Source organism: Balearica regulorum, chromosome 23, assembly GCF_011004875.1.
Source record: "Balearica regulorum gibbericeps isolate bBalReg1 chromosome 23, bBalReg1.pri, whole genome shotgun sequence".
NCBI classification, from domain to species: domain Eukaryota; kingdom Metazoa; phylum Chordata; class Aves; order Gruiformes; family Gruidae; genus Balearica; species Balearica regulorum.
In genome coordinates this window covers 7,457,664-7,680,077 of record NC_046206.1, presented here as the reverse complement: position 1 = coordinate 7,680,077, position 222,414 = coordinate 7,457,664, and the positions used below count along the sequence as shown (strand labels likewise).

The following is a 222,414-nucleotide window of genomic DNA, read 5'->3' as shown; positions in this document are numbered from 1 at the left end:
CTTTAGGGGACATGGTGGGATGTTTTGGGGGAGCATACTGGGATGCAGTGGGGGATAATGCTAGGATGCTTTAGAGGATGCTGGTGGGATGCTTTAAGGAAAGATGCTGGGACATTTTAGGGGGACGTACTTGGATGCTCTAGGGGATGATGGTAGGACGCTTTAGGGGACAGCGGTGGGGTGCTGTAGGGGACAATGGTGGGGTGCTTTAGGGGGTGATGCTGGGGTGCTTTAGGGGACAATGGTGGGATGTTTTTGGAGACCATACTGGGATGCTTTAGGGGTGATACTGGGGTGCTGTGGGGGATGACACTGGAATCCTTTAGGGGATAATGGTGGGGTGCTTTAAGGAAAGATGCTGGGATGTTCTAGGGGAGCCTGTGGGAATGACACTGGGATGCTTTAGGGAATGATACTGGGATGCTGTAGGGGATGCTGTAGGGGATGATGCTGGGGTGCTTTAGGGAACAACGGTGGGATGGTTTTGGGGAGCATACTGGGATGCTCTAGGGGATGACACTGGGATGTTTTACAGAATGACACTGGGATCCTTTAGGGGATGATGCCAGGATGCGCTGAGGGATAACGCTGGGATGTTTCAGGGGAGTGTACTAGGATGCTGTGACATCTGGGGTGCTTTAGGGGACAACGGTGGGATGGTTTTGGTGAGCATACTGGGATGCTTTACGGGACAACACTGGGAAGCTTTAGGGAATGATGGAGGGTGCTTTGGGGGATGATGCTGGCATGCCCTAAGGAATGATACTGGGATGTTTTCAGGGAGCATACTGGGATGCTATGGGGGATAATGGTGGGATGTTTTAAGGAAAGATGCTGGCATGCTTTAGGGGAGCATACAGGGATGCTCTAGGGGATGTCACTGGCATTATGGGATGATGCTGTAAGGTAGTTAACACCGGAATGTTTTAGGGGATGATGCTGGGATGCAGGGAGGGATGACAGGATGTATTAGGGGATGATAGTGAGACACTTTAGGGGATGACACTGGGATGTGTTAAGTGAGCATACTGGGATACTTCAGAGGATGACGCTGGGATGCTTTAGGGAAAGATAGATACTGGGATGCTTTAGAGATGTTGCCTGGATGTATTAGAAGATGATCCTGGGAAGCTTATGGGGACCATACTGGGAAGCTTTAGGGGATGTCACTGGGATGTTTAGGGGACGATACCAGGATGCGCTAAGGGATAACACTGGGATGTTTCAGAGGAGAGCACTGGGAGCTTTAGGGGATGACGGTGGGATGCTGCAGGGGTTGATGTCAGGATGTTTTAGGGGATGATGCTGGGGTGCTTTAGGGGAGCGTACTGGGATGCTTTAGGGGATGATGGTGGGATGCTGCAGGGGAGCACACTGGGATGCTTTAGGGGATGATACTGGGAGGCTTTGGGGGACCATACTGGGAGGCTTTAAAGGATGATGCCGAGATGCTTTAGGGGATGATGCCAGGATGCACTGAGGGATAACGCTGGGATGCTTTAGGGGATGCCGCTGGCATGCTTGAGCGGATGATGCCGAGATGCTTTAGGTGAGCAGATTGAGATGCTTTAGAGGATGACCCGGGGAAGCTCTGTGGGACGGCGCGGGGTGCCTTAGAGGACGGGTGTCAGGCTGTCTTTCCTCCACGCCTGGCAGACGCAGGAGGCCGGTGGGCTGAGGTCTCCTCGCAGGGTGTCCCAGCCCGCCTCATTACCGCCGTCTTTGGGAAGCCGGAGCCCATGTGTTCTCGAGACGAGCGACTCGGGGTATATTAACATCCCATTTCCACCTCTTTAATACAGAGTTTGTCGAGATCATTTATCAGCCGAGCCTCCCTTCAGGGCCGGGGGAAACAGGGCAGAGCTCGGCAGCTGGGTCACAGCGAGAGGCGAGGGCCGCTCGTCCCCGAAGGAAGCCAACTCCGGGTTTAACAGGTAGTGGCTCATGTGCGAATCGCTAGTTTGGGACCGGCACATCATTGGGAAAGGCTCTATCAAAGCTGGGCTTAATTGGGTGGAAGGCTTGTTTGCATGGCCGCTAATGGGGGATCAGAGGGCCGGGGACCCAGTGCTGACGGCCCTACAAAGGCAAGCAATTACTTGCTTGTCTGCATTATGTATTAACCCATCTGGGGCCGGGATATTGGCTTTGAAAGGGAGACAAAGGCGGAGGCGTGACGATATTCCCCACGCCGAATTAGCCCGCCTGGGTCCCCTTTGTGCGGCGGGCAGGGCAGCTGGATGCGGGATGCGGCTCCTGAGGATGCTGATGGGTACCGGGGCGTGGCAGCAGGGCGCTGCCTCGCTCGGCATCCCTCCGAAATATTGCGTCCCTCCGAAATATCGCACCGAGCGCCTTTTCTCTCCTTTCACCGCAGTTTCCTGCCTGTGGCCACACCTCGCGGTAAAAAACTCGTTAAACCTTTGGCTTTAATTAGCCACCATCACTGTTAATAAGTTTATACTTCTCCATGTTTTGGTGATGGGAGGTTAATTATGAACGAGTCAGTAAATTGCAGTAAACACTAGTCTGTATCTACTGATTTGTCTGCTTGGCTTTTTGGCTAATTGTCTTTACTGGATTGGAAGGTTGGCCCAAGCGAGGCGGCGGGGGAGCACTGGGGAGCAGGGGGGTGTTTTCCCACCGCTGCCCCAAGTTGCTTGTCCCACCCTTCACGCGTCTGGGAGGAGCTGAGGACAGCCATAATTCATTGCACGGGTAAGCCTTGGCTGAGAACAGCCACAACTCATTTCACAGGGTGGTCCTGACTGAGAACAGCCACAATTCGTTGCACAGGTGAGCCCTGACTGAGAGCAGCCACAATTCATTGCACAGGTGAACCCCACCGAGAACAGCCACAACTCATTGCGCAGGGTGATCCCAGCTGAGAACAGCCACAACTCATTGCATGGTTGGGCCCTGGCTGAGAACAGCCACAATTGGTTGCACAGATGAGCCTCACTAAGAACACCCACAACTCATTACACAGGCCAAGTCTGGCTGAGAACAACCACAATTCATTGCAGAGGTGAGCCCCAGCTGCAAACAGCCGCGCTTCATCGCGCGGGTGAGCTTCATTGCGCAAAGCGACCCGCTGTGGCGAGGCTGAGAACGGGCACAACTCTCTACAGGAATGACTCTCGGAGGCGTTTGGCGGGTTGTGGGGGGGGGGGACCCTCGAGCCCCCCGCCACCGTGCCATTAGCAAGCGGTCAAATGGCCCTAATGGGGACGCGGGGCTGCATCGCAATCAGCTGCTCTAGAGAAATAATGAATTTTTCAATCCCTAATTAACCGTTAACCTCATTTGCATTCCTCCCCCGGCTTACAGCGAGCCCCTCTAATTGGGGCCTGATTAGCTGCCGGGCAGGGGCGTTTCCATACGGCTCGGGGACGGGGGGCTCGGGGGTGGGGGGAAGGGGCTGGGGACACCCGGCAGGGCTGGCAGCGGGTGCACCCCACTGGGGACGTGGCGGCGGTGGGCGGGTGCGGACCTTGGGGACCCGCTTTGGGGACACGTGGCAAGGCCGGCAGCGGGTGCAACCCCTTTGGGGACACAGCACGGGGCTGGCAGCGGGGACACCCCTTTGGGGACACCCCGGCAGTGGGGACACCCCCCCCGGGGACAGACACCGGTGACAAAGACCCCACCGTCCCCACGCCCCCCGGTAAGGGGGGGTTAATGCTGCCTTCCCCCCCCCCCCCCCTCCGCCGCCAGCCCCTAATCCCCGTAATTAGAAGGGGATAATTACGGCCCCTGATTGCTCCCGGGCCGCTCTCCTGCCAGATGTGCTGCAGCAGGCAGGGGCAGGCAGGGGCAGGCAGGGGCAGGCAGGGGCAGGCAGGGGCAGGCAGACACCCCCCCCCCCCCCCAACCCTGCCCTTTCTCAACCCCCCCCCCCCCCAACGTGTTTAACCAACACGGCCGTAATTAAAGCGTTTAATTAACGAGCCCCGGCGGGCGATGCCAAAGCTGGGGGGGCCCATAGGACCCCCCTGGGCGGGGGTGAAGAGGGTTGGGGGGTTTTTTTGGGGGGGGGGTGTCAAATCTCAGCGCCGCTCGTTAGTCTCGGCTTAACGAAGAGGCCGGGGCGCAGGTGGGGTGCTGGGCCCCCTCCCCTCCGGTAGCCGCCCCCCGCTCATCACTCAGGACCCCCCCGGTCCCGTTAATGAGGATCCCGGGGGCCGCGGCCACACGCGGGGACCCGGCGGGGGCGTGTGTGTCCCTGCACCCCCAAAGGGGGGGTCAGCACCGATGGGGGGGGCTGGGACACGGGTGGGGGTGCTGAGCCCGGGGGTTGGGGGTGCTCGGTCCCGGGTGGGGGTGCTGAGTCCCGGGTGGGGGTGCCCAGCCCGGGGGTTGGGGGTGCTCAGCCCCGGGGCGCAGGCAGCGCAGGCGGTAACGAAGGGTTGGGGGTGCCTCTGTCCCGGGGGGCTCTGCCCCATAGCCCGCGGGCTGCGTGGGCACCGGGCCTGCGTGGGGTCCCGGGGCCACGCCCACTCCCTGGCCACGCCCACTCCCTGGCCACGCCCACTGCCCGGGGCCTCACCCTACGAGCCGAGCCCCGGCCCCGCCCCGTGCCCCAGCCCTGGCCACGCCCCCTTCTGCTAGAGCCCCGCCCCACCCGAACAGCCCCGCCCGCCTCCTCGATTGACCACGCCCACTTCCGGATGGCCACGCCCCCTCGGAGCGCTCCCACGCCCCTCGTACGGCCACACCCCCTGGCGGCACGCCCCGCCCCCTACCCGCCTGGGACACGCCCCTTCTCGCGAGCCACGCCCTCCACGGCCATGGCCACGCCCCTCTCCTCCAACCGCGCCCCCGGCGGCGGCGGCGGCACGCGCTCCCTCCCTCCTCCCCCCCCCCCCCCCCCCCCCCCACCTCCCGCCGCCGCCGCCGCCACCGCCCCCCGCCTCGGGGCTGCCGGAAGTCCCACCCGCCGGGGGAGCCCCGCGTCACTTCCGCCCGCTCGGTCCGGCATCTCCAATATGGCGGCGTCCTGCGGCTCCTCGCAGCTCCCGGCCGCCGAGCCGCCGCTGAAGATCCCCAAGATGGAGGTGCTGTCGCCGGGCTCGCCGGGAGCGCTGAGCGACGGCAACCCCAGCCTCTCCGACCCCTCCACCCCCAGCGGCGCCTCCCCTCTCGGCCCGGGGCCGGGGCCGGCGGCCGGCGGGGCCGGGCTGGGGGGCGGCGGCGGGGCGGGGGGCCGCGGCGGGGCCTCGCCTTCCGTCTCCTTCTCGCCGGGCGGCGCCGCCGCCGCCGCCGCCGCCGCCGCTTGCCGCGGGATGTCCTGGACGCCGGCGGAGACCAACGCGTTGATCGCCGTCTGGGGCAATGAGCGGCTGGTGGAGGCGCGGTACCAGCAGCTGGAGGGCGCCGGCACCGTCTTCGGCAGCAAGGCCCCCGGGCCCGCCATGTACGAGCGCGTCTCCCGCGCCCTGGCCGAGCTGGGCTACGAGCGCACCCCCTCCCAGTGCCGGGAGCGCATCAAGGTACCCCGGCGGGGGGCGGGCGGCTCGTCCCCGGGGAGGGAGGGGGGGGGGTGCGGCGGGTGTCCCCGGGGCTCGGCCGCCCGTCTGCCTGCGGGTGGGCGATCTCCCGGGGCGCCTCTTGTCCCCGGGGCTGGGGGCAGCCCGTCCGGGGGATCACCCCCGTGGCAGCCGTTTTCCCGAGCAGCCTTCGGCCCTGGCCGCGGGTGTCCCCGGGGCTCAGCCCCCGCCTTCGCCCCGTCCCGGGTGCGAGGGTCTCCGTGCCCCGCTGCTCCCCGCAGCGCCCGGTTGGCACCTCCTGGCCCGGAGCAGGTTGGGCGCCACGTCCCGCGGGTTCAGCCCTCGCACCCGCGGGCATCTTTCAGACGCTGCGTCCTTCGGGTTCGGCCACTCGGTTCCTCCCGCACGGGCGGGCTGCGGCAGCATCCTTTGGTCCTGAGCGGGGAGGGACTGCGGCGTCCCAGCCGTTCGCAGTCCCCTGCAGCGTCCTTTCCCCCGGGTTTTTGGGGCACCGCATCCCCCCAGTTGCCTCCTCGCTCCACGAAGCCCCCGTGGGAAAAGGGGGTTCCCAGTTACTGCAGTAACGAGGGGCGACTTGGGCTCTGGTTGCCCTCTTGCACTCGTGGCTCCCTCCTTAGCTTTGGAGCTGCTTTACAGGGTACGATGTCCTGCCCCGGCTCGTGCCAGAGCGTGCTGCGGTCTCCGAACCCTCTTTAATAATTGAGCCACGTTGAACCAGCCCGATGGGCTGCGTCTCCTCTGGCGGCAGGTTTTAAAGAGGGATCTTTCCAGTTGCATCGTTCCCTGGGGAAAAAGAGAAAGGCTGGGTTTGGTGTCCGGCTTGGGAGTCCGCTTGTACAAAGAGGGGATGTTTGGAGGGTCCATGGATGAGGTGGCTTTTCTGTTTATAAATGTGACTGGAGCTCGGAAAGGCGAATTAAATGCTCTGAGCTCCCTCCGGCTTTTATTTTCCCCTTTCATGACCCATTAGGCTGCCCATGCAGCCACTTAAAATGCCGATCAATCGAAAAAAAAAAAAAAGTAAGGTCTTGTTATTGCTGGGGATCAGCGAGGCTGTTAAATACGTGAAATAAGAGATCCCGCAGTATCGGGGATGCTTGGGAATAAGGGAGAGAGTCACTCTTCGATCCCTGTTGATTAGAACAGCCTTCATCCCTGAAAGTAGGTGGTCAATACGAAGCAACCCCCCTTCCTATAGCTGTTTTAATGTATTTTCCTCGTGTCATCCTGTCATATTTGCTGCTCAGGGATTTATTTCCCTCGAACACATCCAGATATTTTTTTTGAGAGGAACGTTGCTGCGCCGCAAAACCTCTTCGAGTCCCTTGTTGGCTTTTTGAGGTGCTCGTTGCTTAAATCGTTTTTTCTGCGGACCTTTGGGCTTTGCCTCAGGCTGGTGTGCGGTGGAGAAGTTACCCGAGGCGGTTCGGCTTTGTCCACGAGACTCCGACGGTTTCAGGTTGGGGTGGGAGTTTACGCAGCAGCTGTAGAGGGCCGCTACCCCAGTTTTTGACCATGAATTCTTTGGGGGGTGCTAAGCAGGTCATGAGGAGAAGTTTTACTCTTAAAGCAGCCCAAAACTGGCTGTTCGCGTTCGGACGATGCTTTCGGATGGAGCTGGTCACGGGTTGTGGTTGCTTTGGGGCTGGAACAAGCGTTTTGGTGACCGTTGGAAGATCCCATCCTCCCAGCGGTTTGTGAGCTTCTTGCAGAGGAGGGCTTCTCCCCCTTTCCCTTAAGAACTGATGCTGGAATGCATCTTCGCCCATAAAATATTTAAGTTTGAAAGAAACTGCACATCACACACATGTCAAACAGCGTAGAAGAAATGAAAGAGCACAAAGCTTATATTTATCACGTTGCAGTGGCTCCAAGAGCGGCTCTTGACAGACCCGTTAGATGTTTCCAGATCAACGCGCGATACGTCGGGGCTGATGCTTCTTCAGTCCCGTAAAATCCGGTTGAAAGGTCTGGCTGGAAGGGGGTGGTTTGCTTTCCATCCGTGTGCTGTCCTCTGCCTGTACTTGTTCACAGGTCGGGCTGTCAGCCATTCAATGTCGGTTGTGCCCGATGTCCCACGCCCGTCGTGATGTCGCCCGAGCTTTTTCCTTATCCTGGATCCCAATCGCGTGAGGGTTTTCATGGATGCAGTCGCAAAAATGTGGCTTTTTCCAAAGCCTTTGGGCTCACAGGAGGTTTTTCACTGGAATCGCTGTGCAACGAGCGCTCGCTGGGGTTTCTCGCGTTCACCTTCTTACGGGGATTATTGGGGTAGTTGCAGTAGCCATTGCCAAGCCTAAAATCCCAATTTTTGTAGGATTCCAGGCAGAATCGGCTACTCTTTCATGCTCGACCAAGAGAGAAAATCACTTCTGGGTGTGGAGGGGTCGATGCCTGAAGTCATCTTTAAGACAGAGTAGGACGACTTGAACGCACTGTTGGAACAAGGGAAGGTCGCAGGCGCTTCGTAGTCCCCTGCTGTCAGCTTCTGAGCTGAAAGCGGGGCTAGGGAGGTGACGATGAAGGATTTCGTCTTCCGTTTATTATCCGTAATGCTCCATATTTCCGTGATTTTATAGGCTTTGACTTAATGCCCATCAAGGGAGAGTAGCGTGAGGATTTACTGATGTATTATAAGTGTAAATCGTGCTTAAAACGTGTCGGATTCAACTTATTTTATAAATGCGTTTTAGATAAGAACTCGATACTGGCTTTCTTCGGGACGCCCGCCTTCCCTGGACTCTGCCAAGGCTTGAAGAGCGAGTTAGAAATGAGCTGGAAAGGAAAAAGTCAACTCCGAAGAAGAAAGTTTTCCAGTTGTATTCTCTCCTAATTCAAACAGGATGCAAAGTAAGGTCCCGGTTCAGATTTTCGTCTGTCTCTTAACATCTGCATGTGCTTTTCTGCACATAAGCAGTGCTGGGAACAAGACTGCTGTCGGGTTCAAGCCACTCTGGAAGTGTCTGGTTCAGATTTAGGGATTCACACGTAACCTTTCCAGGAGCTTTTCCTGATTTCTTCCTTTGGAAAGAGATCTTGAATCCGACTTCACGCCTCTGGGGTTGGTGGATCGGTGAATTTGGCAGTTGGGAGCTGCAGGAGGATTGAACCATCTCTGGTTTTGCCTGTTGGCTTCCCGGAAAAGCCGTCTTGCGCTCTGTAGTTGCCTCATCCTGGCGTGTCAGGTTGTATCCTTAATCCTTGCTGGTTTAGTAATCTCTTCTGGCTGTCCCTGTGACATGCAGTTGTCGTTAAAGAGTCATTTACCACATGGTTTTCATCCTTCTATTTCCTGAATATCTTCATGATCCAGGATTTAACCTGGTTTGCGTATCCCAAAACTCGTCACCTCTCTCCAGCAGCGCGTGGGAGAGCCTGTAAGCTTTAAGGTTTGACCTCAGCGCCGGTGGCTTAAGGCAGGTGATAAAATATTTGGCAAAACCCTTTCCAGCTGATTTCGATGTTTCAGCCGCAGAGCAGGAGGTTAGCTGTTAACTCCAGTGCCTTAAAATCCTTAAAAAAAGTTGCCGTTCAGCAGAGGGAAACTCTTAAAATGAATTCAGGGGCATATTTAACATGTCATTTCTTCAGCTACCACAGAAATGCTGGTTCTGCTTTTTATTTTGTGAGCGAGCCGCTGAAATTTGTTCTCCTCTCCCCGGAGTCGGTGCCAAGCCGTTTATTCAAAGAGGAGCGGCTCCGACATCTAATTCCCGGCTGTAGGAGTTCACGAGCCCCACTGCCGATCGCAAACCCACTGCCCTGGGGTTGGATTTTCCCGTAGGTAGCGACCAGATGGGTGACTGGAGGTTTCTGCTGGGATGTGGTTGTCTGCTGAGCGTGTAATTTATTTTTCAAAGGAAAAATAAAGAACTCGAAGACACTGGTTAAACCCTCGGAGAACGTAGGCACAAAGGGGAGAAGTGAATGCCGCGAACCCACGTGAAACAGGGAGGAATGAGAAATTACACCTGAACATCAGCCACTGGTGTTTCTCACTTTAAGCTACATGTAAGGTGATGACGGGGGCTTACGGGGCTGTGGTTTTAGCTGCTTTACGATGTAAACAATCTTTAAGTCTTGCGTGAAGCTGTTCCTAAGGAAGGAAAAGCTGCGCTAACTAGACTCTCAGAAGTGACACTTGCCATAATCTAGTTTGACCTCCTGCGTGATATGGGAGATTGGATTTCACCCAGAATTTCATTGCCGGGTTCAATAACATTGAGGAAGGTCTTTTAATTTGAAGATCTCAAATGATGGAGCGTCGATACTTTTCATATCAACCGCCCAACTGTCCACCTTCGAAACGGTTTTGCCTTCTACTTTTCTTTGAACGCATTTTAGCTTTGTTGTGCGTTCATTATCTCGGGCCTGGATCCTCATCCCGGTCGCTCCGCTGGCTGCAGTGCGTGCAGGTGGTGTTCAAGTTACCTCCGGATCTTTCTCTGGGTTAAATAGGTTCAGACATGCTGGTCTTTCCAGGCTGGGTCGTTTCTTGTCATTCCTCGAATCCCCTCCAGCAGCCCAACTTCTCGCTGGAGGATCTCACGGGCCCTGGTAGGTGGGAGCAACTTTCTGTTGACGTTTATAAGCAGGAAAAAATAAACTCTTCAGTGATAAATAACAAATTTACTTGTTTCACTCCTTCTTGGACGTATCGTGGGGCTGCTGTTGAGGAGCATCTCTGGGAGGAGAGCGTTGCGTGGAGCGAGCCCTCTCGCAGAGCAGCTGATCCGCTCTCTTCGGCTGGGGTATTTGCAGAGCAGTGTCATGCCGGTAAGAATCTGTCTCGCTTTGCAGGTGCAGGACGAGTGTCTTTTACTGTCCAGTGGTGTCTGTAATACTCTGGTCCGGTCGTTCTGGCATACCTGAGTCATCCACTGCTTGTTGCATGGGTACAGAATGATTCCCGGAGGGAGCTGGGAGCAAGCCAGGAGGTTATCTTGTTGGGACAGAACCCGTTGATGGCCAGGAACTCATTGCAGAAGGACGAGCTTGGTGAACTTTAACATCAAATCTCAGTTTGGGAGATTTGTGAACGTTAAATTTTAGGTTGGGAGCACACAGTTTTTCCCTGTCATGCTCCTTGACTGTGGAGGACTTGGAAAGGTGTTAAAAATTCTCCTCGAGGTTTCTGTCACTCAGTCTTAGCCAGCACTCGCAGGCAGGTGGAAATTTCAGGCATCCCATCAGCATCTGTTATTGCAGAGCCTGCTTTGACATCAGGAAGGAGTGCCGGCGGCAGTGATGGTTGATCCTGGATTTTATTTGGTTTAGAAGCAACTGGGTGCACCTGAAATGCTCAGCAGAATGAAGCCGGTGTGAAAGGGTACCGATTCAAACGCCGGTGTGGGAGCCGATTCGCTTTCCTTACTCTTCCTCGTTACGCTCCGTCCTGCTAAGTGGTTAAATTTGAGGGCCGAGTAGGCGACGCTCTCCAGACTGCTGCGATCTCGCCAGTTACCAACCCTTCAGCCCGGTCCAGGTGAAAACTAAAGTTAAAGCCACCTTTGATCTTTCACTTCCAGCTTTTCCCATGGATGTCGGTATTTCTCCCCACCAGTTACGTCACAGACCTTTGCCGAGAGACACTTGGCCCCAGGGTGGGCAATGACATGCTGCCAGGGTGATGTTGCACGTAAAGGTGTTTTAGTGTTCTGAACCACACGAGAGGTTTCCCCTGTGGTGCCACCCATGCTGATGCTTTCTGCCTCCCACCTGCGGGAGGATTTCTGCTGCTCTTCTTCTTCTGGAGGGGCACGTGGCTTTGTGCTGCTCGTTCGAGAGCAAGACCCAGCAGGGATTTGAGTCTGTGGTCTCTCACGGGTTGCTGATGGAGAGATGACCTCTCGAGTACGTCTCAGACTGCTTTGGGCTTTCCTTGAAAGGCGCTTTGTGGGTGGCACAGCGGTGTTTGTCCCCATCACAGTGGTTGCGTGAAACTTTTAAGTTTGCTTTTAGGAACGAGCGTGTTTCTGAAGGCAAGACAATCTACTCAAGCATGGCTTATTGCTCTAAAGTAACTAGTGATGGGTTTTAAACACTGGGTTTGAGCGGGTCGTGTTAGGGCTAGGTTGAACCTTACTCATGTGTCTCTGCAAGCCGAGCTCTGTCTGTAGGACACATCCATCCTGCCTAAACCCTTCACAGAGCCACAAGTCGATGACTGTGGTTTTGCTGAGGGTTTTGCTGGTCCGCCTTCTCAAACTCTAACTAGTTACTCTTCTTTTCCTCCAGTGCTGTCTTAAACCAGGAGCTCGGCACATCGGGAGATGGAGGTGCCCAGCCATCTGCCTTTCCGCGGGCAATACTGGGGAGTTTCTTCTCTCTACGTGTCTAGCTCGATTGGCATCAAATCCCTGAGAAGGGTATGAATAATTTTACTCTCGGCGCTCTAAGAGCAGCAACCGATGGAGCGTCTTCGCAGGTGGCTATTTTGAGACGCAAGGTGTAGCCCGCCGTCACTGCAGGGAAGTTCGTTGTCTCTCGGCACTGCATATCACTGTATGATTATCCAGCTGGGCCGCAGATTGTTGTACCCCGGCTTCATTCCCTCTCGGTTGCTGGCAAAGTCCCTTCTCCTCTTGGGACATCCCCATCGCTTTCCTTATTCTGTACTGGAGAGCCTCGGGCTGGAGCCGAATCCTTCCGGATGTCCCGGACGCACCGGGATACGATTGAGGTTTTGCTTTTTGGTACAAAGCATGATTTATTTTGGCTGCCGATGTGTCCTCAAGCGCAGTGCCCTGGCAGATGTACTGGGGCCTATGCGGACCAGTCCGTGGCATCTCCTGCCACGCACGCTGGCGAAGTTTTAAAGGTGGGTTTGCACGAGGCTGCTTGTGTTTTGCAGAGGAGTGTTACGAATTGGTGTCTCGTGTTGGAGGCACGTTGAAGTCATCAGCTACCTTTCTGCAGTGGTGTGTGGCAGTCTCAAGAGTTTAAGGTGTTCTTTCTTCTCCTTTTATTCTGGATAGAGCACAGAAAGAGGGCTTCTCCTGGCGATATCCCACGTGAGTCTCGTGTTCTCCTGCCTCGCACACGTTTTTTAACCTAACAGTCCATGAGCTAGCAAGCTGAGCAGAGCTATCGGGCCACTGTAGACAGTTCTGTTTCCTTGTGCTCCCACCATCCAACTCGGGAATGAAAACTTCAAGACCTTTCACTGTGCCAGTCATCCCTACGTGTCCTACTATTCCAGGCTTCAAAAGCCATTTCTTTTGTCCCAGTGTAGTTTCTTCTCGTGTTGGTTGTGAGCGTCCTGGCGCGACAGGGAAGGAAGCTGTTTGCTACTGATGTTCGTAAGTCAGGACATAAAGCCAACAGCTCCTGTTAAGTAAAAGAGCATCTTTGGAGATGAACACCATGCTAAGTGGTGCTCTGTGCCATCGGGACCCCTTCTAGGCCAGCTGCTATCGTTTAATAGACTTAAATAGATTAATGCAGACACATCTGTAGGCCACCTAACTGCTCTGCAGAGCCCGGAGCTTCTCGCTGAGTAAGAGTACGTCTCAGAGCGGGGATCTGGAGTTCCTTGTGTTGGAACATCGCTGGGGTTATACGTAAAAAGCTCTCTGTGGCATGCTTCTCCCTCGTCTTTATTTTTTGCTGGGAGGACTGTGTCTACAGCCTTCCTCAAAGTCGCCTCCTAAGGCTTTTCTGATCGTCATGCTGCAGTTCCTGCAGAGTGATTGGTTCTCCCGTGGCTTCGCTTGTAGAGAAGATGAGGGCTCGTAAGTTAGAAATGGTGAGAAAAATCCACGTTGAGCTTTTTGACTGTCTCCTCCTTTGGATTTCATAATTATAAATTAAGCGAGGATAATCTGTCTTCGTATTGCAGGCAGTGTTGCAGAACAATAAGCAAAAGCCTCGGTCTCTTCCAGTCTGTGCAGTCACTGGGCAGTCATCAGGTCTGTTTTCAGTTACTTGTCCTAAATTTACTGGTTTCTTGTCTATCTGTATCAATATATGTATGTGCACTTTAGGAACCCTGGAGCAGGAGTTGAGCTGGACACCGGGAGGAATAGAGGAGGTGCGTAAGAAAAACCTAGATCTTAAATCTTGGCGATCAGATTAACCTGCTGGGAGAAAGGCTTCTGAACCACTGAGTGCTATAAAATGTCCAGGGGAGGTTTCCTCAAGTCCGAGCAATTATTTAGGTCTGAGAAGGAAGAGCTGGGAGTCTTGCTTCTCCGGGAAACAAGACCGAGGAGCCACCAGCTGCTTGGCCGCAGCCTTCCGGTGATTTTTTGAACGCACCAAATTGTAGATTATCTCACGCAAATTTTAGGTTATCTGTTGCCAGGTCCAGAAGTAAATCATGCAGCCAGGTCCAGAAGCATCTAGGCAGTAACCTCAAAAGTTCTCTTAGCTTGCAAGAGTATCGAGCATTAAGAATATTGCTCATTTATTTTTACCCCCTTTTTGTGTTGCTCCCTTTGGACCAGTCTCCGTGACTTGACGCCAAATTATTTTCACGGTAAAATAAGCCAGTTTGCAGCCTGAACAAAATAGTTAATTACTACTAGGCTACAACCCGGTATGAGATACTCTGTACCCCCATCAGTAGGGAGAGATGTTTGAAGCACACGCTTAAAATCGAGCAAGTGGCTGCGGACGTCGAGTGTTCCCAAGGGGGCTTGGCCAAGAGTATTGATGTTTTTTCGTTAGCCGAGCTGGAGACGGTTTGTTTAGTGTAAAGGCTGCTGCTAAAATCAGCCAGAGACACTAAATCTGCAGTTAACTCCCATGGATAAGCGAGGGCAGATGTAAGAACTGGGATTTGGGAAATATATTTCCAAAAAATCTGACTTGGTTGGATTTTAGAAAGAGTTTGGGAGCGAAACAAGAGTTTGCCCATATCCCTTGGTGAGATTTGAGCTGAAAGGAGAGAAATTGGAGTGAAAAATCTGGGCGATGCATCCTCCGATGTGCTTTTCCTCTGAAAGAGAACCAGGGCAAACCAAACCATTTAAAACCGCCTCAATGTTCTTGTTGCTGAATTTTAACAACCAAACTTATCTGTGCCCCCAGCCCTAAGGATCCCAGTGTGCCCCCAGTGAATATCAGTGGGTTTCTTGGCCACTTCCTTGTTTCCAGGTTTTTGTAGCGGGTTGTTTTTTTTTTTTCCTCCCCTGCTTGCAGACGGAAACTAATTTGATGTCCATCCAAAAAGGATCTACCTGTTTATCCCCAGAGGTAGTGAAGGCAAAATCGGGAAGGGTTCCACCTTAAACCACTGAAAAACTCTGGTGCTTATTGCTGCCTGGGTGTTTATGTGGGTTTATTTTTTTTTATTTTATTTTGTCTTCTTTTTGTGTGTGTGTTTTTTGAAACAGCATCGTAAAACCGACTTGCTGCTTAGTGGTTTTGCTTCTGCCCCCAGGGCTCTGAATATCACGAGGAAACTGGTTAGCAATGTATTCCTTTCCTGCTGATGCTGTTAAACCGGTATATGAGGAGCATTAGGTAGGTTCAAGCTTTCCGGAGATGTAAAGGTTCCTTTTGGGGGAAGAAAACCACGAGTGGTTTTTGCAATGACATGTGCTTGAAAGTCTGTTACAGTCCTCCTCCAGAAAGCAAGGTGACGGGACTAGCTCTTCCCAAATTAATGCTGCTTTTGAACTCCAAAGGTGGCTTTGCTATTCAAGCTAGAACCTGAGCAATCTAATAAATTTAATATGAAAAAAATTAAAATGTTTTCTAACACTCTACCAGTCCGAAAACCATCAAGATCCAGCAAACCTGGGGCACATCATTATCTTTCAAAAGCAGAGTGGTGGTGGAATTAAAACCACATTGAGGGACACGCATGAAGATTTTTTTATTCCCCCCCCCAAATAGCTGTGCGTTGCTCCGGATCGGGGGGGGGGGTTGAAATGTGGATGGAAATCGTAGGCTGGTACGGCTTTGCCTTGCTGTCGCGGGATGCTAAAGGGATCACCAAAAGCAGACCAGGTTTTTCCATCCGTCTGTACAGAAGGTTTTGGCCTCAGCACAGTTTTTAAAGGCTTGTTAGACAGAACCATCTTAGTATTGTTTCTTACTTAATGCTTGATATCAAAGTCTGGGAATTGGGAGCATTATTGATTTGACCTCTTTTAAATTTCAGCAGCTTCACAAGAGACAGAGTTAGTAAGGAATGCAAAATATGTAAGTAATACATATTCTCCTAGCTGAATAGCTTAGGCATATACATTTTGTACCTTGTGTCTTCTTAGCAGAGTAAGGAAGGTTGGACCGTCTTTGCTTTGGGGGACTCTTCTTTCTCTCTTTTTTTCTTTCTCTCTCCTCCCCGCTTCACCTTCTGCAAGCTGTGGGCACAAACACCAGCTCTGCTTTCTCCTCCTCGTAGTAGGTGTGCATTTTCTTGGCTGGTTGGTATCTCTGACTGGGGAATCTCTTGGTATATATATATTTTTTTTTTTATTTTTTTTCCCTATGTTAAATAGCAGATCTGGGGATTTATTTTTTTTTGAAGTGGGGAAGAGAATAAATCGCCCGAGTTAAATGTGGCGAACCTGTAGCTGCTACGCAACTCTGTCCTGTGTCGTAGATGTTAATGCTAAAATCGCTGCAGTGGGAACGTTGGATACATACAATGCTTCCCAGCAGGCGTAGATTAATTTGGGAGCATTGCATCTAGCTTGCGAGTGTGGGGAAAATACTGATCAGCAGAAGTAAAAAAAAAAAAAAAAAACAACCAAAAAAACAAACCAAACCCAAACCCCTAAAATCTGCCTAGCAGCCCTGTAACTGTCTGCAAGTGAATGTCTGCTCTTCCAAGCCATTGCCATCTGATTTAACGTGTGTTTTCCTGTCTCAGACCCTTCGCAGGTGCTACAGCCGCGTGAAGGAGCATGGCGTTGGGAAGAGGAAAAGCAGCTACACGTTCGAACAGCTGGAGCAGGTGTTTGGGCAGGGAGGATGGGACTCCCAGCCCTGCCAGCCCGTCCTCATCAACAGCAGCGGCTTGTACCAGGAGCTGGAGTCGGACGGCAGCACGATGGAGGAGTATTCGCAGGAGGACTGGGGAAACCACAGTCAGGATCTTCACTGCTACCAGACCGGCGAACAGGAATTGGGTAAGATTTCCATCCTCTGATTTTTATTTTTTTTTATTTCTTCCCCCCTGATCTCACATGTACGCACTTCAAACTTCAAGACCAACTTTCATTATTTCGGATGTAGTGTGCTGAAGATAGTAAACACCTGGTGGTTTTGGGGAAAAAAGGGAAAGAAATTCCCTACTTCATCATCCCCGTGGTTCCCGAAGTATTTTAGGATCGAGGCTTGAGTTTAAAGAGCCTAGCAGGAGGGAAGAAGGGCTGCATGGCCAGAAACAGTGGAGGAGGCGGCCACACGTTCCCTGTCTCTCCATCCCCTGCTCAGTTTTACTTCCCCTCGTGGGATCAGGGAGGTATTTTCCCTTTCAGTGGGACCCTGTTTTTTGGAGGTCCTTTAGATAAAATACTGTTCACTGACATTATGAACAGAACTTCAGACCACTGCTGTTAATGCTGGTGACTAGAAATGGTGCTCCTTCCTCTATACCCTAACTGTTTTAAATATATAAATATGCTTATATCCAGATGTGTGACTTTTTTTAATAAAAAAAAGCAAGCTTACACTCTAGGACTGAGAGCTAAACCAAAATCCTCCACGCACTCTGCTTGGGCAAATTATTGGTGTCTCTGCATAAGAATCAGTATATTAATTAATTTGGAGATTTGTTGCTTATTGAACTCTGCCAAACGGAGCAAGGTACCACGTTCTTGGTTGAAAATGCACACTGATCTGAGCGGTTTTGTGAAGAAGTGGGTTTCTTTAGGAATATTTATATCCCTTGAGCCACTGATCTTATGGGGGCCTGTTCCTCCCTTGCCTGAGCAAGGAGGTTATTTTCACGGTGGAAACTTTAAGTGGATCAAATACAATGGAGACCCAAGCCAAGCGGTAGTTGGAAAGTGAATTGGATATAGGCTCTTGGTGCGATGGGTTGGTGGGGTTTTTTTCCCCTCGTGATTTGTAGGATGAAACGGGGAGAGGAGGTGCAGTCACGTATCCGTACACATCTGTCTTCAGGGGACTCGTGAATTGGGACGCTTTGAAAGAGGCTTAAATCGCAGCTTAACACTAAAATTTGCAGGTTGGCTGTTAACCACGTTCCAGTTCTCCCAGACTTCTTCCCCAGGGGATTTATAAGTCAGAAATATGCGGGAGAGAACCGGTGGGGAGAAGGCGACGTTACAAAATGTATGTAAACGACTGTTAATTCTGTCTAGTTTGATTCGTTCTGATGAGTCAAACCCTGGTTTCCTGGTTTGTCACCGTTTTCTTTCAGCCGAATCGGAGACATTTGTGTGCGCTTGGGCTGACGATATTCGTGTTCGGAGAAGTTATGAGAAAAGCACTTAGCGCACAACGTTGAAATGGAATACAGATGCGCTTGTTCTGCTGCTTGCTCTGCAAATGTGCCATTGAAAGCAGAATAATCTTTTTTTTCTTTCTCCTTTTTTTTTTAAACAATGTAGTTTGCAATTAAATGGATTTGCGATTTTTAATAGCAGGAATTGTAGTCTTGTCCTTGAAAGGTTTTGCACTTGCAGAGACAGATTTAGCTCTTAACTGACCATGTCGCTTCCAAGGAAAGTAACATTCACTTACGGAGGATTTAGGAACTAGAACTCTCTTGTGTAGAACTTGGTGAACTGCCTGGTTTAGGAAGCAACTTTGATATTTTTTTATTATTTTATTTTATTTCAGCCTTAACAGGGAAAAAAAAAAAAGCCCCAGTAACATTATTTAAAATATATGTTGGAATTTTACCTTTCAGATGAAATGCCAACCACAAAAAGAACATTAAAGATAAAACAGGAATCTTCAGAAGACACGCAGTAAGTAATTTATGAATGTTTTACCCTGGAATGTATTTCCCTGGGGATGTTGTGCAGGAGGGGAGGATATTTGAAACTTCTGATTATAATTATAAATACATTGTGCAAGACTATTCATACAGTTGAATCTGCTTTATGCATTATTCCAGTTACCTCAGAACATCTGAAAAGCTTCACAACTCTGTCTCTCCTTGGCCTCGTCGTTCAGCAAACGAAATGAGACTTACTACGTGAATGCGAGGACTTAAAATGCGGATAAAATACCCGTCAGATTCGTTAGGGATGTGTGTGGGCAGGCTGTGCATATCCTGACCGAGGCCAAACTCTTGGATCTATTTGTAATTTTGGTTGGTTTGGGTTTTGTTGGGTTTTTTTGCCATTTGCCTCTTTGGCTTCGGGTGTTTTTGCTGTTTGCCTCGCTGGATATAAGGAAAAAAGAGAATATAGGAGGAGTGGAGGAAAGAAAGAGTGAGAAGAGGGACACAGCACCCCGGTAGTAGCATTGGTTTGGTGTGAGTAAGGCTCGCAAGAAAAGCTCATGCGTTTCCCCTCCTTGGTGGGGAAGGCATGCCAAAGCTTGTGATTTTTTTTTTCTTATTTTTCTTTTTATAACTTTCCAGAGCTGACTTGTAACCTTTTGGAGCAGTTAAATCTGACAAATACCGGAGTATTTTTGAATGCCTTAAATTCAAAATCTCCCTTGCCTTGCCAACAATAACACAGAGCATTTTGAAAAATGAACGGAATCGTGCCGTATTTACTCGAACCGGGGCTGCTCTCTTCCGACCTTTAGGGTTTTAAAACCCCCGGGGTGGTTGTAGATCTGCCCGCAGTGAGAGTGAGCCAGTGCAAATTGGCTCGCAGACCCTTCTGGGTGGGTTTCCACGTGCGAGCAAGCTCCCCCGCCAGTAATTTTTGTAGTGTCATCTGAAGCCGATCTGGTATTTCCTATGCTGGAAAAGGAGCTCCTGCGGGGTAGGAAGTCATCAGAGGCTTTTTTACTGTAACTAAATGGAAAAAAAGTCCTCCAAAACCTAAAAAAAAAAAAAAAAAATTAATAAAAAAAGATTATTGTCATTGCAATGACCTAGCTTCATCAAACTCCTCGTTCAGATGAATTTTTATGGGACACAAAGGTGACTTTTTTCCCCTTAACGTGGAGCAAATTCAGTTTAGCGACTCAGGGATGACCTGGAGAAAAATAACCTTTTTCAGTATAAATGTTGTTATTACCTCTTCAAACAGTTTCTTGGGACTGTTCTGGGATAATTTTACCTTTCAAGGCCTGTTTTAGGGAACTGCATAGAAAATAATCCTGAATTTTCTGCGTTGGAGGCTGGGACTGCCTGAAACTTCCAGGTTTTATTGTATAGGTGGACGGCTGGATTAGATTTGGTAGATTAGACTTCTTGGAGTTTTGTGGTTCGTTTATTTTTCCCCCAAAATTCCCTCTAAAATGCACACAAGTCTCTGAACTCTCGGGCGTTTTGTGAAGCGTGCGGGTGGTAAGCCCACCTTACATGCTCAATGGAAGCACAGAACATTTTCCAACACAGATTTGCTAAAAATTGGCTTTTTCCCCCTACTACAAGAGCAAGGAGCGCTTAAACTCTGGCTTAGGTTAAAACCAGTCAGGGGAAGCGTGGCTGATATGAAGATAAGCTGGGTATTTATTAATTATCTTCAATAAATAGAATTGTGTCTATTCTTAAGAGCCACAGGCAATAAATAGATGCCAAACTTTTTCACCTCTTTGGCCAGCATTTTAAAACACATGTAATTTATTTCGAAGAAGGTCGGTCGGGCTTCCGTTCTTCTGCGTTCTTGGGAATGTGCAGATTTTCAGCAGAAACAATCTCAATAAAATCAGAGGGAGTAGCGGAGCATTCAGATCCTTTGCTGAACCTCACGCTGCGTTTTTTTTGCCGTGGAGAAACTGCTGTGTGGCGATGCTGGGCTGTAAGCATGTGTATTGCCAAAAATCTTGTCTTTTGCTTCCTCCTTTTCTTCCCCTGGGATTTTGGAAGGGTTTTTGGAAGGGTTTGTTTTTTGGGGGGAGCTAAGCAGCTTGCAGAAAACCACGGGAGCAGACATGCACTGTGACATTATTTTCCTAGCAGAGGTTGTGCAAGAGTCTCTCCAAGTTGCTTGCTGTAGGAAATGTATCCCTGAGCTCTCTGAGCGCTGGAATTTATTCTGGCTCTTCTTTTCCTGATAAAACCCACACGTGTGAGGCTGCTGTCGCTGTCAACTGACTGCAAACCTGCGGAAACAGGCAACTTGTTTTTCTGTGGCTGCTCTGCCGGCTTGGCCCCATCAACAAACCTAATGTGTTGTGCTCGACACGTTAGCACGGAGGGCGCTGCCTCTCTTAGCTTCAGGTAGTAAATAAGCCTCCAAAAACGTATAAGGATGTATATTTCCCGGGTTGCTTTATTTTAGGCAGTGTAGGAAGCGAAGAGCAATAGGTAAGCTGTGCGCAGGTCCCGTGCTCTGTCAGCTGGACTCTTTTTTTCCCCATGTCAGCTCTGCTGTTGTGTCCCCTCAGGACGCTGCTGCCTCCAAATAAACTGTTTTGAAAAGTGAAACACTGCTTAAGACTCTGTTCTGCTATTTTAAATTTATTCGAGGAGCGGTTTTATTCACCGTGGGCTTTGTGAAGATGAAGTAGAAGAAGCTTGGGGAGCTGGGTCCTTCACGGAAACCAGCTGTTTCGGCCTCTTTGAAGTCTGCTTTTGTTTGGAAACGGCGCCTTAGAAAGGATTTGCACCGCATCTCCCGTCTTTTTCCTCATCTGAATTGTAAAAGCTTCCGAGGAGAAAGAAATACAGAGGTGGTGGGTAAAATCCAGCTCTAGGGCACCTTCTGCAGATGAAAAATGAGATTGCTCTGGGACACACAGCACTGACACAGGGCAAACCCTCTGCTAGCTCAGACTTTTCTGTTGGAAAATAAATAATAGTAACAATTTGACTCTTATTGCTTCTACTTCTCCTCGGCCGAGTTGTGGAGATGCTGATAGAGCTGGGAAAAGCGAAGCTCAGTGGGGCAGCTGCCGAGTCCTGCTGTAAGTGGGAAGAGGAGATGCTAAAACCGAAAAGCAGACCTTTTTAAAATGTCTTTTTTCCCTCTTGTGATGGATTCCCTCCATGGAAAACCCTTCTCTCCCGTATGCAAGGTGCTGCCAGGGCTCATCTCTAGCGAAATTATTCCTCTTCCCAGCAGGAGCAATTTGATGAGTGACTAATTTATATTTTTTTTTTTCCATCAGAGCTTCAGCTCTATTTTATGCCGAACTAAACTTAGCAATTGTGTTTATAGTCTAATTAATAAAGGTGGGGGCTTTTTTTTTTTTTTGGTTCTTAGCTCTGTTCCTCCGCTGTTGAATACAAATCTACCCACGCTGGTTTTTTCCTGTCTCTGGGTTTGGATGGGACTGCTTCCTTCAGCTGAGTTCAGCTGTCTGTCTCGAGTCGCGTGAGCGTATCACAGCGGGGAAGCGCAGGCTCCATGCTACCAAACACGAGGTGACACAACGTTTGTCACCTTGTCTGTCCGTCTTGTCCCCAGAAGGTGAACTTGCACTTCCAAACATCTATAAAAAGATATTTTTCTAAGCGTAGCGGTGCTGTGCTGCTGAAGAAGCATCAGGGAAGGCATAGAGAAGCTTTGAAACAGTCCAGGCTTGTATTGCTGCGGCGTTTGTATGTAAATATAGACAGATTTGGAGTAAATACATATTTTTCCTGTATGGTGTTTCTCTCCTTGCTGCATCCTTTGCTGCTGGACAGGGGGAAGTGGAAGTGACTCCTCAGAAGTAACTTAAAATAAGCGGGAGCTCATTGAGGATGCAACAGGCGTTTTTAAACCCCCCTGGCTCAAACACAGCTCCGCTTGCCAAGCAGGTCCCCTCCTTGGTGCTCGGAAAACTCACTCATGCTTCGATCATGGCGGAGATGCACTTGCCGAAATGCCTTTCAAGATCTCTGGGAATTTTCTGGCGCGGTTGCTGCTGCTCGATAGTTAAGACGGGCGACGTGCTGATGGATGCCGTTCCTCCCGTTGCCATCAGGAGCGAGCCTGGCTTTGGGATCTCAGCCTGGACTACTTGGACCTGGTTTGGGGGGTTCGGACACCCCGCCGGAGGTTTGCAGAGCTGGTGTGCACCAACCATCGTGTGTCAGGTTGTTCAGCGTGGAGCCGGGTGCCTTCAGTCTGCCCTGCAGGCACCACATCACCTGAGCGACAAATGGCGCTTGGAGAACCGTCCCAAATCACGTGCGTTGTGTTTACACCTCTAAAAGCAGCATTTTGAGATGAGGTTGGACCTCTCCAGCGCCGCAGGAAGGGGCTGCAGCTCTCAACCACTTTTTTTCTTCAAACCCATATATCAATATGATTATGAAAGAGACCTTCTGATCCACGCGGGGATTTTTTGGGCAGAAAGGCTGATTTTAGGGAGTTTAAGTGAGCTTCGCAAAGGAGCCCACAGGAGGAGGGGAGTTCAGGTGTGTCGCGCAGAAGGAAACCATCGTCGCTTGGAGCAGGGGCTGAGGATGCAGCATGTTCTGGTGGGGTGTGGGAGGAGGAGGGATCCTCCTGGTGACGCGCTGACCCCTGTGCGATCGTGGTTCGGCTTCATGGATAAAAGGGAGGGGAGCTGCGTGGAGCAAGTTTTTAAATCCCATTTGTTGAACCTAGAGAGATTCCGCCGTTACCAAATATGTCGCGTTATCTTCCTACAGCTTTGATTATAGGACAATAACTCCTAAAATGAGTAGTTCTCCCTACTAGCTAATTACACCCTGAGCATCTCATTCATCCTGGAAGAAGCTGTTCCAGCTTGCTACAGCCGTGCACGAACGCTCTCTCCTGATCGCTTAGCAAAGCGTAAATCCCACCATGGGAACTCGCTTTGATACTGCCATCGTTTACCGAGAGCGAAAAGAAATCTTTGGAAACGCAGGGATTTCTTTTATCTGATATCCAGAGGGATTTCCGCTATCGGTTGTGTCCGGGCATTGTCTGTTCCTTGAGCCATGTTTCTGATCCAGTGCTGGGATCGAGCATTTGTGGGGTTTTTTGGCTTGGTGTTTTTTGGTTTTTCGTTTTTTTTTTTTACAATTACAGCCCCGTTCGCCCACATTAATTTTGCAGTAATTACGAGGTGGAGGCGTTTTGAGTGGTGGTCGCAAATTAGGGATGCGGTTGCGGTTATCTGCAACAGACCGTGTGCCAGTGGGAACACGCGGCTGTAAGGAATAACCCGGTAACTGAATTCGCGTTTATTTAGTGGCACCAGAGATGCATTTGCTTGCAATTGCTTTGAAGCAGCTCAGGTAGGAACAGGATGTTTCCACCACCTGGTTTTTGGGGAATTGCTAAGAGCAGAAATCTTTCTCAGAAGCTGAATTTGGGGATTTATCGGCTCCCATTTTCTTTACCAGGTTACTCCCTGCAGAACTTTCGGAGTGAAATCTGATTTCCAACAGAGATTGTAGTTTGCCTGAGAGATTGGAAGGAGTTTGGGGTGGGTTTTTCTTTGGTTTTGCTGAGTTTTTCCTGGTTCTGGCAAGGACAGAGTTAATTTGACAAGGAGCCAGGACAGGTGAGCCGAGCTGGCTGGGGGCTATTCCATATGACGTCATGCTCACCATAAAAGGGGGGTAGTCCTGCAGGGGAGGGGGCAGCGCGGTTCTGGGACTGAGCATCCGGTCGGTCGTTGGATCGGTACATTGTTCTCTGTTATCACCCATTGTGAATATCTGTTATCAGTCTGACCCAAGTGCATTAAAACAAAGTTGTTATAAGCATTTATAATGTTATTGAACAGTCGCTGGTCATGATGATGTTCTGTTTGGTCACATGGCTCTGGTTTGTAAACTTGAGTTTACTCTATGTAATCCCTGTGGCGCTGTTTATCACCTCTGGCAGAGGGGTTCCTGTTCTCATGTTGTTGTATTGTGTGATAATGACTTATGATAAGATATCATTGACAGGCATGAGTCTGAGCTGGTATGTGTATGTAGCATTTCGGTCAGGCCCGTACCTTGGTCAATATCTTTCAGAATTGATTAATAATTGCACCCAATCTATGGGGAAGACGGGGGGGGATACCTTCTCCCACTCTTTTAACTCCCCTTTTCCCTTTTGGTTGGTTACAACAATTTTGGAGAATTTTGAATACCCTTGGAATGTTCAGGCCGGTATACTCCTATTGCTAGGTCTCCTGCATGTTTTCCAAGTCCTGTTCAGGGTTAGCAAAAATTGTTTCAAGAATATTACCCAGGGATATTCCCCAAGGCTGAATGGTCAGGGCTGGCATGGCATGTGGGAGAGGATGGGTGGGTATCTAGAGACCTTCTCACCCCCAGTGGTTTGGAGCTTCACTCCTGAACAATTGCAAGACCCTGATAAAACGGTAGAATATTTGAAAGGAAAATGCTGTGGGGATTCTAAGGAGACACAACTTATTGCGCTGTGCTGGGCCCTGGCCACAGTTTATCAAACACTGCTTGACAGTAGACAGCACCACCCAGAAGGAGAGAGCGGACCCACAGGCACTGCAGCTGCCCAAACCCCCGCAACAGGCACTGCAGCTGCCCAAACCCCCGCAACAGGCACTGCAGCTACCCAAACCCCCACAATAGGCACTGTAGCCGAGCCAAAAGATCAACCCACACCAGTATCAGTCGCCCCTATACACAAAAAGAAATACACAAAGAAATCGGTTCGCTTAGTGAGAGATGATGATGAACTGGGACCATCACGAGAACAAGAAGAAGAGCCAGAACCAGAAGTGATCACCCGATCTCTGTCCCTGAGCGAGCTGCGAGATAGGCGGAAAGATTTCAGCCACCTTCCAGGGGAGCACATCATTACCTGGCTGCTCTGCTGCTGGGATAACGGGGCCAGTAGCCTGGAATTGGAGGGCAGGGAGGCCAAGCAGCTAGGATCCTTGTCTAGGGAAGGGGGCATTGACAAGGCAATTGGGAAGAAGGCACAGGCCCTTAGCCTCTGGAGGCGACTCCTGTCAAGTGTGAGGGAAAGGTATCCTTTCAGCAAAGATGTCGTATGTTGGCCAAGCAAGTGGACCACCATGGAGAGAGGTATTCAATATCTGAGGGAATTAGCTGTGCGGGAGATGGTTTATTATGATCCGGACAACGCACAGTTGCCCACAGACCCCGATGAAGTCCAGTGTACCAGATGCACGTGGCGAAAATTTGTACGAAGTGCACCATCATCGTATGCCAGCTCACTGGCAGTAATTGACTGGAAGAGTGAAGAGGCACCCACAGTGGATGAAGTGGCTGGTTGACTCCGGCAATATGAAGAGAGCCTTTCTTCCTCCCTCGTCTCGGCTGTGGAGAAACTGTCCCAGGACGTCTGGCAACTCAAAGAGGATATATCGTACTCCCCACCTGTACAGACCTGTATTTCGGCTGTTAGGAGTAAGCGTTTTTCTGCTCCGGAGAGGGGATATGGAGCATACACACCAGAGGTATCCTGTGGTTTTTCCTGCGTGACCACGGAGAAGACATGAGGAAATGGGATGGGAAGCCCACCTCAACCCTGCGGGCACGCGTACATGAGCTACAAGGCAAGACAGCTGTAAAAAGGGACTCTTCCAGAAAGGACGCTGCTCCAGTTTCCACCGGGCAGCCCCCCAGATCAAGTGGAAGGCCTGATCGCACTTATGATCCTCTTGAAGGGACTTCTAAGTCCTTTTTGCAAGAGATGAGTAGTGACTATGATGAGCAGGATTAGAGGGGCCCTGCCTCCAGTCAGGTGGAGGAAAGGGACAATAGACTGTATTGGACTGTGTGGATCCGATGGCCTGGCACATCAGACCCACAAGAGTACAAGGCCCTAGTGGACACGGGTGCACAGTGTACCCTAATGCCATCGAACTATGAAGGGGTGGAACCCATCTCTATTTCTGGTGTGACGGGGGGATCCCAACAGTTGACTCTGTTGGAGGCTGAAGTAAGTCTAACTGGGAATGAGTGGCAAAAGCACCCCATTGTGACCGGGCCAGAGGCTCCGTGCATCCTGGGCATAGACTACCTCCGGAAAGGGTATTTCAAAGACCCAAAAGGTTACCGGTGGGCTTTTGGAATAGCTGCCTTGGAAGCGGAGGAAACTGAACCATTGTCTAGTTTGCCCGGTCTCTCAGAGGACCCTTCTGTTGTAGGGTTGCTGAGGGTTGAAGAGCAACAGGTGCCGATTGCTACTACAACTGTGCACCGGCGGCAGTTCCTCACCAACAGAGCCTCCCTGGTTCCCATCCACGAGCTAATTCGTCAGCTGGAGGGTCAGGGAGTGATCAGCAGAACCCGCTCACCCTTTAACAGTCCCGTATGGCCAGTGTGGAAGTCCAATGGCGAGTGGAGGCTGACGGTAGACTATCGTGGCCTGAATGAAGTCACACTGCCCATGAGTGCTGCCGTGCCGGATATGCTGGAACTTCAGTATGAACTGGAGTCAAAGGCAGCCAAATGGTATGCCACAATTGATATCGCTAATGCATTTTTCTTGATCCCTTTGGCAGCGGAGTGCAGGCCGCAGTTTGCCTTCACTTGGAGGGGCGTCCAGTACACCTGGAATCGACTGCCCCAGGGACGGAACACAGCCCCACCATCTGCCATGGACTGATCCAGACTGCACTGGAAAAGGGTGAAGCCCCAGAGCACCTGCAGTACATTGATGACATCATTGTATGGGGCAACTCAGCAGAGGAAGTTTCTGAGAAAGGGAAGAAAATAATCCAAATCCTGCTGCAGGCTGGCTTTGCCATAAAACGAAGTAAGGTGAAGGGGCCTGTGCAGGAAATCCAGTTTTTAGGAATAAGGTGGCATGATGGGTGGCGTCAGATCCCAATGGATATTATCAACAGAATAGCAGCCATGTCCCCACCAACCAACAAAAAGGAGACACAGGTGGTCTTAGGCGTTGTGGGTTTCTGGAGAATGCACATCCTGAATTACAGTCTGATAGTAAGCCCTCTCGACCATGTAACCCAGAAGAAGAATGATTTCAAATGGGGCCCTGAGCAACGACAAGCTTTTGAACAAATTAAACAAGAAATAGTTCATGCCATAGCTCTTGGGCCAGTCCGGGCAGGACCAGATGTAAAAAATGTGCTGTACACCGCAGCCGGGGAGAATGGCCCTACCTGGAGTCTCTGGCAGAAAGCACCAGGGGAGACTCAAGGTCGACCCCTGGGGTTTTGGAGTCGGGGATACAGAGGATCCGAGGCCCGCTACACTCCAACGGAAAAGGAGATATTGGCAGCCTACGAAGGGGTTCGAGCCGCTTCAGAGGTGATTGGCACCAAAGCACAGCTCCTCTTGGCACCCCGACTGCCAGTGCTGGGTTGGATGTTCAAAGAGAGGGTTCCTTCTACACATCACGCAACCGATACTACATGGAGTAAGTGGGTTGCACTGGTCACGCAACGGGCTTGAATAGGAAGCCCCAATCGTCCAGGGATTCTGGAAGTGATCACAGACTGGCCAGAAGGGAAAGATTTCGGAATGTCGCCAGAGGAGGAGGTGACACGTGCTGAAGAAGCCCCACCGTATCATAAACTAACAGAAGAGGAGGAACCATATGCCCTCTTCACTGATGGGTCCTGTCGCATCGTGGGAAAGCATCGAAGGTGGAAGGCGGCTGTATGGAGTCCTACACGGCGAGTTGCGGAAGCTGCTGAAGGAGAAGGTGAATCGAGCCAGTTTGCAGAGGAGAAAGCCATCCAGCTGGCCTTAGATATTGCTGAAAGAGAAAAGCGGCCAACACTGTACCTCTGTACCGACTCATGGATGGTGGCCAATGCCCTGTGGGGGTGGTTACAGCAGTGGAAGCGGAGCAACTGGCAACGCAGAGGCAAATCCATCTGGGCTGCCCCACTGTGGCAAGATATTGCTGCCCGGCTAGAGAAGCTGGTTGTAAAGGTACGTCATGTAGATGCCCACGTACCCAAGAGTCGGGCCACTGAGGAACATCAGAACAACCAGCAGGTAGATCAGGCTGCCAAGGCTGACGTGGCTCAGGTGGATTTGGACTGGCAGCGTAAGGGTGAATTATTTCTAGCTCGGTGGGCCCATGACACCTCAGGCCATCGAGGAAGAGATGGGCCCGTGATCGAGGGGTGGACTTGAGCATGGACGCCATCTCACAGGCCATCCACCACTGTGAAACATGCGCTGCAATCAAGCAAGCCAAGCGGGTAAAGCCTCTGTGATATGGAGGACGGTGGTTGAACTATAAATATGGGGAAGCATGGCAAATCGACTCCATCACACTCCCACAAAGCCACCAAGGCAAGCGTTATGTTCTTACAATGGTGGAAGTAACCACTGGGTGGCTGGAAACATATCCTGTGCCCCATGCCACTGCCTGGAACACTATTCTGGGTCTTGAAAAGCAAGTCCTGTGGCGACACGGCACCCCAGAGAGAATTGAGTCAGACAACAGGACTCATTTTTGGAACAACCTCATAGACACCTGGGCCAAAGAGCATGGCATTGAGTGGGTGTATCACATCCCCTATCATGCACCAGCCTCTGGGAAAGTTGAAAGGTGCAATGGGCTGCTAAAAACTACCCTGAGAGCAATGGGTGGTGGGACCCTCAAACACTGGGACACACATTTAGCAAAGGCCACCTGGTTAGTTAACACTCGGGGATCTGCCAATCGAGCTGGCCCTGCCCAATCAAAATTCCCACGCCCAGTAGAAGGGGATAAAGTTCCTGTAGTGCACATGAAGAATATGTTGGGTAAACCAGTTTGGGTTATCCCTGCTTCAGGCAAAGGCAAGCCCATCTGCGGGATTGCTTTTGCTCAGGGACCAGGGTGCGCTTGGTGGGTGATGAGAAAGGATGGGGAAGTCCGGTGTGTACCCCAAGGGGATCTGATTTTGGGTGAAAATAGCCAATAAATTAAATTGTATGATGTTAATAGCTATACACTGTATTATTAGTATAACCATAAGAATCACCCAAAACTAATGAAGGATGGACTTTGGAAGTGACTTCAACTGGTGCCCAGGAACTTCATCGAAAATTACATCTGTGACCTCCAGACTGCGAGCATGGACCATACCAGATACACCAGCCGTGAAAAAAAAAGACTCCAGATGCAGCGTGCAACAATCCAGCAGCACGCACCTTTGTTCCTGCTCTGAGACACTGTAATGGCAGATGGAACCCAAAGCCATGGACTAAATGAACTCGATGGACACTTTATAGAGCGATGGCCCATGGAGTAAGAGAATGGTGTCAGTGAAATAACCTGGGCATGATGTAGATGGTATGGAATAAGGGGTGGATAATGTCCTGGTTCTGGCAAGGACAGAGTTAATGTCACAAGGAGCCAGGACAGGTGAGCCAAGCTGGCCGGGGGCTATTCCATATGACTCACCATAAAAGGCCATATGACGTCATGCTCACCATAAAAGGCCATATGACGTCGTGCTCACCATAAAAGGGGGCTAGTCGGGCAGGGGAGGGGGGCAGCGCGGTTTTGTCACAGTTCCTGGATGGGCTGAGCGTTGGGTCGGTCGTTGGATCGGTAACTTGTTCTCTGTTATCACCCGTTGTTACTCTCTGTTATCAGCACTGTTGTTGATCGTTTCCCTCTCCCTTGTTGTCCCAGTAAACTGTCCTTATCCCAACCCTCCAGGCTTTGCCGTTGGTTTTCCCATGTTGTTCTCCTCCCCATCCCACCAGGGGAGGGGTGAGCAAGTGGCGCGTGGCGCTCAGCTGCCGGCTGGGCCTAAACCATGTCAGTTTAATTTAAAAGAGCCCACCAAAAAACCTATCAGGGTGGTGTTATAATCCGTAAATACACATATTACTAGGGGAGGACATATACAGTAAGAAAATACCCATCACCCAAAAGCAGCCGAGAAAGCCGGCAGGGATTTCTGTTTTCCGAAAGTGGGTGCGTTTGCCAGGATGGTTTTGCAGCTCCAGTTAACTGATGCCTTTATCCTTCTCTCCGTGTTTTTTAATTTCCAGGAAGCGCGACGTCATGCAGAATATTATGCAAATCTTGGAGTCGGTCCAGTTGAAGTGGGAGCTGTTTCAGAGCTGGACGGACTTCTCCAGGCTCCATCTTTCTAACAAACTGGCCATTTTCGGCATCGGTTACAACACCCGCTGGAAGGAGGATATCCGTTACCACTACGCGGAGATCAGCTCGCAGGTACCCCTCGGCAAACGGCTCCGGGAATATTTCAACTCGGAAAAACCGGAGGGTCGGGTTATCATGACCAGAGTGCAGAAAATGAACTGGAAAAACGTTTATTATAAATTCCTGGAGATCACCATCAGCGAAGCCAGGTGCCTCGAGCTGCACATGGAGATCGACTGGATACCCATCGCTCACTCCAAACCCACCGGAGGAAACGTCGTTCAGTATTTATTACCGGGAGGGATCCCCAAAAGCCCCGGCTTGTACGCCATCGGTTACGAAGAGTGCCACGAGAAACCCCCCTCCCCTCTCGCCGAGCACAGGGGGCCCGATCCCGGCAGCGAGACTCAGGGGGAGCTGGAGGTCCCTTCTCCTCAAGCCTCCCTCCGGGTGGATATGGAATCCGCCCGGATTATCTACTGTTACCTCGGCATCGCCGAGGTCCGGACTCTCCAGCAGTGCCTGTTTTTACACTTTCAGGCAAACACCAAAACCTTCAGCAAAGATTGGGTCGGGATCAACGCCTTTTTATCTCAGAACTGCGTCGTAGAGCCCGGCGTGTCGCCCAAATCCATCTACATCAAATTTGTGGAAGTGGAGAGGGATTTTCTTTCTGCCGGCTCTTTGGTAGAGTGCCTGGAAAAAGCCATCGGATACCCCTTAAAATTTAACAACTGAGTCTCGTCCTTCATAAGGATTAGGGCTTTCCGCCCCTTTTTTTCCATCTCGCTACCAGACGCTTTCGGATCCTGTCCGTTCACAGCCGGGCGAGTCGGACTCTTCCGCCTGGAAACGAGTTTTGGGGTGAAAAGAGGCTTGCGGGGTGCTTCCCGCGAGCTCATCCCCAGCAAGCAAAGCGCGTCCTGGCTCTCTTGCCGGATGGACCGGCCGGTTTTCCTACCGGAGCGGCGCGGCGAGGAGAAGCCCCCAGCCCGTGAAACGACTGTAGGTACATTCCACATCGGACAAGCACGTACACGTGGTGTTTTCATACAAAAAGCTGGTTTTTTTGGTTTTTCTTTATTCCACGGTGTCTCATTTTTACGCATCCGTCTCTCTCAAGTGTTATTATGGATCTGAATAAATAAGCAATAGATAACGGCAAGTTAAACCTTGAATCACATTAAAGGAGACTGTTTTTCAAAGCCACCCTTAGATACTATTGTATATAATTTAGAACTTCACTTTTTTCACCCGTCGAGTGTTTTCCTCTCTCCAAACAGTGTTGCCTGCAAAAAAGACTTTGGTTTCTGTGATGTATTCCACTTTACTAGTAGCGTTGCCATATCTGCTTTTATTTTATTTTATTTTTTAACATTAAAATAATTCCTGGCCTTTTTATTTTTCTTTTTATTTTGTTTTGGGTCCTTTTTTTTTTTTTTTTTTTCTTCCCCCCCCAAGTTCTAGTTAACCTCTTTGTGAGAATAACCTGGCAGCTGGGAAACACTTTTTTTTTTTTTTTTTTTTTTTTTTAATTTTTATTTTCGTCGAACCATGCTTATGGATACAATCAAAGCTGTGAGAATCGGGAAGGGGGATTTTGGGGGGGGGGAACAGGGGGACGGGGGGACACGGGGATGGGGGAGGATGCATTTAATGCCTTTTTCAGATGTGTTACTATATAAGCCCCATTATCTTGCTGGCTGGCGCTGGCGGTTTCGGTTGTTTTTTATTTTCTAAAGCTCATCGATCGGTGAAGTTGTGACATACGATGAATGTGTCGGTCCTAATAAAATCAAGCAAACACGTACAGGCTGCGGCACCTCTCTTTCTCCTCCTCGAGGGAGGAATTTTAGGGGGGTGCGGAGGGTTTTTTCCTGGGATATTTCCACTGGGGCTTTGTTCCAGGGGTCGTTATGGCGAGAGATGTTTAATTGATTTATTTTACGGGGGCGAGCGCTGCTGGAGCCGGTTTCCTTCCCCACGGAGCCGCCTCAAACCTGAAAACGCGAGGACCGCTGCCCGGCGGGGGCTCGGTGTCGCCTGCGGAGCGGCTGAACCCTGAGATGATGGAGAGAGGAAGAGGAGGAGATCTCCCCTTCTGCTCCCAGCGCTCAAAATAGGGTAAATCGCCCCAAAATAGGGTGCGCTACCCCAAAGAGCCTCTGCCAGGAGCCCAGAAGCAGCGTCGGCTGGACCAGGAGGTGAGGCTGCGGGCAGGGGAATGGGGAGAGCCCGGGGGGATCTGGCCAGGTCACTTCCCCGAGCCCGGATCCCGCAATCCCAGCGGCCAGGCGGGATTAAGGGATTAATTCCCCCCTTCCTCCTGCTCCTCCTCCCTCCTCTGCCAGCGTCTAATCTCTCCGCTGGTGCTTCGAGGTCTGACCCCGGTTGGATCGAGGACCGGACTGACCTCGGCCGAGCGGGGAAGGATTCGTCCCGGGGCTCCCCCAAACCAGGGACCTGGAGCCGTGGGTTCCAAAATGGCCTTTTTTGGGTATTTTAATTTCTTTTTTTTTAATTTGTGTTTAGGGATTAAGGTGTTTATCCAAAGGCCCTTGGGCGGGGGATGCTTGGCCATGCCTGAGCGGGAGGGATGTGGCTGGGGGTCCCCCCCTTACACCCCTAACATCATAATTAATATTTACCCCGATGTCATAATTACTAATAACCCCTACTATCGTAATTAATAAGCCAAATAATTAATTAATCATCGCAAATCTGTTGGTGCGGGGCTGGTATTCACTGCTGGGGCGGCTGCTTTGGACCCCCGGCGGGGGGGGGGGGGACACACGCCCCCCCCAGACTGCCTGGGGCTGGGGAGAGGCCCCGCCCCCTCCGCAGGCCCCGCCCCCTCCATAGGCCCCGCCCCCACCTGCGGGGCCCGGCCCCCCCCCCCCCCCCCATTCCGGTCCCCCCCCCCCGTTCCGGTCCCCCCCCCCCCCCCCCCCGCCCGGCGCGGCCCCGGCACCTGCTGCGGCTGCGGCTCCGGCTATGGGCGCGCTGCCCCGGGCCGCGCTGGCGCTGGCTGCGCTGCTGGGTGAGCACCGGGGGGGGCACCGGGCGGGGCGGGGGGTCCGGGGGCACCGGAGCGCACCGGGGAGGGGAGGGGGAAGCTGGGGGGGGGGGGTGTCACCGGGCAGGACCCGGCGGTACCGGGGGGGGGGGGGTACCCGTCGAGTCGCGCGGGAACCGAGGGTACGGGGGGGGGCACCCGGCAAGAGGCAGGAGAACCGGGACGCACCGGGACGCACCGGGCAGGGCGTGGAGGAGCTGGGGGGGGTCACCGGGCAGGACCCGGGGGTACGGGGGGGGGTCACCGGGCAGGGCGTGGGGCAGCCGGGGGGGCACCCAGCAAGAGGGACGGGAGCCGGGGAGCACCGGGCAGGACCCTGGGGAGCTTCAGGGGGGCACCGGGCGGGATGCGGGGGTACCGGGGGGGCAGACGGCACCCACCGGCCCCTCTCCGTGCCTCCGGTCCCCCCCGTCCCCAACCCACCCCCGTCCCCTCCTTGGGGTGCCCTGAAATCTGGTTCTCCCGGGAAAAGCTCCTTGGAGCTGCCAGCACCCCCAAACTGAAAACCACCCCACTGGGGGGGGCACCCTGGGGACCCCGATATGTCGGAGCTGATAATTCACCTCCCCACGTGGCGTCGGGCAGAAAAAAAAAAAAACCCCACAATTTTTTTTTCTTTTCCCCATGATAAAAACCTGTTCCCTCGTTTTCCAGCGCTTTGAGTTTAATCCGGCTGGTTTTGGGGCGACGAGCCTCATCCTTCCTCTGCCAACGGGGGGTTTTTCCCTCCTCCCCCCCCCCCTAATTTCCAACCCTATTTGAGGTTCGGTTTGTTGGTTGGGTTTTTTGGGGTGGTGGGTTTTTTTGGTTTTTTTTGTTTTTTTTTTTGGAAAAGCCACGGTTGCTCCGAAGGGAAACGTCCCCTTGGCGTTCCCGGTGAAGGAGAGGCCTTTGGGGAAAGGAAACGGCCCCAAAAAAACAATGGCAGCGGCGTTTCCTCCCTGGCGGGACGCTGGGTGGGGGTCCCCGCTCCCAGAGCCGCTGGGGTTTGCTCCTTGAGGGATGGGGTTGGTTTTTTTTGGGGGGGTTTTGTCTTGTTTTGTTTTGTTTTTTATTATTTCCATTATAAAAGTTAAAGGGCATTGGGGTGAGGTGCCGTGGTCGCTCCGTCCTTAAATCCCACCGGGATGCTCCTTTGCTGCGTCCCGACGATGTAAATTTGCACGGGGACGTGATGGAACGCACACCCCCCACCCCCCAAAAAACCCACCCTCACTCCCGAGTGATGCTTGGGACGTGATGCTGTATGGACTGAGAGCACAAAAACGCAGCAAAAAGACATTTCTGAGCCCCAAATAGGTGGCTTTTTTCCTTTTTTTCCTTTTTTTCTTTTCTTTTTTTTTTCCTTTTTTTCCTTTCTTTTTTTTTTTTTCTTTTTTGGGGGGTCCATATGGGATTGAGACAGGAAAAAGCAAAACAAGGGGTGATGCTCGGCGTCCTCGTCCCCATCCCATCGCCGCCGCCTTCTCCTACACCAAGGGGTTAAACCGCCTTTCTATCTATAGCAAAGTCACGTATTATTATTATTTTATTTAATTTTTTTTTTTTCCCAAATTTGGTCTCTCCGGAGGATACAGCGCTTTCTACCCCCCCCCCCCCCCTCACTCCCACCCCAGGGTCGTGAGAAAAGCCGCTGTGGATTTTCCCAACGGACGCCACTCCGCAGCCCGGCATCTCCTATCTGCCCGTTTATAAATAGTCAGAGTTAAGGAAAGAAAAAAACCAAAAAACAACAACAAAAAAAAAAATTTTAAAAAACCCGGGTGACTGCGTCACATCACCGAGGTGCTCCTTGACCTTTTTCCGAGTTTTTTAGGGGGTTTTGGGTGGGGTTTTTTTTTTTCCCGGCCAAATTCCCGCTGTGTATTTTAAATCCTGAGCTCGGTCTCTCGGGATTTAATTTGGGTCTCAGTTTCACATGACTCCAGCACCTTAATCCTATCGGCCAGGGTCATCAAACCCCAGCCGCCTCCAGCCTCTAATTCCCCATACGGTTAATAGCTTATAGGGTCGGGTGGGATTGGGTTTTTTTGGGAGGGGATGCTTTTTTTGGGGGGGGTTGAGGCTGAACCTTGAGCCAGGAAACAGCTTTTTTGGGGGTGAAATGATGCGATTCTAGATGAGGACGGGGGGGGGGGGGGTTGGATGGAGGCGCGGGGTTTAACGTTGAGGTTGCTGTAGGTGCGCAGGGATTTAAAGTTATTTATTTGTTGCCATAGGGAAAAAATTTAAAGTGGTGTTTTGGTTGTTGGTTTTTTTTTTTTAATGGGGAAAGAATTGAAAAGTATTTTGAAAGGTAAAATTTAAAGGTTTTTATTCCCTGGGGGAAAGAAAAAAAATAAACTGAAGGGTATTTTTAAAGATAAATTTAAAGGTGGTTTTATTTTTTTTTTTTTTCCATATGGAAAAAAATCCCAGCAGATGGGCAGGAGCAGTGGGAAAACACCCAGGCAGGTGCTTAGCTCGGGGCGGCTGGATAAAAATCAAGGTTTTTCAGCCCAAATAGCAGCCGGGAGGTCCCGAGGTTCCCCCCCCCCCGCCCCTCCGCTGCCGATATGCGTGTGAGCGCCGGGAGCGGCTTAATTTTTTCGATCTGGTTAAAGCATTAGAGGATTTGAAGCAGCGAGGTGGCTAAAGCTGGAGCTGATGCCAAAGGGTTCGGTCCTGCGCCCACAGCTCAAGCACCGGCTCTCCCAGCCCTTTTTAGGGCCAAATTTGCCTGAAATGAGGATTTTGGGGTGAATTCTGCCAGAAAAAGGGGATTTGGGGGAGCGAGCATCCTCCAGATCCGGCTCCATCCACCTCTCCCCGACGTGCTGGAGGGCAGACGATGGAGACGTGATCTCCTATCGCCATGCTTTAAGGATGACAGAGCAAAGCTGCAGCCACAGAGCACGATTAACGCGGTCATCATTAGGTTTCAGAGTTAACGTGGCCCAGCAAGAACACAGAGAGCTCGGCCTGTGGCGGGTGCTGGCGGGTTTGCCGTGGTTGAGACACACGGGGCTGTTTTCATGCCCGGGGGTGTGATGGGAACCCCCCGCCTGGTTCCGGAGCATCTTTTCCCCCTCCGGAGCCCAGATTTTCCCGCAGCACCCTTTGGCCCATCACCCTTTTTTTTTTTGCCCCCAAAAATGTTGGAGGAATTGGGCTGAAAAACCTGGATTTTCCCAGCTTTTGGGGATGCGCCGAGGTTTAGGAGCTGTTGATTTATTTACTGATGCCATCTGCATCATTAATGAACTATATTTATTATTATTAGTGTCATGACTATTATCATCATTATTAAAATCTAATTATAATTGTAATTACATAATATATATTAACTATTCTATCTTTTATTATAGAAATGACAATATAATTATTATATATCACACATTCTCTTTTAGATTATCTAAATTTAATACAATTCTATTTATAACGATGCTGAAAAAACCCTGGATTTTCCCAGCTGTTGGGGATGTGCAGAAGTGCAGGAGCTGTGATGTCATTTAATGATGCCGTCTGCATCATTAATGATCTATATTATTATTAACATCAGTTTCATGATTATTATTATTATCACTACCATAATTCTTATTATTACTATTATTATTATGATCATTATTATCACTATCACATCCCCACTATTATCACTATTCTTATAAAAATATATGTATATTTATTATCATTACAGAATATGTTATCTATTTTATTACCAAAATTACAATATTATCATTAGCTGTATTTTCCGATATCTTCTCTAAATTTAACACAATTCTCTTTACCATAACGTATACTTACAATAGAATTACCATTCTTTTTCCACGCTATGTATTTTATGCGCCACCGTAGCTCAATATAATTAATAATACCAATAATATCGGTTATTTTGCCCACGATATCATTTGCGGGCGGGCTCCCCGCTGCCGTCTCCATCACCCGGCGGCATTTTTTTTCCCCCCTCGCCGGGACTTAAGGATTTATGTTCTTAGCCCGGGCGAGCTATTTTTAAGCATCCTCACCAGACCAGGGCTGAATTCTCCTGGTTTTTCACCAGAGAAGGGGCAAGTTGATTTTTTTTTAAAAAAATTTGATTTTTTTTTGATTTTTTTTTTTTTTTAATTCCTGGGAAGACTTATCAGCCAGAGCAGAGTTTCCTGCCCAGAGCTGGAAGGCTCCGTCCGGAAACTGCGCCAGTTCCTTGCCGGGAGGGGGAATGAACGGATGCAGGGAGGAGGCTAAAAATACCCCCCGGTGCCTTGTTTTCCTCTTCCCACCCTGGAAAAATCAAATTAAAACCTCTGAGTTTATAGGAAAGAGGGCGAGGCCATCGGAGGCTCCCTAAATCCTTCAAGACCAGGGATTTTTCCCCAAATCCCAGGTAGCAGTGAGGGTAGCATCATCCTTTCTCCCCCGCATCCCAATCCAGAGCATCCCTGGGGCGCTGGCAGGACTGGGGCCAGCCGGGGACACGGATCGATGGGCGGGATGCAGGGATGGAGCCGCCGGGATGCGGCTCCTCGGTGGCGTTCCCCCAGGATAAAAAAAAAAAAAAAAAAAAAAAAAAAAAAAATCCCGGCATAAACCCGACCTCGCTTGAGCCGATTAATTTTCTGGCTGAGCCGTACGGGCAAAGCCGGGGAATAATCTTCCTCTGGGAGCTGAGCATCCTTCTGCGGTCCGTGGTACCCGCTCGTATCCTATTGCCGCTTCCCAGTGGGGTTTTGGGAATGCTGGGATGCAGGGATGGGATATTTGGGATGGAATGGGGTATTTGGGATGGAATATTTGGGATGGGATGGGGTATTTGGGGTGGGATATTTGGGATGGGATGAGGATCTGGCGCAGCATCGTGGCGGGGGGTGCCGGGAGTACCCCAATACTGCGCTAAAGGGGGTGTCCAGCTGCTGGAGCTGGTCTCCTGCGGGGGGGGGGGGGAATTTTCGGTCGGAGGTTTTCCTGTTTTTGAGGGGAGGGAAATGGGGATGGGAGGGACCGACATTGTCCTACATCCTCTGGAGCGGCCGGAAAGCCCTTCCCGCGGCGGGGAAGGAGGAGAAATGTCCTCCAGGCGATAACGCGGGATTGTTGGGTTTTCCCCTGGGAACGGGGAGGGTTTCCAACAATCAGTGGGTTTTTATGGAAAAATGCCACCTGGGGTTGAGTCACGTCCCGTTTTTCTTCCCTCTCCGGCCGCGGGCAGGTGTCTCCTCGGCCGTGCTGGAGGTACACGTGGGGACGAGCTCGGTCTTCTCCGTGGAGGGGCAGCAAGCAGTGCTGCCCGCCTGGTACACCAGCCGCTCCCAGAAGAAGCCCTACGTCACCTGGCTGCTGGATAAGGAAGATGCTGATCCCTTCCAGGTGAGCGGTGGGGAGGGAGGGGGACAAGCAGGGAGGTGGCCATGGGGGAGGGGGCTCATGGTGTCCATGATGGGGAGGTGCCTGTGGTGGGGGAGAGCTCATGGTGCCCCCCGTGGGGTGGTGCTCACAGTGGGGAGATCCTCATGGTGCCCACCGTGGGGAGGTGCCCACCATAGGGAGATGCTCGTGGTGGCCATAATGAGGAGGTGCCCACCATGGGGAGGTGTCCAAGATGGGAACATGCCCATGGTGGCCATAATGAGGAGGTGTCCACGATGGGGAAATGTTCATGGACCCTGTGATGGGGAGATGCCCATGATGGGGACATGCCCATGGTACCTGCAATGGGGAGCTGATTGTGGTGCCCATGACGGAGGGAAGTTCATGGTGCCCACCATGGGGTGGTGCCCACCGTAGGAAGGAACCCACCATGGGGAGGTGCCCATGGTGCCCACCATGGGGTGGTGCCCACCATAGGAAGGAACCCACCATGGGGAGGTGCCCATGGTGCTCACCATGGGGTGGTGCTCACAGTGGGGTGATACTCGTGGTGCCCATGGTGGGGAGATGCCCACAATGGGGAGGTGTTAATGGACCCTATGATGGGGAGGTGCCCCATGGTACCTGCAATGGGGAGATGTTTGTGGTGCCCACGGTAGGGAGGCCTCTGTGATGAGGTGAAGCTTACGGTGCCTGCCATGGGGAGATACCCACAACGGGGGAGATGTTTGTGGTGCCCATAATGGGGAAGTGGCCATGATGGGGAGATGCCAACGATGGGGAGGTGCCCATGGTACCTACAATGGGAAGATGCCCATGATGGAGACATACCCATGGTGCCTGCAATGGGGAGCTGTTTGTGGTGCCCATGATGGGGAGATGCCCATGGTGCCCACGATGAGGGGAAGCTTGTGGTGCCCACCAAGGGGTGGTGCTCGCCATAGGAAGGAACCCACCATGGAGAGGTGCTCATGATGGGGGGATGTTCATGGTGCCCACCATGGGGTGGTGTCCATAATGGCGAGGTGCCCACGATGGAGGCGAGTTCATGGTGTCCTTGGTGGGGGGATGCTCATGGTGATGGTGATGTGTAGATGCCCACAATGAGGCCATGCCTGTGGTGCCTGCAAAGGGGAGGTGCTTGTGGTGCCCACCATGGGGAGATGCCCGTGACAGGGAGGTGCTTATGGTGTCCACAATGGGGAGATGCCTGCAGTGGGTGGATGATTGTGGTGCCCACGATGGGGAGGTGCCCACACTGGGTGGGTGATCGTGGTGCCCACGATGGGGAGGTGCCCACGATGGGGAGGTGCCCACGATGGGGACAAGCCCATGGTGCCTGCAATAGGGAGGTAGCCATGGTAGGGAGATGCCCTTGATAGGAGGATGCTCATGGTGGCCACGATGGGGAGATGCCTGCAGTGGGGGGATGATCGTGGTGGCCACAATGGGGAGGTGGCCACAATACAGGGGAAGCTCATGGTGATGAGGAGATACCCACATTGGGGGCATGCCAATGGGACCTGCAATGGGGAGGTGACCACAATGGGAAGGTGCCTACGATGGGGAGATACCCATGATGGGGAGATGTCCATGATAGGGTGATGCTCATGGTGCCCACGATGGTGCCCATGGAACCTGTGATGGGGAGATGCCCCCAATGGGGGGATGCTTGTGGCACCTACAGTGAGGAGATGCCCACGCTGTGGAAGCTCAGGGCAGGTGAGGATGGAGCAGACTCATGCAGCAACTGCTGCTTCCCAAAGTTTGGAATTTGGGGGGGGTTTCCCCTCCTACGACATCATCCAGAGTTGACCAAGTGGGTGTTTTCCCCCCCCGTGCAGATCCTGACCTACCTGGACGGGGTGGTGAAGGTGGAGGAGACGGAGCTGAAGCCCCGCGTGGGGTTCCTGTACCCCGTCCTCACCCACAACATCTCATTGTTCATCAACGCCACCCGGGAGCGTGACTCGGGCCAGTACATGTGCACCGTCAACGTGGTGGATGACGCCACCGGCACGGGCAAGAACGTCGGCATCATCAACCTCACCGTCCTGGGTAAGGTCCCGCCGGTCTTCCCCGCCCCCCCCCCACCCCGGGTCACCGTCTCCCTTCGACCCCTTGGTGACGTCCCCGGGGACTGACGCCGGTGCCCGCAGTGCCGCCGGCCGCCCCCGCCTGCCAGCTGCACGGGACCCCCACCGTGGGAGCCAACGTCACCCTGAGCTGCGCCTCCGCCAAGGGGAAGCCCCCGCCCGCCTACCGGTGGCAGCGCACGGCCCCCACCCTGCAGGTCTTCTTCCCCCCCGCCCAGGGTAAGGTGGCACCGGGGTGGGGGGGGGGGAGAGCAGGAAATCCTGGGAAGCACCTGCGGAAGTGGGGGACACACACACGCACAGGGGCAGCACCCGAATCTGTCGCCCGCAGACCCAGCCAGGGGCACCCTCAAGCTGACCAACCTCTCCATGGAGATGTCGGGTCTCTACGTCTGCGTGGCCGAAAACCGAGCGGGTTCAGCCGAGTGCAGCGTCGCGCTGGAGGTGCACTCAAGTGAGTACGTGTCCGCGGGGTCGGGGAGCGGGGGGGGGACGACGACACACCCGCACGCCGTCCCTGCCGTGTCCCCGTGGGGTCCCCGTGGAAATAAGGCGGGGGGAGGCGAACTCTGTCTCTCTCCGGCAGCCAGCACCAAAGCCATCATCGCCGGTGCCGTGCTGGGCTCTCTGGGCGCCCTCGCCACCATCGTCTTCTTCGCCTGCCAGGTCGTCGGCTACCGGAGGAAGAAACGTGACGGCCAGGAGGAGGTGGCCAATGAGATCAAGTGAGGCGCCCCTCCCACAGAGGAGGTTCAAATCACAGTCGTTAGGTTTCAGGGTTAACGGAGGAGGTGGGGGGGGAGAAGATTTCCACCTCTGAGCAGTCATCACTAGGTTTCAGAGTTAACGAGGAGGAGGAGGTTTCCATCTCTGCCTGCTCCTTGCTAGTTTTCAGAGTTAACGGGGAGGAGGAAGTTTCCATCTTTGGCCAGCCATCGTTAGGTTTCAGAGTTAACAAGGGTATATTTTTTTTCCCCCCACCTCTGTCCCCCACCTTTCCCTCTTGCCCCCCGCCCCCTTTTGGGGTCCAGGAGCTCCACACAACCTCGGGTGGTGGCGGGGGCGGGGGGGGGCCATTGCTTTGCCGGGGAGGGGAACATCGGGGTTTCCCGGTGCGGATCTCTCCGACACCGTCCCCTCTCGGCAGGGAGGATGCCGTGGCCCCCAAAACGCCGTCGTGGGCGAGGAGCCCCGCTTCAGACACCATCTCCAAAACCAGCACCTTGTCCTCCATCGCCCGGGAGAAACCCTACGGGGCCAAACCCCCCTCCGACACCGCCTCCATCCTCACCGCCACCGGCAGCTATCGGGGACCCCCGCCGCGGGGAGGGGGACGCGCCCCCAACCTCTCGCCCCCCGCGGTTAACGGGGCCCCCCGGCACCGCCAGGATCCGGTTGCGCCCCCGGGCTCGTTGCCCCCCTCCAGCTTGGCACGGGCGGGCGCTGTGCCCGTCATGGTGCCAGCACAGAGCCGGGCCGGCTCCTTGGTGTGAGCCCCCCCCAAACCCCCCCCCCCCAAAAAAAGGGGGTGCCCATATCCAGCAACCACCCCCCCTCCATTTTCTGGGGTGGGTTGGGGTTTTTTTTCCCCCTTTTTGGGTGGGTTTTGTTTTTTTTTCTTTTTAAAAGACGCCTCGAGCAGCTGGACTCGTCGTGGGGTTGTTTAATGGGTGCGGGGGGGGGGTCCCCAGGTTTGGGGGGGCCCCCTGGGTTTGTGGGGGCCGAGTCTCCCTGTAAATATAACACCCCAAGCCAGCCCCGGCCCTGCCCAGAGGAGGGGGGGGGGGTGTCGTATTTTTTTTTTAATATATATATCAGTTGAAATGGGGGATTTTTCATAAAAGAGCGTTAAAAAGGGGGGGGGGGGACACGACAGGGAGGGGAAACGCACTTTTTTTAGGGGTTTTTTCTGATTAAAAGCTGGCCGCACTGTCCAGCGCCGTGGTTTGGGGTGAGTTTGTGGGGATTTAGGGGCGCTATGTCGTAACAGCCGTGTGATGTCGCATCGCACTGGCCTCAGGGTGGCGGTGTCACGGCGCGCGCACGTGTTGTCACACCCCGAGGGCCATCGCGTGTCCGTCACCGTGATGTCGCGCCCTGCCACGTCCTGAGCGTGCGGTGTCGCAGCGTCCGACTTGTGCCTGTATGACATCACGCTGGCTGTCACGTGTCCGTCAGTGATGTCGTGCGCGCCTGCGTGATGTCACGCCCACCGGTACGCAGCCAGCAGTGACGTGACCCACGCCTGTATGACGTCGCATCCACGATCACACCTAGCAGTGACGTCACGCACCCCTGTATGATGTCACGCCAGCCATCACACGTCTGGCAGTGACATCGCACCACCCAACCCCTGGCTGCAGAGCATCACACGCGCCGTCTCCCATCCGCGAGCGGCGTCATGCCATGCTGTGCGCGCTCGCGTGACGTCACGCCAGCCGTCCCACGCCCCGCAGCGGCGTCACGCACGCCTGTACGACGTCACACCAGCCGTCGCAGCGACATCACACGGGTGCGTATGGCATCGCGGCCAGGCATCGCCCGCCCCGGCACCATCCCACCTCCGCACCGCTGCGACCTCACCGCTCCGCCGGGTGACATCGAAAGGTGCCAAGGACAGGCCAGGCCTCTGGCAGGGACGTTTATTGGGGCGGGGGGCGGCCGGGGCGGGGGGGGGCGGCCGGGGACAGGGCCTGGCGGCAGGGGGACCCCGGGGGGCGCATGCGGGGGCGGCGGGGCAAAGCGGGGGCTCCTGGGCCTCGGCGGGCGGCGGGGGTTCGGCGGCGAGGGGGGTGCGGCGAGCGCCTGGCGGCCCCTGCAAGCAAGGAGAGAGCGGTCAGCCCTGGGCCTGCGCCCTGCCTGCGCCCTGCCTGCGCCCTGCCTGCGCCCTGCACCCTGCACCTACACTCTGCCTGCACCCTGCAACTTGCCTGTGCCCAGCTGCTGCAACATGCGCCCTGTCCCTGCAACATGCACCCTGCCTGCACCCTGCGCCTGCACCCTGCCTGCACCCTGCCTGCACCCTGCCTCCTGTCCCTGCACCCTGCCTATGCCCTGCACCCTGCACCTGCACCTTACCTGCATCCTCCACCCTGCTCCTGCCCCCTGCCTGCCCCCTGCCTGCCCCCAGCTTCTGCACCCTGCCTGCACCCTGTCCCTGCAACTTGCACCCTGCCCGCGCCCTGTACACGTTCTGCTGCTGCACCCTGCCTGCACCCTGCCCACGCCCTGTCCCTGCCGTGCTCCTGCCTGCTGCTGCATCCTGCACCCTCTCCATGCCCGTCCCCTCCTTGCCAGCACCCCTGCCTCCCCCCTGCCTGCACCCTGCCCTCTTTGCACCCTGCCCACGCCCTGCTCCTGCAGCTTGCACCCTCTCCGTGCTCTCCCCCTCCCCTCCCCTGCCCACACCCTGCCCGTGCCCTACTTGCAGCCCGCCCACGACCTGCCTGCACCTTGCCTGTGCCCTACTCCTGCCCCCCGTGCCCTGCCTGCCTCCCACTGCTGCCTGCAGCCTGCCCTCACCCAGCCCCATCCCAGCAGCCAGGAGCTGGGGGTGGGGGGGAGGACACCCAGCCTGGGCCCCCCCTGGGCAGAGGACCCCGGTGGGAGGGGGTGAACCCAGCTCACGGCCCTAACGAGCCTCACGGCCCTAATGAGCCTCACAGCTTCACTTGGCAGCTGCTTCCCCACGGCATCCTCACCGCAGTCCCGCTGCGTCCTCACCGAATCCCAGTTGCGTCCCAACTGGATCCTCACTGGATCCTCACTGCACCCCCGCTGCATCTCCATCGCATCCTCGTTGAATTCCAACTGCTTCCCCACTGCATGCTCAGCTCATTCCCACTGCACCCCCACTGCATTCCCACCGTACCCACACTGCACCCCCACTGCATTCCCACCGTACCCACACTGCAGCCCCACTGCAGCCCCACTGCATCTCCATCACATCCCCATCGCATCCTCGTTGAATTCCAACTGCTTCCCCACTGCATTCCCACTGAATCTCTGTCGCAGCCTCAGTTCATCCCCACTGCATCCCCATCACATCCCCACTGCATCCCCATCACATCCCTGTTGCATCCCCATCACATCCCTGTTGCATCCCCATCACATCCCCATCACATCCCCACTGCATCCCGGTTACATCCCGGTTACATCCCCACCAGCGCCGCCACGCACACGTGGCCCAGCCGGCAGCAAGCCCTCCCCGCCGCTAACCCCAAACCAACCTCCCCGTAGCCGGGGCCGTTCCCCGCTCACCGTGCCGCCGCGGCACGGCACAGGGCACGGCACAACCGCCCCCCGGGCCCCGATGCCACGCGGCCTCGGCACCGTGGGCGCTTTTAAATTTACCTTTTCCTGCCAGGAGACTGTGACACAGGCTTTTAAAAATAGCATGTGCTGAGGCGAGGCGTTCAGGGTGGTGTTGCTAAGGGAGAAATTCAATTCAAATCTAGGGCTTCGCCTTCCCATGCTAACTACTACGGCGCGCTCCCAAAATTAGGGCAGGCAGGGGCTGCCTGCTGCCTGCCTGCATGCTTTCGCCTCCTGGGAAGAAAAAAAACCCTTCTCCATCCCCAATTGGTACAGGGCGGGATGCTCCATCCCAAACGGGTACGGGGCAGGATGCTCCATCCCGGGGAAGGATGCTCCATCCCAAACGGGTACGGGGCAGGATGCTCCATCCCGGGGAAGGATGCTCCATCCCAAACGGGTACGGGGCAGGATGCTCCATCCCGGGGAAGGATGCTCCATCCCCAATCAGTACAGAAAAGGATGCTCCATCCCAAACGGGTACGGAGAAGGATGCTCCATCCCAAACGGGTACGGAGAAGGATGCTCCATCCCAAACGGGTACGGGGAAGGATGCTTGGAGCAGCAGCCTTGTAAAAATGACCCAGTTTTTGGGGTGGGCTAAGGGAATTTTTGGGGTGTACCTAGTCGCCGTTGCGGAGGTCACCGCCGCGGGTGCTGTTGGCGCACTCGGTGTCCTTGGTTTTCCGATCGATCTCGCCCCCTTTGATCTTCTTGCGGGTCATGTGGCCGCGGAAACTAGCCTGGATCTTGGCGGCCGCCGCGTTGGCGTCGGGATCGTCCAGGGGGATATCCAGGATGTCTTCGTCCAGCTTCGTGCAGGCTCCCTCCTGCCAGCGGCAACGGGAGGGTTACAGCCGGCAGCACCCCAAAAAGAGCATTCCCCCCCCCCTCCCCAATTTAATCCACTAAATAAGGTCCTAAATTAGCCCCTGTGGTAAAAATTAGGGTTCCTTCTTTGCTAAAAATGAGGGTCCTTAGCTAACCATGAGGGTCTCTAGCTAAAAATGAGGCTTCTTTGCTAAAAATGAGGGTCCTTTGCAGGTGTCTCTGGGGATTTGCAGCCGAAGGTGCAGCAGGGGAAGATGTTTCACCCCCGCCTGCTCAGCCCTAATTCCACACACACCCCCCCCACCCCCGGACACAATCCCCCCACTGCTGGGGTCGGATCCTGCTTCCCTGAGGGTTCCGGGGAAGCATCTGTGGGGTTGGGGGGGGGGGGGGATTTTCGGCACAGCGGGGGGTCACGCTGTGCAAACCGAGCTGGCCGTGCCTCAGTTTCCCCTTCTTATAGCCTGTTGCATCCTCCTGTATCCCTTCCTCAGGACTTCAGCTGAAAACACAGGGAAATTTGGGAAGGGAGCGATGCCAGAGGGTGGGGAGGGGGATAAAAGCATCCCCCTGAGGATTATCCACTGCACCCCACTCCCCTCCTGCCGCATCCCGACGGAGGGGGGAAAAAAACCACGGGAAAACTGAATGAGACGGGAGCTAGCCAGCGCTGGATGCTCTGGTGTCGGCAGCGATGCAGGAGCATCCTTTGCATCGCCCCGGGAACGCTTAAAGGAGGTTTGGGGTTTTTTTTTTGGGGGGGGGGGTGTTATTTGGAAGCTGCGGATTTGGGGGGGGGGGTGCTCTTCCCCTCAGAGCGTGCCACGGCTCTGCAAAGTTGCTCGGGTTGTTTGACCGTCGCAAAAGGTGAGGGAAGGAAAAGAGCGGCGGCGGCTTAAGTGACGGGTCCGAGGTGGAAATGATATGTCTGGAGTGGAAATGTTATAGCCAAGGCTGGAAATCTTATAGCCAGGGGAGAAATCCTATAGCCAGGGGAGAAATCTTATAGCTGGGGGAGGAAATCCTATATCTAGGAAAGAAATCCTATATTCATGGGAGAAATCCTATATAGAGCTGGGGAAAACATATATACAGGGGAGAAATCCTATACTGAGGGAAGAAAACCTATATACAGGGGGGCATAACCTATGTTCAGAGGAGAAATCCTATATCCAGAGGAGAAATCCTATATGCAGGGGAGAAATCCTATATTCGGGAGAGAAATCCTATATCCAGGGGGTGAAAAACCTATATCCAGGGGAGAAATCCTATATGCAGGGGAGAAATCCTATATTCAGAAGGAGAAATCCTATATTTGGGGGGGGCGGGGATCCTATATGCAGGGAAGAAATCCTATATCTGGGGGGGGGATAAATCCTATATCCAGGGTGGGCTTTGCCTCTCTGGGGGTGCCCAGGAGGGCAGACGGGCGCTTCGCTCTGTGCTGCTGGCTGAGCCGGCGGGGGGGGAAAGGGGAAAAAGGGGGGAAAAGGAGGAAAAAACGGGGGGGGGGGGGGGAAGGGGAAAAAGCAGGGGGGTGAGGGGGGAAAAAAAGGGAGAAAAGGAGAAAAAGGAGGTGGTTTTCTGCCGGATCAGCTCCCCAAGCCGGCTGGCAGCCGGGTGGTGAGGGGTGCTCACCCTCGGTGAGGATGGAGGGGTGCAGCCCCCTGCTCACCCCGATAAGCAACCTCCGATCCCGCCTGGAGAGTAATTTTTGGGGGGGGGGGGCAGGAAAGCAGAACCCCCCGCTCTGGCCACTGGATTTGGGGACAGAGGGGACTTTCCTGGCCGGAATACTGGCTGCAGTGCGGGGTGGCTGCCAGCCCCGGCGGGACGGATCCCGGACTGGAGTGGGGGGGTTTGGGGGGAGGTATGGGCCTGGGGGGCTGCAGCGGCGCTGGGGGGGACACAGGGAGTTGGTTGAGCTCCTGGGTGCAGCACCCACCGCAGCATCACCCCCCCTGCAAATACCCCCCCCCCGCCTCCATCAGCACCCCAAATCCCCTCCGCCGCCCCCGTCCCCCCGCTCCGAAGGGGGACCAATAACAAGAATAATAATAAATTAAACACAAAAAGGCTGGGGGGGGGAGGAAGGGAAGGGGAAAAAAACCTACATTGCAGCAGTCCATGGCGGAGGACGGGTGGGCGGCCAGCGATGGGCGAGGGGCTCCGGCAGGGTCTCGCTTCCCCAGCGGCTCTCCCGGCGCAGGTGGCAAGTTGAGCGGAGCCGCTTGCCTACGTAATGCGCTTTCCTCCGGGCGAGCCTATCAGCCCCACACCCCTGCCAGGCTTTTTTTTTTGGGGGGGGGGGGGGTGGTGTTTTTTTTTTTTTTTTTTTTTTTCCCTTTCTCCTCTTTTTTTTTTTTTTTTTTTATCCTCCTCCAATTTTATTTCGCAGCCTCCAACTCCCTCCTAACGCTTAAAGGAGCCGGCAGCTCGCGTCGGGAGTTTTCGTGTAACATAAAATTCCACGCGGAGGATGCGAGCAAATATTTAAACGGCGCTTTCGGGTCTCGCCCTGGGGTTTAACAGGGCCATGCTGAAATTTGCAGTGATTTTGGGGGGGGGGGGGCAAAGCAGCAGCAAATGGGGCAATGTTTTCTTTTTTGGGGGGGGGAATACGACGCGGGGTTTGCCTCTCGGGTTTGTTTGCACGGGGGGGGGGGGCAGAACTTTCACGACCTACTTAGGGCTTGGTCCCGAAGGAGGGTGAGGATGGGGATGGTGAAAACAAGGATGGTGAGGAAGGGTGGCCATGGCGGGACACCACGTCTCCCACCGAGCGCCCGCTGAAGGCCAGGGGTGATGCGCCCACACGCGGGCTCCACGCCGAGGAGGGGGGCTCTGTGTTTTTGGGGTTTGGAGGTCACTTCCCTGCTCGCAGGAGCATCCGAGCCCCCAAATTTGGGGTGTTTTCCAGCCAGACCTGCAAACCCAGCCGTATTGCCATCCCTCAGCGGTATCTGCGGACCCCGCGTTCGCCCTTGGACCACGCCGAGGTGCTGGGGCCGGCGGGGCGAGACGGGGAGACCCCGGGAAAGAGGGGGGACCTCCAGGGCGACGCGGGGGGCTGCAGCCCACAGCCCCCCGCATCGCCCGCCTCACTCGCCTCTAATCCGGGTTTGGGAGTTGCTAAGCAACCGCATAAGTCGCCCGTGGGCTCCGCGCGCCGATGCCAGCTCTGGCCGGCCCCCAAAATACGGTGTGGCCCCCCCCAGCCGGGCACCAGCACCCCCCAGCCGGCCGGTGCTGACGGGCCTCACCGGCCTTCCTCAGCCGGGCTGGGTCAGGGGGCTGCATCCCGCTTGGGGGTCCGGTGGCACCCACCTTCCTCTTTGCCATCACCAGCATCATCATCGTCACTGTCACCGCCAGCATCCCTGCCTCGTTGGCATCACCGTCCCCATTCCTGGCACTGGCACTGTCCCCACTACTGCCACCAGCCCTGTCACTATCCCCATCCCTGTCCTCATCCCCATCACCTCCACCGCCATCTGCATCCCCATCATCATCCCTGTCCCCATCCCCAACTTCAACCCCATCGTCCCTGTCCCCATCCCCTTCCCTGTCCCCATTCTTGTCCCCGTCCCCCTCATAATCTCCATCCCTGTCCCCATCCTTGTGTCCGGCCCCCTCATCATGCCCATCCCTGTCCCCATCCCCATCCCCATCATCGTCCCCTTCCCTGTCCCCATCACTGTCCCCATCCCTGTCCCCAACTTCAACCCCACCATCTGTTCCCACCTTTGTCCCCATGCCCGTGCCATCCCCAACCTCAAGCCCACCATATTTGTCCCCATCCCTGTCCCTGTCCCCACCCCATCATCACCCTCATCCCTGTCCCATCCCTGTCCCCATCCCCGTCTCCATCTCCGTCCCCAAGGCCACTCCAGGTCAACCCCCTGCCCAGCAGCACCCAAACCCCGCACCCAGGGAGATGGGTGCTCCCTGAGCATCCCCAAATTCCCCGACGGCACCCGGCTTTCCCCGCTGGAGCCGCCTTTCCACCGCCACCTCTTCCCACCGGCGCGGCGGGGGGGAAACAGCTCTGCTCCAGAAACCCCTGCTCCAGCTTCCAGGAGAAACCTCATCCACTCCGCTGGGATTTTTAGAAGAGAAAACGATCCCTTTCCCTTTCTTTTTTTTTTTCAGGACCTCCAGATCCATTGCTGCCTGCTCTGGAGGGGGGGGTTTTGGGGGAGCTGAGCGGAAAGGGTTTTCAGGATGATTCGCGCATCAAGGATCTGCAAAAATTAGCCCCAAAACTAGGATGCAAAACACCCAGAGGATCATCCTGGTACCAGTAAACCCCCCAAAATGCACAAAAACTGGGGGGTTGGCAGCAGTTTCAACGCAAGAGTCGATGGCACCCCATTTTTGCCGGCGGCACACGGTCCCCCCCGTCCCCAAAATCCACTCCGGCCGTGGCCCCCCCCGGTCCTGGCAGAGCCACCGAGTGCCGGCGTCTCCCGCAGGCTGCGGCTGCGGAGGAGGGACGCGAAATGCCAGAACATTTCTAATCATTAACGGCGGGTTTTGAGCCCGTTCCAGGCTCTGCGTTTTTCATCCCTGGGCCCCTTCATCTGAGAAAACAACCCACCCTGGGGAAGGAATATTGGGGTGATGCTTTTCCGGGTGCTTCAGCATCTCCTAAATCTGAATCCCCATAAAATAACTTGTATTTTGGAAAAAGGTGAAGAAACGGGCACCACGGCTGGCGGAAACATCCCACCGTCGTGATTTGAGATGGTGGCACCGAGGTGTTAAAAAATCCTTATTAAAAAAAAAAAAAAAAGGGTATTAGGTGCTGGAAAGGTGCCCTGGGCGGGCAGCACTGCTGGCTGCCGAAGCGGGAGCCAGCAGCCGGTGAGGCGGTGCCGGGGGGGGTCAAGGCGTAGCCGGTTGGCATCGGCCCCGGCGCGGGGTCCCCGCCAGCTTTTATTTTATTTTTTTTTTTTTTTTCCCCCATCCTTCCTTCCTGTTTTTCCCCGGGGGAGCCGCCCGCTGTGCCCCGTGCCACCGTGGGCGAGCGCCGCACGCCGCATATGGCCGGCTTCCCCCCGGAAAAACGGGAAAGTGAGGGCGGGGGGGAGAAACCGGGGTCAGCACGGGTGGGGGGATTCAGTGTCCCCCCCCTAAAAAAGAGCAGCCGGTTTTGACGCATCACTTTTTTTTTTTTTTTTTTTTTCAGTGCCGGCTGGGATTTTAAAATCACTCGGGATGGGAAAACCTGAATTTCCACCGGTTGGAATAAGATGGGGGGATCCCCCCCCCCTGCGCTCCCCAAAATGCCAGGGAGGCATCTCAGCTCTTGGAGGAGGGGGGTAGAAGAGGAGCAATGTCACATCCCTCCTTCACGCCGGGGACGCTATTAAATTTTTGACAACCTCCGGGGATGCAGGGGCCTAAATATAGAGCCTTAAAATATCATCTCGAGCTCAGCCCAGCTCCTAAACCCGGGTTTTTTTAGGGAAGAAATCTCAGGTGAGAGTCGCTAATAACGGCGGGGACCTCATTAATAAAAATTCTCATTAAAAAAGCGCCCCGGGGGTGGGACGGGAGATCATCACCTGCTTCTGAGAGAAGGGTGGTGGGGAAATTGAGGGGCTTGGGGTTTTTTTTTGAGTCGTGGCACCTCGTTTTGGGTCCCCAAATGGGGGATTTGGGGCAAGCGCTCGGGTCGGGTCCCCAGGGAGGTGTCCCTTTTAAAAAGAGTGTCATGGGGACACGATCCCCTTTGGCCATGGGTTTGCCCCTCTCACCGTGAGGATTTCTGGGGAGGAATCGTGGTGCGTCGGTGCTGAGGGGCGCTGCCAGCTACCCCGGCTGCTGTTTTGGGCCCAAATAACCCCGTTTTGGGTGCGGGCGCTGGGTCTCTTACTGTGGCTGTGGACGCAACGCTGCCTGCCTGCTCCCCTGCCTTCTCCTCCTCCTTGTCCTCGTCCTCCTTCTCTTCGTCCTCCTCCGGCTCCTGGGGGAAAAGCAGGAAAACCTAAAAATTAGGTGGTGTGGGACAAGGGCAGCGGGGCCAGGGTGGGTGCGGGGTCCCAGCACCCCAAATTCAGGACGGGAGGGCAGCCTACCTGGCAAGGGGGCTGGGTGAGAACCTCATCCGCCAGCCGGGCTCCCCACGCCGCCGGGTCGGCCGAGGCGTCTGGGGAAGGAGGAGGCTTGATGCCACAGGTGACGGGCACGAGGGGCAGGCCTGACGCCCTGGGGATGGGCGCGCGGGGCAGGGCTGATGGCACGAGGGATGGGCAAGGGGTGAAGTCCCCCAGGACGGGCACAAGGGGCAGGTGTGGTGCCCTGGGCGATGGGCACACGGCGCAGGCACGACACCAGGGGTGATGGGCACGTGGGCAGGCCTGACGCCCCGGGTGATGGGCACAGGGGGAAGGCATGATGCCACGCAGGACGGGCAGGCAATGAACGCAGCGTGGGGGTGGAGGTGCAGGGATGGGTGCTGCCAGGCTGGGCCACTCACCCTCTCTCTGCTCCAGCAGCGTTTGGAAGTGCTGAGCAGCGAAGGCCACCACGTCGGGGGGCTGCGCCCGCAGCACCTCTAGTGCCAGTCCCTCCAGCAGGTTTTGGAAGCCGGCGGGCAGCCGTAGGGCGGTGTTGGAGAAGGAGGTGGACATGGCCGCCTCTCCCGGCCCCCCTGCGGCGGCACAACCGGGGTTTACCGCGACCGGGCCCCCCCGCGGTCCCGACCGGGCAGCGCCAGGACTCGAACCCGCGGTCTCAGGGATGGGAGAGGGTGGGGGGCCACGCCGCCGCTAGGGGGCGCTCCCCATTCCCGCCCGCTGCGCTTGCGCACGGCCGCCACGCACTGCGCGTGCGTCGAGGCTGCCCGGGCAGGGTGCGGTGAGCGGTCACAGAGGGCCCCGGACACCCCACCACCCCCCCCGGTCCCCCCCCGGTCCCCCCCGGCCGCCGTCCCGCACCCCCTTCCCTCGGCCTCGGGACCCCGGCCTCTTCCCCGGCCCCTTCCCTCCCACCCGACCCGGCCAGGCCGAGCCGGCGCCTCCGGCTGTCGTGAGGACGCTGTCGCTTGGCAACCGCCCCCCCCCGCCGGCGCGTGCTTAGGCCACGCCCCCACCTGCTTGGCACGCCCACACGGGGCGGGGCCTGGCGGGGGCGGGGCCTGGCGGGGGCGGGGCCTGTTCGGGGGCGGGGCCTGTCGGCCCCCGGGGGCAGCGGCGCCCTCACGCCCCGTTGTCCCCCCCAGGATGGCGGCGTGGGTGCTGCTGGTTTGGGTGCTGCTGGTTTGGGTGCTGCTGGCGCTGGCCCCGGTGGCGGCAGGTAAAGGGCCGGGACAGGGGGGGAAGGGGGGCTGGCTCCGCGCCCCCAGCCTCCGCAGCACGACCCCGCTTCGGGGCCCTCGGTACCCCCAGAGCCCCGCCTTGATGTCCCTGGCACCCCCCAGCCCCGCTTCGGGGCCCTCGGTACCCCCAGAGCCCCGCCTTGATGTCCCTGGCACCCCCCAGCCCCGCTTCGGGGCCCTCGGTACCCCCAGAGCCCTGCCTTGATGTCCCTGGCACCCCCCAGCCCCGCTTCGGGGCCCTTGGCATCCCCTAAACCCCGCTTGGATGCCCTTGGCATCCTCCCAGCCCTGCTTCGGGGCCCTTGGCACCCCCCAAGCCCCTCTCCTGTCCTTGGCATCCCCCCCAACCCCTCTTCGACGCCCCTTGCGCCCCCCCAGCCCCTCTTCGACGTCCTTGGCGCGTCGCTGCCGCCCTGGGACGGTGCTTTACGTAAGGCGGGAGTCGCATGTGGCTCCTCGGCGGCGTCTCGTGGGCTCTCCTCTCTTCCCTCCTCCCAGCTGCTTTTTATAGCCTCCAGTCTCTTCCCTGGCGTCTCGGTTTGGGTGGTGGTTTTGGTTTTTTTTCTCCTCCGACTTGGTTTTTTATGTAACTCACCTCTCCCGGAGCCTCGTTGCATGAGACGGTGGGACCGGCAATGCAGCTGATTTCGGAGAGGCCGAGGACGTAATTTCTTTCCTTCGTTAAACCCAGCCTGGGACGAGCTGCAGAGGAGACGGGGCTCTGTGAGCCCCAGTTTCATCGCTACAACAGGGATTGCTGCCCAGATCGCCTCTCCGTGCCTGCAAACGTTGCCCTGACCCCCTTTCAAATGTGGTTTTATTTTCACGCCCCAAAAATGGGGCTTTTGGGGTGCCAGGGCTGAGACCTCTGTTCCCATCCCTGCTTTGCCAGTGCCGCATGCCTGGCGTTTCCCATCCCACCACTCGCCAAACATTTTTTTGCAAGGGAAAAATATGTCAGAACATATTTATTAGGAAGACTGGGCTGGTGGGGATTCTTCCATACTGTTATTAGGAGAATTTTTATGGAAATCTGTACCCAAACTCTTGTGCTTTGGGAGGTGACTTCCCTCGCAGGGCTGGGCTCTCTCGGGGACTTCAAATCCTGCCACTTCCTCGGCTCCTTGGTGATTTTAACCACCATAAGGTTGACCAGGACTGAAGCAAGCTATAAATTAAGCAGGATCTCAAATAATCTGTATTTAAGAGGGAGTTGGAGGCTGCACCGGGGATTTTTCTCATTGCTTTTTGCCTCTCAGAGATGATGTTTGCGCTGTCTGTTGATCCTAGGGGCGACGCTTGGCTTCGCATCCTACTACGGTGACCACATGGTGTTGCAGAAGGAGCCGGCGGGGGCCTTGGTGTGGGGCTACGGGGAGCCGGGGGCCGTGGTGACCGTGGTCATCTCCGGGGACGGCGGCCTCATCGTCATGAAGAAGACGGCACGAGTTAAAGGTCAGTCCGGGACCTTTGCCGGTGGTTTTGGTGGCCGAGGAGCACATTCGAGCCCAAATCGGACCTGCTGATGGACCGTGCTCTCCCCTTCCCCGGGAGATCTGGGGAGGGGGCAGTTCAGGCACCCCCCTCCCTGCCGACACTGGCCTTTGCTCACTTCGGTGTCCCAACAGCGGGATCCCGTAGGCACCGAGCGGGAGCCGAGCTGCCGCTGGAGTGGGTGGCACGGCGTAGGCTTGAGCCGAACGCTGAGGCTGTGGGGGTGGGGGGGGGGAATTTAGCTCCTCTCCCTGTCAAAACCATCTCCGGGGAAATCTCCAGAGCACTCCTGGCTTTTTTTTTTTTTTAATGTCTTCCCCCCTCGGAGGATCTCGAAGCCCTGAAGGATGGCGCTCCTGCAGGCAGAGCCTTCCTCGAGGGTGGGAGGGCTCGGAGGCGTCTCAGATCTCAGCTGGTGGGCTCTTTCCCTGCCTAGTGGATTGGGGAGGGGGGCTGCTCATCACCTCTGGGGGGGTGAAACTGCTGCCTAAAGGGCTCCTCCACAAGCTGGAGAGCCCGGATGCGTCTTGTGAGAGAGCAGCAATCCGCCACTATCGGGAGATCTACAGGATCCGGCCCCAGCCGGGCCAGAAAATCCACACTAAACTCCAGCAGAATATCTTTACGCCTCGATTCGGCGCCTCTAAAATTAGCTGGAGACATCTCGGTGTCACACACACCAAGCTGCTCCTGTAATCCTGGTTCCTCCCAGCAGCTTCTGCTCTGACACACGTTTTGTCTTCAAGATTTTCTTTTTAACCCCGAAGATCCTGCAGGAGGAAAGACCCTCTGACGTCGGACGCCTTCCAAAATCCGTTTCCCCAGCCCAGCTCCGCAGTGGGGAAGCTTTCCTGTGTCGCCTGTCCATCCCTACCGGTTGTTGGTCGCTCATCCAACCTCGTTGCGAAGGTCTTGAGGTCTTTGTAGGGGTTGTGAAAGCTAAGCGAGCACCGGCCTTTTCTTCTAGGACCTTCTGGGACATGGACAACGGTCCTGGACCCTATGGATCGGGGTGGTCCCTACGCACTGACGGCCGGGCAGGGCTCAGAGAACGTGACGCTGCGGGACGTCTACTTTGGGGATGTGTGGCTTTGCAGCGGGCAGAGCAACATGGCAATGACAGTCCTGCAGGTAAGTGCCAGTGGCATGGCCCGATCCTGCCGGATCAGGCAGGGATCAGGCAGGGATCCCGACCCTTCCCTAGATTGTCAACGCCAGCCAAGAGCTCGCTGCTGCTGCTCGCTACCCCTACGTCCGCATCTTTGCCGCGGCGCCTGCCCGCTCCAACGTGGAACTGGAGGATCTGAAGCAAATCGACTTGCCGTGGTCCATCCCGACGGCCGGTGAGTGCAACATGCCTCCAAAAAACCAAAAAAAAAGCCTGGAAATGGCTTCCCCCCCCTCTTTTTTCCTTCGCAGCCTGCTTTTTTGAACAGAAAACCTGGGCCATGGGAATTTCACCTACTTCTCGGCCATCTGCTGGCTGTTGGGGCGCTACCTCTACGAGGCTCTGCGGTACCCCGTGGGGCTGGTGGAGGCGGCCTGGGGGGGCACCCCCATCGAGGCCTGGTCCTCTCAGAGGGCTCTGCAGGCATGCGGGCTGCCGGAAGACGTGGGGAGGTGAGACAAGACACAGCGGAAACGCCTCCTGCCCCACACTGCACCGCTTTTGGGGGGCATCCTCTATCCCTCCCGTCCCACCTCCCCTGTCCCCTCCACGCATCGTTTCACCCGCTCTGGGTAAAATCCCCTCCCGTGCCAAGAGCACGTCTGGGCAGGTAAAGGGGACGGGGGGGACCCCAGGGCTCTCCTTTTGCGCAGCGCTTGCTTTAACCACGCAAGCCCGGCTCCTGAAGCCCCAGCTTCGGGGCTGGCCTTGTGCTTTGCACCCCCTTAAGCCCAGCTTTGTCTTCCAGCATCTCCCCACACTGGCACCTCTCTGGCCCGCAAACGCCCTCTGTGCTCTGGAACGCCATGATCCACCCGCTGCTCAACATGACGCTGCGGGGTGTCGCTTGGTACCAGGGTAAGCCCACCCAATTTCCCCCCCCCCCCCGGGGTGCAGCAGCCCCCCCATTATCCCACCGGGCTTTCACCAGCCTCTCATCTTTTGGGACAGGCGAGGCCAACGCCTTCCTGCACACGGACCGGTACAACTGCACCTTCCCCGCGCTCATCGCCGACTGGCGCCACGCTTTCCACGCCGGATCGGCTGGGCAGACGGAGCCGCTCCTCCCATTCGGCTTTGTGCAGGTGAGGGGCAGCACCCCAACCCTCCTGAGGGGACAGCATCGCCGTGCTTGGGTGGGGAGGGGGTTTACCCATCCTTTCGCACCCCGGAGGCCGCTTCCAAGCCAGCAGGAGGGAGAGGATGCCATAAATTTGTGGATACGTCCCGCCGGGGCGCCAAGGAGCACCGGTTTTGGGAGCGCTGGCTGCTCCAGCTCTCCCCGCCCTGCCTCGCAGTTGTCCAGCTATCGGCGGCAGAGCCCGGACGACAGCTTCGCCCGTCTCCGCTGGCACCAAACAGCCGACCTGGGGGTTGTCCCCAACGCCAGGCTGCCCCGCACCTTCATGGCCGTGGCCGTGGATCTGTGTGACGAGCGCTCTCCGTACGGCAGGCAAGTCCCGGGCAGTGAGGGCGTAGGGATGGAGCTATCGGCTACCAACCCCACCTCCCTCCTCTTCCTCGGCAGCATCCACCCCCGGGACAAGCAGAACGTGGCCCACCGGCTGCACCTGGGCGCCAGGGCTGTGGCGTACGGGGAGAAAGACCTGGTTTTCCAGGGGCCGTACCCCACCCGGGCCGTCCTGGAGGTGACCAGGGCTCTGCTGAACGTCACCTACACCCAGGAGCTTGTCTTCCGCCGGCGGGACGCGCAGGCGTTTGAGGTGAGGAGGGGGAAGAAGCTTCCCCCCCGCAGGGCCGGGAGGGGGAATCCCACCTTGATGGAGGTTTGTCCCCCCCCACCCAGGTCTGCTGCTCCAGCCAACCGTCCCCGTGCAGGTGGCTGCCGGCACCCGTGGTGGCAGTGGAGTCCCACACGGTGACGCTGGCCCTGGCCGGCTGCGGGACGCTGGTGCTGGGCTTACGCTACGCCTGGGCCGAGTGGCCCTGCGAGTACCGGTCCTGCACGCTCTACAACACCCAGGGCCTGCCTGCCCCCCCCTTCCTCCTGGACACCCTGCCTGGAACAGCCGGAGGGAGGGAGCTGCTTCTCCTCCCGGGCTCCTGGTTCTCCGTGGGGATTTAGGTGAGGGGATGACAGAAAGATCTCAGACCTCTACACAAAGTGGCTCAGGGCTGCTGGCACCGTGCCTTTCCAATCTGGCTTGATTACTGTCTTATTAATTAAACGCTTTCTGGCTCCTCTTTGGCCTGAGGTCAAGGCTGCAGGGAGAAAAAAAAAAACAAAAAAACAAGAGCGCCAATTTAAAATGAAATTTATGAAAAAATTATGTTAAGCCGAGGAGCAGGACACACTGATGGGAGCTGACCCCCTCACTGCTGCTCCTCCCTCCGTCTACGGGATGGACAGGGTGGGGAGAGAGGAGCTCTGCCAAAAAACCCCATAAAGAAATGCCAAGACTGGGGCTGGGACATGGAGCTGCACAGGACGTGTCGCTTTGTGGTGGGAGGAAATTAATAAATAGGTAATAAACCAGGTCGGTTTATTCTTGGATCTTTTTTCCTTCAGAGGAACATCCCTCAGTCCTCCGTTCCCCCCTCCTCCCGTAACAGCAGGGAAATCTGTGTGGAAGAGGCACGACGTGGCACCCAGCACTCGGACTAAGACAGATCTGAGTCTCTGCACAAAAAAATGGATTGTTTAACCTTTTTTTGCTGGAGAAGAGGGACAGATCAGCCCCACCCCCACCCCCAAAAAGGGGAACCCCAAATGCGGGAAGAGAGCGGGCAAGCTCAGCCCTGTCACGTTACAGACATCACCCCACCAGGCTGTATCAAAACCAGAGTTTAATGTGCTCGAGCAACTGCTGGCAACAAGGAATTGGATCAAACTGGTTCCCAGCGGGACAACCAGGCAGGTCCTGGCAGCAGCCACCCTGCCTGCTGCCTGCTCTGGGGGTCAGGCGGAACCCAGCGAGTCCCGGGAGGCTTCTCCCATCCCTTCTGCTCCAGGCTTCGTATCTGGGCAAGGGGAGGGAAGAGGAAGAAGTTAATTAACTGGGCGATCATAAACTGGGATCTTGCACTTTCTCCGCTAGCGTACCACTAGCCCGAGAGCCAGTTGTGTTAGCCCTGTGGTTGCCATGCCAACGAGGATGCTAAATTCAGCTCAATCTGGGTGGGTTGTTTTAAAAACCGCAGCCCTCAGTCTGTGCTCAGGGCCAGGAAAGGAGCCCAGGCATCCCGGCTCCCGCCCTGCCCAGGACGAGCCGTCTCGCAGAGCCTGCTGCGCAGGTCGGGGATCCCCGTGGGACCGCAAAGGGGGTGCCCCCGGCTCCCTGAAAACCAAAGCGCGGGGGACAGGGAGCAGCGGTGCCTGGTGCCGGCCCCGGGGGATGTGGCTCTACCTCGGAGACCCATCTCTGTCTCCCCATGCAGCCTGTGTCCCCACCAGCGCCATGCTAACAGGAGCAGGGAGCCTTAGCGTCAGCCCCCCCCAGGATTTAAAGCTTCCAACCCCACTCCCAGCAGGCTGGGCCAGAAATGGGGACCCCCCCCCCCCCCCAGCCTCCTGGTTTGCCCAGAGCTCGAGTTTAAGTGGCGAGCTCTCCACTTTCTGTTCCTATAGCAACTCCTGCCCACGCGTGGGCTCGCGGTAGCATCGCATCCTGTCTGGCAGAACCCGTCCCTGGCTGGAAACGGACACCCAGCAGCCCCCCAGTTCCCCCCCAAAAAACCCCTTAAGGTCCTGGCAAGGGGTTTAGGGCCACGGCAGATGGATCCAGCCTCACCCCCAGGGCGGGATCCGGTGATGCGGGAGCCAAGAGGAGAGTGAAGAAGTTTTCTCTACGGAAAAAGCCTACCTAGGGCCCCGCCGTTGGAGAGGGGTGCGCTGCCGTCAGCCTCGGGGACGCAAGCGTGGTGTTTGGGCTTGGTGGCCTCCAGCCCGGCCAGCAGCGTCATGAAGTCGATGACGGTATCGATGTCCTGCTTGTTGGCGGTGGCTTCCCTCAAGGCGTTGACGGCGTTGAGACGACTGAAGGAGGTCAGCTCAGAGATGTTGGCCCGGAGGAAGAGGAGGATGACGTTGAGGTCGTTGACAGGGCAGGTGAGCATCTTGCGGCTGAGGAGATCGAAGGCGGGCAGCATCTCGTAGACGGAGAGCAGCCCCTTGTCCCACTGGCAGAGCTGCAGGGCGTTGTAGATGACGACGGGTAGGAGGAGGACGTAGACGCTGCCGACCGAGAGGCTGATGAGCTGGAAGATGGAGAAGAAGACCAGCTTGCAGGGGATGAACAGGGGGATGTGGGGCTCCGCCTGGAGCAGCCCCGTTTTGATGGAGCAGCTGAACTCATCCTGGAAGAAGATATTGAGGTGGAGGAAGACGAGGTAGAGGCAGGTGGCAGCCAAGAACAAGAGCAGGAGCAGGTTCCTCAGGATGTAGATGAATGCCAGGGAGTGGGTGTGCTGCTTGCAGGTGAGGTAGCGCTCCAGCAACGGGAACTCGAAGTACCTCTCCCGGCGGGCCCTGGGGACAAAGGGGACACAGCGGGGACTTAGAGCCACCCCCCTAAACCGAGCCGCTTCACCGAAATCCGTCCTGAACGTGGCCGCAGCCACAACGCCATGCAGAGGGACTTCGGAGGGACGCAGCGACCAGTCGAGGCTGCCTCACCTCTCGTATTCCTCCCAGAATCGCTCTGGCTCGGTGCTGGCCTGCTGGACCTTCCTCATGTGCTGCACCAGGCGCACGGAGCGGTTGTAGGATTTGTCCAGCTCGTCGATGATGAAGACGAGGTCGGAGTGGAGGGCGGGAGCGGCCGCGTAACGCCAGAGCAGGTAGGGCAGGTACATGAGCACCGCCACAACCAGCAGCGAGTAGGGGAAGACCTGGGTAAAGGAGACAAGCAGGCGTTGAGCCGTGCGGAGTTGCTTCACCGCCGCCGCACGCCCAGGTGGGACCTGAGGGCACCCAGACGCGAGCTCGACCTGTACCTTGAGAGCCCAGAGGGATTTGGTGACGGCGTGTCCCTCGGCGTCGAAGCCATGGTGGATGAGGGAGTCCCAGCAAGCCGTGTCAACGTAGGCGGACTGCTTCCCCGTGAAGTTGGTGGGAGAGAAGCAGCTGATCTGCGAGCCTAGGGTGAGAGAAAGGGTGAATCTCAGCCACGGGGGGCCCAGCAAGCACGAGAGCGAGCTCCGCAGCCAGGTGCCAGCACCTTACAGGAGGGTGATTACATCTAAGGCATCACTGTGAATTCAAAAAGCCTTTTTCACAGTCATTTTGTAGCTGTCCTTCCCCACCGCTGCATTTCCTGGCAAGGACTCTTCCATCGCTTCCCGAACACAAACCTTTTGAGCACAGCCGTGGGTACTGGCCAGGAACCGGAGTCAAACCAAATCCCCAGGGGCAGCAGTGGGTTGTCGGCTGAGGCCAGATTTAGCCTGAGGTTGCGACACACCATCACTGCAACCCTCTGTGTGCTGCCCTCGCAAACCCTGGCGGGACGTATCCCCTGAGCTGCCCTGCTGGCACCCTTCTCCTTGGAAACAACCCTGCAGCACCCAGAGGTGCTGGGGGCAAGCAGCCAAGGTGGGGCATTGCCTCACTGCCAGTCCTGGGGTTAAGGATGGCTGTTTCCGGGCTTTCCCAGTGATCAATAATCCATTAGAAACAATCAATAAATATCCCTGAGAAACAACACTTCCTAGAACAGGATTTCCAGGCTGCCCTGCCTCAGGCCACAACCACACCGGTGTGAACACGAGGGTTTTGCGGCGACAACCAAACCGCCGTCGGCAACTGCCCGTGACACGAAGATCCCTGGTGCAAAAGCCGTGACTCACCAGCGGAGAACTCCCGGGCGAAAGCCAGTGAGACGAGGAAAAGGGGAAGCCCCACGGTGACGAACTTCAGCAAGCGATCGCTCGGCAGCTCCAGACGCAGACCCTTGGCTCGGGAACCACCGGGATCCGGGAGGAGAGCGTCGGAGAGCATGTACTCGGCGGCCGTGTGCGAGAGCGACATTTTTCTGTTGAGGAAAAGGAGACGACGGCGACTGCTGCTGCTGCCCAGAGGCTCTGGTGTCGTCTGAGGCGTGACCAGCTCGAGGAGTGATTTTGTAGGACTGAAGGCATCGCTTGTCAAGCACTCGGTACCAGGCGGCTGTAAATGACAGCTTAAACGGCGCATTAAATCAACTGGTAATTACAGGGGGAAGCCTTTTCCCAAATAGCACGCCCCGAAATAGAAGAAAAAAAATTAAAATATAGCAGCTGTGGCATCGGGCTGGGAAGGCAGCATTCCTCCCCGGCCGCAGCCGCTCCCCAGCTCCTCGTGGTTTTACGGCCCTCTCTCATAAGCAGATGTATTTCTGGCGGTGCCTTGGAGGGGTGTGGGGCTCCCCAGTTATTTTCACCCCGCGTGAGGAGTGGGGAGGCAGGGCACAGGGCACTGCCCTACCGAAAAGCCTCAGCCAGGAACATGGTGGCCCCGTGGGGTACAAAGAGCCCTTTCCAGCACCCAAACCAGCCCGAGGGGCTGGAGAAAATCCTGGGGACAGGCCAAGAGACACCAAACGCTGGTGGCTGCGATTTTGAGGCAGAACATCAGCTGCGGTTCCACAGCTTTTCAATCTCTCCATTCGTCTCCCTCTCAGAAGAAGGAACCCGGCTCCAAGGTGAGCTCCCGAGGGAGAGGGATCCCAGTAAGGGGATCTAGAAATAAGCGATGGGGAAATCAGAAGGGGTGGTGGGATAGAAAAGCTTCTCCTGGTGGCGCAGTCAGCGCCTAGAATCCCGCGCCAACACCTCTGGCAGCACAGAGTGGAGGGAGTCCCAGAGCTGCTCGGCCAAGCCAAGCAGAGGAACTCCCCACGCAATCTCTCAGCACAGCAAAAAAAAACCAACCAAAAACCCCACAGCTGCTGCCAAATTGCACTTTCGATGGATTTTCAAAGGGAGTCTCCAAATTGGAATGCGGAGCGCCAGGATGCAAGGGACAGACTGCTAAACAGCTCCAGAGGGACGAACGACAGCCCTCAAAGCAGGAGGGACTGCACCCGGGTGCGATCAAACCTGCCCAGGGACCGAGATCCGCCCGGCCTGAGCAGAGACATGCAACCGTTCACCTCGGCAGGAACCGATCTTTTATTGCTCACAGACAAGTTTAAAACACGGACTGGGCAAAGCCCGGTTTCTACCCAGCCTCATTTGTCTGAACAAGAGGCTCTTCAGTGTTCCCAGCCACGTTTCTGCGCCAAATCAGGGCAAGAAGCACACACAGGTACCTGGTTTGAAGCCAGCAACACCCATACCAACACAGGAGGTCTCTGGCAAGCAGCAGAGACCATAGAATTCATCACACTGCTGGCTCCAAGCCAGACACCGCTCCAGAGCGGCTGGACCCAGCGCTATGATGTGCTGGAGATGCGGAGATACACAGTACTGCACCCATCCTGCCTCGTTAGTCGTTAGCAACATCCAGACCCAGCTTCTTCAGAGTCTTTTGGAAGAAGAGGGGCGGCTTGCAGACAAGGTCTATCTGCTGGCCCAGGCACAGGGAGAGGCGGTGGGCGTGGAGGTGGAGGGGGAGGTGGCGAGCCTTGCTCTGCTCCAGCTTCAGCCTCTTCAAGGTGATTTCAGGAAGCTTCTGCAGCGAGGACAGAAAACATCCCATCCACAACCCCATCTCTTCGACCTGGGCCATGAAAACCCTGGCCCAGGGGGAGGTAGGGGACACAAACAGGCTGCATGGCCCCAGACTTGGCTCTGGCTTCCCCACTGACGCAGGACTCGCCTTACCTGGGGTGCCAACTTGCTCCAGTGCGAATATTTGTGATCGCCCAGGATGGGGCAGCCCAAGCCATAGGCCAGGTGAACCCGGATCTGGTGCTTCACCCCTGAGGAGGGAAGGGAAAAAGGAAAAATGTGACAACCAGCCGCGCCACGACTCAGCTCCCTCCACACCAGATAACGCCATGCCGAAATCGCTGGCAGCTGCAGAGCGGCCTGGCAGCAAATCATCGCCCCAGGGTAGCTTATTCCCACAGCTTTGGCCCAAAAAGGATTTCAGTCGTGTCTAACAACAAGTTCCCACTTCCAGCGCTGCTCTTGGCTGCGGAGCCGCAAGGAAAGCACAGCCAGCAGCCGACACAACCCCAGGGACACCCAGCCAGGCCTCACCCGTGATGGGCTGGAGCTCCAGCAGAGAGCAGGTGGAAGAGCTAGCCAGAAGGCGGTACCGCGTCACAGCACTTTCAGCGTTGCGGTTCTTGCGGATTTTCATCACCTTTCCGTCCTCTGGAGACAGGCGATAGTTGGGGGCCAGCGTCATCTGAACAGCAGCGAGAGGGTGAACCCACAGGAAGATCAAGACGGGGGTGCCGGGGAGGGGGAAGGACATGTGGCTCACCTTGTAGTGCGACTGGTGGCTCCGCACCTCCTTCTCCACGATGGGGATATCCACAATGCCCTCCGCAGGGTCTGGGTCCCCCAGGCTAATTGCCCTGGGGAGGGAAAACAGAAGTCTGCGGGGTGTCGCTCCAGCTGGAAGGGAACCCTCCCCTCACACCCCCTCTCCCCACGACCCAGTCCCGTAAAAGGACACTTGAGCGAAGATAAGCAAAGATCCGCCACTTCTGCAAAGCCCCACATCCTCACACCCTGGTGATCGTCCCTTTGTCCCCTTTTCAAACCCTTTAAAGCTGCTTCTCCACCCAAACCTTTCCTACCAGTAGATCTTCTCCACCTGACGAGTTTTGAAGAGAAGCCGGATCCTGTCTGCCACCTCCTTGCTCCGCGCCAGCACCATCACGCCCGTGGTCTCTTTGTCCAGCCGGTGGCAGAGGTGGAGGGGTTTGGCGTTCATGTTCTCCAACATCTTGGCCAAAATCGGCAGCACGTCAGTGATACAATTCTTGATCCCGGGGCCACCTGCATAACCCACGGGCAAGATGATCAGGGGAGGCGTTCACCTCTCTGCGTACCTTAAGTTACTTCTGAAACGTGACGTGAAGGCTGTGATCTAAAGGTGACAAACTCCCTGCACCCCTCCCTGGGAAGGAAAACCTCATCGCAGGGAGGACGGAGACAGAGGATCCCCCGCCAGTGCCACGGTGACATTTCCATTTCCCCCTCTACGGCATAGGCGCGGATATGGCACAGTTGGCTTTTCCTCACCGTGCACGGGAAGGCCATAGGGTTTGTTGATCACCACAATCTCCTCGTTTTGGTACACGGTTGCCTGCTTGAGCACTTTGGCCAGGACGTTGGGATGAATCTGCTGCAGCTGCTTGCTCAGCATGGCAAGTTCCCGGACCCGTCTCTGTGCTGGGTCTTTGGGGATCTGAGGGGAGAACAAAATGCCATCGGTGGAGAATAAACGGCTCTTGGCTCTGCGTGACCTTCGGCAACTTGCTCGCCTTCCATCTGCTCCCGCTCCTGGCTTCACGCAGCGGTGTTTCTGAGGAGCACTCTCACTACGGAGACGAAGGCCGGACGCTGTCCCCGCAATCCCACCGCATCACCCAGCTCGGTGCGACCTCCCTTAGCCACACGCAGGGGCGGCCACCCACAAATCCCACTCCAGAACCTCCCCCGCTGCCCGGGCGAGGGGGGGAGGGAAAACCCGCGGGCACGACGGTAACGCCTGCCCGCCCCCGGCTGCCCATCCCACTCGCAGCCGGTATGGGGAGCGCCCGGACCGGGCAGGACCAGGGACCCGGGGCGGGGGACCGGGCCCCGCTCCGCCTGTGCGCCCCAGCGGCGCGGTGCACGCCGGGAACTGTAGTCCCGCTCCTCAGGGCCCGGCCGGGCCGCGGCATCGCTCACCTCTCTGTTCTGCTTCTCCTCCTCGCTCCTCTGCGCCCGCAGCCGCTCCGCCAGCTGCTCGGCCCGCAGTCCCGCCGCCGCCGCCGCCCGCCCGCTGCCGCAGACGGTGCGCACCGCCCGGACCAGGCCCGCCGTTGCCCACCGCCGCATCCTGCCGCCACTCGCCGCCGCCATCTTCCTTCCTCCTTTCCCTCCTTCCCCTTCCGGCCAATGGCGGCGGCGGGGAGGCGGTACTTCAGCCCGCGCGTCCAATCGGAAGGGGGCGGCCAGCCGAGCGACACTCACACCGCCCAATGGCGCCGCCGCGAAGGGCAGGCCTCGGGGGAGGGCCCCGCCCCCGCCCGGCTGTTTGAACACCGGCGACGGTTAGCGGCTGGTAACGGTCGCGGCGGGAGGACGGGGGCAGCCGGGCCCAGTCAGGTACCGGGGGCCCGTGGGGACGCCGAGCAGCTGGGTGGGCCGCGTCCGCCTCAGTACAGCCCTCCATCCCCAGTGCCGCCCCACAGTCAGGTGAGTAGCCCTGAGGGGGCTGAGGCACCCCCCATCCCCTTCCAGGCCAGCACACTCTGCGGGGTTTCTTCAAATTTATAAAAATACCACTAGAAAATTGCATTTTCAATTAAAAAAGAGGAAAGCGGCAAGTTGCTGCCCTTGAGCTGAGGTGACCTGTCACCGTCACTCAATGTTGACGCAGACCCGCTTGGATGGCTGCTCCGCGGTGCTGCCGCTCCCTTGGACATCGCTGTGATGGCTCCTCTTGGTCTCGGGGGGCTGCTCGTCCCCGTCCCCCCCCATCTCCAGGCCCCGGGGGGTTTCGATGCGGCCTCTCCGCACAAAGTGGCGGATGCGGGCCTCCAGCCCCTCGCACTTGGGGCGGGTCAGTAAAGGCTTGTAGGTGCGGGCTTTGATGCCTTCCACAAAGCCGCTGACCTGGCTGCAGAGTGGAGGCTTCGCGTCTCCCCAGAGGACGGTCATGCTGTTCCCTGGGCCTGTGATATAAGTGAAAAAATACCAGTGGTTTTCCTTCCTTTTTTTTTTTTTTTTTGCTAAACCAGTTACCCCCCTCCTAAGGTATTCCCACAAAACCATCCCTTACTTTTCCCCGTAGCCACGGGAGCAGCATCGAGCCCTCGTAACATGTCCCGTAGCACTTGAGTTTTGACTGCGTGGTTGGCCCAGAGCTGCTGTAGGTGGGTAACGTTGAACTCCTGCACCTCTCGGTCGTAGAGCCACTGAAGGTTTTCGAACTCGCAGTCGTACAGGACGAGGGGAAACTCGACTGCCATGCTAGGGAAGAGGAGAGAAGGCGTTGCATGTTGCTGCCTGGAGGGATGCCATGACAAAAAAGGCTCGTGCAACAGGCGTCAGCCTGTCCTTTCTGCCAGAAACAGCCCTGTCTTTCACAGAACTCCTTTTTCCGATTAAAAACTGGATTAGTTTTAACTGAATACCAAGGACTAAAGCCATCAAAGGCTTGTCCAAGAGCAAGAAAAACGGGATCCTCAGAGATACCTCCCAGAGAGGCTGCTGGCAGCTTGCTTCCGCATTGTGAGAGACTGCTTCACAGGCTGGCAGAGAAGTACTTTGCCAGCAGGACTTCACATGCAGCCGGCTATTCTTCCGCTGCGCTTTGCAAAGCAGCCCAGGAGGTTTTCCCGAGTTTTCCATACCTGTACTGAGGTTTTCGGGGGTTTTTCTCCACATCCAGCAGCTCATCAATGATCTCTGGCCTCTCCATCCTCTGGCCGATGAGGAAGAGGATCGCCATCATGCAGCGGACTTGGTGATAGAGGAACGCCTGTCCTGTCACTTCAAACTGGCACAGACGGAAGGGATCCTGCAGCCCGCTCTCTCCTCCTCTCTCCACCCACGTTACTCCAGCACTGAGAATCGTTCTCTGGAAGTTGACCACCCCATTGGCGACGTCCATTTTACACAGGTTACGGAAATCGTGTGTCCCCACGTACCTCTGGGCTGCGACGTGCATGAGGGGCACGTCCAGGTTGGCGCAGGGGAAGAAGTATCGGTAGGTCCTCTTGAGGCAGCTGAACCGGGCGCTGAAATCGGGCTCCACAGGGGCCCAGGCCAGCACCCGGATATCAGGTGGCAGCACCCTGTTCAGAATATGGGTGTAGCGGAGCTCCTCCTCCCCCTCGCTTTTGCCTCCCGAATCGCCCTCGTGGCCATTTAGCTTCTTCCCCTCCGACAGGTTGGAGCGGAGATCTAGGGAAATCACCTGCAAAATGAGGAAAACCAGGATTAGATCGCAGATGGGTCTATTAGGCGCGCTAAGCCAAGTCTTCCTACACCGCTGTGAAATGAATTCAGGATCTCCTACAGATGAAGGTGCCTTAAATCAGGCGATCTCACCACTCCTTCCTGCGGGTAAAGCTGCAAATGCCTCTACTAAGGCTCCTAGCAGATGCTACGGATTCCTTTAATAAAACAGAGAAAGTTGCAGACTGCCTACATAGCACGGTTTCAAAACGGCTTCAACTTTAGTCGCTGTTTTTAGGATATAATGTGCTTTTTTTCTTTTTTTGCTGGGGGTGATGACTTGAACCCAGGAACAGCCTTGCTGTCTGGGAAGCCTGGTGTGGGAACAAGTTGATTAACGCTGCAGGTGCCCATGCGCTTTAAACGATGCAAGAAAAGGCGGCCCCTGCCCTTATTTCATGCGGCTCATCTTGCAGGGAAGAGCAGACCACCCATCCGAGCCAAAACCGCCCCGGCAAGGCAAAAGCTAAGCCAGCTCCACTTCCTGAGCCGGGAGGGAAGGAGCCTGGTCTGACAGCCAAGCCGTCACAGCGCAGGAAGGGCTGCGCTTTCCCCGACGGCTCAGCCGGCCTGATGGCTCCATGCCCACCGAGCGGACCAGCTCGCTCCCCTCCCTCCAGCTCCCACTCCCACGCTCCCTTCCGTTAGCTGCGGCTCCCCTCAGACCCTTCTGCACAGGAATTCAGCTGCCTGACTCCACAGGAAGCTATCCAATTCTTGGATTTTTTTTTTTTTTTGGTAGGTTAGTGAGTTAAATGAGCTGAGAGGGCTCTGCCAAGCGCTGCAGTCGGCACAGGAAGAGCAACAAGTGCGTCTGTGGAGGAAGGGGCATCTCCCCTTTTTTTTTGGCAGCTATTGGGGAAGCTGCAGCCTAAAAAACATTTCATCCTCTCAAAACAAGCCCCTGGAAAAAAACCCTAGCACTAATATGGAAAAAACCTAGCACTAATAAACACTTTGAGGGTCTAAACCCATCATTCTGCATGCAGGAAGCCATCGCCAGGCTCACTTTCAGATTTAAAAGCTGATGGCTTTTCAAAAAAACGAATCCGACCTGTGCTGCTGTGGCTCATCACTGCAGGACAGTTATCCCAGTGGATCTCCATCCCACAGAGGAGCCCAGGAAAGCCATGGGGGGCGGATCCTGACCTGTCCGAAGGCGCTGACTCCTTTGTCTGTCCGCCCGCAGCGGTGGTAGTTGGAGGTCTGTCTGTCGTCTACCAGCCGTGTCTTCTTCAAGGCTTCAAACAGCTTCTCTTCGATGGTGTTGCTGGTGTTCTCCTGGCTGGCAAACCCCTGGTAGCCCCAGCCCAGGTAGGCGATCCTCAGCGCCACGTGTCTGCGGCCGTAGGCGCCAAAATCGAACGGCCGTTGCTGGCGTTTCTTGGCTTTCCCAGGAGCCAAAGGAGCCTCTCTTCTCCCGGCGCCCTCCTCGTCCTCTTGGAGCTTCTCCTGCAGCCGCTTCACCTCCTCTTCCAGCTCCCGCACCCTCCTCAGGAGTCCCTCTCGATCAGTAACTGCGGTCTCCTCGGCCGTAGCCGCCATCTTGGAGCCTCAATTAGTTGCTGGTAGCTCCTTGGGGTCTGCAGAGAAAGGAGATCAGGGGGTTGCATTTTTATCTGGCTTTTATTACACCTATAGGTTTGCTCTGTAAAATGATTGTTACCCGCAGAATAATTAGTTTTTTAACTCCTCAGTGTTCCGAGCAGAGCATGGGAAGGGCTGAGGGGGCTTAGCTAGGGCAGCTTCATCTTACTCAAATCTCTTCTTTTGGCACTATTTAATCACTCCTCTTCCCAACGATGGGATCTGCTCTGTCAGCCCGGGCATGGCGGTGGCAGCACGTTCCCGGCTAGCCTTTTGCTATCCGCGCCGAGCCGTCACGGAGCCCTTTCCATTTTCACACCGCGCTCAGCCAGCATCAACACTTCAGACAGCCTGCTAACGGCTGCCATTCATCTTGCCGCACCATCTGCTCCAACATTCCATTACTGTTAAAAACTTGCAATTTTTTTTTTTTTTCTTTCAAACCCGCTTTGCGGCGTAAAATATCCCAGACCTGTGTAGTGAGTGGAAATCGTGTCCGGATCCCTTTTCGCAGCGGGTCTTGAGGTTTACTATAACCAGACTCAAACAGCCTTTGGGCTACGATAACCAACATCTAAAGAAGCATCTAAACGTGCCGTGCTGAGCCTCTTCCTCCTCTGCGGAAGTAAAATACCCTCTTGGACATCCCCAGATTAAATCATGACTAGATACCACATTTTTAAAACAAGAATGAGAGGAAAATTGTTATATACATCCGCTTACAAAGCGAACTGAATCTGCCCTGGGTTTGTCCATCGTCCCGTTAGTGCTTTCTATGTGGCAGAATTAATTTTAGCATAATTTTTAATTTAATTTGCTGCAGGGAAAGGGCCTTCTGCTGGCGGCAGGAGGTTTAGCAGTGCTCCCAGACCCCCCCCCTCTGATTAACCGCAACCCCGAATCCCAGAAGTTGAGCGTCAGAGCCCCCCCTTTATGTCTTCAGCCATATGCTGCAAGAAATTAACTGTGGTTTGTTTGGGTTTTTTTGCAGAAATCATGGAGGAGATGACGGGACTGGACAGCTATAGCTGGGTCGCTCCCAAGGATGAGGAGCGGCTGGCAGCCACGCCGGCCCCGAGCCAGCTGTACACTCAGCAAGGACGCAGCGAGGAGCGGGCACGTCCCTGTGACGATCCCTACGCGGAGGCCTCCCTCTTTTTTGGGGTACGACCAACCCTTCCTACATTTTCCGAGGATCGGAGGGGAACCAGGAGGTTGCTGATGAAAAGGAAGGTGCTGAGGCGCAGACCTGACGGAGGAGTAGAGGTCTCTGACGAGTCAGCGACCAGCGAGCTGGAGAGCGATGCCGAGGTTTGGGACCTGAGGCAGAAAATGCTTCAGTTAAGGACCGGTCCAGAGGACAGCATCTCCGAGGGGGAAATCGAGACGAGCAGCAGCTCCCTTGACGAATCCCCTCACCGGTGGTCCCGTGGGGACAGCCCCACCTTTCTCCTTGGGGATTTCGGGAGCCGGAGCTCTCCCGTGTCTCAGTACAGCGCTGCAGCGGGACAACCCAAGTCCTTCATTCCTCCACGGTTTGAGCCGCTGGGCCGTAACCGGGGAAAAACCGACCGGGTGGCCAAATATTTTGAATATAAACGAGAATGGGAAAAATTCCGAATCCCAGGGGAGGATCAACGGCAAGAACTGCGCTGGGGTATTCGGGAGCAGATGCTCTGCAGACCCGAGCTCCCCAGCAAGCCGCAGCACCTCTACATCCCCAACGATTACACCGTGCCAACCGAAAAAAAGAGAGCTGCCCTGCGCTGGGAGGTGCGCTGGGACCTGGCCAACGGCCTCATCCCCAGAAAAAACACCTCCTAGTTTCCTAAAGCCCCGCTCCACACCAATCCGTTAATGCTGCTCTCCTCAGTACTTTATTCCTCCTCAACATCCTTGATCGTTTGGAAAAATCTTTCTTTTTTTTTTTGGCATTTCAAGCGGGTTTTATACTTTACACAGCACCTGGGGTTATTAAATGGGCTGGGTAAAACATCCCGGTGCCCCTGCCGCGTTGTGCGAAGTTACGAAGAGCAGGGGTACGGAGAGCAGGCACTGAAAAACCGGGCAGCCTGTGAGACTTTCCAACTGTCGGGAGAAATAAGAACAGAATATGCAATTTTTGGGCATCTAATCACCCCTGGATTGTTATGTGAGCTGTTGAGGCGGTTTTATTGACGGCGTCTCAGCAATATCTTCCTTTAATAAAGCGTGTGGAAAGATTTGTTGTGGTTCTGTGGGTTAATTAGAAACATCTCGTAAAGCCGTGTCTATTATTTTAGACATAACCTTGCCTTGTTTTACATCGTGGGTTTTTTTATAAAATAAATGAGCTTTAAGATGAAGTGAAGATAATATTACTATTATCTTTCCCCAGGTATGGAGATGGACGGACGCCGTTGCAGTTCTTGCACAGGAAAAGCCCTTGAAGCCACGGCAGGGCGAGAGGTTGGGGAGCCCCCCGCCCTGGAAAAGGTCCCCAAAACCTGGGGGTGTGGCTGGAGAAGGGGGTGATGGCAGCCCAGGTTTGGGGGGGACACAGCTGCCCCCAGCTTGGGGACCCTGCTGTCACCCAAAGTTGGGGGATCCCTGGCTCTCCAGCACCCTGTGGACCCCCCATCCACCTACGAGGGGGCCTTTGCCCACCAGAACCTGAGGGACCCCCATACTGCCCTATGGGGTCCCTGCTCCTCCAGGGACACCCCCCCCCCCAAACCCTACAGGGACCACTGCTGCACCCTACAGGATCCCTGTCTGTGGAGGGGACCCTCCCCACCCCGGGGCTCCCTCTGCCCAGCACCCCAAGGACCCCACCACCATATAGGGGACAGTCTCTGTCCCCAGGGACCCCCCCCGAAGCCCCATGGGGTCCCTGCTCCTCTATCACCCTGGGGACACCCCCCGCCCCGGGGTCCCTGTGCCCAGCGCCCCGTGGGGCAGATCCCTGTCCCCAGCACCCCAGGGACCCCCTGCAGCCCCCAGCACCCCAGGGTCCCCCAGCCGCACCCCAGGGTCCCCCAGCGCCCTGTGGGGTAGATCCCTGTCCCCAGCACCCCAGGGTCCCCCAGCCCCTTCCAGCCCCCCCCAGCACCCTGTGGGGTAGATCCCTGTCCCCAGCACCCCAGGGTCCCCCAGCGCCCTGTAGGGTAGATCCCTGTCCCCCACCACCCTACGGGGACCACCGCCTACAGGCTCCCCCCCGCCCCGGCCGGCCGCCGGCCCTACCTGCGGGACGAGGCCGCCCCGGGCCCGGTGCCGGTTGCCCCGGAAGCGCCCGCCCCGTCCGGTGTCGCCTGCGGGAGGGGCGGTCCTCCCGCCCGCCAGGGGGCGCCCCCCGCGCCTCATGAATATTGATGAGCCAGGCGCCATGGCTGCGGCGGGGGACAGCGGCGGCTGGTCGGGGCGGGTGGGTGCCGGGGGTTCACCCGGTCCCGCGGGGCCGCAGCCCCTCCGTACCCCGGTAACGGCCGCCTCTCCCCCCCTCCCCAGCTCCCCGGGCTGTCCCCCCTGCCGCGCCGCCGGGACCCCTTCGTGTACCGCCGGGGTAAGGGGAGGCCTCGGCCCCCGCCTGAGGGAGGGCCCCGGCCTCGGCCTCGGCCTCACACCCCGGCTCTCCTCCCTCAGGAGGCCGCGGCGATGAGAAGGAGGAGGAGGACGACGACGACAGAGGTGGGTCCCCGCGCCTCGGAGCGTGGCCCCCGGGCCTCCCCTTGAAGCAGGCGGGGGAAACTGAGGTGTTGGGGGGGTTCCGTGGCGAGCCGCGCCCCCCCGCACTAACTACCTACAGGCCTTAGCGGTGTCGAGGGTGCCTAAGAGAGGGGGTGGCCGGAGACCCCGGTATTTGTGGGACAGGGGGAGAGGCTTCTCATAAAATGTCTTTTTTTTTTGTATTTTAACAAGTTTCTGCCTTTTCCAGTGGACTCGGCGGAAACCTCCCTGCTGAACAAGCTGATCCGCACGTCCCTCGTGGAGTCCAGCCATCACGTGGAGATCCTGCAGCAGGACCCCAGCTCCCCGCTCTTCTCCGTCAAAACCTTCGAAGAGCTGCCGCTGTGAGTTGCCGGCAAAGCACGAGGCCCGCTGTTTTTGGTCAAACGGGCCCTTTTTGATGCTTTTTTTTTTTTTTTTTTTTTTTTTTTTTAACAGGAAGAAAGAGCTTCTGCAGGGGATTTACATCATGGGCTTCAACAGACCCTCCAAAATCCAGGAGACGGCTCTGCCAATCATGCTGGCGTACCCGTGAGTAGTAACGCTGTGCGGGTGAGCCCTGCCTCCCTCGCGGCATCCCCGGCGTTGGGACGCTGATCTGGGGACACCCAACCCTTGCGTTCTGCTAAGCAGCCTTTGCCTTGCAGGCCCCAAAATCTGATTGCCCAGAGCCAGTCAGGGACAGGGAAAACGGCAGCTTTTGTCTTGGCGATGCTGAGCAGAGTTAATGCTGCTGAGAAATACCCACAGGTAACGTAGGAAAGGGAAAGCTGATGCTGGAGGGGTTTGCCCAAGCCCTCGAGACGCTGCCCTGAGGTTTTTGTCCCTGTCTCTTTATGATTTTGTCCACTGAAGGGGGACGATAAACCCCCCCCAGGAACTGTCAGAGCAGCAGGTAGGACAGAAAGTGTGGTGCCCGCTAAAGGGAAGTACTTTTACTGGCTAGCAGCGGTTTAAACCAGGCTTTAGATATCCTGGGATTTAAATTTTGAAAAGCAGCTGCAGCGAGGGCTGGCTTTCTGGAGGCTTAAACACCCCTGCGAGCCCCAGTCACCTCTCCACATGCGGAATCAGCTCTGCGAGCTGGTTGCTGTTACTTAAAGCCTCCCATCTCAAGTGTACGGGGCGATTTAAGTGGTTGTTTCAAAGCTGGGCACGGAAATGAACTGCAGTGTGCTTCACGAGACAAATTTCCCCCTCAAGAGTAGCTACAGCAACATCTTTCTGCCTCTGTCCCCAGAGCTGTGCTGCATCCCCAGCTCCCTAACCTCCACCTGTGACCAACGCCCTGATGATGCCCCTCCGCTTTTGAGGGAATTTAGCGGCGTGGGATTTTCCCTGTGCAATTCTTTCCCATCCCTGTGCGTATCCCATCCCGGGAGCGCCCTTGGCTTTTAATCGACGAGGCGTTTCTCTTCTCTCCCCCTCAAGTGCCTCTGCCTGGCTCCCACCTATGAGCTGGCCCTGCAGATTGGGCGCGTGATCGAGACCATCGGGCGCTTTTGCGCCAACATCAAGGTTACCTACGCCGTCCGGGGAAACCGAGGTGAGCTGCCAGCGCTGGAACGGGAGCGTTAACGAGCGTAGGGATCCTCTCGTGCAGCCTTGAGTTACTGGGAGCTGCACAGAGCTCCGTGAGGGCACATAAAATGGTGTCTGTATTCCCCTCTCCTGCTAAGGGGCCTTTAAACTGCCGCTGGCTGCTTCCAGGCTCCCCCCTTCCCACGTGGGGCTGGTTTCCACCCCTCCAGGGCTGTGCGATTTTAATCTCGAGCTCGGCTTTGCGATGATCCCCTCAAAGGCATTGCCGGGTGGCTGGACTCTGACGTAACCGAGGGGAAAAAATCGCGCTCGAGCGGCAGGAACGCGTTGTGTTTGGGGGTTGGTCGGCTGCCATTTCCCCCCTCGCAGTTCTGCAGGGCGCCGCGCTGGAGGAGCAGATCGTCATCGGGACGCCGGGGACGATGCTGGACTGGTGTTTCAAACGGAGGGTCGTGGACGTGAAGAAGATCACCATGTTCGTGCTGGACGAGGCCGACATCATGATCGACTCCCAGGGCCTCTCCTATCAAAGCATTCGCATTCAGAGGTGAGCGTTCCCGCTGGCTGCCGTCCCATTTCCCTGTTTTTTTCCTCTTCTTTGCTCAGCTTTGAGGGAATGCGTCACCGAATTGGCAGTGAGAGGGTGTGTCCCTGTGACGCCAGAGGGGAAACGTGAGTCCAGGGACCCGGCTTTCTGTAAAACCACATCCATGAGACACACAGGAAGGCTTTTATCTCCCTTCCCTCTCCTTTGAGCCCTTAGGCTTGCTTTCTCTGGAAGGTGACAGAAAATCAGCTTAAATCAGCTTTTTTTTTTTTATTTTCCTTCTGGTGACTACATCTGGGCTCCAGGCTGCTCTCCGGGACTGACAAATCCTTTTTCTCCCCTCCAGGGCTTTACCCAAGGGCTGCCAGATGCTGCTGTTCTCGGCCACCTTCAAGGAATCTGTACGGGCTTTCGCCGTGCAAATCGTCTCCAACCCCATCGTGATAAAGCTGCGCGAGGAAGAGCTCACCCTCAGCAACATCAGGCAGTACTTCTTCGTCTGCAGGAGCAGGGAGGAGAAGTACAGAGCCCTCTGCAACATCTACGGCAGCGTCACCATCGGCCAGGCCATGATCTTCTGCCAGGTGAAGCGCCTCGGCCTGCCTGGAGAGATTATTTGCAGTCAGAAAATGGTTCCGTTCACAGCGTCGGTTGGGGGAGGATCCTTCCCAGGCCCCTAAAAACGGAGGAGCGGACCCCCGGGAGGGGTGGGGAACGCGTGGCGCCAAGCGTTTAAAGGCGGCCGGTGTTTTAACAGTCTCTCCTACGCCTCGGGACCGGCTTTGCCTGGCTCCTGCAGCCACCAGCGCGTGGAAAACACACTGTGTGTCCCCCCACGCTTTGCGCTGCCTCTTCCAACAGAGGCTTCTTGCTCCTCCGCATCCAGGTTTTGCCGTTACTTTGGGGAGTTAAAAGGAGCAGGGGATGTGGGAGGGGGGAAACATTGGGGCAGGGTTGGCTGGGGGCGAGCGGAGCTGCCGCGAGACCTCATCCTGCTGCTCCCTGTGCACCCAGACTCGTCGGAGCGCGGACTGGCTGTCGGTGGAGATGAGCCAGGACGGGCACCAGGTAGCCATCCTGACGGCCGAGCTGACGGTAGCCCAGCGCGCTGATGTCATCCAACGCTTCCGCGACGGGAAGGAGAAGGTCCTCATCGCCACCAATGTCTGCGCCAGAGGTACTTCCGGAAAAACCCCACGGCCTTTTTTCTTTCCAGTGGCGTTGAAACGCGCTTCCTGGCCTCTCCCGCTTGAGGTGGCCCCTTTCCGCAGCCCCTCCTTCTGTCCCTCTCCCTCAGGGATCGACGTGCAGCAGGTCACCATCGTGGTGAACTTCAGCCTCCCCACCGATCAGAACAGTGAGCCGGATTTCGAGACCTACCTCCACCGCATCGGGCGAACGGGACGCTTCGGGAAGAAGGGCATTGCCTTCAGCATGGTGGAAAGCCAGAACGTGGGGCTGGTGCAGATGATAGAGGAGCATTTCCGTGAGTATCTGCACATATCCGCCTCTCCAGGAGGCGGTTTTGGGACCGGTGATTCCCCCTCCGGCTCGTGTCCCGTCTGTTGGGCTGCTCCCACGCGGTGCGGGCGACGGATGCGGCTTTTCCTTCAGCCCCTCGCCCTTTTCGGTTGGTTTTTTTGGCAAATCGATTGTCCGTCATAAATGGCAAGAGGATTTTCACAGGATTTGCAAGATGCCGTGGCTGCACCAGTGGATTTTCAAATTCCGGTGCCTGTTTTTCCTGCGATTTTTAGGGAAAAGGTGGTTATCGGAACCTTCCGGCACGCAGAAAACCACATTCCTGCCTCAGTTTCCCCCTTGGAGCTGCTGAACTGTCGTGGCAGCTTGTCCTTGAAATTTAAGCACCGAACGAGCCCAAGGCAGCAGAAGACACCAGTCTGGCAAAGAAGTTTTATTCCGAGCAGCAGAAGCGTCGTCCGACTGCGATGAGCAGCTTTAACAACGACAGAACTAGCCGAAGGAGCCCAGCGTGGGATTTCCACGGGACAAAAATCTGAGCAGATGAGCTCCCGGCGACCCGACTTTCGCTTTTTAACACCGTGACATTTCGATTCGAGGGCCGGGGGGCTGCCTGACGACGATAACGCCCCTTCCCCGTCCTGCATCGCTTCCCAGGTGGGAGCAGGGAGCCAGCAGCACATCCAAAACCCCCTAACGCGACTCGCCGCTGCTCGCTTGGGCTGCCTCTTGCTTCCTTAGCCGCTTCATCCCGTCCACGCTCCGCTTTCTCCAAATTTATTTGACTGTCGCTCAGAGGTCGCAGCATGGAAACACGACGCTGAGCTGGAACGCGAACGCCGGCTTGCGGGGTGGCTGGGCTTTGGTTTTACCCTGTTTGTGCCAAGCACTGTCAATATTTATTATTTTTTTTTCCTTCTTCCAGAGACCAAGATCAAGCAGCTGGACCCAGATGACATGGACGAGCTCGAGAAGCTTGAAAACTGAGTGAGGTGCGGGGATTTGCTCCCCTGGATCAGAGTTTTGGTTCAAAATGGAAGGAAAAGTTACAAGCGGGGGAAAACAAAAATCTCCCAGTTCTCGTACAACTTTCCCAAAGCTGTTTGGTTTTGTTGTGGTGTTCTAGAAGAAAACCTCAGGCTGGGCGATGATCGGCCTTGGTTTTGTTTCTGGTTCTAGCGCTGAGATTTTTCACAGCCACGGCTTGAGGAATTCCCTGAGGGGCTGAACCTGGGGTAAGGCTCCTCAAAAAGGGGTCTGACTGCGCTCGGAGTCAGAAAATGGGTAAAAAAACCCCTGTAACTGGCCTAAAAAAGCTCCTGCTCGTCTCCAGGCAGTGTTTCTGCCCATAAAATCTCAGAGAAAACTTTAATATGAAAATCGGGAGAAAGCAGCGAGTCATTAAAAAAGGAAATAAATAACCAGGTCTCGCTAGATGGCAGCAGGAGATTGGGCTGCGGTGCCTGTCCCCACGTGGGCTCTGTTTGTCCCCAGAGCTAATTAATAAACGGGAATGATTTCTAATTACTAGGGCGGTGCTGCTCCTCCATTGCCGAAATCCCTCGGGATTCATCACTTGTTTTACTTGCAGAAGGATTTTTGTTAGGTGGAAGTGTTGACAAGGGGGGTGTTTGCTACCGCTCCCCCTCACTTCAGCTTTCCAATTTATTTCCAACCCAACCTGTCCAGGCACAAACTTGAACCCATTTTGGGGTATTTCGAGCCCAAAAAAGCCCCTCTTTGCAGGTTGTCTGATGTTCAGCGTTAACCGTATAATTTTTGGTAACAAGCAATTAAAGAATCAAGTCAGGGGAGGTTGGTTGGTTTGGCCACGCTGCCTGGAAGGTTACCGCCTCCCCCGATGCCCCAGAAAATCCTGGTATTTGGGAATTATTTTTTTTTTTTCCCCCTGTGTTATCAGCCCCTTCCCTGCCCGGACGAAGCTCCGGCATCCCTGGGGCAGGAACGTCCTCCCTGCCCCAAAGATTCAGGGATAATTCAATCTCAAATGCCCGATTTTAGGGGAATTTCAGCCGCTGGGCTGTCCTGGGTTTCAGGCCCTTCCTAGGCGGATGTCGGCTTCGAGGATGGGAGGTAACGGGACCGTGTGCCCCCCCGGCCCCACCGTCTGCACCCCCCAACCCTCCCGCGGGGGTGCCCCAGCCCCCTGGCATTGCGTTACAGCGTTGCCGCCCCCCCCATGAATGTTTGATGGGCCGGGGCGCGGCGGCGAGCGGGAGATGAAATATCAAACCCTGTGTGCCACCGAGCGCCCGGCTCCCCCCGGCTTCCCCAACCCCACGTTATCCACTGAGGGGGGGGGCACCTTATTTCCCATCGTTTAGCCAAAAAAAAGGGGGTGATGGGGGGGTAACAGCCAGGAATAAATCCCCTGCCCGAGCGGGGAAGGAGGTGGTGCTGCCATTCCTGCAACGAGCGTGCCCTGAGATTGCAGGGGCTGAGGCAGGCAGCGGCGTCGGGTTCTCTCCCGCCTGCGCGCACAGCTGGGGTTATAAATAATTAACGGTTAATCAGGGCCGGGCCTAATTACGCGGGGGGGTAACCGGAGAGGAGGTTGGGGCAGAGAGCGCAGCCCTGCTTCAGCACCCGGCCGGCGGGCACGGTGCCGGACATGGCGCCATGGAGCGCGGCCACGCAGCGCTGCCGCGTTGGAGGGGGCTGGGGATCCTCTGGCTGCTGCCGGTGCTGGCAGGGGGTGAGCAGAGACCTTACGCGCGTGTGTGGCCGTCGGCGCCCAGGTCTGGGCGGGGGGTGCCGAGCAGAGCCCGACTCGCTGCACCCCTGGGCCAGGTCAGCTGCTGGCGGCCGAGGAGGCGGCTTACGAGGAGCGGACGGTGACGGGGGTACGGGGCCGGGCGGTGGAGCTGAGCTGCGGGCCGGCAGCGTCGGCCCCGCCGGCTGTGGTCTTCTGGAGCTTCGCGGCGCCGGGCTCTGGGCCGCCGCGGGCCGTGGCCGTGGGCTCGGGCTGGGAGGTGGCGGTGGCCGCCGGCGCGGGGACGCTGGGCCGGGTGACCCTGCGCAACGGGACGTTGGAGCTGCGGGAGCTGCGGGCGGCCGCCCAGGGCCGCTTCCTCTGCCAGGGGCTCTTCCCCGAGCCGGGACGGCTCCGTGTCGGCTACGCCGCCGTCCTCCTGCGCGTCCTGGGTAAGCTGCCGGCTGGCCCCGGGGGACCCCACGAGCCACAGGTCGGCCAGCGTCGCGGGCCCTGGGCTCACAAAGCCTGCTAGCCGAGACAGTCATCTACTGGCTGACGTAGCGTGCTACTGGCCAAGGAAGCAACCCACTAGCCAAAAAAGGGCCCCACTAGCCAAGGTAGTGCCCTGCTAGGCAACGTAGAGCCACTAGTCAATGGAGCATGCCACTAGCCTGTGTAGAGCCCCACTAGCCAATGTAGAGCCCCACTAGTCAGTGAAGCATGCCACTGGCCAATGAAGCATGCCTCTAGCCTGTGTAGAGCCCCACTAGCCAACAGTGCCCCACTAGCCAACGTAGCACCCCATGAGTCAGCAAAGCACCCCACGAGCCAACGTAGCGCTGTGCTAGCCAACACAGCACCCTACTAGACAAAGTAACATCAGCCAATGAAGCACCCCATTAGCCAGAGTCCCAGTAGCCAGCAGAGCACCTCACCAGGCAATGAACACCCCTGTCTCCAGCCAAGCTAGCGCCCCACTAGCCCAGGTAGCGCCCCACTAGCCAACACAGCAGCCCACTAGCCATCCCCATTGCCTTGCCCTGGCCAGCCCAGCATCCCACCAGCCCCTGCGTGGTCTCATTAGCCCGTACATCCCCGCTCCAGCCAGCGCCCACGCCCACAGCCAGGACACCCCCCCCCCCCCCCACCCCCCCACTAGCCCATAGATGTTCTCACTAGCCATCCCACTAGCCACTACAGCGCCTCAGTAGCCCACAGATCATCTGGGCTGGAAGGATTGTCCTGGGGTGGGACAGGAGGGGTCGGGGGGCGGGGGGGGCTCCTGGCTGGACCGGGGAAGGGCCTGGCCATGCTGGGGGCTGCTCACGGCTCGGTGCCCCCAGTGCCCGTCTCCAAGCCCTTCGTGCGGCCAACGGCGGCGGCGGCAGCGGAGGGGGCGGCGGTGGCCCTGACGTGCTCCGTGCGGGAGGGGACGGAGCCGCTGAGCTTCTCCTGGCAGCACCGGGAACCCCGGGGGGGTCCCTCAGCATCCCCCGCGGGGCTGGGGGGCTCCGGGGCAGAGCTGCGCCTGATGCCCGCCAACCGCAGCCACGCCGGCTGGTACGCCTGCACTGTGCGCAACGAGGTCAACAACCGCACCAGCGAGCCCGTCTACCTCGACATCGTCTGTGAGTTCCCCAGAGATCGAACCCACCTTGCGGGGGGGGGGGGGGAACCGTCCTCAGGGCTGGAGGTGCCACCATGGCATGGCTGCGGCCACCATGCACCCCGCTACCATGGTACATTCATGGCCACCATGCACCTTGCCACCATGATGCCTCCGTGGCCACTACGGTACGGTCATGGCCACCAAACACCCTGTCACCACGATGCCGCCATAGCACGGCCATGCACCTTGCTACTGTGGTACCTCCACGGCCACCATGGTCTGTCTATGGCCACTGCACACCATGGCACATCTATGGCCACCATGCCACTGCAGTGTCACCGTGCCACCTCCACAGCCACCATGTCACCAAGGTGTGCCCATGGCCACCAGGCACTTTGCTACCATGCCAACACGGTCTGTCTATGCCAACCAAGCACCGTGTCCCCACGCCCACCATCGTGCCTTCATGGCCACCACGCACCACGGCACATCCATGGCCACCAAGCACCACGGTGCGCTCACAACCACCACGGTGTACCCTAAGGAGGCTTCACCACCCAGTTTCCCACCAGTGGGAGGAAGCCCCGGCGAGGGCTGCGTCCCCTCTGAGGGGACATCCCGGTGACCAAGGGTCTCCATGTCCCTGCAGACGGTCCCGATGAGCCGGCCATCAGCGTGGAGCCCTTCTCCCCCGAACAGGGGGGGTTCTCGGCAGGCGAGCGGGAGGACGTGGTGCTGAGCTGCCTGGCGCCCTCCAACCCCCCCAGCCGCTACATCTGGCTCCACAACGGCTCCCAGGTCCACACCGGCCAGACCTACGTCATCGCTGCCATCGCCCGCACCCAGGCGGGCACCTACACCTGCCTGGCCGAGAACACCCACCTCCACACCCGCACCCAGGCCACCATCCTCCTCACTGTCTACTGTAAGTAACCCCGAGGTGGGGGGGACGTGGCCCGCTGGGTGTCCCCCCCAGGGCGAGACGGACCAACGCAGCTCCCCGGTGAGGACGTGGGTGCGAGGGGAGAGTTGGGGGGGTGGGGAGGGACCCCCTGCGCCCACCCCAGCTCCGATGGTCTCCCGCAGATCCACCAGCCGGGAGCCCCAGCTGCTCTGCCCTGGCCACCGGTGACCTGCGGGACGTGGCCCTGCGGTGCCGCTGGCTGGGGGGGTTCCCGCCGGCACAGCTGCGCTGGGTGGGCCCCGGGCCCCCCGAGGAGGAGGAGGAAGATGGGGCGATGGGGTTGAGTTCTTCCATGGCCACCAGCATCCAGCCAGGGGCAGCTACCAGGAACGGCAGCTCCTTCTCCTGCCTGGCCTCCCATCCGGCACTGCCGCGGGGGGCTGCATGCGGGACCACCCTGTGTGAGTGCGGATGGGTCAGAACCCCCAAAACAAATCCCTTCCTGCCCCCCCCTTGGCACGGCAGAGCCGCGGTGACCCCCATGCCGCAGCCACACCGCGGATGGGCGCCCCCAAGGTGACACTGCCTTGGCTGGGACCTCCAGTGACCCCAGCTTGCCCCAAAACGGGAGTCCCCACGGTGCGAAGCCCCCCCGACCCGTGCCCGGGGGTGCCTCCTTTTTTGGGGGGATGCTTTGGCATCCGACGCCTCTCCATCCCGCAGGGGTCCCGGCCGGCGGCCCCTCCTGTGCGGCGGCAGCCACCAAGGGCGACGAGTACGTGATGCTGCGGTGCCGGTGGGAGGGGGGGACGCCGCCAGTCACCCTGCGCTGGCGGGATGGCGGGGGCCGGGCCTTGGGTGACCCCGCACCCTCTGCCGCCGTCCTGGTGCTGAGTGCCGACGGCAGCTTGGGGGGCCGGGATTTCGTCTGCGCGGCCGCCCACCCGCTACGGGCCGCCGGCGCTGAGTGCCGCCTGCGGTTGGGTAAGCCGGATCCATCCCCCGGTGCCCTTGCCGTGCCGCGGTGGGGTTACATGTCCCCACCGGCTCCGTCCCCCCTTTTCGCCACGCAGAGGTGCCCGAGCTGGAGGCAGAGAGGAGCGAGGTGGCGGTGCTGGAGGGCAGCGAGGCGCGGCTGGCGTGCCGGCGACGTGGCGGCGGCGCCGATCTCGGTGCCAGGGTGGTTTGGTACGACCCTAAAGCGCGGGAGGTGACGCCGGGGTTGGCCAAGTACCGGTTGGAGCGGGAAGAAGCGTGGGTCAACCTCACCGTCCGGGATGCTGAGTGGCCGGGGGACAGCGGGATCTACCGCTGCGCCGCAGCCAACGCCGTGGGCACCGCCAGCCTCCCCGTCCGCCTCCGCGTGGACCGTGAGTCCCGGGAGGGGTGTGGGGGGGTGTCCCCGAGGCCGGGGGGGGGGTCAGCCCCTTCCTGCCGGGCGCCATCTCACCGCAGGGTACCCGGCCCCCCCCAACGTCACCATCAGCAAGCTGCGGTACACGCGGGCGCGCACCGAGGTGCGGCTGGAGTGGCGGACGCAGGGCGCAGGCAACCTCACCGGTTTCGTGGTACAGCGGCGCCAAGCCAGGAAAACTCCCAGGCGGGCGCCTGGCCCCTGGGAAACGGCCGCCGGCGACATCGAGCCCCACTCCCGCGATCGGCGCGTGGGGGGGCTGGACCCAGCCGTGGTCTATGCTTTCCGCGTCCTGGCCGTCAACCACCGGACGGCCGGGCACCCCTCGGAGGTGCAGACACCAGGTGAAGTGGGTGGGGGACGCTGCTCCATGCGGGCAGAGCAGGGTTAGAGCGGAGAAAGGCGACGTTTGCATCCCGGTGTAGCTGAGGAGCCAAGCCTGAGTTGCCGTCAGTACGTTCCAGAGTGAACAGGCACAGGTTCCCACTTCCCTCTGCCTTTCCGGGCTCTGCCAGGCCTTGGCTGGGGGTGCCTGCTGCCTGCCACACTCCCTTGGGGCAGCTCGTGCCTGACAAACCTCGTTACCCTAATTACCCCTGGGGGGGGCCGGGCTGACAGCAGCCGCTCTCTTCCAGCCGAGCCCCCCTTCGAGGCCTACCCAGCAGTGACGGGGGCGGCGGTGGCAGGGATGCTGGTGGCCACCGCAGCGTCGCTCCTGGCCGTGCGATGGGTTGCCCGCCATCAGGACACCCTCCCGCGTGAGTGGCAGGGGGTTCGGGGGGGGCCACGGCAGGACCTCGGCCGCCCACCCCTCACGTCCGTCCATCTGTCCGTCCCTCCCCAGGGCTGCACGACCTGCTCTTCCGCACGTGAGCGCCCAAAGCCCCTCGCCCTGTCACCGCTGCACCCCAGGGCCGGTGACACCTCCCACATTGTGCCCCCCCCCAGGGCCGGTCCCGGCGCCCAGGAGCCCGTTGGCACACCGGAGGAGACTGAAACGGCCGCAAGCAGCGAGGAGGGAGCAGCACCGGGCGACGCGGCTGCCCCCGGCACGGCAGCAGGTAAGGGCACCCACGGGGCGAGCCGGTGCCCCAGCACCCATCCGGTGTCACCCCGGAGGCTCTCCCACCCCTTGCAGAGCCACGGTCAGCACCACCGGACGTCACTGACGAGCCACCGGTTAACGTCACCATCACCGTGACAGCGACACCGTGACCACTCCGGCTTTTCATTTCCCTTTCCTCCCCTTGTTTCATGCAGCGGGACAGGGACGGCAGCGCCCGCCCGTGCCGCATCCCACTCCTCCCTTCACACTAATAAAGCCGGGAAGGGCCGATGCGTCTCCCAAAATCCGCAGCTGGAAAAATACCCGTGATCCAGAGCTGGCACAAAAATTTGGGGTGGCAAAAGGGCTTTTGCTTCTTTACGATATTTAAAAAGCCGTTGGGGGAGATGTATGATTTTTTCCTGGGGCGCAGCTGGCTTGGGGAAGGGAAGGAAAAGCTTTTCTAGCCCCAAATAAGTATGGATGTAGTATCATGATATAGGCCAGGTGGTAAGAAAGGAGGGGAGGCTTTGCCAGAAACCTGGCACCGGGTTTCACCCGTTTTTTGGCACTGGAGAGGTCACCTGGCTGTACAAAGCAGAACGGGGCGAGGATGAGCCTGCTGGCACCCGGTGAAACCTCCTCTGAGATCAGCCTTGAGACTGCAGTTACTTCTGGAGCTAAAATAAGTATTTAGGCTAAAATAAACATTTTCTCACCGCTGGGAGAGGAAAAAAAGAAAAAAAAACCAAAACCCCAAGGGCCGAAGCTCCGCTCTCAGCCCACGGGTGTGCGTCGGCTGCGGTCGCAGACGCTGTTCTGGGACCGCGGTGAATTGTCTGCGGCACAAAGCCAGCCACGAAGCTTCGGTGGGGAAGGGGTCCTCGCCTTCACCCCAAACTCTCCGTTTCCAGACAAAACCACGGGATGTTAAAAATAGCGGTTGGTGATGGTTTTTCCCCATGTGGGTGCAAGCACAGAGGGAGGCAGGTTCCAAGGGAAGGGTAGAGCGGCCCCCGGCTCTCCTTGGCCCTTATCTTCTGGCATGTGTGATAAACGAGAGTGGTTTGGGGCATTTTCTCCTGTATTTGGTTAATAATCTATCAGCTGAGTATCGAGCAATGAGAACCTCCCTCACTTCAGTGTCAAATCCCCACTCCTGCCATAAAGCAGCATCAGTCTCTCTATCAAAACACCCCAAAAAATAAAAACCCAACCCCAAAACCCTGCAAAACCCACATCATTTCAAAATACATACAATTTCCAAAGGAATATTACAACTTCTCAGGAAAATCTAGTGTCTTTATATGACATGACCATGATAAAGAGGAGCACGGGCGGAACCTGATTGAGGTTGTTTAAAAATGGGGCCAGGTTTTTTGGGGAAAAAAAAAAAGCAGCCACAGGTAAAACCCAACCACTCGCCTGCCAATCTCCGTTGGAAACTGAGGAAAGGTCTTGCGAAGGAAAAATCCGGTGTGGGTAAAGCCATGCTGCGAGGAGCGGAGGAGAAGGCCGGGTGTTTAGGAGAGGAGGAAGGAGCGGGGCTCTGCAGCGGCTCTGGGGTAGGTGGCAGTCGAAGCCCACAAGTTTCATGCCGCAAGGTCCAGGGTTTGCAGGGAGCTTTGGAATGAGGCAGGATGCACAGCCCTAAAACAAAAAAAAAAAAAGAAAAAAAAAGAAAAAATAAGAAAAAAAAAGAAAAAAAAGAAAAAAGAAAAAAGGAAAAAAAATTATAAATAATCCAGTAAAGGGAGGAAAAAACCCCACTCCAACACTTAAAACAAGCCCAGAGAGAGATGCTGCTACCAAAACAGATCGCAAGAGCTTCCTCCTCCAAGAGAAACCACTCCCCAAAACCCCACGGCTCGCCGCACCTGTAGCCTCTGCTCCCCGAGGGGTTTGCAGCAGCTCCAGCCAGGCCGGCATCGCTTCCTCCCTTCCCAGCCCCGCCACCGGCCTTGCCCAGGAAAATACTCGCTGGGTGGAAAGGCGGCTGCACACGTGTCGCCTCGGGGAGGCCGTAACTGTAATTTATGCGCCTCATTTCGAGGGTTATGCGCTCTTGATTTTTGGGGGGGTGGGGGGAGGGAGTGCTTTACAAGCACCGGTTTTATTTACTCTGATTAAATTTGGAAAGGAAAAAAAAAATTAAATAAATACAAACCTCAAACCCTGCAGCTGATATCCGCAACACCTGCATCATGGTGTTTCCGAGGGGCAGGCAGGCTTCTGACAGCCGGGAGTCGATTCGAGACGACTTGTTTCATTTCAGAGGCCATTCAAAGCCATTCGTATTCCCTCAAAACCAGGAGCTAAACTGGATTTTGTGTTCTGCAAGTGGGAAGGTGAGACAGGCTGGATTTTCACCTGCGCTTCTGCAAATATCAGGGTTATCAAACGCCTAAAGACACAAACGGTCGCGAAACTCAGCTCTGCTTCTCAAGCTGTGCCGGACGGACTCAGCCCAGGTTGATTTTTCTTATTTATTTTCTTATTTACCCCCCGGGTTCTTCCTGGAGGGACCGAAATAGGACAGGACAGTTCGAGTACCGCGACGCCGAGCTGCCATCGACCATAAGCATCACCCCGCTTCGCTAAACCCCTGTATTGGACTCCTCGGAAGTGCTTGTCGCACTGGTAACACATCGCGGAAAACACACTCCATATTTCCCATCGTTGTTCTTTATATTATTACAATTCTTTTTTATACACATAACCAGGCTAGTTTCATGGTGCGGGGCGGGGGGGGCGGAGGGGGAAGGAATTTCAAGGCATAAATAATATAAAAAGGCAACCATTTTTAAAAACAAGATACATTCATATGACACTACTACAAAAAAATAAATAGTGACTCTCTCTGTTATAATTAACATCCCTCCATCACTCCCTTTCAGCGACGTGCAGTTACTGGCGTTAAGTGGGGACAACGGTCACTTCCTCAGGTTTCCTGCAGCTGGAGCTGCCGAAGGTCCCCAGAACCATTTAAGGTGACTCCGGATGAATTCCATCCTGGTTTTTCCTTACAGTCCTTTGAAACAGGCTGCAGAATAAGGGGACTCCAGCTCAAAACGTGGTTCGACGTTTCCGAGTGCACACAGTTGTCACCTGCAACGCAAGAGCAGGGCGGGTTGGGGTTTTTTTGGGGTTTTTTTTTAAGTAGATCGTTTCTTCTTCCAGCTCAACGGACCCACGAGCCCAAAAAACTCAGATCAATAAAAGTGGGTGATGCACTTTGAGCTCAGGCTTGTTCCCGTCGAACCGAGCCGTTTACGATGGTCACGCCGATTACACCAGCCCAACTCCCACCTACATTTCTGTGCCTGACAGCTCTAGGCCGTCACGGATGCCGGCTCGTTAGGGCAAATTCCATTAGGGAGGATTTTCAGGAGACCACGGGTGTGCTATGGGTGCAGGCAACTGGGAGCCAGCATAAATCAATCACAGCCTCGTTATCTGGAGCAAGCCCGCTGGGGTTAAGAGGCATCGATCACGAGCCACGGGCACCTGAGCATCGTTGTTCCCCTTTTCTGCGATGGGAAAGGCAGGATGCTTAATCTTTCTTGAAAAGCCAGGTCTATTTGTGGGCTTAATTACTAGCTTCTCTGCAATAAATGAAATGCCTTACCGTCTGCGTAATCCACAGAGAGCCGGTTCAAGCCGTCTCGACAGCAGGGATGCTCCGCTTTCTCCTTGCCGTCCTCCTCCAGCCGGGCGCCGCACTCCGGGACGGTGGAGGCCAAGCACATGGCCACCATGACGTGGTGATTCAGGGGTTTCATCTCCAAACCGTCCTGCTGGTAAGGTGCTACGATGGGCACGACGGGTAGCGCGCTGCTGCTGAAAGTGCCGTTGGTTTTGGTGAAACACCTGCAGGTGGGACGCAAGCCAAAGAGGGGTTACTCCGAGCTGCTGCTTTCCACCACGTATCTTGAGAAACTGCAATTTTTAAGCACTTTCCCATGTGTCATTCACTGTAACAACAGTCAGGGAGCCTGCCAAGTAAGTTTTACGTATATGTTTGGATCAGTCCTGGCATTAAGAAGAGGATTGAGCATTTCTGAATCCCAACAGACAGCCGAAAGCATTCGGAACGTGCGCTGGGTTACTTCCCCCATCGATTGTGACCTGATGACCTGACTCGCGAGTCCGTTTCTCCATCAAGGCAGCCCCATAAAACAGGTTTTCACTGCCAAGAAAAAGAGCTCAAGTTTGAAACCCAAACAGCAAACTTAAGTACCTTGGAAAATAAATGCTAAACGTTATCGGAGTGAACGCAAATTAGAAAAATATATTCAGTATTATAAAATATAAACCTCCCTCTGCTGCGTGGCTCAGATTGCAGCACTACAATACGTGCATAAGGCTGTGAAATTGAAGTTAAACTGCTAAATCAATTGTTACAGCTAAGCTATTTAAACATTTAAACAAAAAGGAGCTGGACCTTAAGAGACATGCATACCATTGCAAATGCCTAAGGCGTTTGGAGCCCCGTGAACAACGTGGCCTCAGCAAACATTTCTAGAAGCAATTCCTACATAAGAAAGCCCCCCCCAAAAAATCACACTTCAGCGTGGTTTTATACAAAACCGTAACTACCACAGAAGTAAAAGGTTCACTTGTACAGCTGCCATCGACTTTGGGAAACTAACCCCCAAAACGCTCCGTGTTGCGTGGCACAGAACAGAGATGGATCCGCAGATAAAAGAAAAGCATCGAAATAAGGACAGAAGAGCGCTCAAACCCACCGCGAGCCAGCGATACCCTCAAACGTCCCTGAGAAGGCTAAACAGGCTTCAAGCTTTTTAGATGCTGATACAGATAAAACTCAGAGCATTATTTTTTTTTTTTTTTCCTGCCAAATTGAATTATATCCATTGCCTGTTCTGCTCAGGGTGACAAGCCTAATGCATCTTGCTACAGGTAGCTGGTTATTACTGGGATGCTCCCTAAGCACCGGGGTTTTGAAATATAAAAATCGATAGCTGGGATTTAGAATGTGGGTTTTTAGAGTGGTTCTGGACCAAAAGTACGCAGAGTTGATCGTTATATTGCTGGAAGAGGGGAGAAGATGGACTTTGACATCATCAGTGACAGGGTACCAGCCATCAGAGCCTACCAAAGCAGCTGGGTTTAAAACTGGGAGACATTAAGCTTGGAAATCACAGTAAGGTCCTGCCCAAAGTCCCCCAAAGCACTTTTATTCCATTCCAACGGTCGTGGCGATGCATAAAACCATCAGTCTTGAGGGACTTGTCCTACAAACTCGCTTGGAGCCCTCAGTTTATACTTTCACCTGAAAACCGCGATCGACACTGCCAGAACTGAAAGAGCAACAAAACATCCACAAATAACAGAAATAAACTTTCTAGAGGAGGAAACCGGAGCAAGTTTCCCCTCTGGCAGATTTTTCACTGGCAAAGCCAGAACACGGGACAAGGGGGGGATCGCCCCGCGAGCCTGCTCCCCTCCCAAATGCCACGGGACAGAGCAGCACCAACCTTCATTTTCAACCTTCCCTCCTCTATTTTGTCCTTCCGCTCCCATAACTGCCTCCAAAATCATTATTCCAAGTACCAAAATACCACAGAAGCCACCGAAGAATCCACATGAAACACATCTGGTCTTCAAACAAATCCATTTATTAGTTTGCATTTCTTTCCGCAGAGGTTTTGACTGCACTCACTTATTATTTAAAAAAAAAAAAAAAATCATAGAGGAACTCATTTTAAATGTTTGGTTTTGTATGTTTACGGGGCTTTCTTTTTAAGGTCGGTGCAGTTCTTTGTATCACCATATGGGCTTGAATGATATTTCAAGACAGCAGTTCAGCTTTTTAAGCTTAAATAACCACATTTTGATGGAAACTAGCCATTGGTATATCCAGAGCAGCATGTGTGTGCACAGCGATGTAAAATTCCTGCTGCAGAAAACACGTTTTTCTATCAATTCTCAGTGCTAAAATCCTACCAAACTATAACCTGACTTAAAAGGCCACACCAGCATAATTTAAAGAGCTGGAAAACCAGACTGACACTGGTTTATTTGAAACGTGCGTTTCAGATTTCTGACCAGAATAAAGCCAATTTACAAAGAAGAGAGATCTGCAAAAACGTAAATTCCTCTGCAACCATCAGGAATCTAGAAAGTTTTAGTGCAAAAGCACCAGAGAAGAAGGAAAAAAAAAAAAAAATCAGTTCTCAATCCTAAGGTAACAAGCGTAAACCGCACTCATCTTACCGACTTTGTCCACAATAGCAAAGCGGGTATCCACGTTTCAGCAACTTCTACCTCTGGCAAACCTCCACGAGCAGTTACGAGAGCATAAAGTGCTAATTTAAACAGAAGACCGAGGGATTTCACCACCGTAATAATAAAACCTGCTCCGAGATGACTACTGCTGAAAACAGCCATAGCAGCCGGCTATTAAATACGCTAAAACCTTTAGGATTCATTTGCACGTGGTCACAATTCAAACGACTGCTAAATTCGACCCGAATCGGCAACAACTCCAGGCACTCGGTGGAAATAGGCTCATTTTAGGAATTAGTAGCGCCGAGGCGGAACGTACGAGCAGGGCTACACACACCTGAAATGCTCACGAGTTAGAGGCGTTCCCGACCTTCCTCTGCCATCCCGCGGGTGTTTTGGGGAGGGAATTGCCCGGTTTTAGTACACAAGGTGCAATAACTCGAGGGTGGGACAAGGCACGGGTCCTCTCTGCGCAAACAAGAGGTCGAACACAGACGGGGAAAAGACTCCTAGCCCCAAACTCCCACTTGCCAAAACCTACCAACGTGACCGCGCTAACCCACCAGGTCTTTCTCCTCCTCCTCTTTTCCTCCCCCTGGCCGCGCATCCAGCTCCCTGGTCCCGGGTGTAATGCTGAGGCACGTTTCTGGTCCTCCCCGTTCCCCTCTCCCATGTCCTCCGTCCGTTCCCCCAGCCCCAGGAAGGGAAGGGAGCAGTCCCGGCTGCGCAGCTCTCCTGCCAAACGGAGGTTAATGGTCCCCTCTGGGGTAGGCAGCTGTAAAGGACAACTTGTTTCTCTATCAAGCGGTCAAATATAGAACAGGGATGTGAAAATTCAAAGTTCAGACCCTGCTGATGACCCAGCTGGGAGGAATGAGTTGCAGAGGACGGAACCCATTCTCTCTGCTTTCTTAAGGGGAGGGGAAAAAAAAAAAAAAGCACGCAATTAAAAATTTAAATATACTTAAAACTGGAAGGCAAGCTCTTGATTACAGCGTAACGCATACAGCATGTTGCAATTTACTGCCAGCAGAACACATCTTGATGGCTGCTGTTACACGGCCTGCCTTGAAAACAGACAATTGGCTTGTAAGGAAATAGTACCAGCTCTACCTGCAAGTAGCAGCCCGTCTCCATCACACTCTCACATGTGTATTTATGGAAGAAGGACAAATTTAAAGGCTATTATAAGTTATATTTTCAAAAGTAAACCCATGAAAATAAAGCGAACAGGTTTTCTGCCTTCAACAACAGCTTAATTTCGACTCGACTTCTCCAGATGTACACCTAAAGGCAGCTGACAATTTTAATAAGACAGAAAATTTACCAGTCAGAGCAGTCCAGCACGTCTGACTTTCAGTCCTATTTTTAGTCATTAAAATAACCAGAGATTCAGTTAGAAGCCTGGAAGGATATTCTTTAACACTTTCAAAAGTGAAAAACCTAATAAAAAAAAATCCAGACTCCCAGCTACAACATAGAAGACAGATTTTTCCCTTATTCTAGACAAGAATCCTTTTTCTCACGCAAAAAAAGTATCCCACACTGACAATGGCTGGCCAAACCGCTCCTGAAGAACCTCAAATCCCGTGTTTTACAAAGAATAGCGCTGTGAAAGCAAAGCTGCGACTCTAGTTCATTGGCGTTCTTCAGAGAATGGCAGGAAATGTAAAATACAGAGGACCAATTAAATCCTATCTGACAAACTCCATATGGAATGATTTTGTTATCTCAAAACTGAAGAAAATGCAGGAAACAAGGAGGGTTTTAAAACAAAAATATCCAGCGCCCAACCTGCCCTGCTTCCTAGAGGGCATCAGAGGAGTATTTTGAGTAAAATGAGCTCTGGAGGTTTAATAACTCGCTTTATTCCATCCCACAGATAATCACAACCACTCTCCTTGAGCCACACGCTGATATCGAGCTCCTCTGTACCCTCAGCCGGGACTCAAGCTCTCCGCTTCCGTTTGCCCTGGCTTTATCGGAGCGCACAGAGCGAGGGCTTTTGCTCGCGATGGTCCTGCCTTTGCACGAGTTTTACATCACCTGTTATTGTTCCGACAGTTTCGGCAACTGATGCACTCGGAGGGGTCAGCCTGCGGCACCGCTGTGTACATCCCACCACCCTGCAGCAGGAAGGATTAAAAAAAAAAAGAAAAAAAAAAGATAAAAATCAATCGCTATTCAAACAAGAGACGGTCACCGAGAAGGCAGCTCCGCTCAAGCTAGTGGACCAAGCCCTTTCACTTCATTTTCAAACTCTAATCACCTTATCAATCTTCAGATCCGTGCCCCGTAACGTGGCACAGCAACACTGAGCTATTATATGAAGTCAAGTGGAGGGTTTTTGCCAGCACGTGTGTCAGAGAAAAGTAAATAACTGCAGCTTAGACAAGTATGCGGTAATTTCCCTGTTCTGTTTTCGGCTTAATACACTCAGGTTTAATTTAATAAACACACTGTAAATATGTTTATTCTTAACACCGATGACAGACATGAAAGCAAATTGCCATTCATTAGCAAACTGTGCCCATTCGGGGAGAGAGAGTATTAAATTTGCAGGGCTGATGTCACAACATAAACCCATCCCACTTTCCTGTAATTACTCCGATTAGATCAGTTTACTTTGCTACACTGATTTTTGAAACATTTAATATTTTTACAGATGGGGTAATTCCTCAGCCAGCAATGACTCTGGGTGAGAGGGATTTTGTGTTGTTAGTTTTGGCTGAAGGGGCCATTACAAGCAAGTAAAAATGCCCAGATTAACACATACCTCATTGTTAAAGACTAGGCGGACACTGATGCGGGAGCCGCTCGAAAACGGCGCTGCGGAGCCAGGCTACCACTCTGCGTCTCGGGAGGGGAGCCAGTTTGGGAAAGCTCACCTGATTTTTGAGATTTCAAGCAGCAGGTAACTTCTAACAATCCCTATTTCTGCAAAAACAGGGCTTATCCTTACAGTTTTGAGGCCGCTCAGTCCGATAGGGAGCACTGAGGAAATGCCTAATTAGTCTTGATTGCCATCCTGGCCAGTTTCTCTCTTCCTCATTTAGCCCAATCAATGTAACAATAGAGTCCTAACGGAGGATGAGAACATTCTGTTCCTCCATGTGCCAGTCCCGGTCCTTCTAGGTGGGAAGAGATTGCGTGACTCAAAACTTTCTATGACACCGAGTGGGGAAAAAAAAAAAAACCCTCAACCCAGGCAATGATTTGTAACGAGACCACGGCATCGCATGTCCCATCTCGTGGCGCAGAGGAGCTCCAAGCACCGAGACCTGTTACCACGTGCAAATTTCCTTCAAAAAAAATTAAAAAATAAAAATAAGAGGGACAAAACATCAATGCGAGCCCCCAAGCTTTCTCACGAGCACCGCAAAAATCTTCCTTTCTTGTACAGTTGGAGACTTTTGGAGAGTTTCACCCACCGGGTGGGTGGACAGGTCCAAAAAACACGGTTTGGGCCTTGGTTGCTCTTGAAAGCAGCCAAAAAATGGCCTTTTTTGCTACACGAGCAGAGCGAAGATGGAATCAGGTGCAAAACCAACTGGGCTGGACTCAAAGCTGGAGTTAACTGAAGTGGCAACTACTGTGCAAGTGCTAATTTGTTGTTCAATAAAATGAAGTGCTTGTGTTCAATTACTAACACAAACAATAGCCCCATTTTTTTTCCCTCCAGAAACAGCATGGGTTATTCAGACTTTTGAACTTTTTCTTTCAGTTTTCCTGGGCAATGTTCACAGTTTTGAGTAAGTTTAGTAAGCTTGAATGCAAGCCATCTGTTTCCATAGACAATAATGAAATCATTATTCTCTCTTGGAAACGGGACACATTTCAGCAAATGAAGTATTTTTCCACAGCGTACAAAGGCTGGATCGCAGACTTAAATTAGTTTTTAATTTTATTTTAAATTTCAAAACAAAAAACGAGCCTGTCTCAACAGACACAAACAAGGGACTGAAAAAAAAACCCCCACGACAGCGTTATTATGTTGCTGCATTTTGAGATGTATGGGGCATTTTATTTTATGGAACCTCCTGCTACATTCGTGCTTTGCCATAATTAATAGCATTGCTTAGAGTTACAGATCTGAAACAGGTGGGGGAAAAACGGGTGATCCATAAAGCTGCAGAATAAGCAGCTATAATTAAATCTATTTAACTTGAAGATTGAGAAATACCATATGTACAAGTAAAGTATCTCAGCCCAGTACTCAAGCATTCTCAGAGCTTACATGCTGTTAGGAGGAGGGTAGAGACAGATTTCCCAGAGTAAGTGGAATTCTTGCTGTCATCTGATATTCTCCAATGAAAACCATGATGTTTGGATCAGAAATATCAGCCCAGTTGCTTCCTCTGGGTTTAAATAATTTAGTGGAACTGGCTGTTATCAATGGATGAGTATTTCCCCCACCCGAATTAAGTCTGCTTCCGCAACCTCTGAATAAATCCCACGGCTGAGCCTTCCACCCGGCGTACGACCTTACATTCACAAGGTGGTGGGGATGTTCGTAGTCCACGTGCGTCCTGGACAGGGAGCTGGTGTGTCCCGGGTACAGCCCGGCTCCTCCGTTCATCATCCCGTTAACTCCGTTAGCAACCTTATGATGGATGTGAGGACAGCCGTTGCCGAGGCCGCCGTTGCTTATGAAGTTTCCATGGATGCTGCCGTTGACTCGGCTGGTGCCGGGTAAGGTCGTGTACTCGATCATCTGACCGTTGATATCTGCCCCTTGGTAGAGATAGCCAGGAGGGTCGTATTCTGCAAAAGACATTATCACCGAAAGCATATTTATTGCCAAATGAGAAGTTAAACGAGCGTCTCTAAGAAACAAAAAAAGCTTATTTTCTCTTTCTACAGTTTTTGTAAATTAACTGTAAGATCTAAGTGCTTAGTATACAAATGTAGAAATGGAAAAGAGCCACATCCTGGAGAACAGACTGGGAATGTTGGTCTGAAAGGACTCAGCTGACGTCAGTCACTACGCAGAGAGTCCTAAAAACGGGCCGTTTGTGTAATCAATAGACCCTCTGCTATCTGCTACGAACTACTTCCAGAAGATATCTCTGGGCTGCAGTTGAAGACACTATCTTATCTTGCAAGCAGTTTTGTTCCATTTGTCTTTGTCAGAGAGCAAGGAAATTTAAAAATAACAACAGGCTGTGGAAAAAGCAAGGCTGATTTATGCATTATGAACAGAAAAGATGAGTGAAGGGGTTCTGCTAGCACAGAATCGTTTGGGGGTACGGAGCACCTTGCAAAGCGGGTCTGCTCCAGTCTACCTGAAAACAGACAGGTTCTCCCTATTAACAGCTCTCTTGGGCACTGAATTCCATTTCACTGTGAAGGGACTGAGAGGTAACAAGGGATTTGTCCTCCAAGCGCTGCAAGTTCTTTTTCTTTCCAGGTATACGCGAGAGAGGGAGAAATACGGGGTTTAAGTCTCCGCGTTTTAACAAGTACTTACGATTACACCCCAAGTTCTGCCACCGCGAGCAGCAGAAACCTATACAGGTGCTTAAAGTTAAACGTAAACTGAAGCAACTGTGCCCAGGCATTTCACACACCGTTCTTGGGGTGAAACGGCAGCACCACTGTACAGCAATGCAGCAGGGCAGCCAGCAGCAATGCAAAGAAATGGAAACATTGCTGCTCTTTGAAACAAAAAAACCACAAACCCAAACAAATCTTCACCCAAGATGCACCTAGAAAGTACAAAAATAATATAAATAGAGGCTCCAGTTGGCTTATAACAGGAAACCGCTTCCCATTCATAAAATGTAATATGAACATTACTAATTTTACTCTGATAGTATTTTCATCGTGAAAGGAAACCAGAAAAAACTCACTCTGCATGGCGTTTTGCTGCCGGTTCTTCCACAGGCACATGGCAATGAAAACGATGAGGATAAGGACCATCACCCCAAGGACGCAGCCCACGATCAAGTACAGCATGTCACCGCTCCGAACGGGGCCATTGGAAGGCCCAGCTCCGCTTCCCCCAACCCGATCGGGGGGATTTGGTGGCGTACTCAGGTCTTTCACTGGATATTCAGATGCTCCCGGCGTGCGTTTCACTGAAATAAAGAGACAGGTAGGGGTACCTTCACTAAATGCGTTTTCTGAATGCGGTTTTTTCGTTATGAAATGAAAACAATTACTGCCAAGTTAAAATCCTAATGCCTCAAAGAGAAAGCTTCCAAGTCAATATTAAAACCTGTGACGAGAAGGCCAACTACTATTGGGTAATAACTATTTGCCTTGGAAAATGGTTATTTTCCAGCTTGCTAACCCTCTCATTGAGGTCACTCGAAACTTTAACGAGCGACTCGACGTACGCATGGCTAGAACCGCGCTAGCTCTCAACTTGAAAGAGCACAAATCTTTCCCCTTCTGAGGTCAGGAAAAACCACAACATGCATTTCTATCACCTCACTGCTGCCAGATGACCTACTTTTATCTGACGTGAACCCTGTAACCCCGTTTTCAAACCCATCCTATTTAAGATACTCAGAGCTGAGCGGAATATCACCGAAAACGAACCCAGGAATTAAATTTACATTAGTTTTCAGCACTAAAACCCTAACAGAGGTGCCTGGCTTAGGAGCGGAGCTGGTCAGAGACACACCAGCACCTCCACGATAGATCAGCTGGATCACCCCCGCAAGCCTGGAGGAGATGCGTTTTAAGGCAGAATCAGTATGAATGACAGATTGCAGCTTGCCAATTTTAAAATTAGGGAAGAAAGTTATATTCCTCACAGGAGGAAAACCAACCATGCGTGTAGCCTGAAAGCCTGCAGCTCCTAGCCCTTCGTTCAAAGGCTTCACTACTAACTTCACTAAATTTTGACGCTTCCGCTCCTAGAGGGCTTTTCTTCCTTTTTTTTCTTTTCTTAAAAACATTTTTTCATAGCACTGCATTTGAAGTTTACTGTCTGCATTTTCCCTTTACGGCCTTACTTGGTTTTAGAGATTAAAGGAGACAGGAATTCTTCACAAAATAAATGTGACTGCCATATCTGACACTTCCAGAGAACAGTACAAACTTTGTGCCAGAGGCATGCAGGATTAGCGATGGAGGCAGCCAACATAACCATCAATTGCTGTGGTCTGCACTTATACAACGTGTCACGGAGCCCCGAAGACATAAAACAGACGTACAAATCAATTCTGTCATCTTCAAGAGCATGGTTGTCTTCTAAGGGAAGGCTATCAACACAGCAAAAAAAAAAAAAAAAACCACCAAAAAAACCCAACCCAGAACAACAATACTATCTCTTAGGCCAGGCAAATCTGCAGAGCTCTGCTAAGAGCCTTTCTGGGGAGTGCAAAATATCAGTTTCCATATGCTCAAAACAATCCCAGCTTCGGAAGACAAAACAATCCTCCAAAACATTCCAGAAAATTACCGTCCTCATCGCAGCTGACTTGTGCGCTGCAAAAAAATTCAACCCAGCGGATATTTCATGCCGCAAGACGCCACCTTCGCAGGGTCCCGCAGGCGAGCAGACGCGCTATTTCGGTGCTCACCTTTGGTTTCGCAGATCATCACGTTGCTGTACTCGCTTTCACCACCTTCGTTATAGCACTGCATTTTAATGTCGTAAGATGTTTCTGGCTGCAGGTGATTTATCAAGTGCCATTGCTTCGTACCTATGGGGGGCAGGGGGGGGGAGAAAAAAATAAATCAACTGGATTTCATTTACTCACATGAGCCAGAATTAGGTACGAGTATGTTGCGGCGTCTTTATAAAATGCAGGGGTGTTGCAGCTTTTCCTGTTAGCACAAAAGTCTTTATTAAGAATTTATGGACTTATCTGAAATCATGAGACTCTCATTGTCTTGCGAAATAGATTTAGAAGAACCTTTTGATGAATACAAGGGGTTTTTTTACATAAAAAGGAGGGGTTATTTTCAGTGTTTTCAATTGATTTTTACAAACATCTCTTTCTCTACAGAAAACAGAAGTTGCTAAACTCCAAAAAGAGACATCCAAGTTCGCAGCATCTGAATGTTTAAAATCAACAGCAGTTCTCTGCATCTTAAATATGAAACTGCTGAAGGAATGGGTTTAGGATGGGTTATGCCGGCTATTTACAACACGCAGGGCAAACAAGGAAAAACTGGCACAGAAAACAGATTAAACTCAGGAGAGGGGAAAAACTTTGCCGTGGTAAGACCCTCTCCTGGTTTGCAATCCTGCAGGATGCCTAGAGATGCGAGGTAGGGACTGAAGCCACCCGTTTTTTTTGCAGGAACGATACATCTGGGTTGCTCAACTTAGCCGAAACCGCAAATAATTGAACGTGCATTTTATTAAACATACTAGGAAACAAAATTAGACAGCGAGGCTGTCTCTCGCGCTGCCTGCCCCTGCAGAGCCGGATCCCAAGCCAAGCAATCTTCTCTAATAGGACGGTTTTGTCATCTCTGGCTCCCAGCCAGCATTTCATTTAGACACCCTCCTGAAGTACTGAGCGCTTCAATATAAATCACTCTCAGTTTTTACTTTCACGGGCTTGTGACAAATTTTAATAAACAGCGACCCTTTTTTTTTACTTTTTTTTTTTTACTTTTTTTTTTTTTTTAAGGGAGTTTAATTAACTGTTTGAGCGCTCTTAATCCTTCTTGGAAAATACCACCTTGAACTGTTTCCACTGTTTCTAAGAAACTGTCATACCACCTACTGATTTAAGCATTAATATAAAAAAAAAAAAAAAAAGCCTGCTTGGCTGGCGGGGGCTGTCACCGTGGCTCAGTTGGAACTTCCCCAGGACCCAAGCCCAGGTACAGATACCCCTGTCTGGCTGAAAAAGGGCAGGGGGTACCCAGGAGACCCCATCTCGGTTTTGGGGTCTCAGGAAGGGATGCACCGCACGGTCGGAGCTCCGTCCCTTGCATGCCGGGCGGCCCAAGTGAAGGCAGACAAACCTTGGCTGAAGCTGGAACCGACCTTTCCCGAAATCGCACGTTTTCCCAAGATTCATACTCGGTTTTCCCGTCGCCCCCACCCCCAAGCATTCCTTTCAGTAATTACTACACCAGGTTTTAGGTTTCCGCTTCAAACCATTAGTGGAACTGGAATCAGTACAGGCACTTCAACTGTCCTCTTCGTGCACCATTAGCAAGGAAAAACATTTAAACAACTGACATCAGACTGCATTTACATTTAAAACTCAATCTCCAGGACCCTCGAAAGAGAGAAACTCAGACCATCGATGCAGGACAGAGCTGATTTTGCTTTGCTTTTGCTTAAAGATACCGAGGAGCCATCTGAGTCAAGCTTTGTGCTTGGGTTTTTTTCTTTAAATAAAATCTGATTTTGCCTGTAGCAGCATTTATAAGGGGAAAAAAAAAAAGTTTTCTGCCGAGTTTTGAATGTCTCGAAAGACAAGACTTAACAGGAAACCGTAAGGAAAGCCTACGGCAAGTACTTAGCTAATACAGGCATCACAACACTTTTTCCACAACTCATGCAGTCATTTCAAGATAAAATTCCCTGTCAAAAAACAGACAGATTAATTCAAAGGTAACAGAAGGGGGAAAAAAAGAGAAGACCAAGTGATTTATAGCAACAATACCTTAAGTCACACGTTTCTCTACATATTTCAGATCAAATGCTTTCAATCACACTTTAATTGAAAATAGCTCTCTTCCCCCCTGCCGCCCCAAAAAGCTAATTTAGGGGAGCACAGTAAAGAAAAGTTGAAGTTTAAATATTTCCACCAAATGAGTTTCTGTTCCAGGCTTTGGCAGAGCAGAGCAGCTGCTAATGGTTTCAGACTGCCACAAAGAGTTCAATACACACACAGTCGGAAAAAAAAAAAAATCAGAAACAAGCTAATTTCACAGCACAGTGGAGCCCACTTAAACAACTAACTGCTTAGTGTATAAGATTTATAAACACACAAGTTCTGTCTAGCAAAGGCTAAAATACATTTGCAGATGAAGGTACAGACTGCATAAGCTTCTTTAAAGCAATCCTCCGAGCCGAAACTCTGGATCTTTAATAGCTTTATAGTGTGCAAAAGCTTATGTCACGCATCAAAGTACTATGCGGAGTATTGTCTAGTAGGGGAAAATTTTCAAAATAAAGGTCCATTTCTCTTGTAACTGAAATAAATGAGGGGAAAAAATAATGAACGTCATCGGGACAGAATGAGATCACTACGTTTACTCAGCCCAAGCAATAAGGACATTAAGTAAAATATTTTTAAAAGGGTTTTCCACTTCTGGACTAATATAGACATTATCTAATAACTTCTACCAGGAAAATGATGATCTAATATGCACAGGGGGGAAAAAAAAAATCACCTGATTAAAAGGCAAAATGAAGCACAAACATACCTGCATTTGCAGCTACTACAGCACTTGAGGCTAAAAGTAACTTCCTTATAGCAGGACAAGTAATTAAGCTATGAGGAGAGAAGGGCAATTACGCACAAGGTACTGCCTAGCTTAGAAAATCCACACTGGGATAAATCATTTTAAAAGCTAGCTAGTTATTAGTACAGTCTGTAACACAGATGCGCTTACCCTGGGTTAAATCTCATTTATGCCGCTTACTCTTGACTCAACTACTTTAAGCTAAACCAGTTTCAATAGATCTGCATTAAGGATTTGCAGCAGTGTAACAAGACAAACTTTAAACCCAGTATTTAGTTCTCGACTTTCCATGTAGAAGAGGCTGCAGAAGGAAGAAACAAGTTCATGTGTGGGCAGAACTTGATGTTATGTAGTTGAGATTAGCTACTTCTGTGAAATATATTGTAAAGACTTAGTTTGGGAAAAGCAGTTTAGATTTCATATAAACACAGCCAACATGGCTACACGATGTTCTTCCCCATCGAGTAGTGCTATTAAGCATGCGTATACTGCACCGTACCTTCCACGATATCCCTCTTGTAATCACTGTCGTTGTCGCTGTCTGTAGGTCGGTAATAGATATAAAATCCTTGGATGGGTGTGTTGTTGTTGCTTGATGTAACATACTAAAAGAGAATTTTAAAAGACTGCGTTAGAGAAGAAAAATTTCAATTGAGTCCCGCCGAGTTGTCATCGCTGAATCTCTTATCACCTTGCAATATGTTTGGTTTTTTTTTTTAAATAAGGTTGTGCAAGCAAGGTGTAGGGGGAGGTTTGCACAGAAGCTACAACGCAGAAGAGGATTATCAGTTGCTGCGGATGTGCAGACACAGCTAGGACAAGCACAACGCCAGGGCTGCAGGACAGCTCTCTGCCACTGAAATCCTTGCACCAGTCGAAAAAAAGGAGGGTAGGACAGGGACAAGAGACTGAGCTGGGGCTGATGCTTTCCTCCCACATCACTTTCCAAACTGTCAATTAGGGTTTGATGACAAACGGCCCAAAAATTTGCATGATTAATGGAAATGGAAAAGTTAAGACCATTTTTTTTGCTTCGGAAAGAGTTAAGGTCGCTCTAAAATTCAGCTCAAGTATATTTTACTTCAAGTTATGCAGCCTCCTGAGGAACTAGAGGTTATTTTAAGTTTATTATCCTTAACATCTCTTCAGGCTGAGCTAGCAGAGCAAACTAACACTGGGAATTCTACACGTTAAATCCTCCAAAGTATACCAGGGGGTTAGATTTCAAAACAAGAGCAAAGAATTTCTGTGGGTTTCAATAAGGACTTTAAAGTACTTGTTTACAAAAGACAAGGTAACAGGGGAAAGGAAAACGTTTCTCTAACGTGAAACCTCTACTGGAAGCGAGGGAAGACGGCAGGTTTCAAACGCAGCGCCCGCTTCCAGCCATCACAGCCTGGATTGACAAAAGCAGCAGAAATTGCAGGAAACGAAGCCAACTCGCTTGCAACTCATGGCACAAAGGGGGGTTTGGACAGAGTTAAGCCCACTGGTGCCTCTCAATACGTCTGTGCCAAAGCAGGTGGACCAAGGCGGCTGCAGCCTTTCGCAGGCGCTGCCAGTTGGGCTCACATCTGGCATAACGTGAGGAGGTGGTGTGCAGCATCCCCAGGGAGCTGGAAGGGGAGGCAGGGCTGCCTCCGAGGAGGAAAAAGGGTTTGGAAATGGGGTGCAAAGGGCTGGAGAGGCATACGGCCAATTAAGTTACCCCATTCTACCATACGAGCACGACATACCGAGGGAAGAAATGACCTCTGAGTCTTGATGGGGGAAACCACCGCTTGCTACTCTGCAATCCTTGACTCTGAAGAGCCAAAGCAGTAAAAATTGGCCTGCAACTGTGACAAGAACAGGAGACAATTATACCTACCGTCCACTTTAACATGATCTGAGTGTCACTGATGGCTTCGGTGTAAGCGATGTGAGGTCCTGCGATAGGGCGGTTGGAAAACCGGCTGGTAAATCCGGCTACTTGGTAAGGGCGAGATGCTGCACTGCGTGGGCTCTCCCCGTAATTGTTCACAGCAATCACACGGAACCTATACATTTCTCCTTTTAAGGGAAAAAGTGAAAGAAAGACGACGTTGTAGCAAAACAAGCACTAGAAACAGGATTCAAGGAGAGACTAAACAGATTAGGAAGTACTTTTTGCACAACATCCAGTTAGGAAAAAAAACAACGTAGGACTCGTTGCCACAGACTAATGTGGACATCAGAAATATAAACAGCTTCTAAAAGTGGTTAGCGAAATTCACTCAAGAAAAATCCAAAGGCTGTTACACACAAAGATGAAGATGCCTCTATCAGCTCAGGAAGTCCCTAAACTGCAAACTGGTGGGCGTCGAGAAGATGCTTCAAAGGATAACCATCATCATCTGTTCCCCCTAACTCTTGGACTCTTTCCCCGAGCTTTCAGGGCTGGACACCGGGAGAAATCAGGACAAGACGTTTTTCCATTAATGTGTTTTTCTCTTTTTGCATTCTGAGTGCTTACTAGAAGGACAATTAAGTTAAAAATAGCAATAATACACAACCCTACTCTCCACATGAACAAGTACTAAATCATGGTGAGTTTTTTTTTCCACTTGGAAAGCCAGAAATCAACTCGAATTCATGTAACGAGCTCCTATTCCACATAAAAATCCCCCAACCAACTAGAAACAGGATAAGCCAAGCAGAAGTTAAAATGAAAGAACCAAAGAGTTGCAATATTCTCTCAGCAGGAATGCAGTCATCTAAGACAACAGCAACAACAGCTGAGGTGAAGGAAAGATCATTTTTTAATACCTGGCTCCAAGTTACGAACTTCCACAGACAGCTTGGAAGGAGAAATGTTATCAGCTGCAATTAGCCAGTCGCTGTTTCGGCCCAGGCGTTTGTACTCCACTTTAAAAGCAGTAATGGGGGAGCCGCCGTTTGCTCGGGGTATCCACGTGACATAGACGGATGATTCTGATGCTGTGGAGATCGTGGGTCGGTCGGGAGCTTCTGGAACTGAAATGAGAAATTCAGTTACAAGAGGATTAGAGTCAGTTGAAACTTCATTTTCTGTAGCAACCGATTAAAGTAGTTGCTGATGATTAAATTAGACTTCATGTATTATCAAGGAGAACCTTAAATCCTCCCGTAATTACCATTCCCCTTGCTCTTCTGGAAAAGATACTTGAAGACCAGAAAACAGAGGAATCAATGACTTTATCAATATAATAAGCAAAAAAGACATGGTGTTGCACTACCCCAATCCTCTCTATATGGAAACAGGAAACATATACTAAGTGAACAGGAAAAATTCGGTTATCGTTTTCAAAACCCCCAAAATTCCCCCAGACCCAATGAGACTTCAACCCATCCCCATTAACGAGCGCTGCACGGCCGGAGAAATGAGAACGAAGAGCAAACAAAGCATGCAACAAACGCTATACTTACTGAACTCACTTGCAGTTACAGACAGCAGTGGAACAGAAAGAACGGAAAGAGGTGGCGTTAGTAAATCTGGTGATAACCATTCTGACAACCAAGGAGAGCTGTCAGGCTTTACTAAACCAGCTTGTATTCGTTAACACGGAGCGGGTCACTGATGAGAGGAGGAACTAAGTGTTTGCAGTGGGGCACATGTAAAGTGTCCCCCTGCACAGCTCCTCGGATATTCGGCACTGTTACAAGCGCGCAACACTCAGCTCCTCGCCTATGTTACTAAACCTCTCCACTCACCATTGGTTTTACCCAAAATTTTTAGAGACCAAGTCACCTTTGAGGTCTCAGCCCTCGAGTAAATTTGTCTGAAATCAAGTTAACGAGTTAAAAGGCTGGGGTGGTGAGGAAAAGGACTATAATCATGCTGTTTGCACTGGAAACCAGGCTAAAAATCACACCTGCTGGGAAGCGGTTGTATCTTCGTGCCATCAGAAATAAGCCTAGCCCTGGGAAGCCACAGGAAAACATTCAGAACAGATATAATCCACTTTGAGAACTTAAAACTCCGACAGAGGCATCTCCCATTTCCCCACTTCCTCTGGATCTTTCACAGCGGAAGAGAAACCCAGAGCATTTAGCAAAAAACAAACAGCAGGTTTAAATATGAGCAGCAAGAATTTGGGTTATACATGAAAAATCTTATTTTTTGAGAGCCACACATGCAGGTAACAGCATCCTTGCAAATACTGTATGTTCACTAGATTAGGACATGCATTTACTAAATTCATAGCTTCAAATACCCAACTGCAGAGGCCGAAGAAACGCACTACTACTTGGTGACTTAACACTGCTGTGGAAACCTGAGGTATCAAGGCAGGTACTTCAAATGCTAACTGGAATAAGGTAACCTTTCAGTTAGACCCAAAGTATGACCTATGATCTTTTACTCTGAAAACACATAGAACAGAAAATCTAGCAGAAATCCAACCTCCCTCACAGAATTCCCACAAGAGAGGAAAAATACCTGTAATGAAGAAGCCTAGGGAATAAATAGGAGGTAGAAGAGGTAACACAAGCACCTAAAGCAGCTATAAACACAGATTAACTCAGATGCACCTGCTTGCAACGCCACTTTTAGCACACAGATTACAAACCATCCATAGACCTACCTCCGCTGTGCCGAGACAGGTCTGGAAGGACAACACCGAAATTATTTGTCCCTTCATGAACGATGGGATGTTTAGGAATGCCTACCGGGGGAGACGGAGCCTGCGTGTTTTTCGAGGATGATCCTCTTTCTAAGAAAGATTTGACATACGGTACATCAGCTCAGTGGACTTTTGGCCTGTGGCAGTACATATCATGAATACATCACATTTTTAATAAAATTTTAAGCTATCTGGTTCTGGTACGTTAGTATGAAAAATATCTGATTGTTTACATGCTTAAGAGTACAGCCACCAGTGTCCAGGCTTGAAAGAAAAAAAAATTGCTTTGATTAGAAAGTCGCGTCTGCACGCAGCTATCAGAACAGCTGGTTTCTGGTCAGCTGAGAGGTTTTCCCTGAGGTGTCGGCAAAGAAAACCAGAAGCAGTTTTGTTGATATATGAAAACTTGATGGTGCAGAGAGTTTCTTTTGTGTTTCTCTGAAAAACCTGAACAAGGACAGGCTGCTCCCTGACCTGGCTCTTTCAAGCAAGAGGAACCTTACAGTATCGATCTTAAAAATATTAGCAAGCTTTTAACAGCGTCTACTTACCACCAGCCCTGGTAACGCTCAGGAAAGTCTGCCCTACAGCTCTTTTAGCTATTAGAGGCTGTTCTTTCGCAATTAAATCACAGAGCATTTCATATACGGCTTAGCAGACAACATACAGTTGCTGTGATTTACATCGATGTCCTCCCGAAAGCTTCGGGACACAGGGAACATTGTGCTGCACCCACCTTTGCTGGTGCGAAACGTCAGCATAGCAGGCTGGCCTTCGCCAGCGGCGCTCCTCGCCACCATTAAAACTTCATACAGGCTGGAAGGCTCCAGCTCGGTGAGGCGCAGCTCATTCTCACTGCCAGGGACTCGCACCGTATGCCAGCTTCCCGCCGCGCTGACGCCGTCGTCCAGCTGCACAGGACAGGGAGAGAAAGCTCAGCATCAGGGAATCGCGCAGGACCCGATGTAACGCTCAAATCCCTCATCGCTTTCATGCACGAGCACCCCAAGGACCTCCGCCGCTCGCCAAAAGTCCTTGTGTTTCCCTGTAGTTTGTCTCTGAGGGCTTCTGCCACCAATCGGCACTTTGCCACTACCCTCACAGTGCTCCTTCGGTAAACTTCACTTATTTTCCCTCTGTATATACTCACGCACTTGTTTTTGGGGGGGAAAAAAAAAATGTTCATTTTCACTTGTGGCTAAAACCAGCAAGAGTCCAAATGATTTGAAAAACTTCAGTCAGCCTTGAGCTGGCAGTGTGTGTGACATTAAAGGCCGGACCCAACACCCTAATGAGAAAGATATGTTCCCCCAACTATCCCAGCTTTTCCTGTACTTAAGCATTTTAAAATATTTATTGGCTAAAATGGGCCACAAAAAGTATGTATTAGTTACTTTGAGGCTGGGAAAAAAAAAACTCAGCAGGGAGACCAAAGATTTATTTTTTATTAATGCATGTTTTCCTTTTTTTTTTTTTTTTTTTAAAAAAAACCAAACCCCCCACTTTTTAATTTAACAGTGAAATCACCAGCTCCATTTAAGAAAGGAAACAGATTTGGGGTAGTCTCTTAATGCTTGACCTTTGCAGGAAAACATTACTCCAAATCCCAAAGGAAAAGACAAAGATTCTACCAAAAATAAACTACTAAACAATATAAGACTTTAATAAAACATGGAAGGCAGATCTAAATACTGTGGATTATCAAAGGTTATGCCAGAGGTCTTTGTTTAAGTATTTTCTTCTGAAGCGACCACTCTAAGGCTTTTATTCCCCCAATTTTTTTTTTACTCTTTAAGAGGGAAATCAATAAAATAATTTGATGACACAAAGAGAACACCACCCTAAAAAAAACATGGTAAACTCCCTACCGAGAAACGCGTGAGTGAGCGCATTTAATGTGGAAAGGATTCTCATGAGCGAAGGGTAAGCATCGAAAAAGGTCAAAGAAGTATTCAAAGCTTTCAGCGCTTATGTGAAGCAACCACCTTTGGATGAGAAATTGTATCAACAGACTTTGGCACCAGGTTTTCAGGAAACTAACAGGTCAAAAATCTAAGCGTTCCCTCCAGGCTAAGACAAGATCAGGATGTAGAGGATTAAAAAGCTCATGAAAAATGAACCAAACATCTTTGCCACGCAGAAAACTCTTTGCTTGGAAGAACGGGCACAGGCGTTGCTTGGTTCTGATGTTAATCAGAAGAGCTCACTGTTCACACACCATTTTTAAGGACATGATGGTATCTGCTTAGGAACTTGTAGTTCACCTTCGTATTTGGTAACTTCAGTTTACTAGCGGCTCTTTGGGACGCAGAGCAGCAAACTCTTTGATGTATCAGGGCAATACTCAGTTTCCCTTCCGATCTCCAGCGTACCCACCAGACTCAAGCTTGCTCGTTTTTAAATTGGGTACAATATGCCCTGGAGCCCCATTCCCCATAGACCATAACGATACCATAAAGGAAATAAAAGCCCAGGCTCTGCTGGATAAATCTCACTTAAAATTAGATAGAACAGTGAACTCGTTGACCAACTTGTCATCCCTAAAACGAGCTGCCCGCGTGCCCACGGTAATGTTGTGGTTCAACTATATTCTATGTTGTCTCTGGCCTGACACCGCGTTCTCGTTAACAATTATCGGTTCCTCAAGAAACCTAAACCAACGAAACCCATCCGCCGCGGTGCACCGCTTCAACGCTACGGAGAAACGTTACCTTGCGGTATTTGACAAAATAGGCGTTGATGGGCAAGCCCCCATCCCTCCCCGAACGCCACACCAGGTTGTACGTGTCCGGCTTCAGCGTCTGCGGGGGGCTGAGGATGATGGGGGCTTCAGGGGGAGCGGCGGCATTTGGGGCCTTTTCCGTCGCGGCTGCATCCGAATGGGATTTCGTTGGAGGTGAGCTTGAAAACGTCGTTTCTGCACTGAAAACACCCTTGCTTTCATCGCTCTGGGCAATCTCCACGGGAGTCATTTCTTCTGCTTTCGGGCCAGTTGCTAAAGGAACTGTAAAGGGAGGAGTCCGGTTACATCTTCAGGATGACGTACGTTTGCCCCGCACGGAGGGGACACTAAACCATTTAAGAACATCGTTTCCAAACAAGCCCCGCTGCAAAAAGCCAGTTCAAGAGGTGCCCATGCGGACCCGAGCCCGGTGCCAAGCTGTGCCCTTGCACACTGGCTTTTTTTTTTTTTTTTTCCCCAGAGCAGAACCGTGGGGGAGGCGTTCTTTGGTTTGGTTATTTTGGGGAGGTTTGAGGGGTTTTTTACGCAGCAGCAAAGAGAGAAAACCTGAAACATGACATCCGCAGGCGCGGTTTGACTAGTATCGCCAATAAATTAAGTAGTGGCAACACATGTTAAAAGAAAAAACATAAAATATAGCTACGCTTGTGACACAAATGGAGTAATTTTAAACTAATCGCAGTTGTACAAGGAACTTTTCATGCCCTGAACTGGCGTGCACACAAGAAGACATTCTCCTACCTCAGTTTCTGAGGTTTTAGCTGTAATTTCGATCAGCTTTGAAAGTTGCACGACTCGGCTACTTCATTTAAAAATTTATGCTGAGAATAAACTCAGTTTACAGGCAGATCTAACATGCAATTTAATACCAACGCATTTCTAGAAATCCTGCTCCAGCCTCCTCCATCTTATTTACATTGCCTGGTATGAAAAAAAAATAAAATTAAATTAAAAAATACATAATATCAGTAGTTCGAAAGAGGCCGCGAGACAAAAAAAAGCACTGTTCGGCCAACGCAGGGCTTGTCAGCATTCCAGGCGGGAAAGGGGTGGCAGGTTGGACATCTGAAATTATCCAGGACAAGAAAACGTCAGTGCTCCAAATGAGAACGTTTGGGAACCAGCGCAGCTCCTCGAGGTTGTACGCCGCAGCGCCGGGACTGCCAGATGTTCTTAGCCCTGTCCGTCCTTTCAGATTTGTGTAGGTTTATGTTACGTGCCGGGGTCTGGAAGGGGAAGGGAATGAAGGGAACTTGGTTTACAAAACAAACAAATTCCTTGGTAATGTAAAGCCTAGGCAGTGTTAGCCTGGCTGACTCGGATTCCTCCAAACCTCCATTAAAATACCAGCAGCAAGTGTGGCTGCTATTTTTGGCCACTTTTTAAAAAGCTGGGAAGGGAAGGAAAATTCTCTTTTCAAATTGAAGACACGCTCTCAGCAAGCATTCCGTGTTTGTTTCTTCCTATTTATTTAGCAACGCCACAAACTTTGGAGATGGAAAGAAGGGAACAATGCGGGAGGATGTCCCCAAAGCCAGATGGAGTTTGCTTAAACTATCAGACGCCCCCAAAACACTCCCCAAGCAAAAGGGTATCTACGACTGACAGCGAAGCAGCGGGAAAGGGATGCACCGCCGCGCATCAATATTGGAAACAAATGCCGTATCCGCTGGGGGAGGCAGAAGACCCGCTGCATCGTGGTGGACCCGGAGGATCTGTGGGTGGGCACAGCACAGTTTGATGCCTGCTGGCACGGGGGAAGCAGACTCTCGCGCGTGGAGGATTAATTGTGGTTTAGACTGGTGACAGGAGGCCTGCAGTCCTTGCTGTGTTTATTGCTGCGAGAGGGGAGTCGTCAACAACCGACCAGTAGTTTGTATTTTCCCTTTGGAAAACAACCCCCGGGTAACAATTTCCATTAAGCAGTTGGGATCTAAGCTCTTTTTGCTAAGTTTCTGGCGTAATTGCTACCCACGTAAACCAGGACATCAGACTTCTTTTTGCTGCTGTGTCATTATGCAACTGTTTTTGGCCGGTGCTTTCAGTGCCATCCCTTCCCCCTTAGCCACTGAGACTTACCCTTCTTCCTCGGCTTCCCAGCCCCACTGCCAACGCAAGCAGCACCAAGTCAGGCCAGACCAAAGGGTGCATGCGCCCAAAATCCTACCTCCGACAGCAACCAGAGGACTGAAAGTCCCAAATTTGGGCGTTAAAAGAATGTATTCATAGCTTTTACTCGCGTTCTCCATAATACCCAGTATTGCACAGCTCCCTATTGTGTCTCCCCTTCAGCTGCCTCATTTTGAAGCTACACCTTTTCAGCCTCTCCTCCCACAGAAACTATTCCACACTGCTAGGAACCCACCTGCTGCGTTTCACGGCACCTTTTCTAGTTCTGTGCCCTTCTTGACACAGGGGTGCAAACACGTGAACAGATTTTAACCCGCCGGCATGCCCTGGCTTTGCACGGCAGCAGAGTGACCTTTGTATTTTGTCTCCACTGTGCAAACAGATCGCGTTCCCAGGCGTCGCTTCCCTGTTTCTTAAACAACCGGAGGATCTACTGCCGTGCACGGAACGCCACAAGTGACTAAAAAAGACTTTAAATAAGTGGCATGGGTGTGAGATGCTAAGGCCATCATTTTACATTTTGGTGGTTTCTCACTATGATGGTGGCTTAAGTTGCCCTGCCCGCTTTTAAGACCATGCGATGAATCATGTCGTGGAATGGATCCAGCAGAAAGAAAAAAAAAAAAAAAAAACCAAAACACCAACCCTATTTTTTCAGCCAAATAAGCTCTCTTACTGTGTGCATGCACGAGGCAAATTACGGGAACAAGCTGCCGAGGCTGAGAGCTGCTTAAGTTGATCCTACCACGAGAGAAATGCACCGGTATCACAGCTTGAGTCATTCAGGTGCTTCAGAAGTGTTACCTGGCACGAATTCTTCATTAAAACATATAAATGTTTGAGCATGTCTTTTTGGCACAGTTGGGAACTGTTCTAAAACCCTAACAGCTCCCAGAAACTACTTAAGGACTTTTATATCAAAACCAAATGCCTTAACCACCCTCTGCACCATAATCAGCAGCTAGTACAACATATTAGAAACCGATAAAAGTTAATAAACAAAACATTACAATTGAACTTACTGCCATAAAAGTCTGAGGCAAAGCAGTGGGTGTTTTCCATTTGACAGAGACTGAATTTTGGGATGATATTTATTTTTGTGTTTCCACTCAGCAAGGTCCAACAATAACTTATTTATAAAACTACGCGATGGGATCACTTTCTTGAGGTTTCTTCTTTCTTTCTTTCTTTCTTTCTTCAAGTGAACCTTTAAGCATCTTTTCAAATTATTCATGTAAGTATTAAACTCTAACCAGTGGAAATGAAGAACTGTAAATATGGGGCCACTTATTAAATTCCGCTAACCTTAAAACTCACTGCCATTCAGCTAAATTTACTAAGGCAAGACACTGAAAGAGCGGAGAAACTCAAGTCACTTCACATGGTGAGGGAGTAACTGGTCCACGGAGGCAGCTTAAGAATCCTCAGCTTCGTTTCCCCAGGACACCCACGCTACCGACCTTCCGTTCATCTCTTACTTCGAGATATTTCTCCCCTAAAACAGGGAGCCGACTGCGTGATTTTATGCTTCAAGCTTACCAACTGTAAGGAAGGCTTTTGACGTCACGGAGCCATGCTCGTTGATGGCTTCGCACGTGTACTCCCCGGCACGCTCGGGAGTCACGTTCCTAATGTGCAAGGAGCTCCAGCCCGCTTGAGAGGTGGAGAAGTAGGTGGGTTCTGCAGCGGGAGGTTTCTGTGGTTTGGAATGAAGCACCTGGGAAGGGCGGCTGGTGAGGAGTCCTCTGCTGTCATGCCAACGGATCATGGGAACAGGGAAGCCAGTGGCGTTGCAAGACAGCGTAATGTCCCCACCACCTACCACAGCGATGCTAGCTGGTGGAGAGACTATAACTGGCCTGGAATCTTTGCCTGGGGCGGGGGGAAACAACCCAAACTATGAATTTGGCTGAGGAATACAACGCTTAAGGCCAAAATGAGTCAATACAATTAGAAAAGTCACGCACGCTTCTTTTTAACCATTTTAACAGTTATTTCTCCTCTAGACAGCCTCTCCAGACTGAAGAGATCAGCTGAGACTTGTGCTTAGAAAAGGCTGATGCAAAACTACGCTCAAACCACACTTCAAATTTTCTAAATAACAAAGACTCAACCGTCAGCGAGGAACGCGGTGCAGGCTAAGACTGGCTTAGTGCGCTCCTCAGACAACCAGGTCACAAAATATCTGCTCAACCAGCCTCTGCGCAGCTCACATCAATCTTAACAGGCCCAGAGAAGGTCAAAAGCTTCAAGTACACACAACAGGGGGACAACAGGAACAGCAAAGGCCTTGCCAACACCGTTCTGCTGGCAGAAATCAAGTGCTCCGACTATTAGAAAGTATCTTAGACCAAAAAGTGATGATGGTTTTTGTAAACTTGAGGATATGATCCAAGGCATACACACTAGGTGGCCAGTACTACTGGTCATCCAGTACAACAGGACCCTGATTCCATTTAAGAATAAATTGTGTCAAATTCAACCATAAGCTGATTTAATTGCAGCTGCAAATCTAGGTTTTAAGTATCAAGTAAGCACACTACCTCAGAAATACCTACATCTTAAAATTCAACTGAAAGCACTTTCTTTGTGGGATTTGCTACAAACAGTGGTCAGAAGCAAATCAATACATAACCTAGGGGAAAAAAAACTAGAATGAAGCTTGAAGTATAAATGCTTAATTTGAGTTCTTGAGGGCTGCAAGTGCTCCTACCTGGCTGGACACGAAGCCTCGCAGTGGACTGTGCAAACCCAACGCCATTGTTCGCTAGACACTGGTACAAGCCAGAGTCCTCTTGAGCGACGCCACGGATCCGCAGACGGTTTCCCATCGGCAGATGCCGCGGAGAGAGACGGAGGGGAGCGGCGTTGTGGAGCCAGGTGAGGGTTGGGGCAGGGTTTCCACGGACATCACACCAGAAATGTATGGTTGCTCCTGCGGCCACGGTTTCATCTTGCAGTCCCTTGGAGATTGAGGCAGGTTCTGTAAAGGGAAATAATTTGACCTAAACCATTGCATGTTGATCTTAGCTTAAGTCCTGAAAAAAATACTGCAAAACGTTATGCTAACTTATCATGTACAAAGAAGCACCACATACTTCTAGTTCTACACAGCCTAAAGCTGTTTTTTCCCACACGCTTGCTTATTTTAATGGCCTCTCCCTTCTATTCCAAACAGTCAGATGTTTGCATTAATACTGGAAATAAACCACCTGTATTTTCAAAATAATTTCTCAGTGACATCCCCATAACAAAAGGTGTATTGTGTCTCAACAACCTGTTTTCTGAGTTACTCTAATGTATACATTTCAAAAACCAAACAAAAACAGTCATGGAGCCTCCAACAACAGGAAAATCTGCTACAAAGGAAGGGGAGATTAGGAACGACTTGCAGCCACACAAAACAGGCCAAATATATTTCTTTTGCTTTTGTTTTTGTCATCATCCTCGCCAGCTTTTTGCTTAGATGCACCCTCAAAAGAGAAACATCTGATCTGTGGCACGTTATTGACGCTGTATCCCATATCCACTTGGCACTCTAAAGAAAAATAAATAGATCTGTTCTTCCCTTGAAATTTGTTATCCTTTACTCTTTAATTATTTCAGACTGCGAAGGATCTGAAGAGATAAATAGTTAACTTGAGAGAGATGATGAGATATGGTCATTATGAACATATCTTTAGCCTTTATTTTAATATGCTTAGGTTCAGAAAGAATGTTAGGCTATTTGTAATCAGATGCCAAAACCAGCAAGTATACAAAGAAAATGTTTGTTGCCTGGACATGACAACTCCTTCATTTCTTACCGAGTACAGTAAGTGAATAGTTAATGTATTTCACTACTCCAAATTCATTTCCCACCACGCAGGAGTAATTTCCAGAGTCCGATGCCTCGAGCCTGTCTGTCACCAGATGGGAGTGCAGCAGTTTCCACCTGCCTTTTCTCAGCGCGTCCCGGCCATCTTTAACCCAGCGGACGGAGGCCGGAGGCAATCCACTGACAACACATTCCAGCATCAGGGAGCTGTGCCGGGGCACCGCCAGGCTCTGCGGGGCCAGGGGGTGAAGTATGTGGAAGCCATCCGAGGAAGAGCCTGGAGGAAAGGAGACGAGGCTTAGCACTAACCAGATATGAAAAGCTGCCGTGCTTTTCAATAAGAATTTTACGTGCAAATAACGCAGGACAGATTTTACATAACGTGGTATTTGAAACCAGTGGATATTTAGGCTGACAGGCCCACGCTAACAACATTAGGGATGTTATTTATTCAGTTTGAGATGCATTAATTCCGGAAAGCTGAACTGAATACTCACGCGTGACTACAAGCTTATGTCCAGTGGGTTCTATTCTGAGATTGTGAGTAACTGGGTTGTACACTGCACATTTATAGGATCCTTTGTCTTCTAAAGATACATTCAAAATCTGCAGGTTTCCAGATGGAAGAATTAGGTAGTTGTCTAAACAAGTGGGGAAGGAAAAAAAGAAGGTTATATTCAACTCATTTTCAAAAAAAGGCTTGCTATTTTTAAAAAAAAATTAAATAACTTGTCAGATATATCAATCTATTCTAAACGTAGGATCACAAAGAAATCACGCTGTCATACAAAAGATACTAATTTATAAAGGTAGGTTTAGTTAAAAGTGATTTGCACAGGAAGTTCTGCAAGTTTCTAGAGTTATTTTTCTCTAAGTTCTAAGAAGAAAAAAAAAAAATTCAGGCAAGCCTTTGTTGGCTATTTATACTGCTGACCAGTGGCATAAACCATCTCACCTGTTGATTGTTCCAGCCATTTTCCCCGCACTTGAAAGCGAACCTGTGCTTTAGGGTTACTTTCTGGCACCTTGCACCCAACGAGAGCTGTGCCCCCTTCCTCCGCTGCAACAATGGGTTTCACAGACGTATCAAAATTAGCTAGACCTAGAAAAGAATTGCTAAAAGGTTAAGATCAGCAAGCTCAGGATTTATGTTTAAAATATAGCTGGTTTCAAAATGATTATCTTCTCTGGTGCAGCATTTGGACATTCACATCAACAGGCATGGTCTTTTCTGTAGCCCATAAAACCTCTTGTCTACATGCGCTTCCTTACTAGAGAAAGGAGATACACTGGAATTTACAGGGGAATAGTGAGGGGAAAAAATAGTTTCTACGTTTCCTCCACTGCTCCAGGAAAAGCAAGCAGAGATACGTGAAAGACGGCAGAGCTACTCACGGGCTCTGAAGGCACCACAGAAGACAATTTGCACTAACAGCACGAAGCCCGTCCACAAGAAACGTGAAATTGTCTTTCTGCGATTACAGCTAACACAACGCTGAGTACAGCAGCGCCTCCCACTCATTGCCATGAGCGATGAGGCAAGCTGAAAGCCTCAACACCTAACAGCACCTTCTGATTCGCTACAAAAATCTCAAAAGGAGGAGGAAAGTGTGAAAGCTGCTCTTCTACTCCCTTCAGGTTCAAAGCATCTTCTAGGTTGTGAAGTTTTTCTACGTTAGCCACCCTTATAGCTCTCTTGAGAGGGTCTTGCTATGGGTCAGTACTTTACCAAAACACTTACTTCTCTCACTTTTAAGAAATTTCCCTCCCAGGGGGGTTTTGGACATGCTCCATAGATGAGGTACCCTTACAGAGAAATCACTCAAATCCTGCTTGACAAAGGCCTGATTCAGACAGCACCGTGATCCCAAGCAGACAAATCATGCTCACAGAGGAATATTCTATTCCCATTCTCAGCACCACATCATTCTTTCCACTGGAAAACATTGCCCTTCCTCTTTCAAAGTCCTTTAAGATCAAATAATTTACAGACCAAGCACTAAGGCAAAGCGGGATTAGAAGAACCAGTGCAACTGAGAGAAGGGAAATTGTCCCCAAAAGGACAGGATGGAAGACTGTCCCCACCTGAAGAATATTTAGATAGTTTTGACCGAATAAAATGCTACAACTGAAAAGGAATATTTGCAGCTCCCACTCACGTCTCCTCTTTTCCAACCAACTCTCAGGCATGCTTCTGCAACGGCATGGCAGCTCAGTTGCTGTTTCAAGATCCTTTTCAAAGAGAAGCTTTTGGGAAGCTCGTACTTTCAGGTCAGTTCATTGAAATGAATGTTATTTCACTGAATGATATTTATGTTTGCTGGAAAGGACTCTTGAGGTCTCTAGCCCGGCCTTCAGCTCGAAATGAGGCTATCACCAACACTAAATTGATCAGCTGTGGCTTTGTTTACTTGAGTAGTTAAAAGCCTCCAAGGATGGAGAGCCACAAGCTCTCTGAGCGATCTGCTCCAGGGCTGCATCACCTGACAGGTCTCAGGTGACATAGGGGGAAAAAAAATGGTGAAAAGCATATAATTGATCATATACCAAGTACTGTCTGACAAAAAAAACCCCAAAACCACCTTGAAACTAGGTGTTTTCTAAAAGTCAAAGAAAACCAAACCATACAAACCAGCTGAGGTCAACATAATTTGCAAGGAGCGAGGAACATAAAGAAAAATTAACTTACTGCCCATGGATACCGTTGCAGGCCTGCTCACAACGGCACCCACGCTGCTGTTAGCAATGCACTGATAGCGACCGGACGTGGAGAGGCTGAGGGAGACGATTGTCAGAGATCCCGACTGGATTTCCACTTCTCCCGCCTCACTGTGCAGAGGCACCCCATTAAACAGCCAAGAAAGGCGAGCCGCGGAGGGCTCGGCAGAGCAGTGCAGTTGTACGGCCCCACCAGACTTCTGCACAGTAGATAAGGGCTCAGAAATAAAATGGGGAGTTAAATCTGAAAGGAAAAAATAAAATATATTCGGTTAGCAAGCAGCATTTTGCACGAATGCACACGATAAGGTTCACGATGCATTGACTTGTACAAAAGACTGTCCGTAATCCATTTTATAGCAACACACTCTGCCAGTTCACAGACTTGGCAAAGTTCTTTCATCAGAAGGTTAAATATTGATAAAAGCCTATTCAGATCACACACAGACAAATAAAGGGCCTCTAAACTCCAAGTTGTTAGCGATACCCAAGCAGGTGTCGCCTATTCCTCTGCAAGAGATTCCCACTCGCCAGGGAAAACTTCCAACTTAACTCCATTAAAAGGGTAACGGCAATTAAACGAAGGCAGGTCGAGATACACCCCTAAGCGCACGCAAGGCAAAGGCATCACGCTGGCTAGGGCCAGCAAAAACTGCAATCCCACTGGATTTACGTGGAGGGAAACAGCGGCCATCACCTGAAGAGATGGAGCACGGGAACGTGCAGCCGTAGCTGATCTGTCCCATATGAAGCAGGCCTGGACGTGACTTGTAAAATTTTAGAAATGGTAGCAGCCTGCCAGGTATTTATGCAGAACCGTCTCCGAGTCTGCAGAACTAATTAAAAATAGCAGGATAAAAAAAGCTGGATGAACAGCAAAGGCTCTTGTTAATTCCAAATACATGGACTTCATCAGGACGAGAATGATGAATTGGGCATCCATTATCTTTACTGAGTAAAGATGAACAGAAACAGGAAAAACTGCTAATAAATAAAAGGTTCAGTTGCACAAAACTTGGTTATGAGAATCCATTTATTTGCCAGAAGAAAATTCCTGCTTGTTGGAGGAAATTTTTTCCTATCCTGGCCAATGAAACACTGGGAATTATTTCCATTTGTTTTCTATGGAATTCTTGCTAAAGATTTTGTACGAAGGGAGCAAGCAAAGGGCAATTAACACCAATAACTCCGATTTGGTTAGAAATATGGGAGGAAAAAAAAAAAGAATTTAAAAATAGACACAGTGGCAGGGGAAAACAATTTCTAGTTTGTAAATAAGCTAAGGAATTCCAGATAGCACGGGTCAAGACGATATTAAATAACATCCAAATAGGAGACAGTTTTCTTGTAGGTGGGGCCCTCAGCTCATGCTTTTCTTCTAAAGTCAGTCCATCCAAGCTCCGTTTATATAGATGAGTTTCAGATGAGAAACTGCACATTTTTAACAGAACCATAAGCTATCTGCATAAACATAAAAAAACCCTGGAAATTAAAGTGTGGCTTCACTTAACCAAAAAGATTAAATCCATAAAAATGGTATCCAAGCATTTCACAGGACTCCAGATGTCCATTTTTAGCTTTTTAATTAGAAAACTCTTTTTCCTATTAGTTCAGTTTGAATTTCCAGGGATAAGAGAAAAGTAACGACCTCTTCAGTTTGCTAGCCACCAAAGGCTACGAAATGGCTCCGTTGTTACTTTCATCTTCGCCCCTGCCCTCGCTCATGACACCAACACTTTGTGCTCAGTGTAAAAGTCAAAATTGGTAGCAGTGACCCTGCAGCTGGAATTTATCTCCTATGACTGCTTGAAAAATAAAACTTATCCCATTTGCTTATAACGATTGGCTATGAAGTGCTAAAAGTAGTAAAAGCTTCTTTTTTGTGTGGTTACGTTAAGACAAGCTGACTACACAGAGCAGATGTGTCAATTAAAACCATCCCTCTCCTTTTTTTTAATGCCAGAGCTGTTCCAACTGCAGCCACGCATCAGCGTTCGTGTTTCAAAGATCCGATCCCCCCTTCCCCCTGCAAATTTCAAACCCCTCCCAACCCCATGGGAACACGAGATGCACTGTGCGCAGCAAAATCGGCGTCCAGCGAAGTCCATGGAGATCCCAAAGAACAAACCTACGTAACTGAGAGTCTTCCACGTTCTAGCACTTGGCTTGAGCCAAGTTTTCAAAAGCAAAGTCATATATATATTCAGCTTAAGACTGCGTTTAAGTGCTCTGTGCTTCCTTAAAAGCAGATTATCGATAATACACGTTAAAGTTGGCCACTCTGAACTCCAAATCGTTGCTCGTTCAAGAACACGGGTTCAAACCTCCAGAACCTCCAAGCGAGTCATCTCGGCTCGGTTGAGAAGGCCTTACCTGAACTCGTGGCAGAGACGAGACCCGCAGCAGCGATGAAGAGCAGTGCCTGTAAGCGGCCGGGATCCGGATGCATAGCGCCAGATTACACAAGTTGAAAGCACCAAGTTCCAGACTAAGACGAGGCACCGAAACAGCTACAAAACAAACAAACAGATGTCTACTGTGAGTTTCAGGAGTTAGTCTTTTAACTCTCTTACAACAAAGTGTTTGGGGTTTTTAAAAAAAAAAAAGCGCAACCAGGAAACAGCCAATATTCTTCGCAATATAGAAACCATCTGTAAAAATGAATTCGAAGTTGAACTATGTTTCCAAGTCCTATTCTTAATACAAGATTTTTTTTTTTTTTCCACAGCTGGGGTATGAGGCATCTGTGCCGAACCGCGCTGCCTTGATAAATTAGACTACTTTCCACCCAGAGGAACTGAAGTCCAAAGTAAACAGCTTATCTATTGGAGATAGTATTGTTTGCAAACAATAACGATCTGACCATCTATCACCAGGCTACACTTGTTTTACAAGTCTTTATGAATCTATGTGCTGCGATGAGGCTTCAGCTCATAATTGCTCTAAACCTGTTTACTGAGACATGTCATCTGCTTCCTCCATCTCATGTGCTTTACGGTCAAACAGTGGCAAATTTCTACCAAAAAAAATCACCGATATTAATCTTGTTCTCATTTGTATTCCTAAACCAATACTGCTTTCTCATATTTACTTCTGGGGCATCCATTATGTGTGCTTTTATCTACACGGTCCTTCCCTTGGCCATATCACACCTGACCGTTCCGCTATGGAAGATCTCACTTTCAGCACCTAAAAATATAAACTAAATCATGAAACCAGCAAAACACAAACTAAATCATGACACCCGCAACGTAACGTGCACGAGGTAAGTCTCAGAAACAGTCTCTATCAAACGCGCTCTTCTCCAAGGAAAAGTAGTAATCTGCAGCTGTCGTTCACTTAAATTTTCTATTTGCCTTGCATAAGATAATGATGAATAAGACTTGAGTCCATTCAGCACAGTTACTTCATTTATCAGCCTGGCCATACAATTTTGCTGCTGATAACACTCAACATATATTTTAAACATCTCATATATCAGATGTGTATATAAACATGTATCTAACACACATACAATAACTAGGAGTCTTACTGGCAGCGTGCAGAAACAAGTGCGACAATACACGTGCTTGATAGAAATAAATCCGTTTACTGAGTGCTCGTGGAGCCAGTTGCTTTCCAAGAAGCCAGATCCAGATATCAACAGCAAAATTATTCCCATGGTTTATTTAAAAATAACAGTAGTTTATCATTGGAACATCACTGTAAAATAGATAGGCAAAATAAGCATCGGGAAAAGACTCCAATAATAATAAAAGAATCATTCTAGATTTTATAGGGCTATTTGCTTACTGCAAATTGCACTCCAGGCTTATAACGACAGCTTGAGACGGCTGAAAGAAATGCTGTCGAGTTCTGCTCCCGTTTCTGGGTGGTTTTATCTGATCGGGACAACTTATTTCAGCTGTTCGGAAAACCCGACCGGTAATCCTTGCAAACCAGGCTGGTTCCCCAACGAGAGTCGGGGCTGTTTTGGTAAGAGGCACATGGCAGAAGAGATGGGCTGCGCAGAAAAGCGGTTTGGTTTATTTGAATTCTCACTCGGTTCAAGGGCAGGAGAGCCGCTCCACCAGCGAGTGCAAAGGACAAAGTAAACACCCAGAGAACTTGTTAACATCAAACACTTCGCTGAAGAGGGGTGGGGGGCAATGTTGCTTTTTGCCAAATCTTCCCTCCACTATTTATTTATGAAAAGCAATGAAACGTATATTCTAGGTCAACTTTAACCCCAGCACATGGAGCTACTGGGTTATTTTGCAGCTGTCTTTTTAAACAAGGCCAGCTCATTATCTTTAACTAAACTTTATCTTTGGAGATCTACTTTATCCAGTCTCTGATTTCCCTCTGTTTATCTTTCTCTTTACATGTTCCTAGCTGCCAGTGTCAACAGCTACTCCTCTTCTGACCTACCAGTTTGGCTTTCGCAGGCTTGCGGAGCGGGAAGATCAACTGTAAAGCAGTGAGTACACAAAGCAAGCCACAAAGACCAAAGTTCTTTGACTGGAGAAAAAAAAAGAAAAAAAAAAGAAAAAGATTCACTTTGATTGGAGTAGCATTGTTCAGCAGCAACGCTCAGGCATCTGAAGAAAGTTTCGCTCACATCCATTTTTGAAGGGATCGTAGAAACCTCCTTTTCACTGGTAGAGAATGGGAACACAGGGGGAAGATGGGATCCAACGTGCAATACACAACCCCAAACTATTCTTTTTCTTCTGCAGATGGCGTCAGTCCAGAAGCCCATTGCGAAGTACAGAGAAGAGGGCAAGACCACAGCTCGTAGTTTTGGGGTTTTTAGAAACCCAGCGCAGAAACCTTGCGTCTTTAATAGCATATTAACATATATGCAAGCGCTAAAAGGCTTGAGGAATGGAAAAACGAGATTCTTCCCCTTTGCCATCACTTCAGTAACCTTGAACTCCCATTGTGACAGCAAGTACCAGTCACTGGGCACCAGAACAGAAAGAGGAGCACTTTGGTTAGACGTGGCTCCATTTCAGTGTCTCAAACTGCAAGATGAGCTCACCCAGGAACACCTCTGCCCACGGTTCACCATTCCTCGCTTCAGAGGATGAATCTCCATCACTGGTGCATCGCATAGTCAAAATAAGTAAGCGTAATATAGAAGGTTGAATAGGGATGGACATGTTTTTCATGGATCAAGTCCTTTCCAGTTTCACCGGCAATCTCTGCAGACCATCCGTGCCGCATCCCAGAAAGCCACAGCATGGCAAAGACCCGTATTTTTCCTACTTCGACCAAGACACCTTCATCTAAAGTGAGCTTCCAGCTATTTTCATCCAGCACTTGACCTCCTTGTCAGCTCTAAAGTGACCTGTTGCTCACAGATGAAGGGAGGCGAGGACGATAACAGACTTGTGTCACGAGGAGTCGTCATCCCAACCGTTCCAATGGATGTCCGTCCCTTGGAAGCGCACTGCACACATGGGGGCATACAGAAACGTGTACCTGGTACTTCTGGAGATAATTAATAGGATGGCGTACTTCTGAAGACATAATTCTGGTCGCGCATCTCATTTTTCACAGAGCCTTTGTAAAAGGGACACTCTCGCCAAACAGCTGTGGGGACAGGCATGCGCCTGCGCATCAGTTCAGCCCTGTGACCTTCAGGATGCCATCTCCCGGCAAGCAAAATAAATCATCAAGAGCTACCTCCGAACAGAGGGGAAGGGTACGCGTTAATTAGTCCCTTTAGGAGCACCAGAGAGGTTTCCCTGTGCAGGAGCAGGGCTGTCCCCGCTGCCAGGCTGTCACATCAGCCGGTTGGGTTCTGCAGGGCAGCTTGCACGTCGTCACCCGGTTGCTGAGGCCTGAAGACCTCACCAGGATGGGCACAGGCCATCCCGGGCCAGGGAGCAAGCCCTCGGCACGTGGACTTACCAAAACGACCTACTGGGCTGAGACGGCAAGAGACCGGCACCAGACTGGCTTCCCATCTCTGATCCGGGCAGATTCAGCGCAGCGAGACAGCACAGCCCTGGCAGTGACCCTTCTCCTCTCTTCCCAAAGCGTCACGCTTGCCACTGTTCCTCCGGAAACCAGCAGCCTTCTACCACATGTCTGGTCCATTCAGTGTCACTAACTTCACCTATCACCTCCGAATTAACTCACTCCTATGCATGCTTGCCCCCCCCCCAAAAAAAAGGTTTTACACTCTAACCATGCATTCGTAGGGTGCCCAGCCCAAGAGGATCCTGTGTCCTTCAAAACACAGCTGAGAACCTGCCCTGCTTCTCATCTCCACCCTTGCAGCTGAGGGCAGAGTCACTACTAAAAACTGTATTATACACACTTTTTTCTCCTTTTCGGATAGTTTTTGTTCCTTCTGGTTCAGCTTCCCATCTCAGACCAGCTGGCAGCGCACTGCCCTTCCCAACAGCGAGCAGCCACCACCCCACCTCAATCTAACCGCTCTCCCACTCCATCACTCCCCTCCAAAACTCATCTGACCTTCAGCGAGCCGTTTCAGCCCACTGAAGCTAAAGGAGGAAAGGGGTTGGTTTGTTTTTTTTTTTTCTTTGCTAGCCAAATGCACCGGGTCCTATAAACCGGAGCGAAGTGGGGAAGGAGGAGGAGGAAGGAAACGGCACGCTCTGGAACAGAGGGAGTTATTCAGGTTGCCCGGTCCACCTCCAGAGCTGACAGCCTTCTCTAAGAAGCCCTAGGAAAAAGTGACAGAGCTGCTGCTTCAGGGCAGCGCTGCCCACTGCAACGCTTTTCACTTGGAGTAAAACAGCTTTAGATACTAAAGATTTCATGCTTTTCCTAAACAACAGCAACTCAATTAATCCAACCTCACCTTATAGTACTACACATGATTTAACACCTAAAGCACAGCAAGTTGGTTTCTTCCCTAGGTCATTTATTCCGGAATTACCATGAGAGATTTTACTTTAACTTGCTCATCGAGATTGTTTCTGTCAGTACAACAAAAATTGCAGAATTTCAAAGCATCTGAATTCAGAGCAAACGATACCCCCAGAATTAACTAAAACACTGTGCCTTTAGTGTGAGCAAGCCTAGTTAGATCATTAAATCTCCCACCAAGACACCTTAAAAAAAAAAAAAAAAAAAAAGGTATTGAAGCCTGTGGCATTCCAAGAGAAAGCAATCAGACATTCCTGCAGCTCGGCTCCTCAGTGATCTCCAAAGCCTTTGATCACTGACTGTCTTCATGCTGTCCTCCTGGGGTCTGGCAAAATGAGTGTAACAGCTGGCATATATACTTCATTAGCTTTTTGTGCCGGGGAGCAGCCCGGTAGCGACCGACAGTCTGCCCGTCAGCTTTACGGACTAACCTCTGAGGTTTATTCCTGGGATTTTTGGTAGCTGGGAAAGTCTCAAAGCGGTCCCGGGCAACTGAGACCCGCACGTTCGCCCACGTGCCGCATAACTCCTACGTACCGCTCCTAAAGACACGGCTGCCATACATTAAGGGTGCGGCGGGTGGATTTTTAATACCGGTACACAGGTTTGAGATTGCTAAAAGGCAACCAAGCCTGCTGAAGCCTCTTTTTTATGAATGCTTAATGACCACTCAATCATTAACATCAACCTTTAAAAAGCAAATGCAGCACCTACAGTGTTCATTACCCTCCCCCTCCCCTCTTTTCAGGGTCTCAATCGAGTCAGTCGAGCGTGCAAACCGATCCTGTCGCCAGCAAAAGCATTTCCTTTCACTGTGGTCAGCCAAAAAGCAGGGGAAGAAAATGGAAGTGACTTGGAGTTATGGCACCAAAAAGGCCAGACAAGCAAGGAAATAATCAACTCCACATGAGCCACTTCTAGCCCATCACAATGAAAAGGGCCTACGACTAACCCCAGGAAAGGTCAGCGGGACTATGGGGGTCATAAGCTGAAAAAGGCAATAGCGAGCAGCTGCCAGCTGCAATAAGAATCAATGTGTTCCTAATTACACCGCGAAGAGAGGGCTCGAGCACCGAAAAAAGTCCTGCTGTAATCACAGCTTGGTGGTGGTGGGGGGGGGGGAACCCAACCAAAAAACAAAACACCCAACCAAAAATTTCAAGTGCTCCTGTTTTACTCTTCTCCACCTCGAGCACTGAAACTGCAGTTTCTGTGTTACTAAATTACAGGAAGCCGAGCGATGGAGATAAGGAGCCAGGCATTTACATAAGTGTTGGGTTTTTGGGGTTTTTTTTAAATTTGTATTAGAACTATGGCATCATGAAAGACAGGATTTTGTGAGTGTAAGTAATAAAATTATGTACTTCAAAGGGATTTTGTGGGTGCTTTTAGAAAACAAACTGAACTCTGCCTAGCAGTCCTGCAAGCCTGGTATTTTCTCGACCCTTAAAAAAAAAAATTCAGAAAGAGAAAACCCCACAAAACCAGTTTGCTGACAGTGACCCTATAAACCAAGTGTGAAAGATATAAACAGGTCAGAGAACGCAATGAAACATGCTCCCAGGCATCTACAGAAACAAACCAAATGGAAAGGCATTTAAAAATTACAAGAAAAAGTATCCTTTGATGTTATGTTCATATTTATTTATTACATTTTAAACAAATGAAAGTATACTTTCTAGATCCTTATCGTAACAACTTAAAGGAACTGCAGTTGCGCAACCTTTCCAAATCCTCGCCTTAAATTTCATGAATGCCTCCGCATTTCTGCCCATAAGCCAACATCCAAGTGTTTCCTATGCATATTTCCACAGAATGATTCGATTGGTATTTTTACTCTTTTTAGGTAACGTACATTTTTATAAGCAACCTTGCAGGAGCGTGTGTGAAGCTTCATACTTGCTCCACACGGTTTAAAACTCAACCTGTGAATCAGTGGCAAATCCAAATTTCGGGGGGTTAAAATATATTATCAGTTGTGTGGCGATTTGTAATGGCACACTATTTTTGTCAAAATGCAGACTGAATGTTTGCTCAGGGCGGCAGATGGGAGGAAAACCAAACAGCCCTGAGCAAACGAGACAGTTACCGAGTTCCTATAAGAATAGGGACCTTAAATCCTGACAGTCTTCCTTAATAAGGCATATGCATCTTTTTCCAAAGCTATAAAACACCCTCAATAACATCAGTAATTTACTCAAACTCTGCTACAGGTCCAGCGTCACAGGACAAAGGTGACACAAGAAGACATTAAGCAACTTGAAGGGGGAAAAAAAAAAAAGTGTATTAGCCTAAAAATATGACCAAAAAGTTGGCCTGTCTCAAAGATGGAGAAGCAGATCTTCTGCCGAGTTGTTCTGTGGATTTTTCTATTTTGCTTTCAGGCCTGGAAAGTCTCAGGGTTGGTATCAGCTGTTGGACTCTGATCAAAGTTTAGCTTTCCATTAATCCTTTGAGTTATATGTGAGGCTGATAGAGAATTTTTTTTTTTTCAGAAGACAGTTAAGATTACTCAGATACTTAATTTGCACTCCAATATTTCAAAAACACCTTGACTTTAAAACCTCGGTCTTGGCGTACATATGGTCTTGATAGAAGAACGCATGCTTTGGCATTGACTGAAGAAATGGATTTGTGAGCCGAGGGAAGAAAATTTAACGGTTTGTGTACTGTGCCGCTGCAGCACACGGCTGAAAATGCTCCCGAGTCACTACTCTGCTATCAACACACGTACGTGCTCCGATCAGGGAGACCTGGGATTTCCATCCTGCCGTATCAACGCCGGTCACAGCAAGACAGACATCGGGGTGTGTGTGTGGGGGAAATAAATCATCACAGAAGCCACACTTTCTTACCCACAAAGAGGCACAATAATTAGGTTAATTTTATTATTAACTTCAGAAAAAAAAGCTGAGACAGTCCCCCTGCTGCCACACTAATGAAGTGGGTATGGTTTCTGACTCTTCTAGCCTCGGGGGAAGAAAAAGAACAGAGCATTAGCCTAATATACAGTTCTGCTGGGCTGCAATTATGCTTAAATGCCTAAATAAGGGCTTTTAGACCCCAAGGGATCTGAAGGTATCATTAGTCTAACAGTTCCATCAGAGTAACTGCAGACCAAATGCACACAGAATTCTCACCCTCTGCTTTTCAAGGCCCCCCAGACCTCACCCCTCTCATTCTCTCCTGGCCCTGCACGACTTTGCCTCATACTGCCATTCCCCCCCCCCATATCTAGCCCAACACCCGTACTGATTCTGTCGCACCACCTTACGATCACCAGCGACAGCTCTGCTCACCTTCAACCGCGTCTCGAAGGGTCCTTCTGCAAACACCCTCCTCCGCTCCTTCCTACGGGGATCGTCGGAGCGAGACCTTTGTTTTACTTTTTCAACCGAGTGGTTTTTACCAAGAATGAGATTTCGCAACCAGTTTAAGCCAATTTAAAGACAGGCCGCTGCCGAGGAGGGCAGTAACACCTTCCTTCAGGACCTGGCTTGCATTCCTCTATCTGCACCAACGATCGTGCGGCCACCGAGTGAGTCAGCTCTGCTGGCAGATCCAGCTGAAAACTCAGCCAAGGAAAAAATGAGGTTTAGTTTTCACCTGGATGAGGGAGCAGTTTCAGCTCACGGAGCAGTCTTGGAGCGCTAGCTCCATGGAATGGACATCCACAAAAGGGAATTTTGCACTCTCAACAGCGTGAGGCCTCAGATCGACTTATGAAGCACCACCCCAGTATCTTTAATAAACTCTGAACTGCAAGAATGTCAGCAAAAATTAAGGAAAAAAAATATATGAAGCCCAACTCCAAGTGAGACATGCCCATTTTCTCAAGTGAGCTAGGGGACTCGCCACCCTAATTATCTGATCTACAGGCGCACACGCCACAGCAAGCCTCAGTAACGCCTCGGGCTGTGTCTTTTCCCCTCCAAAAAGCTTGCATTTTGCACGTCAAGAACGATCACCCGTGCTTATAATTTCTCTACGGTTCCTATAATCGGAATCAAGCATGATTTAGAAAAATAAAAAAATAGAACCACAGGCTGGCTCTGGTCATCAGAAAAACCTGTCTGACTCTCAGACAAAGGAGCTTGTGTCCACGCACGCTGCCTAAAGGCCCGCTTCCAGCAGCGTTCTCACGCCGGGTAAGTTTTGACACGAGAGAAGGTTGATGAAAAGAAGAGCAACAGCGGGCAAGTGCTGTTAGGGGACAGCGAGCTCATTTCTGAGGCGATTCCAGATGAACACTGACACCTCATCTATCGGTAGCCTCCAGCAAGCAACAGCTCTAAAAAAATGCAGGCAAATGGGTTCTTTTAGCTGCCTCACCCCCCCCCACCCCCCCCCCCCCCCGAAGTCCAACAGTCTGTTGCAACTTGCAGGGATCCATGCTATCCCTGATCCCTTAAAGGGAAGCACAACTATTAAATCCACACCTGCAGCCAGAATTTATAGCAACCCCATCTACTGCTGTCTTACATCATAGGCAATTAGGAGCCTGTGAACTCATGGCTGCAGGATATGGGAGGCGCGCTGGAACCAGAGAGCGAAGCCTGTGTGTTACAGCACCGTTGTTAGTTGCCCTTTAGAATTCACTGCGCCTGTGGACGGCTGAAATCGTGCACAAAACAGGGCAAGCAATCCATTTTGACTTGGTTTCCTAAACAAAAGTGCCGTCCTCCACTTGAAATTGCTGCTTCCCCTCCTTTTACAGCAGTGCGGACACTGTCACACGCACTGCCACCGCACACTGCCGCTGAACCCAGTCCCCAGGGTCGATAGGCAGGAGAACAATGCTTATTAAAAAGCAAACCGACTAACCAGTGACAGCTGAGGGAGAAAGCAGGAAAGAGTCCATCCTTTCTTCCCCTGATTAAAACAAGCCTTCGAACAATTCATCCTTCAGCGCTACAGTAAGCTAACCGGGTAATTCGGTTTTACTGCTCTCCTCCCCTCCCTTCCCCCACGCTCAATAGATCAAACCTGGTTTCAAAATTGAAGTCCAAACTCTCCGGCAAAAACACGCTTCCGCGCTTCTTAACCTGGAGGGAAGGAATCCTGACACGACTGACAATATTCCTCTAGCAAAGCGGCAAAACAATCCCATTAGCCTCGGGCCCAGATAAAAGCTGTCTCAATGCAACAGCTAGGCAGGAAAAAAAAAAAAAAAAAAAGAAAATCATGTTGGTCAGGCCAGGTTTGCTATAACAAACACGTAAGTAGAGGGGGACGGAGAGGGGAGCTTTGGGTTGGATTTGCTCAGCGAACCGAGCACCAGCCGTAGCTTCTCGTGCCAGAGGAGCCGATGTAGAGTGTCGATCCAGGGCAAGGAGGCAGCGATGATCACAAAACCATAGCCCGAGGGTTCGGCTTCTTCAGCTCTGCTGCTTCACCCACCGCAGCCGTGCTCCAAGTCCACGCGGTGCCGTCAGCTCGCCCCTGCTAGGGGCAGGGACCGCAGCCCAGAGCACACGGGCAGTCAGGGCCAGCAGCGTCGAACAGCGGCAGTTCATGAGTCAGTGCCCTAAATCTCTTCCCGTGAATCAGGGTAACGGCAGCTATTACCAGCAGAACCAGTTCAAACATGAGCAGCTGACAGGAAAGTAGTTAAGGTTCATCATGGGTACCAGGGAGAATTTTCCACCAGGTTAACCTGACTGCACCCTGTTTTCACGCGCACAGACATATCCTACTTTGCTCAACAGGATTTCGGACGTCCAACGGCAGCCCAGAGATTCTGGGAGACACCTTTCCCTTCCCTCGTTGGGAAGGGACGCCGCTGCTATGGCTTCGCAACGCAGGAAGAAGGTTCGAGACTCTTCGTAGCACGTCAGCTCCCCCGCCAGACTTTAATGCCGAGCTCAGCAACACAGGGGCCCTGCAAAGATAACCGGCTGCCAGGATTGATTCCATCCCACGTTAGCATCCATCAGATAGCAAGAAAAACAAGATTAAGCAGAACCACGGCATTAGTCTTCATTTAAACTTGGCAAAGAAAACAAATGTTTCTTTTTTTGTTGGCTTCTCTTTGTGTGTTTTTTAAAGCGATCTCAGGCTTAGCCAGAGAAAGGTGCCTGGACTTTTTAATATTGGGGGATTAGAAGGGACAACACTTGTCCACTTGCCAGACCCCAGATAAGTACTGAATGCTTAGGTTAAGCAGGCTAGCATCTGCCTCCTGCAATATACACATTTCCAGAGTGAAAATAAACAGCTTCACACCTTTGGCTCAGAGAAGAACTTCAGCTTCTTTTATGTCCTCAACCTGCAGCCTCTCCACTGGAGGAAGAGGGGTCGGAAGGGTGAAGGTTACTTGCAGTTCCCTTATTCCAACCTACAAAAATAAGGCTGGAAACTTTCTGTCTCCTGTCGTACCGAGCGTGTAGGATCTGCTGTTGCTTCATCACGTTTTACTGTAACCGGTAAGAGTTGTTTCAGACAACCCCCAATATACATACTTGCCATGCGTGACGATTACATACCAGCAATGACAAATGCACTAATTAGGAAAAATACTAAATAGACCATTTTTACATGCTCAGCTCAGAAGCCCATCATCTAGAAAACCACACCTCGATTTAAGGCTAGCACCCAATTCACTGGAGATCTGTTCCTACGAGGATTCACGGAGCAGAAGAGACTCAAGCCACACCACCACACACCAACTTCAGTATCCGCCGCCTATGGTCTGGTCCCAGACTCCTCTCTGGTTGATCCCGACTTGCACAGCGATTTGAAAGTGATATCCGCACCAAAAAAATGCCTGTCTGAATAGCTGAATTTAAAATTATATCATTAAGCCTGAAATTTCAACATATTTAGAGAGTTTTGATAACAACATTTTTGATTACATCCGTTGCCAGCTTCCTTCTACACCCTGACAGAGATTTAAAGTATACATTCCTATTTCATTCTCCAACAAAGATTAGTGGCAGGAACAGAAAACATCTTCTGTTCCAAAAAACCCTCAGGGTTTTCCTCCTTAGCTTGCATTTTATTAGAGGAGACTCAAATCTCCATCAAGCTGCGATACTTGTTGCTTAAGTACTTTGCAGTGACAGTATATCCGAGCGCTACACCAAAAATCACCTTCTGAAAAGGCTCTTGAGAAACAGACATTTCCTGAAGCTATTGCAAAGGTGAAATAGCTCCTCAGAACTAACAGCCCTCAGCAAACTTTATGAAAATCCAGGCCTACGCTTCAGCGTATGCACACATAGTCGTAACTCGGAAACTTTTGTGAGCTCTTATCGTGGGGAAGGAGGGGGGAACAAAAGAAAACCACATGCTATTGTTTAGTTTGACTCCGCAATACATTTAATCTACATGGACTTGGAACATTACACAGCAAAGCTCTTCAGCTACCAGAAATTACACAGCCAACACCAGCAAAAAAAACCATTCTCCAAACGGAGAAATGCCATTTGAAAGATCTTATCTTTGCCCCACACAGAAAGTCTCCAAAACACAGCTGAAAGCTGTCACTAGCGCTTCCCATCCCACACCCCGAGGGGATCGGATCAATGCAAGAACACCGGCTCTCGTGAAACCAAGGAAAGCCAAAGCTGAGGAGTTTTACCAACTTGACCTTGAGCTATCGGAGATTTTGCCAGCAAGTAAGTCTACAACAGACTGGGGGGTCCTGAGCAGAGGGAAGACCCATCCTGACACCTATAACCATCACATCTCACAGTCTCTTTGAGCTTATCAACAGCATCTACCCACCCCCGACGTGTTCAAAGATGTTAAAGCGACAAGACACAGCTTATGACCTGCCAAAGAGTTATTCCAGTACATCCATAGGGATGATAACAGATTTAGCTACACGAATTCCATCGCTAACGTTGTGCAACTCCGTTCTCAGCCTCGTAGCCGACTGCGGGTGCGATAGCAAGGACTACACACGTGTCGCTGGAAGATCTTCAGTGCGTGGCTCCAGAACAACCCTGACCCGCTCAAAAGGCTGGCAGACCACTGATGAGGTATGGGCAGACACATCCACCCTGGCACAACTACAGAACCATCTTCCTAAACGTCATATTTCTACTTCTAAGCCACCCACTGCCATCTCCTTGTCACCAAGTTCATTGCCCCAACCCCAATTTTCAAGCTCCTATATACAACTTTTTTCCTGGACGCAGAGCACGCTGCCTTGTCATCACCTCCAAGAGACCTGAGCGGTGCAAGCTCACCCCCCCGGCAGGTGCCAGAATCAACACTTCTGACTAGGGTGATGTCATGGTCAGAGCAGACAGGTGATGTCATGGCCAGAGCAGCCCACGGGCACCCTCTCTCCAGCCTAAGCCCCGCTCTGGGCTTGGCAGAGCTGCAGTTTATCTTCTGGGATCAGAGGCCTTCAGCACATCCCCATCCTCCATCCCCCCTTCGGTGCGGGAGGCTGGTGCACACGCAGGTTGATGTCAGGTTTCAGCGGGCAGGCTGAATGAAACAGTGAAGAAAGAAGCTTTTCAGAGGGGGAGACAGGGAGGAGAGGCATACACGTATTAAACAAATCATCTGTTTGGAGCGCTGGCTCCTACTTGTTCTCAGTTATATTATTCACTCAAGAGTGGATTAATCCATCACTGCAAAGGAATCTCCTGATCTCAGAGATAAAGGCAACAAGTCATGCACTGACTGTCTGTGGATCCTCCTGAAAATCACCAGCCTTTCTCATATCCTTATTTGGACCGATCTATCATCTCTTAACAAACAAGGAGCAATAAAAGGAAATTAAAAACTGAAAAATATCACCCGATAACAGTAACTTTACTCAGGAGAACCTAGCTTGGATCAATCTGGAAGCAAGTAAGGCATTGCCATTCAGAAGAATCATCTTCAGTTTGTTTCCAAAGGGGCCACGTTAACTGTCCTTTTTGCTCACAAGAGGAACAGTCACCTGGGGATTACCCCCTGAACCAGCATGTAAAAAAACCCCACAATTTCTTTTAAGATTCTTTAGAGTGAGGCGTTTTAGCCAGATAAATGGTTTGTTTTACTCGGTGAGGAGTGGGAAAGGAACCCCCCCCCCCCCCCCCAGTACCATCCCCTTGCAGGAACAAGAGCATCTCCAGCTAGAGCGGGCTGCCGCTCGGACACAAGTTGTCTAGGCAAAAATATGACAAAATTCCTCTCCAGGAAGAAGGACACCTCCAGCATCCCTCTGTCCTTCAGTGCTTTAGCAGATGACGCAGAGCGATTACAGAGGCATTCAGGAACCCTCTTTTCTTCACCTGAGATTAAGGGGGGGCAGAGAAGATCCCTACTGGAGCCCACCACGCAGGGGTCTCACCAGCACACTGAAGGCGAGGTGGAGGGAGCCGGCAGCGTACACTTCGCCGGCAACACAACCCACAGCTACCGCTGCAAAGGCAGAGCATTCCCCCTGCCAAAAAAACCCCAAAGACCAGTGGTACCCAGCCCCTTTGCCTCTCCTTCGCAGAACCCATTTTTTAACAAGAGGCAGCTCGCAGCACGAGCACTTTTCTCTCCTCGAGCGTTTTTTGGTGTTTTACGGGTTGGCTGCAAGGGAAAACCAAGGTCTGCAAAGCAGGCAGACTTTGTACGACTGCGAGGTAGGAAATATTAAACTTGTCTTTGAATTAAACAAATAAGACTCAACCACTTGGTTCATTATCAGATACAATGGTTGAAGTCTGCGGGGAAAACTAAACAGCAAAACCCGGGGTATAAATCAAAGGCATGATCAGACAGACAGGTGAGGCTGAGGGTGCGGTTTCACCTTACAGCTAAGCCCAACCGAGAGCTGGCCCCTGCCAAAAGGGATGGTCCCCTTCCCCCAGCACGCTCCGCTCCCTCCTGCTGCTTTTGGCACTGCCTGCAGCTGCCAAGCAGGGAGAAAATATTCCAACCGAGCTGGCTCATCTTGCTCTGGGGTTTGGGGGATTATTTTTTATTTTATTTTTTCCCCCTGACGTTTCAGTGAGCTGAACAGGTTTAATCAGGTATTTCTAGAGAGGGGTGGGAACGGCAAGACCCCTCCACCCCGCAAGGCAACCGGCTCTTGGCTCAACTGCAGCACGGAGAGCACGGTTTTAGGAGACAGCTAAGCCAATTTAAAAGCCGGCTGCTGCCAAAAGGGGCTCTTCACCACCACCCCCCACCCCAGAGGCCTCCCCAGTCATCGGGATGGAAGATTTAGCAACTCTCTAACTGTGGGGCAAGATCCAGCGGGAAGTTTGGGGCTTGGGTTTTGTGGGTTTGTTGGGTTTGGGTTTTTTTTGTGGGGTGTTTTTTTTTTTTTTTTTAAGGGTTAGCTGGAGTCATTCCCCCGCAGCTGCTCCACTGCTGGATTCCCACAGCGGGGAAGAGGCAGGAACGTACCTGCCACCTCCTGCAGCAGCGAGTCCTCCGACCGAGCTGTAACGTGAAACTGCGCCCGAGCCGAGGGGGGGCGGGGGGGAAGAAAAAATAAAATAAAAATAGAGTCCCACCTGGCTAGAAAAGCTCCAAGACATCTTGTAGATATGGGAAATGGGAAAACAACCCACCTTGCATGATTATTTTCCCTCCTGTTGAAAGACAGGAGATATTTCTCGCATAGAAAGAGCAAGCAGGGGCTTAATGGGAAAGACAGGTGGCCTGGATGCACAAGTCTCAATCCCTAGTAGGGCTGAACAAGCAGTTTACCCTGAAGTGATAACTGTCACTGGAGAATCACCATCCGCGCCGGAAAGGGAGAAGCGAGTTGGGGAAACTAAGTGGAAAACTATGACACACTCAGCCCTGGACGTTGTACCGAGCCGTCTACCAAGGAAATTACTGGAAGAACACTCAACTGAAAAAAAGACGAGGTTTTAGACTAGATAGTTTCTTGCGACAGGGTAGCTGGAGACCTCTCATTAGCTAAAGGAACACAGCAAAGAGGGTTTTTTTTGCCAAGGACAAACACTAGCCCAGAGAGAACAATGCGGGAGAAGGGGACACACAACACCAGGGCTTATTCGGGAGGCCACCAGGACAGCATTAAGCTAGCAGGAAAGGGAATCAGCCTATGCAGACCTCGTACCAGCTCGCCTCTTAACAAACTACATCAAAATAGCAAAAAAAAAAAAAAAAAAAAAAAAAAAAGTGTATGGAGAACACAGTTTGGTCCCCATTTAAAAAGGACATTTGACCAATTCCGCTTGATACAAGATTTATAGTCTTTAACAAGTTTTTAAGCTCCATAAACTGGCATTTTTGATCAGTCTCACCCCAGTTGCAGACAGGAATTGGCTCAGAAGCTCCCCAGCCCACTGAAACACTGAAGAAAACCAGAAAACTGATAGAAAAAAAGCCACTGCAGCAAGTGGGAAAGCGGCGTGACTCAGCTGAAGCAGAGCCACTCTCTAGTCAACAGATTGTAAGCAAAGCAGTAGACAAAAAACTGACTCTACATATAAAGGTCAAGTTTACAGTATCAATTAATTCATACAAATTAGACGTTGCCTAACAAAAGGCGTCAGACAGGTTTCTGAGCTGCGTGCAGCGCGCCGGTTAAAGCGATTCCATATAAAATGTTATCTGAAATACCAGATCTCAACAGATTTGCGGGTGAAGACTCGCTCAGTCTCAGGGCTTCTGGTACTAAACCAAAGGTTTCAAAGCCTTGCTGGAACCAAGCTCACCAGCAGACTCGCCATGTTTTCACGTCATTTTGCATACGTTTGCGCGCCAACGCAACTACGCAGGACCAGAGCATCGCGTTAGAAACCCCTCAAGGTTCACATTTGTAAGCGTGGAAGTGAGGAAGACGCAGAGCGGAAGGCTAAAAGGCCTGGCAAAAGAAACTCTTACTCAAAGTACGAGGAATGGGTTTGGTGGAAGGTAGGGGAAATCCAGGTGAAGTTCAATGCCTTTTCACATGCAGAATTGGAAAAAGCTCACGCTACCTACGTAAACCTGTTTCATAAAGCTTGTTTTGCAGCAGAGAGAAGATATACGTGATATTACAAACACTCAAGAGATATCAGCTTGTGAGCTACAGCTCCTCACACCCAGCCGCGCGAACAACTTCCCAGGGAAGCTGAAATCAAAGCACTTGCTCCTTTACACGCGCAGTCACATTAACAATGCTAACAACCACGTGAAGCAGAGCACCAGAAGGTGCTGCTCGACGGTACCGTGCAATCAGCTACGCGTACATCCGCATCAGGCACTGCTTTAGAAAACAGCTTTATTCTCTAAATGAGTTAATCATCACATGCTTCCCAGCTCGGGTGGTTTTTTTTGGCACCGCAGCTGAAGCTTTGCTAGTCGTACACTTAATAGTAGCGTCTTATCTCAAGCAGCCACCAAATTAATTTCAGTGGTCTCGGTAGGACTTCGTTAGGCAAAGCAGGTCTGCAGAGGAGGATTTATGAGATGACAAACACCAGTACGGCTGTGTGCTCACGCGAACGAATCAATTGCTTTGCTTCACAATTTCCACATCTGCAGAAGCAGTCTTTAAACAAGTCAGTGTATTTTTAAGCTCTGACAGTTAAAATCCTCAAGTGACATCACCTGAAGTTGGAGCACAGCTGCTTTATTCCTCTGGCACAGCAGCGAGCCAAAGTAAGCATGAGCCTCAGTTTATAGGCTTACAGCACACCTTAAGATAATGAAAGCGCTGGTGGGATTTGCCCCTGTAGCAGAGTCAGGCCTTTCCTTACGTGGGTTTCCACCCCCCCAGCCCCACTTGGTCTTGGGGTAAGAAACACAAAGTTTAGTACCAGTACATCCCACGCCCGGAAAGCCAGCAGAGGGAGCACGCAGGAATCCCGACCCAAAAACCAGAAGGGCTGTAGGCAAAGAACGAAGAGCCCCAGGTAGAGCCAGCGTCCCACCAAACCCTGGCGCTCGCGGAAGGATGAAAAATAACCAGGATTGGGGGGCTTCTTCCCCACTCCAAGCTGCTTTCTGTGAGTGTAATAGAGCTTGCCGAGGCGGGAGCAGCCCACCGGCCCTCCCGCGCTTCACCTTGCACACACGGGCACGGCTGTTTACAAGCACTCAGGGCAGCTTAAGGGTGTAAATCGCATTAATCCAAGCGACAAAGCTATCGCGCTCATCCTTGGGTGAATTACTAATCCCTCGCCACTAGAGCTGTTCCCATCTCACTTCCTACCCCTCAGAGGAGAAAAAAAAAAAAGTACCTTTTAACATAAAGCAGGCAGCCAACCCAGTGGATCCTGTCTTGGTATTTCTATCTGCGAGTCCAGCTTTAAATAACTAAATAGTTTCGAGCAACAGTCATGGCTTTCTAAAGCTGCTTCGCAAGCCTGCGGGTTTCTCTGGGATGTAGACCGAACCAGTCGGAGCCTTCCCTCTTGTTTTGGAGAGGGGATTACAGGAAAAATGTTTATTTCTTTTTAATGGAGCAGCGCTCCATTATCAAGCCCTCTCCACAAGACAGGCTCATAACTGCTTTAAAAAAAAAAAAAAGTAGGGTTTGGTTTCGATGCATTTGAATCACACGAGCGGCGCTCGCCGCCTGCTTTAGCTTGGTGGAACAAAAGCACGCTGGTTGCAATTAGGGCATATAACATCAAGTTTAACGGAAAAGCGTTAAGAAATCACACTGTGAAACGTTTACCGCTACTCGAGCTGAGAATTTTTGGAATATAGCGACACGAAGGAGCGGGGCCGTTGCCCTCAGCAACCACTATTACAAAAGCACTTTTTCTCCTTAAAGAAGTTACAGGCAGGCAGTACATCGCATAAATCGCAACTGTCAAAACACCAGAGTTGCAGGAGACGAGTGCGAAAAGCAAACCAGCTCCGTGCAGCTCGGCTTTAAGCACCAGCACAACCGGATTACCTGTTCAAAGAAAACACCGGCCCACGGACGACAAAACCCCAGAGAATAATAAGTTTACGTGCTCCTGGTAACCTCGGTGGCTGTGGAGTGACAACCCTGGTGTCTGGGTTAGTAAACTGTATTTCTGGTGCATGTGTGAAAGATACAACTCACTGAGTAAACACCCCTTCAGAGCTGACAGTTTTACAACCACAGGCTCGGCGCGGCTACTCCTTCTCAGAAAGCTCCTAAAAGCACAAGACGCAGCAAATCATTTGGGGAAAGCAGAAAAAAAACAACCCAAAAAAACCCCCACCACTACTTAAAGCATCACCATTTACCCACTCGCCAATCCTTTACAAAGTTACCAGGCAGAGCAAAATAAACCAGCCTGTTTTCTGCCTACAGTTGAAAGTTGTGTGTTAGGGCTGAAAAACCCTTTTGGTTTAAAAACATCGATATTGAAAACATGCAATAGTCGACTGGAAAGTTCTCTCATTAAAAGTCAGCCTATGTATATATTTTTTTTTTTTTTTTTTCTGGCAGAGACACAGACAAAGCAAGCAAAACTAATTTCAAACTCGAGAACTAGCTAGCCTGAAGGATGGAGGCGCCTTTACGCAAAAATAAAATAATAATAATCAGAGTTAAGATGTCACGATGCTTTAGCCGGAATCCTCAGGCATCGCACACACCCCCCTCGTTTTAGGGACTGACTTTCAGCCACTCTAATCGCAGAGAAAGGGACCTTAATCATTAAAAACAAGATATTATCAATATCAAGGCTGTGAAGAATCCAGACGCGACCCCAAGCCCATCCGCTGTGGAGACTTCAAACGGAACAGCGTTTTAATGACAAATACAGCAGAGTCAGAGCAACTTTCACTGCAAAATAAGACCGTAAATCAGGAACGGGCTGGAGGCAGAGCACCGAAATTGCGCTTTTTTTCCCCCAACTCGCCAAGGCGCTCCCCGCACAGGCTGGGGCTGGTCTCCCGCTCAGTCTCGCAGACTGAGGGCACGCAAAAAAATAAATAATAAAATAAAATTTAAAAAAAAAAATTTAAATCAAGTCAGATGGTTTGAATAAACCCGGCTTCAAACACCGCTTTCCCCCCGCTCACGGTAAGCGCCTTGGGCACACGGTTACCGAGACACACACGGGGCAGGCTCCAGCCCACCGCAGGGCACCGACCCCTCAGGTGCCGCCGGTGCCGCCTCCCTGCGCGCCCGTCCCGTCCCGTCCCGGCCGGTACCACCGTCGGACCGCGGCCCCGGCGCTGACAGGAGCCGCCCGCCCAACCGCCGCCACCTGCGGCCGCGTCCCGCCCCCCCCCCGCCCCCGGCCCGTCTCCTCAGCGGCCGCCCGCGCGCCCCCTCAGAGCGGCGGGAAGCGGGCGCGTTACCTCTGGGCAGCCGCCGCGCCCCCTCCCTGGTCCCGGCCCCGGCCCCGGTCCCGCTCGGCGGCGGCTCCCCAGGACATTCCAGGCTGGGGCGGGCGACCCGGCGGACGGGAGCCTCCATCCAACGCCGCCCGGCCGCGCCGCTTTCTCTCTCTCTCTCTCTCTCTCTCCCCCTCTCCCCCCCGACCCCTCCCCGCCCCGCTTCCCACCGGCGCCCCGTGTCGGAGGAGGAGGCGGTGGCGGCGGCTGCTCCCCGCCTCTCCCCTCGCCGCCCCGCCCCGCGGAGCGTACCAAGGGCCGCCGGAGGGGAGCGCGGCCGGCGGGGCGGCCTGTGCTGCGGCGGGAGCGGGCGGTGCGCACCGGGGCGACGGCGCGGCCTCACGGCACCTTCAGGGCGGCCTCACGGCACCTTCGGGGCGGCCCCGGCATTGCGAGGCCTTTAGGGGAAGGGGAGCTCGGCAGCCGCCGTGCACCCGTGGAACCGTGCACCTTTGCAACCACACGCTCTTGCAACCACACGCCCGTACAACCGCACACCCGTACAACCACACACCCGTACAACCGCACGCCCTTGTGACCGTGCGCCCTTGGAACCGTGCGCTGCGGACGGGCCGCTCGCTTGCAGCAGGGAGCACACGCTCTCCCGAGGGCCGCGCGCCGTGCAAGCTTCCCCTCGTGCACGCGTGCAAAGGTCGTTGCCGTGCCTGCGCCGCTCGTTTGCACGCCGCGGGGCCCACGGCTAGCTGTTGCAAAGCCTTTGCCCTCGCACCGAGGGGTTCCCGGCCCTCTTGCAACCCGGCGTTGGAAGGGGAGCTCTGGCTCTCGGGCAGCCGGTTGTACGGTGGGAGCATCACGGGAGCGAGAAAGCGGCTCCGGCTTTTTCCAGAGGGCTGGAAACGCTTCGCAAACGCCGCATACATGCTCCGTGCGTGACCTTCTGCTAGATAACGCCAGTGAGAAACCTCTGCTCGGGCAAGATGGGGCTGAAAACCAGCAATAAGTGGGTTTATCGAGGCTTGGCTGGCATCCAGCTGCAAACCGCAGCCAGATCACGTTAAGCATCGGGGAAGCTCCCATCATTTGCAGCATAATTTAATATTAACAGCTTGTTAAATTGCCCAGCATTAGACCTAATCTGCGGGATTAAAAACGTCGAACCGGCGCGTTATGGCCTCATCCTGCGCCCGAACCCTCGCTGTTTTTCCCAGCCCTTTCCGAAAGGCCCAAAATACACCCAAAATGCCTCGGTTTGTTGGGGGGAATTTGCTAAATTTTGGTTGCACCCCTGTGTGGTGGCGGGGGGCTGAGCTGGAAAGGGATTTATCCCGAGGAGGGTTTTGTGTGAAAAGGCTTCAGCAGCACGTGGAGCGGGCCGGAAAGAAACACAGCTCCTGTGTTTAAAAATAAGAGAAATAGGTTTGTTTTTTTTTTAAATAAAAAGCCACCCTTGGAACAGAGTTTCTTGGTTTTCGGGCAAACTTGCGAGACCAATGGGCTGCGCTACCCTGTGTTTACCAGCCCTAATTTTATCCTTTGGGAGGTTTCCTGTAGGACGTCATTATTTCCACAAGTGTAAAGGGGAGAAAAATATAGAAAAATGAAGACTAGAAAAGTCCTCGGTGGATTAAAAAGTACCATAATCTGAAGAAAATGCCCCAAAACAGAATGAAAGCGGGGTTGGCTCAGGCGATGGATGAGTTAAATAGCGTGATTTGTGGTGGCCACCAGAAAAACTGAGGACTTGAGGATCGCTCTTGGGGCGGAAGCGAGATGGCCAAGCTGGATTTTTTTGGGGGTAAGAATAATCAAAATCGAGATTATAACGATGAGCCTTTGCAGAGTGGGGGTGCTGCCAAATCCCGTTTCCTCCCTGTATAATTTTGGGGTGGGGGGGGGTTCCCCCTCCAAATCCCCTCCTCGGCTGCTATTTGCATGAGAATACCCTCTTGGCGTAGGGAATTGCTGCTTAATTAGAGAACAGCAATCACTTTAATTAGCATGTCTCCATGCTCCCTGCTATTTTGCATAGATTCAAATGAGATGCTCATTAGGGAGCAGGCGCCCGGACAAGCTACACCCTTTAGCCGCGCGCTAACCCGATTAACCTTGGCGATGCAAAACCGTGCCGGGGTTTTGGCCGGCACCGGGCTTCATGCCGGGAGGGATCCATGCTGCTCCGTGCCGAAAGGTGCAGAACCGCTCGCTTCGACCTGCTCTCTTTGGCACGCTTCGGCACGCTTCGGCACGCTTCGGCACGCTCGCCAGCAGGCCCCGTCTTGCCGGTGCTTCTGCCTTTGCCTGGTGTTTGGCTCTGCGACGGTGTTTTCCTCCTCGCAAGGTTTCCTCTTTGCGAGGTGTTCCTCCTTGCAAAGTTTTTTTCCTTGCAAAGTTTTCCCTCCTCGCAAGGTTTTCCCCCTTGCAAGGTTTCCTTCCTAGCAGGGTTTCCTTCCTAGCGGGGTTTTCCTGTTTGCCAGGTTTTCTTCCTTGCAAGGTGGTTTCTCCTCCTTGCAGGGTTTTCCTTCTTGCGAGGTTTTCCTCCTTGCAACGTCTCCTTCCTTGCAGTGTTTCCTTCGTAGCAGGGTTTCCTTCCTAGCAGGGTTTCCTTCCTAGCAGGGTTTTCCTGCTTGCATGGTTTTCTTCCTTGCAGGGTTTTCCTCCTTGCAAGGTTTCCTTCCTTAAAAGGTTTTCCTCCTTGCAGGGTTTTTCTGCTTGCAGGGTTTTCCTCCTTGCAATGTTTCCTTCCTTGCAACATTTCCTTCCTTGCAATGTTTCCTTCCTAGCAGGGTTTCCTTCCTAGCAAGGTTTTCCTGCTTGCACGGTTTGCTTCCTTGCAAGGTTTTTCCTCCTTGCAGTTTTTCCTTCTTGCAAGGTTTCCATCCTCACAGGTTTTCCTTCCTTGCAAGGTTTTTCCACTTGCAAGGTGTCTCCTTCCTTGCAACGTTTTTCCTCTGCACAAGTTTTTTCCTCCTTCAAGATTTTTCCTCCTTGCAAGGTTTTCCTCCTTTTCCTTTCTCACTCGCTGCAGGGATTTGGGAGCAGGAATGGGGATGGGACCCCCAAAAGCCACCCACCCTCCTTGGGGACCCTCCATCCCTCCCCGTGCCCCTTCCCCAAACGCCGCGGGGCTGGTGCATCCCCGGGGACCGTCGAAGACGAACGCGCAGCAAACGAGGCAGGAGCACGGGGATTCGGGCCATCTCCTTTGTTTCTCTGTGCCGGCGTGGTTGCAGCGAGAGTGATTTTTATTTATTTTTTTAAATTTTTTAAATTTTATTTCTCCTGCCTCATAATCCCATCGTCTTTTCACGGTTCTCCGGGAAGCGGGGCTGCTCCAAACAAAGCCCCCGGGAGCATCCCGGGCTCCCGGAGGGGATTTTGCAGCTGCGCTTCGGAGCGTGACCGATCGGGAATGAGCCTTCGCAGCGCGTCGAATGCCGTTTGGACAGGGAGCCTTTCATCCGCTCGTGGGAGCGAGGCCCCGGCATTGAGCCGGCAGCTCCCCGCGCTCCGGCCCTCAGCGTTCCCGACCCTGCGGGAGCTGGCCGGCAGCGCCACGGCGTTTTTGGGGGTGAGCGAGGTGGGGACCCGAGGTCTCTGCTCCCCCCCGCTGCGGGTTTGGGCATGGGGGAGGTTCCGGGTTGGGGTGGGGTGGCCGAGGAGGGGACATGTTCCCCATCGCTGCGGACCGGTCACGGTCAGCCCGTGCTGGGCTCCAGCGGGATCCCCGTCCTGGTCCCCCTCGCCCCGTCCCCAAGCAGGTCCCGTGTCCCTGTTACCATTGTCCTCAACCCAGCAGGTCCCTCGGCCTGGTGCCCATCACCCCATCCCAGTCCCCACGGGGTACCTTGCCCTGGTGCCCATCACCCCATCCCAGTCCCCAGCAGGTCCCTCATCCCAGTTCCCATCATCCAATCCCCATCACCCCATTCCAGTCCCCGCTGGGTGCCTTCTCCTGGTCCCCATCACTCCCCCAGTCCCCATCACCCAGTTCCCATCAGTTTGTCCCAGTTCCCACCACCCTGTCCCAGTTCTCACCACCCCATCCCAGTTCTCACCACCCCATCCCAGTCCCCACCACCCTGCCCCAGTCCCGTTGTCCCAGTTCCCACCACCCTGTCCCAGTTCTCACCACCCCAGCCCAGTCCCCATTGCACCATCCCAGTTCCCACCACCCCGTCCCAGTCCCCATCAGGTCTGTTGTCCCAGTTCCCACCACCCCGTCCCAGTCTCCAGCACACCATCCCAGTCCCCACCACCCTGTCCCAGTGCCCGCTGGGCACGTCACCCTGGCGCCCATCACGCCCCAGTCCCAGCAGACCCCTCATTCTCCATCCCAGTCCCTGCACGGGGCCAGCCCAGCACCCCAGGCTGCCCCACTCCTCATCAACACCCGAGGGTCTCCAGGGGGTCAAGGTTTGGGGAGTCCCTGCTGGGATGGGGACAGCGGGGACAGCTGCCTGGTGTCCCCCCTCCGTGACGGTGGAGGTGGCGTTGGGTGGCATCAGCTCCTGAATGTGCATCAGGCACTTGTGTGAGTGGGGAAACTGAGGCACGGAGTTGGAATGGGTGGGGAGCTGGTGTCATGTCATACAGGCACAAAGGCTGGAGGGGTGTTGGCCTAGAGCACACATGGACATGCACATCACCTGGGAAGAAAAGATGAAGGTGAAGAGAAGGTGAAGAGATGAGAAAAGGCAAGATAAGAAGATGAAGATGATGAGAAGAGAGAAGATGAAGATAGAAGAGGCAAGACAAGATGAGACAACAGAAGGAGAGGAAAAGAGGAGGAGGAGAAGAAGGAGGAGGAGAAGGACAAGGATGAGGATGAGGAGAAGAAGATGAGGAAGAGAAGGAGGAGGAGAGGAAGAGGAGAAGAAGGATGAGGAGAAGGACAAGGACAAGGAGGAGAAGGATAAGGAGAGGAGGAGGAGGAGGAAAAGGAGAAAGAGAAGGAGAAGAAGGAAGAGGAGAAGGAGGAGAAGGAGAGGAGAAGTAGAAGGAGGAGCTGGAGGAGAAGAGCTGTTGGCTCCAGAGAAGACATGTCCCTGTGAGCTTTGCCAACTCATCACTTCACGGGTTGGACAGGTTTTGTGTTGGTTTATTTGTCCCCTGGTGGAAAGTGGCTTTTTGACCCAAACACACATTTTCATAGTGAAGGTTTATTTTGGCTGAAAGCCTTTTTTTTTTCCTTATTAAAAAGAAAAATGGCAAAGCTGGTTGGAAGGGTCACTTCTGTAAAACTTCTCTTTTCTTTAAAAAAAAAAATAAATCTATTCTGGCTTTTTTTCATCAGAAATATCTCTGCGGGAGGATTTGGGAGTGAATCATTCCCGAAATCCCCTGTCCCGCGCCGTGCCTGGTCCTGCCTGACTTCATCATCTCTCCCTGCAGCAAACGCCCAGCGACGACAACAACAACAAAAAAATTAGAATTATTAGAAAATACTCCTTTTTCTCTGTTTTTCTTCACAGTAGACTAGAGGATGTTTTTGCCCCGTTTTCCTGTATTTTGGTCATTTTACCCCAGCAGAGATGCTCTGGCGATGGATCCAAAAATTGCCCCAGTCTTTAGGAAGGAGCAAAGAACAGCACCATGCAGTATTTGTTGGGTTTCTCAGGGCATTGGGGTCACCTCCAAGAGGAGCCTGGACCTGCTGGGGGTGGGACAGACCTCACTGCACCCCCTTGGTAGGTTCTAGGGGTGATAAGAGGTCTTCATAGTCCTCAGGACCTCCCCAGCACCCTTCTGCCCCAGGCTAGAGCTGGGCTGAGCCTCCCTGGAGGTTGTCTCCAACCCTGTCTGTCTTCTGCACGGACCTCGGAATAACGCTGCAGGTAGCTTGTCTCCAGCCCTGTCTTCTGGATGGACCTTAGGCCCATCGTGCACGTAGCTTGCCCTCAACGATGTCTCCAGGATGGACCTCAGGCCAATGTGGCAAGTGGTTTGTCGCCAACCATGTCTCGTGGATGGACCTCGGGCTCGTGGTGCAGGTAGCTTGTCCTCAGCCATGTCTCCTGGATGGACCTCAGGCCAACGTTGTAGGTAGCTTCTCTCTGGTCGTGTCTCAAATCCCATAACCTGAATGCAGCTCTGACTAGTGTTGCACGTAGCTTGTCTCCAGTCCTATTCCAAGCCTTATCTCCTGGTTGGACCTCAGGCCTGTGCTGTAGGTGGCTTGTCCCCAACCCCATCTCCAGCCCAGTGTCCTGGCTAGACTTCAAACCAATGCTGTAGGTCGCTTGTCTCCATCCCTGTCTTCCTGATGGATCCCAGCCCACTGCTGCAGGTACATTCTCTCCATCCCTATCTCCTCAATGGACTTTGGACTGATGCTGCAGGTACCTTCTCTCCATCCCTACTTCCTGAAGGACCTCAGACTGATGCTGCAGGTACCTTCTCTCCATGCCTGTCCTCCCGAAAGACCTCAGACCGCTGCTGCAGCCCACCGCCACCTTCTCTGCGCTCCCCAAAGCCAACCTACCATCTCACCATGCCAACAGCGCCCATCCCCGACCCCAGCTGGACCCCGGCTCGTGGTTGACGCCCCTCGAGGGGCCAACACCGTGGTGGAGGGAGAACCGGAGACAGGCGGAGGGGATGGAGCGCCTTCAAAATTGACACCATATGGCTGTTCCTTATCCCCAGCCCCAGTAAATGGGTCTTTCATGCTGGGCCAGTTGCCATAGGAGCAAACACGCAGGAAATATCCCAGATAACTGGAATAGTGGTGAAAACATATGTTTCGGATAAAACCCGGCAGAAAATCGCCCCGTTTAACCCCTCCAAGGCGTTTTACCCACACGGGTTTAACCCCTTTCCCCATTTCTGCGCATGCACGGGATGGGGAAACTGAGGCACGCCGGCTCCCTGGTCCCTCGTCACCCAGCAGTGGGAAAACCGGTGGATTTCTCACAATGAAGCGCAATTCCCGGCATCATCCCACCTTCTCCTCCTCCTCCTCCTCCCCGGAGCCCCTTATCAAGACAGATGGCTGGATGCAAGGCCGTGCGCTCGCTCCACCAGCATTTCGCTTTGATTTGCCAAGGAATTTGCTTTGCTTTAATTTTTTTTTTTTTTTGGCCTTCCCCCCCCCAATCTTTTTCTTTCTTTTTCCAGCCTCGGCCGAACCTTTCCTTATCGCATCTGGTGAGCAGCGGGCCCCCAGCGCTCCCCCTGGCCGCCCTCCAAGCGCTGAATCCAAAGCCGCCAGCCAAGCTGCTGCGGCACAGCCAGGTCTCCCAGCGCCGCGGCGTCCCGCGAGGCCGAGCCCCGAGCAAACCCACGGGCCCTCGTGCCGCGCTTGCTCTCGAAGAAGGGGAAACTGAGGCACTGGGAAGCCTGAAAGGCTGCTGTGGGCGTCTCTGGCTTCTGCAAAGTGGCTTCGTGCAACCCCGTGTGCTGCAAACATCCCTGCGCTCTGCAAACATCCACACGTGCTGCAAGCATCCCTGTGCACCGCGAATATCCCTGTGCACCGCGAATATCCCCGTGCACCGCGAATATCCCCGTGCACTGCAGATATCCCCGTGCACTGCAGATACCCCTGGGCACTGCAGATACCCCTGGGCACTGCAGATATCCCCGTGCACCACAAATATCCCTGCGTGCTGCTAACTTCCCGCATGCTCCAAACGCTCCCAGGTGGGTGCTCCAAACATCCCTGCACGCTGCAAACTTCCCCTTGTGCGAGCGTCGCTGCATGCTGCAAACATCCCAGTGTCCTGCAACCATCCTCGCATCCTGCAAAGCATCCCTGTGCTCTGCAACACCTCCTAACGCCTCTTGCCAGGAGGAGACATCGCTGATCTTTCCAGCGCAACCCCATGGCGCAGAGCCCACCCCAAACCCTGCACCCGAGAGGGGCAGGTGCCACCCTCCCAGCAGCCTAAAAAAGGCCCATTCGGGGCACCTATGGGTGCTGGAGAAAATTTTGAGGAGCACTCTGGAAGGTCACGAGCAGGACTTTGGTGTGGGAAGGCTTGCGATGATAGGGTGCAGGTAGGAACCAGCCGAGGGGGTCCGGGAGAAGCAGCGAGGATGAAGCAGCGAGGGGCTGCGGGGCCGCGGCACCGGGGCGATACCGGCGGGAGGTGATCCGGCTGCCCTGGGATTTCTCCGGGTGCCGTCGTGTAAATACTGCTGACGGGAGGAATGTGTAAGCTCGGAGGAGAAATCCCCTTTCCCAGCCAGAGCATCGCCTCGCTCCTCCCTCACAGCGGGGATCAGAACCCCCTCGGATGCTTTTTTCCCCCCTCTGATCCTCCTGTGCCATTTTTTTCCCGCCTATATTTTGGTGGGGTGCACATGGCCAGTAAGGTGCTGCATCCCTGATACCTGCTGCATCCCTGCCGCACCCCTGCCACATCCCTGCTGCATCCCTGCCGCACCCCTGCAACATCCCTGCTACATCCCTGCCGCATCCCTGCTGCATCCCTGCATCCCTGCTGCATCCCTGCCGCATCCCTGCTGCACCCCTGCATCCCTGCTACATCCCTGCTGCATCCCTGCACCCCTGCCGCACCCCTGCTGCATCCCTGCCGCATCCCTGCCGCATCCCTGCTGCATCCCTGCTGCATCCCTGCTGCATCCCTGCACCCCTGCCGCACCCCTGCTGCATCCCTGCCGCATCCCTGCTGCATCCCTGCTGCATCCCTGCATCCCTGCAGCATCCCTGCCGCATCCCTGCTGCATCCCTGCTGCATCCCTGCATCCCTGCAGCATCCCTGCTGCATCCCTGCTGCATCCCTGCATCCCTGCTGCATCCCTGCCGCACCCCTGCTGTATCCCTGCTGTATCCCTGCATCCCTGCCGCATCCCTGCTGCACCCCTGCTACCTGCCGCACCCCTGCCACATCCCCACCCACAGCTGCTCTGCAGCCGCAGCCCCCCGCTGCAATCCCAAACACATTTTCCTCCTTCAGCCGCTGGGTTTTCTTCCCCCCCCCCCCCCCCTTTTTTTTTTCTTTTCTAATAACCTTTCAGTGCATCTCCCCGCCTCCTCCTTCCCACCCCCCCCAGCTCTGTTACGGCTTTGTGAGGTTTAGCAAAATAAACACGGCCAAACCGTAACCCTCCCGATGTGCTAAATCGCTGGAAAAGCCCGAACAGCTTCACAGGGTGGCCGAGGGCTCACGGCGAGGCACCGAAAGGTCCCCGAGCCGCTCGGCCCTCCAAGCAAAGCATGGCAGATGCAATCAATTTAATTTTTTCTCCCCTTTTTGATATGTTTTCCAGTGAGGTATGCTCCCGGCACCCAAATGCCTTCGCCCAGGGTGGGTGTTTGGTGGGTGCTGAGCCTGGTGAGATGATGCTAAATCAAGGAGGGAATGAAGCAGCGAGATAAAACCCTCCAGGACAATGGGAACAAAATGCATTTTCCCCACCAGACCCCTCACTTTCCTCCTCTCCGCATCCCCAAAATCCCCGCAGCGGCCAAACGATGCTCGAAAGCTGCCTCGAGGTTCAGTTCCCCGCACCGGGGGGGGGAGGATTTTTTTTCCCTTCATGGGCTGGTTTTGCTCTTCTCCCCACCCCGACGCTCAGCTTGCTCCATGCCCGGAGGGTGCAAGGCAGCCGAGGGGTTCTTTTTTGGGGTGCTTTGGGGTTTTTATAGGGTGTTTTGGGGTTCTTAGGGTTCGCTCCCACCAGCAAGAGCGGCGCTTTCTCCCCACCCTGCCCAAGAATGTTTCTGCTGATATTAAACCCGACCCGGAGGCATTTCGAAGGAGCTGACTTCCTCGCCAAAAAAATGACCTCAGCCTGCCTGGTTTGGAGCCTTTTTTTTTTTTTTTTACCTTTTTAAAGCATTTTTCTCCCTCTCCTGCCTGCAGGGTGAGAGGCCCTGTCGGTGCCTCTCACCCGTAGCCCCGGCATTGCCACTGGGCTGCATCCACGCTGCCAGTTCCCCAATTTGGGGGGATATTTGCAGGTTTTAAACCTGCAAATTCAAGTTTTAACTTGCAAATTCCAGGTTTAACCTGCAAATTCCAGGTTTTCACCTGCAAAATCCCCTCCCTGCCACTGGCAGGAGGATCCAGGGGTCAAACCTGCTGCAAAAACCCACCTTGCATCATCCTCCAGCCACTTGACCTGCAAAACTCATGTCCCCGATGGAATAAGAAGGAGAGAAAAAAAAAAAAGAAAAAGAAAAAAAAAAAGGCCAAATAAAAAGCCAACGTTGCCCGCGATGTTTTCTGGAAGGGGTTTTTGCAGGAGTTTCCTTAACAGACTCCTCTGCATTTTTGCTTTTATTAACGTGGCGGCCTCCCCGAGGCTGCTGTGATGGTTTTTGCAAGAGCTAAAACATCTCCTGAGTTAAAAATCCAGCCCCTCCGGCACCTCCACAGTGGGAAACGATGAGGAGAAAGGAGGGAGACATTGATTTAGAAAGGGAAAGGCTAGATTTTGGGTGTTTTCAGATGGAATCGCGCCAGTTTTAGGTTTCCCCCCCCCCCCCTTAAATTAATATTTGCTGTGCTGGAGAAACTGAGCTGATGGAGGCAGTTCTGCAAGTAGAAATGTTTCTGCAAGAAGCAAATCCGTTGGGTTGCCAGTCCCCCAAAAGGTTGATATTAGCAGGAAAATTCCGTATTTGCCCTTAAAAAAACAGATGGGGAAACATTTCTGCCGTTTCCCCCTGCTCAAAGTGGTGCGTCGCCATCCTGGAGCTGCACCCGCAACCTGCGCCCTGGATCCTGCACCCCACTTCTCGCATCCTGGAGCTGCATCCTGCATCCCAAATCCTGCACCTGCACTCTGAGCCCTGCATCCGCACCCCGTGTCCTGGATCTGCACCCTTCATCCCATGTCCTCCACCCTGTACCCCACTTCTCGCATCCTGCGGCTGCATCCTGCCCCCTGATTTTGCATCCTGCATCCCACATCCGCATCCCAAATCCTGCACCCACGCCTGCATCCTGCCTCCCCATCCTGCACCCACATCCCCCATTCTGCACCCAAAACCCTGCATCTGCACCCCGCATCTCCATCCCACCTCCTGCACCCCACATCCGTGCCCCCGTCCTGCTGCCATCCCCATCACCCCCCCCCCCTCGCCCCCCCCAATCACAGGACAAAAGCTTAATTGCAATTAAAATAATTTGCGAGGCCGGGTCGGCTCCATCCCTCCTTCCTTCCAGCTCCTTCCCAGTCCCATCCGGGTGTTTCTCCGGAGCAGGTGGGATACGGGAGGGCGGCGTTCCCAAACGGGCCGTGCAGGGGGCGGGGGGCACAGGGAGGTTTCCCCAGCTGTGGGGGCTCCGTCCCCTCCCCAGATCACCGTCCTGCCACATCTGGCGGGCAGATGTGGCCACGCGGCTGGGCTCTGCCTCCCAGATGGGGGACGAGCAGCAAAAGCCCCGTAGGAGATTGGAAAGCCATCATTTTTTTCCTTGGAAATCTGCATTTCCCGGCTGGTTGCACGCACTCCCCAGCTCCGGGGGTGCCGCAAGATCCCCGTGCGCGGGCGGGTCTGCGCCGTGATGCTCTGGGGCTGCACCAGCCCCTGTCCTGCACCCGCATCCCATCTCCGTGTCCTAAATCCCACCTCTGCACCCCAAATCCTGCTTCTGCAGCTCCTCTCCTGTGTCCTGCATCCGTGTCCCGTGTCCAGAAACCTGCATCTACATCCTAAATCCTCCATCCCCCATCTGAACCCCCCTTCCTGTATCCCAAATCCCACTTCTGCATCCTCCATCTGGGAACCTGTGTCCGCAGCTTAAGTTCTCCATCCCACATCCCGTGTCTGCTTCCTAAATCCTGTAATTGCAGCCCGAATCCCATGTCCTAAATGCATCTGCAGCCCAAATCCTCCATCCCCACCCAGCACCCACATCCTAAATCCTTTATCCCATATCTGCATCCTAAATCCTACGCCCCACCTCTGCATCCTCCATCTACATCCTGAATCCCACGTCCCCACCCCAAATTCTCCGTCTCCATCCTAACTCCTCTCCCACATCTGCATCCCAAATCCTCCCTCTCCATCCTCAATCCCCATCCCAAGTCCCCCATCGCCGCAAGCCCAAACTCCGCATCCCAATTCCTGCGCCCAGGATGCCACGAGGAGCCCGAGTGATGGCAAAATAACCCGCAGCACCGTGAATTTCCGATTTTGGGGAGGGGGGGGGGGAAGAAGCTGCCCCTGCCCGGCCCGGCCGCCCGCACCGGCGATAATGTTGGTTTAAGGCATTTTGCACGCTCCGGTGCCTCTCTGAGAGCGCCTTGTCCCCAGCGGGGCCACACAATGGGCGCTTTCAGGGACCCGGCTCCGCACAGCCCCCTTTTACCCAGAGAGATTTGAAAATAAACCTGTTATCCCCCCAGAATTTCCCCCTCAAACCCCCAAAATGAAAAATAAATCCTCTCCCCCCCCCCCCCACCCCGGGATTATATTCAACCCTAATTTTTAGGGGTTGAAAATAATTCCCGTGGGATAATCGAGCCTGGTTAATGCGTGAGACCAAGGCGGAGAGCGAGCAGCACACGGTCTCTGCCGAAGCATCCCGGGGGGGTGGAATGTGCTCTGTGACCCGCCCCCCAAAATAACCTATTTACGGCAGGTAAAAGTTGAAAAAAATCATTTGTTGCTAAAAGGGAGAATTTTCCCCTTGCAAAGGTGACACCCACTCATGTAACGAGTTGTGTCCAGCCTTGCACCCCCCCCCCAAAAAAAACCTTAATTCCCAAGGCATTCCCAAAGCTTTTATATTTTTTTTCCCCCCCCCTTAGAAATATAAATTCCTGGGGGGACTGAACCAGAAAACCCTGTATTCAGCCTAATTATCCCCCCGGCTGCAATCTGTGATCTCCGGGACAATTAAAAACGCTTAATCCTGGTTGAAAAGCAAACAAGGTCAGAGGCGGCGTCTTCCTGCTTCCCCCTCGCCCGCCGCCGGGGTCTCGCTCCCTGGCTGCAATATAAATATGCAATTAAAAAATCGCCACTAATTGCTTTGCCAAAGGGGGTTCCCACTGGAAAAAAAAAAAAAAAAAGCAAAAAAAAAAAAAGCTAGGGAAAGGGATATTAAAAAAAAATTTAAAAAAAGGGGAAAACAAGTAAAAAGAGTGTTTTCTACCCCAATAATTAAACTCTGATGCAGCTTTGGGGAGAAATTGCGGAGATGTCTTAGGGTTTGCACCCTGGGGTGGGTGTTTTTTGGGGGGATGCTCTTTTTTTTGGGGGGGGGAAGAGGTTAATCCCTAGCTCTCCTCTCTCGCTCCAGTGCTAACAACCCCTGGCAGCTCTCTGCTCGTTAGCCCTTCCGAGAAGCAATTAGAGAGGTTGGAAAATGAGGGCAGCCGCTGCCCTGAGACAGGGCAAAGTGGGGGGGGGGGGGAAGAGGCTCAGCCCCCAAAATCTTGAGGGGGGGGTGTAAGGGGCTGGTTTAGGGTGACACGGCTCCACGGAGATCCTGGAGCGGGATTTTACATTGGCTGAGCAATGCCACACCATCAGTAGGTTTCAGAGTGAACGAGCCCCGTGTTTGTTGAGAACTACCCCCAAATGAAAAAAAACAAAAAAAAAAAGCTGTATTGCACCCAAAACACCCCCTAAAATACAGAGTAAAATGGGTTATTATATAGCACTGCTGCAGCGCAGCCCCCCACACCCCCAGGGAAGTTTTTTTGGCCACAAATCTCAAGGTTTGGGGCAAAACACTGGTGCCAGCGGGGGGGCTGGGCTGGACCGAGTGGTGTTAGTTCGGGTAATGAGAAAAAAGCCGCCGGTGCCCCGTTTTGGGGTGAAAATAAGCTGGGGGGTGGGAATTGATCCCTAATTGCTCTATTTTATTTAACATTTTTTAATTGCTGGGTTATGGAGCGCCCCAGGGCCCACCCCCACCCCCCCAGCACCCATCAGGCCAGCCCAGCACCCTGCATTGGCCGTGGCAGGATGGGAGCCATCGCAACCTCCCCCTCGCAGCAAGCGGCATCGCTTCGTTCCCCCCCCCCGCCCAGGGCTTTATTGAACCTTTAAAATCGGAAGCGCGCGGTCGGTCGCCTTCACGGCGTTTGGGTGCTGCCGTGGGAGCCCCGCCAGGAGGAAGAGGAGGAAAAAGGAGGAAGAAGAGGAGGAGGCAGCAGGTGGGGTGCAGGGGGTTCAGGTGGCGGGCAGCCAGACTTTCTGGGTGCTGATGACGTCGCTGAGCTTGCCCTTGATTTTCAGGAAATGCCGCTTGAACTCCAGGCCGTCACCCTGCGCAGGGAGAGGTGGGGGATTGCGGGGGCCCTGCACCACCACGTGCCTGGTGTGCACCCACCTCACCCTGCTGTGCATCACCGTGCACCCACCTCGCACCGCTGTGCATCACCTCGCACCCACCTCATGCCACCTTACACTCTTGCACCCACTTTGCATTGCCCTTGCACCCATCTGGCACCCACCGTGCACCCACCCTGCGCCCTCCAGGCACCGACCTGTTTCCTTGCACCCACTGAGCACCCACAGCCCTGCACCCCTTGCACACCCACCAGACACAGCCTTGCACCCCCCTGCACCCACTGGGTGCTGCCCTGCACCCGTCTTGCATCACCTCGCACCCACCAACATCCCCTTGCACACACCTTGCGGGGTCCTGCATCCCCTCGCACGCTCTCGCAAGACCTCGCACCCATTGTGCGCCCACCCTGTCCCCCCGCCCCGCTCACCTTGGAGAGGCGAAAATCCACCAAGATCTTGCTCTCCATCTCCACCAGGTTCACCTTGAAGATGAGTTTGTTGTTCCTCCTGTCCGTGGTCGAGATGGTGACCTGCGAAACGGCAGCGAAAGGGGGGTCCCCCGGATTATTTGCAGATGCAACAGCATGGGGGGGGGCCCACTCCCCCCCAGGGAGGTCCCACCCACCCCAGGGAGGTCCCACCCCCCCCAAGGAGGTCCCACCCCACGATTTTGCACCCCAATCCCTAACCTGGTTCGTGCAGCTCTTCTTCCAGCCGTACCCCATCTTCTCACAGACCTCTTTCAGGGCGCGGTAAGAGCCGTCGGCGTCCAGTTTGGTGAAGAACCGCGTCATCCGCTTCACCAGCCGCTGCCACGGGCTCTGCCGCCCCCCCAAAAAAAGGGTTGCAAAAGTTACAAGTCCCGCAAAGTTGCAGCCCCAGCTCTGCAAAACCCCGGCCCGGAGAGGATAAATATTGCAAAGCTGCACCCCCTGATGGTAAATGCTGCGAGTTGCATCTCCCGGGTTGCAAAGCTGCATTCGAAATATTGCCAAGTTGCACCCCAAATATTATAAAACCTGCACAGCAGCACCCCCAATATTGCAAAGTTGCTCCCTAATACTATAAATATTGCAAAGTTGCTTCTTAATTTTATATATATAAAGCCAAGTTGCATCCCAAACATAATAAATGCTGCAAAGTTGGGTCCTGATGTTATAAATCGGATGCAACCTGCATCCCAAATACGGCAGAGCTGCATCCAGATCCTGTAAATACTGCAAAGCAGCACCCCAAACATGCCAGAGTTGCATCCTGATACTATAAATGATGCGAATTTGCACCCCAAATGCAGGAAATTTGCACCCTGAGATTATAAACGCTGCAGAGTTGCACCCCAAATACTGCAGAGTTGCATCCCAAGGTGATAAATATTGCAAAGTTGCATCCTAATACTATAAAAGCTGCAAAGCTGCCCCCTGAGATGATAAACCTCGCAAAGCTGCGATACCAGACGAAAAACATTGCAAAGCTGCGTCCCCGACGTCGCAAAGCTGCACCCCGATACTATAAAGGCTGCAAAGCTGCACCCCGACCCCCCCCCCGTGCAGCACCTGGGAGGACCCCGGGGTGCCGAGGAGCTGGCTGTTGACCAGCATGTGGTCGGGGCAAGCGGGCTGGGAGAAGCTGATGCCCTGCACGAGCTTGTCGATGCTGGCCGCCCCGCTGTCCCAGAGCGCCCCGCCGGTGCCGGGTTCCGGCTGCGACGTGGAGTAACTCGCCTTCTCCTCGCTGCAAGGGGAGACGGGACGTTAGGGACGCGAGGGCGAAGGAGAGAGCGCGAGGACGGGGAAAAGCGGGAGGTATTCGAGCGCGGGAGTCGCGTCGCTTCGGGGTTTTTGCGGGATTTTGCGGTAAACGCGAGCTCGCGCGCTTCCCGCTGGAAACCCAGGGGAAGAGAAGCCCGTGGCGCGCGCAAAGCTCCCGGAGCCGGGGACCCCGGCAGAACGAACGGCGATGAAGCAACTCGCGGCGGAGGGCGACGCAAAGGGAAGCGGCGGCTCACCCCAGCACGCTCTTCACCGGCGAGAAGTCCGTATCGGATCGCACGTGCTTGGAGAAACCGCCGGGGGAGTCGGTCACCCCCCCTGAGGACACACGAGCCCGTTTGACGCCTGCAAAGGGATGAGACGCCCAATAACACCCCCCCCCCTCCCCAAAATTTGAGGGGGGCGAGCGCGTTCCCCGGCAGCCCCTTACCCTTTTTCAGGGGTTTGCTGTACCACCGGTCCTTCTTGATGTCGGGGATGGTGATCCTCGCCGTCGGGCTCTCCGTCAGGATCTTGTGCAGCAAAGCTGGGGGGGAGACGGGCGATGGAAACGGCGACCGCCAGCGCGGCATCGTGCGCCGCCGGGTGCCAGTTACTTACCCAAAGGTGCCGAATCGATCTTCTTCCAAGGCGGGAGGTAGGTTTTCCTCTCCTTCCAGTCGCTGTACTCCTGGCAGCTATCGCTGGGCTGGTCCCAGGGCAGCTCTGCCGGTTGGGAAAACCCGGCGCAGAAGGAAAACGGAAAGGGGGGGCAAAATGCAGCCAAGGAGGCAGCGCGGCAAGATTCGCACCGAGAGTTTTTGCAACGGGGGTAAGAAAGACCAGTTCTGCGTGGTTTTAAAAGGAGACGTGCAAAGGTGCGCAGCGTGCAAAGGGGTTGCAATGTGCAAAGGCACCACGGCATGCAAAGGTCTGCGATACGTGAAGCCCTGTGGCGTGCACAAGCATTGCAACGTGCAAAAGCCCTGCGGCGTGCACAAGCGCGCAGCAGCACCGAGTATGACGGCGCGGCGGTTTTTGTGCAAGGCATCTCTGCTCTGCGCCAGGCAGCGGGTGCTGCACCTCGTGCATTCCCCCCGTGCACCCCATACCTCCCCCGCGCCCCTCATACGCCCCTCGGGCATCTCATGCGTTCCCTTTCTGCACCTTATGTCCCCCTACGCCTTCCATACCTCCCCTCAGGGATTTCACACACCCCCGCCACGCACCATACGTCCCCCCCCGTGCATTCTGTGTCTCCCCTACGCATCTTGTGCATCCCCCCTCTGCGTTTCACACATCCCTCCCCCTGGGCGTTCCATACGTCCCCCCCGGCACCACGTACGGGCCCCTTCCCCGCGCCTCCCCCTATACATTCTATACGCACACCCCCTCTCACTTCAGGTGCACCCCCGATGCCCTTCACCACCGCCCCCCCCTGCACTCCCCATACGTCCCTCGAGCACGTCACGCATCCCCCCACCTTACGCATTCCATAGGTCACCCTATACATTGCAGGCGGCCCACCTCCGGCCAGCATGGCGGTCAGCACCACGCCGCAAGCCCAGACGTCGACGGGCTCAGCCCTGAACTCGGGGCGCCGCAGCAGCTCGGGGGCCACGTAGGGCAGGGTGCCGCACATCTTGTTGAGCAGCCGCTCCCGGCCGTTGTGCTTGAAGACGGTGGCCAAGCCGAAATCGGAGATTTTCAGGTTATCTGAGCCCAAATTCAAATTAAAAATTCAAAATTCAAATAGAAAAGTTCAAAAAAATAAATTTAAAACTCAAAATCTAAATTAAACAGTCAAAATAGAAAGGCAAAATTAATATTAAAAATTAAAAATTCAAATTAAAAAGTGAAAATTAAATGACGGCGAAGAGGGACGTGCTCCCCACCTCGCTCGTCCAGCAGCAGGTTCTCTGGCTTCAGGTCGCGGTGGGTGATGCCGATGCTGTGCAGATAGACCTGGGGATGAAGAGGAGGGTCAGCACCGCGCCGGAACCGCCGCCGGCATCGCCAGCATTGCCGCCGCACTCACCACGCCGGCGATCAGCTGCTGGAAGAAACGTTGAGCCTCCGGCTCCGGCATCCCGATGTCAGGCTCTGCACCGGATGGGAATAAGAAAGGGAAAAGCATTTTGCGACCGTTAAGGGATTAATTTTTTAATGTGTTTTATATTTAAAAAAAAAAAAAAAAAAGGTAATTTTAAGCGGGCGTACCGATGCGGTCAAAGAGCTCGCCACCGCTGCAGTATTCCAGGAAGAGGTATTGCGTGGCGCCTTCCCGCCGGTGCCCGTAAAATTTGACGACGTTTTCGTGATTGAGCATCTTGTTGATGCAGATTTCCTTCTTGATGTTCTCCGGGCAGTCGGCCGCTCGCTTCATGTCCACGATTTTCACAGCCACGGCTTCCTCGGTGCGGCGGTTGACGGCCAGCTGCACCCTGGGGCCGGCGGGGGGTCAGCGGGGTGCGGAGCAGGCACGGAAGGCTGCCGCGGGCAGGGAGCGGGCAGGGAGCGCGGGCAGCGGTTGTACGACGGGCACGAGGCGGGCGCGCACTGCGCGTGCGAGGGGCACGCAGGGGGCAAACACTGGCCACGTAACGGGCACGTGAGAGCCAAGGGCAAACGGTGGGCAAGCGGTGGGCATACGCAGGGCATGCAACGGGCGGGCAAGCAGCGGGCACGCAGTGGGGCAAGCAGCAGCCATGAAGTGGGCACACAAGGGACAAGCAGTGGGCAAGCGGTAGCCACAGAAGGGGCATGTAAGAGCCAAGGGCAAACAGTGGGCATACGCAGGGCGTGCAACAGCCATAGGGCAGGCAAGCGGCGGGCAAGCGAGGGGGCACACAAGGGGCCATGAAGGGGGCACACAAGGGACAAGCAATGGGCAAGGGGCACACGAGGGGCACGTGAGAGCCAAGGGCAAACGGTGGCAAGCGGAGGGCACGCACGGGGGGCACACACGGGGCACGCAGGGGGCACACACGGGGGGGCACACGCAGGACGGGCACACGCAGGACGGGCACACAGAGGGTGCCCAGCGGGTGTGGGCGTGCAAGAGGCAAGTCCGGGCAGGCAGCAGCCCCGACGCCCCCCCCCTCCCCGTTCCCTCCCTCCCTCCCCCCCCCCAGGAACACTCACTCCCCGTAGGCGCCTTCCCCCAGCGTCTGCACCAGGTCCCAGTCCTCCACGAAGGGCACCGCCATCCCCGGGCCGGGCCCGGCCCCGCTCCCGCCACGCTGCCGCTTCCCGCCGGCGCCACCGCGCCCCGCCCCGCCCTGCGCGCGCAGGAGCCGCGCCCCGCCCCCTTCCCCCGTAACCCCCCCCCCCACCCCCCCCCCCCAGCCCTCACACCCAAATCGAAGCAAAAACACCCCCAAAAATCCCTCCCCGAGCACCGAGAGGGGAGGAAACCTCCCCCCAAACCCAGCAGAATTGGGGGGGGGGGGGGGAAATAACAAAATAGCGTTTGGTTGGGTTTTTTTAATTATTATTATTCGTAGTTCCCCGTTAATCAACGCCCCGGTTAAAGCCGTTATTTCTGATTTGGCGACTGCTCCGTGTGCATATAAAAATCACTCCCCGGTGGGCAGGGACGGGTAGGGACGTCCCACCGCTGCCTGCACGCTTACAAATGGTATAAAACAAAAATAAACCACCCCCCCCCCCCAAAAAAAAAAACCCCCCCAACAACAAAAAAAAAACCCCAAAATATTTCTGCTTCACAGGCAAAGGCTGGGTCAGTGCGGTGCGCGGCGTGGCCGGCGGAGGCTCCCCTACGTTCTCGACAAGCCACGGTTATCCAAATCCTTCACCTGGGTGGTAAAAACCAGCTGGGTTAGGTGAAATTTCATGGTTTTTCCCAAATTTGGGGGATTCAGGCTCATTCTGGGGCTCTACCTTGTATATTCGGACCAGCCAGTGCTCTGTGGTGTACGCCTCCTCCAGCACATCCAGCTCAAAGTCCTTGTTACCAATTTCGGCGTTCCTCACCCGGTCGTAGCCCGGCGGTCGCTCTAGGAGAGGGCAGAGTACAGGCAGCGCCACGAAGACGCTGGGGGCACGGCCGGGTGCCCCAAAAGTGGCGTCATCCCCCACAGCAGGTGGTTTTGGGGACTTACTGGCCTCGGTGTAGACCTGGCCGAAGCGGTAGTAGCACATCTTGTACATGAGGCAGTTGAGGAGCACCGGGGAGCCCTCGCGGTCAACCCGAAACTCCCCCGTGGGGGTGTAGTAGTCGTGCTCCTTGATGTGGCGCCCCGTGTCCGTGCTGCCCCCGATCCGAACCATCCACAGGAACTTGTTGATGTCTGAGAGGTGGAGAGCAAAGAGTTGGGGACGAGCAAAGAGCGAGGAGTCGAGTGGGGGACGAGCAAGGAGTCGAGTTGGGGGAGGGCAAAGAGCGTGGAGTAGCGTTGGGTTGGGGGGCGAGCGAGGGGTTGAGTTGGGCAGGAGCAGAAACGGTACGTGCAGCTTTCAGAGGAGCATTTTGGTGTCATTTCCACTTTGCAGCCTCAGCTGAAGGTGGGACTTTGCTCCTCAGAGCCACCAGCGTTTCACAGGCACCAGGGGCTCCATGGACGGGTCTGACCTGGCTCAGAACACGATCTTACCGTCAGACGAGTACCCGGTGAGGCCTCCGAAGATCACCAGCACGTAGCTGACATCCAGCTCCCTCATGATCTCGTAGGCTTTCTCCTCCGTCGATGCCATGGCCTGGAGCAGACGCAGCATCGGTCACGCCACGTGGTGCCCCAGAAAGGCGGTGCAAGGCGGTGGGGCGAGGGAAGGACCTACCTGACCGACGCGGGAGATGTGCGTGTTGTTCCAGGTATTGTTGTCCACGAGGATGGTCCGGTTGGCCATGGCAGTTATCTGGTACCCGTAGTCCCACCAGGACATCACCTTTGCGTCCTGCACCCAAACGCCAGACGTGCCGTCAGCACCTCAGCAGACAATTCGGGTCCCTGCCGCCCCAATTACCCCCCGTTTACCTCCGGCGTGTTATGACGCAGCCAGTAATAAGCTTCTCTAAAGTCATCAAAGATGATCCTGCTGCCGTCCCCTCCCCGGGCGGACAACACGATGGACGGGGAGGAGTAGGCCTCGCTGGTCACCCAGGTGGAGTGGAAGGTGTAGGTGATCAGGAAGAAAGCCATGACCAGGATCATGCCACTGGCAACCTGGGGCAACAAATCGGGGTCAGTGCTGGAGGGAAGAGACCACCAGCCTCCCGCACTTGTCCCCAACCAGCACCAGGTGTCTTCTCCCCAGTCCTGAACCAGCCCAATGCTCACTTCGTTTTTGATGGGGTAGGTGGAGTCTTGCTGCTTTTTGCTCTTCTTGTCCGGCCGGCTGATATCCAGGTTCTTCATGTAGGTGGACAACACCTGAGAAACCCCGATGCCGGACAGGATGCACATCACCGGGGCCAGCACCAGCATAAGACGCACCTACGGGCAACAGGAGAACTGTCGGAGAAGAAATCCGGGCAGAAATCCGAGAGAAGAGGGACATTAAATGCCATCGCTTGTTCAGCACCTTGAATTCAGCAGAAACGTCAGCCTCGAGGTAAAACCGTTGCTGGGTTTTTTAGCGGGTGCAGACTGGGAGCTGCTGCACCATATCAGAAACCCCCGAGGGAATTTTCTCTGAACTCCTCGAATTTGGCCAAAGTGCAGAAATCACCTCGATTTAACACCCCTGGGCAATTTTAGGTGAACGTCACGTTCCCTAGCTGCACGGAGGGGTGAATAAACCAGTTTTGAGCGAGGGGAAAAAAGCCTCGTGAACGTTTTGACCAGCACGAGGTGGAAGAACCATCATCGAGATCAGAAAAAGAAATTAAATCAGCTTTGTTAAGAGCATTTCGTCATCCTCACGCCCTCACCATCACAGCAGAGAAGTACATGCTGGTCACGCCGTACATGATGATAAAAATGCGGGCGTCCGAGAGGTTACTGAAGCAGTAATACAGCCCGACTGCAAAGAGGAGAGAGAAACGAGTCAGGTTCACCTGAAATAAAAACTGGTTGGCAGAGGCATGCAGCACGGCACGGAGATGGGAGGCCGCAGACGCAGCCGGAAAATAAAATAAACCCCTTTCTGGTGACTGAATAAATCAGGGTCTGATGACATCCGCGCTTGGGCTCACCTGGGAACATGAAAACGAGAAGCTGGAGGTCAAAGTAATAGGAGGACCAAGTGGTGGGCTGGTGCTCGGAGACAGAGGCGATGATGGGGATGTTGTTCTTTGCATAGGAAGGATCCAGCAGGGAGTAGAAACGCCCCGTCCACGGGGAGATTTTCCCTGGGAAAGAGGAGAAAAAAAATAAGTCACGTTCGGTTCCAGCAATGCCGGTACGTTCTCTCACAAGGGGAAGTGCCTGCAAGGCTGAATGAGCAATCCTGGATCTCGTCTGCCATCTCTTACTCAAAACCTGCCATTTTAGAAAGGAAATAAAAAGCAATTTTACCCTAAAATACTTCTCCCCCACCCCACCTACACTGTTAGCATCTCTTCACTACTACCGATCGACATTCAGTTTCTGAAGCTCAGTGTCCCCAGCACACACCAGGTTTCTCTCTGCGCCTCGCGTCACCCCCAGCCCAGATCTCACAGCTGCTTTTGAACTATTTTCCTGCTGATGTATAAATCGGAGCAGGTCCCAGCCTCCCCCTCAGAGGGAAACTGCAGAATCAGGATTGACAAATTACGTGGTTTTCAAAGGAACGGAGGGAAAAGCCGGCGGCGAAACATGCTCGTTATCGTCATCATCTCGGGCTACCTGTGAGCATCAGCACGGCCCCGATGGTGAGGAGGACGAAGCCAACCAGGGAAATGACGCTCCTGAAGAGGATTTCGAATTGCTGCGGGTTCAGCTTGCTCCGAAGGTAGTCTACGAAGGCGTGGATCTGACACAAGCCAAAGACTCCAAGGGCAGCCATGTGCTCCGAGGAGAGGACAGGCTGCAAGTGGGAGAGAGCGGGATCAGCTACAGAGAACGAAAGCCGCGGTTGCGCCCAATATTGTGGTTTGTTTTGGTGGGGTTTTTTTTGTTGTTTTTTTTTTTTTTACAAATCGCTTCCAGCAAAATCACTGTCGGAGTCACAGGAAACTGTTCCCTCCCTGCACGCGGCACAGCTGGCCTTAGTCACTTTCTTACATCAGCTTTGATTCCCAGATAAGAATCCAAGCAGAAAATTAAGCCGATCCCCTTGAAAACATGAGCTACGCGGGCGTTTTTCCCGCTACGCCAAGATGCACGCTGGCCTAAGCGTTTCCTTCACCCCAAACCAGAAATATTTTCATGAAAGGTAACCAGTGCCGTTAGCAGCTTTGAAAGTCATCCAGCACCTCCAAAAGCTAATCTTTACCAAAGGTCCCGACAAATCAGCCTAACGGGAGCTGGACCGAGAAGCCAGCACCCGCTTGTAAGGTCAACGGCAAAGGCGAGGAGAGAAACCAGGCGCCAACTCGCTGCTGTTCTGTTACAACCCGAGAAATACCCATCCCGGAGTCTGCACATCGTTCTGGTCCCCACCTGGAAGCCAACAAAGGAGATCTGCATCGAGAGGATGGTTCCCAAGCAGTAGACCGTGCAATAGGCTACATAGATCCTGTGGGAGAAGCGGCCGGTCAGCATCAGCACAAGAACATGCAAAGGGATGAGGTTAATCAGAAAGACGTAGCCACCCCACGAGGAGACCTGCCAAGAGAGAAAACAAACAAACAAACAAACCCCACAAGTTCCAGGATTGAACAGGTCGCACAGCGGAGGTCAAACGCGACAGGTTTTCGTTTTCCTGGGATCACACGTGGGATCTGTCACCCAGCTGAGATCTGCTCCCTCCAAGGGCATCCTCACCTCATAGCTACCGAAACCCCAGATTTTTCAACGCTATTAATAAAACCCCCCACAAAACCCCACCAGTTTCGAGAAGCAGAAATGAATTAAGAAAGCATCCATTCCATTTTCACGTCGAGCCCTTCACAGAGGTTCTACCTCCCTGAACACAAGGCTGCAGGAAAGGCATGCTGTGTATTTTTGGTCACTGTATCCAGAACGGTCCCTGGAGTCAGAAATACCTCGGCACCGAGAGAAGGAACGCTTACCATGTAGAAATAGGCAAGAGCACACATCGCTGCCCAATAGATGGAGCCGGTTTTGACAGCTTTGATCCACATGTAGTAAGTTAACAGCATGCAGAATATGGCGATACCTGGGTGGAAGGACACAGAAAGGCCAAAGCGAGCTCTCAAATCAGCCCTGAAACACCAAAATACTCTCTGGGGCGCACCCAGGGCACTCAATCTTGTTAAAAATAGATAGAGAAATCCTGCTGCTGCTCCATCAGAAGACGGAACAGCACCTCACACAGAGTCAAGCTTGGGAAAAGGGTCTCGTATCTGATTTCTAGACTAAAACGTTGCGATGTTTGTGTCTTACTGTAGGTGACAGCTTGCATGGCCTCCTTTAGCCATGCCAGCTAGCCCTTCCGGACACGGCGACTCCTTACTCCCAGCTACGGGAGAGGAACCTGGATCCCCTTCTGCCCTCGGCATCGACAACGAGATTGCTGCCTCTGCCAGCCCCAAAGTCTTTGCTGGAATGGAGATAAAACCACGGGGGAGCCGTGTGGCAGCTCCGCGGAGGTGGCAAAACCTTGTTTGACTTGCAAACAAGGACACTCGGGGAATGAGTCGGAGTTGGGAAACACTCTGCTCCTCAACTGGGAACAACCGCCGGTCTCCAAAAATTGGGTAAATCGCAGGGACCTGGCGGGGCTCACTGGGAAAAGACGGTTCCTCTACGGTGCCCTGCAGCATCTTTACTGCCACGTTCCAGCACCCAAGAGTCACTAAGGGTTTCCCTGCTCCGAGCGGCGCAAACTCACCTTCGTTATCGTAGGAGCCAGCAACAGATCGAGAGATGTAGCCGGGCACAACTGCAATCATGGCGGCAGCAAGGAGTCCTGCCCCTGCGTCCTGGGGGAAAAAAAACAGCCAGAGGATGGAAAAAGCCGCTGGTTTTTAGGGCTTTCGTTACCATGCCATACTACACAAGGATCTGCCTCAAAGGAATAAAAATTCGAGTGTTGAAATGAAATTTCAAACCAGATCTGCCATTTCCCAGCAGTTCTGGGTTTTGACCAGTGCGGTGTCACCTCCAAACCTCTCCAATACAGCTACGAGCTGCCTTTCCCAAAGGCAAACAGCCTCCGCAAAGTGAAACGAAAGCCTGCAAGGCGCACCCTGACCGTCCCCTCACCTTGAGCTCTTTGGTGAGGTGGTAAGTCACTATGGTGGTGAAAGAGGAGAAGAGGGGAGCCAGGAACACGCAGACATTTCGGATGTCGATGGTGATGTGGAAGAAGTGCAGCACGTGGTAAATCGCTGCTGACGTGATCATCAGGCCTGCGGGACAGGAACGACGTGGTTAGCAGGGTGCTCTCGGTCTGCTCGCAGCACCGGGGGTCGTTAGCTTGCAATTAAAAAGCAGAGCAGCCAAAAGACTCGCTGGGAAGTCCTGCTGCCGGCAGGATGCCTCCCTGAAGGGCATCCCCTGAGCTCCCCTCCTCTCCCAGCTCCATGCCACATACACTACCTGTCCCTCTCCCCGTTTTCCGTGGTGCGAGGCACGTTTTGGGCTCAGCAGAAGCTCAACGGCTTACCTGGATAAATGGTCCCACCGATGATCCTGCCCAAGGGGTACCACGCTCGGTCGTCAAACCAGTTGTGGAATTTATAGAAGCCTTCCTCCGCCAGAAAGCGGGTTGTGCGGTAGTTAAAATACCTGTAACAGCGACAAGCACTCAGCATCTCCACATCCGGAGTGCTCACCGCTCCTCTGGTTACAATCGCAGTCCTCAACGAGCATTTAGGAAATAAGGCGGCTTTTGACGGGCAATTATGTACCAAATTCAGCGCCTGTTTGGATACCCTTCACCAGCGCCTAGGGGTACGATGGGGCCACCCGCGCGTTTTCCACTCAGAGGGAACTAGTCTGCTTTCCCTAGAGTGCCACAAACCGCGGCTGCAAATGTTCGTCCCTCCTCCCAGGGGGTTTAAAAGCAGGTTTGCAAAGGTAACTGCTCCCCTTCGTGCCCGATTTAACCAGCAACGAGCCTGGGCTGCGGACACGAGTTGTACTAGGAGCCCTCTCAGGTCATGCCCTGCTCAGGCAGGGAATAACCACATCCCAGCATAAAAGCGGCGTTGGGTGATTACCCCGACTTAGATCCGGGCTGTAGGAAGTGAATTTTGGGTCTAGAAGAGGAAAAACTAGCTGTACTGAAAACCACCCTCCGAATCCCTCATCCTCAATGGGGATTAACTGGAGCCCAGCAAACACCTCCCAAATTCCACGCGCTCCAGAAAAGAAAAACCCAGCAGACCCCTGCAAAACAAGAGGAGAGGAAAATACTTACGGGTCAAACTCATGGATGACGCTTTCAAATCTTAAGACGGAAAAAAGCCTCGTGGAGAAAGCTGCAAACGCAGAAAAAAGGCGGAGTGAATCTACAGGACTCAGCCAGCCAGAGTTTTATTAGGTTTATCATCTGCTTTGACTGATTAAAATTGTTTCTGTCTCAAACTGGTCATGGGAAAGATAGAGAAAGACGTGTTTTTTGAAGGAAAGGATAAGAGCGTTCACTTAAGAAAGAGGAGAGCTTCGCAACCTATAAAAGAAGAGGAGGAGGAGCAGAGACGGCTCCATCCCGGGGTCCCTCTTTGAGGGGAGGCCGCAAGGCCGGCATGGCAGGACGCAGACTTACACAGCACAGCTGCCATCGACAAGATGAGGAGCTTGAGCAGAGTGTCTTGCTTCTCGTAGGACAGCCGGAGAAACCCTAACTTGGTCATTTTCACATCAAAGGCAGAGATTTGAGGATGCCCGAACACCTGAAAACACACAAGGAAGATGATCAAAGAGTGAGCCGGCTCCCAGCCCCACGATGTCTCTAAACGTTTCAGGAAACAGGACCTTAAATATGCCACTCCTGCCCGAGGAGGTCGTTGCCCACCCCTCACCCCTGCCAGATGCTTTCGCCAATCCGATCCGTGTCTCCCCTCGCCTCCCGTCCTCACCTGCCCCGAGTCTCAGATGAGGTTTCGCTTTCTTTCACAGAGACCAGAACTTCTTCGGGGCAGAGGATACGTCTGTTTCTCTGCGTACAAAACAAAACCCAAGCGTTAACTTTTAGCAAAGCCACTAAATTTTCCCTGGCTGGTCTGTGGAGTTTAACCACCACTTGTAAGCGAGGCACAAAAAAAAAAAAAAAAAAAAAATCCGCAGAGAACGCAAGGAATCGGCGCTGCTTTCTTGCATATAGGAGGTCTGAACGGCTCCTGTCTGCTCCTGTTTTGAATTATTTATGTTAAACATATACATCCCAGCATTATGCTAACCTGGACCAGCACGGTAAATCACCTTTGTTTATATCAGACAACTCGGCTGTTTAATTCAGCCTCACTGGGTGGAGGAAGAGCCAGCAAAGTCCTGGTATTAGACATCAAGGAAGCGAAACTGTGGCCAAATAACATCTTTCTACTCTTAAGAACACTCTGATTTCTTTAAAATACTTCTTCACCCAATCAACCAGGGAAAAAACCCCACCACTCCCTGCAGGTTCAGTCCCAGAACTGGTGGATAAATCCTCAGTTCACGTCTCTGAGCTATAACACCAGGGAGGGCAGATTTGGACAGGCTGAGATTTAAAAATAAAATAGAAACCGGGCCTGGGTCTGTCTGGGACCTAGAAGCGATCCTGACTTGCACACATTCATCGCTAATTGATCCAGAAATAAGCCTGTGTTGTAATTATTTCCTGGTTCCCCTGGGGATAACAAGCAGCAGCTACTAACGATGTAACACAGGCGCCTCCCAGGCACGAGTGGCTCTGGCACCGGGGGTACCACTGGTACCCCGATTTCCGCAGCTCCGGTAGGCAACTCACGGGGTGTTGGGGGACCCAGTAAGGCCACAGCTACCAGGGGAACCAGCAGCCCCTGGCCAGTCACCAGATACTGGGGCGGGAAGGAAGAAAAGCCGTCCCTGGGCTGCGGACTATGGCCCCGCTCTCGCCACCAGCCCCTCCGAGCTCGTCTGTGTCCTACAAGACACTGTGCCCCCCGTGAGCCCCCCCTGTGCGGCACCCCCCTCTCCACACCTCCACATACCCCGCAACTCCTCGCCTCCCACCAGCCCCGGGCACCCCCAAGCACCCCATCGGTCCGCACCCCACAGGCTCCAGCCCCTGACAACCAGCAGTGCCTCACCCCAGGGTCCTGGGCACCTCACGGACCTGGGCACCCCACGCACCTGGGCACCCCGTAACCTCACAGCCCCCCAGGTCTGAGCACCGCAGAAGGCCCCAGCCCCCCATAACCCCCCAGCCCCCCATAACCCCCAGGCCCGGGCACCCCGGAACCCCCGAGCCCCCCAGCCCCAGGCACCACACAGCCTCACAACCCCCCAGCCCCCCATAACCCCCCAGCCCCTTGTCCCCCAGGCCCGGGCACCCCGGAACCCCCCAGCCCCCACACAGCCTCACAACCCCACAGCCCCGGCCCCCCCCATAACCCCACAGGCCCGGGCACCCCAGGAGGCCCAGGCGCCCCATAACCCCTCGCCCCACGGGCCCGGGCCCCCCTCGGCGGGAGGCAGCCCCCCTCCAGCCGGTACCGGCCCCCCCCGGGCCGCGGCCCTCACCCCGGCGCCGCACTCGGCCCCGCCGCCCCGGCCATCCGCCCCGCGCAGCCGCCCTTGCCCGCCGACCGCGGCCCCCCCCCTCGCCCCGCCCCGCCCGCTTGCCATTGGTCATCAACGACGCTACTCCAGAAGAGGCGGCGCTCATTGGCCGCGACGCCGGGCACGCAACCGAGGGCGGGATGAGGCGGGCTACGTACGGCGCCTTCCGATTGGCGGAAAGCCGCACGGGCGGGGTTGGCCGAGAACGAGCTGTGACGTGTCCGTCCGGACTTGGGGCACCCGGGAGAGGGCGGGGCGAGGCGCATCACGTGGACGGATGCGGAAGCGGGTGTCCCCGCCACGTGGGTGGCGCCACGCCGGCGGCGCCCGGCGGGTCCCGGTCCCCCGGGGGGGGGGGGGGGGGGGGGCACCGACCGTCCCATCCCGGCACGGACCCGCCCAGGGACACTCCCCCCCCTCCCCCGGTTTAAAGACAGGGACAGGCGCAGGACAGCTGCAAATCGTGATGTCTCCGTTTAATGTTTCAGTGTGAAAATACTCGAGAAAAAGTTGATAAACCGGCCCAAAAAGAACCCAAAAGGGTTTCGGGTTTTGAACATCACCAGCTCCTCCCCCCCCCCCCCCCCCCCGAGAAACGGGACATGCACCGGGAGGGGAACGCTGTGCTCCACTGCGGCAGGAACTCCCCAGAAATACACCGCCCCCCAACACCGGGGCCCGAGCGACGGGAGGGGACACGGGGGGGGCACGGCCGGAGCCCCCCGGGGCGGTGGGCGAGGGGTCACCGACCGTCCCCGCGGGGGGATGCCCCGGGCAGAACGTACAAAAGAGTCCGCTATAAAACAAGCGCAGGGCACGAGCCGGCTTTTTTGAAACTCCCAAAGGTTTAAAAATCCACATTTTCCCCCCCCAAAAAAAAAATATCCATCGCGGCGCGGGGGGGGAGGAGACGCAGAGCTCTGGGTCCTGCCCCTGCCGGGGGAGGCGGAGAAACCCCCCCCCCGCCCCCGTGGGGTCGGGTCGCGGCTCAGTGCCCCGGAGCAGCCGTGTGTTTGGCGGGGGAGGGCTGGGGGGAGAGGAGCCGGTCGGAGGAGGAGGAGGAGGAGGAGGAGGAGGAGGAAGCACCGCCCAGGGCGGACTGAAGGTAAACGGTCTTGTGAAAGAGTCTGTTGCTGAGGAAAACCACCAGGGAGAAGAGACGGAGCTGGAAGTGGCTGAAAGGGAAGAGAGCCTGTCAGCTCCCGACGCGGGGGGATAAAACACCCCCCCCGTGGGGTTTTGGGGAGCGGTGGCCGAGGCCGAAGTAGGGGCTGGCGGGGCGGGGGGGACACTCACTAGGTTTTGCCGGGGGTCCTCGCTTCGTTGGCGCTGATGATGAAGAGGGGGAAAAGGATGGAAAAGAGGCAACCGCTGGAAAGGGGAAAAAATAAATTAAAAAAAAAAAAAAAGGATTTGAAGGCATCAGGATGGTTCGGTGAGCATCCTCGGGAGGAGGAGGAGGAGGAGGAGGAAGGCCGCGGGCAGGGCCTGGAGCGGCGGCACAGCCTCCCGGCGACTCACCTGATGATGTAAGAGGATTGCATCGCCGTGAGGAAAGCCAGCGGTAAGCCGAAGCCAAAGTAATAGGGCCAGTTCCTCTCGATGTTGGATAACCGCTGGTGCATTTCGATTCCTGGCAAGAAACGAACCCCACGGGGAGGGGAAAAACCCTTGGAAACGTTTCATTCCGTACCAAAACCGAGGGAAAATTCAGCCTCGAGTAAAAAAAAAAAACAAAAAAACCACCAAACCTCAAACTGGAAAAGTTTCCGCCCCGCCAGCCCTCACCTTTGTTAAACCAGCGGTACTCGAAGCAGTAGAGCGAGTAGAGCAGCGACATGTGGAGGAGGCTGATCAGCTGGCCGATGAGATCGATGGGGAAGAGGCTCACGATCATCCCCTGGGGAAATAAAAACATATATTAAAAAAAACCCCAAACAAACGAGGGGTGCTCTGGATTTGTGGGAGAATAGCGCCTGAGAGCGAAACGCGGGGCGACCCGGGATGGCGGAGGGTTGTTTTTGGGTGTGTGACTCGACTCTCACCTGGATGAGGAAAAGCGCCTGCAACAAGAGGTTAAACAACATGTCGGCGATGATTTTACTGACGCTGGGAAAGGGATGAGGCTTTCTGCCGGAAACTTCGAATGCTAGATCGGCGATGTCCTGTAAAAGGGAAAAAACAAACAAACAAAAAAGTAGGGGCTTGAGGAAAATGACGATGCTACCGAGCTGCTTTTGCCCACCAGGAACACCCCGGAGCCCGTTTTCGGGACGGGATTTCATCTCGCACTAAAAGGCCGCCCCCCCACATCGCCGACCGAGCCTTAACGAGGAAATTCCCACCCCTTCGTTAGCTTGCCGCGCGGTCCGTGTTCCCATCACCTACCTGAAACCAGATGGCATTGACAACCTTACTGAGCACAAAGAGGGGAAGGACCCAGAGGGCGCTGAAAATGGAGGTGAGGATGAATTCCAGCCAAGACCACACGTCGCCGTGTAGGGAAGGGTCGCCTTCGAAAGACAGACACGGAAAAAACACGTGAGGAAACAGCGTAGGAAACATCTTTTTCACACCACAAATGTTTCCCGGCACGACCGTCTCTGCGCTGCCGGGAGCTTCTCCCGACGGTAGCGCTTGAGGACAAGAGAAATCTCCGACCCCAAAGCGAACGGGAAAGGGACTTACCGATGATCTGTGCCGTGACCGACTGAAGGACGGGTATAAACACTCGGTAAAACAAGAAGAGACTAAGCTACGGGGGGAAAAAAGAAACAAGAAGGGTTCTTGGTGAGGCGTTCCCCGTGTAACTACTCATCCGTAAATACACGGAACCAAGGATTTCTGTTTAAACACAGCCAAAATCTGTAATTGAGCACTTTAACATTTCCACCCCGACTCCTCGTACCTGGCCACAGTCTGATGGAAAAACAAAGGCGGTAATTTATTAGGCTGCGAAGCGTCTGCTCCGTTAAGGATTAGCCTCGTGAAACAGTGGTGGTAAAGACATTTCCTCAGCTCTGACCTTAAGATAGCAATATAAAAAAGCAATATCCGACCGTGGCGGAGCAGGAGTTGAATATCCAGGCGAAGAGCAGCCTCAAAGACTCGGAAAAGCAGCTCGGGTTTAACGGACGGTTTTCCCAAGAGAGTCTATGGCCCTGTATCCCATATCGGGTCCCTTAAAATACGGCTGATGGCCCGCCGTGACAGCGGGACGCTGGCGTTTCAATTAAACCTGGGGTTTTTATTATTGAAAATAACCAAAATATCCACTCACCCAGAATACACCTCCGTTCCAGGCACAACACTGAAATATCCGGCTCACTATCCGGGGTTCACTGCAGGAGAGAGGTGGGTGAGAGACGCGTTAAGGTCGCAGCGCCCAGACAAACGTCCCCCGATAAGTGACGACTGCTTCTGTCCTCGACGCCTCAGGAACGTCGCAGATAATGCCGGCTATGTGCCCAATTTTATCCAAACACAAGAATCCCGGAAGAAATCCCTGCACAGACAGCTTCTGCTCCCAAAAGGACTTTTTTTTTTTTTTTTTTTTTTTTTTTACAAGGAAAACAGCAAAACCTGACTGTTTAGTCCCCCCCCAAAATATATATAATTCCTCAAGGGCAGCCCAACTGCAGGAAGTTTCACGGTCCGGGCAGGATTGGGATCATGGGAGACTTTTCTATCATCTCGACATAAAGTCAGACTGCTGCCGAGCTAGTCAGAATAATTTGTAAAATAGATCTCGAAAGATGAAATACCGACCAAACGTCATGGCGCTAAGTGCCAGCCCGACTGTAATTAGGGCAGCGGAGAAACATCTCAGCGCGGTTTGGGAGTCAGACGCAAGAACAGATGCTGTTTTGCTCCCACACGGATATAATTCGGGCATTTCCAGCCTGAGTGGATGCAACCGCTACAGACGGCTGCGGAACATGGCGAGGCCGGGGAAAAACGCTACTCGATCTGCCCCAGATGTGTAAATCGGATCCGGGCTGCTCTCTCTTCCCCAATTCTGTGGCTACCAGAGCATTCAGGAAGAAACCCAGAAATCCACGTTCTTTCAGCTTGTATAGCTCCATACCTTCTATTATTATTTCAAACGACTTACACATTCTTAGTTGTCACACAACATAAAAGGTCTGACTTATCTCACGATAACAGCTCCAGTTTCATTACACAGAGTGGAAAAAGGGCATTTCGCATCACGTTTTTCATATTTATTGGCTCGGCGCTTTGCTGCAACTGGGTTTAGGAACGTACACCTACGTGGTTTTGCAAACGTACACCAGGAGTTCTGCTTTTGCTGACGCCCGGGTCACAGGTCTCTAATGGTTCCGACCAGTATTTTTATGGAGATCTTTGCAAGTGCGGGCAACAATAATGGCTTTACTTCTTAAACCACACTTACCTCAACTTCCCTTTTAGCCAGACATCTGCGACACAATGGATATTCAGGAGAAAAGCACAAGCACTGCCAAATCACTACGGTTTGAAGAGGTTTTGCAATTCATCGGGCTCTTCAAAGCTCTGGGCAGAGTCTCGCTTCTCGCTCTCTCTCCCTGCCTGAAATAGCTGGGAATTACCCGATTTGCGACTCGGCAGGCCCCATACTCACTTCTCTTGCTTCTTCTCCTCCATGTGAAACCTCCGCTGGGCGAGCGCGCTGTTTGCCCTCCTTCGCCTCTGCTCTTCCCTTTTCTGCTGGATCCGGGCGTCCAGCTTAGAGATGGTGCAGATGCCCCAGATGGAGTCCTTAATTCCCTGCGGACACCAGGGGAGGGCGTCACGCTCCGTGCCCCCAGAGAGAGGGGGAAACGGGATGTAGCCGATCCCGGTTATGGGAAGGGAATTCAGGCGGCCAGCCGGGCTAGCGGGGGAAACCAGTGCCAGGCTCAGCCAGAGCCAAGGTCTGGAGCAGCAACACCAACTATTTTCCACGGCCCGGTGACCTAAATCACTGTGCGTTCCAGCATCTTTAGAAGTAGTGTTATTTTTTATTTCTTTTTAAAGGTGTGATTTCTCATCCAATCTCTGCTATTTATAACCCTGGCAAAAACCAGAGTCAGATCTCTCACAGCCCGTTTCTTCTGTCTGGCAGAAAGCCCTTCCTCCCCTGCCAGCACGTCTAAGGCAAATAAAATACAATTACGCACGATGTTTAGGATGTGCAAAGTCTTTGTGGCCTGACTGTATGTATGAGCTTGATGCTTACTCCTTTACAAGTAAAAGCATCTGTCCTTGTCCCAGAAACATCCTTGCAGCCACCACATCCGTGCAAACCTGTTAATAGGAAAGTGCCCAGAAGTCTTCCCCTTACTCATTTAAGAGACTCCTAATGCCACCTCCTAGTACTCCATGGGCAGCGATTTCCAGCTCCAGAAATATATCGTAGCCATCGTTATCGCAACTTCTCTTCAAAATAAAAAGACCACAGGGATGCTAGCGTGAGCAGGACAGCATCACTACCCGGGTGACCCACACGACAGTTCGAAACATGCAGTTCTTGACCAAACAGGAGAAATTTTGATGCCAAATGTGTGTCTGAAACAGCAGAGTGTCCTGCCGCTGGTACCTGATGAGGTGGAAATTAATTACACTGGCTGCTCTACCCACTGCTTTATAGATGGCGCGAGAGCATCGTGAAACAACACAAGTCCTCCCGCTTTAGATCTTTAAGATCAAACCCAGCAAGTTATTTCTGAAAACAAGTTATTTCTTAGTGTCCTGTCACAAATGTTTTTAAGCCTGTATTTACACCTGGACGATACAGGACGGCATGGGAGCACTGAGTTTACCCACTGAACTGAGGTTCAGCAGCGTCTTGCACCATTGCCGAGCCCTTTGCAACAGACACACCGCACAACAGCCATCTCGGGAGGAAATTAGTCTAGAGAACACTTGGGGAGCCACACAGCCACCGTCATAGGTGAGAGGAAAGCTGGCCTACAGGTATCTCTGCTTTACAAAATTGATGTCACCAATTCAAACGCATCCGGAGCCCCCTTTCCTTCACATTTTTTAATTTGATGTAGGAAGGAGGGTGCTCCCCGCAGAAGATCCGCCACCACTGAAGCAAACAAGACCTGTCCCTACGACAGAGGACCCGAAACGCAGAGACTCACCCTGACGAGGTCATGAAGGAAGGTTTTCACGCTGTCTGCCATCTCGACTCCAGCATCACCTCTGGTTCCGAAACTATCAACTACAGGGAGAGGGGAAAAGCCGGACCCAAACCTCTCTCATCCTGGAGAGATGGGAAACGGATGGAGCCTGCGGAGAGAGAAAACACAGGACCACAGCAGGCATTAACAGCATCGGTCTGAACGGGCTAATTACAAGCTAAATCACACCAGAGAAAGGACCCGTCCTGATAATTCCACAAATTATTAACGAACTCGGGGTTTCAGGAACAGCAGAGCCTGTATTTCTACGCAGCAGAACGTCTCTCCATAAATGCCATGCCGCTCATTTTCGGAAGGGAAAAGCTGGCATAGTCAGCCTGGAGAGGTGCGAAAACATCTTTGCTAAATCCAATGTGAATTTAGTGCTTCCTCCTCTTCCTTGTGTGTCAGGTAAGAAACTCGAGGTCTACAATTAGAAGCCTGACAAAACGAGGGCTGCTCTTGAGCTGTCCCATAAGCTTTTGCCCAAACCAGCAATTACTCCCCACAGCCCTTTGCCAAAAATGTTGCACCATGTCTTCTGCTTCTTGTAAAGCGCCACAGAAATACAGACAGCACCTGCATTAATTAAAAATAGAAATCACCAGCTAATAAGACTCGCGGAGCTTTTCCACCAAGATTCAAATCGCTCGCTTCTCCTAGGCAGGAGTTACTGGAACAGGTTGGCGTCACAAGCCCTGACATGTCAGCGTTGCTGTTGCTCTGTAACGTGTAGCGCAGGATACAAACAATTTAAAATAATTTTTAAAAAAAGGTTTTTATTTTGTCTATTTTGAGACAAAACCTGCCAGGGTTTGAACCGCGCTCCTGTGAAGTGGCGAATGACAGTTCGGATGAAACTGCAGAAGCAGAACTGGCCTCCAGCTTTATTAACACCAAGTTAATCGCAGGCACCTCCACCCTAAAACCAAGCCTTCAGAGGTGGATGCGCTCAGCCCCGCACACAGTTGGGGTCTTTTTGCTTCAGCTGGCTGTCCAACGTCCAGGTCGTGCCAGCAGAGCCACGGCAGAAACAAACGGCAGAAATGAGCGTTTTCTTTGTTCCAGGCAGCCACGCCTTGCCACCCTTTGGGCTCGGAAAGTGTTAAACACTGTGAGACCTGACTGCTGTATGGTCTCGGCTTCTGTCAAAAGCCCTGCCTGATTTATTTTTTACCCAAGGTTATTCCTGGGAAACTGGGGGGCAGCCCAGGGTGGGGGTCACTGTACAAGGAGGGATCCTCACAGCACCCCGAGGTGCCCGGGATAGGGATCCCAGGCCTGCCCGTCTGGGGGGGGACACCACTACCTCCTCTCACCGTTAATGGGGTGAGCCCCTTGGTTACCCTGAAATGTGGGCTCAAATTTATCTCAGGGCTGCCCCAGGGTTACCGGGGGCGGTGACGCCTACACCTCCCCCGTGAGGGGGGACACAATTTCACTTCAGGGCTGTCCCCACAGTCTCCCAGGCGGGCAAGGTGGCGGCGGTGGGACACAGTTACCTCAGGGCTGCCCCACGGCCCTCCCCGAGGCCCACGGTTACCTCAGGGCTGCCCCCACGGTGGCTCCAGGGCCCAAAATTACCTCAGGGTGGCCCCACGGATACCCCCGGACCCAAAATTACCTCAGGCGGCCCCAGAAATCCCCTGAGGCCCACAGTTACCTCAGGACTGCCCCCACAGTTGCCGGGAGTGACCCCCCACGGTCTCCCCCGGGACGCCCACAGTAACTTTAGGGCTGCCCCCCGCCCCGGCCCCGTGAGCCACCCCAGGGCTCGCCCACCTCCACCCCCGCACTCACCCACCGGCGGCCGCGGGCTCACGGCTCCACAGGCCACCCAGCTCCCGCCGGCCCGGCCGCCGCGCACCGCGCATGCGCGAAGAGAGACAGCCCCCCCCCCCCTTCCCCACGCACCGCGCATGCACGAGGCCGGCACCAGCCCTGCGCAGGCGCACCGCCGCCAACCCGCCGGAGCCTGCGCGTGCACACGGGCGCTGCTGCCGCCCGGCTGCGAGGTGGGGCGCCGCCGCCAGGGGGCGCCAAATGGAGTGGGGGGGAATAATGGGGTTAATTAATTGGGGCTAATTAATTGGGGTAATAATGGGGTTAATTGGGGTAATAATGGGGTAATAATGGGGTTAATTGGGGTAATAATGGGGTTAATTGGGGTTAATTAATTGGGGTAATAATGGGGTTAATTGGGGTTAATTAATTGGGGTAATAATGGGGTTAATTGGGGTAATAATGGGGATAATTAATTGGGGTAATAATGGGGTTAATTGGGGTTAATTAATTGGGGTAATAATGGGGTTAATTGGGGTAATAATGGGGTTAATTGGGGTTAATTAATTGGGTAATAATGGGGTTAATTGGGGTAATAATGGGTTAATTAATTGGGGTTAATTAATTGGGGTAATAATGGGGTTAATTAATTGGGGTTAATTAATTGGGGTAATAATGGGGTTAATTGGGGTTAATTAATTGGGGTAATAATGGGGTTAATTGGGGTAATAATGGGGTTAATTGGGGTTAATTAATTGGGGTAATAATGGGGTTAATTGGGGTAATAATGGGGCAATAATGGGGTAAATTGGGGTTAATTAATTGGGATTAATTAATTGGGGTAATAATGACATTAATTGGGGTTAATTGGGGTAATAATGGCATTAATTGGGGTTAATTGGGGTAATTGGGATACTGGGGGTACTGGGGTTGATTGGGGTTACTTGGGGTACTGGGGATACTGGGGTAATTAGGGGTAATGGGGCTAATTGGGGTTAACTGGGGTAATGGGGATACTGGGGGTAACAGGGTTAATTGGGGTACTGGGGATAATTGGGGTACTGGGGTTAATTGGAGTAACGGGGATACAGGGGGTAATTGGGGTAAGGCGCTTAATTGGGGTACTGGAGATAATTAGGGGTAATGGGGGTTAATTGGGGTACTGGGGATACTGGGGGTAATTAGGGGTAATGGGTTAAACGGGGTACTGGGGGTAATTGGGGTTAATTGGGGTACTGGGGCAATTAGGGGCACTGGGGTTAATTGGGGTAATTAGGGGCACTGGGGTTAATTGGGGTATTGGGGATACTGAGGGTTAATTGGGGGTAATGGGGGCACTGGGGGTTAATGGGGATACTGGTGGTTAATTGGGGTAATTGGGGGTAACTGGGGACGCTAGGGGGGCACTGGGAGGTAATGGGGGGCAATGGGGACTGGGGGGGCACGGGGGGGGCACCAAGGACCTGGGGAGATAACAGGGACTGTGGGGCTGGAGGGGGCACGGGGATACTGGGGGATACTGGGGGATACTGGGACCCCAGGCACGGGGCAGCTGGGGACAGGGTGGGCTGGGGCCAGTTGGCGGTGTCACCCCCCCAGCCCCCCCATTTCATCCCCCAGCCCCCCCATTTCATCCCCCAGCCCCCCCATTTCATCCCCCAGCCCCCCCATTTCATCCCCCAGCACGTTCCTTGTCCAGCTTTTATTTCTGCAGGGCACGCTGCCGATCCGCCCAGCCTCCGCGCCGTGCCTCGGTTTCCCCCCCCGCCGTGCCTCAGTTTCCCCCGCGCCGTGCCTCAGTTTCCCCCCCGCGCCGTGCCTCAGTTTCCCCCCCGCGCCGTGCCTCAGTTTCCCCCCCGCGCCGTGCCTCAGTTTTCCCCCCACGCCGTGCCTCGGTTTCCCCCGCGCCGTGCCTCGGTTTCCCCCGCGCCGTGCCTCGGTTTCCCCCACGCCGTGCCTCGGTTTCCCCCCCGCCGTGCCTCAGTTTCCCCCCCCAGCCTCCGTCAAACCACTCCGTCCTCCTGCAGCGGTTCCCCCTCCACCAGCCTCCTGCACCCCAACCTCCGCAGATCCAGACTCTCGTACCGGCCCTTCACCACCAGCTCGGCCACGGCTCTGCCGACGGCGGGCGCGTGTTGTAACCCGTGGCCGCTAAAACCCGCCGCTAAAAATAAATTTTCTAATTTGGGGTGACGGCCCAGCACCCCGTTCCGATCGAAAGCGTTGTAGTCGTAGAAGCCAGCCCAAGCCCCCCGGGGACGGAGCGATTCGAACGCCGGGACGCGCCGAGCCAGCCGCGGCCAGACCCGCTCCTGGAAAAAATCGTGATCCACCGAGAGATCGCTCGTATCCGGCTCGTCGTCCTGGAGGGGAAAAAGAAATAAATTAATTAATTGGGGGTGTGTGGGTGGGTGTTAATTCAAAAAAATAAAATAAAGGGGATAAATAATATAGGGGACCCCCCTCCCGGCTCACCTCGGGTGGGCTCATGCCGCCCAGGTAGTTGCCGGCGATGCCGTCGCGGCGAAAATAAGCGCCGGTGGTGTCGATGAGGAGGGGGCAGGAGAAGCCGGGGCCGTTGGGGCAGTGCCAGGAGAACACGTACCTGGGGGGGGGGGGGGGGGGGGCACCCCCAGAAATAAAAAAAATAGGGCTGAGGGGTTCAGGCTGCAAAGATGGGGGTTGGGGAGGCTGGGGGGGGGGGGGTGTCCCCCAAAACATGGCAGAGGGGTTCACGTCGCTCCCTACGGATCGGAGGGTACCTGAATGCAACCCCCGCCCCCCTCCCAAAAAGAAGCGCCACGGGGTTCATCCCCCATCTTGAAGAGGGGTGCTGGCGCGTGACACCCCAAAAACCAGCACCCAGGCATTCACCCCCCAACCCCTGAAGCCGGACGGTGCCGGCTGCCCCACCATGACACCACCCCCCCCCAAAAAAACCCCCAACCCACCGAGGCGTTCGCCCCCAACAGAGAGGCGATGCCAGGCTGTGCCACCCCCCCCCCCCGCGCCGTGAACCCCCAAATTCCGCCCCCCCCCCACCTCTTCCTGGGCTGGATGGGCAGGGGGGGCTCGCACAGCACCCCCGGCAGCCCGGCCGCCCCCAGCACCTCCGCGGCCCAGGCGCCGGCGGCGTTGACCACGATGGCGCAGGCGACCGGCTGGTACTCCAGGCTGTCCGGCATGTGGATCTGGGGAGGGGGGGGGGAAACAGCATCGTGGGGGGGGGCACGGACACTCGTGGGGACCCCCCTGCGTGGGGCGGGGGGGCACGCGCACTCACGTGGACGTATTTGATGCGCGCGGTCTGCAGCGACACGGTGTCCTCAGCCGAGGTGACGAAACCTGGAGGGGTTGGGTTATTTTTTTTTGGGGGGGGGTGGGGGGGGTGGGGTGTGAGATTTGGGGTCCTGGGGGGGGGGTGTCCCGCTGTGTGTCCCCCCACTTCTCACCTCGCACCTCCCCGGAGCAGCTGTGGACCCCCAGGGATGTGGCTTTGTACCGGAAAGCGTTGAGGAGGGTCCAGGGGTCGAACCAGCCTTCATCCTCCAGACCTGGGGGGGGAAACACACACACACGGCGGGGGGGGGCACTGTAGCGTGACACCCCCCCCCCCAAAAACACCCCCCCCCCCAATATTGCTGGGGGCTGGACCCCCCCTTCCCAAATAAAGCCGAGATGAAGGATGCACCCAGCAGGGATGGGGGTGAAGACGGGGATGGGGGTGGGTGGTGAGGGGGGGTCCCCACGCCCCCCCCCCCCCCCCCGTACCGTAGGACGCCACGGCCACGTCCTCCGTGTCCATCCAGGGGAATTTTGCCTTCAGCTGCGCGGGGGACAGCAGGGCCACCTGCGCCCCTTCCTCCCTGCCGGGGGGTCGGGATGAGACACCCCCCCCCCCAAAAACCACCCCCCCCCCCGGGGGAAGAGGCGGGGGGGGGTGGGGAGGGGGTCGCGTGCGTGCCCCCCACCTCTGGAGCCGGACGGTGGCCTCCAGCTTGGCCGCGCGCTGCGGGGGGGCGAGGAAGAGGTACCCCGAGGGCTGGAACTGGATGTCGATGGGGGGCTCGTTCGGCACCCAGAGGTGCTCCTGTAAGGGGAGGGGCACCCCGGTGAGTGGGGCTGGACCCCCCCCCAAAATTAAATACTCACCCCCACCCCCGCCCCCCCAACCCAACCCCACATACGTTGATGTTGCGGAGGAAGCTGGCGGAGAAGCGCGACATCTGGATATTTTCCCGTAGGGAAAACTGCTGCCGGATCCCCCCCACCGACAGCACCGTGGAGGCGCGGGAATACTGGAGGAGAAGACACCCCCCCCCCCAAAATAAAAAAAAATAAAAAAAAAAAAAAAGGGGGTTCGGGGGGGTCCCCGAGGCCGTCCCCGCCGCGGGAGGGGGTGGGTGTCTCACCGTGGGGTCCCTCTCCACCACCAGCACCCTCATGCCGTGCCGCCGGCCCTCCAGCGCCTTCAGCCAGAACGCCACGGACCAGCCCACCACGCCGCCCCCCACCACCACCACGTCGGCTTCCTCGGGGGGGCGCGGGCCCGGGGGGGTCCCCGGGGGGGTCCAGCCCCCCGCCCCGTGCCCCAAAGCCGGCAGCTGATCCCTCAGGGCCTGACCCAGGCGGCCCAGCCCCCGCCCCAGCTCTGCCGGTAGATGGGGGGGGGGGGGGGCTGCCAGGGCTGGGGGGGCACAGCTGGCAGCCCCCCCCCCGGACCCCCAGGTCCCTCTGGGACCCCCCCCCAGGTCCCTCTGCATCCCCCGGGACCCCCAGGTCCCTCTGGGACCCTCCAGGATCCCCCAGTTCCCTGGGTGCCCACCCCCCGCCTGGCCCCTCGGGGACCCCCCCCAGCACCTCCCCAGCCCCTCCTGGGTGCCCCCCCCGTTCCCTGGGACACCCCCCCACCCCCGGGGCCCCCCCCAGCCTCTCTGGGACACCCCCCCCCCCCCCCGCTCCTCCTCCAGTCTCCCCTGGGTCTCCTGGACCCCCCCCAGTCCCCTCCGGGACCAGCAGCCCCCCCCCCGGGACCCCCCCCCGGACCAGTCCCTACCCGACCCCCCCCAGCGGCCCCGCCATCCCCTGCACCCCCCCAATTCCCACCTATCCCCCCCCCCCCGGGCTCTCACCGCGGAAGATGTCGGAGCCGAGCGGGGCCGCGGTGCGGAGGGGGCGGCCCGGTGCCCCCCCCGGGCCCGGTGTCCCCCCCAGGGCCCCCCCCGGGGCGCCCCCCCCGCGCGGGCGCACCGCGCGCCCCCAGCGCAGCATGCCGCTTGGCCACGCCCCTCGCCACGCCCCCTCCGCATAAACCACGCCCCCTCCTCGCCATTCGTCCGGCGGCGCCTCGCCCCTTCCCGTCTCTCCGCCAATGGGCTTGCGGCGAGTAGACGACTTCCGGCGGAAGCGCGGGGGGCAGTGCGACGTGTGAGCGGAGCCGGGCCCGGCGCCGCCGCCGCCGACATGCTCGACTTCTTCACCATCTTCAGCAAGGGCGGCCTCGTCCTCTGGTGCTTCCAGGGCGTCCGCGGGCCCGCCGCCGCCGCCACCGCTCCCGTCAACGCCCTCATCCGCTCCGTCCTCCTGCAGGTCCGCGCGGGGCCGGGGCGGGCGGCCGGGACCACTTGCCGGGGGGGGGGGGGGGGTGGGCGCGACCATCTGCATGGGGCGGGGGGGGGGGGAGCGGTTGGGTAGGGACCACCTGCCGGGGGGGGGTGTGTGTGTGTGTATGGCTGGGCGGGACCATCTGCCGGGGGACGGGGGGGGGTTGGGGCCAATTACCTGGGGAGGGGGGGAGTTTGGGCCGGACCACCTGCCTGGAGAGGGGCGATCAGGCGGGACCATCTTCCTGGGGGGGGGCATGGGCACGACCACCTATCGGGGGGGGGGAAATCATCGTTTGGGGGGGATGGATGAGACCACCCGCATGGGGAGGGGGGAGGCACGGCTGGGACCACCCGCCGGGGGGGGACGACGGGGGACACCGACCTGTATGGGCTAGGCCACCCGTGCGGGGGGCCGGGCCACTTTTGGGGAGGGGAGGTGATGGGGGGTGTCTCCTCGCTGCTGGGCCCCCCCCCATCCGACGGTTCCTCTCCCCTAGGAGCGAGGCGGCAACAACTCCTTCACTCATGAAGCCCTCACGCTCAAGTACAAACTGGACAACCAGTTCGAGCTGGTGTTCGTGGTAAGCGGCCTCCCCCAGCGCCCCCCCCCGGGGCACTGCAAAACCCCGAGGGAAGGGGATTCCCCCAAAAAAGGGCTGTTGAGGTGCGGCTCGGTCAGAAAAGCGCCTTCCTAAAACCTCACGGAGAGCCGCGGCCGACTTGGCGAGGAGGTTTTGTCGGCGCCGCTTGGGAAAACGAGCGGCTCACGCCTCGATAACGTGAAGGTTTTTCCTGGCGCGGTGGTTTCTTCCTCCTCCCCCTGCCAACAGCTGCCGGCGTCGACGTGGGGGAAACCGGGGCCCGGCCAGAGCTGGTGCCGGTTGGGAAACGGCAGGATGGTAATCGCCGAGCCGTACGTTAGGGAAAACCCGCCGCGAGTTAGCGCCGACCTGTTTTCAGACCAGAGAGAACAATTAACAGCTGGTCACGGCTTAATCAAGCGGATGGTTTTATTGCTGGCCTCCCAGAACTAGGTTAGCTCCTCCTGGCGCAGGGTTTTGGGGTGTGAGGAGGCACCACACGGGTGTTGGCGTCCCCCAGGGACGCTTGGCGGGTGGACGTGGGTGTCTCTTGGTCACACACTGCTGCGCTAGCCGTTTAGTTGAATCATCTGTGATAGAGTTAAAACTCATTAAACTTCAAATAAAAGGCTGCTACATCCTAATAAAACTTCTTACTTTGACCAGATCTACTTAAAAAAAAGCCAGAAACGTGTCATCCCTTTTACTTTAGAAAATATTTTTAGAAAATAATTAATATTTTAAATTTAATGAATACATTTTCCCTTTCAGTCTCCCTTTATCTCTGCAAATCCACACAACTGGCGTTGTGTACCTCAAGATAAGCCAAAGGCTTTCTGCTCTTTCACTACGTGTCTTTGTTGCTGTGAAACAATCGACACGTTTTTATCGGTGTCAGCTTTAAAACTAAGCTCTGGCCTGTGCCATTTTTTTTTTTCCCCTCCTTTTTTGGGTTTTTTTGAGAGCATATGAAGTACCTGAGAGGTCAGATTAGAACACGTAGCCTGAAGCCTGCCGAAATTAAAGAACGGAGAGGTTTTTGCTTCCTTGCGAGCTAGATGCTGCGATGAAATGACCTGAAAGAGCTGATTTCCTCACTGTGCTTCTTCGCAGGTGGGATTTCAGAAGATCCTGACTCTAACTTACGTCGACAAGTTGATAGACGACGTTCATAAGGAGTTCCGAGACAAGTATCGCAATGAGTTCCAGCAGAAAGGCACCCTGGGCCTCCTAAACGGCACCTTTGATTTTAAAGACGACTTCATGCGCCTCCTCCGGTAGCTGAGCCTGATTTTTCGCTTGAGTTTCTGTTTAAAGCAGAGATAGACGGGAGGGTGTGTGGGGGGGTAGAGCTGGAATTCAGGCTAACGGGCCACCATCCCCACAGGGATGCAGAGGAGAGCAGTAAAGTGCGAGCTCCCACGGTAATGAAGACGTTTGAGCAGTCTCTCAAATCCCAGAAGACTGTCAAGTGTATGATAGAAACCCGAGGGGAGAAACCAAAGGAGAAAGTCAAGAACAAGAAGAACAAAGGTTCCAAAAAGGAGGGTGAGTTGATGGGAGAGAGATATGGAGGGGGAAAAGAAATATTCCCGAGGTCTGTGTCCCTGAGCTCGCGTCGGGGCTCTTCCCATCAGGAACTGAAGCTGTCGCAGCGCCCGGTAAAGCGTCTGCAGGTGACAAGCAGCCCTCTGCAGCCGGAGACAGGGAGGAACTGACCAAGGATGAAATCCTGCAAAAGAACCGGGAGGAATTCTTCAAGAGACACATGAAAGCAGGGGAGAAGTCCAGGTGGGTACCGAGGATGCGTAATTTCCATTTTCCTTGTTTTCCTGCTTGCTGGGAAGACCGGGAAGAGGCACGCTGGGGGTGCTGGAGGGGGTGATAGAGCCGGATCCGTTCCCTGGGAGAGCTCCAGACCTCCCGTTGGTGAGACTCTCACCACGATCAAAGGGCAGCGGCGCATCGATGCTTGGCTTGAGGGGAAGGTGGCCTGATCCAGGGTTAAAGTTCAGATAAATAAACTCTGGAGACTTTGAATCACCCCGATTTAGCTTGAATTTCTGCTTTTTTGGGTATCCAGGCCTCTTATTTTCATAAAGAGGCGATGGCTGCTGCTTCACCGCGCTGAACAAACTGTGGTTTTTTTGGTCTTTATTTCAGCAAATCTCCGAAGCCTGATGCTCAGAAGGAGAAGGGGAAGAAGCCCCGAGTGTGGGATCTGGGGAACTCTAATGCCAAAGTACTCGATTACAGTAACTCCGCTACCAACGGAAGCGCGGAGGCTTGTCCCGTGGAGGAATTTGACCCCGATATAGTAAGGAAAAGTCAGGTCGCGGTGGTGTTCTGGGATCAGCTGGGTGTTGCAAACCCAGCCTGGTCTCCACGGCTGGCTGAGAAAGTTCTAGAAACGCGGATCATGGTGCCCAGCCCGTAAAGCTGCTGCCTAAAGGCCATTTTCACCAGCTGGAAACGGCACTGGATGGGGTCAACTCGCTGAGCCCTCGTGGCAAAGATCTCTGTGGAGCTGCCTCCACCGCTAACGATAACCGCCGTCGCTTGCCTGTGACCGCGGAAGCGGGCAGGGGCGATGATGGTAAGCGCGTGCCGGTTTTCAGGGTGCGTCTTTTCCCCCCCTCGCAGGCTCTAGGGGATCGAAATCGGGAGCCCGGCCGCCTCTACGACCTGGAGTACGAGAGCGATGATGAAGCTGAAGAGGAGAAGGTTATTCAGAACCCTTCGAAACCCAGGTAGAGGCTCCTGCTTGTCTTGATTTCTTTTCCGTAACTCCCAGTCTAACCAGTAACGCAGTAGTGGGGATAAATTGGTGTTTGTTAGCTGCGCGGCAGGCTGCTTTTACACCTGGTCGTTGCGTGCCCTATGCATCTCGCTCCTCGGACCTAAAGGTAAGTCCTCTGCTTCTCTGCAGCGCCAAGAAAGGCGGCCTGGGGGGCATGTTCGGCATGCTGAGAGGTCTGGTGGGCTCCAAGAGCTTGACAAGAGAGGACATGGACCCCGTGCTGGAGAAGATGAAGGATCACTTGATCGGTATGTCCGGATCTGCTGGTTTGAGGTGGTTCCCCGCGCTCCCTCGGGTGGGCACTGGTGCGGGGTTGTCCCCATAGTGCAGCCTGTTGTTGCCAAGCCGTGGTGGGTTCCTGGGGAGCCCTCACCAGCACATCAAAAGGGGGGGCAACAGTCTAATCCAGCGGGGATCCCACATGCTGACTCCATCCTCCCCTTGATGCTGACGTCCAGCATGCATCACCTCCTCAGCAGCGCCAAATCCGTTCTCTCTCTCTCTCTCTCTCTCTCAAAGCAAAAAACGTGGCAGCTGAGATTGCCGTCCAGCTCTGTGAATCGGTGGCTAAGAAACTGGAAGGGAAGGTGATGGGAACGTTCACCAGTAAGTGAGCGCGTGGCCTCACGCCTGTGGTTTGGGGCTCGGGAGCGTTCCCCAGGAGCTGACAGGTTGTCTCCATCTCCTCATCCCCAGCGGTGACCTCGACGGTGAAGCAGGCCCTGCAGGAAGCTCTCGTGCAGATCCTGCAGCCCCAGCGCCGTGTGGACGTTCTCCGTGATGTCATGGATGCCCAGCGTCATCGCCGACCCTATGTGGTCACTTTCTGTGGCGTCAATGGCGTCGGGAAGTCCACCAACCTGGCCAAGGTAGGACACAATTCTCCTGGCTCTGTGGAACCAAGGGATGAGGTCAGACTGTGGCTGCTAACAGACTTTTTTGGGTTTGGTGGTTGTTTGTTGTTTGGTTTTGGTTTGGTTTTTTTTCCAGATCTCATTCTGGCTCATCGAGAACGGTTTCAGCGTCCTCATCGCTGCCTGCGACACCTTCCGTGCAGGAGCGGTGGAGCAGCTCCGCACCCACACCCGTCGCCTCAACGCCCTGCACCCTCCGGAGAGCCACGGTGGGAGGACCATGGTTCAGCTCTACGAGAAAGGCTACGGCAAGGACGCCGCGGGGATCGCCATGGAGGCCATCTCCTATGGTAAGTGGAAAACCGGAGGTGGGAGACGTCGTTTTGGGGGAGCGTCCTGCTTAACGGCGTCTCCTCATTCTCCAGCACGGAATCAGGGCTTTGACGTGGTCCTGGTGGACACGGCCGGCCGCATGCAGGACAACGCTCCCTTGATGACAGCGCTGGCTAAACTCATTGCCGTCAATGCTCCCGACCTGGTCCTGTTCGTTGGGGAAGCGCTGGTGGGAAACGAAGCCGTGGATCAGCTGGTGGGTGCCGAGGGTTTGTTTCCTGAAAGACTGAGGGGGGAAAAAAAAACACCTTTCTATAGCTTTTAGTGGAGATTTGGACAAATACGTTTCTCTGCTCTATTTCCTTCCTCAGGTCAAGTTCAACAAGGCCCTGGCTGATCACTCCATGGCCCAGACGCCACGGCTCATCGATGGGATTGTCCTCACCAAGTTTGATACCATCGATGACAAGGTAAGGAGCTTCGCGCTGGTGACCGCAGCTGGAGAGATGGGAATTGCCGAATGTGGGGCGCTTCTGCGCCATCCCCCGCCACCTTCTTGTGTTTAAGCCATTTAAATGCAAAAAAATTTAGCGGTCTGATTCCCACGTGCATGGAAAACGGGGCCGTGAGGTTTGTACGCGTTACCACAGCAGGGCATAGAGTGACCATATAGATCCAAGGCTGAGTATTTGATCAGTTTTGGCGCGCTTCCCCGAGGAGGTAGCGGTGGATTTGGAGGTTAATGGTGCTTGCTGTCCTCCGCAGGTTGGTGCCGCCATCTCCATGACCTACATCACGAGCAAACCCATTGTTTTCGTTGGTACTGGACAAACGTACTGTGATCTGCGAAGCCTTAACGCCAAGGCTGTGGTCGCAGCGCTCATGAAGGCCTAAAAAAAAAGAAAAATCCACCAAAATTGCTGTTTGCCGATGTCAGAGAAGAACATGCTTTACCCCGTTACCGACTAGTCTTTCCCGTGTAGTGCAGAACAGAATGAAGGGATAACCGGTGCAAGGGGTTATTTTTTGGGGGATAAAACCCCTTTTATCCAGCAAAAAGCCCTTCCCCTGGCTTCCTTCTTTCTGTTTTAAGTGACGCAGGCTCCCTGGAGGGGAGGCTGAATCCAGAGCTTTGTATTGTTCATGCTGCACGGCGGGGGGGGGAAGCAGCGCAAGGACCTGCTGTGCTTTTCGGGGGGGGTTGAAGGTGGGTTTTTTTGAACTGCTTTTGATTTTTAGACCAGTTTAGAGAAGACAAAGGCATGACTTTGGCAGGAGAGCTGCTGCTTGGCAGCGGCAGCATAAAATCTACGTCGCTGCTAGTGGCAGCTCTACTGAAGCTGATAAACCAAAAAAAAAACCCCCAAAACGGCAGCAGTGTGTGCTGGAGATGCTAAATTGCCTTAAAGTCCCCGTTTCTGTTGTCGCCGGCGGCAGGGTACGTGGACACCACGTATTTGGGCAGAAGCCGGAGAGCTGTGGCAGCTTGGTCCGATAGTAATGGTGGAATGAAGGCAGTGTGTCCTTGCCTGTCTCCTGCCTGCTAGCCTCAACGTTATTTGCTAGTAAAAAGGGAAAAAAAAAAAATTTAATACTGGAATCTGATGGTGGCTGCTTGCTGCTTCCTGTACCCTTCTCCCCCCGTCGAGTGCCTCCGATCCCGGTCTGAAGTGCTACACTGAATAATACAAAACTCTCTTGCGATGTCTTGTAGCTCTGTATCGCAGATGTGCTCTAGTGCAATAAATCGAATGCTGTCTGCTAAGAGACATAATTTATATGAAATAAACTTCATAATTTGTTCTCCTTGTATAAATAACTTGCTGCTAGCCAGGATGTGTTTCCTCCTCGGGGAGGGAGACAAACTCCTGCCTGGGTGAGGTGTTTGAGAGGGCTTTTCAATCACACACCAGCCAAAAGTTAAGTGAACAGGCCTTTAATACAAGCTTCAACATACAAAATACTGTACAGTATAAAGACAGGACTAGAAAACTAGAGCTTCAAGTAAAAAAAAAAAAAAAACTGCTCAAGTCTTGTGTTTTTAATTGAAAGTACAGAATACAAAAGCACTAAGTATGAAATTAGAGGAGGCTGCGGCCTCGATAAAAAGAATTAACTATGTTAAACTCCCAGTGTCTGCGTGAGGAGGCTCTGCCACAGCCTCTGGCTTGTGCCCGAAGCGTCCCAGCTGCTGTGCCACCCACGGCAGCACGCTTCCCTCCTCCCCTAGACCAGTCTCAAACCGCGCAGGCCTGCCTGGGGGCTGCTGGCTCAGGCTTAGGCCCATCCTAAGGAGTTCCCCCGCTGCCGCACAGCTCCTGGGGCGAGGCTGACGCTCAAGCGCTGCATCCTGTGGAAACGTAAAGGCAAAGTGGGAAAAGGGGCTCGAAAGGGCGAAGCCTCTCTCGGCTCAGGAGAGTCTTACCTTTGATCTCGGTGTGGGCAGCAGCAGAGCCGTTCAGCTGTTGTCCCTCCTTAGGCAGGCCTAGGAGAGAGCAGAGAGCAAGCACCGGGTGGGAAAGGAACCCCGAGGCGTTGCGCAGACACGGGGAGCCCCTGCACGAGCAGCAAACATTAAGCTGTGCAGCACGTGTGCGGTAGTTTCACCCAACAGGCTTTTTTTGGCTGGGTTTTACCCTCAGAACATGTGCTGGCAAGGTTCTGGGCTAGCAAACTCACTGCTTTTCCCCACTCTCGTATGGTACAGCATTAGCTCAGGCCGAGGTGCGCAAAGGTCAGCGAGACCAAACGGCAAGACTGAAATGCCCTTTCCTTTTCCCACAAAGGGAATAAACAACCGCAGCCGCACGTGAAGAATAACGTTTGGATGCATGAGAAGCAACAGAGCTGTTTAACCGCTATACCTGTTCGTCCCCGCGTGGCGATCTCACTCGTCAGCCTCTCAAAGTACTCGGGCAGGTCTGCATATTCATCTCCATAGGAAATCACTTTGATCCCTTTGTCCAGCATGTTCTCACGGAGCTTCTTAAACTCATCCACGTCTCCCCTCCGGACGAGCATGAAGTGCTCCAGGTCCGACTTGTGCTTCACAGCCTCTAAAAACAGGGCCTGAAACGTGGTGTCATCAACAGTCCAACCACAGCCCAAGAACAGGAATGACTTATTTTCATACAGCTTCTGAATCTCTCGCTTTAAAAAAGGGAAAGACGTTCTTAGTCAAGGCAAGCTTTATCTTCGCAAGGCACAAGAGACAGCATCTGCCTTATCACTGATGAGACTCTTCGGGAGTGTCATCGTTCAACCAGCCTAAACACGAGCGCAGTGAGATGTTTTTGCAGGTTAGCGGGCTATAAAATCCATCCCTCCTATTTAACAAAATTAAGGGCTGTCCCACCACCCTGTGTGAAACTCAAGTCTTTAAACTCAGCCGAGTCTACGCCCGGTTAACATAAGGGCATGCCAGGGAAGCGGGAGATGTATATACACCGTATATACATATAACATATGGGACCCTCAAAGCGTGCCCCCCTGCCTCACCATGACCTCTGTGTTGCGCAGCACGTTCTGGTACCCGGCCGGGTGGAGCACTATGCCGCTGGGGTTGGTGTAAACGCCGTGGATATGCAGGACGCTAAGCTTCCTCTTCTCTTGCGCCCACTCCAGCACCTGCGCAAAAGAAACCCTTCCAGAAATGTCGGCACGGCCCACAGCTACAGCCTACGGCACTGCTTTGGGTCAGCGCTTCAGCCGAACGGTGAACGTGATGGGAAGACCCCAGATCAAGGCACCAGGCTCAGCAGAAAAAGGGGGAAAAGGCTGTAAATAGTACATCGGCATGTTTCTCAAGCCTACAAAGTTTTATTTCTCGGCCCCTCTAGGCCCTGAGAAGATCTGAGGGAGCTCAACAGCTGACCTTCATTTCAGAAAGCCACTTCTGAGGCTCTCGGTTTACTCCTGCAAAGCTTGCAATAATTAGAATGCTTATTTGTAACGCTGTAAGTACTTCCGGCCACATAGATTAAGAGGCCACGCAGGAAACCTGGAGCACAGAAATGAGTCAGAATGGAAAGAGACCAAGTACTGCCCAGCACCTACACGTGGACCAGTAAAACCCACGGTGGAAAGATGAGGCGGGCAAGTGGCAAAGAGCTCAGGCTTCGAGAGTCTCATTTTCTGCCTGACCGAAAACCTGGGGTAAAAGGAGGGAAGCTTGCGTGAAGTGAGCGACTACAAATACAAGACCATGGCGGAAGAAGCCGGAAAACACACGGAGTGACCCAGCAGGAGCCACCCAGCCATTTCAGGAAGAGGACTCGGGGTAAGGGGAAAGCCTCGAAGCCTACAGCCCCGAGAATGCTCTGCCGCAGAAGGGACTCAGCAGCACGCTGTAAAAATAGAAAGGTCAGCTTTGCGTCTCGCCTGGAGTTTCCCCGTCTTGGTTAAAAACATCAACCCAAGCCTTATGTGGAAGCAAAGCTCGTGGGACTTCAGCAAGGCTGAGCCAGAAGGTTCAAGGATGGAGATCAAAGAAATACCAAGCTTAAGGGCTCCTCCTGAGCAAGGGATGTCAGCCAGCAAGCACAGCATTTCAGAAACAAGCCTTCATCTTCATTCCTCTGCTCACTGCCCCAAATGGTCAGAGTCTCTGCTTGGAGTTTGTCTAACGTCAATTAAATTACTACAAATAGTACAACCCCCTTACATGGGCGCCAGGGTGCATCCTGCAGCTGCTACTGTCCTGCGTTGTCCCAGCTCAGCCCTGACAAAAAAATATTATCGACATTTACCTTCTTTTCATCAGTCAGGTCAAGAGACTCCAGATGCTTCCCCTGGTGTGCTGCATACAGTTCCAGCAGGTTATCAAAGTTTGTGGTTAACACAAGTGCCCCGTTTTCCATTAAGTGAAGCACAGACTGAAGCAGCTGCTTCCCAGAATCTTCCATTTTAGATTCCAGGTCATCAAACACCTCGTATAAACAGTCTTTGAAAAAGGTTGAGCGAACATTGCTTGTGCGCTGAGAAGTGGAAAGAGATTAAGATCAGAGTCGGGCTTCTTTTAACGCTTTGTGCCGAGCGACTCGATGAAAAACTACCCACGTATTTCTCGAAGACCTCCGCAAAGCTACAGGTCCTTGCAAGGCAAAGACAGTGCAGTTACTGCACTGAGGTGGGTCCTCCCTCCCCAGCGTACTCAGCGTGAAACACCCCAAAAACTGGTGTCCTCGGCAGAGTTATATCTCAGGAACCCGACACAGTAACTGCACTAGTGGTTCCTTGTAGACAGAGGAACTGTTGGAGCTAGAGGCATGGCTGGAGAACCAAAGTTGGCTATTTCCAAAAGCCAAATCCTATGCTCGGAGCAGGGGACCGAATATTTATATACAGTGCTACAAGCACACTCACCGGAGACAGCTTCTGGATGAGGTCATGGGCAACGTGAACCAAGTTCTTGTCTTCATGGAGACACTTTTGAAACCGTTTGCTCTCTTCGTCTTCCAGGAGATCAAAGTCAATAGCAGCATCCAGGAGGGCCTGGATTAACCCTTTCCAAGACTTCAGTGCTGGGACCTGGGGAGCAACTGCCGCACTGATTCCCGTCCCGATCACCAAAACAAGTTCCCGAGGCTTCTTGGTTTTGAGGCTTGGCAACAGCTTCCTGCAAGAGGAGAAAGCAGCACAGCTGGTACCAACATAGACAGAAGGATGCCTCAGGTCATGGAACATGCAGACCGAGGACAAGGGAGGTACCTTCTGCCTAAATTTTGAATCAACGCGTCCATTAAGGTCCCCTGATAAACAGAGGGTGAGAGGCGCAGCTCGGTGTTCCTTAAAGACAGCGTGCAGCTCCGCAGATCAGCATCACAAACGCCCACAGTGACAAGGTACGTAGTTACAACATATTTGGCAATCAAGTCCATTACTGGGGAAGTCGACACTGCCCAGGAATGCTTCTGAAGCAAAACTAATTCAATTAAAAATCTGGAGTAAGGGAGGTCTTTGTTAACAATAGCTACCTGGAAGCTAGCAGAAAGGCTGGAGACAGCGGAAAAGGTGTGATGAGCAAGAGGGAATACATTATCAATGGTTATAGAGACACATACATACCCTTCACGTACTGAGACAAAGCACCCATGGGACCCCCACGCAGGGAGTGAGCACAACCGTGACTGCTCCTGTTTAAACAAGGTGCCAAACGGGGGGCTGAAGACAGCAGCCCCTTTTACCCCAGCACAAAAAGAAGGAAGTGAAGGCTTCCTCCCAGAGCTCTGCCCTGGAGAGGACCTCCCACCCCAGCCCCTCTTTGCTGAGACCACTCAGCTGGACGTTGCTGTACTAGAGATCCAGAAAGCCCTTCCCAGATACGCCTGCCATGTAAGCGGGATGCTTGAGACCAATCTTTTGGAAGCCCAGATGACACAGAGTGTCTCACGAAAGAGCTGTGGGGCTATATTCTCCTTCCTCCTCCTCCCCTCTTCCTTATTTTCCTAGCTTTACACCCGCATGGTGCTTTTAAATTTGATGTTTATTATATATTAAGTAGATGTGCTTCTCCTTGCCTGGTGTCAAGCTGCTTTCCTGAAGCAGGGCACCGGCCGTAGCTTCCCAGAGGATTGGAGCAGCAGCTCATTTGGAAGGAATGTTTATCTGCAAACACGTGATATTTAGCGAGAAGGGGAAAGGAAACTGACACCGCACAAATAGAGCTTTGCGTTCCCTCCATTACTGCCTATGAAAACAGAGGAGTTAACCCTTTTCTTAAGGAGCTTTTCACAGTTAGTGGCGATATATGGGTTTTAATTTTGGGACTGCAAGCATCACACGCAAAGAGTTAGTATTCATGCTAATGAGCTAGTACAAAAACACAACCAGAAACCTAGGGACTGAAATCCAAAATAATAACAAATACCTGAGTCTTAACGTCCCATGCGACATCTCTGGAAGAGGCATTCTGTTCCCACACTGATAAACACGCTTGTTTCTGCCCTGATACCCTGAGCAAGAAAAACTAATCTCCCAGCCTCTTCTCTGTTCGTTTCACAGTCACTGGACCAACCCTGAGACCAGGGCTCCCTCACAGAAACTATTTTCCAGCCCTCCATAATTCATAAATAAATCAGATTAGTGGAAGACAACTCCCTAGATGGATTAGCTGCTCGTTCAAAGACGGCGATGCCTTAATTTCGGAGGCCATGCTAGCGCAGCAGCCATGGTACCGACCGTAGATGGAAAGAAGGGTGGGTATGCCCCAGGTTAGCGTCATGCTCCGGTCCGGGTAAAACAACCTACTGATTACTCCGGGGAGTCTCCAGAGTGCAATTATTTAGCCTTTACATGCAGCAAAATCATACTAATTTGAGCCTGTCCTCCTGGGAACTGGCATCCAACTGAAGCGAAGAAGCACGACCGCCACACCTGACACGACCCTACGCGTGGCCAGGACCCGAGCTAAAACCACAGAGACAGTACAGTAAAACCCAGCTTTCTGTGCAACCATGCATCCTGCCTTAGGGGTTTTAAAAAAAACAAACAACAATACAAAAACCCAAAACCAGCAGCAAAGTACATTCTGGGCGTTAAGGCCTTTGTTCCACGCAGTGCAGGAAAACAGGGCACGGCTAGAGACAGCGCGCTTTTCTTGGGTCAGCAATCAAAACGAGCGCTGGAGCTTGGTGCCAAGTGTCATGCGCTTTAAAGAACAATGCAAGGTTACGGAAAAAGCTCTTATTAGAAGGAATTCACTGGAGTATAATTAAATTTACCTGGGCTTTTTTGCAGGTGGCATTCCATCTTCCAACAATGTTTCTTTACCCAGGCTCACCGTAGAAGCCATCCAGTTTCTATAGTAGACAAATCACCACAAGCAAAGTCACTACATATACGCAATACGACGTGGAACAGACTGCAGGTTTTTGTCGAGCCAGCTTTTCACGGGTGGATAAATACTGGGTTTTGTTATCTCTATGAGATCACCTTCGGGCCAAGAATTGTGCTTTTTTGTTTCTGAACTTTGCCCCGCAGCTCTCATCCACTTCCTTAACTTCCTTTACAACGAAACTCAATAAAATCATCAGGCTGTTTTGTACAAAACCGGTGCCGGACCCTTCATTTCACCTTGGCCTTTCGTCTTTGCCTGTTATCTCGGAGCAGGCGCTCCCCCCTTTCCAAGGCGATGCCTTGGGAAAACAGCGGGAGGGAAGAAAGACAAAAAGATTTTTGTCGGCTACAAAAAGCCACCGAGAGCATTTCATTCTCTGGTGATGAGAGGATTATTCAGCCTACCACATGTCTACAGGCAGTGGGACGTGACCTTAAAGCCTGCGGAAAAGAATTTATACATCTGAGAACTCTTTCAACAGTGACATAAAATACAAAAGGTCTGCCAGCACACGGTCCTCTCCCACCCTCCCTCTCCAAAATTAAAAAGGAAAGAAAGCAGACAGAACTGTTCACCCTGATACGTTTTTTCTTGCCAATGTCGCAAAAAGTCCAGCAAAAATTCTGGTAGGCTTTTGCCAAAAGAAAACGCCACGCAAGAGCTGCTGGCCCAAAATCACAGGGTTTTTTTACAGGTTTCCCAGCCTCGGTGAGATCTGAGCATTTGTTCTGCAAATGAGATGCTGGCGATGGCTTCACGGCAGCAAAGCAGAACTGACAGGTGAAACTTACAGGTATGAAACCTCAGCTGTGCTGCAGATGTTGGCAGGGATCATTTAAGAAGTCGTCCTAATGATCTAGGTAACCGTCACCTTTCAACGGTGGATAGTGAAAACGGGGCACACCGACCCATGGACAGTCAGATACAGTATGCTTGCCAGCCTTTCATTTCTGACTGCTTCTGAAAGCTCTGTAATTATCATTACAATAATAATGTCATTGTAATAATAATATATTATAACACCTCAGGGAGCTGGTCTTCACAACCAGCCTCCCGAAACACCACTTAGCATATGCTGCCCATTGCCTCAAATAATCAGACTTTTACTTCACTGTAGAGCCCAGATTTTGGATAAAAGTTTCAAACGCATTTAGCAAGCGAGGAACCAGGCTCCGGCTGACACCTGCTCACACCTCCCGGTTTTACACGCCCCTCACTCGCGCAGCCCTGAGCCTCCTCCACCGCACGCTTTTTTCAACATCATGTTTTTCCAACCTGCCATTGAGTGCTGCTCTGACAACGAACCTCCGCAGAGTCACGCCTCCCAAACACCTGCGAGCATCAGGCCAGGGGGTGAAACGTTTTGGGGAGTTAAACAGCCGGAAAAACACCCGGTCCGAGATGGTGTCTCTCGGGGAGGCAGGAGGACATGCAAAGTCAGGCCGTAACATCAAACTGACCCCGAGCAAATACAACGAAGCACAATCAGTATAGAAAACATCACAGGGGAAAAAAAACACTTTTTTTTTTTTTTTCCTATTCAGTAGGGTAAAATCATCATTCTGGATTAGCTGATTCTTCTGGAAGAACAGGCTGCTTCCACGAAGCCAGCCAGATTTTAATTAACGGTACAAGGACACTTTAGATGAGCTAAGGACTAAAGCACGTAACCTTCGTTAACGGGAATATTTAAGGAAGTTTGTGTAAAGCAGCACGCTGAATTCCCACTGCTGTCCAGATCAACACCCCCCGAGGCAGCATACCTAACAGCCAAAGGTAAAACCTTCCCCACTTTCTCAACCGGCTTAGTTTACGCACATAATTTAAGTCGTTATTAGCTTTAGGCTGCCAATTATCTGCTAATCACAAATATCAAGCCTGTTTATAAACTCCTACCTGGGCCCTCCCCTGTTTTGCTTGTACACCTGCCCGCATTTAGCTCATCTTACACATCCGCATTACTTTAAACAGCAGAAATAGTCATCGACTCAATTTTTAGGTGCCTCTAAAGCACGAAAGACACTTCAAAAGTAATTCTGAACTTGGGTAAAAGCACCTTGTATAATCACAGTTACTGAGAAATGGTTGTCTAGTAGCATGAACTTCAAGCTTCATTTTTATTTAATGCAGATAGGAAAAAACCCCATCAGAAATAATGTCTAGTCTTCTCCTGTCTCTAAAAAAAGTGCTTATTTCTCTTAATAATTCTCTTAATTCAGCCAAGAAACATAAACCTCTAGATTTTAGTCCCAGGGAGAAGCTCTGGTCTCCAGAGGGACAGATCACACCGGCACGGTCGAGGTAACCGAAATGAAATAACATTACCTCAGAGCGCGGCACCACCGCCGCAGGGAAAAAAGCACCAAGGGGACCCTGCAGTACCTGGCCATGCCGTGAACGCGGGTGCCATGAAGGAGAGGGAGCGACGGGCACTTACAAGATAAGAAGCGTCTCGCTGGTCTTCCCCCTCGAGACGTCGGGAACTTTCCAGCTATTTAGACTACAGGGAGTCGGAGAGAGTGTAAACATCAAACTCTGTGGGTTCTTGGCTTGACCGCTCCGTTCTCCTGTCACAGCGTGGTCTCTCATCACCTTTATTAATGGCTCTGTGCTTATACAGAGTCCCTGCACAGGTTTGCAGAGTTCTCCAAACTTCTCTTCTTGCCAAAGAAATCAGTTAATGTACCCTAAAGCCCTTGAGGTACAGATTTTGGCAAAGAACCGTCATCTTTAAACGATGCCCAAGTTACCAACGCTGAATAAACCTAACCACAACAATTCTGTAAGTAATATAAAGACGCAGCCAGCTGCAAAAACGCCCGAAACACAAAGACGCATCCCAGCTAAAACCAAACGCCTAAACAAACCATACGCCAAGTTGACACTGAGGCTCATACAGAGTATATATTTACAAAATCCTTGCCATAACTCTAGGAAATACGACTATACTGCTCAGTCAACGTCAGACCCCCGCCTGCAGAACCACCCTGGAAAATTTATGAGATGTTTATCTCCACCGACTCATCCTCAAAGGAGATGGGGAAGTCACTGCGGATGCCCTGTCGTTGTCTCCACACTCAGCAGCTAAGGCACAAGGTAAAGCTATGCCTGCACGTTAGACTTGAACTTTAAAGTTTAAGGAAAGCAAAAACTGTGGGGGCTCCTCTGGAACAGCCCCCTCAAATTATACAAAGGAGCAAGTGCAAATTCATTGCTACCACCGGTGGGGTAGTTCACATCTCCTTTTTAAACTGCTTTAAGATGTTGGGATAAGACCAACGTTCTGTTATAGTTTAAAACCTGTTATGTTTCCGCTAGAAGAAGCCGAAAGGACGTTAATGAGTCGTCCCTGGCCGATTCCCAATTGGAGCAGGCCCACACGGTTCGTAAAAACCGTCCTAGAAAGGGATGGGCTTGAGAGATAACGGCGCAAGGAAAACAAGCCCTGCTTCTGTTCGCGCCGACGTCACGAACACAAGATTCGGCCTTCTCAGATGCAAGTAAAAATACATCAGAGGTTTTTATTTAACAACGAGGCTGCGGGACAGCCCTCGAGCAGGAGACTCTGCAGAAAGAGCTGGCTTTCCAGGAGTGTTTCTGGAAAGGAAAACGGGCCGGACATGCTGCCGGGGAGGAGTTTGCACCTTCAGGGATGCCCGGCGCCTCGAGGCCTTACCTTTCCTCTCCACTGTGCCCCCTCCTCGCCCCCTCTCACGCTAAACCTGAGGGAAAAGCAAGAACACGGTGTTTCAGCAGGCAGGGAGGGGGCCAAGGATCCTTCTCGGAGACAAGAAAATGTTTTTTTCGAGAGGGTGACGGCGCGGGGGAGCACACAGAGCAGCGCCGCTGAGGCGAGTCTAGGCCCCAACGCCCCCCCGCCGCCATCAGGCGGCCGCCCCAACCCCCCCAGCCCCCTCGCCCTCCGCCGGTTCCCTCGGGCTCACCGCCGATCCCCTCGCCGCCCCCCCGGGCAGCCCCCCCCCAGCCCGTTCCGCACACGGCGGCCCTCAGGGTTCCCCTCATGGCGGCCGCCTCCCCCGGCCCGCCGTCGCCATGGCAACGCCCCTCAGCCGCCCCGCACGCACCTGGCGGCGCGCGCCCGCTCCCATGAGGAGACGTCCAGACGCCGCGCCCCGCGCAGGCGCCTCACGCCCCGCCCCCTAGCGTGACGACAGGCGGAGAAACGGGCAAGGATTGGCTCGCCTCCTTCCACCCCGCCTTCTTTATTGGCTCGTAGTGAAAGAGGCGGGACTATCGCTTTTCCACCGGGGGAGAAGAGGCACTTGCGCGAGAATTCATCCGTGTTCTCGCGATGTTTCCCGCAATATAAAAGGCGGCGTGCGCATGCGCCTGGCAGCTGCGGGCTGTGCGCGGCGGTTTGTGTGGCGGCTGTCTGTCAGGCAGAGGTGAGAGGGGCCGGGGCTCGGCCTTCCCCCCCCCCCCCCCCCCGCTTGAGGGAGCTGCTGTAGGCTTGTGGGTGTGACTGTGCCCTGTTACCCCTCAGGGGCCTTTCTTCCTGGAGTTCTTGCCTTCAGCTGGCTCTCTGCTTGGGTTTGTCTCCGTGCCGGGGTACCTCCAGCCCCGTGAGGTAGTCAGAGCAGTGCTCGGTCTCGCCTGGCCGCTGGAGTTCTGCGCGAAGGAATTTGGGCGTGTTCAGAGGTTTTCAGGAAAAAGAAGCTGTTCTCTGGCTTTGCATTGGCACTATAAATAAAGTATCTTGATGGTGGGTGTATTTAGAGGCGAAATTTTCCTTGTTCTCTCACCTGAGCACCTTTCAGGGGCTGGTTTTGACCTTGCCTCACGCTTGTCTCATCCTCATCCCGTTTCCTAATACTCTCCGCAGGCAATCGAGCGATCCGCAGGCTTCCCCGTGATGACCAGCCCGGTGACACCCTAGCTGAACCGCGCTTGTGCTGCCCAGGGATTCCAGTGTGGTGCTGGTGGGTCAGGCGTGTTGCGAATCAAGCTGCGCTTTCTTAATTCCCCTGCTTCCTTTAATAATGATTATATTATAGCTGAGGCAGGGGTGGAGCTTGATGCAGCGGGGTGTTGCCCCTTGGATTTGCAGGGCTGAATTCGCCGCTGGGGCACTGTCTGGCAGCTCTGGGGTTTCCAGGTGGGGCTGACTCATGTGGGTGCCTTGCCCTCCTTCAGGGCACATCCCTGGGTGAGGAGTTGATTTTTAGGGTGGTGGTAGCAGCAAAGTTGTCGGTCCCAGGGCAGGAGAGGGAAAAGGATTAAGTAAGGGAAGTGGTTGAGCAGAATAGGACAAGTGATGCCTGACCCTGGCTGGCAGCTGCCTTGGTGTCCCTGTGGGGCTCAGCACTGTTTAGTCTTGGGCTTCTTCCTTCAGGGTTTGGCCATGGAGGGGCTGGCTGGTGGCTCCTGCTTGGTGCCTGGAGGAGAGGAACGCAGCGGGGCTGGCAGTAGGGCGTGGGGGGAGCTCAGTGTCCCTTGGGGGATTCGTTACCTCTCTGGGTGAGGGCTACCTTCATGCACCCCGGGTTCTTCTCGCTCACTGCCCTGTGCCCCACGATGGGCCGGGACTAGTGGGTGCTCACCAGGCAGCCTGCACAGCCCGCAGCACCTTCCAGGGCTCATAGATGTACTCAGTGGAGAAGTCCTTGAGGACGGGGAAGGATTTCCTGTGGCGAGGGTTCAAAGCCACGGGGGGAGACCACCCGCTGTTTCATGTGGCTTTGGGTTTCCTGCCTACTGGACGTATGCCCTGTCCTGATCCATCTTCTTGCCAAAGGCGATGGGCGAGTAGATGTTGAAGTGTTGATGGAAGAAGGTGCTGCCTGACAGCCACAACCAGTTGCTGGTGTGGAGGGACCAGTCCGTGTCCTCAAAGACCTGTGGGACACTGTGGTGGTGTGGGGATGGGGTGCCCAAGAGCCCAGTGGGTGTTGGGGGGCATTTCCCAACCCTCAGCCCTTCTTCCTGGGAGACCCCAGCTGGGTCGTGATGGTGTTGATGAAGGGGTAGCCCATCTGGCCCCAGTGTGGGGTGCTGAGGTTAAGGGGGTGTTTTTTGGGGGAGTCAAAGGACTTGGGGCTTATCCCCCGAGGGAAATACCTCCCTCTGGGTGTGTGGTCTACCCCATGTAGGTCAGGGGAGCTTTGCTGTGGTTCAGGGTGAGGACTCTGGGGAGGGACACTCGGCACTGGGGCTGGATCGCCTGTACCCTGAGGGATGGAGCCAGGCACCCACCTCTTGGTGTCATGGAGGGTGTGGGACACCTCCCAGGTCACCTCCACGCCATGCTGGGCTGCCAGCTCAGCCACGGTGGTGTCGCACTGGTGAGCGCAAGGTTTGGTGTCCACCTCGAAGGTTAACCACATCATCCCCAGGCATGGAAGAGATGGGGGACGTGTCCTCCAGGCAGCCCCGCACCACGAACAGCCTGCCACGGAGTTGGGTGGGCACAAATCCCCTTAAGACCCCCCTAGATTCCTTGGGAACAGTACCAGGAGCCCATTTCCCTCAGGCTCCCATCCAAGTCCTGCAGGGTATCAGGGATGAACTGCGGGGCATTGGTGCCTGCCTGGCTGCTGGGGGTGCTGAGGGTGAAGAGTGGATGAAGGTGACTGTAATCGGTAAATTTAACTCATAAAATAAGTGGGAGCAGCAGAGATGGACCCATCTGTGTCTGGTTATAAAACCAGGGAGGGAAATGGGTCCGGGCGTGCTGGTGTGTGCCGGGGAGGGCTGGGCGTGGTGACAGCCGGCCAGTGACAGCATCTGGCTGGTGGCGGATGTGGGAGGGAGGCCCGAGGCCCGGCTGGCTTCCCAGACCCGTGGGATTGTGGCTGACTTCCCCTGCCTGTGCTTCCGCGTGCCCAGGCGGAGCCTGGAGCTGCTGGCAGCTTGGGGGGGTGTCTCAGGGGGCCGGGCTGCAGAGGGACGGGGCAGCTCCTCCGCTCTGGGGAAGCTGGTGGGTGCTGCCGTTGTCCCCCCGCACCCTGCGGCTGCTCTGTTGGGAACCGCTCCCAGGTGGGGAAGCTGTAAGGATGGATCAGCCTTGACATTTGCTGCGGATCCCATTAGGCTCCAGAGTGAACGTGCTGTATCCTACCTCTCCTTTCCCGCCTAGGTGATCCCAGAAAATCCTCCTTCTAGAACCTCATGCATCCCCCTTCCCTGCTCTGGGGCCTGACTCCTGCATCCCAGGTAGGCATCCCCCAAATTTCTCCCCCCTCGTTGTTCACTGCCCACGCTCGTCGTTCAAGCCACACTCAATCTTTTTCCTATTACATCCCAAACTGCGCCGGGAGCACGGTGCCGAGGCATTGGACGTGGCGTGAGCTGGCGAGGGATGGGCAGGGATCACACAAACCATCTTTGGTTTGCCAGCAGCTGGTCAGTCCCTGCGGATCCCTGTTTTTTCCCTCCACAGGATCCTTCCCTGGTTGCTGGGAATGAGGGGGTCTCCTGCCCGTCGGTTCTCGGCCTTGCTTGCTGCAGGTGTGTATCTCTGGTGGAGAGAGCTGGTACCAGGCAGTAAAAGTGCAGGCAGGCGGGCTGCTTGAGGTCAAAACGCTCCTTCCCAGCAAATTTTGGGGAGGGGGATGCAGAAAACTCTGCCAGGGGTGATTTTTGGGGCTGCAGGTGAGCACCCCGGAGCTGCGTGTCCCTGGAATAAACGCTGCTGAGGCTGAGACCTGCCGCAGAGCAGTTCCCCCTCTCCCAATTTATTTTTTTATCCCTCTTTTTCTGCTGGCAGGAGAGGTTTCACGCCAGCGATTGGCAGCTGAGCAGCGTTCTGCCTGCTATGGCCGGTGAGTCTGGGATAAACCCTCTGTCTCTGTCCCCTCCATCACCAGCATCTCCTCCCCACCAAAATGCAGGGGTGCCCACGGGTGTCAGTGATGGCTGGGGTGGTTTTGGGGGTGCTGAGCCCCCCCCAACCTCAGCCTCTGACTCTGCAGGCTGGTTTAGGCGACTCCTGCACAAGCCCAAACCCAGGTCATCGGAGAGCAGCCTCAACACCATCTGTTCTGCTTCATCCTCACCTTCCTCATCCTCTGCCGAGAGCTCCGACTCCTCTCCTGGCACGAGCTTGGCCAGATCCATCCGCCCGTCACCCGTTTCGGTGTTGGACATCAACGCTTCGGGCAGTGCCCGGTGGACTAAGAGCTACGACGTCTGCATCTGCCACAGCGAGGTGGACCTGGAGCTGGTGGAGGAGCTGGTGTCCTACCTGGAAAGTCAACCCGAAAGCTTCCGTTGCTTCCTCCAGCAACGGGATGCCATGCCGGGAAGCGCGTTGATGACGGAACTGTGTGACGCCGTGCAAAACAGTCACTGCTGGGTGATGCTCATTACTCCCGGCTTCCTCCGGGATCCTTGGTGCAAGTACCAGATGCACCAGGCGTTGGCCGAAGCTCCGATGGCCAACGGGCGCACCATCCCGGTGTTGAAGGACGTGGATCGGAAGGATTATCCCAGGGAGCTGCGAAACCTTTACTACATCTACATGGCGCTGAAGGAGAACAGCTTCAGGCAGATCAGAGACACCGTCGTGCGCTGTGAGTACGCCGTGGGATGCCGGTGAAACGTCGCTCCGGTGGGGCAGACACCGCGGGAAGGGACTGGATTCTGTAAATTGATTGAAATAGCTGGTTTTTCTTAGATGAATTGGTTGCTAATGGAGCTTGTCTGCTGCCTCTGCAGACCTCCAGGAGCTGTGCCGGAGCTCCATGAGCAGGACGGAGTAGCGCCGGGAGCGGGCGGACGCGTCCCTGCCGGCATTTCGGAGCTGCTGCTGCCAGATCTGGATGTGGCCGTGTCCTCGTGGACCTCGGAGGTGAAGCCGAGCTGCTCGGATCCGACCTGGGCCACCCGTGGGGGACGTCTCCCGTGGGTCCCCGCTGCTCATCGCGCAAACACTAAGCTCCCAGCTCTGGGGGGTCCGGGGGGTCTTCAAAGCTTCTTACGACGGGTTCCCCCCAGTTCTCCATAAACTGACGTGGTGCCGGGCTGCTGGCAGGAGGAGGGGTGCCAGGTGCCGGTGGTGTCTTTGCATTTTCAGTGTCCCAACAAACCCGTGTAGAAATGTAAAATTTGTGGGTTTTTTTTTTTTTTAACCTGGTTTGTGGGTTTCTGTGAGCGGGTCTGGAAGGAGCCCGGGGGAGGGGGGAGTGACCCCGAGCCCCGTCGCACCGCCGAGCCGCCAGGGGGCGCCCTCCCAGCGCGGCGCCGCTCTCTTCCTCGGTCGCTCCGCGAGCGCGCTCGCCGGACTCGCGCAGGCGCAGTGGGGGGAGGGGGGGGGTGGCGCGATGGCGGAGGGCCCGCGGCCGAAGAGGAAGCGCGATGAGGAGGAGGCGGCCGAGGCCGCCCCCCACGACGGGGCCGCCGCCGTCGTCGCCCCCTTCCCGCTGGCGGAGCTGCGCCTGCAGCGTGTGCTGCGGGAGTCGGCGCGGGATAAGGCCGTGTTCCTGCACGGGCAGGTACCGGGGGGGGGGGGGGGGCGTTCACGCCTGGGCCGATCCGCCGCCATTTTCCCCGCTGAGGGCAGGCCACGCCCCCCCGGCAGGCCACGCCCCCGGTGTCAGGCCACGCCCCCCACATGGCGCGGCCGGGATCAGCATGGCCGGAGGCAGCGGGGACCCCCCCGGTCAAACCCCCGGCCCCTTCCCCTCCGCAGGGCCGCGGCCCGGCCCAGCCTTTCTTTACTCAACAAAGCGTGGCCCCAGACTCGTTCTTCCAGCCCGGTGCTGGCCAAGGACAGGGGCAGGAGGCAGCCGCTCTCGGCGGCAGCGTGCTGGAAACCTTATTTCCAGCCTCGGGTTATTTTTTTCTTATTAGCATAGCTGTTGCTTTTGGCCCAGCGAGCAGGTTTTTCGTGCTTGGTCGGTGAAACGGCATTAGATTGCAAGGAATATGCTAACTCTAGGGCTGTAAATAGGATAGGTGTGTCAATCAGGCGCTATAAAAGGGAAATTTGTAGTAACTGTCTAAGTTTTATGGCTGGAGAGGCTGGCTGTGGGAGCGGTGCAGCTGGCTCTGCTCCTGGAGGTTTGCCTCCGATCAGACGATGAGGATGGAGAAGTTCTAGGCTGCTGCTTTGGTCTCAGGGCAATGGGTTGATGGTCAGTGAACTGGGGACAGACCTGCCCGCTCTACTGCGTGAGCGTGGCTGGGTTGGGAGCCCCATGTGAATCCCTTTGCTCTCCAAAGCGGAGCTCAGGGAGGCCTCGCCTGGGTCCTGTGTGAACGGGAGCGACTTGGGAGCGTGCTCTGCATCCCATGCCTCCCGCAACCAGCACGCTCAGGCCACATCTGTATCTGGGTTGTGGGACCTCGGAGCGGGACAGCAGTGCTTCCTGCCCCAAAACGGCCTCAGTCTGTTCCCCTAGACCTGCCTCTGCCCTCTTTCTGACCCTCTGACCGCCCGGTCAGCTGCCCCGACTTGTGAATATCTGAGATAAAATCAATGATGTAGGTCAGCAGGAATGCAGCTGTAGGTGCTGGGAGCATCCGGGGAGGTGCAGATGGGCTGAGAGGTTGTCCACATCCCATGCTCCCCCCAGAAACCACCTGTGTTCCCTGATGGGGAGCAGATTGCTGCCGTGCTTCAGGGCATGCGCCTTTTATTTTTGGATGGGTGCTGCCGGGTGGACTAGGAGGGAGTTTGTGCATGAGAATCGAGGGGCTGCAAGTTGTTGTCTGTTGTCCCTGGCCTCAAACTCTCCAGCCAGCACTGGGTCTGACTTTGCTGACAGCTTTATCCGTTCTTCTCGCAGGTAACCAGCCCCTCCGGAGAGGGGACAGATGCCGTAGTCATCCTGGAAAAGACTCCTTTCCAGGAAGAGAAGGTATTGGACCTGCTGAAGAAGCACACGAAGCTGGAGCTGCAGATGCACAATGACATTTACAGCACGTACCACCTCTATCCTCCCCCAGAGCTGAGTGGTGAGCACTCTCGGCTGCTTCTCATTCCAGGGTATCATCTTGGGTGTTTTATTTTTGTTGCCCGATGTCACCTGCTAAGGACAGACAGGTAGCGTGCATGCAGGGGGGATCTAAATGCTTGCAACCTCGAGTGCCTGGCCTCTCCGCCTTTTGAGCCTCTCCCTGCTGATTTCATACATCCGTTCATTATAAAACCTGATTAATAACCCAGTACGGCTCAGATGAGCGGGTTGGAGAGCTTCAGCGGAAGGGTGTTATCCTGTGAGATGGGTTCTTGTCACAGTGGAAAGGTGATTGTGGCACTCTGCAGCCGCCGCTGGAAAGCAGGGCCACTCTTTTGGCAGGCTGGGTGCTTTGATTTAATGCTGATGTATGTGTTTAAATTCTGGAAGTGCAGTGATTAATTACGTGTCAACGCTTCCGTAAGCTCAGTGATAGTCAAACAGGTTTAACAGAGTCAAAATTAATCAGAGTGATAGCCTTAAGTAAGAAGTTGTGGTTCCGAATTAAAGTTTTGGGATATTTGACGTTCCTTCCCGAAAATGCTCCCATTTTAGTGCTACGTCTGTGGTGTAGGAGGAAGTGCTGTCTGGCTTTGGGAGCTTGAGTTGTGCAAAACTCCTGTCAAGGACTCAAAATCAGGGGTTTCAGTGTTACAAAGCCATGTTTCAATGGTGGGAAAACACCACGACGCCGCGATTGTTGCGGATGCCCTGTGTGGGAAGATGTTAAAACTATGCTTGGTTGCCTGGAAAGATTCCTGCTTGGGTGGGTGCCTGTTGCGTTCCGGGCTGGCAGCGACTTGCAGCGATTCCCACGAGGTGGCATTGCGAGACTAAAATCCCCTGGGCCTCTCTGCAGCTGCAGCCCTACCAGTCGTGCGGGCGTTTTGCTTCCTTGTAGAGCTTTGCTGCACGGCTGTATAACTCCAGTGTTACTCTGACAGTAAAGTTTTTTATTTAATATAAGATTTATGCCAGGTGCGAAACCCCTCGCCAAGGTGAAAAGGCTGTTTAAAGGGTCACGGGTCTCTGTCAGTGCTGCGCAGGGCCCTGCTTTTTCCGAGAGGCTGGAGTAAAACCAAGGGAATCTGGGTCTTCTCGCATCCCGTTTCTGCGACTTGGTTAAACTAAGTCCTCGCTGGGGTTGTTTCTGTGTGGCCTGCCCTCTGTGCCACGACTCTGCCCTGTGTAACCACGCTGTTTGTTTCATGAGAGCTTCCCTTGAAGTGACTCAGAGCCAAATAACTGTTTTTTGCGGGCATGTTGTGTGAGCTGCTGGCAGGCAGCTGGGCTTGCACTGGAGGAAATGGTCGTGCACATCAAGAGGGGAAGGAAATTGCCCTTCTGAGCTGAGTCACGGCCCGAGGAGGGAGTCGATGCGAAGAATGCAGTTCATAAACCTAAAACGAAGGAGAAATTTCATGTAAGGCTGCAGGTAATGTCAGGGCTTGTGAGAAATCCCTGGATGTCGAGTGATTGCGTGGAGACCCACTGAGCCCTCGTCCAGGGTCTAACTCGGCCTCTTGGTTGCAGGGTTAGACACACATGGGGTTTTATCTCCTGGCATTTGCAGGTTTACACCTGGCTTACATGATGCAGTAAAAGTATTTTGTACAAAATGTCAAACTTTGGCATTGAGCAAGTCCTCCGAAAAGTCTTGCGTTGCGGTGTTGCGCAGAAGAGGATTTTACCCTGGGGATTTCACAGCAGCCCGGGTGGCCAAGCCCCCCCTGCCCAGCTTCTTCCTTTCTAAAGGTAAAGTAAACCTCCAGACCGAGGAAATCGTGACCGCAGGTGACTTGTGACATCGGCCACATTGATGGCGCGAGGAGGAGCTGCCTCCAGGTCCCTCCGCTCTTTTGAAGCGTGTTTTCTCAATGCTGCCTTTGTGGTGCGAAGTCCCCGGGTAGGCTTTTCATTCAGCTGGAGTTTCTTGAGAGCTGAAAGTGGATATTTTCTTCATCCTTTCCCCGCCTCCTCATTTTTCCCTCTGCAGAGTCAAGCTAACGCAGGCCCTGGGTGATGAAAGCTTGTTTTGTCTTGGTGGTAAAAGAGCCTGTGAGGCTGGGCCAGTCGCTTTGTTTGCGTGGAAGGTGGAGAAGGGGAGGCCAAAAGAAGCACATTACCTGAGCAAATGACTCCCTTTTGCCCTGGGAAGAGGAATTTCACTCTGCTGCAGCTTAAAGATGAGATTTCTAGGGCTGGGAGCGTGCCGACATGGGGACATGTGAAAACAGCGCTGGTCAGAAAGAGAGGACCTCATCGGTGTCTTGCTTGGCTCGTCGATTTTTACCGGCCACTAGGAGAGACATGTCAAGGCTAAAATGGGAAATAGCATTTGCAAGCAGGTTAATAATAGAGTTTCTGTCAAGGGCAATCCAAAACCACGTGGCTAAGGAGAAGGAAACTTGTGAGGGAGTTTGCAAGGAGGAGCGGTGTCAGAGAGTGTGCTCTCTGATTGTAAGTGCCCCGCTAACAGCGAAGGCAGGCGTGCGTAACTTATTTTAAGGTCAGCTCCTGGACAATGCTGCGATTTAAGAGGCAGCTTATGCCTAAAGGTGGATGCTGGTGGAGGAAACCTCAGCTCTGGGACTCCCCTTTACAGAGAGAGCAAGGGCCACTTTCATAGCAGGGGACAGACTTTTTCTTGCTGCTAAAGGCTCCATTGCAAAAGCCAGATGGTTCAAGCCACGCATTCCCCAATAACATCCAGCTCCTGGTGGTGCTCACACCCGTTTAGCAAGGAGAGGTCACTCTTTCCAGCCAAAAGCAGCTTCCTCTTGCCTGGCTGTTGTGTTTCGCAGCACCAAAGCCATGCTGGTGTAATTCCAGGGCTCTTATCACTCCTTTAAGGAGTCTTTACTCGCTGGGCACGGCTCATCACTGCGCTGCGGGCTGAAGCTTATTAAAAACGTCTAAAAATGAGCACGTTGGGAGACACTCTGGCTCCATCTCTCCAACACAGGGTGGAGAAATTGTGGGAGAAATGGGAGAGCGTGGAAGGAAAGTATTCAGTCATGCAGGAAGCGATCCATACCCCTGCCTTCCCGAGCCCAAAAAGCATCTAGTTCCAGGCAGCGAGGAGCTGGAGAAGCTCACGTGAGCTGCATGGGGAAGGTTGGTTTGTCTCCAGGTGTTCCCACGCTCTGCCTGCCTGTGGGGCCTGCCTAGTGAAAAAAACCTGCATTTACACTCAAATAAAAAGCTGGAGCAGTGGGAGCGGGGTGGTAGATACAGGAGAAACAGGCAGGCTGGCTTGGGGGGGGTGGTGGGAGGTATTGCCGTGCTTTGCTCCGGGTTTTTTTTGGGTGGGTAACCTGCAAATTTCCCCTTTGCTGTGGCTGTTGCCCACCGAGTCCTCGGCCCGTGGATGAGAACCAGGAGAGACAAGCCAGCCTTGGCAGAAGTCCCCAGCAGCGCGCTTGGCTCGCCCTGGCACGTACCGGCCTCGGAGACAGCATGAGCTCTTGCGAGCTTTATCCTTTTCTTTTGTGCTTTTATTTCATTCAATAATGAGAGTCCCAGATGTCCAAGGCAAAGCCGTTGGTTGTACCTGGTCGGGTTAAAATCAGGTGTTCCCCTGCAATTACTGCGCAGTTGTGATCATAAAACTAACTAAAATGTTAATGCAGCAGGGGAAGGGGGAGGTTGTGCATCATTATATTTAGAGCTGCGTCGAAGGACATACCCGACGATGGGAAGACAGTGCGGAGCTGTATGCAGCAGGAAAGGGGCTTGCGGGGGGGTGAGGGGGGTGGAACCCAACTTGCAAGACTACAAATGTGACTTTGCTGCTGCTTCCTGGCCTTGGCGCCTTGGGCCTGACGTTTGAGTTGATTAGGCAGATCATAAACCACAGCTCGGCTTCCTACTAGTGAAGGGAGGAAAAAGCGCCCCTGCCCAACAGCAGAAACAGGTTGTGATTTGATAGAGGTTGGAAGGGGATTTGGCAGAGCCTGTGGACGGCACGGCGCAAAAGGGGATGGGGCATTGCTAGTGAGCCCGGAGTGCGCTTTCCTACAGGCACGAGCTCTCTGCACCTCCTCCCCATCTGCAGCACGTAGCTGTCCTGCGCCGTGGGGAGCGTGGGATAACGTGTTTCGTCTTCTCATCTCGGCAACAGCTGCCTTCAGCTCTTGTTTCCCCAAGTTCCCCACACTGAGCTGTAGTTTTAGTTTTGTTTTTTGTCTTGGGGTTTTTTTCACTCTCATTTTAGCAGGACAGAGGAGAAGTTGTGTTGTTTCTGATCAACCCGAGCTTCCTTTTCCCCTGGGCAGGGAAATAATGGTGTGGTGTATCCCCTCAAACACCCTTTGTAGGATTGAACCGCCCAATCGTTTGTTCCCTACCATCGCAGTACCTCTGCCTCCTTTTTTATAACCTCCAGTTAATTGATGTTCAGTCCTGACTTCCAGAATAAACCACAGGCGTTTCATGGTGTCCCTGGGCTGACGTTCAGGCATATGCCGCCCAATGTGACTCAGACATGAGCGGAGACAATCCCCGACCCTTCAGCAAGCTTAAAACCCCATATCATGCATCCAGCGGTTCTGTATCTCCACTTCCAGGCCAGGGTAGGTTTTGGCTGCCCCACAATGTACGTGATGCTTTAACGCACGTGGAGTCTGCCAGGAGCAGGGCGGCTTTTAAAATGGAGCATGAACGCGGCTGGTTGCCAGCAATGGAAAGATTTCATGGCGAGCCCGGTCTCGCCGTGGATGTTTCCTGTGGCTGAGCCCAGCCTTAGCCAGGACTGTGCATCCCGGCCTCCTAACGATAGCCAGGTTCTCTGGCCATTGTCATTTATGCTAATTAGCATTGCTGGGGTGTTTCAGGGTTGATGAGACCTTTAGAAGGGAAATAATTGTTAGCGAACCACAGCCTCTCCCCACTCTCCTCTCCGAACATCTGCTGCTCAACCGCAGTTGCACATTAAGGCTTTCTCTGATCTCGCTCTAGGCTTTAAAGTATCTGAAGTGGCTCTCCCCACCAAGAGCAGCCACCCCTGAAATGGGGGAGGTGCTGGGGAAGCCATGAAGGATCCTCTGCACCCCCATGCCAGCCAGCGCACAGCCTGCGCTTATCGCAACCCCCAGCACAGAGGGTTTCCTGCTGCAGTCCCTGCTCTTGTTTTGGGGTATAAGATTAAACTGTGGAAGTTTCAGCCTGGTATTTTCTTATCTTTTGCCTTTTTGTTTTCTCCCCAGTGCTTTGCTGGTCTTTTTAAGTGAGGAGTGGAGGAACCACAGCCATGTCTTTTTAATTTTTTTTTTTTTAATTTTGCTAGCACTTCTAGCAGGGTGATGTAATAATCGAGTCCTGGAAAACAACCTTGTTTGAACATGCGTATGGTGGGAATCAGACCAGACTGCCCTTGTGGTTTGCATTTTCATATTTCATGTTACCAGCATTTTCCTGTGGATTTCATTAAGCTGGGTTTGGCATGAAATGAAAAGGCAGAGTCTCCCAGCTTGTGTAGCACCGACCTTAAAAAAAAAAAAACAAACCCAAAACCCCACAACGTAAACCCACCCTAAATCCTGACTTCAGGAACAAATAGATATTTATATGCAGTGTCTGGCTCACATATATACATATATAGAGCGTGAAGCACAACTGTTTGGTACACTGGTGAGTGTGCAGCCCATGATTTTCCAGACCGTGGCAGACCTTGGGCATGAGCTGCAGCATTTGCAGTGCCCCAGCCATTTGCTTCGGCTCGATCTGCTCGAGGTTTGTCTGGGCTGGCAGGGTTTTTCCTCTTTCCTGCATTGAACTTTGTAGCAGGTCTCCGTTAGCTGGGAAGGCAGAGGCACTGCTGGTGGCCTTGGAGTTGTGGCAGGGCTCTGTATCATGCACCTAATCTTGGCTGAAGGGGGATATTTTCCCAGTGTTTTACCACTGCAGGTAAGATTTACTGCTGCCAAGGTCAAAGCTGCCAGGTTGACGTGGTGTGCAATTGCATCCTGTTTAATGCTGCAGAAATTACGCAGCAAAGTTTTAATCTCAAGGTAAACAGAAATTATTTTCTTTTTGCTAGAGTAAACAGGTAAATGCTCTTCGTTGGCTGGTGCAGGGAATCACCCAGCCCTCTCTCCTCAGCTTGTCCTATGCTGTGTTAACCCATCAGCCCACATTGTTTGCTCCGAGTCCGTCCCCGTACCCTCGATGCCAAGCCACCTGACGGCTGAGAGCTCTGGGAAGGAGCTGCTCCTCGTGCCGGCCCTGCTGCTTGCAGCTCGCGCGATGTCTGCTTTTGTGGCTGGAGAAAGTTGCTGGGTGCTCGCTCAATAACATCCCATGAACTTCAGATTTAAGTATGAGGAAGATGCGTCTCTGCCCCCGGGCTTGTGTTTCTGTCCTGGTTGTTGACTGCACATAAACTCTTCCCTCGGAGCCCCGATGTCACTGATATGCCTGAAAGAGCGAGTGTGGGAAAAAAAACTTTCAGACAGTGAACTCCTCCATCTGAACTGGAAAGACAGGCCCTGGCTGTTTTCAGCTTATTCTTTCTCCAAAAAAGCAGCAGCAGCCTGGGACGTTAAAGTACTTGTTTGCTTTCCATGTCTGTTTTCCCCACCCTGCTATTTTAGCAGTATCTTTTAAAAATATGTTAGTGTGGCATTTATTCAAGGGAAAACAGATTTATCAGGGACTGAAGGAAGTAATGTGGGTTTCGTCTGTGATGGTAATTCAGTAAACATGTTTTTTTCTAGAGATAAAAACCACAGTGGTGTACCCTGCCACTGAGAAACACCTTCAGAAATACCTCCGTCAAGAAGTGCACCTCATCCGTGAAACCTGGGAGGATTACAAGAATATAACGCTGCCCTTCATCCAGTCCCAGAGCTTCAGCATCCAGGTATGGATACCACTGCTTCCCTCTTCAGAGATGGGAGTCTGTGGTCTCCTCCTTCAACGCGCTGGGCTGTCAAACGTCGCCTCCGAAGCCCAGGTTGGAGGCAGAAGAGTCAGGAGCTCAGTGCATTGTCAGCTCCGTGGTACTGCACTGCTCATCTGGCTGAGCATCCTGCTGCTCAAATGTGACCACCCGCAGACTGTGTCTGCTGATCCTGAGCTGTGATGCTGCCTACCCCGCTGAATACATCCCCTTACCTCTCAGACTTTCTTGAGGCTAGTTGACCTTTGGGGTAAGCTCAGCAATGCTAAACAGGGCTCTCTTTCTTCCCCGGTGTCCCCATCCTTCTGTCCTCTGGGCCATCCTTGCAGAAAATCATTTTCCTTGAACTGAAATTCCCTTTCTGAAGGTTCCAGGAGACTTTCTGTGCTGGGCTGTTCCTCCCCCTCCTTTCCAAGGGTGGCTCCCTGGGCGTTGGTGCAGTTTGCTGGGCTTTTTAGGAGTCTCTTGGGTGTTGTGGAAATGGGAAGGCACAGATTGCTCTTGGATTCCTGCATCACAACTCGCTCCTCAGGCTCTGCCTCCAGCTCCTCTGCTGTTCAGCCCTTTGGTCTGTATTCCATGTGGCGAAGCTGTACTTTTAGCGTCCTCCTTGCCCCAGGCAGCAGCAATGGGCTTTTTGCCTCTTTTACCTCCTTTTTGACCATTCCTCTCCCCATCTTTCTCCTTTAGAGACCAAAGGAACACAAGTCCCTAGGGACCGATTCATGCCAGCCTGTGCGGAAGGGGGAATAAAGCAAATCCTGGGTCTGCCTAGGCTGTCTGCTAGAAATAAACTCCAAAAGCCACAACCCTTGGGTTGTCCCCCACACCTCAGCAGCAGAAGGGTTAACAGGGTTCGCTGTTGCAGTGTCTGTTTTCTGATCGCTTGCAGATGAACGTGACTCCCGCTTTCTGCGCCTTGTACAGAAGGCACCTTGCAGGCTGTGGTGTGCGCTCAATTGCTCCTCGCGTGCCTGCTTTCCTTTGCTTCATCTTTCGGCTTTCTTACCGCAGCCAGGCTGCAACACGAGTAACATAGAGGCAGCGGGAGAAACACAAGAGTGTGTTTCCACCAGACAGCAACCTGCACGAATGTTTTCTCCGTGCTTTGGCTCTGAAGATTGTTAGATTTCCTGGTGTAGCAGCTGCCTTCAGAAGTTGCTTGAGCTCTTTCTCTCTGCCTCTTCCACCAAATGCTTGCGAGCTGATTTTTCTACGTGGAAGCATATTTCTGGTGACCATCAGGAGCATCTGCTGAGAAATCACGGTCAGCACAGTCAGTCCTTGACCTCTGTGATCTGATAATGCCGTTTCTTTTCTTTACCTAACCGGTTTTGATGAGCGGAAGGGGAAATGTGAACGGTAACAGAAATATCGGGGAACTACAGAGGCGTCTCTGTTTTCTGCTGGAGGATGCAAAGCGTGGATGCTTTCAGTATAATGGTTTTATTGTGGTGCCAGCCTCTGGCATGTGTTGTCCTTGCTGGGCTTGTGCTGGAAATGGCAAGAGCAATCAGCTGATGACCTGCCCATCACATGAGGCAGCATTGGGTTTAAAATTCAGCTCATCTGATCAGTAAACTTATTTAGGGTGCTGATAGCTTGGCACTTGTGAAAAGAAGAGGCATAAATAAAAAAAACAAAGGGCAAACTTTCATTTCCTGCTGAGCTTCCTGCCCTGCTTTTCTTCCAGGGTCACAGAGCACAGCGATCTTGTGCCATGCCTTCCAAAATGGCTTTGAGAATCTAATCTTCTCTAAGACATTGTTGCTAGGAAGAAAAGACCAGAAATTTAAGCAAAAAAACAGATCAAAGGAGGAGAGGTTGGTTTCTCCCTAAGGATATATTCAGGTCAGTTCACAATGATCCTAAGTTTTGATTAGATTAATTAAACTCTTGACAGAGTTCCCCAAAAGGGCTGTCATCTTATCTTGAGTTTCTGGGTTAGCATCCACTGACCCAGCTTGCTCAGTGTGTCTGCAAGGCTGGCTGCACCTTCCCTGCCTGCGGCCACCAAAACCTAAACTTGATGGGGGAAATGATGTTTTGAAATGTGTTCAGCTTCCAGGCCCCAGCCATTTGCTGCTGCCTTGTCTCACCCTCTGGGGACTCCCTTGGCAGTCCAATACTTAAGATAGACTTAAGCTGGAGTGTGAAGTGGGTTTTGGAGGTGTAGATAAGGATGCTCGAGCTCAGGTTGGGAGCCAGGAAAAGCAAAGATGCTTTCCACTGGTTTTACTCTGTCAGTTATCCCTGATCTCTTTCATAGCCAAAACCCTTCTCTGGATGGCGCTTTGCTTTGAAGGAGGAGCGCGGGGGGATAACCGGAGTGGGGATTACAGTCTGGAGGCTGAAGCTTTACGTGCAGAAGAGCAGCAGCGAGCTGTTTTCTCATCCGCCAGGAAACCAAGAGACGCGCATCGCCCGAGGAAACACAGGCCTTTCGTATTTGCCCGGCGAGTGCCGGCTGCCAGTAGCCGGAGCCGCGTCCAACCTCAGGCTTGCAAGCAATCCACTCTTTCCTTTTTGAATGGAGAGGGGGAAAAAAAGAAAAATCAGCCAATTTCCCTTCCCAAACCTGGTTGTGAAGGTTTTGGTGCAGCCTGGGAGGTGCCCGGTGGTGCTGCAAGAGGCGTTGTCTGAGCCCCAGGAGAGCTGGCTTCCACCCCTGCCTGCCTTGTCGGCTCTGGTGCGCTTAGGGTTGCTCGTGCTGGTGGCTGATTTGTCTGAATGCCCAAGAGGAAAACAAAAATCCTGGAATAATTTAGCTAGCTGGCTGTGCAGTGCCACGCAGCAAGATCAGGGGGGTATCTTTTCACTGAAGTGAAATAGCCTGGAGTTTGTTGTTGGAGTGTTTTATGGATAATTAACTCCAAATGTTACCAGCCGTGAAATTATTTGGTCATCTTAGAATCAAGTCGTTGGGTGGTTTTTTTATATTCTAGTTGCAGGGAACGTGCGCGGATCCACAAGCTTGGGCTAATTGTGCCCAAGGTGTTGTGGGTTTTTTTTTCCTCTGCCTGTTTATAAATCGCATATTTCTCTTTCAGTGGGTGTATAATATCCTGGAGAAGAAAGCTGAGGCCGATCGAATCATCCATGAAAACCCAGATCCTTGTGACGGCTTTGTTCTAGTTCCAGACTTTAAGTGGAATCAAAACCAGGTTCGTTTGCTCCCCTTATCTTTGAAGGGATGCTGCTTGTCTGAAGGTAATCCAGGGAAATGTCCACTTTCATGGCACTAATAGCATGCTAATAAAAGTTTTAGTAGGGAAATGTGTCCTTCCTGTTCACGCTGTCATTAAGTGATGATATTGCAGAGGCCTTTTATCACGTGCTAATTGCGGACACTACAAAACACAGGCTGTTCTCACTGCTGCTGGGTGATTTATTTATTAGCTTCCTTTTCTCTTTCCTGTATTAGCCCAAATGTTGTCATGATGTGTTTGAACCTAAATCCAGCTGCGCATTTGTTCCTGCTGAAAATGTTTGGGGTGTTTGTTTTTTTTTTTTTTTTCCCAAGCCTCAACTTTAGGCGCAAACTGGGCAGATGTGTTGTCCTTCAGTTGTTGTAATTAACTCTCCTCCACACAATATTAAACAGATGGTCGTTAGCTTATGAGCAGCTGCTTAACCCCTCGTGGGAGTGGCCATTCGTTGAAACGCAGAGGTTTTTAAGCCCAGGCTGTAATTCTCAACTGAGTGGCTCATTATTTCCTTGGAGTCCACCTCCCTTTCGGGCTGTACGTCAGGGGAGGTGAAACTCCACATGTGCACCCCTTGAAGTCGATAGAGTCAAAAAAAAAAAAAAAAAAAGAAAAAAAATCCCTTTCATGTTTCTGATCCTCAAAATGCTTCTGTACATGGTGGTGGGAAAAGTTACTGTGTGATTAAAACTTAGAAATGGGAACTAAAAGCTAATAAAAAGGGAACACAAGCCTGCTTGTGGGTATTTCTGTGCTGGGAGCACTTATTTCTGGTCTGGTGCCTGGGGGGGGGTGACTTGGGGAGGACAGGTGAGTAAGTCACTGCAGGGTGGGTAGGCTCTGGTTACCACGAATTCTTTGCGCATCAGCTACTTCAAAAATCCCTTGTCAAGCTGTGATGGGGTAACTGAGCTCGAATTTCCACTTGTTTGCATGATTACGCCACAGCGCCTTGTTCAGTGCCCTTTACTTTCAGGGTGGCACTATTTAGGAATCCTTCTTAAGTGCAGCACACCGCCCCTTTCCTTGCTTTGAGCAAAGCCTCCGTGTGAAGCTTGCGGCGAGCGAGGATTTACCACTTGCCTCAGGATTGGAGACGGATGGGCTAAAAATTGCGCTTTAGCTTTCTCTAGAGACCAGTTTTATCCACGCCTGGCAGCTAGCGTGGTCAGGGAGCGCTTAAATAGCGGGGTTTGTCTTTAGGGGAGGTTCCCCATGCCGCTGTTGCCTGTTGGTATGCCGAACAGGATTTTCTTGATTTATTTTTTGCCACCCCCAAGGCTGGGCTGCTGTCTGCAACAAGAGAGCCATCATCCCCAGGGTTATCCGGGATTTTGCCTGTCACTTTCCCAGCATCCCAACAAGTGCTGTTGACTTCTGCCTTTGAGCCAAGGAATTTCTTCTTGGCTGTAGGTGATGCCGAGCCAGAGCTGATCCCGGTAGCCCTGGGGCTGCCCATGCGCAGCCGGTTCCTTTTGCTGCATCCCACCAAACAGGCAAGGCTACTCTGTTAAATTAGGGGAGTGAGATAGAGCCTCCTGGCCGGGCTCTCCAAGCCTCCCCTTAGAAGTCCCTTCAACAGCGTTGCCTTGCACGAGCTCAGCACCTTGCCCGCGAATTCACCTGTAATTATTTCAGGCTGATGGATGGGAGGAATATTTCTCACTTGCTGCTGGCCTCGACCTCCTGGGTGCTACATCAGCTCCTGCTGCCCAACCTGAGAGCGGTTGGAGTTGGTTTTTTGTTTGGTTTTCTTTTTTCCCCACTTTTGAGTTGGTTTCCAACCCGCAGGAGCCCTGAGGCGTTGCCTGAAACGATGCCCGGCATGACATCATTCAGGGCCTTTTTAGCAACAGGCGTATTTGTTTCAAACAGCAACATGCAGATGTTGTTCTAAGGAGAAGAGATGTTTGCTTTTCCTCCTGCCAGCCAGCACTGATCCAAAGAGGACAAGCTGATACGCTGTCTTTTTCCGGAGCTGTGCACAAGGCTGCTTTGGGAATCAAACTGAACCACGAGCTGGCTTGGGTGCAAATAACAGCTTCATGTTTCGAGGGTCCTGAGAGCATCTTTTGGCACAAGCATCTGTTTCCAAATAGCCAGATGGGTTTCTCACAGCCCTCAAAAGATCTGCTGGGTCTTAAATATCTAAACCTGTTGCTTTGCAGTGTTTGTATTAGAAAGCCACTAACTGAGCTGAAAGAGACGGGGATTTTTTTTATTTTTTTTTTTAAAAGTGTAATGATCCACAACCTTACGTCTTGTTAAACGTTGAAGTTGGTAAGTACTTCAGGGAGATGCCAAAGATCTGGCTGAGAGCTGCTGAACAGCCATATTTTACTGCACGAGGGTTGCCTGGTGACTGATTAGGTCTTGAAAATAGTTATTTGTAGATCTGGTGCAACTAGAAAGCGGCCAGCTATTTGCAGAGTGGAATCTAGGAAGCTTTTCACTCGGAAAAATCTACAGTTGCAGTTTTGGCTGCTGCGATTCACTGTAAATCCTCGTCTGAGCGTGGAGATAAACCGTTTGCTTACTCAGCATGGCGTGGGGGTTGCTGGCAGACCCCACAGCGTCCCGGGCTCGGGCTGTTGGGTGCCTCAGTTTCCCCCACGTAGCGGGGTGGGTGCCAGCACCTTTTCTGCCAGCCTCCGTCTGCACTGGGACGACGTTTTTGAGATGCGAATGTGCAAGGGCAACAGCGAGTGCTGTGTTTACAGTAGAAAAGAGCTGATGGATCAATATTTGTGATCCTGCTGTTTATTAATTGGGGTGACAAAACCCAATTTGTCCAGAAATAATGCTTTGAGGTGCCAGTGTCTTTCTGGCTGAGGACATCTCGTACTGGGAGAATCATACTGGATTCAGCCCAACTTAAACCACGATGGCAGGTTGCCTGGAAAGCTGTGGTGGTTGTTGTGAGGTCCAAAGTGCTCGTGCCTCCATCTGTTCTTTCTGTGGTCGCCTTCATCACCGTCCTCCATCTCTCTGCAGCTGGACGACCTCTACCTCATAGCCCTCGTGCATCGTCGGGAGGTGAAATCACTTCGGGACCTCACCGCTGAGCACCTCCCGCTGCTGAGGAACATCTTGCAAGAAGGGAAGGTAAGTGCAAGGCTGGTCTGACACCGGGGAGAGCTGCAGGAGTTGAGCCCTGTCCTCCCCGTATTGATAAATTCCTTCCCAACCCCTTGATCGTTTTCACCAGCTGACGAGTTTTTTCCAGCCCCGTGACGGGACATGTTTGGTAGATGGATGCGCGATAGCTTCTCTTTCCTTTGCTGTGTTAGAAATTGGGAAAGTAATTGCACTGGGGAGAGCGGAGATTAATTAAGAGATTAGTCAGGCGATTGCAGCGTGCTGAGCAGTGAACCAAGCCAGCGTGCCAGAGTTCGCCGTTGCTGTTTATAGCTTTAATTACACCAGTGGGTAACAGGATCCCTGTAAGTTGCCGAGTGAGCCGAAGCGATAAGGGCGGAAGGGAAGACGATACAAGCGGAGAGCATGCCCCGTCATGGAGGGAGAAAAGTGGGGTGGCCGGAGGCGTCGCTCCATCCCTGTGGAGGCTGAAATGGAGGGCGGGGAAGAGCTCTGTCCTTCCCAGCTTCTCCCTCTCCCTTGCCATGAGGATGGAGGAAGCAGAAATCACTTCTGTCTTTCTCTCCACCTTTTGTGCCACCCGGGGATGCTCCTTTCCGTCCGTCGCAAGGTCGGTCGGTCTGTCCGTGCGCTGCCTGCCCCCCCAGCTGCCCCATGCCCTCACGTGTTGCTAGTCCTGACCCGGAGGGGTTTTTTTTATTCCCTTTAGGAGGCTGTAGCAAAGCGTTTTGGTGTGCCTGGATCCCAGCTGCGAATCTACCTGCATTACCAACCCTCCTACTACCACCTCCACGTGCATTTCACCGCCCTGGGCTACGACGCCCCGGGCAGCTCGGTGGAGAGAGCCCATCTCCTGGCAGACGTGATTGACAACCTGGCGATGGACTCCACGTACTATCAGAAACGGGCTTTGACCTTCGCCCTTCGGGCTGATGAACTTCTGCTTAAGAAATTCCAGGAGGCAGGAAGAGTGTGAGCTGGCAGAGGTGCTTTTGTATCTTTTTATTTTTAATAAATGCCCATTGTCAGGATTGTTTTTTTTTTTTAAAGGTTTTGGTGCTTTTATTTTTTTTAACTCTGATTTTGTACAAATTGGGGCTGACGGCCCATTGCTATGGAAACCATGTCTTCTGCTCAAGTCAATTAAAACATTGATTGAGTAACACGTTTTAGCGTGCTGGTTTTTACCAGGGTTGTAGTACTGGACCAGGCACCTCTGGGATGCAGCGAGCAGAGGGGTTTGGGCAGGAGGGTCCGTGCACATCCATCTTTTCCACCCAGAAAACAACCCCTGCCTCCAAATATCAGCCCAAATGGGGGAGCAGGCAGCTGGGGGGGTCCAAGAAAACTCAGAAAGCTTCACTTATTTCTTACGGACTTACCCCCGGGAGCGGGATATCAGTTTTCCTGGGGTAGGGAGGGGTTTCTTGCTCCAAAAGAATGAAATGACTTGAGTCCTCACCCCTCCCCGCCAGCTTCTGTGGGCTCTGCGAAGGCAAAAGTGACTGTGCATGCTGCCTGATTCCCCAGCCTCGGAGCCATCTCCACTACCCTGCTAATTAGTCATATATCCGGCTTAAAAGGGCAGCCCCTCCCTGACACAGGTTTCTCAAGGTTTTGCAAGGATTCTTCAGCCTGCTCGTTAAAAATTAAACTATAAAATAAATAATCCTGCTCTTCCTTCTGCCTTCCTGCCGCTGGAGGATTCCTCCCAATGACTTTGCTGCCACTTTCCAGCTCTGGCAAGGGTTTTGTTTTTTTTTTTCTTCCTCTTTCAGTGAGATACCAACTTCTTCCTCACTGCTGGACTCTGTTTGAATGGGCCTCGTGCCGTGACCTCCTGAGAGCTGCCCGTTACGGTGGGAAAAACAGCTTTCTACGTACAGGGAGAGGTTTAGTCCGCCAAGCCAGCTGTTGCTTCCCCTGCATCTTCTCCGCCAGACACCGATCTCTGAAAACTTCATGAGTTCTTGCTGCCAAAAAGGGTTCTGGTTTCTGGTCAGCCGGTAACCAGGGATGTAATTGCAGGAATCATCTCGCCGGCTACCCTAGTAATTTATTCCTTTCAACACATTGGGCTCTAAGGGTTGGTTTGGGGTTGGTTTTTTTTGCTGATGGTGGGGGAAAAAAAAAAAAAAAGAGATGTGATTTGTTTCCAGGGCTGCTCAGTGTGCCACAGTGCTGCCCTGTGCTGGAGCAGTCCAGAGCCAGCTGGATTGCAAGTAGTATCATCAGAGACGCCTGGAGCTTTGCTGGGCTCATCCGATTAATAAATATTCAGGTCAGGCAGTTCCCTGGTACCTTTCAGCAGTAGGGGAGAGACAGAGCACCTGGATTCAGCCACCTTTTCTTATTTCTCTGCAAAAATGCAATACGTGGGGAGAGAGCTGTGGCAGGGGAGGCTTTCCCTCTTGTTTCAGATCAAGCCACCTCCTGAGCTGAGCGTGTCTGGGGACAGAGGTGATGCAGGAGCTGGGGAGCTGCTGCAGGAGTGGATCTGGAGACGGTTAGTGCGTTTGGCTGTCCCCTGGCTCTTTGTATCCCTAGGATTTCAGTTGCTAAGGGAAAGGGATGATTTTTGTTCCGTATCAGAGTGTTGTCAGTGCCAAGAGGTCTCCCTGGGTGAGGGACCACCATGGTTTTATGCGCCCACCCAGGGCAGCCCAGGAATGGAGAGACGGTTAAACAGCAGATGGGACCATCCTGTCACCCAGGAAGCTTCCCTGTTCTTCAGGTATTAAAAAAAAAAAATTATAAAAAAATCCTGTCTTGAAAATAGACTTTCTGAGGGCTGCGCCAGATGCCCAAGCAGCACATCTTCTGCAGACCATCTGTCTGCTCCCGCCAGAGGAATTGTTTCTCCTGGTAGACGTGGAGCCCAGACCAGGGGCTGTCCCTGCCTGCCCCAAGAGAAGAGGGCAGGGGGGGATGCGTTTTGGTGGCTGTATGGCTGGAGCCTTCAAAGGATTTACTGAAGGCCTGGGGCCAGCTTTGCTAAGCCAGACAGCGTTCCTAGGCTGTGGGGTGAGGAAGGGTGAGCCTGAGGTGGTCGGCAGGACAAAGCCGGCTTGTGCTGGGCATGAATCGCCCCATTCTTGTCCCTCTGGAGCAGATGCCGCGAGCCTGGCCGAGGGCATCCCCCTCCTCCTTTATTAATAGATCTGTGCCCGGCCAGGGACTGCTTCGTCCTATAGTCGCCCTTTTGGGAGCGTTTGGGCCGCGGCGCGATGGCGCGAGGCCATCCCGGGGTGGCAAAATCTCTGCTCGTGCACTCGTGGGGCAAGAAAGCACGGCGGTCCCTCGCTGCCGCAGCCGGGGCGTTTTCTGAACTGTTTTGTTGGTGTGATTTCCAAATAGCTTTGGACTGGGTGATGGCGGAGCTCATTACAAATTCTCTTCTCAAACAGCCAGGATTTTTTTTTTCCCCCCTTTTTTCTTCTCCAAATTACTCGGCACTCATCATGCTGAATTAATCTAACTGGCAATTTATCCTTTGTAAATTAAATATTAGGGCAGGGTGTAGTCATTAGCGATGACTAACTATCCAGCAAACGCTCGTGGCGTTCTGCTAAGACAGCAAATACGCTTGCAAAGCGCGGTATTTTCCGGTCGTGTCGTCTACTGGAGCCACAGTGGCCACTGGAAGCTCTTTGCTGGTCTTTGGGTCCACCCAAGGGGTCCCTTGGGAGATGGGTGACCCGAGGAGACGTGAGGAGGCAAGGCAGGCACCCCGTACCCGCCCCGCGGATGCACGACTGAGATGTCCTGAGGTTCCTGCAGGGTGGACACAACTGGGGGTCGCTGCTTGGCGTGGGATCCCTAAAGTTTCCCCAAACCTTGGTGAAGCTCAAGCCGCAGCGCTGAGATCTCTCGGCGTGGAGATCCGGGCAAGGCGGCTCCAGTGGGGACGTGGAGCTGGAGCAGCCCCCTGACGCTGCGTCTGCGTCTCTTCTGCTCTCGGTTCCATTGATGCTGCCGTGGTGGGATGCTCCGGGATGGAGTCCATCACCCCAAAACCATCCAACCATCACCAGCAGGAGG

The 222,414-nt window shown here is 53.2% G+C and overlaps 20 protein-coding genes across 63 annotated transcripts; 9 read left to right on the top strand and 11 right to left on the bottom strand.

The window, feature by feature from the left end:
- Positions 1 to 4,964: 4,964 nt before the first annotated feature.
- On the top strand, positions 4,965 to 32,354 carry MSANTD2 (Myb/SANT DNA binding domain containing 2). Of its 24 annotated transcripts, none has more exons than XR_012838722.1 (6): positions 4,965 to 5,492; positions 13,351 to 13,420; positions 13,496 to 13,542; positions 16,347 to 16,594; positions 18,346 to 18,406; positions 30,430 to 30,507. XR_012838722.1 is itself a non-coding variant. In XM_075774377.1 (6 exons), exons 1-6 carry the CDS (start codon positions 4,989 to 4,991, stop codon positions 31,280 to 31,282), a joined length of 1,722 nt encoding a protein of 573 aa, XP_075630492.1. In that variant the 5' UTR covers positions 4,965 to 4,988; the 3' UTR covers positions 31,283 to 32,354. The 24 variants fall into 24 exon arrangements, 11 of the variants coding, with proteins under 11 accessions (XP_075630492.1, XP_075630488.1, XP_075630482.1 ...); XR_012838730.1 differs by lacking the exons at positions 18,346 to 18,406; positions 30,430 to 30,507 and adding exons at positions 14,896 to 14,978; positions 15,622 to 15,662 and having other exon boundaries at positions 16,336 to 16,425; XR_012838728.1 differs by lacking the exons at positions 18,346 to 18,406; positions 30,430 to 30,507 and adding exons at positions 14,849 to 14,978; positions 15,622 to 15,662 and having other exon boundaries at positions 16,336 to 16,425.
- Positions 32,355 to 33,492: 1,138 nt separating this feature from the next.
- Positions 33,493 to 42,996, top strand: ESAM (endothelial cell adhesion molecule). 4 transcript variants are annotated; one of them, XM_075774777.1, is made up of 7 exons: positions 33,493 to 33,584; positions 38,806 to 38,963; positions 40,808 to 41,021; positions 41,123 to 41,278; positions 41,391 to 41,513; positions 41,646 to 41,784; positions 42,207 to 42,996. In XM_075774777.1, exons 1-7 carry the CDS (start codon positions 33,539 to 33,541, stop codon positions 42,550 to 42,552), a joined length of 1,182 nt encoding a protein of 393 aa, XP_075630892.1. In that variant the 5' UTR covers positions 33,493 to 33,538; the 3' UTR covers positions 42,553 to 42,996. The 4 variants fall into 4 exon arrangements, with proteins under 4 accessions (XP_075630892.1, XP_075630891.1, XP_075630890.1 ...); XM_075774776.1 differs by having other exon boundaries at positions 41,643 to 41,784; XM_075774775.1 differs by having other exon boundaries at positions 41,391 to 41,517; positions 41,726 to 41,784.
- A 691-nt stretch (positions 42,997 to 43,687) lies between these two features.
- Positions 43,688 to 48,485, bottom strand: NRGN (neurogranin). Its single transcript, XM_075774785.1, has 3 exons — positions 48,319 to 48,485; positions 45,997 to 46,203; positions 43,688 to 43,874 (listed from the first exon to the last, which is right to left on the bottom strand). The coding sequence occupies exons 1-2, from the start codon at positions 48,331 to 48,333 to the stop codon at positions 45,997 to 45,999; spliced, it is 222 nt and encodes a 73-aa protein (XP_075630900.1). The 5' UTR covers positions 48,334 to 48,485; the 3' UTR covers positions 43,688 to 43,874.
- Positions 48,486 to 51,106: 2,621 nt separating this feature from the next.
- SPA17 (sperm autoantigenic protein 17) lies at positions 51,107 to 54,029 on the bottom strand. Of its 3 annotated transcripts, none has more exons than XM_075774783.1 (4): positions 53,959 to 54,029; positions 52,689 to 52,862; positions 52,288 to 52,442; positions 51,107 to 52,175 (listed from the first exon to the last, which is right to left on the bottom strand). In XM_075774783.1, the coding sequence occupies exons 2-4, from the start codon at positions 52,840 to 52,842 to the stop codon at positions 51,963 to 51,965; spliced, it is 522 nt and encodes a 173-aa protein (XP_075630898.1). In that variant the 5' UTR covers positions 52,843 to 52,862; positions 53,959 to 54,029; the 3' UTR covers positions 51,107 to 51,962. The 3 variants fall into 3 exon arrangements, with proteins under 3 accessions (XP_075630898.1, XP_075630897.1, XP_075630899.1); XM_075774782.1 differs by lacking the exon at positions 53,959 to 54,029 and adding an exon at positions 53,208 to 53,338; XM_075774784.1 differs by lacking the exon at positions 53,959 to 54,029 and adding an exon at positions 53,208 to 53,338 and having other exon boundaries at positions 51,854 to 52,175; positions 52,288 to 52,358.
- Positions 53,375 to 58,689, top strand: SIAE (sialic acid acetylesterase). Of its 3 annotated transcripts, XM_075774770.1 has the most exons (10): positions 53,375 to 53,506; positions 54,819 to 54,983; positions 55,990 to 56,153; positions 56,227 to 56,365; positions 56,459 to 56,642; positions 56,939 to 57,048; positions 57,142 to 57,275; positions 57,489 to 57,643; positions 57,719 to 57,914; positions 57,998 to 58,689. In XM_075774770.1, exons 1-10 carry the CDS (start codon positions 53,434 to 53,436, stop codon positions 58,274 to 58,276), a joined length of 1,599 nt encoding a protein of 532 aa, XP_075630885.1. In that variant the 5' UTR covers positions 53,375 to 53,433; the 3' UTR covers positions 58,277 to 58,689. The 3 variants fall into 3 exon arrangements, with proteins under 3 accessions (XP_075630885.1, XP_075630884.1, XP_075630886.1); XM_075774769.1 differs by having other exon boundaries at positions 57,489 to 57,914; XM_075774771.1 differs by lacking the exon at positions 53,375 to 53,506 and adding an exon at positions 53,847 to 53,958 and having other exon boundaries at positions 57,489 to 57,914.
- A 291-nt stretch (positions 58,690 to 58,980) lies between these two features.
- Positions 58,981 to 62,406, bottom strand: PANX3 (pannexin 3). Its single transcript, XM_010303988.2, has 5 exons — positions 61,999 to 62,406; positions 61,147 to 61,289; positions 60,827 to 61,041; positions 60,015 to 60,679; positions 58,981 to 59,172 (listed from the first exon to the last, which is right to left on the bottom strand). The coding sequence occupies exons 1-5, from the start codon at positions 62,342 to 62,344 to the stop codon at positions 59,111 to 59,113; spliced, it is 1,431 nt and encodes a 476-aa protein (XP_010302290.2). The 5' UTR covers positions 62,345 to 62,406; the 3' UTR covers positions 58,981 to 59,110.
- Positions 62,407 to 62,603: 197 nt separating this feature from the next.
- RPUSD4 (RNA pseudouridine synthase D4) lies at positions 62,604 to 66,190 on the bottom strand. The gene is made up of 7 exons (XM_075774778.1): positions 65,983 to 66,190; positions 65,332 to 65,497; positions 64,884 to 65,085; positions 64,565 to 64,658; positions 64,336 to 64,486; positions 63,955 to 64,052; positions 62,604 to 63,802 (listed from the first exon to the last, which is right to left on the bottom strand). Exons 1-7 carry the CDS (start codon positions 66,154 to 66,156, stop codon positions 63,617 to 63,619), a joined length of 1,071 nt encoding a protein of 356 aa, XP_075630893.1. The 5' UTR covers positions 66,157 to 66,190; the 3' UTR covers positions 62,604 to 63,616.
- Positions 66,191 to 66,307: 117 nt separating this feature from the next.
- HYLS1 (HYLS1 centriolar and ciliogenesis associated) lies at positions 66,308 to 72,069 on the top strand. Of its 3 annotated transcripts, none has more exons than XM_075774781.1 (2): positions 66,308 to 66,492; positions 70,838 to 72,069. In XM_075774781.1, the coding sequence occupies exon 2, from the start codon at positions 70,843 to 70,845 to the stop codon at positions 71,668 to 71,670; it is 828 nt and encodes a 275-aa protein (XP_075630896.1). In that variant the 5' UTR covers positions 66,308 to 66,492; positions 70,838 to 70,842; the 3' UTR covers positions 71,671 to 72,069. The 3 variants fall into 3 exon arrangements, with proteins under 3 accessions (XP_075630896.1, XP_075630895.1, XP_075630894.1); XM_075774780.1 differs by lacking the exon at positions 66,308 to 66,492 and adding an exon at positions 67,869 to 68,008; XM_075774779.1 differs by lacking the exon at positions 66,308 to 66,492 and adding an exon at positions 69,440 to 69,573.
- On the bottom strand, positions 66,557 to 73,195 carry PUS3 (pseudouridine synthase 3). 2 transcript variants are annotated; one of them, XM_075774772.1, is made up of 6 exons: positions 73,072 to 73,123; positions 71,096 to 71,166; positions 69,409 to 69,842; positions 67,653 to 68,218; positions 67,079 to 67,269; positions 66,557 to 66,971 (listed from the first exon to the last, which is right to left on the bottom strand). In XM_075774772.1, exons 3-6 carry the CDS (start codon positions 69,802 to 69,804, stop codon positions 66,658 to 66,660), a joined length of 1,467 nt encoding a protein of 488 aa, XP_075630887.1. In that variant the 5' UTR covers positions 69,805 to 69,842; positions 71,096 to 71,166; positions 73,072 to 73,123; the 3' UTR covers positions 66,557 to 66,657. The 2 variants fall into 2 exon arrangements, with proteins under 2 accessions (XP_075630887.1, XP_075630888.1); XM_075774773.1 differs by lacking the exon at positions 71,096 to 71,166 and having other exon boundaries at positions 73,072 to 73,195.
- Positions 73,196 to 73,213: 18 nt separating this feature from the next.
- Positions 73,214 to 78,652, top strand: DDX25 (DEAD-box helicase 25). The gene is given in 12 exon segments (XM_075774786.1): positions 73,214 to 73,324; positions 73,327 to 73,390; positions 73,471 to 73,515; positions 73,763 to 73,898; positions 73,993 to 74,085; positions 74,202 to 74,304; positions 74,986 to 75,100; positions 75,466 to 75,643; positions 75,990 to 76,227; positions 76,658 to 76,820; positions 76,941 to 77,129; positions 78,051 to 78,652. Coding segments are annotated over 12 exon segments (1,497 nt in total). The 3' UTR covers positions 78,113 to 78,652.
- Positions 78,653 to 79,719: 1,067 nt separating this feature from the next.
- On the top strand, positions 79,720 to 85,108 carry VSIG10L2 (V-set and immunoglobulin domain containing 10 like 2). Its single transcript, XM_075774530.1, is given in 11 exon segments — positions 79,720 to 79,841; positions 79,937 to 80,290; positions 81,185 to 81,469; positions 82,100 to 82,375; positions 82,537 to 82,815; positions 83,078 to 83,415; positions 83,418 to 83,724; positions 83,810 to 84,112; positions 84,404 to 84,526; positions 84,613 to 84,637; positions 84,717 to 85,108. Coding segments are annotated over 11 exon segments (2,619 nt in total). The 5' UTR covers positions 79,720 to 79,765; the 3' UTR covers positions 84,970 to 85,108.
- A 2,374-nt stretch (positions 85,109 to 87,482) lies between these two features.
- On the bottom strand, positions 87,483 to 139,783 carry CDON (cell adhesion associated, oncogene regulated). Of its 2 annotated transcripts, none has more exons than XM_075774450.1 (20): positions 139,565 to 139,783; positions 119,861 to 119,997; positions 117,459 to 117,731; positions 115,725 to 115,871; positions 115,267 to 115,410; positions 114,759 to 115,046; positions 113,666 to 113,935; positions 112,492 to 112,824; positions 108,791 to 109,083; positions 106,816 to 106,990; positions 106,041 to 106,169; positions 104,245 to 104,451; positions 103,328 to 103,509; positions 101,957 to 102,062; positions 98,601 to 98,723; positions 96,918 to 97,145; positions 95,555 to 95,829; positions 93,112 to 93,191; positions 88,442 to 88,683; positions 87,483 to 87,921 (listed from the first exon to the last, which is right to left on the bottom strand). In XM_075774450.1, exons 2-20 carry the CDS (start codon positions 119,934 to 119,936, stop codon positions 87,755 to 87,757), a joined length of 3,738 nt encoding a protein of 1,245 aa, XP_075630565.1. In that variant the 5' UTR covers positions 119,937 to 119,997; positions 139,565 to 139,783; the 3' UTR covers positions 87,483 to 87,754. The 2 variants fall into 2 exon arrangements, with proteins under 2 accessions (XP_075630565.1, XP_075630566.1); XM_075774451.1 differs by lacking the exon at positions 139,565 to 139,783 and adding an exon at positions 127,672 to 127,758.
- A 13,293-nt stretch (positions 139,784 to 153,076) lies between these two features.
- On the bottom strand, positions 153,077 to 158,796 carry CHEK1 (checkpoint kinase 1). 2 transcript variants are annotated; one of them, XM_075774582.1, is made up of 12 exons: positions 158,675 to 158,796; positions 157,751 to 157,974; positions 157,569 to 157,633; positions 157,426 to 157,495; positions 157,058 to 157,246; positions 156,152 to 156,256; positions 155,982 to 156,077; positions 155,788 to 155,896; positions 155,336 to 155,513; positions 154,472 to 154,603; positions 154,211 to 154,312; positions 153,077 to 153,758 (listed from the first exon to the last, which is right to left on the bottom strand). In XM_075774582.1, exons 1-12 carry the CDS (start codon positions 158,737 to 158,739, stop codon positions 153,663 to 153,665), a joined length of 1,431 nt encoding a protein of 476 aa, XP_075630697.1. In that variant the 5' UTR covers positions 158,740 to 158,796; the 3' UTR covers positions 153,077 to 153,662. The 2 variants fall into 2 exon arrangements, with proteins under 2 accessions (XP_075630697.1, XP_075630699.1); XM_075774584.1 differs by having other exon boundaries at positions 157,751 to 157,999; positions 158,665 to 158,783.
- Positions 158,797 to 159,011: 215 nt separating this feature from the next.
- STT3A (STT3 oligosaccharyltransferase complex catalytic subunit A) lies at positions 159,012 to 168,330 on the bottom strand. Of its 2 annotated transcripts, none has more exons than XM_075774806.1 (19): positions 168,250 to 168,330; positions 166,626 to 166,705; positions 166,313 to 166,439; positions 165,965 to 166,025; positions 165,209 to 165,330; positions 164,806 to 164,951; positions 164,432 to 164,522; positions 163,650 to 163,756; positions 163,078 to 163,242; positions 162,322 to 162,502; positions 161,688 to 161,843; positions 161,424 to 161,515; positions 160,831 to 160,986; positions 160,528 to 160,716; positions 160,331 to 160,447; positions 160,147 to 160,249; positions 159,655 to 159,843; positions 159,434 to 159,549; positions 159,012 to 159,348 (listed from the first exon to the last, which is right to left on the bottom strand). In XM_075774806.1, the coding sequence occupies exons 3-19, from the start codon at positions 166,398 to 166,400 to the stop codon at positions 159,310 to 159,312; spliced, it is 2,118 nt and encodes a 705-aa protein (XP_075630921.1). In that variant the 5' UTR covers positions 166,401 to 166,439; positions 166,626 to 166,705; positions 168,250 to 168,330; the 3' UTR covers positions 159,012 to 159,309. The 2 variants fall into 2 exon arrangements, with proteins under 2 accessions (XP_075630921.1, XP_075630922.1); XM_075774807.1 differs by lacking the exon at positions 168,250 to 168,330 and adding an exon at positions 167,495 to 167,650.
- Positions 168,331 to 169,087: 757 nt separating this feature from the next.
- EI24 (EI24 autophagy associated transmembrane protein) lies at positions 169,088 to 176,360 on the bottom strand. Its single transcript, XM_075774808.1, has 11 exons — positions 176,260 to 176,360; positions 174,417 to 174,564; positions 172,910 to 173,055; positions 171,569 to 171,629; positions 170,977 to 171,043; positions 170,677 to 170,801; positions 170,334 to 170,453; positions 170,077 to 170,188; positions 169,810 to 169,921; positions 169,585 to 169,659; positions 169,088 to 169,463 (listed from the first exon to the last, which is right to left on the bottom strand). Exons 2-11 carry the CDS (start codon positions 174,456 to 174,458, stop codon positions 169,277 to 169,279), a joined length of 1,047 nt encoding a protein of 348 aa, XP_075630923.1. The 5' UTR covers positions 174,459 to 174,564; positions 176,260 to 176,360; the 3' UTR covers positions 169,088 to 169,276.
- Positions 176,361 to 178,206: 1,846 nt separating this feature from the next.
- Positions 178,207 to 181,617, bottom strand: FOXRED1 (FAD dependent oxidoreductase domain containing 1). Of its 2 annotated transcripts, none has more exons than XM_075774684.1 (10): positions 181,370 to 181,617; positions 180,650 to 180,888; positions 180,425 to 180,535; positions 180,209 to 180,327; positions 180,009 to 180,103; positions 179,690 to 179,791; positions 179,521 to 179,582; positions 179,280 to 179,428; positions 178,713 to 178,842; positions 178,207 to 178,600 (listed from the first exon to the last, which is right to left on the bottom strand). In XM_075774684.1, the coding sequence occupies exons 1-10, from the start codon at positions 181,506 to 181,508 to the stop codon at positions 178,241 to 178,243; spliced, it is 1,506 nt and encodes a 501-aa protein (XP_075630799.1). In that variant the 5' UTR covers positions 181,509 to 181,617; the 3' UTR covers positions 178,207 to 178,240. The 2 variants fall into 2 exon arrangements, with proteins under 2 accessions (XP_075630799.1, XP_075630800.1); XM_075774685.1 differs by having other exon boundaries at positions 178,245 to 178,600; positions 179,348 to 179,428.
- A 72-nt stretch (positions 181,618 to 181,689) lies between these two features.
- Positions 181,690 to 188,213, top strand: SRPRA (SRP receptor subunit alpha). The gene is made up of 14 exons (XM_075774683.1): positions 181,690 to 181,826; positions 182,341 to 182,424; positions 183,538 to 183,701; positions 183,812 to 183,972; positions 184,062 to 184,215; positions 184,588 to 184,741; positions 185,068 to 185,174; positions 185,354 to 185,472; positions 185,744 to 185,830; positions 185,921 to 186,093; positions 186,215 to 186,428; positions 186,504 to 186,667; positions 186,783 to 186,881; positions 187,177 to 188,213. Exons 1-14 carry the CDS (start codon positions 181,701 to 181,703, stop codon positions 187,303 to 187,305), a joined length of 1,935 nt encoding a protein of 644 aa, XP_075630798.1. The 5' UTR covers positions 181,690 to 181,700; the 3' UTR covers positions 187,306 to 188,213.
- Positions 188,214 to 188,331: 118 nt separating this feature from the next.
- FAM118B (family with sequence similarity 118 member B) lies at positions 188,332 to 198,416 on the bottom strand. Of its 3 annotated transcripts, XM_075774688.1 has the most exons (9): positions 198,334 to 198,416; positions 197,925 to 197,970; positions 194,133 to 194,210; positions 191,776 to 192,028; positions 191,160 to 191,387; positions 189,910 to 190,038; positions 189,276 to 189,561; positions 188,837 to 188,896; positions 188,332 to 188,761 (listed from the first exon to the last, which is right to left on the bottom strand). In XM_075774688.1, the coding sequence occupies exons 3-9, from the start codon at positions 194,201 to 194,203 to the stop codon at positions 188,748 to 188,750; spliced, it is 1,041 nt and encodes a 346-aa protein (XP_075630803.1). In that variant the 5' UTR covers positions 194,204 to 194,210; positions 197,925 to 197,970; positions 198,334 to 198,416; the 3' UTR covers positions 188,332 to 188,747. The 3 variants fall into 3 exon arrangements, with proteins under 3 accessions (XP_075630803.1, XP_075630802.1, XP_075630801.1); XM_075774687.1 differs by lacking the exons at positions 197,925 to 197,970; positions 198,334 to 198,416 and adding an exon at positions 196,686 to 197,469 and having other exon boundaries at positions 189,276 to 189,480; XM_075774686.1 differs by lacking the exons at positions 197,925 to 197,970; positions 198,334 to 198,416 and adding an exon at positions 196,686 to 197,450.
- A 183-nt stretch (positions 198,417 to 198,599) lies between these two features.
- TIRAP (TIR domain containing adaptor protein) lies at positions 198,600 to 203,329 on the top strand. Of its 5 annotated transcripts, none has more exons than XM_075774348.1 (7): positions 198,600 to 198,960; positions 199,092 to 199,192; positions 201,345 to 201,421; positions 201,648 to 201,715; positions 201,975 to 202,029; positions 202,180 to 202,779; positions 202,884 to 203,329. In XM_075774348.1, exons 5-7 carry the CDS (start codon positions 202,023 to 202,025, stop codon positions 202,952 to 202,954), a joined length of 678 nt encoding a protein of 225 aa, XP_075630463.1. In that variant the 5' UTR covers positions 198,600 to 198,960; positions 199,092 to 199,192; positions 201,345 to 201,421; positions 201,648 to 201,715; positions 201,975 to 202,022; the 3' UTR covers positions 202,955 to 203,329. The 5 variants fall into 5 exon arrangements, with proteins under 5 accessions (XP_075630463.1, XP_075630466.1, XP_075630465.1 ...); XM_075774351.1 differs by having other exon boundaries at positions 202,925 to 203,269; XM_075774350.1 differs by lacking the exons at positions 198,600 to 198,960; positions 199,092 to 199,192 and having other exon boundaries at positions 201,068 to 201,421; positions 202,925 to 203,269.
- A 60-nt stretch (positions 203,330 to 203,389) lies between these two features.
- On the top strand, positions 203,390 to 219,538 carry DCPS (decapping enzyme, scavenger). Its single transcript, XM_075774346.1, has 6 exons — positions 203,390 to 203,700; positions 204,997 to 205,165; positions 211,884 to 212,029; positions 215,119 to 215,232; positions 218,269 to 218,379; positions 219,083 to 219,538. Exons 1-6 carry the CDS (start codon positions 203,530 to 203,532, stop codon positions 219,347 to 219,349), a joined length of 978 nt encoding a protein of 325 aa, XP_075630461.1. The 5' UTR covers positions 203,390 to 203,529; the 3' UTR covers positions 219,350 to 219,538.
- The last annotated feature ends 2,876 nt before the right edge of the window (positions 219,539 to 222,414 follow it).

Coding starts and splice junctions, on each gene's coding strand:
- MSANTD2 (XM_075774377.1), top strand. CDS start 4,989: ATGGCGGCGTCCTGCGGCTCCTCGCAGCTCCCGGCCGCCGAGCCGCCG. Junction 16,595..18,345: donor GACCGGCGAACAGGAATTGG/GTAAGATTTCCA, acceptor TTTACCTTTCAG/ATGAAATGCCAACCACAAAA. Junction 18,407..30,429: donor GAATCTTCAGAAGACACGCA/GTAAGTAATTTA, acceptor TTTAATTTCCAG/GAAGCGCGACGTCATGCAGA.
- ESAM (XM_075774774.1), top strand. CDS start 33,539: ATGGGCGCGCTGCCCCGGGCCGCGCTGGCGCTGGCTGCGCTGCTGG. Junction 33,585..38,805: donor GGCGCTGGCTGCGCTGCTGG/GTGAGCACCGGG, acceptor GGCCGCGGGCAG/GTGTCTCCTCGGCCGTGCTG. Junction 41,514..41,725: donor CGCGCTGGAGGTGCACTCAA/GTGAGTACGTGT, acceptor TTCGCCTGCCAG/GTCGTCGGCTACCGGAGGAA.
- SPA17 (XM_075774783.1), bottom strand. CDS start 52,842: ATGTCCACCTCCTTCTCCAACACCGCCCTACGGCTGCCCGCCGGCTTC. Junction 52,443..52,688: donor GCTGCTGGAGCAGAGAGAGG/GTGAGTGGCCCA, acceptor TCGTGCCATCAG/CCCTGCCCCGCGCGCCCATC. Junction 52,176..52,287: donor TCACCCAGCCCCCTTGCCAG/GTAGGCTGCCCT, acceptor CTTTTCCCCCAG/GAGCCGGAGGAGGACGAAGA.
- SIAE (XM_075774769.1), top strand. CDS start 53,434: ATGGCGGCGTGGGTGCTGCTGGTTTGGGTGCTGCTGGTTTGGGTGCTG. Junction 54,984..55,989: donor GAAGACGGCACGAGTTAAAG/GTCAGTCCGGGA, acceptor CTTTTCTTCTAG/GACCTTCTGGGACATGGACA. Junction 56,643..56,938: donor CTGCCGGAAGACGTGGGGAG/GTGAGACAAGAC, acceptor TTTGTCTTCCAG/CATCTCCCCACACTGGCACC.
- PANX3 (XM_010303988.2), bottom strand. CDS start 62,344: ATGCGCCGTTTAAGCTGTCATTTACAGCCGCCTGGTACCGAGTGCTTG. Junction 61,042..61,146: donor AATCCCTCTGGGCTCTCAAG/GTACAGGTCGAG, acceptor TCCTTTACCCAG/GTCTTCCCCTACTCGCTGCT. Junction 59,173..60,014: donor CTCCAACGGCGGGGCCCTAG/GTAGGCTTTTTC, acceptor CCCCTTGCCCAG/ATACGAAGCCTGGAGCAGAA.
- RPUSD4 (XM_075774778.1), bottom strand. CDS start 66,156: ATGGCGGCGGCGAGTGGCGGCAGGATGCGGCGGTGGGCAACGGCGGGC. Junction 64,659..64,883: donor CAGGTGGAGAAGATCTACTG/GTAGGAAAGGTT, acceptor TTCCCTCCCCAG/GGCAATTAGCCTGGGGGACC. Junction 64,053..64,335: donor GGAGCTCCAGCCCATCACGG/GTGAGGCCTGGC, acceptor TTCCCTCCTCAG/GGGTGAAGCACCAGATCCGG.
- PUS3 (XM_075774773.1), bottom strand. CDS start 69,804: ATGGCGGCTACGGCCGAGGAGACCGCAGTTACTGATCGAGAGGGACTC. Junction 67,270..67,652: donor CCCCGAAAACCTCAGTACAG/GTATGGAAAACT, acceptor CCTCTTCCCTAG/CATGGCAGTCGAGTTTCCCC. Junction 66,972..67,078: donor TCCCGTGGCTACGGGGAAAA/GTAAGGGATGGT, acceptor CTTATATCACAG/GCCCAGGGAACAGCATGACC.
- HYLS1 (XM_075774781.1), top strand. CDS start 70,843: ATGGAGGAGATGACGGGACTGGACAGCTATAGCTGGGTCGCTCCCAAG.
- CDON (XM_075774450.1), bottom strand. CDS start 119,936: ATGCATCCGGATCCCGGCCGCTTACAGGCACTGCTCTTCATCGCTGCT. Junction 115,047..115,266: donor ACATAAGCTTGTAGTCACGC/GTGAGTATTCAG, acceptor CCTTTCCTCCAG/GCTCTTCCTCGGATGGCTTC. Junction 109,084..112,491: donor AAAAGCCTTCCTTACAGTTG/GTAAGCTTGAAG, acceptor CTCCCTTTACAG/TTCCTTTAGCAACTGGCCCG.
- CHEK1 (XM_075774582.1), bottom strand. CDS start 158,739: ATGGCGGTGCCCTTCGTGGAGGACTGGGACCTGGTGCAGACGCTGGGG. Junction 157,975..158,674: donor GGGGAAGGCGCCTACGGGGA/GTGAGTGTTCCT, acceptor CGCCGGCCCCAG/GGTGCAGCTGGCCGTCAACC. Junction 155,897..155,981: donor CAGCAAACCCCTGAAAAAGG/GTAAGGGGCTGC, acceptor ATCCCTTTGCAG/GCGTCAAACGGGCTCGTGTG.
- STT3A (XM_075774806.1), bottom strand. CDS start 166,400: ATGACCAAGTTAGGGTTTCTCCGGCTGTCCTACGAGAAGCAAGACACT. Junction 164,952..165,208: donor CGGTGGGACCATTTATCCAG/GTAAGCCGTTGA, acceptor CCTGTCCCGCAG/GCCTGATGATCACGTCAGCA. Junction 160,987..161,423: donor TGTACTTCTCTGCTGTGATG/GTGAGGGCGTGA, acceptor TGTTGCCCGTAG/GTGCGTCTTATGCTGGTGCT.
- EI24 (XM_075774808.1), bottom strand. CDS start 174,458: ATGGCAGACAGCGTGAAAACCTTCCTTCATGACCTCGTCAGG. Junction 171,044..171,568: donor GGAACGGAGGTGTATTCTGG/GTGAGTGGATAT, acceptor TTCCCCCCGTAG/CTTAGTCTCTTCTTGTTTTA. Junction 170,454..170,676: donor TCAATGCCATCTGGTTTCAG/GTAGGTGATGGG, acceptor TCCCTTTTACAG/GACATCGCCGATCTAGCATT.
- FOXRED1 (XM_075774684.1), bottom strand. CDS start 181,508: ATGCTGCGCTGGGGGCGCGCGGTGCGCCCGCGCGGGGGGGGCGCCCCG. Junction 180,328..180,424: donor GCTTCCTCCGCAACATCAAC/GTATGTGGGGTT, acceptor CTCCCCTTACAG/GAGCACCTCTGGGTGCCGAA. Junction 179,792..180,008: donor CGTGGCCGTGGCGTCCTACG/GTACGGGGGGGG, acceptor TTCCCCCCCCAG/GTCTGGAGGATGAAGGCTGG.
- SRPRA (XM_075774683.1), top strand. CDS start 181,701: ATGCTCGACTTCTTCACCATCTTCAGCAAGGGCGGCCTCGTCCTCTGG. Junction 186,094..186,214: donor AGTCCACCAACCTGGCCAAG/GTAGGACACAAT, acceptor TTTTTTTTCCAG/ATCTCATTCTGGCTCATCGA. Junction 186,668..186,782: donor ACGAAGCCGTGGATCAGCTG/GTGGGTGCCGAG, acceptor TTCCTTCCTCAG/GTCAAGTTCAACAAGGCCCT.
- FAM118B (XM_075774686.1), bottom strand. CDS start 196,837: ATGAGAGACCACGCTGTGACAGGAGAACGGAGCGGTCAAGCCAAGAAC. Junction 192,029..194,132: donor CCACCTGCAAAAAAGCCCAG/GTAAATTTAATT, acceptor CTCCTCTTGCAG/GAAGCTGTTGCCAAGCCTCA. Junction 190,039..191,159: donor ACCTGACTGATGAAAAGAAG/GTAAATGTCGAT, acceptor TCTTTTGCGCAG/GTGCTGGAGTGGGCGCAAGA.
- TIRAP (XM_075774348.1), top strand. Junction 202,780..202,883: donor CAGAGACACCGTCGTGCGCT/GTGAGTACGCCG, acceptor GGTTTTTCTTAG/ATGAATTGGTTGCTAATGGA.
- DCPS (XM_075774346.1), top strand. CDS start 203,530: ATGGCGGAGGGCCCGCGGCCGAAGAGGAAGCGCGATGAGGAGGAGGCG. Junction 203,701..204,996: donor CCGTGTTCCTGCACGGGCAG/GTACCGGGGGGG, acceptor TTCTTCTCGCAG/GTAACCAGCCCCTCCGGAGA. Junction 212,030..215,118: donor CCCAGAGCTTCAGCATCCAG/GTATGGATACCA, acceptor TTTCTCTTTCAG/TGGGTGTATAATATCCTGGA.